Source organism: Sturnira hondurensis, unplaced genomic scaffold (genome assembly GCF_014824575.4).
Source record: "Sturnira hondurensis isolate 20B ecotype Veracruz unplaced genomic scaffold, ASM1482457v3 Scaffold0001813, whole genome shotgun sequence".
Taxonomy (NCBI): Eukaryota; Metazoa; Chordata; class Mammalia; order Chiroptera; family Phyllostomidae; genus Sturnira; species Sturnira hondurensis.
Genome location: NW_028074444.1, coordinates 767,866 through 1,056,223, shown reverse-complemented (window position 1 = coordinate 1,056,223; position 288,358 = coordinate 767,866). Strand labels below are relative to the sequence as shown.

The 288,358-nt window shown below is 39.0% G+C and overlaps 1 protein-coding gene across 1 annotated transcript; it reads left to right on the top strand.

Annotated features, from left to right (window-relative positions):
- The first annotated feature begins 143,192 nt into the window (after window positions 1-143,192).
- On the top strand, window positions 143,193-284,730 carry SPTLC3 (serine palmitoyltransferase long chain base subunit 3). Its single transcript, XM_037031364.1, has 12 exons — window positions 143,193-143,583; window positions 174,428-174,610; window positions 194,232-194,386; window positions 194,994-195,142; window positions 215,375-215,499; window positions 218,664-218,757; window positions 234,741-234,846; window positions 244,803-245,022; window positions 252,928-253,054; window positions 274,504-274,639; window positions 279,794-279,923; window positions 281,545-284,730. The coding sequence occupies exons 1-12, from the start codon at window positions 143,467-143,469 to the stop codon at window positions 281,656-281,658; spliced, it is 1,656 nt and encodes a 551-aa protein (XP_036887259.1). The 5' UTR covers window positions 143,193-143,466; the 3' UTR covers window positions 281,659-284,730.
- Window positions 284,731-288,358: the final 3,628 nt, after the last annotated feature.

Sequence of the window (288,358 nt, the reverse complement as noted above, 5' to 3'; positions counted from 1 at the left end):
AAGTCATGAAATCCAAAGACCTACAGCCAAGATTGCTTTATCCAGCAAAGCTTTCATTTAGAATGGAAGGACAGTTAACGTGCTTCTCAGATAAGGTCAAATTCAAGGAGTTCATCATCACCAAGCCCTTATTATATGAAATGTTAAAGGGACTTATCCAAGAAAAAGAAGATAAAAAAATGAACAGTGAAAGGACAGCAAACTCACGGTTATTAACAACCACACCTAAAACAAAAGCAAACCAGGAAGACAGCTAGATCAGGAGTGGAGGCAGAGAAATGAAGAACACATGGAGAGTTAGCAACAGGGGAGTGGGAGGAGGAGAAGGGGGAAAAGGTATAGAAAATAACATGACAGTAGGTAGAAAATAGATAGGGGGGAGGGCAAGAATAGCGGGGGAAATATAGAATCTAAAGAACTTGAGACACGTGGTCATAAAGTAAGGGAGGGAATGTTGGGGGGGTGCAGGGTGGAGGGAAATAAAGGGTGGAGAATAGAACAACTGTAATAGTATAATCAATAAAATATATATATTAAAAAAACTAAAAAAAATTTGTGAGATACTACTAAATTAAAGCAGCTTTGGAAGGAAAACTTATAACACTAAATATGTATATTAGAAAAGAAAGTCTCAAATTATAGACTATGATCCCACCTCAGGTACCTAGAAAAAATAAATGACAAATAAATCCAAAAGAAAGAAAATAATAAAAATTAAAAGAGAAAACAATGGAATTGAAAACAAAATTATAGAACAAAGTCGATGAAAAATAAAAGATCTGGTTCTTTAAAATTGAAAAACATTTTGCTAGACCAAAAAAAAGAGGAAACACAAATTACCAACATCAAGAATGACACAAGGGATATGAATACAAATTTTTTCAAAACATAAACTTTTACAAGTCAATTTTACTACTCACTAACAAAAGGGAACAAATTATTGATATGCTAAACAATCTAAATTTATTTCCGAAGAATTATGCTAAGTGAGAAAAAGCTGATCTAAAAAAATTACATACTGTATGATTTCCTTTATATGACATTTCTGAAATGACAAAATTACAGAAATGGAGAACAGAATAATCTTTGTTGTTGGTTAAGGAGAAGTGGTGACAGAGGAAAATGGGTGTGGCTATATGTGGGGGCGACTTTTCCCTCAAGTGCCCCCATCTGCCATGGATGAAAGTAAATACTACCAAGACATGATCTTCTTGGGGAGGAGAGATGGCCAGTTTCTCTGAGGAGAAAGAGGCCTGGAGGTGGCAAGTTTCTCAGAAGAAAAAGGCCCTTTCTCCAAGGGCTTTTATTGGGTTGTAATACACAGGAATACAGGGTGGCAAGGATCACACAGTAAATAACATTTCAAAGAAATCTGAGGACTTAGTCTGAGTCAGAGTCTGTCAGGAAGGGGGTTGCAGAAATTTTGGGAAACATACTCATTTCCTGCTTGGACCCTTAACATATGAGTGAAAGCATTCTTAGCAAAGCAAGTTTCACAGGATTTTTAGGAACTCTTTCTTATGCCAGATTTATCCCCGGATCTGCTCTAACGAGGCAAGGAGCTGCACCCCTCTCCATCAGGTTTCCAGGCTTAAGTGGATTACAGCCAGGAAGCACTCTCCCAGAGGACATGGGGACTCAGGCTATATCACATAGCCAGAGAGCAAGGGTCTGTTGCTCGCTCTTTGTTGCAGCCCCACCCCACCCCCAGTCCTACCGTGAAGGCCTCCCAAGTGATTGAGTCTAGCTTAGGTTGCCCCTTGCTGTGAGGAAACTTACCTATCATTGACTTCTGACCACGCTTTGGGGGCAGGGAGGAAACTGAGGCAGCATTCCCTTTCAGAGACAAGTCTTGTCTCCTGTGGCTCGGCATTCCAGAGGTCGCTCACTCATCCTTAGCCGTGGGAGGTAGTTACAATTCCTGAAACCAGGCAGAGCAGTCCCCAACAGCTATAAAAGGGCAAAATAAGGAATCCTTTGGTGAGTGAAATATTCTTTATCTTGACTGTGTCAATGTCAATATCTTGGTTGTGATATTTTACCAGTTTTACAAGATAATGTCATTTTCAGAAAATTGAGTAAAGAATATATTGAATCATTGTGTATTTTTCTTACAAGTATAATGTACATCTCTACTTAGCTCAAAATACAAATTTTAATTTAAAAAATCAACATAGGCTCTTAGTCATAGTTTTACAGCTAACGTTTAAAATGCACATGCTCAATTCTAAGCTGTCAGGAAGCTGCTCCTCTGTAAATTCACTTGGCACATAAGGCACATATTCTGCCATCTGTATAGATTCCCTCCTCCAGGCTGCCCACTTCCTTTCAGGCCCAGAAGGTTCTGACTCACCACTTTATTTTGAACTTCCACTCATCTAAATATACACACACACATGCTAAGTCATGGAAACCTACATACAAATGTTAAGTCATTGCAATTTCTATTTTTTACTCAAATAAAGTTTGAAATCAGAATTATGACACCGCCAAACACGGAGTAACTACAGCAGCACATAAGCCACAACAGATGGCTCACAAAGCATGGTTTTTACCCCCAAAGTGGTTCTGCCTAGTAAACCTATCAGTAAGCACGTTATAAATAAGTATTGTGGAATAGGGAGAAAAAGAGCAGGTTTGGTTGGGTAACGGAATCTCATAGAATGGAAGAATAGCATTCCAGAAAGTTTCAGCAATAGGCCAGTTTTATATCACCCATCGTATGGATTGAAAATCCTCAGTTTGGGGGTTTTTTTGTTTTGTTTTTGTTTTGTTCTGTTTTGTTTTTGTCATTGGTGGTATGTATGTGTTTGGGGGAAGAGTAAAAAAAGACCTAAAATACTATCGAGAATTAAGTTTTGGACCATGTACCCCCCAAGTACACACACATGCATTTGTCACTGATCAAAAAATGTAATCACTCTTGAAACCATTTTCTCTTACTCTCTGTTTTAGCAAACATTCAAACATTCCAGATCTGATAATATTCAAATGTTCAAATAGCAAATGTCAAACCCTTCTCTGAAATCCTTGAGCATGTGATTGCCAGATGCAATGTCAAGATCTTTAGGGATACTTATTAAATATAAACATCACCACCTTATTATATAATTTCCTCTCCATATTCAAATTGCTATTTTTCCTTATTTATTTAAGTCCATTGAATATGCTGCAAACTTAGTAAATGATGTTTTCTCAATGCATCGTGTATTAGCCAACTATTACCACAATTATGTTGCATAACCATCTCAAAACCACTCATAACCATTCTGAGTGGCTTACAAACAGCTACCATTTCTTCTCATACTAACAGGTATACACATCTGCGTTTGGGCATATCTGGTCTAGGCCCAGCCAGACAGTGCTGCTTCAGGCTGCACATCAGGTGGGCTTGGCTTGGCTTGGCTTGGCTTGGCTTGGTTTGGGTCTGGTCCAAGCATCTTGTATTTGTGGACTAGGGGATAAATGGCAAATGGCAGAAGAGTAAAAGGTAAGCCAGTAAGCCAAACCAACTAAACCCACTTAAAGCCTCCATTTGCATCATGTTTAATATTTCATTGGCCAAAGTAAATTGTATGACTGATTCCGGCATCAACGAGGTAACCACAAATGCCCACAATAGAAGAAGGGGAGTATTTGCTGAGCCCTAATCCAGTATTTCACACACCACACATTTTTATCTGACATTCCCTCAAGACAATGAACATGCTGTAGGGCTTGAATGCTTATTTCACCATACTCAAATGTCTAAATCAACTAGACAAACTATATAATTACAACTGAGACCAATTTGTCTTGCCCGACTATGATTTAGGGCAGAGTTTCTCACTGTTAGCATGATTGATATTTTAGACTGGATAATTCTTTGTTTGGGGGGCTGTCTTATGCACTATAGGGTGATTAACCATAATCCTGGTCTCTGTTCACTAGATGTCAGTGGCGCTTCCTAGTCATAAAAATAAAAGTGTCTCCAAATACTGCCATATGTTCCCTCAGAGTCAAAAATGCCAGCATTTAGAATCACTAATTTAGAGAAATAGTCAAACGTTCAAGGTATAATAAACATTGTCAACTGCCATATAAAAATGTCAGTAATACAGTATTTTTTCTATATCAATATAAGTAAATTTGCACTTAAATAAACTTGATTGCATCCTGTTATGTGGTAGGCATTGGTTAATCATCCATAAATCCTTATAACTATTCTTCCAGTTGGATATAATTATTTCATGCCACTGATATTGAAATTAAGCTGAAGCTAAGTGAAAAGGCAAAAATGAGATTTTTTTTTAGTTAGCTGAATCTTTATTATAAGAATACCACTGCATTCTATTTTGAAATTAGGGGGTGAGTATCTTATTGTATTGTGGTCTTTTTTGTGTAAAACCTTGAAACCATCACCATAGTCTATGACATTAACATATTCATCACTCCTAAAAGTTTTCTACCATCATCCTTTATTATTTTCTCTGTGAAGAACATGTAATATGATACCACTTATATGAAGAGTCTAAAATAGTCCAAATTAGAGAAGCAGAGAGTAGAATGATTGTTGTCAAGGGCCTGGAGGAGAGAGAAATGAGTTGTCAAAGGGCACAAAGTTTTACTTACACAAGATAAGTTCTAAAGATCTACAATACGATATAGCATCAACTGTTAACAACACTGTTGTATACTTTGAAACTTGCTAAGAGAGCATATTTTATGTTAAAACAGATTTGAACTGAGATTTTTCTACCTAAAATGAGCTTCCAATTGTTACACATATTATAGAACCTATAAGGATTCTTGATTATTGCAATTATTCCCATTCAGCTTTATTAGGTATTTATATTATACAAATATTTGTGACAGCCAAATACTTGATAGAAAATGAGCCAACATTTATGTAATAGTTTCATTGAGGGCCCTTTATTATTGACATCCCAAACACTGAATAGCTCAAAAATTGCTTATAATCTTTAACCACTGAGAATAGCAATTAGATCACATGTAAATTGTAAAAAGTATTTTTGCTCCCATAAACTACACCCACAATTATTAGTGTCATTAAAAAACAACAAATTTCTAGTGGAAATAGTGCTAATTTACCAGTTTAGTTGATTTCTAGAACTCATCTAAACTCATCTAGAACCCATCCATGGCCCTTGAAGAACTACAGGGTTAGCTTTGATTTCTCGGTTTCTACCACAACGCATATCCAATCCATTAGTGAATCCTATTTAAAAATCCTTCACAATGTATCCATGGTCAGATAATGTTTCACTGCTTCCACCACCACCTTACTTCTGGTTACAATCTTCTCTCTCCCAGACAATTACAGTAGACCTGATATCCTTCCTTCCTTGTTTCCTATGGTCTATTCTTGATAAGAGGGGCGACCCCCCAAAATTGGAATTACCTACTGAAAGGCAGGCACCTTATAGTATAGGCTTCCCCCACTAAGTGAGTGTTCTAGGAACCCACCTGTATCAGTGTACCAGCTGGTGTTTTGTGAGAGGCTGCATTTGGTTTTGGTGGATTTTTTCAAGGACTTTTTCAACACGTTTGCCCATTTCATGTTGGATGATTTATGTGCACACATGTTCAAATCACTCTATTCAGCAGGTTTTTTTTTTACCAAAAATGGCATAACCCCCATTCCCCACCCCCCGTATCATCCATTCTCACCCTGAGCAACTTTTTTTTATTTCCCCAGATGAAAAATGTCCTCAAAGGGAAATGTTTTACTGATGCAGAAGAGGTGAAACCAAAAACAGCAGGAACACTAAAAGGTACCAAAATCAATTAGTTCAAAACCTATTTTGAACAGTTGAAAAAAATTATCGATAAGTGTATTGTATCAGATGAAGTGTACTTTGAAGGTTACTGAAGTTTAAACATGTAAGAATAAACACACAACCTTTTATAAATAAATTCCAGGGTTTGGGGTCCATTTGTACAGCAGCTAGTGACCTTTTGAAAAAGTTAGTAAGTTCTATCAGTAGTTCATCCTACTCTTATTTAAAGCCACCCAGAAGGGATTCTTTCCTTTTATTTATTAACTGTTTTCCCCAGCAGAATGTAAGCTCTACACAGTCAAGAACAATTATTTGTTCATTACTCTATCTCCAGGATCAAGATGAGTGTATTGTACATTTTCAACAAATATTTGGTGAGTAAATGGATGAATGAAACTTAAATATTAACTAGAGTCTCAAAGTCTTTTGAGATTTAGCCAATGTTTTCCTGAGTGCCTTCTCTACCCCACCACCACCACCCACAGACTTCTAAGAATTTCTAAAACTTTATGTTCTCAGAGCACCTCTGGTTCTGATTGCTTTCTTTCTTGGTTTACGAGTCATCTTGTCATCTAAGTATGCCATCTTTACCCCACTAAAAGCTTTTACATATAAGACAACTCATATGTTCGCTAAACTTTACTGAAGATTTATGGGCAATAAAACACAAGTTTTTACAGAGGTTTTTGTAAAGAGAAACTTTGAAGTAAGTTTCCTCATTCTTCTTAAAAAGCCTTCAGTAAAGGCTTCAGTTTCTACCCCACAGGGATTTTTCATGAACATGCTGCCTTGTAGGTGTCCCTAACCCCACATCAACTTCCCTGTGCTTCACTTCATCTCTCCTCCTCATGCTCTCCAGGATAAAACAAACTGCTCTCATCCTCTCACACAAAACAATAGCATTCTCCTTTCTTGCCTTTGATTTTTCTGTCTTTATGCTTCAGGGTCTCTCTTCCCATCCTAAAAATCTTTTAAAGACATGTTCCTAAATTAAGATTATTCTCTCTAAAAGAATGGTGCTAGCCAAGAAAAGGATACATCTTCTGCCTCTATAGCTATAAGAGGCTCTAATATTCCACATGGACATCAAATATTGCCATCTAAGTAAATATTATATCTCACCCTTATACATATATGTTAATATGTTTCATATATACATATACATTTACATACATATATACAAATATGCATATGTACATATATAGTATATGTACATATTTACTATTGTGATTCATAGAAGAAAAATTATGAGAACATATCACTAAGCTCACATGAATTCATAGTAATTGTTTGTTATTGGGTATTTTATCAATCAATCAGTCCTAAAATACCAACTTTAATCAGACAGATGTCTGTAAGCCTTTCTGATGTTAAAAAATTTTCCTCATAATTCCAAAGACTAATAATATATTGCCTAACCAATATCTATTTTTCAAATAAAACTTGAAAATTAAGAATAGAAAGGTTCAAAGGAAGCCATCCTTGTAGATTATTTTCATGCTTGTCAAGTGCCTTTACCTTAGAAATTTTAACAAGGATGGGGAAAGCACAAGGGTGGTTTATGTATCTAAATCACATGGACATACTGTTAAATAAAAAGTAGTTATAAACAAGGCAATAATTAATTATCATCTAAAAATAAAAATGTTAGTACTATCATTTGATTATGAGACATAAATTCACACACACCTGAGAAGAAGCCCAATGACCTGTAGGACTGATACCTGAATCTTCAGGTAGTTGTAGTGGTGCAGGTGATAAAAGGACCATTGCCTACCACTTGTCTTGCACCTGGATGCTCTGGTAGGATAGTCGTCCAGGCCACCCTGCATTCCTGATTGCATTTCTAAAAGTTGGAGGCATTTAATCTGTCATGATGTTGCATCTAGTATATATGGTGGGGCAAAACTAGGTTTATAGTTGTGAGTACATGAAATATTTTATTCTTGTATTATTACTTATCAGTTACTTATTATTTTCATATGAACAACTGTAACCTACTTTTAACATACCCTATATAATGTTGGGCCTTGGGAAGAGTTGACAGTCATTACCTATCTCCAAAAACACTGCTTCTAGTATCCTCAGTATCCTGGTATATTCCATTAAATTATATCAACCAGTACTTACCATCAATATTATCTAATATCAATTTTAAGCTAAGGCCAAGCATATCATACTAGTGAAATCTTCCCTCATTCTAAGATGACATTGTCTCCCTAGTTAGTAGAAATCTCTTGAGATTAACTCTCTGGTCCTGGATGAGTTATTCTTGACCTGTGCACTGCAGCCACAGATGCCAACTTTGGCCAACTCCATACTCTGCTTATATCCAACAATGGGTAGAAGAACTACTGACTGACTGACCCTCATGACCACATATAACACTTTTCCTGACTTGTAAATGTCACTTTCTGGGTTGTTATTCCCAAATGGATCAACGGACTTCCCTTAATGCCTCAGCTGAACATAACCTAAGCCCAAGATGTAGGTGGTCATCTAGCCATTTCAAATTTTCCTGAACCTCTTCTAACATACTACCTGTGCCTTCTGGCAAGCATGAGAAAACAATATTTCCAGACTATGTTTGTCCATTCAGGATCTCAAGGAAGCAGACACCAAGGCAGTTAGAAGTACATGAGATTTATTGAAGGTAACATCTGTGAAATGTAAAGAGGTGAGGGAAAGCCTTCAGACCGTGATGCAGATATGACACCAGTGAGTGGAGAAAGGAGAGAAAGATTATGAGAAAGTCTTAGCCACCCAATGGGGAGCTCCAATACAAAGAATGACCAGTGAAGAGTCCAACATTGAGCAGAAAAGCCCATGCCCACAGATTAATGACCTAGCAGATTATCCTAAATTCTAATGTCATTTTAGACAGCAAAATCACTTATCTGTTGGTCAGTTAGAAAGTATCTTATCCCAGACCAGTGATTTTTAACATTTTTCATCACATGACACAAATAATTACTATACTTTTATGGCATAGCAAAAATATATTTTGTGCTGATATGACAAAAATAGATATAGTTTTGATTTATTCACACTAGATAGATATTGCTGTGGTTATATTTTATTTGACAATGTAAGGGAAAACCAGCTCAATGCCCTTGACTGAATAGCAAGGTATTGCACTTTAAAAAAATTCTCATGACATACCAGTGTGACTGCTTCAACACACTGATTGAAAATCACTAGCCTAGACCAACCTGCCATGCATATATATATCAATATCAGTGAGGAGTGGGAACATTCAATGCCCCACATATGAGACAGGGTGAAAGGTTGTCTAGAGCTCTCAGATACCTGGAGCCTATACTGTGGGCTGGGGCTGGGCTCTCTGACTCTGCTTTAGGAGAGGGCTTCAAGTAATATTCATGGCTTTTGTTTTTCTGCTCATGTTGTATCTGTCCTCTGCCATCTCCTATAGCAATATCAGAGACCAGCCCCTAATGAGCTTACAGACTAAAATGTAAGTTTCTGGCTGAGTGGGTAATGACACCTGGCATCCACCCCTTGTGATAAGTAGCAAGCTGAGAACTGAAGTTTAACTTTTCTGATTCTCTGTAGGCTGGCTCTTCAGAAAAGGCGATGGTCTTCTCTAGAGCACTGCAGTAACTGTTAGTGTAAGGCAATTGATCTTGGAGAGGACTGTGGTAGAGCATTTGGTCCTATCAACTCATTTTATTTATCACCTCTGAGATGGGCTGTTAAAAACATAACTGTCAAATTCTTATATATGTGTCATAAACCAGATAGTCAGGAAAAGTCCACAAATAGCTGACATATGAACATTTTTCTTCTGGGGGAAAATTAAGTAAATTTCCTTTTCTCTAAGTTTAACATGAAATCAAATTGAAAAGTAAATACTTTTCTACTAATAAAAAGAAAACTAAGAAAATTTCTATCATCATTCGTATTTGGTTGCAGGGTGATGCAATGGAATGGGAGGAGAGATATAGTAGTAAATCATTTTATCTACAAATATGTAAAATATGATTCAAAGAACTAACATGGAATATTAAAATGTCTAAGCATAATTGTCAAAATTTCAGGACTCTTACTATCTATGAGCAGATTCTATAAAATAAAGAATGTAAATCTTACCACCCAAATCTGTTATTTCCACACATTTCTACTGATTGTATGAATCCACAGACATGTGATACATGAGGGAACTTGAGCGAATTAACTTTTTATCACCTGTCACATATAACTCTATAGCAGAGGTTAAATTGGAAGCAAGGAAACAATTTCATCTGAGACTCACCAATTGATAACTGTCAGGCATGGTGGATCATTATAGGAGACTCAGGGAAGGACATGGAAACAGCGTGTCTCCAGGTAGCCATTTATCTGAGGGTGGATGTACCCAAGTGGAAGTATGATATTCCAGTGAGTAACCATCAACTCCCATTTGAAGGTGCCCAAACACAGAATGAACTCCTAGGTCAGTAATTAGCTAGATAGGACCCTAAATATTATCTAACCCTGTCCTTTCATTTTGCAGAGGGAGCATCTGATGACTGAGAGTCTGAGAAGCTAAACCAAGGTCACACATCAGTTTAGGGACTATATGTTGTGAGTGAACTTGGGGCCACTAGAGTAATTTTTTGTTGATCTTTCTACACATACGTTATATTCACTAACCTCATAAATCTTAATTGAACATTATGTGTGATTAAGCTTCCATGGGAATAATTTAACACCATATGTTCTCATTTTGATCAAATAAATCAATTGGTCTTTACCAAAGAGTCAGTTGAACAATGGGATTTAATATCACTGAGACTCATTTATTGATTCATGTCATTGCTCTCCAAATGACACTTCTCTAACCACACAGTCAAGATTCAGTGAGTACCCCTTTCATGACACGCCCCTGTTTTCTGGTATAGTTGCTCTTAGCAAACGCTGTCTCCATTGGCACCTCCTTCCCCCCAAAAACAACAGGCCAGCTCCATGCTGCTCTGTGGAAATAGAGCTACTTCCCAGCAGGCTTTAAAAGGCCATGATGTTTTAGATCATATATCACAAAGGTGATTGATTGTTTTGTCTTCAGTGCTCCTGGTTGCCCCCAGTTATACAGCCATGTTTCAGCTCTTGGTCCATATTGCTGTGTGTTACCTTTAAGGCAGGCAGAAGAGAATTATAGAGCAAGCATTTGTCCACAGGGAAGACACAAGAGGCCATGGTAAGCCTGATATATCACAGCTATTGAATTCTGCTGTTCCATCATCAAATATTCTATGAAATCCTGTGCTTCCATCATTACATGCATTCATTTTTGTTAAGCACTACCTGCTCCTTTTATTTTATTTTTTAGATATTATTTATTAATTTTTTTAGACAGAAGGGAAGGGAGGGAGGCAGGTAGAGAAACATCAATGTGTGGTTGCCTCTCATAAGCCCCCTACTGAGGACCTGGCCTGGAACCCAGGCACGTGCTCTAGACTAGGAATCGAACTAGCAACCTTTTGGTTTGCAGGCAGGCTCTCAATCCACTGAGCCACACCAGCTAGGGCCTATCTATTCCTTTTAAATGCAATACTTTTGAAAAGGTTAGTATACCAAATTCCTAATTTAGAGAATCAGACTGTGTTCTTCCTCAGTGGGAAGGAGAGTAGAATTAAGGAGTGGGCAGCCTAATCAGTGGTGGAGTAATTACCATGATGACCTCAGATGAACCCAGTCTTATGACAGGAGATGCAGATCATCTGAGGAGGACATTCTGTGCTGGCAAATTGGCTCTGTGTAGTCTCTTCTGGGGTGATACTATCATTATCATCATTAAACCAGCTGATATTTATTAGGGGCTTATGTTCCAGATGCTTAGGTGAGAGTGTGATACTGTTGAGACCATAGACGGGTCTCATTGAGAACCTTAACTGCTGTCCCCTGCTAGGCTGCCAGAGTTGTAAATAGATATGAATATATATCTCCTGCTTTCACCTCCAGATTAAGTGACTGATTCTTTGCTTGTAGAATTGCCAAAATACGCTAATTGCAAATATGGTTATTTATTTAGTAGGTATGACATTATGCCTGCAAGTTCACATATATGAGTACATACAAGAAATATTACTTTCTTTGGCAGCTCAAGCGCGAGCCCTATAGCTAAACTGCCTAAGTTTAGATCCTGGCTGTGTGGCTTACTTTTCTCCATCTGTAAAATGGGTCATAAAGTATCACCTCATACAGTTTTCATGATGATTAAATTAGTTAATATTTGTAAAGTGATTAGAATTGTCGCTGGCACAGAGTGGCTGCAGTACATTGCCTGATAAAATATAAGTAGCTTTTATCAAGGTTAGCTTTTATCATCATCATTATCCTCAAATATTGGTGGAATATATCTATGTAGAGGCCTAGGGTGGCAAGGTATAGGGAAGGGTGGAGTCTTTTCACTTGGGTTATTGCAGAGAGGGCTATGCCACCTTCCAAATGCACTCGTGAAAAGCTACTGCAGACCCCATCCACTCTTTCCTCCTCTCTCAACCCTGGATAGAAGAAAACACTTTTCTAGTTTGAATATGGGAGCAAATCTCTAGTCCTTTTTTTCTCTAGCTTCATATCTTTTTAATTTTCCCTAAAAGTCAAGGGTTTTAAAACACGAAAGCCTGGGAAATTTGCAGGCCATTTCTGTTTTTTTGGCTTTGCCTTATACATCTCTCATCTGAGGCAACAATTACCTGCATAACTAAAGGGAAAAGGGGAAGTCCAGCAAGAAAAGAAAACAGAGGGGACAATCTCCATACATTATCCCACCATACCTAAGCAAGAGAATTTTTCATAATATGTGATTAGGAATACTAGCAACTCAGCAGAAGGCCATGGTCCACTGCTTGCTCACTCCTGAGAATCCTTAACACTGCCCTCTTGCCATTGCCGTCCCTTCATTTTCCCCCAGTATTGGCCCCTAGAGTGTTTCCAGGCAAAGAAAGCAGAAGATGGTGAGCTGCTTAGCTGGTGCTAGGTGGACAAAGGCAGCTAGTTTCCATCCCTGATAGATGCCAATGCTAGGTTACTGCAGACCTGGGACTGACTCTAACTTCCCAAAGTAGCCCCTGACCATTGAGCAAGACTACCAATTTCTCTTCCTAAAACCAGAAAACAAAGAGGGGGCACTGACTGCAGCTGATTGGATGTCAGGCAAGTCTGAATGCTACTGTCTCCAACTTTGCTAGAGGTATTACATGTCAAGTGGCCAAGCTCCGCTTCAACCAACAGAGTTTGAGTGAATCTAAGACCTGTTCTTCACTTCCTACTGAAGTACATTCCTCTCTCAGGGATGTGTGTGTATGTGTGTGTTCTTTTAGGGGTCTGAGTCTGATGCTGGAGATTAGAGTCTGATGCTGGAGGCACATCAGGCAAGCTGTAAGAGAAGATGCTCTAAGGTGGGGAAGACTAAGAATGAAACGAAGCCCACATGCATGAGCTGAAAGCAGGAAAATGGACTGACATCTCTATCTCTTCTTATTGCCTTTGACCTTAGAATCTTATTGTCCTACAGAAGCTAAAATCCCTTTGTCACGTTGCTAAATACACACATCAGGCCTCTCAGTCAAAGGAGCCACTGGAGGATCAGGGGGCAGTGAAGCAGTTGCAGGCCTGGCTGTTGCCTCCACCAAGGAGGTGAGTCAGCAGATTGCTGGGACGGTATGAACCACAATCTGGCTGCCACTTCACTGCCACACTCCATTTCTCACCCCAGAATTTCAGTCAGAACTAGCTGACACATTGTGAAACCCCCATGGAATTAAATGACAGAGAGTACATGGGGGCCTACACAGCAGAACTACAAAAATACATGAGGTGCCCAGGTCACAGCAGCAAAGAGTAAATAAAATACAGGGGGGCGTCATCTGATGCACCTCCCCCCACCTTCTATCAAGTATAAATAGACTTTGTAACATTAAAAGAAGAGTCAGTGCCATCTCTAAACATTATTTTTAGCTACATTTTATTGATTATGCTATTAGAGTTGTCCCAGTTTTTTCTACCCTTAATCTCCCCCTACCCTTCACACCACCACCCTCCAGCATCCCCCTGCTTAGTTCAGGTCGATGGGTTGTATGCACAAGTTCTTTGGCTTCTCTATTTTCTACACTATTCTTTAACCTACCCCAGTCAGTTTTATGCCTACAAATTATGTTTCTTATTCCCTGTAACTTTTTTCTCATTCTCTCCCTCCTCCTCCCCATTGATAACCTCCATGTGATCTCCATTTCTGTGATTCTGTTCCTGTTCTAATTGTTTGCTTAGTTTTTGTTTTTTAGGTTCAATTGTTGATAGTTATGAGTCACTTGTCATTTTATTGTTCATTGCTTTTGCTCTTCTACTTCTTAGGTAAGTCCCTTTAATCTTTCATATAATAAGGGCTCATTGATGATGAACTCTTTTAACTTGACCTTATCTGGGCAGCACTTTTACTGCCCTTCCATTCTAAACAAAGGCTTCACTAGAGAAAGTAATCTTGGATGTAGGCCCTTGCCTTTCATAACTTGGAACACTTCATTCCTGCCCCTTCTTACCTGTAACTTTTCTTTTAAGAAATCAGCTGATAGTCTTATGGGAACACCTTCAAGGTAACTGTCTCCTTTTCTCTTGCTGCTTTTAAGATTCTCTCCTGCCCTGGCTGGTGTAGCTCAGTGGATTGAGCTCGGGCCTGCGAACCAGACGATCGAGGTTCGATTCCCAGTCAGGGCACATGCTTGGGTTGCGGGCCACTTTCCGGCAGGAGCCAGTTCCCTGCAGGGGGTGCATGAGAAGCAACCATACATTGATGTTTCTCTCCTCTCTCCTTCCCTTCCCCTCTAAAAAGATAAATAAATTAAATATTTTTTAAAAAAAGATTCTCTCCTTATCTTTAATCTTGTGTAACTTAATTATGATGCTCCTTGGTATGTTTCCTCTTGGTTCCAACTTCTTTTTGATTCTCTGGGCTTCCTGGACTTCCTCAAAGTCTATTTCCTTTGCCAGATTAGGGAAATTTTCCTTCATTATTTCTTCAAACAAGCTTTCAATTTCTTGCTCTTCCTCTTCTCCTTCTGGCACCCCTATGATTCAAATGTTGAAACATTTAAAGTTGTCCCAGAGGTTCTGAAGCCTCTCCTCATTTTTTTGAATTCTTTTTTCTTGATTCTATTCCAGTTAAATGTTTATTTCTTCCTTCTACTCCAAGTCATTGATTGGAGCCCCAGTTTCCTTCCCTTCATTTTTGGTTCCCTGTGTATTTTGCTTTATTTCACTTGATGTAGCCTTCATTTCTTCCTTCATTTTGTGACTGAGCTCAGTCAATTCTGTGACCACCCTGATTACCAGTATTTTTGAACTCTGCATCCGATAGGTTGTTTATCTCTTTGTCACTTAGCAATTTTTCCAGAGTTTTTATCTGTTCTTTTATTTGGGCCATATTTCTTTGTCTCAGTGTACCTGTTAAGTTGTTAGGGGGCAGTGCCTTAGGTATTCATCAAGGCAGGGCAACCCTCTTTGCTGCCCTGTGGTGCTGTTTGTGGGGGCAGGTCAGAGAGGGAACAATGCAGCAATGCTGCTTCCTTGCTTAGCTCTAGCCCCACTTTCCAACAAACTCTGCTGTGGCATTGGGAGTTTCTCCCACCTTCACAACCACTACAGTATTTACAGGTAGAAGTTTTGAGTCTTTAGTTTTCCCCATGAACCAGCTCCTCTTCACCCACCTCCCCATCTCCCCATCTCTGCTCCTCCTACCAGTTTGGATGAATGTTTCTTTAACTCCATGATTGTTGGAGTTCAGTGCAGACTGCTATTCTGGCAGTGCTGGTTGTTTATTGTTTTTAAATTGGTTGTTATCCTTGTTTTAGTCGTGTGAGGAAGCGAAGCACTTCTACCTACACCTCCATCTTGGCTGGAACCTAACCCTCCCCATCTCTAAATTTTAAATAGCAATTCAGATGATGTTATCTGCACACTTACATAAACTATTTCTTTTTTGCTACAAAGCTAGAAGCCCATGGGGAACTTGCAGAATAAGAAAAGTTTTAGGTTCTTGAATCACCTGCCAATCTCCTGGCAGATATCTCTATATCTCCTAGGTAGCATTATTTTTATGCACACACATAGAGAGAGGCATAAAAATACTCAAACATAAAAATAGTGCTGTGGCCTATTAGCAATGCAGCCATCTGCAGGGTGGTGCAATCTGCACTGTCCACATGCGGTGGCACACCTCAGAGAGGAAGTCCAAAGCCAGGTGGGCACAGCAGCTGGAGATCTCGACTTGACACAGAGGCTGGGACCTGCCTGGGGATACACTGCTTCCTTCTAGAGCCATGAGGACAAACGGGGATAATCAGAGAGAAAAAATACAGAAAGGTACATCAGGTCCTAATAAAACAATTGAGAGAGAGAGAGAGAGAGAGAGAATATATAATATAGATGAAAGAAAGAGACATGAAACATATGACAGAGAGAAAAAAAGTTAAAAAAGATATACATAAAATACAACATATTTGCAGAGTCCTCTGGAGCACATCATAGAGACCCCTAATTTCATTATGGAGAATCATATATTAATATAATTGTATATCATTAATATCATAATATATATTAATATACATATATTCTGTTCCAGTAGACTGGAAAAGAATAGGATTTTTAATAAACACTGCTGACTTTTTGGTTGTTATTTTTGTTACATAGACTAAGTACAAAATAAAGCACGAAACTGAAAACTCCAGGTGTAATCTCACTGAGTGAGAAAAACCTGCTGCCTGCAAGCAGTTTGCAGGGATCAAGGTGGAGGTGGCCTCATAAGGTGTGCCTAGCACTTCCCCAGAGACAACTGACAGCAACAAATGGGTGACTTGTCTTTAACAACATGTGAGGTGGCTAAAAATGCGCATGGTGCATGGTGCATGCCCCAAGATTAGGGCCCAACCAGGCCAGAGCTCTGCCCTGCTATAATCACAGTTCTTTGTTCCCAGGAGAACATGAAAGGATTCACCACTTTGAGTGCATCCTGTGACACTGATTGCTCTGAACCACAGATGTTCAATGTCTTATCAGAGCTGCGTGTCACTTTCCTTACTTCTTTTTTTTTCTGTCTTCTACACAAACAACTTTTTCTCTGTGAAAATCAATCCTAGACTGAGAGAATTAGGAAAAACTGGCTTTTCACACTCTATCTACCCTTTATAATTAATTTATTTTTATTTTTTTCTGTGAAGTGTATGACTTTTTCAGTTAAAAAACTAGTTCAAAAGGCCAACTATCTCCATGTTCCAGTCCACCATTCCTCCTACCACTGTTAGCAGGAACTAACCGCAGAAGCAAGACTTGCAGCAGGCTGGGAAGATTTGCTTTGAATCTAGCCTCTGACTCAATCCCTTTCTGCTACAAAGTAGGGCGGTGAGGTATAACAGCAGGATTCGTCTTCTTTGCTCTCTTTACTCCAGATTTGCAAAACCATGAACTCCTTTCACTCCAGAAGGCCCAGACTGCAGGACACAGCTCTGTGTGGCCTCCCTGCTGAGTTATTGTCTGACCGACCAGCTGTCAGAGGTTCCGTAAGAGGAATAGATGTGAGAGCTAAACTTCGTTTGAGTCTATACTTCCATTCCCTGTGTAATAATCTTCTTCCCCAGTACATTGAGTAGAAAGAAGCAAAATGATATCAGAAAATTGTGTTATGATAACCCATTCTTTCTTCTGATCCATACTTTTCATATCTCCTAACACTCACAGGACTTCAAATCCTTCCATAATTTCTTTCCATATGTTTGCTCAAGGACTTGGCATCCAGCGATGCCCCTGCACTTCTCTGAACCCATCTACCCTTTTAGCTTGTGATCTCTATACTCATTTAACCCCTTTTCTCTCCCAAATCAGTCATGGATCCAACTGTTTTCTCTGCTTTGATGTTCAGCTACAACCCCTCATTAAGAACAATTGTGGAGTAGAAGGACACACGATGGATGGTTTAAAATTGGTCACAAGAAGCCAAAAAAGGAAGTGGATAAAAATAGAGGTAGAGGAAAGTGAGGCAAATGCTCTCTCAAATGCCATAGATATTTTATGAATATTGGCTCTAGTTTAGATGGCGTGAAGGCAGGTCTTGCCTTCTGCTATAAAATCAAAGCCATCTTCTAAAAGTCATATTAATTGAAGTTGATCCCTCTTGAAATAAAGACCTTGTGTAGTAGGCTCATTTTTATATAAATATTTTTTAATTAATAGATGCCTTCATCAAACATGAGAAGAATTAAGCACTCACACTCACCAGAGACCCTGAAATTAGATTGATTATCTGCATCTTAATTTGCTTTTTTGGCACCACTAATTTATTTTTAATAGGTCTGTAATTTAGCTTTATCTATTTCTTATTCTGCTTGGCAGGCTCAAATGCCTGCAGCTCACCAGTCAGTCTCCATAACCTTTAGGCACTGCTGTCTGCACAGTATATTAATTTTTAAATTATTCAGCCCAGTGTGAAGAAGAACTCCAATTAATTTTCATATAGGAGCCAGGCTAACACCCTCTCTTCTCCCAGTAATAGCAAAATTTAAATGAAGAAGAAGGCCAATCGTAAGCAGAATCATGACAAAAAACAGTAAATTCTCATTCTTACATTATATAATCTGCTGCCTTTGAAATATGTTCCTTTTGAATCAGTGGCACTTATATCATTATTGCAGTGAAAATGAATGCTCCTCTGTTGGGCTCCTCTGCCCAACCTGTGATGGGCAGATTGACTCGTGTAATATGAGTCATATTACATGCAGGCAGGGAATGGAAGGCAGCAACATTTCAACTTCTCCCCATTTCTGATTATGCACCTACTTTATTATTCTGAAAAATATACCAGATTTCTCTCAAGCAGGAAGCTGTCTTTATTTTGGAAAAGCCCTTGGTAACCTCATGGTGTACAAGCAAGATCAAATAAGTAGAATCTCACACAGAAAAGAGGAGTGATTATGTCTCTGCATGAGAGGAAAGAAGGAAAAACCACAGAGGTTTGGGCTTTTGTTTTCTGTTTGCCTTTTCTGCCTGATGAGGATATAAGGAAAAGAGGGCCATGGAAGGGACTTATGGAGGGTGAAAACAGAGCTGTGAGATTGGCATGTCAAGATCACTGCTGGAGTGGGAGCAGAGGCAGCAGTTGCACGAATCCAGATGAAAATCATGCTGGTCACTGCCAAAGGCATGATAAGGGAGGTGGCAAGAAATAGATTCAAGACATTTGTTGGGTTGGCCAAAAAGTCCATTTAGTTTTTTCTGTAAAAAAAAAGACACATTTTTTTATTTTCAACACTAACTTTATTTGTTTGAATATTTTGAATATGTCAGCTATCTCTTCATAGTAGAACAGTGATTTTTGTCAATTACTTTCTCAATTTTATTTCTATCAACTTCAACTGATCTACCGGAACATGGAACATCATCCGGTGAGAAATCTCCTACACAAAACTTTGCAAACCACTTTTGACACATTCCATCAGTCACAGCACCTTCTCCATACACTGCACAAATCTTTTTTTTTTTTGCATTTCAGTTGCGTTTTTACTTTTCTTGAAATAATAAATCATAATATGCCAAAAATGTTGCATATTTTCTTCCATCTTTGATGTTAAAATGGCTACAGAAAAATGCACCAATTTTGATGTTTTTTAAATGCAGGCTGATATGACAGTTTTCACAATACAATCTAGCGAAATTGTTTAAAATGAATTTAAAGACAACTAAGTATTACTAGAGCCATCTTAGGGAAGAAAACCAAATGAACTTTTTAGCCAATCCAATATTAAACAGATCTACCACAACAAAAAGATCTGGGGATCGGGAGATGGCTGTATTGGATGATGTTGCTTTTATGTCTGACACAGAGTAACTCACCATAGCCCTGAGAGTATCACCCAGTTTATCGTCTTAAGAATGGCACAGTATCTTGGGAGAAGTTTACACAAAATACCATAAATAAGGCCAGAGGTAAGAGAAAGATTCAGAGAGAAGGCTAGAAAGCACTAAGGAAAGGTGTTGGAAACCACTCTGCCTGGTTTCAGGAGTTATAATTGCCCCCCATGGCTAAGGCTGAGTGAGCGACCTCCGGACTGTGAGCCACTAAGGAGACAAAGCTTATCTCCCTGGCAGCAGCACTGCTTCTACTTCCTCCATCTCTGGCCCCCAATGCTTAGTCAGTTAGTCAAAGACGGGTGAGACCCCCCGAGGAGGGGCAACCTAAGCCAGACATGATCACTTGGGAGGCCCTGAAGGAAAGACTTGAGGGGCTGCAGCATAGAGGGGGTGATGGACCCTCACTCCCTGGCTATTCTGACATAGCCTGAGTCCCCATTTCTGCCTGGAAGAAGCACTTTCTGGCTCTAATCCACTTAAACCTAAAAACCTATGATGGGAAGGGCAGTGCAGCCCTTTGCCAGCTAGAGCGGGTTCCAGGGTGATCAGGCATAAGAAAGAGTTCCCGAAGGCCTGTGAAGTCTGCTTTGCTAACAGTGCTTTCATTCATATGATAAGGGTCCAGCAGAAAATGAGTATGTCTCCCAAAGTTTTTGCAACCCCCTTACCTGACAAACACTGACTCAGATTAAGCCCTCAGATCTCTTTGAAATATTATCTATTGTTTGATCTTTGCCACCTGACATTGATTGATGATCTTTACCTGTATTCCTGTGTGTTATAAACCTAATAAAAGCCCTTGAGGAAGGGGCTCTTGGTCCTTCTCCTTTGAGAGATTGACTACCTCTCCTCCCCAAGCAAATCATGCCTTGGTCGTATTATTTTCATCTGTGGCAGACAGGAGGACTTGCAGGCAAAGTTTCCCCCACACAAAGGCAGAGATCGGGCAAGAAAGATGAGGCTAATTTACCAGTCTGGAATAAAGTAGAAGGATGTGGCACCCTGTCCAACTAGAAAAAGGAGTCAGGGACCTCTGAGTAGTGACCAAGATACTTCTTCAGTTGCTGACCACAAATCTCACACCTCATGTTTTCTGTGCAAACTAACTTCCTGTTCCTCAACCCATCACTTTTCCAAAGCCCATAATCTGACCCCTCACTTTCTCCAGCCAGAAAAAAACCATCTTCCTTATGGTGATTTCTCCCAGATCTAAGAGTGGAGGTTCCAGATGACATTTTGGGCTCTCCTGTGTGCTGGGGATCATCTGGGACTGTTCAACCAAATGGGTTTACAGGCTCTGTGAAACACCAATGGTCATAGAATCCAGAGAAAATACTTGGAATATTAGAGATCAGAACTTTCCTTCTAGAATCTGCAAGACCCCAGTCAAACTCATTCATTTGAAAAAGGAGAAAAATTGGAGATTTTTTATGAATTGGAGCAGGTCACAGAACTAGTTAGCTGCAGAACTAAGATATCTGCTAATCAGCATAATATCATGGTTAAGTTTCTCACCTTTTGTACCAATTTCTTTACCTGTAAGTAGGGATAATAATTGTTGCTTTGCTGGGTGGTGGAGCACAAAATGAGTGATGTATGTAAAATACCTAGCACAGTGATTGGCTGGATTGGCACATAGTAGATGTTCAATAAATCTCTCTCTCCTCTTTCAATTCACACTTTCTTCCTAAATGTGATGCTACACCTAATGCTACCAGAAAAAAACAGGTTAAAGAAAACCAAACTTTTTTCCAGTTTTAAGGAGACATAAAGAAAGGAATTTCACACACGCCCCTTCACATTTCAAAGGAAACACGTTTCTCTATTTCCATCCATGAAGTATTAAATAGCTTAGAAGCTTTTTATGTTGATTTTTAAATACTGCTTTAAAAAAAAACACCTTTCCATGCAGCTTCTTGCAGCAACAATGCTCCCAAGATGGTCAGGAGGCTCTGGGCATGAGTCTGTGGTTTTCATGCCCTTAACAGCACTTTCAGTATGACACTTATCCACAAATTAAGGGAGGAGAGATTGCTCCTTTCCAGATAAAACTGAATTGGCTTCTCTCTGTAGCTCCCCAAGGTCCAGAAAAAAATAAATGTTTAGTGATGCTCACTAGCCATATGGACCCAGTAGTAGTTTAGATATTTCTATGTGGCCAATTTGGACTGCAACAAAGTGAGAAATATGTTTTATGTCTATAAACTTGGCAGAAAATAAATGAAACAAAAAATTGGAATGTGCAGGGACTAGGGAAAATGTGGATCTTAGAATCTGAACAAGGGGCAGAGAGCTGAATTTTGTGTCTCTCCATATAATCACTTCTCCTATCTTAAATATATGGTTTCCAAATCATGGTCATCACACTGGCTTCCTTCCAAATCCTGCTCACCATTTTTCTTTCTTTCTTTCTTTCTTTCTTTCTTTCTTTCTTTCTTTCTTTCTTTCTTTCTTTCTTTAAAAAAAAGCCGAAAAGTTATAAAGTATAATTAATTCACTAAAGAGTAAACTATTAATAAATGTTTGTATATCTTAATCCAATTTAAGCATACTTTCTATGAGCAACCTCAAAATTTTATTAAAGGGAATTAAGGACAAAAATTTCTCCAGAGACAAAAGTTAAAAACTCAGTCTTAGCTCAGTCAATTAAAAGAAAAAGGTAGATTTACCAAGGTTATTTTAAGTTTTGTGGACGGTACATTGGCTCTCAGGCATGTCTGGTTTTCATCTAACTTGAAAAAGGCTTAGATTTCAAAAATGAAGCTATGCAAATGTTTAGGCGGTCATTTTGTGTAAATGCTTTAGGCTTTAAATGTTACTTTATTTATAAAGTAAAATAAAACAGCTTTAATATGGGCCCAGAAAGCTTAGTCCATGGGCAACACATTATATCCTGAACTGTATACTCCACCAAACCCTTCCTAATAAGCCATCCAAGTCTCTGATGTATATAATATGCTTTTTTTAAAAATGCATGAATACGTATTCCACCCACAGGTTTGGATGGCTCCTCTGGGTTATTTAAGTTTCAAAGGAGTCCCTCAGTCTCCCAGGTATAAAGTACTGTGAATGCCTTAAAAATGAAAATTCAGAAATTAGGAGCTCAAAATACCTTGAAAGGAACAAAATATCAGCCAAAAAACACAGGCCATCAAAGGCAAAGTTGATGAGACATCTGCCTCCCTGAGTTTCCTATCTTTTGTCAGTTTGAGTCACAACCCTTAAAGCAGCTATAACTCTGTCCCTTCCAACCTAATTATACAACTCTGGTTTGCTTTATTTATAATTAGAATCCACTGACCTCCCCTGACTCTTGTTTCTGCTGCTGTTACATGGCTGTGCTTGGGTGTTGTGATGTGATTGCACTGAGCAGCAAGGGACAGGGTATCCAGAGTCCCCCTGGGCTGTTCTGCAAAGAATGTGAAGGTTGGAGCGTCTCAACCTGAGGAAGTTGGTGAATCCAGAAAGAGCTGAGTAGAAAAGAGAAAACATATCACAAGAGGGGATACCAGACATGAAGAGAATAAAAACTTTTTTTCTGGGGAAGCACAAAAAATAGACAATGCATGACTTAGCAAGCAAAAGGAATCAGGTAGAAGGGGCAGAGAGGAAATGTTGCAGAAGATGCAAGGAAAGGAAGAAAGCAGTATTATCCAGAAAACTTCACCATGCCAGACACTCTCATTAATCTATTTTACTGCCCAATGTAACCTGCCATGTAAATAAAATTACTATCATTCTATAGAGAACAGAAATGAAGTTCTGGGAGATGTAGGGGAAAAAATTAAGCCTATAGCATTTGGTCCTCCCTGTAGCTAATGACAGGGATGCAGTGGAACTAAATTCCAGGGATGGTGAATATTGGAGGGTGTGTCTGGAAAAACCCAGAGGCACTGTCCTACACAGCCTGACTGCCCAGGTGCAGTGTGCTTCCTCAACTGTGAAAAAGAAAGCCAACTCTGTAGGGTTGTTGTGAGGATTAAAAGAATTAATACATACAACTCATGGCATGTGTGCTTTGCACACTGAAAACAGTATAAGAGTTGAAACTAATTACTATTATGTTGTTTGCCTAATGATTCATTTCCCCAATCTGCCCGTAGAAGTTTATATTATGGGCCCATAGCTGTGTGTACGTGAGAGCCAGTATTTGATGATACTTCAAGTTTCTAAAGGCATGACTCATATTTTTCCCAACAGCATAGAAATCATAAATTAAGGTGGGTTGAGTATGACTTGAGCCAGAATAGCTGGTTATAAAATTGAGAGTCATGACCCAAGTTTGAAAGGAGTAAGACCTAGAAAGCTAGTTAATTCCAAAGGTTGAGGTCTAACATAGCAATGCATTTTTCATGCCACATTATTTAGACCCATAAAGAGCTGATATAAAGTAAATCTCAGCACTGATGGAGGAGTAAGGGGAGAATGAACTCATACAATGTGATGCTCTCATTTGGCGTGAGTGGACCTGGTGGCTCGGAAGAGTCCAGTGTGTCATAGCCAAGTCTGGATACCTGCCTCTAGGGTCTGGACAGTGCTTGTTTCACTGAGCCAGTGCCCCAGTGATATTGATGGTCACACTAAAACACACTTACAAATGATACACTGTCCTTGAAGGCATCAGTAAATGCATGTTTTTCATGACATTAGTCAGTGGACCAAATGACATCAGTAAAAATAGACATTCCTCTCCTCTAGGATCATCCTTTCCAAGATTCCTATGATTCAGACTGGCAAAAACACAAAACATTTCCACCACAACTTCACGGGATGCAGGCATGCCTCCACAGGTACCCCAGGACACCTGACAATAGGCAGTTCCCTCCCTGCATGCAGAGGGGTAACAGTCCTGCTGGGGGAAGAGTGACAGTGTGTCCCCTGTCAGTTGCTGTGCTGCCTCTTGTGAGAATGCAGACTCCTTCAAAGCACCCACCAATCTGCAAACTTCTCCCTTCAGCTTCTCCTCAATTTTTTTCTCACTATTTTCCATGACTCTTCTCCTTTCTATGAAGATTTAAGATTGAGGCATAAAGATGAAAGGAAAGAGAGAGTGTGCTCTGGCTGGTGTGGCTCAGTGGATTGTGCACCAGCCTGTGAACCTAAGGGTCACTTGTTTGATTCCCAGTCAGGGCACATGCCTGGGTTGTAGGCCAGATCCCAAGTAGGGGGTGAGTGAGAGGCAAACACACACTGATGTTTCTCTCCTTCTCTTTCTCCCTCCCTTCACCTCTGTCTAAAAATAAATAAATAATCTTTTAAAAAATTAAGAAAGAAGAAGAGAGTATTTCCTTTTTTTATTTGGTTTTTCATTTTGTTTTGTTTTGTTTTCAGATCCTAAGTCCTGGACAAGAGCTAGGCATTTCTTCAAGCTGTCCTCACCATCTTGAATACTGCCTTGCCCATGCTGGAACTAAGGGCCCTTCCATGCCTCCCAAACCTGTGTAATCACCAAGCCACCATGCAGTTTGCCTGTACCCCCACCCCAGCACTGCCGTGGGCATTATGGGTAATCAGAGAAGGTCAAAAAGTAGTCACAGCCAGGTTGGGAGACAAGAAAAAGTAGCTATAAAGATTTTCTTTATGAGGCTTATCGGATTTAATGACAAAACTCTGACACAAAGAAGCCCAGACTCTAAGTGTTATGCTTAACAAGAAACAAAAGGGGAACACTTTCTTTAAATTGAATCCCCTAACATCAATGGTATTCGCTAAACTTCATACTAATGTCAGCCTGCCTTTCCAGAGGTTTAGCTCCTCTCTAGGCTCAGTCATTGTGCTCCTGCCTTATACTTTAGGCTGTAAGGACCCTGAGGCACGCTCTCGGTAACACCCAACCCAGGAGTAATTCCCTGGATTTTGAGAAGTTCATGGACACTGAGACAAAAATCTTCGCTAACTATTCCCTGATGCTTGAAATCCTCCTCTCAGGGAGGACAGAGGAACTTTGAGCACAAATGCCCCTAAGAGTGGCAGTCCATAGGGAGAAATGACAGAGAGGATAGATGCCTTTTAGACACAGAATCTTTTTTTTCTTTATTTAATTATTGTTCAAGTACAGTTTTCTGTCTTTTACTCCCATCCCAGCCCACCCCCTCCAGGAACATTACAGAAAGTGGTGAAGATGGGGGAAAGATGCAGAAGGAGAGGTCATGGCCATTCAGAGAACCTTCACCAACTGGGTAATGTTACTGTGGACTGGCCCCAGGGCACTAACTGGTACTTCTCCCACTTCATTCCATTCAGAGTTCTGCGCACAGAGGGCCTGGCTCAGACTATGTCCCCTCAGCAGCACTCCTGGCACCAGCCTCCACCATCCCTGGGGAATGTTAAGGAAAAAGGGTATAAACTGGGTTGTCAGCCAGTTTTCCTAGCTTTGTTTGCTTGTTTGTCCTCAGCTTAGTTTGGACTGAGTTTTTTTTTCTTTCTTTCTTTAAGGGGGTGAGAGGAATGAGGTCCTCTACCCAAAATACAGAGTTTTGAAACGCAGCCCAGCCTGTTCTGCACTATAAAAGATTGAGTTAATTAACCTTTTATCAACTGATTACTTTCAACCTTTTTGTTGGCACATTGGGGAAATGTATTAGTGGTGACTAATTAAAGGTATTGAGTATACCTTCACACTTCAAATTCTTAGACTCTCGGAACTCAGTCGATTAGGAAGAAAAGGGGAAAGTTTCTGTTGGACTTATTCTGAAAAACTGCTAACGAAGACTTTTAAAAAAACAGAGAAAGGAAATCTATGACCTTATTCTGTAACCTATCTTTTCAATTGAAGTTTGGAGCTTGGGACTATTCTGTGAGAATAATTACAGCTAAGATTTACTGTATGTTCATCATGAGCAAGGAAAATAATATCAGTTTCATATGCACCATCTTATTTGACATTCACAATTATATGAATTATATGAGATTGCTATGATTTCTATTCCCGTATTACAGATGAGAAAATTAATGCTTAAAAGCCAAGCAAATTGCCCCATATCAGGAAGTTAGTACACACCAGAAGAGGGACTATGAGTAGTGTGTCTCCAAAGTCAATGCATTTCTTTTATTTTTAGAATGGGAACGATCTAAAAAAAACCCATTTGCACTTCCAAAATGCATCATTTTCTCACAATTACTCTCAGCACAGGTTTTTTTATTGCTGCATAACAAAGTATCCCAAACATCTTTTGTCTCAATCCAGGAGCAGCTTAGCAGGGTTGTCTGGCTTCATGTACCACACAAGTAGCAGTCAAGCTGTTGGCCAAGGGCTGAAGTCATCTGAAGGCTTGCCTGGAGCTAACTTGCCTCGAAGCTCACTTATGTGATCGCTGACAGTTCCTTACGGACTGTTGGCCAGAGACTTTTTAGTTCCTCACCATGTGGCCTCTCCACAAGGAGTCAGAGTATTCTCATGTCATGGCAGCTGTGTACACCCTCAGTACATAACCCAAGAAGAATAGAACCCAGGATGGAAGCAGAAGTCTTTTATAACCCAATTTCAAAAGAGACATACCATCAATTCTGTAAGACACATATCTTGTAAGTCACACAGATCAGTCCTGGTACAATAAGGGAGGGACAGGGAACAACACCAAGGTGGGAATTTCAAGAGGTGCGGATCACTGTGGGCCGTCCTGGAGGCTGTCTACAATCCTTGCCTTTCTACACTGTTCTCTCAGCATGGTACGCCCTCATCAGGCTCATATCTCTACCTTACTTCTACTCCTCTTTAAGGATGAGTAAAATTCAAATGTAATTTTTTGGTAAAGAACTCTATGATTCTTAGGGTCCTAATGATTAACACAGTGATGACATTGTACTGTGATTACTTGGTTACAAGTTAGCTCAGCCCAGGACTCCCAAAAGGCAGAGATAACACTTGATTCCAGGGACTTGACTTTGGAAAGTGATTCCAAGGAACAAGAGATGGGGCTGGGCCCTGGCTGGAGTAGCTCAGTGGATTGAGCGTGGGCCAGCAAACCAGATGATCGTGGTTCGATTCCCAGTCAGAGCACATGTCTGGGTTGCAGGCCAGTTCCCAGGAGAGGACACATGAGAGGCAACCATACATTGATGTTTCTCTCCCTCTCTCCTTCCCTTCCCCTCTAAAGATAAGTAAATAAAATTTATTTTTAAAAAAGAGTTGGGGATGGGAAAAAATGAAATGTAATAGGAGGGAAAGGTAATCTAAGAGGTGAGCTGACCAACACCGTATGCAGTAAGTGGGCTTTACCCAGTGGCGACCCTCTAAGAGACTGAATAAAGTGTGCCAGAACTGTCTGCCTACACCTCCCCAAAAGAGCATTTACTCTCCAGGTCCTTCACCCCAGTGATCAAGGGTAGATTTAGAGAGTATTGGTGGTAATTATGAAAAGCAAGAGCTATGGGGTATAGCAAGTGTACTTGGGAGACACTGGTATGCAGCAGGTATCCACAGCAGTGGCCAAAACAAAAGTTTGAAATGGGTGGATGTTTGAAATTGATCCATACACGTATGGATCCCAATTAAGGCCAAGGACAGTGCCTCATTTATCTTTGCATTCCAGTGCATAAAACAGGGCCTAGCAGCTGGAAAACCTGTACCATCCCATGCAACCACCCTGAAGACACTTACCTTATTCAACAAATATGTATTAGTATACAAGGTCTATCCTGAAAATATCCAACCATTGTTAATATAACAAGACAAGTTTGTGTGACATCGATGTAACCTGGCAGCCAAGGAAAGTGGACTGGATTGTGCACGTGTGACAAAGATGACTTCACAGTACTAATCAGTGGGGGCAATAGACACCATTGAGTGAGCATGTGTACTGTGTGGCCATCACATTCAAAATGTCTGAGCAAGTAGGGCAACGAATCTGCGTCAAATTTCACATTAAGCTTAACATTCCTCTTGGAAACTATTTGGATGATTCAGAAGGCCTCCACTATGGGCAACTAGTGAATGGCAGCTTCATCATAATAATTTGCCTGCTTATGTATCACGTCTTGTGCAGAATTTTTTTGGTGAAACATCAAATCGCCCAGGTGATCCAGCCAGCTTACAGCGCAGATTTGGCACCCTGCAACTTCTGGCTTTTCTCAAAACTAAAATTACCTTTGAAAGGGAAGAAATTTTAGACCATGGATTAGATGCAGGAAAATACAATGGAGCAGCTGATGGCAACTGGGAGAACTGTGTGGGGTCTCAAGGTTCCTACTTTGAAGGGGACTGAGCTATCATTGTCCTATGTACAATGTTTCTTATATCTTGTATCTTCTTCAATAAATGCCTCTAGTTTTCATAGCACATGACTGGATACTTTCTGTACAGTATCTTGTATACTATGAGGTAAGCACCATGCAAAATACTGACAATCCTGCTGAAGTGATTTACAAAATATTTAGTAACTAGTAATGCATAGGCACTAACCAATCAAAATGAACACCAGCCATTCAGAAGCAGTAAGCATATCCAGGAATTTACTTACTACATTCAAACCTGGAAATAGTTAAATATTTCATACATAAATAAAAAATACTTATACATGTATCCAAATGGTGGGTCTTTTTGGATTTTAAAATGAAGTAAAGAGTTCTCTGAGGGTGCCTTCAAGAGAGGAAAAAGAGAAGGCCATTGACCATGAGAGAAAAGGCATTTGCAGGGCAGAAGTGTGTGGGGGAGGGGGGGAGTGAGGCATATAAAAGGACAATCACCCACTTCCAAATAAATGGACCATCCCTGTATGCAGCCAAGAATCCATCAAAAACATAAATCATAAAAAGTCTTAAGAATTACCAAGCATCAAGATAGAAAAGTGCAAAGTAAAAATAGTATATAAAAATGTGATGGTCANGCCTTCAAGAGAGGAAAAAGAGAAGGCCATTGACCATGAGAGAAAAGGCATTTGCAGGGCAGAAGTGTGTGTGGGGGGGTGGGGGGGAGTGAGGCATATAAAAGGACAATCACCCACTTCCAAATAAATGGACCATCCCTGTATGCAGCCAAGAATCCATCAAAAACATAAATCATAAAAAGTCTTAAGAATTACCAAGCATCAAGATAGAAAAGTGCAAAGTAAAAATAGTATATAAAAATGTGATGGTCAAGATCATATTAAAAATGTATAACTTATCCTAAGAAATTACTGAGAGGAAAGCTTTATTTTTCTCTATACTTTGGATGCTGAGCTTCTGGAGTAGATGCTCAGAAATGTTTCTCAATCAAATAGATAGGTAGAATTTAAACTTCTCACTTTATAATGAACAAACTAAATTCTGGTCTTCTGTTTCATATTTTGAAAGTTTCAAGATAGTGTCACTCCCACTCTAACCAAAAATGCAAAAGGAATAATCTTTACAATATTTTTCCAAACCTATCAGAGAGCCTAGCACACAAAGAAACCTAAATGAGCTAAATGTACAAAGTAACAATCTTTTCCTAGGAGAGAAGAGAATCATATGCCTGCTGTCATCCCTAGTATAGTGGTGGAGGCAGAGGACCCCTCTATAGACAGGGACCCACATTATAAGAGAAGATAAAAGATGTTTTACACACTCAATATCAGTGTGTAAAAATATCAGATGAAACTTGGATCCCTAGTAAAAAATGAAGAATATCAGAAAGGGTAAACGTGGATAAACAGAAAATACTTTTTAAATTATCATATTATAATTAAGGTTCTTTAAAAGTATGTTGATTAAAACAAAAATACTAAAAATACTCTATAGGGTTCATAGCATATAATGGTAAGAATAAATGACAACAGGGAATAGAGGGCACGAGGGAAGCAAATTTAACTATAAAGCTACAAATTCTTAAGGTGAGAAAAAATATAATATATAAAAGTAGACTGTGATCATTTAAAAATGTTTCTTATAGTCCAATTCAACTGATAAAAATGATACAAAGAGATATAGCTAAGAAAAATTGAGAGATAAAATAAAATTGAATACTGAAAAAAAATACTTGATTCACCCAAAAGAAATCAGGAAAGAAGTGAAGGAAGGATGGTCAGATGGGCAAACTGAAAATAAAAATAAATATCAAATGGTAGTCATAAACCACTACTATAATAATTATATTAAGTTAAAAATACAAGAAAGCCACATACAGTTGAAAGACAGTGTCTGACAAGACAAAATAGGAAAACGGAGCTATTTCCTGTCTAAAGAGACCCTTTAATTATAAAGACACAAACTGGTTTAAAGTAAAAGTAGAAAATATATAAACAATAAGCAAGTAAAAACTGGAATGGCTATATTAATATGAAGCAAAGTGAACTTCAAGGCAGGAAGTTATTATAAGAAAAAAAGGAGATTTTATAATGTAAAAGAAGAAATATATCTAGGAGACAATTCTAAATAAGTGATACATTGACTGACAGAACTTCAAAACACATTAAGTAAAAACTAACATAACTAAAAGAAGATATAGACAGATCACAATAATAGTCAGAGCTTTCAACATTTAGTTTTCTATTATTGATAGACCAATCTGGGAGAAAATATTTGTAATGCATAAAGGACTTCTGTCTTGAGCATATAAAGAACTTTTACAACTCAATAATAAAACCAAAAATGGTATTTAAATAAATGGGCAAAAAGCCTAAACAGACACATAAAAGAAGCTATAATAATAGCCAATAAGCTCATGAAAAGATGCTCACCACCATTACTCATCAGGGAAATAAAAATTAAAGCCATGGCAAGGTGCTCTACACATCCACTGGAAGGGTTAAAAATAAAAGGACTGAACACACCAAATGTTGACAAGCATGTGAAGGCACTAGGATTATAATATGTTGTTAATCAAAAGTAATGTGCTTGACTTCTGGCCAAGATGGAGGCATAGGTAGATATACTGTGCTTCCTCACTCAACCAAAAGAAGGACACGAACAAATTTAAAAACAAAAGATAACCAGAACTGCCAGAAAATCAAACTGGAAGTCTGACAACCAAGGAGTTAAAGAAGAAATATTCATCCAGACCGTTGGGAGGGGCAGAGACAGGCAGCCAGTGCAAAGAGGATTTGCTGGCAGAGTGGGAAGTCCTACATTTGCATGCAGGTAAACCAGGAGAAACAACCATGGAGTGAGACAGACCACACAACCCAGGGTTCCAGTGCAGGAAATAAAGCCTCCAAATTTCTGACAGAAAAAAATATGTGGGGGGTGCAGTGGCAGGAGAAACTCACAGCCTCATGGGAGAGTTTGTTGGAGAGACCCACAGGGTTCTAGAACATACACAAACACACCCACCCGGAAATCAGCACCAGAAGGGTTCAATTTGCTTCTCAGTAGCAGAGGAAGTGACCAAAAGCCAGTCAAGAGCTGAGCAAGCAGCAGTATTCCCCCTCAGACCACTCCTCCACATACAGTGCCATAAAGCAATGAAGTGGGTTGCCCCACCCTGGTGAATACCTAAACCTCCACCCCTTACTAAGTAACAAGCACACTGAGACAAAAAAATATGGTCCAAATGAAAGAACAGATCAAAACTCCAGGAAAAAATACAACTAAGCAATGAAGAGATAGCCAACCTATCAGATGCACAGTTGAATATAGTGGTAATCAGGATACTCAGAGAAATGTTTCAGTATGGCAAAAAAAAAAAAAAGGAGGAAAAAGTGAAGGCTATAAAAAGCAAAATAAAATAAAATGTACAGGGCACCGACAGTGAAGGGAAGGAAACCAGGACTCAAATCAATGGTTTGGAGTAGAAGGAGGAATAAACATTCAACTAACACAGAATGAAAAAACAAGAATTAAAAAAAATGAGGAGAGGCTTAAGAACCTCCAAGACAACTTTAAATGTTCCAACACCTGAATCATAGAGGTGCCAGAAGGAGAATAGGAAGAGAAAGAAATTGAAAACTTATTTAAAAACATAATGAAGAACTTCCCTAACCTGGCAAAGGCAATAGACTTCCAGGAAGTCCAGGAAGCTCAGAGAGTCCCCAAAAAGTTGGACCCCAGAGAAATACACCAATTCATATCATAATTACATTACCCAAAATTAAAGATAAGGAGAGAATCTTAAAAGCAGAAAGAGAAAAGGAGAGAGTTACCTACAAAAGAGTTCCCATTAGACTAGCAGCTGATTTCTCAGAAGAAACCTTACAGGCAAGAAGGGGCTGGAAAGAAGTATTCGAAGTCATGAAAACCAAGGACCTACAACCTCAGTTACTCTCTCCAGCAAAGCTATCATTTAGAATGGAAGGGCAGATAAAGTGCTTCCCAGATAAGGTCAAGTTAAAGTTCATCATCACCAAATACTTACTATATAAAATGTTAAAGGTACTTATTTAAGAAAAAGAAGATAAAAATGCAAACAGTAAAATGAAAACAAACACAACTATCAACAACCAAACTGTAAAAAAAAAACACAACTAAGCAAACGACTAGAACAGGAACAGAATCACAGAAATGGAGATTGTGTGGAAAGTTATCAGTGAGGAGTGAGAGGGGGAAAATGGGGGGAAAGTTACAGGGGATAAAAAGCATAAATTATAGGTACAAAATAGACAGGAGGAGGTTTAGAATATTATGGGAAATGGAGAAGCCAAAGATTTATGTGTATCACGCATGTATGTAAACTAAGATGGGAGAATGACGATGGAAGGAGAGGTACAGGCTGGAGCGGAAGAAATAAGGAGGAGGAAAAAATGGGACAACTGTAATAGCATAACTGATAAAATTTTTTTTTAAGTAATGTGCTTGACCACTTTGGAAAACAATTTGCCCTATTACATGGTCTTTTCATTTCCAGATATATAAAGAGGGAAACTGATAGCATGTGCACACAAAGCAAGTTTATTAGGAATATCCTAAATCTGATAGCAATTCACTTGTCTGTCACCAGGTACGTGTAAAAACAAATTGTGGTATATTGTGGTATTGTATCCATACAACAAAATACTAGTCTGCAATACAGAGGACAAACTCATGTACACAACATAAATAAATCTTTTTAAAAAAATTATGTTAATAAAAGAAGCCAGATTCAAAGAGGCCATACTGTATGAAACAAGAGCAGGCAAACCTCAACTCCAGTGCTAGAAAGTACAAAGTGGTTGCCTCTTCAGTGGGGAAGGCGGGATTGTTCTGAAGGGATATGAAGGGATTTGCTGCAGTGATAGAAAATGTTCAATCACCTGTTTGGGTGGCTGTGTATAACACTGTTGAAGTTCCTTAAATAGAGTTCAGAATTGTAAGATCTTTTCATTTTATTGCATACAAATCTTACCTCAGACCAAATGAAACTCCACTAAATCCAAGTAAAGTTAAGAAATGTGAAGGTTTTTATATTAATCAGATATTGCTGCAATAATGCCTAGTGCCAAGCAACCACAAAACTCTGACTTGCAACAATAGAAGTTTGTTTCTTGCTCACAAGCATGCAGATTGGCCAGTAGTCCTGTGAGATTTGTCTCCTCTGGAAGTTTTAGCAGCCTCCCAGGGCAAATTCTTCCCATGGTGCTGACTGTTGCATCCACCAACTGTGAGAACAAATGTCGGAGACTTTCAGGGTTCCAAAGATGTTACTTTATTGGCCAAGTTTAACCTGCGCAGGGGCGAACTCTCAAAGTGTCCAGAGACACAGTGCCCACAAGGGCTGCAAAAGAGAGTTGTAGCCAGTGCTTACAGCTAAGTCCTTATATAAAGGCAAGCAAGCAAGTGTTGCAGAGAAGCAGATGTGGCAGTTAGCTATTGGCTTACAGAGCCCGCATGCGGGAACAGGATGGGGTCTAACTCAACTGAGAGGAAAATTTTGAAACTAAACAGATTGCAATCAACTTACAGGATGTTTGCTAGGGACACAGGCTCCTTGGGGCTGAGACTATTTTTCTTGTTCCCAACACTGACAAAAGCAAAAAAGCAGTGAGCTTCGGGGGCCCTTTGAGCCTCAGTCTATAATCTGCATCCTAGCACGTCCACCTCCCATTGGCCATAGCAAATCACATGACCAAGCCCACAGTCAAGGAGGCAGGCAGGATACTGTACCCCCAGTGAACTATGACAAGGGTGGAAAGGGAAGGAAGAACTGTGGTCACGTAATGCAATCTCACTATCCTCGGGTAATGTAAGAAATGGGACAAAAGCCGGGTCTCCTGACAAACTAGCCCAGTGCCTCTGCAACAGACCATGCTGTCTCCATGTAATCTGGAAGCCAACAGTCTTGGTCCCAGCTGTGTTCCAGAGGAACATTCCAGCACATCTTCATACTCCCAGAAAGAGAAGTATGGATGAAACCCAAACCCCACAGTGTGTCCCACGCAAGTCTGAGATACAAAGCCTTGCTCAGGTTTTCCTGGGTTTGTTTGACACAGGCAGCTAGCTGCCTTCAACTGCAGAGCTCTCTGCTCTGGGAGAAGCAACGTGTTACTGGAAAGAAAGGCAATACAGCCATCTAATGGATCCTGGGCGTCATAGGCCTGCTTCTGCTTCCCTGAGAACATCTGAAGTAGATCATAACCCAGAAGAGCTCTGCGTCCCCGCTTCAGTGGTTGGAGTTTGAGCCCAGGTGTCTGCAGACAGATGGGCACCTGGACAGGGGGAGCAGTCAGTATATGAGCTGTCATTGAATGTGTTTCTTCAACCTTTTGGAGGGCAATGTTATCTGATACAAGCCCATCCCAGCATAACTATCATCTGTTCCAAGAAAGGAAAGAAACTAGACCCATTTTCATCCACCTACATCTGCTGCGGACCAGATCTGAAGATACGTGGTTCCCACTTCTGCCACATGTGCTTAGATAAACCAACAGAAAGAAACTTCAGCCTCTATGTTTCTTTCAGGCATGTTAAACCATTTTCCCCTAAGCAGCCTTGGACACACAGCACAGCAAGAGCCTCTAAATTCAGTCTTCACAATACTGGTCTGGCCGAGGCTGGTGATCTGAGCTTCCCCACATCCCCTGGGCTTCAGGCATTTGTCTACTACTCCTGTCAACTAAAGAAGTAATTTGTTCCTATTCACTCTTCCAACAAACAATAATTGCTCACCTGCTATGTGTCAGAAACACTGCTAAGCCCGGGGGGATAAAGCTGTGAATGAGAAAAACATGGTCCCCTCCTTCTCTGAGCTTAAAAACAAGCACACAAGATAGACATTGACAAAGCAGGTTAAGTGTGATGAGAGTTAAGAAGCAGAATTTCACTGGGGTTTTCAGAGCCTCTCGAGCCGCAGAAAGGGCTCCCACTGTATCCCACAAGTGGAGGAAGCCATTTAAGGGGCAGCGCTGTACACATGAGGCTTGGCTGCAATGTTTTTTTGTGAAAGCTTTCAGGGAGCAGGACACTGCTTCCAATTCCACATCCTTCTGTGAGCTTCATCCCCCTGGGCAGAGGAAGGGGGTGGGTGTCAAGCTGAAACACATTCAAATGCACTTAAATCTTTACAAATGCAGTAAGTGGGAAAGTTGAGGGTGGATGCAGTACTTCTGGCCACACCCCACAGAGAATAGAAATAGCCTCGGGGAATCTCGGGAGCAGCTGGCTGAGGCCGGCACTGACAACAAAGACTATATTCAGACCCCTCTTATGCTCTATCTGTGCTTTCTGAAGACCAAGTGGGGTAAAAACATCCTCGTGTTGGGTGGGATAAAGGTCCTTCTCTGACAGGCCACTTGGTTGGCCAAGCATTGCCAAGCCATTTACTAAAATCACTTAAGGAGACAGGGCAAAGATTCTTAATTAAGACTCAGGGTCAGCACTCAGCGTACTCTGAGGAGTTGGGAAAGTGACTTAAATCTTCATCTCCTTTTTAGTTTTGCATGAGACAAATGAGCAGAGCAGACAGGAAAGTAAAGGTCCAGCTGACATTGTGAAGTATTGGGGGAGTCCTAGTAATAAGAAAAATAAAATGATAAGGTTTTCCCCACAGAAAATGTAACTGAAAAAAAATATCTTTTAGCTTTGGTCGTTCATTCCTCAGGTTTTTTCCGTATAATAGCTTAGATCCAGGACCGAAAAAATTTTTTCAATGGAGCAAGAGTGTTTTTTTCTGGGGAAAGAGAGTTATGGGTTTTCCACCCACCTGGAATGTTATGTTTGGAAGAAACTGCCATTAGCTAGAATTTGGTTAACTGGACAGCACAGCTTTCTGTTTGTAAACAAACACACAGCTTAAAAATGTCTCATTTGGCTCCCTCAACAGGAACACAGAAAAAGTCAGGTTTGAAGAGCGGTTGGAAGCAGTGGTGTGGGAGCCTTGGAAGGGCTTAGGGGCTTGACACCAGAGCCAGCGGCATTGATTAAGATATATTTCCTTTCTCTGACTGTGGGAACTCTATCAAGCGAGGGCATTTGGGAAAGTGGTTCTTGTAATTTGTTCCTAGAGTAACTCAGGATGATAGCTTTGCCCTGCAGCTGAAACTCAGTCTCTCAGGAAATACCAGGCCTTTGGGAAGGGGCCCATCGGGCCATCAACATGGGGTCAGGACTGGAGGAATTTCCTCCAGGCAGGCTCTGCTCCTGCCTCGGGCTAGGACAAGATCAGCACCAAAGGGCAGGAAGGGTCAGGGGCTGGGCTCCCTGGATCTCGATTTCCACCCTTAGCACTGTGCAAGTCAGCAGCCTGGGAGAAGCAGGAGAATAGATTATGTCTGCCAAGGGGTGATCTAAAATAAATTTCAGGGCCCCTCACTTCTGCTTAAAGACTCCAGGCCAGCTACACCTCTTTGTTTATATACAGGGTTTTACTATGATGCAGAAGAGCTGAATGTGAGCACACGCACACACAGGGCTCCATCATTATCTGCATCCTCTCTGCTTTCTCCCTTCGTTCTTTTAGTGAATAGGTAGGGAACTCCTATGTCACGTGTGTCACGGGCACTTGATCTGGGAGTCAAGTTGTCATTTTGGAGTTGATGGTTGGAACGGGTGCAAACAAGCTCTCAGTTGGGCAAGGCGAGGCGGGTGTGAGCGATCTGGACTGCTCCTAGTCTTATGAGCATTGCTTTGAGGATCTGGCAGGGTCTTTAGTGGGTCTCACAGTCCACAGGTCTGAGATCAAAGATGTGAAGGGTTTTATTTTCCTTCATCTGACTCTGTTTTAATACAGAGAGCAAAGAGGGCAACTTCTATGAAAAAAAGGAGAAAATGTTTTTCTGTAGAAAGTATATGTCCTTCTTTGGCTGGGCAATGAAGGACATATAACTCCCCTTCCAGCCCTACTTGTCCCCAGATAAAGGCTGACAGCCTGAGGACTTACCCTGTGTGGTATGCTGAATAACTATTCCTCAGAGATGTCCACATCCTAATTTCTGGAGCCTATGAATATATTATCTTACATGGAAGATAGGGACTTAGCAGAGGTGATTAACTTAAGGACCTTGAGATGGGAAGATTCTCCTGCAATATCCTGGTGGCCCAATGTAATAACAGGGTCTTTATAAGAGGGAAACAAGTGGTTCAGAGTCAGAGGAGAAGAAAGCCACATGAAAGAGAAAGAAGCAGAGTCAGAGGGAGCCGATGCTATTTTGCTGGTTTCGAAGATGGAGGAAAGGGCTGTGAGCCCAAGAATGGAGATCATTGCTGGAAGCTGAAAAGCTAAGGAAGTAGTGGATCCTTCCTCGAAGCCTCCAAAAAGAATGCTGACTCTATCCTCTTGATTTCAGACTTCTGATCTCCAGTATATAAATTTGTATCTTTTGCCTCTAAGTTTGTGGTAATCAGGAAATTAGTAGGAAAACGGTAGAAATAAATACACCACGTTAGCTTGGCTTCCAGATGCCAGTCTCTGTTCCTCTTTTTCAGATCATTTTGCTCTTACCTGTGGTATTTCAAAAAGTGCCTGAGGATGGACTCCCAACACCCACCCCCAACAGCTACTGAACAATCACTGAAGAGATTCAATGGACAGAAACCCCAGCTCCCTCTCTCCTTTGGTGGGACACTCTGCAATGTAGGTTCCACATAGGTTCTAAGTTCCCCTGTGGGCTTAAGCTTCAGGTGACTAGCGTGGCAGCTGACTTGGTTAGGCACCTGGCTGCCTTCTCTTTCCTGTCTCACCATCCCAATGCCCTCACCTCCAAAATATACTACTTGTACCTGAATTATCATCTCATGGTCTGTTTTTCAGGGAACACAAGCTAAGATAGGATATGATCTGAGCTTACAATCACTCGCTTGAATCAAGCAACTAGAGCCAGATCTGCTAGATAGTCTCAGCCTGGAGTGTGAACCTGAAACAAAGACGAGGGACCTAAATCCCCTAGTTCTTGGTCCTGGGACAGCCTCCTGACTACACTGCTCCTGCTGGCATCTCACAGTCTCCACCTGCCTCGTAGCTAGCCCCTGGAGGACTACCACAGAATTACTTCCTGTTCAGTTAGCCAAAGTTGGTTAACCAACTTTGCCATCAAAGAACTAACTTAACAGATAGAGAACTAGGGGAGGATTAAATGTGTATGTTTCAAAAACAGGAAGGAAACTGTGCCCTGAGAGTAGAAAAGCAAAGAAATACACTTGACACATGGGAGTCTTAGTTAAATATGGACTTTCAGTGTATTTCAAGTAGAAGTCTCCAGGGCATCCAACATGCCTTCCTCTGCCAGCATCAGCCCTTTCTGGGTAGACAATGTCTAGGCATACCTCATGGTTTCACCTGGTTATGTTTAGTCATGATTATGACTAAGCTAGAATTTGACCATGTTGAACTTGAGAGAATTACTTAATAAGCAGAAAAGCAGGTGCCCAGGAGACCTTACTCTTCCTGTGTGCACTGCTTGGAGGTAATGGGAATCCTCATGTGTTGTTCTGGGTAGACCCAGGATTGGCTGAGCCCAGGATATGTAGATCTTGTTCTACGATATCAGAAAAAAAGTAGTGGAGAGAAGCACTGCCATCATTTCCAATAAACCTGTAGTACATTCATTCAATAGTTTATGGACAATAATAATGTGTTAAAAATGAAAATGACACTTAGACTCTAAAGAACCGGTGTTTAGTTCTAACTCTGCCATGGGCTGTGTAAAAAGTGAACAAGAAACTTTACATTCCTGGGTCTCCATTTCCCTCAATTATAAAATGAGTAGACTGGACAAAGGAGTCATTCCCTGGCCTTGAGGCTATCACCAGCCCTATTCTTGAATGATCTGACACTAGCCAAGTTGTCACGACAATGAAGTTGAGTAAATATATTCCATCTGGCCCACATGGTTACCTCTTCCTCATACCAAGCCTCCATCTACCTGGGAGTTTGAACATGGTGTGGAGAAAAGACTGTTCCACGATGTGATTGTGTCTGTCCCACAAGCTGGACTCAAGCTAAACAGAGATTGCTTTCTACAAACCCCTCTGACAGACTGTCCAATCATCATTGATGTTCATTATGATATAAATCAGCAGCCCTCCTTTGTCTCCTGCTATGTGCTAGTTCCTGGAACAAGGTGTCGTGATCTGGTCAACTGTATAAAGTTAAATTCCCACTCCTGGATGTGTTCACGTATTAGTACCTGTGACTATTCCTCACTTTTACCATGTGTAATTTTTTGGCACTTGCTAAGTGACATGGGGGGATCCATTTCACCTTGCAGCCACTCAAGACATGTTTCATAGGTAAGTTTCCCTGAATAATAAACTCTGATCATCACTAGACTGGAGTGACAAGCCTCTTTCTCCCCCTGCTCTCTACTTAAGAAGGTAGATATTCAGTCTTGGGGCTTTTCACTGGGCCTGCATCTATGAAAATATGAGAGTCAAAATTATTTTTTTTCAACAAGAAATATAGGCCAGAGAAATAGAGACATAGCTGTAAGCTTAATTTTACTTCCAAACAACTGATAGGTCAATGTTGTAGGTTAGTGCATTGGCTTTCAAATGAGAAAAAGCCAAAAGTACATCTTATCCCTCATTAGGCATAAAATAAAAATATCTCTGTTCTCTCTGGAATGCAAGGGCATTTCATTTCTTAAAGATGCTTTAAAAGAAATATGTTAATTTGGGGAATACTTAAGCTTATGGTTTTCCATAAAACTGCTACTGTTTAGGACCCTGGCTAAAACCTCTAATCTGCTGAAACACTTCATTTAGCCAACATTTTGAGCACTTGCTATACACCAGACACAGTTAAGTAATGGAAGTACAAAGCCATACAATACATACTGCTTTTTATTTAAAAACTCATTTTTATCTGTTTAGTCTATAAGTACATTCTAGGTACTTATTATGTACTAGAAACTGAACTAGTCCCTGAAGAAACAGGAGTGAATCAGACATAGTCTCTACCTTCAGGCAGCTCCCAGGTCAGCGGTGCAGAAAGTCAGTTATGGGCTATTCTGACATTGTACAGAAAGCAAGGAGTGGTCAGTATGATGTGGAGGGTCAGGGAAGGCCCCCAGAGGTGCTGACCTTCAACAAAGCTGTAAAGGAACCAGATAGATGGGGAGTTGGTTGGAGTAAGATTGACGAAGAGAATTTTAGGTAAGGAGACAAAAGTGTGAAGAGGAAATCTATCTCCTTATGAAGGGTTAAAGAGATCAAACTTGTTAGCAGCAGGAATAGAGAAAGACAGTATCTGCTTAAATCATCTTTCTTGCTTTCTTCTCATGGAGGTAAAAAACATTTAAACTGCTCCCAGTAAACGAGAAAGCTCCACTTACAAATGTGAAATGTTTGTGTGATCAGCTGTCTCCTACCTCTAGGAAGCAGAGGGCAAAGAGGACACTCTAAGAAGTGGTTGACATCTCTCCAGTTTGGGATTAATCCCAGCTCAGCCACTGCCCAGCTCCAGGACCGTGGACAACCTCTTTAACCTCATCTGTAAAATAAGATCAATAAGATAAAAAATTCTAGAGAGAATTAAATGATAAAAGTATCAACTAAGTGATCAATAATTATTTTAATTTTCTTTTGATCTCTCCTAATGAATTATATTTTGGTCCCAAAGGCAAATGTTGGTCATTATTAGGAGTGTATTGAATAATAATTTCTGAATTGCACAAGATTAGTCTTTATACCAGCATATCTTATGGAGACAGTCTTATTCATTAAAAATATGCCAACGTCCATTCGTGAGATAAATTCTGGTCAAAATTCCTGGGTAATTTTATTTTTATTTTCATTTGAAGTATCACCAAAATGAGGAATGCTGATGTCATTTTCTCCTTTCCAAGTGGCAGTGCTTGTACATAGGCAGTTTTTTTATAAAGTCCTGGCATAGTTAAAAAATGATGCTGTGTGAACTCTGCATGATTTTGGATTTGATGGAGTAATGCATGTATTTGATTTTTTAGCTCTTCATCTTACTTCACATTGTGTGAGATTACAGAGTTGTTGTAAAAATCAAGTCAGTTAATAGAGCAATGCACTTTGTGCCTGATCATACCAAGTTCACAATAAAAGTCAGCTAGTCAGCTACATAAATCTTAAACATGCAACCAAAAGAGGTTGTAATTAGTAAAGACCATGATGAATATCAGCTGTGTGGAACTTTCTGTATTAGTTATTAAATGCTATATAACAAGTCACATCAAAAATCTTTCCGGCTTAAAGCAAAAATAATCATTTTATTAACTCTTACGGTTTCTGTGCCTCAGGAATTTGGGAACATGTCAGCTGAGCAACTCTGTCTCAGGTTTCTCATGAAGGCACAGGCAGTGGGTGGCTGACTCTGAGGTCATCCCAACCAGACACAGGCTAGGCAGCTGGAACTCTTTGGACAACTCTGTCTCTACCTGGTCTCACAAATGTGATGCTCAGGTAGCCAGACTTCTTACACATGATTCAGGATTCTCGAGTCTCCTCCTGAAAGGGAGGGGGAGAGAGAAAGGGAGAGCGAGATGAAAGCTCATTACCGTTCCTGACCCAGCCTCAGAACTCACGTGGCATCACTTCTATCACATCTATTATGGTACTAAGCTTTCCCAAATTCAAAAGAAGGAGTGGTTATCACATTATACAAAAGGTATGTGAGGTAGCAGGTGATAGGTAGTAGATAGATAGATTGGCAGGTAGAGAATCTTTAAAATCACAAACCTGCCACCTTTTCCTCATTGACACTGGAGACCCCTTTCCTGGCACCAGCACAGGCTCATTCACTGACTTGAAAACGACCCAGAGCCTTTTGACTTTTGAGCTGGGGGGTCTGTAATTCCTTGAAATGAGAGGTACAATATGGTAGTAGACTCTAGAAACAGTCTGCCTGTAATTAAATCTCAGTTCTTTGACTTGTAACTGGGTGACCCTGGACAAATTACCCAATTACTTTGTGTCTCAGTTTCCTCATGTTTCACGTGAGGGTAATAATGATACTCACCCCAAGGAGCAGCAGTGACAATGAAAGATGTCAGTCTATGACAGTGCTTAGAACAGTACCTGCCAAGCTGGAAGACCTCACATAGATAAGGCCAGCTATTATATTATGATATGATATGTTATGATTATGTCATTGTTATTGTCTCCACCATGCTTTAGGTTGCCTTCAAATGAGTCTCCTTGAGGAGACAGGTGACAGAGGTGCCTTGGTTTGAGTTCCCACAGAGGCAGTGTCTGAGACATGAGCTTGAGTTCAGTTTATTAGTCAGTGACTCCATGAAGCAGGAGTGAGGGACCAGAGAGCATGAGACTGGGCAGAGAGAGAAGCTGCCAAAATGTGTGTGATTGAGCTGTTACTGTGATGGCAACTGGGGCTCTGGGGACACAGAACAAGCCTATGAAGTTTCCCTCTGATTGAAGCCAGGGCATTTATCCACCAGTCCTATTTGTGGATGAGTGTTGATTGACTGTTGGCTAAGGGTTGAGTGTTGGTTGACTGTGGACAACGCAGCCATGTCCACACCATGCTTAAAGTCAGGCTGAGCAGCCTTCTCCATTTCAAAAAATAACCTGAAGCAGGAAATTGAAGAGGAGATGAGGTGGAACCCTGATAGCAGGTTCCAAACTGCCCCCATGACTTGCCAGAATTGAAGACAGGGAGTGAACACATAAAGGGTGTGCCACAAAAGGTATTCTGGTGCAGCCCAACATCTGGGCATGGGAACTTCCCTCCCCTCTGCCTTTTGAGGTAGTGAGCTGCTGGAGATACCAGGGGTATGCCATTTAGTATTAATGGAATCTGGACTCAGCATGGAGGATATGGCCCCGCTTTTGGTCCTAAGTGTGTGGGTGTGGCAATGTGAAATATTTCCTTCTGAATGTGTCTTATTTCACCTAAGACCCAGGAGGGTAGAGTCTTTGTTATACGGACTGATGAATAGCACAGTGGACCTAGAAAAGTTCCTCACACAGCATGAAATTAATTAATTAAAAATGTAGTTTTAAATTCTCACCCAAGGATACGTTTCTTGATTTGAGAGAGAGAGAGAGAGAGAGAGAGGAAGAGAGAAACATTGATGTGAAAGAGAAACACTGATCCGTTGTCTCCCATATGCACCCCGACCAGGGATCAAACCTGCAGCCGAGGTATGTGCTCTGCCCAGGATCAAGTCTACACCTTTTTGGTGCACCAGACAATGCTTCAACTCACTGAGCCATCCGGCCAGGGCTCAATAAATATTTTTTAATAAATTAAGAAATGAATGAACTCTCAAAGGATGAATATGAATATAAATCCCTGGTACTCACACTGAGCCTTTCTGTTTCCCTCTCCATACTTGAAGAAGGAAGGGTTCACATTCACAGCCTAGAATAATAATGAAGACCATTTGATGACTACCTGAAAAGTGACTCATCAAAAAAAAATCCAAGGCTCAAATAGCAACTTGTCCCTTCAAGCAAAGCAATCAGGGCTGGGGCTGTCCTCTCTGGCCACATGGGGACTGCAATCACCCTAGAGTGTCTGGTGCCATAGAAAGGGCACAAGGATAATTGAATGCCTGGTCAAGACTTAATTGCAGTGTTTGGTTCTTTTTTGAGCCACCAAGGAGACTCGGAAGGCCAATTTGCAGGCTGCTGCTCGGGGTCAAGTATGGGACCTTTCTGCCAGGAGCAAAGTTAGATAATTTGGACACCATTTGGTTCTGATCCCATTCTGCCTATCCACCTTCTGCAATATCTGCCCTGTGCAGAGGGGCCAGACAAGCCTGCTAATGAGCCCAGCTCCACTTGGGGTGCTGTGCTACCCGAGGCACTGTCCCAGGGTGGTTCTCTGAGGCTTCAAAGAGTGAATCCACAGCACCATGAAAAGGTATCCAACAGAAAAGACCACTGTATGTATGTGAGGGAGGAGCAAAGAGCCTTGAGTCTTTAGATGTGGGAGAGGAATTACATGAATCCTGCAATTGGTGGCAAGTATAGGTAGGCCTGGCACTGGCAGATTGTACACAGGCTATGCACAGTGTAATGTCAACCGAGATTGCCAGCACTTGGGAAAGACCAAATCCCTAGGCAGACACAGGTACAGAAAAAAATCACCCACACAAAGAGAGGGCACTCTCTACTATTCAAAGCTGAGGGAGTTTGCGTCAGCCCTACAGTAAGTGAGATGAGGGGAGCTAGACACAAACCACTGTGACATGTCTCAGGTGTTTTTAAAGCTGAACAAGAGGGGGGTGGGGAATGGTGAAGATATGAGGGGATTAAGAAGTGCAAATAGGTAGTTACATAATAGCCATGGGGATGTAAAGTACAGTGAAGGAAATGGTGTCACCAAAGAACCTATGCATGACTCATGAACATGAACAATAATGTGGGGATTGTCTGAGGGAGTGGGGGTGCCAAGTGGAGAGGGACCAAGGAGGGGAAACTGGGACAACTATAACAGCATAACTGAGTGTTGGTACTGCCGTGCTCCTTATTGAAGGTTCTGGGGAAGAGATTTCCGAGTTCACTTAGGTTGTTGGTTGAATTTGTTTCCTTGCAGTTACACAACTAATAATGTTCTGTTTCTTTGCTGGCTATCAGCCAGGCTAGTTTCTGCTCCTAGAGGCTTCCCACAAAAGCAACCCACTCTTACATGGAGAATCTAAGTCAGTGTCACACAGAAAACAGCTTGGACTTCCAACTCCTGTGTGGACGGACCTACAAACAAGGGGTTGCTGGCCATGCTATTTCACATCCACCTTAACTTTACTCTTCAAAGGAAAAGAACCCTGTGTTCCCTTTGTGTCCAGGGGGAATGCTGATCCCTTACACACAGACTTGCTTTGCTTTGAACCCATCGAAGTGCCACTTCAGTTAAATTTCATGTAAACTCCACTCTTCTCCAAATTACTGTGATAACTGCATATTTTTATTTCTTTGGTAAGAGGCACCACACTTCCCTGGTGCGTGTTCTTCCTCATGGCCACGTTGCAATGACTCAGTAATCTGACTCAGTAAAACTAGAGGCTTGTCCCTGGTGGTTGTAGGCTGATTGAGCTAGAACAACTGAAAGTGCTTAATACAGAGCTTGGCATGTGGCAATACTTGATTTAATCTTATCTGCAGTAAAAAATAGGATAATAACAATTACCGTTATTATCATAAACTCTGTGGGTAAATGCAAATAAAAGGACATTGATGTTGTGCCAAGGATAGAAGCTGTGAATGAGCTGGTTCAAACAAACAAATCACTATGCACCATGTCTGCAGAAATCCATTACTGCAGAGATCTTCTGAGGGAAAATTTCCACCTCAGAAAGCCCTCTGGCTGTCATGTGACAGCATCCTTGGTGCTGGCAGAAGCCCTTTAGTCATCTGAAAGACTTCAACACTCAGCATGGCCCCATGTCTACTCCTCTGGACTGTTGTTAAGCCACCACATTTAACACTTTAAAACTGCTTTAAAATCAACCCTATGACTGATGCTAAATGAAAACATAAGTTAATCTCTCATTTTTCTTAGTAAAAATGTAAAAGGTTTTATTTTTAATAATAATGATGATGATCAGCATAAAGTAAAATGCTTTGCCTTGGGCGGGGTCTTTTCAAAACATGCTAAACACCATCTTGGGGGTCAGGAAGCACCTGGTGAGGATGGAAGGCATCGAGCATCAGAAAGATGATCTTCATAGCATCCTCATTTTTTCTGGGCCACCTAGATAACATCTATTATTTGGGTAATTAATATGCAGATAGACAGATTTAAATATCATTCACCAAACACTCAGTTTAAAAGCTGAGTCAGTATCCTGCAATGTTTGGCACATAAAAGACTATCAATAAATACTCATTAAATAAACAAATGGGCTTTGATATGTGCTTCAGACACAATATCACCCTTTAGAAATGGACATTATAAAGGACATCCAGACAACAGTATAAAAATAGTTTAGATATAAATAGATGAAACCTATCGTAGGGTGACAGAAGAAGAGAGGACCTCTAAAATTTAAGATAGAAAACGCAATTTAGCTCACTTTTATTAGATTAGAGGAAAAGCTAATCACTTCCTGGTTCTCAGGTCAACTGTCCAGTCTTCTGTAAAGCTCTGAGCATTCACTGGTGAATGTTGGATTTCCTTCCAATCTTAGCAGAATGTGTGGTTTCCTTCCAATCTTAGCAGAGACTTAAGCACTATCCAGGCTTCCATGTCTGAACACTTCTGATAATCAATTTACAGGGTCTTACTAAGTTAAGAAATAACTATTATTCACAGGAAATACATAAGTACTAGATTCACTAATCTGTTATTTTCTGTTGCTTTTTAAAAAAACTTATTTTGGCATAATATTTAAGATACAGGAAAAGACAAAAAGAATGATAAAGTGAACACCCAATGTAAGAAATAACACAACCATCTAATTGACATTCCCATCTCTGGTTACAGGCTCCTCTCTCCCCATCAGAGATATCAACAATACTGTTTATGGGGATTATTCTTTCCCTATCTTCTTTAAGATTTTAAAATATTTGTAATTTTTCCTTTTATAGCATGTACAACATTGTTTGCATATTTTAGTGTAAGTATAACTGGCATCATACTTTGTTTTTCTGAAAGCTATTTTTTAATCAATGACATATTTTTTAGATTTATCCCTGTTGCTACATGCACTGACTGTATAGCATACCATTATATAAATATACCTTTTATTTATCTGCTCTTTTTTAATTTGCCTATTGTTTCAAGTTTTTTTGGTATTGTAAACAACGGTCTTCTAGTTTTTCTTGTAGTTATGTGTAAGTTTCCTATAGTGCAAATTAACAAGAATAGTAAGGACACTACTACCATTACTGTAACTACTAGCACTGATGATAATAAAAGGTAACTTTTATTAGTCTACTTGTTTTATAATTACTAACTCATTTAACTATATGACATGTATGAAGTAGACACATTATTAACTCCCTTTTACCAACAAGAAAAACATTGGAGAGGGATTAATGAGTAGAATGAAAAATTTTCACCTTATAAAATATACCAAAATGTAAAAGTTCATATTCTCATCAAAACTTGGTACTGTCAGATTTAAAATTCATCTTCAAATATGTATATAAAACTGACAATGTGAAAGTATATTCACTGGCTGTTCAGAAATAGGTCAAGAATTATTGAGAAAGAGAAAAAGAGAGAAACTGGGAGACAAAGAAAAGAAAATTAGAAATTTTCTAATTAGAGCAAAGAAAAGTATAATTCTGGACTGAGGATAGGCAGTCACAGAAGTTAGGAGTTGAAAACTGAGTGAATGCTGGAGCAAAAACTGCAGCCTTCAGCCTAATTGATAGTCCTGTGCACACCCATCCAAGCAATAGAGCTGTGCAGGTGCCAATTCTTTTTACCCAGTGCTCATTTGGTTGTCAAAGACTACAAGGGGATATCTGAATAAAGAAGTCCCTTTATCTCTAACTTAATTCTTCTGTACTTTTAACATTATGACTCTTTAATAAATGTTGTGTCCCTAAGCCCCATCTGCTTTCTCTTTTTTGTTATGAATAATTCATATAGCACAGAACAAGTCAATAACACTCTTTTCAACCTAAAGTTATCACTCTTTACCAGCACTCATTCATTTTCTTGTTTCCTCTAAGGAGATATATTTATTATACATGATTGATTGATGAAAAATGCATTCAAACTATGAACACAAAATTAAGTCTTTAATATAAATAACTACCCCCCCACCCCTCCAAAGAAACCTTTATAACTCACTAGACCTTGGGAGATGGTAGTTCTCACTAGTTCATTAGTATTAACCCTTCAAGGCCACGAGGACTTTCAAATGGTACCAATTGGAAAATTCCCCAAATGTGGGAAGAGACTTTCTCACCACAGCTATTACCACTTTTTTCCTCATGAAAGGGCTTTCTATGCTGAACAGATTGCAGAAAGTTGGGCTTTTTTTGAGAGAACTATGAAAACTTGCTTAACTTGATAAAAAGATAGCCTTATTTTACTAAAAAATAAATGCAGGCCATGAAAAGTCAAGAAAAGTTCTAACAACAAAAATTATATATTAGTTACACATCCTACGTTTCTTTGGAAAACTTCCTTCCTCCGCAGAAAATCTTCAAGGTGCTATCACCTTCTTGAAACATTATGCCCTAATTCTCAAAGGGAGAACTCTAGAACTCTGAAAATTCTAGGTCCCTATTCAATTTAAGAATTTTACTTGTTATCAACCACCTCCTCTAGTCTGGCAATGCCAGCAAACAACACCAACAGTAACTAAATATCGCCCATGTTTTGTTTTTCAGTCCCATCCATTTTGAAACAACCTGAGTTCTTAAAATACCATCCTGGATTATGCAACAGAAAATACTGAGAGAAATATTTTGTCCTGGCATTCCAATTTCAAAGAGAAACCCAGATTTGGTGTCACCGTGCCATATAAAACCACTTAGATTCAGGGATGCAAAGAATGTCTTGTCCCTCCCTCTTTTCTGAAGCAAAGTAAACATGTCACATCGTACACCACTGGTTACTGAGTTTTCAATATATGTAGCTAGTATAAGCCAGTTTTTTTCTTGAATAAAGTCACTTGAAGGTAGATAAAATCTGCCATGATTTCAAACCAAAAAAATTACCGTTTGTCATTTTAAAAGATATTTCTCTCAATCTGTTTCTCAATCAACAGGATATTTCATTATGGAAATTATGTCTGAAGCTTCTTGTATAACTCACAACTTACAGCTATAATTCATGATTCTAAGAACATCTAACAACTTCTAAATAGTATTCTAACTAGCAGTACTTGAACTTTCCTCAGAAGACAAATGTCTTTTAAAATAATTTTGCAAGAAGTAAAGATACCAGATGTGTTCTGTAGAAGTGTATCAATACTTTCTATCAATCCTCATATCAATACTTTGTGGACAAAGTCTGTTATATAATAAAGAATGTGGCTGGTCTTTGCCTATCATTCCTGGGAAGGCGTTTCTAAAGATCTGAAATTTCTTGAGTAATAGGAATATCTTTGTTGTGCATGCTTTGAACTCCTTAGGCCACACCTGAGTTTTATGTTAATGAGGTGACACGTGGTAGACCCCTCAATAGCTTCAGAAGGGAGGCTGACCACACTAAAAAGCCTAACTAACTATGTTATTAGAAGGTCAGATAATATCATCCCAAACTCTTGGGAGGGAAGGGAAGCTGGACTGGGTTCAAACATGAGGCCAGTTATTTAATTAATCATGCCTAGATAATGAAATTCTAATAAAAAATCTAGCTACCTGAATTTCAAGAACTTCTCTGGCCAGAGATCACACACCAGTGTGCCAGGAGGGTGATGTGTCTTGAGAAGAAGTTCCACAGTTCGGATCTCCAAACATCACTTAGGGCATCTCTTAATTTGGCTGCTCCTAGTTTGTATCCATTAGGGAAAAACTGCAATGAATTGTAAGTGTAGCCCTTTCCTGAGTTCTGTGAGGTGTTTAGCAAATTATAAAACCTTATGAGGCAGGAGAACCCTTGAATTTGCAACCATGTGGTCAGAAGTGTGAGTGGCCTGGGAATTCCTGACCTTGGGGCTGGTGTGTGAACTACGTGCATTTTTGTAGAGTATTCATGCTCTTAACCTGTGAAATTTGACTTAACATTAGATAGTTAAGAATTAGAATTATATACCTCAGCCCAAGAAGTTATGCAGTTCATCTAAGATTCTGTAAATGCCACATGGGGGGCAGACTCCAGCTCAGGTTCTCCTTGCTCAGGTTCTCCTTGCTCTAATTATAAGTGCTTCCACTACACCTTGCTGGATTGAGAATTCTAGAAAAGGCTCAAACTAGGCTCAAGGAAGATTATAGTTAAAGTTGGCTCAATATATCTAAAGATATTATGAAGTATGTGATGTTTCCAAAAATGTGATAACTCTAAATATGTACAAAATGTGTTTCAACAAATAATCCATCTATAAATGCAGATGCAACAATGCTTAAACCTGTTCTTGAACTGCCATAGCTTGAAATGTAGAGAACTTTGGCTGATAATGCTCCAATTAACAACCAAGTCAGCTTGAGTTGTCCCTTATGGTATCACTGCCGTCACATTTTGGAAATTTTCCAGTTTCACTGACCTTTGTTTCACTATTTTAAACAGAAGCACAGGAAGCAAAGTCATACTTTTGCTCACATTAATCTCAAATGCGCAGGAAAAAATGGTGCATTTTTTTATTTCTTGGTTATTGACTTTGATTCTCACAAACTGCAGGTGTGTGTATGTGTGTGTAGTATCTCATTTTGTGGGCTAGAGTGAAGATGATTTACATAGATTTTAAAAATCATTTTACGTATAGTATATATACAGAAATACACACAAGTCATAGTGTGCATCTGGGTGAATTTCCTCAAATTGAGCACAGTTGTACAACCTGCTCAAGAAAGAGGATATAACCGGCACCTCAGAGGCTTTCCTGGTAGCCCCTTCCTGGTCAAGATATTAGGGAGGTGACAGAGACTTCAAAAACCACATTCAGAGTCATTAGCACTTGTCTCTGATTTAGACGTCATACTGCTGCCACCAGGTGCTGACATCTATGGCCAGCATAACTGAGCAGTGCCCATTAGTCATCTTTTCTGACTGGACCCCATGATGATGCTATGAAACTCCCCCAATCCATCAATACTGTAATGACTCTTATTTGATTATGTCTCATGTGGTTACTTAGTAGTTTCCAGGACACAATCCCTTTGCCTGACCATAGGAACACCCTCTGGTAGAACCTCTACCATTCTGTCAACTATTTCTCTGTATTGTCTTTGGGAAATAGAGTAAGGGGGATGGGAACACTTGGATCCCATCCATGCCATACTGAACTCAAGCTGTCTCTACTTCTAACAAGACTGCACCATAAAAATTTCTTAGTTGGGACCACAACAAGCTAAAGTAAAGGCATTCTGAGAAGTAGCTGGGGATCTAAGAAGATAGTTATATCTATACCTGCTGACCTTCCTCATCTCTTCCGCCCTTGGAGCAGCACCATGTCCTCATGTCTGTCACGTTAGAAGTGGCCGTAGGCAGAAATAAAAGCTGCAGACTTCATTCAGTGTGCCCTCAGAAGCCTGCCCAGCCCCATTGTTCTTGGGCTGCTGCATACCCAGGTGATTGAGCCCAAGAAAAACTGGCCCCCATTACCAGATCCAACATCAGCTCAGGAAGATATCTCAGGCATCAAACCTATTACTCCCTCTTTATCATTCCTCCTTTTACTTCCATCGTATGCACCTAAAAGAAGCAGTCTTCAAAGGTTCCTTTATCCCATCTCAAATCTGTCTAGTCTAAGGCATTAACTCTCCTAGGTGAGCTTTTCTTTCATTCTCTGTGAATTATTATCTCCTATCCTGGTGGCAGTAAACAGAAAGGACATCTTCTCTACTGTGGAGGAAAATTGATGATCAGACTCTTCCAAAGTTAGAGAATACTTCCTGCCCCAACAAACCCTGATATTTGAGATGTTTCCTTTGTGGGAATAGTGAGAGGATCCTATATTTCATGTCAAGAGCTGAATGTTATGTTTTTCCTTTTAAATATCTACTAGAATAATTTTACTCCTAATCTGTCCCCCAACACCATTTCTCTGGTCTAAAAAAACTGCCTGGAAGAGAAAGAAAAAGTCATACACAGAAATACAGTTAAAAAACATATTTTGTGGTTTGGATAATATTTATGTTTCTATATGAGTTTGGACACAACTGAGGAGTTGTTCCTTTATCTGTTGATCCTCCATAGTATGACCCTAATGCTGGCAATTTGTGGAATTATTTATGCTCAACACAAGAATATCATGGCCTAGCTGTGAGGGCCAAGTCTGCTGCTGACAACATTAAGTTCTAAAAGATATTGCCAGGCTAGGTTGCTGATGTTAGAAGATTTTTCTCTCTTATTCAGTACCCCTTTTTCGCCAAGGCCAAAGTCGGGCTTCAGGACTTATATCAGCGATAAGTGATGTTGAAATGGTACTTGACCAGAGCATGCTGCATGTAGGGGAACTAGAGTTAGTCTCTCTCACTCCTTGTTTCAGGGTGTTTGTATCATCTCACATGGCGATGATTGCCCAGTGGCACTGAAGACTGGATAGGATGTATCTGTCAACTATATTGTAGGCAGTTATCAAAACAAAATATATTATCAGTTTTTGAAGTAGGTCTGCAAAGACTTAAATCATGAAACCAAGGCAAGAAAACATGTCTTGAAATCCAGCAGAATTGGTGTTAGAGAGCTGGGTGCCTTCTTCTTGGAGCCTAGTCACAGGCCATTATCTTCGCATGGAGGATGTAGGTGCAGCAAGAAGTGCTTGCTATGGTTAGTTAAGAGAAAATTAACATCCTTGTGAGTATCCCTGTCAAGTCTGGTCAACAAACTCAAACTCATTTGTTGTGCTTCCAGAAAAGAAACTTTGCCTTTCATGACATCTGCTGGGGTCAGAGATAGGTTTTGGACTTGACGCAACTTTTCCAGTGGCATTATCCCTGCCATGGGAGTTCTCACTCAAACACTATGTGTGGAGGAATGGGTTATCCCTCTTGGACCTTTCCCAAGTAGATACTGCTTGCCGCTTTCTGGAGGTTTCTAGATATTTTTTGTTTGGGGGGCGGGGGACAGTAATTTAAAACATCTAAAAGTCTCTGACAATTATCCTGAATATTCAGGATTACTATATGGCCCACAATATGTACTAAGTTATCCTTGTATTCAGGTTAAGCCTGATGGTCACATAACAGCAGATTCTAGTAGAGCATGAACTGTGTTGAGAAGGTTGTAATGGTTTAAGCACAAGCATTTTTGTTGACATGAATCAAGGTTCAATTTCTATCAGACTAAATTTGAAATCAGTTATGGGGGAGAGACATACACCCAAAAAAATCTGTACCAAAAAATTTTATCTTGAGTGTTTAAAAGAACAGTTAATAATTTTTGTTCAGAAGCTCTAGTGTCAGAAGAATATGCAAAAGTGCTTTATTTTATCTTAAGGTAAAGAAGTCCATGGCATTGAGATGGAAGAGGGGCAGCGGTAAGAGGAGGGTCAAAGTAACAGGATGAACATGAGGAGGATGACATTGAGGGAGTAACAAAGTGCACCGCTGGGAATGATTTCACTAGTAGCAGAGAAGGGAATGCTGACAAATCAGATATTTTATCTTATTCAGACATCTTGGGTGAAAGCTATCCGCATCTGTATTCAAGAACATCTGAAGAATTTCTTTAACATCTTCAGCTCTGGACTCCTGATGGAGTGGGCATCCATTAGACAAGAGAAAATGAATTGTCTCTTCAGTGGGGGAAACATAAGCCTAAAGACAAACACCTTGGAGTTTCAATGAGTCAGTCAGTAACAGTATTTGATAGAGTCTTTTCTCATTGAACGTCAAGGGCAATTTTTCTCTGATGCCTTTTTTAGAGAAGCAGATCTCTAGTTCTCAAATCAAGTAGTGTTGGCTTTTGTAGCTGTTTTATAAATTATTTGTATTTGTTGGTGATAAAGCCAGAGAGATTGTATGAGTACCCTGCAGTAATTACTCATTTTAGCTTATAATAGACAAGAATATGGAAGTGGAAGTCATTCTAAAAATTTTAAGGTACCCTGTTATTAACAGGGTTATTATTAAGAGGATTATCTCCCTTGTAATTAACAGGGGAGATAATAATCTGAACTGTAGAGAGAACTGATCTTACACCAAGGTTAATGGAAATAACGCCTTAGAGATTTGAGAGGTTTTGAGAGCTTTGATCAGTACCGTTTTAGAATCCATTTGTTACTTATTTTCCCTGAGATTTATGGATGGTAAAATGAAGTTTTTAAATAAAGGGTAACATTTACAGAGTTCTTAATAACACTACCAGTGAAATATGTGTCCTCATTACTGTGAAGATGAGTTAGAATTCCTCGAGTGAGGAATGCAAAATCAAGCAATATTTTTCCTCTATCTTCAATTGCCATAGCTTTCCAGAAAAAAAAAAAAAACCCTCAACCCTCGCCGTGTCTCACCTTTATGGTCTTTTCATGTCATCAGCAGATGGCACATGATCAAAATTAGCCTCAGTAATACCTTCATGCTCTTGTGGATAGTATAAAGCATTTTTACAAAACTCTACTTTCATTGTGGCTTAGTAAATTTCAGGTAACCAAAACACATCTCAATGTCTCTAATTCACCATCTTGTAGTGGGCAGGACATCTCTTTGTTCCTAACATATGCCAAAGTCATGAAATACCCTAAAATCATACTTATTAACAGGATAAATATTTACTTATCTTTTGTCAGCTGACAGGTCTGGGTGAGAGCAATTAATTTCGCCATCTGGAAATACTTACTTTCTGAATGAAGCTTAGATTCAAGTTTCTGATAGCATACCCAGCCTAGTAGTTTTTTTGGTTTTCTTTTCAAGTATTAACCATACAAAGCCAGAATAAAACCAGAGTTATCTCATTTAGAAGGTCTATACTGGTCATAGGTAGTTCCCTAAATGATGTTAATTATTGGGTTCTCTTTTTTCAGGTGTAGAAATGAAGGTGGGTAGATTTAGAATTTATACAGTAATGGTAAAGATGTTTGAAGGGGAGAGCAGATGGCCATGGCTATCGCCTACAGGTGTTGGCCACATGGTTCTTTGGTACCAAGTCTTCAAGAAACATTCCATGGGGCATGTGTTACTGGTTTGTGTTCACTTGGCCTCCAAATTAGAAGAGGCTTCAAGCAGATACAGGATGTCAACATGTTTTATTGCATTCAATATCTGAGAGAGAAAAAAATAAAATAAAACCTGTTCCTCTACCTTTGGATCAAGATTACATAAACTTAAAAGACCAAATTACAAAAGCAGAGAACTAAAGTCTCAAAGAGCTGATCTCGGCATCCAGGTAAAGCCGCTGCATGAGAAAATGTTTATGTATCTCTGGGTGTAGTGATCAATGTCCAACACCTGTCCACACTTTATGGGTGGCCTCTGAGGGTTACGGGGCTAAGACTGATCCTCTGCTGTCCAAGCACTTCAGTGCAGGGTCAGTGGCCATCTTCAGCTGAAGACTGTCTCTGACTGGTAGCATGCTCTCAAGGGCACAGTAAGGGCTGACTGTTGTTTGTGGTTCTCTGATGACTGTGCTTCTCAGTAATCTGTTGTGTTTTGGTAATTGAATTGATTAAATTCATAACTGTCTTGACTAGAATTTTGTTGATTTAAAACTGCTGTACTCATATTAAAAAATTCAATGTCTTTCTCTTCAAAAAAATTTTTATGGAAATTTGTAACAATTAGCTGGTGTGAATTCAACTGTCAGTATGGGATTATGTCATTATTTTTGAGCATTCTAAAGATGCGCTTTATCAGCTAAGCATTGACACATTCTAGTAAATAGTGTGCATTTTCAAATTATTCCATAGATACTTTTTTTATATTGCAGCTTCTTTCAAATAGCAATAACTTTAAATATATGTTTTAAGAACATTTTGGTTTTAAAAATTAATGAATTCATATATTATCACAATTTGGGTACTGAAAATTATTTTAGAGAAAAGAAAGTTCCTAGTGCTGGTTATGTGAAATGTTCACTTGACTGCATCAAGGATGTTTGGCTGTGCCACACCACATAGGATTTTGCTTTGTGACCTCTTGATGCCCAGAGCAAGAGTTCCCAGAGCCAGACATGACTTGTAGGCATTTGTATAATTTATCACTGAGAAATCGCTGAGTGGGTTTGTATGTTACATTCTCCAGGATTTGAGAATCCTGTACTGCAAAGGTACAGGGATGGGTGATGTAGCAGTCATATAACAGCATGACTTGGCTTGCCTGTGGATGCCTAACTCCAAGGCTTGCCATAGTTGTGGTGTGCTAAGAGCAGCAAATACTCGTATATGTTCTACTCAACTGTTTTCTCATGGAATTAATCCTTTGTTTTTGCAATATCGATAAACCTAGTATGAGGTCTGATTTTAGTCTATTAATTCTTAAAGAAATATATCTAAAGGAAAATGTTGAAAATGTAAGCAGTTTTAAAGTCCTTTAACTTTTTTTTAAAAAATTCAAATGTTTTATATTTTTCCTGGTTGATGTAGCTCAGTGGATTGAATGTGGGCTGCAAACCAAAGGGTCACCGGTTCAATTCCCAGTCAGGGCACATGCCTAGGTTGCTGACCAGGTCCCCAGTATGGGGCATGGGAGAAGCAACTGAGGCAACTGCACGTTGATATTTCTCTCTTTCTCTTCCTCTATGTCTAAAAATGAATAAATCAGAATTTTTAAAAAAAGTTTTATATTTTTATGTCTTCTAAAGTATGATGTGTTTTTTTTAAAGATTTTATTTATTTATCTTTAGAGGGGAAGGAAAGGAGAGAAGGAGAGAAATATCAATGTATGGTTGCCTCTCATGAGTCCCCTGTTGGAAACTGGCCTGCAACCCAGGCATGTGCCCTGACTGGGAGTCGAACCGCGATCGCGTGTTTCACAGGCCCGCGCTCAATCCACTGAGCTACACCAGCCAGGGCTGATGTGGTTTTTTAATGTGAAAATATAAGAGTCTATATAAGATGAGAAGCCATTGAATGGAGTGGGTACCCTAGAACTAAAAGAACATCAGTGATTATTGTTGTCATACATCTTAATTAAACAGGGTAGGCATGGCACGGCCACTGGATATAACAAAACACTGAGACAAGCAGAGGGCCTCTAATAATTCCCACACAATCGAGTCAGTACTCCTATCACTTGTTCAGAATTTTTATGAATAAAAAGAGAAAGAGGCCCTGGCTGGAGTAGCGTGAGCCTACAAACCACACGATCGAGGTTCAATTCCCAGTTAGGGCACATGCCTGGGTTGCGGGCCAGTTCCCAGCAGGGGACACACAAGAGGCAACCATACATTGATATTTCTCTCCCTCTCTCCTTCCCTTCCCCTCTAAAGATAAATAAATAAAATCTTTAAAAGAATAATTTTTTTAAAAAGTGAAAGAAATTTGTGAGTCTAGAATCCTGGAGAAAAAAATTTGATTGATGGTTATTATTTTAGTATTTATGCTTAAACATGAGCATACTTTGTTAACAAGAAAAATATCTAATTATTAAAATACCTCTATTAATCCATTTTACTTCTATACAGTTCACCTAGAAAATAAACTCTCTTTTGGATTTCTTGTGTTTTGTGGTTTTGTTTTCTGTTTGCTTTTAAATACCAAGATTGAGAGGACAGAGGACAGATCCTCTCATTATAGTTTTAAATTAATTAAAACCCAAAATTTTAGCAAATCTATTATTTCTATTCTTTTTATCTTACAGTGTAAAAGAATGAAATTGTTCTTCTGAATATTAAAAGGGCAAAATAAAGACTGATAGCTGCAAAAGACAAGATTATAAGTCATATCTAAAATCAGAAATAATTTTAGACATTGTAAGAACACACAAAGAAATAATTGTTATAACTGAATTAAGAACAAACAACAGATTTACAAAAAACTGATTAAAGTGTAAGAAATGCACTAAGGTTTAACGGAATAAGTTACAAAGGGAAACTCCACAATGCAAGCATAAAATACCTGTCATATATTTTAATTTTTTTGTTTTATGTTATTTATGTAATAATTTGGAATATAGGATTTATTCTTATACTTTTATATATATTAAACCTGATGGCCATCGGTAAATGACTGGATCAAAAAGCTATGGTACACCCTGGCTGGTGTAGCTCAGTGGATTGAGCACGGGCCTGCGACCAGAGGATCGTGGTTCGATTCCCAGTCAGGGCACATGCCTGGGTTGCAGGCCGGTTCCCTGCAGGCCAACTCCCAGCAGGGGACGCATGAAAGGCAACCATACATTGATGTTTCTCTCCCTCTTTCCTTCCCCTTTAAAGATACATAAATAAATAAAAATTAAAAAAAAAAGCTATGGTACATTTACACAATGGAATTCTATGCTGCAGAAAGGAAGAAGGAGCTCCTACCCTTTGCAACATCATGGATGGAACTGGAAAGCATTATGCTGAGCGAAATAAGCCAGGTGGTAAAAGACAAATACCATATGATATCACCATTAACAGGAATTTAAACAACAAAGACAAGCAAGCAAAATATGACCAATGACACTCAAATATAGAACAGGCTGACAGGGTCCAGAGGGGAGAGAATCACAGGGGAAAAGGGGATGGACTCACATGAACAAGTATAAAGGACACATGGACAATAACTGAAGTGAGGGGCAGAAATGGGAGGGAAGTGGGGAGCACTGGGAGTGGGGGCAGGGCTGGGAATATAAGACAGAAAACTGTACTTGAACAAGGATTAAATAAAAAAAGAAAAAATATATATGTAAATAGGTATTAATTTAAGATTGTACTTAGAGCTTTAAAATATAGTTAATTTATAGTATATTAAACAATGTATATATCATATTAAATTTGTCCTATGAACTGTTAGAAATTTCTTAAGAGAAAATATTGTGTACAGTTTCTTTATACATATTTTCATTTCTCTATCATATCTTGTATAATTAAATAATTGTATGAAAAATATCTTTAATCAAACTAAATAACTTTTAACCTGGCTGGTGTAGCTCAGTGGATTGAGTGCCGGCCTGCACACCAAAGCATCACCGGTTCGATTCCCAGCCAGGGTACATGCCTGGGTTGCAGGCCAGGTCCTTGGTGAGGGCCCCCAAGAGGCAACCACACATTAATGTTTCTCTTCCCCTCTTTCTCTCTCCCTCCCTGCTCTCTAAAAATTAACAAACTCTTTTAAAAATAACTTATTTTAGACATACAAGAAATAGAAGACAAAAAACTAGAATTATTTCAATATATTTCTCTAAACACATCATTTTAACAATTAGAGTGGATGATTATACAGAAATATAAGTGCACACATATTTATTTCTATACGATATACAATATATACAATACGCAATGTACTTTAAGTGAGATAGATGCCACACAAAGATAACTATGTATTTTGTTGTTCATTTGTTGCAATTTAAAACAGAATGCAACTATGCTTATTAGTATTTTGTGTCCACTTTTTACTTAGAAACATTCCAGGTTTCCAAAATTCATTAACTGACTCATTTGTCTAAAATCTCAAAATCAGATAAGAATTTGGAACTTATGATTTAGTTAATACATTTAATTTTCTTGATTGCAAGAATTAAAAAAAATTAAATCTTAAAACCTTCATTATTATTTTGGTTATCACTCCATTTCGTTAGGTATATATAAATTTCAGGTTTATACGTATAATTTTTCATTTTAAACCAGTTATGTAAATAGTAGTTAACTTATATAATTCAAAAACCTAATATAAAAAATTTATAAAGTTTAAATGATGGGAAATTTTGCCCTGGTCTTTACCTAACAAAAATGCTGTCCTGCCATATCTATATGGTAAACTGATTTTTAAGCACTAAACCACATCCAAATCATTCCTTTCACCTTCAACCAAATGCCATTGCTTCTTAGTTCAGAACTGCATAACAGAGGCTTATCCTGTAAGTATGTTTAAGTGTCCCTAGGAGAAACACCGCCGAACTTTCTTCCTTCTTTACACATTTAACAGCTATATTGAGGTGTAATTTATATGCCATGAAATTTTCCCATTGTAAATGTACATTTTAAATGACTTTAAGACCTTTCATTCTTTCCTCATGAAGGTGTTTGAACTCTCTAATCTTTGCTTTAGCTGCATCCCATATATTTTAATGTTAGGTTCTGATTTCCATTGAGTTCAAAATATTTTCTAACATCCTTGTGATTTATTCTTTTGATACTTATTTAGAAATGTGTTGTTAATTACTAAGAATTTGGAAGTTTCATGGATTTCTTTCTGTTGGTTCCTAATTTAATTGTTTTGGTTGGAGACTATACTTTGTAGGATTTAGGTCATTTTGAACATAGTGTTATTTTATGATTTAGCAATGATCTATCCCTGAGAATGTTACAGGTGTACTTGAAAAGATTTGTATTCTATAGTCATTGAGTGGAGTGTTCCATATACTTCATGAAGTCAAGTTGGTTAATAGTGTTGTTCAGTTCTTTCATATCTTTGTTAGTTTTCTGTCCAGTTGTTCTACCAATTATTCAGAATGAGGTATTAAATTCTTAAACTATAGTTCTTGAATTTTCTATTACTCCTTTCCATTGTATTCATATATTACCAGGCTACATATTAGGTGTGCACATTTATAATTATGTCTTCCTGATGTGTCAAAACTGTATCATTGACCAGAGGGGAGTGGGAAGTGGGATAACAGGGGAAAGATGGGGAAGGGTCTAGTCAAGTAACACGTATGAAGGATTCATGGTAATGGACAACAGGGTGGGAGTAGGGGGTGGATAAAACAGGGGAGAGCAATGGGTGAAGAATCTGAACAACAGTTTTAAAAATCTATCATTGACATGTCCTCTTTGTCTATATCTTAATATCCATTGTATTCAATACAGGCATTCCATCTCTCTTGTGGTTACTACCTGCACACCTTTTTAAAAATCTATTTGTATCTTTAAATTTAATGTGTGCCTATTGTAAATATCATATGGTTCAATCATGCTCTCACACTGTTTGACAGTCTTTGCTCCATGGTTGGAATATCTAGATCATTTACATTTAACGTGCAATGATGACATTCATGCCTATCCTTTTTTCCTTTGTTTTTTGCACGTACCTTGTAATTTTTATACTTCATCTTTATTGACTGCTTTTTTGGTATAATATTTTTATTCTAATATTTTAGTTTTTGGAGGTTGTTTTACTATATTTGTGTTATTTTTTAATTTTTTAAAAAGATTTTATTTATTTATTTATTTATCTTTGGAGGGGAAGGAGAGAGGGAGAGAAACATCAATGTATGGTTGCCTTTCATGTGTCCCCTGCTGGGAGTTGGCCTGCAGGGAACTGGCCTGCAACCCAGGCGTGTGCCCTGACTGGGAATCGAACCACAATCCTCTGGTTCACAGGCCTGTGCTCAATCCACTGAGCTACACCAGCCAGGGCCCATTTGTGTTATTTTTAAGTGGCTGCTCTAGGATTTAAAATATAACTCATACCACAGTCTACTTCGGGTTAGTACTATCTTAATTCTACTAAAATATAAAAATGTGCTCCAATGTAACTCTGTTTGTTCTTTGTGTTATTATTATCTTTGATATTACATTGATATATTTTATACTAACAATAACATTGTATTATTGTTTTTAAAGACATTAAGAAATAGGGAATATACCTATATGTCTTTTTGTCAACATATTTATTTCTGGTGTTCTTCATTTCTTCTTTTGAGTATTGTCTGACATCACTTGCTTCCAACCTGAAAGATTTTATATTTCTTATTAGGCATGACTGGTAGAAATAAATTCTCAGCCCTTGTTTATCTGAGAATGTCTTTATTTTGTGTGGTGGCAACTTTCCTTGCAAGTCCCCCCGTGTGCCACGGATGAGAGTAAACATGACTGAGACATGATCTGCTTGGGGAGGAGAGGTGGCCAGTTTCTCAGAGGAAAAAGGCCTTGAGCCCCTTCCTCCAAGGGTTATTATTGGTTTATAATACACAGGAATACAGGGTGGCAAGGATCAAACAGTAGATAACATTTCAAAGAAATCTGAGGGCTTAGTCTGAGTCAGAGTCTGTCAGGAACAGAGTTTTAGGGTTTCCTGCTTGAACCCTTAACATGTGAATGAAAGCACTCTTAGCAAAGCAGATTTCACAGTTTTATCAGGAAGTCTTTGTGATGCCAGATTTTTTCCCAGTACACACTCTAGCAAGGCAAGAAGCTACACCCCTTCCCATAAGGTATTTAGGCTTAAGTGAATTAGGGCCAGGAAGCACTTCTCCCAGAGGACATGGGGACTCAGGCTATCTCAAAGCCGGTGGGGGCGGGGGGCGGGAGGCGCAGAGTCCATTGTTCTTTGTTGCAGCTCCCTGAGTCCTTCCATGAGGCCTCCCAAGTGGTCGAGTTTGGCCTACGTTGCTCCTCCTCTGAGAGGTCTTACCTCTCAAGGACTTCTGACCATGCATTGGGGGCAAGGAGGAAACTGAGGCAGTGTTTGCTGCCAGAGACAAGCCTTGTCTCCTGCAACTTGCATTCCAAAGGTTGTTACTCGCTCATCCTTAGCCACAGGGGGTTGAGTTACATTCCCTAAAACCAGGAAGAGCAGTCCACAACAATTTTGCTTTCATTTTTTAAAGTAGTTTTGCTGGATAAAATTATTGGTACATAAGTGTAGGGGACTGGTTTGTTTTGGTCTGGCAAATGTGACTCAGCTCTGTATGGAAAACCTACAGAAGTGAAGTGGTGGGCAGGAACCAGACCTTCAAACTGAGTTTTCCCGTGGGAATCAGTCCTAGAAAATGCATACAGATTGTTAGGGCTTGCTCTTGCTAAGACTCCACCACCCTGGTCCAAAACAACAAATGTGTACTGTCTATCTTCAAGGTAATATCCAAAGCTTGTGTGAATTTACCCAAGGACAGAACTAATTGGCTCATCAGCTCATTGGCTAATTGGCTAATTGGCTTCCCCTCTTTTCTATTCCCCTCTGCATGTTATTTTCATTTCCTTGATTGTACCTAAAATGTAGGCAATAATATCCTATGTAATAGATAATAAATCTTTCTCTGATGTAAGACCCAAGGAAAACAATAAAAGCCTGTCTAGGCAAATGTCAAGGCACTCTCACCTTGAGAGAGTAGCCATGCCATTCCCTTTTCCTCCACAGGATTGTTGTCACCTGTGCATTTATTCTCGTTGTCAGCCATAACAGGTAGACTCTGCTGTCTGGAGAGTTTAAGTTTTTTTGTTTCTTTCAGCACTTGGAATATTTTATTTTATTGACTTTTGGCATCCATTGTTTTTTATGAGGAGTCATCCATTAAGGCACTATTCTCTCCTGTACATAATGACTTATTTTTCTTGCTGCTTTCAAGGCTTTCTGGTTTTGTATTTCAAAAGTGAGACTACCATGTATTAGGTGTGTGTTTTTGATATTTATTTTACTTGGTGTTTGTTGAACTTCTTGAGTGTGTAAGTTAATGTTTCATAATGTTTTGGAAGTTTTTAGCTCCTATTTCTTCAAATGATTTTTCTTCCTCTTTATCTTTCTCTTTTTTTTCCAACTACACTTACTTACATTCATTTAATGTTGTCCCATGGGTCTCTGAAGCTCAGTTAATTTTTCTTATCAGGCTTATGCAAGTCTGTTTCCTAAAGAAATTTCTTACAAACACACAAGACCTAGATAAGCAGAGGAATTACAGAAGCCAGTGTTATGCCAGGAAATAAATGCAATGAGGAATAATACATATCTGATCAGAAAAGAAGTATGAGAGGACCTTCAAATTGGAAAAAATAAAACAAAAAGAGCTTCATTGACTATTAGAGCTTATTGTATATTAACTTTCCACCCATCTATAGGCAACTTGGTACCTTAACAGGTAGACACACAGAAGATCTCACATGCACATCCTTATTGAGCCAAGGACTCCAGTCCAAGGCAGTAAAGACTTCAGCTGGTTTCAGCTGAACCTTAGTGAACATTCATTTCTCTCAATGCCTTATAGACAAAGACCCTAAGGAATCACTTGGAATTTAACATCTGGCTTACTGATTCATTACAATGATTAAAACACATACACTAAGGAACTACTAGGCATCACAGGGATAAAGTATTAAAAAGGATGTATAGGAGTGGTCTTGTGTAAGGTATGTCTGAAGAGGATTCAAAGCAGCAGGGCTTCAGTCTGCATTGCATGCTATCAGGAAGTGGGAGTAACTGCATAATCAGGCATCTTCATAAATCCTACCAAGAAGGTGATGGCACAGTGAAGCTGATGCTGTGATTGGTTTAAAAAACAAAAACAAAAACAGCAGTAATTCATATTCCAACCAGGAGAGAAAAATGACCATTTTTGTGGTTTAATCAATTTTCATGTTTTTGTCTTTACTTGGTGTGATTATAGAGTGATTATTTTCTCTTTTCATTATTATCACAGACTGGCATTTAATATTATTTTGTTTATGGTTGATAAGGTAACACCACTGCATAGTTGTGAATATCAGGTTACCTCCTGGCAACACCAAAGGACAATAGTACCAGACCAGCTGTCAGAGATGCGGGGCTGCTTTTCTCTTTCCCGTTGTGAAAACCCAGGAAAGACATTTTAAGGATATGGCTTAACAAGATGCTAAGTTTGGTCAGAAGGCCATCAGGTTCCCTCAAGTGAAGGCAGGGTTTAAATGGATGAACATCTTCTGGTTGATGAGATCATGCTGGAATTTGTAGGGGGAAAAAGAAAACATGCTATCAGGGGCACCAATGGGAAAAAACATCACTTATCCCCAGGAGAGTCTAGGCTGCTCTAGGGGCTGTAGATGTGGCACAAGAGAGCCCAACTCCTAGGTTATTATTTAGTAAAAACTTTTCATTACTCTCTAGGACCAGTTGTAGGCCCTTCCTGAGGTAAAAGTCCAAACTTCCCTTTTCAGAACAGGAGAAACCCCACAAGATGGGACATCTTGGATGGTAGAAAACTTCTCTAGGTTTAATGTGAAGGCCAAGGAGCCCCCTTGGTTGGCATGCCATTTTTGTGAAAATACTTCGTGGACGTATATAAGTTTCTAGAGTTGGCCAAAAGGCTAAGCTATTTAAGGGTATATTTTCTAAGGATCTCATTCATTCTCTCTGCATGAAGAGCTCTTTCTGTAGTCCAGGCTACAATTAAAACTAGTACCGATGTGGAATTTGTAGAATCACTTAGTTTTTCATAATTTACATGTAATTCCTGAAAGTGATCATTGTACTTTAGATATCATCTGATCCTTTGTTATTTCACTTTTATTTGTAATTTTTAATTTTTTGAAGCACCATGCAGAATTCTTATAAAAATATTATAACATAGTGTTAAGAGTTCTTGGATATCTCTTAATATGTTTATCTTCTGCCTTTTTTAAAAAACATGTCTTCTTATTATAAAGAAAGATATAAAATAGCTCAGGAATAAAATAGCAGTCACTGTAGGTTGAGAACTCTTCCACTGTGATATATCTGTGCATGTTCTATTACCCACTGTTTTCTTCCTATGAGCAATGCCCCTTATCTACATTGGGCTCTGCTGTCTTCAAAAAGGTGCTTCTTATGTAATCACTTTCTGATTTTTCAAGGTTTCATGACATTAATTTTTCCTAGTAGTTGAGTGACCAGCAAGAAACCTTCTTGCCTTGAAGGCTTCTTACCTTCTGTGGGTCCAGGGGCTTCCCCAGGGTTAAATAGGCCAGCACAAGGCCATGTGTTTGAGATCTCCCTCCAAAGTAACATCTGCAACCTCTGCAGGAATTTATTAACAGCAGTACCTTTGGTATCACACACTAATGCTAGGTGAGCTATGTCTTCCTCAGTGCACGCTTCAAATTGGCCTTCCCATGAAGCTTTGACTCTTCCCTCTGATGGGACACATTTCTCACCTCGAGAGTGATCCAGAAAACTTACAGGTCCATACTGTCACAGTAATGTAAGCCTTTGAAGCTGCTTTTGGGACTCTAGGTGTACAGGACACACAGGGGAAGATTATCTAGTAAGCCAAGGATACTGGGTGAATGGACCAATGCAGGACTGTGGTAACCAGGAATCAAGAGAAGAAGTTGGGGAGTGTGAGTAAAGGAGTCAGTGGCCCACCACCTGAGCCTGAGACCTGGGAGAGAATGTGGGTGAGAGGGGTCCTTGACAGAGAACCATGAAAAGGAGATCATGGGGTAAAGGGTACAGGAAGAGGAGGAGCAGAAGCCCAAGTGCCATCCTTTCATGCCTGGCTTCTCTCTATTGGTCTTTCAGGCCCTGGCAACCCACCTCTTACCAACCCCTTTTTCCTGCCTGGCCAATCCCAGGGCATGCTGTAGAAGGTCATAGCGAGACCCTGTGACCCCACACTCCCCTCCCCCAATTAAGAGTATATCCCAGGAGGTCCCCTTGAGCTGCCCCTGCTCCAGAGAGCCACATCCAGCAAAACTTGCCTACTAGCTCTTGCTTCCCTTTCATCCATCTCATGTCCATCTAGCTACTACAGAGGTAGATATCCCAAATTTTCATGAGTAAATAGTTGGACACAGAGGCAAGCTGGGTCTGAGAAGCCAAGCACACAAGCTGCTGAGAAGGACTGGGTCTGGGTCAGAGATGTGGGGCCACCCAGCAACTGTGACTCCATCCCAAACATTTGAACCTGCCCCTTTAAAGCACCCTCCAGCACACCTGCTGGAGTTTCCATGATGACAATAAGCAAGTTTCAGCTGCTTTGAATTCCAAGTCCACAGACCACACTTATTTAGGCACTAATTTCTCCTAAAAAATGGGGAGCTTCTAGAAATGATATTTAGTTCATTTTCATAGCGTATACAAATCGTAGTAAGTCATACTGCCCCATACTTAGATTGCTTTCAGTATTTATTAGAATTATGTAATGAGTCTATGTCATTATATTCATGATCATTCATGATCTTCTACATCCAAGAAGGCTTTTTACACAGGCAGTCTTTCTTTGGGTTCAAATCAAAATGAAAGATTATGCTGTTTTTATATTATTCTGAACATCTTTTCCTTGTGGGAACTCAGTAGCAGGGGGTCGAGTAAATCAGAAGTTCTGTCCAAAACACAGTGTAATCACTGATCCTTCTAAGACTACTTTTGTAATTTATTTATTACAATTTCTCGCTCCCTTTTTCTAACTTCCCCCAAAGGAAATCATTATATATGTAACATGTCTTTAATTTTATATCAGTTCATATAAAATGTGTGTTGTAAAGTGTGCATAAGTTTTAATTTTAGTGAATACTACTGTGTTCTATCTCATTTTGTTTCTTCTTTTAGTCTTAACTTTCTCTAGACCACACCAAAGAACATAAGCCTTGCTGGCACATTAGTATTCTTTTTTTTAAGGACCCAACTAGATTTGTGGTTGGCAATGACTGCTGGCAGTCCAGATCTGGCCATGTGTTTTTTTTATGAAAATAAACTTTTACTGGAACACCTTCAAGCCCATTCATTTGTGTGCTGTCTGTGAATGTTTTCATGCAACAACAGTCAAGTCCAGTAGTTGCCACAAACCCATAGGACCCTCAAAACCTATTATTTTACTATTCGACCCTTTACAAAAAGTTTGCAGACCATGAACTAGATGATCTACTACAATTACCATATTTTCATTCTCCAGAATTTTCCCTTTTCTACTGCCATTTTTAGCAGGGGTGATCTGAGCTAATAGAAGAAGACAAATAAGCAAACATTTACCTTAACAGCAGAGATTTTTCTGATAGCAACTTTCCACTTCAGAAACCCCATCTGTGGCTATGTGACAAGGCCCCAGCACAGGCCTTGTCACAACCTATCACACATTGAAAATGCTCTTTCAACAAGCTCTGTGTTGGCTCCTGTGGATTTTACGAGCTTGAACAATTAAGTTAGAGCGCCTAAAACGGCTTTTTAAATCAGTCCCTTAGCTTATGCACAGTGGAAAAAGAAGCTTATCTAAGTAAGAACTGTTTCCCACTCTTTATTAAGTGTTCTCTTATATTTCTTAATATTAATCATTGATGGCCAATGCTATCTGTACTATAGATTGCTATAAAAGTCTCCAGGTTTGGGGAAAACATTTAAAAATACAGAAGGCACAAACACTTAGGGATTAAAGTAAGGCTGGCGAGTACAAAGGACCCAAAGCTTTAGCATCAAACAAAGGTCTTTCAGAATATTGTTACTCTTTGTCTTTCTACCCCGTCTAGGCAGCATCTCTTATTGGGGTAGTTTAATAAAGACTCAATTAACAGGGGTTATGTCACGGTGCAGTACAGTGTTAGGTGCATAATAGTCACTCATTAAATGTCTGTTGGATGAATGAGTGGGCTATGATGGGTGCTTTCAGTTGAACCCCAGCCCTACAGACACGTTAAATATTGAAAATGCTCCCAAGGGTGTTCAGTGATGGGCATTCAGACTACAGCATAAAAATAGTCCAGACATAAATGAACATTTAAATCTGCTAAAGATCTTCTCTATGACCATAGGGTAAGAGAGGGTTGCAGCATTGGGCAGGATACAATGAAAAATCAAAGTGACTAGCTTCACTGCAATTTTATATACACTCTGTACAATTAACTTCAAGTAAACTATTTTGGCATTATTAATCCTATCTGTAGGTAATTGCTACATGAATTTCACAGTACATTTGGATTTCACTTGTCTTCAAGTCCTTCACGAGAATTCAAACTGAATCAAAACTCACTATTTAAAACACATATTCAAGCCAAAGGGCCACTTTAACAAATAATGTGTTCCAATAGGTATATAAAAACTTGGTTCATAATAATGCTATTTATTCTTTATTCTTGCTATTTGTTACTTTTTATTTTATTATGCAATATTTAATATTTTTCTGGAAGACATAAAGAATGACACAACAAACACACATTTACACACTAACCAACTTGACAAATGAAACATGTTCAATTCAACGGAAGTTCCTGGTGATCTCATCCTTGATCATAGAATTGTTTCTCCTCACTAGATGTAACAACTCCCTAAACCTTGGTGATTTAATTACCATGTGCTTTTTTATACTTTAACATATATATTTATTACTAGAGACATATAGTATTGTCTACATACCTAATACCTATACATAACTGGTATCATAATTTAGGTATTTTTTATGAATCCTTTTACTTCACCCAGTATTGTATTTTTGACAGTTATCTGTATGGATACTGTAGACAAAAACATAAACAGAATCACTTTAAAATGGAGCCACAGCTGCCATTGAAGAGGAACCACCTTGCACATTTTATACCTCAAAATTTTAAATGTTAAAAACGGGGCAAAATAACTTTTGGATTTGACCTGAACAATCTTTGTGTCTTGCAAAGATAACAAGAAAGCAGTCGTTCTAACTACTGGGTTGGTGATGACTGGACTAAAAATTAAAAACATGGTTTAGATTAACATTCTACATTATATTATTTGTGCCAATAGAAATACCTTCCTTCTGTTGAGGTAATAGTTCCCCTCCCCTTTCTCATCAATACCTATTGCCTTTGTCTCCTAATTGGAACATTGTTTTGGCTTCCCCTGAATTAATGATTCCTGAATAGCTATTTCTCATTTACTTCAAATAAATGCTTGTTTACCTCTCACTTTGAAAAGACTTTTTATTTTTAGGTTAACAATACATGCAGCTATTGTAAAATATTCCATTGTATAAGTATACAGCTTATTTTTATCCATTCTATTTTTTATTTATTTGTTTTCTCAAAAACTTTTTTGCTATTACAAATAAGATTTTAGTGAATGCTCAAACACATGTCACCTTGTGGACATGTGCAAGAGTTTTTCTAGGAGGGTATTTAATAATAATAACAATGTTCCTACCACTAAAAATCAAATCTGAAACTTATTGAAAGCTAAAAATGTATTTTCTAAATATTTTACATATATTAAATTATTTTATATTCACATCAACCCTATGAGATAGGTAACTATTATGTTCCTTCTATGGATACAGAAAACATAAGTGGTTAGTAGAAGGGTCATGTGATATGAAAATTTTCAATTGTATCAGATACAGTAAATTCTCCTTAAAGTATTATCCCAATTTCCATTCTTATTACAGGTATACACATTTTTCATTGGCCTATTTTCTTGCAGCACTTAATAATGTCAGACTTTCAAAACAGGGTTTCAAAATCATTATTGAGGACTTCTGGCCAATATGGAGGTGTAGGTAAACACATTGTGTCTCCTCGCACAACCAAATGAAGGACAACAACAAATTTCAAAACAAAAAGCAACCAGAATTGACAGAAAATAGAACTGTATGGAAGTCCAACAACCAAGGAGTTAAAGAAGAAATATTCATCCAGACCAAAAGGAGGGTCCAGAGATGGGCAGCCAGAGCAGAGAGGACTCACTGCAAGGCAGCATCTGGAGGACCAGGGCAGGTAAGGCAGCAGCTCGCAGGCTGGACTAGGTGGTGGCTGGCAGACTGGGCAGTTCCACATTAGTGTACAGATAAACCAGGAGGAATACCTAGGGAGTGAGATAGACCATACAACCCAGGGTTACAGAAGGGGAAAATAAAGCCTCAAAACCTCTGACCGAAAAAAATCTGTGAGGGTTGTGGCAATAAAGGAAGGCTCAGCCTCATAGGAGAGTTCATTAGAGAAACCTACAGGGTCCTAGAGCATATGCGAACCAGCCCACACCGGAATCAGCACCAGAAGAGCCCAATCTTCTTGTGGGTAGCAGAAGTAGTTACTAAAGCCAGGTTAGAGCCAACCAAGTGGCATTGTTCCCTTTTGGACCCGTCCCCCACATGCAGTGCCACAACGCAGCAATGTGGACTGCCCAGACAAAACAAATGCCTAAGGCTCCACCCCTTATACATAACAGGCACACCAAGATTTAAAAATGGCCCAAATGAAAGAACAGACCAAAACTCCAGGAAAAAATACAACTAAGTGATGAAGAGATAGCCGACATATCAGACGCAGAGTTCAAAACACTGGTAATCAGGATTCTCACAGGATTGGTTGAGTATGGTTGTAAAATAGAGGAAAGAGTGAAGGCTATGAAAAGCGAATTAAAGGAAAATGTACAGGGAACCAATAGTGACAGGAAGGAACCAGGGACTCAAATCAACAGTTTGGAGAAAAATGAAGACATAAACAGTCAACCAGAACAGAATGAAAAACATGAATTCAAAAAAATGAGGAGGGGCTTAGGAACCTCTGGGACAACTTTAAACATTCCAACATCTGAATCATAGGGGTGCCAGAAGGAGAAGAGGAAGAGCAACAAACTGAAAACTTATTTGAAAAAATTATGAAGGAGAAATTCCCCAATCTGGTGAAGGAAATAGACTTCCAGAAAGTCCAGGAAGCTCAGAGAGTCCCAATGAAGTTGGACTCAAGGAAGCACACATCAAGGCACACCATAACTACATTAGCCAAGATTAAAGATAAGGACAGAGTCTCAAAAGCAGCAAGAGAAAATGAGAGTTACCTACAAAGGAGATCCCATAACACTATTAGCTGGTTTCTCAAAAAAAATCTTACAGCAAAGAAAGGGCTGGAAACAAGTATTCCAGGTCTTGAAAGGCAAGGACCTACATCCAAGATTACTCTATTCAGCAAAGTTATTTAGAATGGAAGAGCAGATGAAGTGTTTCCCAGATAAGGTCAAGTTAAAGGAGTTCATCTTCACCAAATCCTTATTATATGAAATGTTAAAGGAACTTATCTAAGGAAAAGAAGAAGATCAAAAACAATGAATAGTAAAATGAAAACAAACTCAGAACTATCAAGAACTGAACCTAAAAAAAAGAATAATGAACTAAGCAATTTTCTAAAGCAGGAACAAAATCACAAAATTGGAGATCATGTGGAGGTATTATCAGTGGGGAGGGGCAGGGGAGAATAGGAGAAGAGGTAAAGGGAATAAAAAGTACAAATAGTAGGTACAAAATAGACAGGGGGAGGTTAAGTGTTGCAGACCGCTCTGCCTGGTTCTAGGAATTCTCAACCCCTTGTGACTAAGGGCGAGAGATGACCTCTGGAATGCCAGCCGCAGGAGACAAAGTTTGTCTCTGGTAGCAAATGCTGCCTCAGTTTCCTCTCCCTGCTCCCAAAGCTTGGTTGGAACTCAATGACAGGTAAGACCCCTCACAGTGGGGGGCAACCTAAGCCAGACTCGATCACTTGGGAGGCCTTCATGGAAGGACTTGGGGGCTGCAACAAAGAGGGAACAATGGACTCTTGCCCCCCAGCTTTGACAAAGTCCGAGTCCCCCGTCCTCTAAGGGAGAAGCACTTCCTGGATCTAATCCCCTTAAGCCTGAATACCTGATGGGGAGAGGTGCAGCTCCTTTCCTTGCTAGAGCATGTCCTGGGGAAAAATCTGGCATCACAAAGACTTCTTGATAAACCTGTGAAATCTGCTCTGCTAAGAGTGCTTTCATTCCTATGTTGAGGGTGGGAGCAAGAAGCCCTAAAACTCTGTTCCTGACAGACTCTGACTCATACTAGGCCCTCATATTTCTTTGAAATGTTATTTACTGTCGGTCCTTGCCACCCTGTATTCTTGTGTTCCACCCCAATAAAAGCCCCTAGAGGAGAAAGCTCAATGCCTTTTCCCCCTGAAGAACTGGACACTGCTCACGGCCTTTTTCCTCTGGGAAAATGGCCACCTCTCCTCCCCAAGCAGATCACATCATATCCCAGTCATGATAATTCTCATCTGTGGCGGCTGGGGGGACTTTTTATGCCAATAAAAAGTTTTTACGCCAATTCCATGATGTCGTGATTACTATGGCCTTGTAGTATAGCTAGCTTGGTATTAGGTAGCATGCTCCCTCCAACTTTGTTCTTCTTTCTTAGGATTGCTGTTACTATGCAAAGCCTTTTGTGATTCCACATAAATCTTTGAAATATTTGTTCTAGTTTTCTGATATCTTGACAGGAATTGTGCTGAATCTATTAACTGCTTTGGGTAGTATGGGCATTTCAATGATGTTAATTCTTCCTATCCATTAACGCAGCATATGTTTCCACTTATTTGTATCTTCTATTTCTTTTTTCAGTGTCTTATAATTTTCTGAGTACAGATCTTTTACATTCTTGGTTAGATTTATCCATAAGTATTTTATTCTTTTTGAAGTGACCATAAATGGGATGTTTTTCTTAATTTTTATGATAATTCATTACTGGCATATAAAAATCCAACTGATTTTTGGATGTTAATTTTGTATCCTGCCACTTTACTGAATTTATCATTTCTAGTAATTTATGGGTAGAGCATTTAAGGTTTTCTATATATAGTATTGTATCATCTGCAAATAATGACAATTTTACTTCTTACTTTCCAATTTGGATGCATTTTATTTTTTCTTCCTGTCAGATTGCTATGGCTAAGACTTCCAGTAAAGTGTTATACAAGACAGATGAAAGCAAACATTCCTGTCTTGTTCCCAATCTTAAAGGGAACACTTGCAGCTTTGCCCATACAGTATGATGCTGGCAGTGCACGGGTCATATACGGCCTTTATTATGTTTAGGTATGTTCTCTCCATACTCACTTTGCTGATAATTTTTATCATCAGTAAGTCCTGGATTTCATCGAATGTTTTTTTTCTACATCTATAGATATGATCATGCAGTTTTTGTCCTTCATTTTGTTTATGTGGTATATCACATTTATTCATTTGCAAACGTTGCACCAACCTCGCATTCCCAGAATACATCTTTTTGATGTATTGTTGTACTCAGTTTGCTAGTATTTTGTTGAGGACTTTAGCGTTTATGTTCATGAGGGATATGGCCTATACTTTTCTTTCTCTGTAATATCTTATTTTATTTTACTTTTAAAGTGGTTTTATTAGGGAGGGGAGGAAGATGGCGGCAGAGTAGGACAAAGGATTTCGCTTCTCTCCACGCACCAGAGAAGGACCTGGCAGATCTGCGGAGGAGCACAGCAGATGCTCAGCGGGGACCCAGCATATAAGAAGGCAGGACTCCAGAGAGTGTAGCGGACACTGAATGACCAGAGGTTGAGGAGAGGAGACGACCGCAGATCAATAAGGTACGAGGGAGCAGCACAGAGGCGGCTGCAGGCCCTCCGCCAGGCCTCACCAGGGCCCTGGCTGGCCACCCCAGTCTCTGAGAGCTGAGGGTGAGCAACACCGACTCTGGGAGAGAACTGGTCACCGGCACCCCCCACCCCGCCCCAGCTGGCAGGGCCCAGATTGGAAAACACCATAAGAGATCAGTCTGCCAGTAGTGGCAGAGAGAGGAGTGAGCATTCGGAAGCAAACCAGAAAGCTCTGATAACCTGTGGAGTCAGGTTGCGGCTTGGGAGAACTGAGAGTTGCCTGAGCATTACCTTGCCCGAGCATTCCCTGCTTTGCGGGGCCTGGGCCGACACTTGAACAGTCTTGGGGAGTCTCGGGCTATTGGCAGGACCTCTAGAAGTGAGTCAGTTGCAAGCTTCATCCCTACTAACCTGGCGCAGACCAGCTCCATCCCTGCTCAGCCTACACAGACTGGGAGGCACTGGAAATCAAGCCATGGCCTTCGACTTGGGTGGCTGGGGGTCACCCGGGCCCCCCGGGCCCCGCGGGCCCGCGCTGGCCCTCGACTTGACCAACCGCCAGTCGCCCGTGCCTTCCCGGCCTCAAGGGGCCTGTGCAGGCCCTGACTTGGGGAACCGCCAGTCGCCCACGCTTTCCCGGTGGCACAGGGTCTGCGCTGGCTCTCGGCTTGGGGAATTGAGAGTCACCCAGGCGGTCCCTGTGGCACAGGACCTGCATCAGCTCTCCAACAGTCTCTGGGAGTCCCAGGCTGCTGGCTGGGCCCCTGAAAGAGAGCCAGCCGCCAGCTCCATCCCTACTCAGCCAGCGCAGACAAGGAAGCACAGGTAGTCAGGCTGTGGCTGTTGGTTTTGGAGAATTGTGAGTTGCCCTGTGTGTTCAGCCACAACACAGGGAAAGGTCCACACCCAAGCCTACGAGAACAGGAAAGCCTGGCTGGGAGTGCGTGCCCTCATGCCCGACCAGGGCTGGAAAGCCTGGGAGAAAATCCGCTCTCAGTAGGGCGCAGGAGAGCAGCGCCAGTCTGGATCTTGGGAGGGCACTGGGAAGACCAGTTGAGCTCACGGAGGTGCAAGAAAGGGCACACTAACAGCCCCTCAGGCTGCTGCAGATGGTGAGACCAGAAGAAAAGGTTCGACTAGCTGGAAACCAACCAGAGGAGTAGTGGAAGCAGACAACACCAAGATACCTACAGGAGACTGCAGCACTGAATCTCACAGGTATCCTACCACAGAAGTTCACACCATAAACTCAGGGTACCAGAACAGATCAATTTAAGAAGCTGAGGCCAACAAGAAGAGCATCACAAACAATGGGAAGACAAAGAAACAATCCCCAAATGAAAGAAAAGGGCGAAGTCTCAGAAAGAATGTTAGACAAAAGAGAGGCAAGTCAACTATCAGATATTGAATTCAAAGCACTGGTTATCAGGAAATTCAAAGAGCTTGCAACAAGCTACCAGAAACTCTCCAGGGGAGCTACAATGAACTCTCCACAAACTATACCAACATGAAAAAGGAAACAGAAACCATCAGCAAAGGCCAAGAGGAAATGAAGAATACAATTTCTGAACTGAAGGACACAGTAGAAGGTATGAATAGTAGGACTGATGAGGAGGAAGACCGCATAAGTGAGCTCGAAGACAGGGTGGAAAGAATCTCCCAGACAGACCAGATAATGGAAAAGAGAATCAGAAAAAAATGAGGAGAGTCTAAGAGAAATGCAAGACAATATGAAACGTAATAATATCCGAATAATAGGAATACCAGAAGGAGAAGAAGAAGAACAAGGGATAGAAAACCTACTTGAAAGAGTAATAAGAGAAAATTTTCCTAAGTTGAGGAGAGATAATGTCATACGAATCCAGGAATCGCAGACAGTCCCAATCAGGTGGAACCCAAAGAGGCCTACTGCAAGACACATCATCATTAAAAGGGCAAAACTCCAAGACAAACAGAGAATCCTAAAGGCAGCAAGGGAGAAAAAGGAAGTAACATACAAGGGGGTCCCAATTAGGTTGGCTACTGACTTCTCAATGGAAACATTCCAAGCAAGAAGAGAATGGCAGGAAATATCCCAAGTAATGAGAAACAGAGGTCTACAATCAAGGCTACATTATCCAGCAAGGCTCTCAATCAAGATAGAAGGCCAGGCCCTGGCTGGTGTAGCTCAGTGGATTGAGCGCGGGCCTGTGAACCAGAGGATCGCGGTTCGATTCCCAGTCAGGGCACATGCCTGGGTTGTAGTCCAGTTCCCTGCAGGCCAACTCCCAGCAGGGGACGCACAAAAGGCAACCATACATTGATGTTTCTCTCCCTCTCTCCTTCCCCTCTAAAGATAAATAAATAAATAATTTAAAAAAAAGATAGAAGGCCAAATAAAGAGCTTCCAAGACAAAAGAAGTCTAAAAGAATATACCTCCACAAACCCAGCTCTACAAGAATTACTAAAAGGGCTGCTTTAAGGAAAGGAAGGAAAAGAGGGAGACGGAGAGGAACACAGGTACACAAATGGCAATGAATAAGTACCTTTCAATAATAACCTTAAACATAAATGGATTAAATGCACCAATTAAAAGACATAGAATAGCTGAATGGTTAAGAAAGCATGATCCATACATATGCTGCCTACAAGAGACCCACCTCAGGTCAAAAGACCACCACAGACTAAAAGTGAAAGGATGGAAACAAATTTTCCAAGCAAATGGACAAGAAAAAAAAGCCAGGGTAGCAATCCTCATATCAGACAAAATAGACTTCAAAAAAGGGCTATAAAGAGAGACCCAGAAGGTCACTTCATAATACTCAAGGGAAGAATCCAAAAGAAGATATTAACATCATAAATATATATGCACCCAACATAGGAGCACCAAAATATATAAAGAAAATCCTAGAGGACCTCAAGAAAGATATTGACAGCAACACAATTATAGTAGGGGATTTTAACACCCCACTGTCAAAAATGGACAGATCTTCCAAACAAAATATCAACAAAGAGATAGCAGCATTAAATGACACTCTAGAAGAAATGGACCTAATTGATATATATAGAGCTCTCCATCCCAAAGAAGCTAAATACACATTCTTTTCAAACGCACATGGAACATATTCAGAGATAGACCACATGATAGGACACAAAACAAGTCTCAACAACTTCAGGAAAATAGAAATCATACCAAGCATCTTCTCTGATCACAAGGGACTGACACTGGAAACCAACCCCACAGGGAAAAAACCAAAACACCCAAAAGCATGGAGATTGAATGGTATGCTATTAAACAATGAATGGGTCAAGATTGAAATTAGGGAAGAAATCAAAAAGCTTCTTGAAACTAATGAAAATGAACTCACAACAACCCAAAACTTATGGGACACAGTGAAGGCAGTCCTGAGAGGGAAGTTCATAGCGATACAGGCTCACCTAAAGAGGATACAAACATTTCAAACAAACAACCTAACCCAACGCCTGCAAGAACTCGAGGAACAACAACAAAGACAGCCCAGAGCAAGTAGAAGGAAGGAAATAACCAAGATCAAAGCAGAATTAAATGACATAGAGACTAAAAGCACAATTCTAAAGATCAATGAATCCAGNGGCGAGTACAAAGGACCCAAAGCTTTAGCATCAAACAAAGGTCTTTCAGAATATTGTTACTCTTTGTCTTTCTACCCCGTCTAGGCAGCATCTCTTATTGGGGTAGTTTAATAAAGACTCAATTAACAGGGGTTATGTCACGGTGCAGTACAGTGTTAGGTGCATAATAGTCACTCATTAAATGTCTGTTGGATGAATGAGTGGGCTATGATGGGTGCTTTCAGTTGAACTCCAGCCCTACAGACACGTTAAATATTGAAAATACTCCCAAGGGTGTTCAGTGATGGGCATTCAGACTACAGCATAAAAATAGTCCAGACATAAATGAACATTTAATCCTGCTAAAGATCTTCTCTATGACCATAGGGTAAGAGAGGGTTGCAGCATTGGGCAGGATACAATGAAAAATCAAAGTGACTAGCTTCACTGCAATTTTATATACACTCTGTACAATTAACTTCAAGTAAACTATTTTGGCATTATTAATCCTATCTGTAGGTAATTGCTACATGAATTTCACAGTACATTTGGATTTCACTTGTCTTCAAGTCCTTCACGAGAATTCAAACTGAATCAAAACTCACTATTTAAAACACATATTCAAGCCAAAGGGCCACTTTAACAAATAATGTGTTCCAATAGGTATATAAAAACTTGGTTCATAATAATGCTATTTATTCTTTATTCTTGCTATTTGTTACTTTTTATTTTATTATGCAATATTTAATATTTTTCTGGAAGACATAAAGAATGACACAACAAACACACATTTACACACTAACCAACTTGACAAATGAAACATGTTCAATTCAACGGAAGTTCCTGGTGATCTCATCCTTGATCATAGAATTGTTTCTCCTCACTAGATGTAACAACTCCCTAAACCTTGGTGATTTAATTACCATGTGCTTTTTTATACTTTAACATATATATTTATTACTAGAGACATATAGTATTGTCTACATACCTAACACCTATACATAACTGGTATCATAATTTAGGTATTTTTTATGAATCCTTTTACTTCACCCAGTATTGTATTTTTGACAGTTATCTGTATGGATACTGTAGACAAAAACATAAACAGAATCACTTTAAAATGGAGCCACAGCTGCCATTGAAGAGGAACCACCTTGCACATTTTATACCTCAAAATTTTAAATGTTAAAAACGGGGCAAAATAACTTTTGGATTTGACCTGAGCAATCTTTGTGTCTTGCAAAGATAACAAGAAAGCAGTCGTTCTAACTACTGGGTTGGTGATGACTGGACTAAAAATTAAAAGCATGGTTTAGATTAACATTCTACATTATATTATCTGTGCCAATAGAAATACCTTCCTTTTGTTGAGGTAATAGTTCCCCTCCCCTTTCTCATTAATACCTATTGCCTTTGTCTCCTAATTGGAACATTGTTTTGGCTTCCCCTGAATTAATGATTCCTGAATAGCTATTTCTCATTTACTTCAAATAAATGCTTGTTTACCTCTCACTTTGAAAAGACTTTTTATTTTTAGGTTAACAATACATGCAGCTATTGTAAAATATTCCATTGTATAAGTATACAGCTTATTTTTATCCATTCTATTTTTTATTTATTTGTTTTCTCAAAAACTTTTTTGCTATTACAAATAAGATTTTAGTGAATGCTCAAACACATGTCACCTTGTGGACATGTGCAAGAGTTTTTCTAGGAGGGTATTTAATAATAATAACAATGTTCCTACCACTAAAAATCAAATCTGAAACTTATTGAAAGCTAAAAATGTATTTTCTAAATATTTTACATATATTAAATTATTTTATATTCACATCAACCCTATGAGATAGGTAACTATTATGTTCCTTCTATGGATACAGAAAACATAAGTGGTTAGTAGAAGGGTCATGTGATATGAAAATTTTCAATTGTATCAGATACAGTAAATTCTCCTTAAAGTATTATCCCAATTTCCATTCTTATTACAGGTATACACATTTTTCATTGGCCTATTTTCTTGCAGCACTTAATAATGTCAGACTTTCAAAACAGGGTTTCAAAATCATTATTGAGGACTTCTGGCCAATATGGAGGTGTAGGTAAACACATTGTGTCTCCTCGCACAACCAAATGAAGGACAACAACAAATTTCAAAACAAAAAGCAACCAGAATTGACAGAAAATAGAACTGTATGGAAGTCCAACAACCAAGGAGTTAAAGAAGAAATATTCATCCAGACCAAAAGGAGGGTCCAGAGATGGGCAGCCAGAGCAGAGAGGACTCACTGCAAGGCAGCATCTGGAGGACCAGGGCAGGTAAGGCAGCAGCTCGCAGGCTGGACTAGGTGGTGGCTGGCAGACTGGGCAGTTCCACATTAGTGTACAGATAAACCAGGAGGAATACCTAGGGAGTGAGATAGACCATACAACCCAGGGTTACAGAAGGGGAAAATAAAGCCTCAAAACCTCTGACCGAAAAAAATCTGTGAGGGTTGTGGCAATAAAGGAAGGCTCAGCCTCATAGGAGAGTTCATTAGAGAAACCTACAGGGTCCTAGAGCATATGCGAACCAGCCCACACCGGAATCAGCACCAGAAGAGCCCAATCTTCTTGTGGGTAGCAGAAGTAGTTACTAAAGCCAGGTTAGAGCCAACCAAGTGGCATTGTTCCCTTTTGGACCCGTCCCCCACATGCAGTGCCACAACGCAGCAATGTGGACTGCCCAGACAAAACAAATGCCTAAGGCTCCACCCCTTATACATAACAGGCACACCAAGATTTAAAAATGGCCCAAATGAAAGAACAGACCAAAACTCCAGGAAAAAATACAACTAAGTGATGAAGAGATAGCCGACATATCAGACGCAGAGTTCAAAACACTGGTAATCAGGATTCTCACAGGATTGGTTGAGTATGGTTGTAAAATAGAGGAAAGAGTGAAGGCTATGAAAAGCGAATTAAAGGAAAATGTACAGGGAACCAATAGTGACAGGAAGGAACCAGGGACTCAAATCAACAGTTTGGAGAAAAATGAAGACATAAACAGTCAACCAGAACAGAATGAAAAACATGAATTCAAAAAAATGAGGAGGGGCTTAGGAACCTCTGGGACAACTTTAAACATTCCAACATCTGAATCATAGGGGTGCCAGAAGGAGAAGAGGAAGAGCAACAAACTGAAAACTTATTTGAAAAAATTATGAAGGAGAAATTCCCCAATCTGGTGAAGGAAATAGACTTCCAGAAAGTCCAGGAAGCTCAGAGAGTCCCAATGAAGTTGGACTCAAGGAAGCACACATCAAGGCACACCATAACTACATTAGCCAAGATTAAAGATAAGGACAGAGTCTCAAAAGCAGCAAGAGAAAATGAGAGTTACCTACAAAGGAGATCCCATAACACTATTAGCTGGTTTCTCAAAAAAAATCTTACAGCAAAGAAAGGGCTGGAAACAAGTATTCCAGGTCTTGAAAGGCAAGGACCTACATCCAAGATTACTCTATTCAGCAAAGTTATTTAGAATGGAAGAGCAGATGAAGTGTTTCCCAGATAAGGTCAAGTTAAAGGAGTTCATCTTCACCAAATCCTTATTATATGAAATGTTAAAGGAACTTATCTAAGGAAAAGAAGAAGATCAAAAACAATGAATAGTAAAATGAAAACAAACTCAGAACTATCAAGAACTGAACCTAAAAAAAAGAATAATGAACTAAGCAATTTTCTAAAGCAGGAACAAAATCACAAAATTGGAGATCATGTGGAGGTATTATCAGTGGGGAGGGGCAGGGGAGAATAGGAGAAGAGGTAAAGGGAATAAAAAGTACAAATAGTAGGTACAAAATAGACAGGGGGAGGTTAAGTGTTGCAGACCGCTCTGCCTGGTTCTAGGAATTCTCAACCCCTTGTGACTAAGGGCGAGAGATGACCTCTGGAATGCCAGCCGCAGGAGACAAAGTTTGTCTCTGGTAGCAAATGCTGCCTCAGTTTCCTCTCCCTGCTCCCAAAGCTTGGTTGGAACTCAATGACAGGTAAGACCCCTCACAGTGGGGGGCAACCTAAGCCAGACTCGATCACTTGGGAGGCCTTCATGGAAGGACTTGGGGGCTGCAACAAAGAGGGAACAATGGACTCTTGCCCCCCAGCTTTGACAAAGTCCGAGTCCCCCGTCCTCTAAGGGAGAAGCACTTCCTGGATCTAATCCCCTTAAGCCTGAATACCTGATGGGGAGAGGTGCAGCTCCTTTCCTTGCTAGAGCATGTCCTGGGGAAAAATCTGGCATCACAAAGACTTCTTGATAAACCTGTGAAATCTGCTCTGCTAAGAGTGCTTTCATTCCTATGTTGAGGGTGGGAGCAAGAACTAAAACTCTGTTCTTGACAGACTCTGACTCATACTAGGCCCTCATATTTCTTTGAAATGTTATTTACTGTTTGATCCTTGCCACCCTGTATTCTTGTGTGCCAACCCAATAAAAGCCCCTAGAGGAGGAAGCTCAATGCCTTTTTCCCCTGAAGAACTGGCCACTGCTCACGGCCTTTTTCCTCTGGGAAAATGGCCACCTCCCCTCCCCAAGCAGATCATATCATATCTCAATCATGACAATTCTCATCCGTGGCAGCTGGGGAGGCTTTTTATGCCAATAAAAAGTTTTTATGCCAATCCCATGATGTTGTGATTACTATGGCCTTGTAGTATAGCTAGCTTGGTATTACGTAGCATGATTCCTCCAACTTTGTTCTTCTTTGTTAGGATTTCTGTAACTTAGGATTGCAAGGCCTTTTGTGGTTCCACATAAATCTTTGAAATATTTGTTCTAGTTCTCTGATATCTTGACAGGAATTGTGCTGAATCTATTAACTGCTTTGGGTAGTATGGGCATTTCAATGATGTTAATTCTTCCTATCCATTAACACAGCATATGTTTCCACTTATTTGCATCTTCTTCTATTTCTTTCTTCAGTGTCTTATAATTTTCTGAGTACAGATCTTTTACATTCTTGGTTAGATTTATCCCTAAGTATTTTATTCTTTTTGAAGTGACCATAAATGGGATGTTTTTCTTAATTTTTATGATAATTCATTACTGGCATATAAAAATACAACTGATTTTTGGATATTAATTTTGTATCCTGCCACTTTACTGAATTTATCATTTCTAGTAGTTTATGGGTAGAGCATTTAAGGTTTTCTATATACAGTATTGTATCATCTGCAAATAATGACAATTTTACTTCTTACTTTTCAATTTGGATGCATTTTATTTTTTTCTTCCTGTCAGATTGCTATGGCTAAGACTTCCAGTATTGTGTTATACAAGACAGATGAAAGCAAACATTCCTGTCTTGTTCCCAATCTTAAGGGGAACACTTGTAGATTTTGCCCATACAGTATGATGCTGGCAGTGGATGGGTCATATACAGCCTTTATTATGTTTAGATATGTTCTCTCCATGCTCACTTTGCTGATAATTTTTATCATCAATAAGTCCTGGATTTCATCGAATGTTTTTTTCTACATCTATATATATGATCATGCAGTTTTTGTCCTTCATTTTGTTTATGTGGTATATCACATTTATTCATTTGTAAACGTTGCACCAACCTCGCACTCCCAGAATACATCTTTTTGATGTATTGTTGTACTAAGTTTGCTAGTATTTTGTTGAGGATTTTAGCGTTTATGTTCATGAGGGATATGGCCTATACTTTTCTTTCTCTGTAATATCTTATTTTATTTTATTTTTAAAGTGATTTTATTAGGGAGGGGAGGAAGATGGCGGCAGAGTAGGACAAAGGATTTCGCTTCTCTCCACTCACCAGAGAAGGACCTGGCTGATCTGCGGAGGAGCACAGCAGATGCCCAACAGGGACCCAGCATATAAGAAGGCAGGACTCCAGAGAGTGTAGCGGACACTGAATGACCAGACGTTGAGGAAAGGAGACGACCGCAGATCAACAAGGTACGAGGGGGCAGCACAGAGGTGGCTGCAGGCCCTCCGCCACGCCACACCAGGGCCCTGGCTGGCCGCCCCAGTCTCTGAGAGCTGAGGGTGAGCAACACGGACTCTGGGAGAGAACTAGTCACCGGCACCACCCCCACCCGAGCTGGCAGGGCACAGATTGGAAAACACCATAAGAGATCGGCTGCCAGTAGTGGCAGAGAGAGGAGTGACCATTCGGAAGCAAACCAGAAAGCCCTGATAACCCGTGGAGTCAGGTTGCCGGCTTGGGAGAACTGAGAGTTGCCTGAGCATTACCTTGCCCGAGCATTCCCTGCTTTGCGGGGCCTGTGGCAACACTTGAACAGTTGTGGGGAGTCTCGGGCAATTGGCAGGACCTCTAGAAGTGAGTCAGTTGTGAGCTTCATCCCTACTCACCTGGCGCAGACCAGCTCCATCCCTGCTCAGCCGGCACAGACTGGGAGGCACCGGGAGTCAAGCCATGGCCTTCGGCTTGGGTGGCTGGGGGTCACCTGGGCTTCCCGGGCCCGGGGGGCCCGCGCCGGCCCTCGACTTCACCAACCGCCAGTCGCCCTTGCCTTCCCGGCCTCAAGGGGCCTGCGCAGGCCCTCGACTTGGGGAACCACCAGTCACCCACGCTTTCCCGGTGGCACAGGGTCTGCACCGGCTCTCGGCTTAGGGAATTGAGAGTCGCCCAGGCGATCCCTGTGGCGCAGGACCTGCACCAGCTCTCGAACAGTCTGTGGGAGTCTCCGGCTGCTGGCTGGGCCCCTGGAAGAGAACCAGTCGCCAGCTCCATCCCTACTCAGGCGGCGCAGACAGGGAAACACAGGGAGTCAGGCTGTGGCTGTTGGTTTGAGAGAATTGAGCTGCCCTGTGTGTTCAGCCACAACACAGGGAAAAGTCCACACCCAAGCCTACGAGAACAGGAAAGCCTGGCTGGGAGTGCGCACCCTCATGCCAGACCAGGGCTGGAAAGCCTGGGAGAAAATCCGCTCTCAGTTGGGCGCGGGAGAGCGGCGCCAGTCTGGATCTTGGGGAGGTACTGGCAAGACCAGGTGAGCGTACTCAGGCCGAGAAAAGCCACATTAACGGCACCTCAGGCTGCTGCAGATGGTGAGACCAGAAGAAAAGGTCTGACTAGCTGGAAACCAACCAGAGGAGTAGTGGAAGCGGAGAACACCAAGATACCTACAGGAGACTGCACCACTGAATTTCACAGGTATCCTACCACAGAAGTTCACACCATAAACTCAGGGTACCAGAACAGATCAATTTAAGAAGCTGAGGCCAACAAGAAGAGCATCACAAACAATGGGAAGACAAAGAAACAATCCCCAAATGAAAGAAAAGGAGGAAGCCTCAGAAAGAATGTTAGATGAAAGAGAGGCAAGTCAACTATCAGATATTGAATTCAAAGCACTGGTTATCAGGAAATTCAAAGAGCTTACAACAAGCTACCAGAACCTACAGGGGAGCTACAATGAACTCTCCACAAACTATACCAGCATGAAAAAGGAAGTAGAAACCATGAGCAAAGGCCAAGAGGAAATGAAGAATACAGTTTCTGAACTGAAGGACACAGTAGAAAGTTCGAATAGTAGGACTGATGAGGTGGAAGACCGCATAAGGGAGCTCGAAGACAGGGTGGAAAGAATCCCCCAGAAGGACCAGATAATGGAAAAGAGAATCAGAAAAAATGGGGAGAGTCTAAGAGAAATGCAAGACAATATGAAATGTAATAATATCTGAATAATAGGAATACCAGAAGGAGAAGAAGAAGAACAAGGGATAGAAAACCTACTTGAAAGAGAAAACCTACTTGAATAACGGAAAATTTTCCTAAGTTGAGGAGAGAGAAAGTCACACGAATCCAGGAATCACAGAGAATCCCAGGCAGGTGGAACCCAAACAGGCCTACTGCAAGACACATCACCATTAAAATGGAAAAACTCCAAGACAAAGAGAGAATCCTAAAGGCAGCAAGGGAGAAAAAGGGAGTAACATACAAGGGGGTCCCAATTAGGTTGGCTACTGACTTCTCAATGGAAACATTCCAAGCAAGAAGAGAATGGCAAGAAATATTCCAAGTAATGAGAAACAGAGGCCTACAATCAAGGCTACATTATCCAGCAAGGCTCTCAATCAAGATAGAAGGCCAAATAAAGAGCTTCCAAGACAAAAGAAGTCTAAAAGAATATGCCTCCACCAAACCAGCTCTACAAGAGTTACTAAAAGGGCTGCTTTAAGGAAAGGAAGGAAAAGAGGGAGACGGAGAGGAACACAGGTACACGAATGGCAATGAATAAGTACCTTTCAATAATAACCTTAAACATAAATGGATCAAATGCACTAATTAAAAGACATAGAATAGCTGAATGGTTAAGAAAGCATGATCCATACATATGCTGCCTACAAGAGACCCACCTCAGGGCAAAAGACCACCACAGACTAAAAGTGAAAGGATGGAAACAAATTTTCCAAGAAAATGGACTAGAAAAAAAAGCCAGGGTAGCAATCCTCATATCAGACAAAATAGACTTCTAAAAGGGCTATAAAGAGAGACCCAGAAGGTCACTCCATAATACTCAAGGGGAGAATCCACCAAGAAGATATTAACATCATAAATATTTATGCACCCAACATAGGAACACCCAAATATATAAAGAAAATCCTAGAGGACCTCAAGAAAGATATTGACGGCAACACAATTATAGTAGGGGATTTTAACACCCCACTGTCAAAAATGGACAGATCTTCCAAACAAAATATCAACAAAGATATAGCAGCATTAAACGACACTCTAGAAGAAATAGACCTAATTGACATATATAGAGCCCTTCATCCCAAAGAAGCTAAATACACATTCTTTTCAAATGCACATGGAACATTTTCAAAGATAGACCACATGATAGGACACAAAACAAGTCTCAACAATTTTAGGAAAATAGAAATCATACCAAGCATCTTCTCTGATCACCAGGGACTTAAATTGGAAACCAACCCCACAGGAAAAAACCAAAACACCCAAAAGCATGGAAATTGAATGGTATGCTATTAAACAATGAATGGGTCAAGATTCAAATTAGGGAAGAAATCAAAAAGCTTCTTGAAACTAATGAAAATGAACTCACAACAACCCAAAACTTATGGGACACAGTGAAAGCAGTCCTGAGAGGGAAGTTCATAGCAATACAGGCTCACCTAAAGAAGATACAAACATTTCAAACAAACAACCTAACCCAACGCCTGCAAGAACTCAAGGAACACCAACAAAGACAGCCCAGAGCAAGTAGAAGGAAGGAAATAACCAAGATCAGAGCAGAACTAAATGACACAGACTAAAAGCACAATTCTAAGGATCAATGAATCTAGAAGTTGGTTTTTTGAAAAGATAAACAAAATAGACAAATCTTTAAGTAGTCTCATGAAGAAAAGAAGAGAGAGGACCCAAATAAATACAACCAGAAATGAAAGAGGGGAGATTACAACTGATACCACAGAAACAGAATAGATTGTAAGAAATTACTATGAAGAACTGTATGCCAAGAAATTTGAAAACCTAGGTGAAATGGACAAATTTCTAGAAAAATATAATCTTCCAAAACTCAATGAAAAAGAAACAGAAAACCTGAACAGGCCAATAAGAGCAGATGAAATTGAAGAAGTAATAAAAAAACTCCCATCACACAAAAGCCCTGGACCAGATGGTTTCACAGGAGAATTCTACAAAGATATTAAGGAACAGCTAACACCTATTCTTCACAGACTATTTAAAAAAATCGAAAAGGAAGGAAAACTCCCCAACTCTTTTTATGAAGCCAGCATCATCCTAATTCCAGAGCCAGATAGAGAAACAACAAAGAAAGAAAACTTCAGGCCAATATCTCTGATGAACATAGACGCTGAAATCCTCAATAAAATATTGGCAAATCGCATCCAACAATACATCAAAAAGATCATACACCACGACCAAGTGGGATTCATCCCAGGGATGCAAGGATGGTCCAAGATTCGTAAATCAGTAATACACCACATAAACAAAAGCAAAGACAAAAATCACATGGTCATATCAATAGATGCGGAAAAGCTTTTGATAAGGTTCAACACCCATTTATGATAAAGGTACTCAGAAAAATGGGCATAGAGGGAGCATTCCTCAACATAATAAAGGCCATATATGGAAGACCTACAGCCAACATCATACTCAATGGGCAAAAACTAAAAGCTTTTCCACTAAGATCAGTAACAAGACAAGGTTGCCCACTCTCACCACTTCTATCCAATATAATATTAGAAGTTCTAGCCACAGCAATCACAGAAGAAAAGGAAATAAAAGGCATCCAAATCGGAAAGGAGGAAACAACACTGTCATTGTTTGCAGATGGCATGATAATATACATGGAAAAGCCTATAGCCTCTACCAAAAAACTGCTCAAACTAATAAACGAATTTGGCAAAACAGTGGGATACAAAGTCAATATCCAGAAATCAAAGGCATTTTTGTATACCAACAATGAAACAGAAGAAGCAGAAATCAGGAAAATCCCATTGGATATAGCAAAAACAAAAATAAAATATCTGGGCATAAACCTAACCAAGGAGGTAAAAGACCTGTACGCAGAAAACAATACAACACTGAAGAAAGAAATCAAGGAAGACACAAACAAATGGAAACATATACCATGCTCATGGATTGGAAGAATTAACATCATCAGAATGTCCATACTACCCAAAGCAACTTATAGATTCAATGCAATACCTAGTAAAGTACCAATGGCATATTTCACAGACATAGAACAAACACTTCAAAAATTTATATGGAACCATAAAAGACCCCGAATAGCAGCCGCAATTTTGAGAAAGAAGAACAAAGTAGGAGGGATCACAATACCTGATGTCAAACTGTATTACAAGGCCACTGTAATCAAAACAGCCTGGTACTGGCACAAAAACAGGCACATAGACCAATGGAATAGAACAGAGAGCCCGGAAATAAACCCAAATCTCTATAGTCAATTAATATTCGACAAAGGGGGCAATAACATAAAATGGAGTAAAGACAGCCTTTTCAACAAATGGTGTTGGGAGAACTGGACAGCTACATGCAAAAAAATGAAACTTGAGCACAAACTTACACCATACACCAAAGTAAATTCAAGGTGGATAAAAGACTTAAATATAAGCCGTGAAACCATTAAAGCCCTAGAGGAGAACATTGGCAGGAAAATCTCAGATATTTCACGCAGCAAGATTTTTACTGATACGTCCCCTAGAACAAGGGACATAAAGGAAAGAATAAACAATTGGGATCTCCTCAAAATTAAAAGCTTCTGCATGGCTAAGGAAAACAGTATCAAGATTAAAAGAGAAGCAACTGTTTGGGAAAACATATTTGCCAATGATACCTCAGACAAAGGTTTAACCTCCAAAATATACAAAGAACTCACTTGACTCCACTCAAAGAAGACGAGCAATTCAATTAAAAAATGGGCAAACGACTTGAACAGACATTTCTCCAAGGAGGACATACAGAGGATCCAGAGACACGTGAAAAGATGTTAGATATCACTAGCTATCAGAGAGATGCAAATTAAAACCGCAACGAGATACCACTTTACATCAGTCAGAATGGCTATCATAAACAAAGAAACAAACAACAAGTACTGAACAGGTTGTGGGGAAAAGGGGACCCTAGTTCACTGTTGGTGGGATTGCAGACTGGTACAACCACTATGGAAAACAGTATGGAACTTTCTAAGAAAACTAAAAATGAACATGCCTTTTGACCCAGCAATTCCACTCTTGGGAGTATATCCTAAGAACCCTGAAACACCAATCCAAAAGAACCTATGCACCCCGATGTTCATAGCAGCACAATTCACGATAACCAAGAGTTGGAAGCAACCTAGATGTCCATCAGTGAATGACTGTATCAAAAAGCTATGGTACATTTACACAATGGAATTCTATGCTGCAGAAAGGAAGAAGGAGCTCCTACCCTTTGCCACAGCATGGATGGAACTGGAAAGCATTATGTTGAGCGAAATAAGCCAGGCAGTGAAAGACAAATACCATATGATCTCACCTTTAACAGGAATCTAAACAACAAAACAAACAAGCAAACAAAATATGACCAATGACACTCAAATACTTAGCAGGCTGACAGGGTCCAGAGAGGAGAGGGGAGAAAATCATAGGGGAAAGGGGAGGGACTCACATGAATAATTATAAAGGACACATAGACAATAATTTAGGTAGGGGGCGGAAATGGGAGGGAGGTGGGGAGCACTGGAGGGGCAGGGCAGGGAATATAAAACAAAACTGTACTTGAATAAGAATTAAATTTCAAAAACGATTTTATTCATTTATCTTTAGAGAGGAAGGGAAGGAGAGATGGAGAGAAATATCAATGTATAGTTGCCTCTCATGTGTCCCTCACTGGGAACTGGCCTGCAACCCAGGCATGTGCCCTGACTGGGAATCGAACTGAGATCCCTTAGATCGTAGGCCCGTGCTCAATCCACTGAGCTAGACCAGCCAGGGCATTGTAATATCTTTATCTAGTTTGGAATTAGAATAATGCTGGATTCATAAAATGAGCTTGAGGATCTTCCTTTCTCTTGAATTATTTGTATTAGTTTGAAAAGGATAGGTGTTAGTTCTTCTGGGAATATTTGGTAAAGTTCACCTGTGCAGCCATCAGATCCAGGGCTTTTGTTTGTTGGGAGTGTTCTGATTACTGCTTCAATTTCCTAGGGGTAATTTATCTATTTAGATATCTGAGTCTTCCTCATTTAGTTTTGGAAGACTGTATGTTTCTAGGAATTTATCCATTTCATTGAGTCTGACCAATTTGTTGGAATGCAATTAATCATCACATTTTCTTACATTCCTTTGTATTTCTTTTGTGTCAGGTGTTATTTCTACTTATTTTATTAATTATGCTATTACAGTTGTCCCAATTTTCCCCATTTACCACCCTTCACCCAGCACTACCCACTCCTACCAACGATCCACCTTCTAAGTTCATGTCCACCTTCTATGTTCATGTCCATGGTATGCATGTAAGTTTTTTGGAAACTCCATTTCCTATACTTTCTCTTAACATCCCCTGCCTATTGTGTAATTACAGATTTGTACTTCATAATACCCCATTCCTCCAGACCTCCCTTCTCACTGGCCACCATCCCAATGTTCTCCATATCTATGATTCTGTTTCTGTTCTGCTTGTCTGCTTACTTTGTTTTTAGATCCAATTGTTGATAGTTATGTATTTATTGCCATTTTAGTATTAATAGTTTTTACCTTCTTATTTTTTTAACAAGTCCCTTTAACATTTCATATAATAATGACTTGCCAATAATCAACTTCTTTAGTTTTATCTTGCCTGGGAAGCACTTTATCTGCCCTTCCATCCTACATAATAATTTAGATTGTAGGTCCTTGCTTTTCACCACTTTTACTACTTCTTGTCAGTCCCTTCTAGCCTGCAAAGCTTCTTTTGAGAAATCAGCTGACAGTCTTATGGGAACTCATTTGTAAGTAAATTGTTCTTTATTTCAGTTAGTATATCCTTTCTGCCTGGGTCTTTCTTATGCTGTTGAAGTACCCACTGAGTTGTTTTAGCACTTTTAATAACCAGTGTTTTGAACTCTGCATCTATTAGACTATTTTCCTCTATTTTGTTTGTTTAGTTCTTTTTTGGGGGAGGGGGTTGTTCTGTTTTTTCATTTGGTCCATATTTCTTTGTGTCTTCATTTTGGCAGTTTCCCTGTGTTTGTTCCTTTGTATTAGGTAAAACTGCTTTGACTCCATTTCTTGGTATCATGGCCTAATGTAGTAGGTGTCCTGTAGGGTCCAGTGGCACAGCCTCCTCTGTCTCCACACTTTGTACTCAAGGTGCTTCCTCTGTGTGGAATGAGTACTCCCTCCTCTTGTAATTGAGCCTTGATTACTGTTGACAGGTCAGTCAATGGAAGGTATTTACCTAGTCCAGACAGCTAGTAGGACTGACTTTGACCCCTGGTAAGAAATTACCTCCCTCCTTTGCTTGTGGAGATGGTTGGAAGGTACTCTGATGTGGTCTGTAACTTCCCACTGGGTGCTCAGGCTCTTGGGTTTCTCAAGTGGTGCAGGCCAAGATCAGCTTCCACCTGTGTTCTGTCTGGGGTCTGTTGGTGTAAGCTGTAAAGTAATCTGCAGATGGCTGCTGTATAGCCCAGCCTGGGAACACTCAGCAAGAGGTATAGGGGCTCCACTCAGCTGTTGCTTGTTTAAGTGGATTTAAGAAGTTCTGAAGCCAGTGCACAGTCCAGCCCTTCATATGGACACACCACTGTTACCAGGGTGGAAGGGTTGCTTGGGTGAGCTGGTAAGTGGATGGGGCAGACCCTTATAGGTAATTGTGGGTGGGATTTATCATGCAAGCCAAGTTGATGGAGACTCAGATATGGTGCCCCTGCACTGTGGCTCTGTGGGGACGTGCTCAGAAAAGGTACAATGACTATTGTCTGTAGTTACGTCTGGGAAGAAGCTACCCCCAACTCTTACCCTGATGCCAGACACTTCAGTTCCTCCACATATGCCACTTGTGCTCTTCAAGCTTCTGCCTTGGTGCTGCAGCCCAAAGGAAGTGACTTTAAACAAGTCTACCTGTGGCGTGAGATCTTTGACTGGAGAGGCCTGAGAATCCCACACTTTCTTCCACCAACCCATCTCCCACTGCTTTTTATAGTAAGAAGTTATGGGGACATATCTTCCTAACACTGGAACCCTGAGCTGGGTTATCTAGTGTAGGGATGGGATCCCTCACTCCAGAGATATACTTCTGTTTTGTATCCACCACATGTGGGGTTGGGACCAGTCAGTTCCACATCTCTGTGTTTCTGCCTCTGTCCCTCCTACTAGTCTGGATGAATGTGATTTCTTTAATTCCTTAATCATCAGACTTCCACACAGCTTGATTGCTGACAATTCTGAGTGTTGGTTTTTCTGTATTTTTTTAATTTTTTAAGATATTTTTATGTATTTTTAGAGAGGGGGAAGGGAAGGAGAGAGGGAGAGAAATATCAATGTATGGTTGTCTCTCATGTGTCCCCCACTGGGAACTGGCCTGCAACCCAGGCATGTGCCCTGACTGGGAATCGAACCACAATCCTTTGTTTCACAGGCCCGCACTCAATCCACTGAGCTACACCAGCCGGGGTGGTTTTTCTATATTTCAGTTGTCATTTTGCTGGGGTTGTGAAAGTGGGAAAACTGCATTTATTTATGCCTCCATCTTGACTGGAAGTCTCTTCATTTATGATTTTATTTATTTGGGTCTTCTTTGTTTTTTTTATTGATGAGTCTGATTAAAGTTTTGTCAGTATTATTTATCTTTTCTTTTTAAGCTAACAAACTTTTGTTTTCAGATTTTTTACATTGTTTTTAAAATAACATGCAATAAATACACATAAATAAAAAAATAATAAGCAAATAGTACAGAAACCTCTTTAAGTGTAAAATAAAATTTTCTGTTCCCTCCCATCTTGCATCAATCCTTCTTTCTGGAATTAGCCACAGTTCATTTGGTTTGTGTCCTTTCAGATATATTCTATGCATTACTCAAACATAGTTATTAGGCACATAATTTTATACACATACAGGAGGATACTACTAATTTGCTCCTCTGAAGCATGCTTTTTCCATATAATATAATATGGCCACCTTTCCATGTCTGTATGTACATGTTTACTTCATTGTCTTCGACTAATGCATTTTGTTCCAGAGTACAGATGTGCTATTATTTATTTAACTAGCCTTCTGTTGGCAGCATTGAAATCATTTTCACTTTTTCACTGTCACAGACAACATGGCAGTTAACATCCTTTAAATTTTGATGACACTGCAAAACTATTCTCCAAAAAGAAGATAAAAATCTCCACTTCTTACTGACTAACACAATACAAATCTTTCCACTGTTTCTGAAAAGCCATTAATCTACTCCACTTTAAAATTCCAGGAGGTAGGACATTCACAATGCAAGTTTCAAGTTCAGAATGGGAGTGCCCATTCTGGTCAGGCTTGGGTGTAGTTCCCATGTCTTGCAATCTGTGAACTGGAATCCAGTCCTTAGCACTTGCTCTTAGCCCAGGTATCCAACCAACATTCCTCAGCTGCCAGCAATGAAGACTAGTGTACAGGAGGCAGGCTTGGTTCACATGGCCATCAGGTTCTGCAATGCTTTCACTGCCCACAGGCCATTCTCTGTAATCCCATGAGTGACGAGTCCTTCCAAAGTGAGCACAGAGCCAGAAGCCATCTCTAATTCCCACCTAAGTCTTTCCATCTGCTTGATAAGCTTCTGTCCTGGTCCCAGGTTCTCCCTTCAGTTCCCCACTTGGAATGCAACCCAACTGATGAAAGTTCTGCCCTTTTCCCCTTGCTTCTTGCTGCCCTTTCTCTCAGCCCTGCTTCCTCTAGCTCAGAGGTGCCTTAGCCTAATCATCTCTACCACTATTTGTCATGGTGAGAGTCTTGAGATGCCCACCACCTTCTCACTTCTCTACTTGGCTAGACTGGATCAGAATTCACTACATTCTCTAGATTCAAGGATTTGGACAATTGACCACTCTGACTATTATCATAATTTCCCAGGCCTCCCTCTACCAGCCTGTGCTCCCCTTTCTCCTGCAGTGCCAGGGCCTCTCCTCATATTTCACCCATTCATTTAATGAATATTTATTATATGCTATGCATATTTCATCAAATTGTAAAGTTGCTGAAATAAATTACTATGTATCAAGATCTATATTTCTATTATAATATGGATGGCAAGTTATTGAAATTTTATGAATATATTATTATAAAATATATATAGTTCAGTCCTTTTTCTGGAAGAGGTACACTCCTAGACAGTTACCACTATAGTATTCTAACCTACCCCAGTGATATTGTATAATAACAGCCAACATGTATTAGGTACTCAGCAAGTATTGGCTTAATGTGTGCAAGTGTTAGTGCTCACCACAACAGCCCTCTGAGACAACTGTTGTACTGCTGTCATCCCCATTTCATCAGTGAGGATTTGAGGCTAGGTTTACCTAAGGTCACCCAAGCTATAATTAACAGTCAGTATTCAAGCCTAGGTGTCTGCTACTAGAGCCTACACTCTTAATCACTATGGCATCCTGCCCCTCCACAGTCATTTTCTACATCAGATCCTTGGGCAGAAGCCAAAAAAATTCACCAATGGCAGCTTTGGGGGATCCTGAAAGATAAATGGTCCAGGGCCTAAAATGACAGTTACAGCTCTGAGCTCTGGCCAATGGAACCCATTAGCAGTCTCAGTGACCTACAGGCAATGAGCAGCCTTATGCCTAGCATGTTCCAGGGATATGATGAGAGAGAAAGCAGGAGGCCAGTGCTGAAGACACAGCACTCTCAGTTCTGTCTTGCTGCTAGGAGTCCTACTGGTGAGAGGTGGCCATGTACATTTTTTCTATCAACCCCAGTTATCTCCAAGCTCATCTTCACACTGGTTAAGAGCTCACAAAGTGCTGGTCTCCCAATCCTGGGAAAGGGAAAGGAATTGCAGCCCAGAATGTGGCTGTCTGGGGTTTTCTGCTCTTCAAGGTTATCAACAGCTTGTGCTCACCAGCACCACGATGAGGAGGAAGGGGCAGAAGGTTAAAGTTGGGTTGGCCCCTGTCTCGCTTACCCGGCTGCTTTCCTGGGAAAGCATGTGTGTATACCCTTGCGAATCACCTTCGCGGATCTGAATATTGTTTATCTTTTCAAAGAACCAGCTCTTAGTTTCATTGATCTTTTGTGTCGCATGGCCAGTAGACACATGAAAAGATGCTCAATGTTACTAAGAATCTCAGAAATGCACATTAAAACTACAAGGAAATTTAACCTCACACTGTCAGAATGGCTGTCATCAATACATCAACAAACAAGTGTTTGCAAGGACATGGAGAAAAGGAAACCCTTTTGCACTGTTGATGGGAATGCAGATTGGTGCAGCCACTGTGGAAAGCAGTGTAGAGACACCTCAAAAAATTAAAAAATGGAACTACCTTTTGACCCAGTGAGTCCACTTCTGGGAATTTATCCAAAGAAATCCAAAACACTAGTCAAAAAGAAGATAAACACCCCATGTTCATTGCAGCATTATTTACAATTGCCAAGATACAGAAGCAGCCCAAGTGTTCATCAGTAGGAGTGGATAAAAAAATATGGTACATATACACAATGAAATACTACTTGGCCATAAAAAGGAATAAAATGTTAGCTTTTGCAACAGCATGGATGGACCTAGGGAATATGATGCTAAGTGAAATAAGTCAATCAGAAAAAGACACATACCATATGATTTCACTCATATGTGGAATCCAATGAACAAACTGAACTAATAAGCAAAATAGAGACAGACTCCTAGATAGAAAGCAGGATGATTGCTCTGGGTGTAGATACAGTGGGGAGGAATCAAGCAAAAGAAAAAGGACTCATGGACATGGACAACTGTGTGGTGATGATTGCAAGGATGAGGGGCCATAAGGAGGATAAATGGTAAAAGAAAAATACAATAAAATAAATTTTTAAAAATCAGAGCATAGAAAACACTTTTACATTTTTCTAAGCTTCAGCATTATAACTTTACAGTGAGTATTGTATACTAGACACCTCCACCTCCCCTTATCTGTGAATGATTCAAATAGCACAGAGAAAATGGTACCTTTTTCTAAACCTAAAATGTTCACATTGCCCAAGAATTAATTAATTTTTCTTACAACTCCTAGTCAAGGGAAGAATGTGTGTTATGTGTGTTTGAGGGAGAGATATACTCAAATTATGAACACAAAAAGATTAAGGATGTTTTGATTAAGATCAAAGCAGATAATGATAAAACTTTCTAGCTCATGGCAATTGTGGGAAATGCCATTTCCAACAAACACAATTATATTTACACTTTAGGCACAGCAAGACCTTAAGATCCCACCACAGAGAAAGTTCCTGCAGTGTGGGAAAAGGGCTTCTTGCCACAAGAACTGCCGATTCCCTGCCCATCAAGAGCCCCTTGGTGTTCAGCAGATTTTATATCAGAAATTCTAGCATTTTTGAAGGGGAGCTATGCAAACACACTTGAATGAGTAAAAGTGTAAGACTTGTTTTGTAAAGAAACAAAATTCAGGCCATAAAAATTTAGGCTATGCTCACAGCAACAAAACAAACTATATTTTAGCCATACACGCTACATGTTTATGGTAAATTCCTTTCCCCACAGGAAATTTAGAGTTATTATCATCTTTATAAAAGGGTACTCCCAATTCTCAAAGGGAGCATTTCAGAACTCTGAAAAGTCTGCTTTTCTATTGAATTTTACAAAAAAAAATGATGCTGCAATTACAGAGAAAACATCAACAGTAACAACAGAAACTTCCTTCTTTTGTTTCTTATTTTGTTACCAATTGTGAAAAGCTTTCTGCATTCTTTAAACATCAACCTGGATTATCTAGTAGGGAAAAATAAATAAATAATCATTTCTTGCTGGAATTTTCATTATAAGGAAAAGCCCAGATTAATTTTGTTTTTATCGGCCAAATCCCCTCAGCTCAGGGTTGAAATGTCTTTTCTTCTTCTTGCCTGAAACAAAGAAAAAAAATTCTTGGTGGACTCTTGGCTTTGCAGGGTTTGGTTTGCTAGTGATTCAGTGATTATAAGCCAATCTGCGTTCTCCCATAAAACTATTTGAAGGTAGTTGGAGTCTTCCATGATATTCACTTTTTAATATATTTTATTGTTTATGCTATTAGAGTTGTTCCAATGTTACTCTCTTTGCTGCCCTCCACCCAGTATTGCCATTCCCTCTGGCAATCTCCACCTTAGTTTATGTCTGTGGGCCACAAATATAAGTTCTTAAGCTACTCCATTTCCTACACCATTCTTAAAATTCCCCTGTCTATTCTCCAAGTACCAATTTGTAGTGTCTAATCCCTGCACCTTTCCCCTCATTCTCCTCCTTCACCCTCTCAACTGATAACCCTCCATATGAGCACCATATCTATGACTCTGTTTCTGTTCTGCTTGTTTGCTTAGTTTGTTTTTAGACTCAATTGTTGATAGTTGTGAATTTATTGCCATTTTAATGTTCCGTTTTGATCTTCTTTTTCTTAAACAAGTCCCTTTAACATTTCATACAATAATTACTTGCCAATGATTAACTTTTTTAGTTTTATCTTGTCTGGGGAGCACTTTATCTGCCTTTCCAACCTACATAATAATTTAGGTTGTAGGTCCTTGCTTTTCACCACTTTTACTACTTCTTGTCAGTCCCTTCTAGCCTGCAAAGCTTCTTTTGAGAAATCAGCTGGCAGTCTTATGGGAACTCATTTGTCGGCAACTCTCTGCTTTTCTCTTGCTGCTTTTAAGATTCTCTCTTTATCTTTAACCTTTGGCAATTGAATTATGATGGGTCTTGGTGTGGTTCCCTTTGTGTCCATCTTGTTTAGGATTCTCTGTGCTTCCTGGATTTGTGTGTCTATTTCCTTAACCAAATTAGTGAAGTTGTATTATTTTTTCAAATAGGTTCCCAATTTCTTGCTCTTTCTCTTCCTCTGGCACCCTTGTGATATGACTGTTGGAATGCTAGAAGTTGTCCCAGAGGCTTATTACACTACCATCAATTTTTTGGATTCTTTTTTCTTCTTGCTTTACTGATTGGATATCTTTTTCTTCCTCATGTTTCAAATCATTTATTTGATTCTTGGCTTCATTCACTCAACTGTTGATTTCCTGTAAATTGTTCTTTATTTCAGTTAGCATATCCTTTCTGCCTGGGTCTTTCTTGTGCTGTTGAAGTACCCACTGAGTTGTTTTAGCACTTTTAATAACCAGTGTTTTGAACTCTGCATCTATTAGACTATTTTCCTCTATTTTGTTTGTTTAGTTATTTTTTGGGGGGGAGGAGAGTTTTGTTCTGTTTTTTCATTTGGTCCATATTTCTTTGTGTCTTCATTTTGGCAGTTTCCCTGTGTTTGTTCCTTTGTATTAGGTAGAACTGCTTAGACTCCCTGTCTTAGTAGCATGGCATATTGTAGAAAAGTGCATCAATAAGTTGAATGGGGCAGGACCTTAGGTAATCACCTGGGTGGGACAACCCGTGTGAACCAGATTGATGGAGTCTCCAATATGGTGTCCCCGCTCTGTGGCTCTGTGTGGTAGAGGGCTCAGAAAGAGGACAATGCTGCTGCCTGGCCTCTGGAGTTCTGTTTGGAAAGAAGCTGTCTCCTGGCCCTCACCCTGATGCCAGCCACTTCAATTTCTCCCTGTATGCCACTTGTGCCCTTCCAGCTGCTGCCCTCATGCCAGAGCCCAGAGAGAGTGAGTCTGCATATGTCCCAAATCCACTGGGAGCCCTTTAAAAGGAGACTCCTGAGAATCCTTCAGTTTCTGCTGCAACTCCAACCCTCACTGGTTTCTACAACCAGAAGTTATGGGGACGTGTCTTCCTGGCACTGGAAGCCTGGGCTGGGTAGTATGATGTGGAGCTGGGATCTCTTGCTCTTGAGGTATTCTCCCCTACTTTTATCCACCACACATAGTGTGGAACTGCCCATTCCATGCCTCCACATCTCTCCACGCATCTCCACATCTCTACCCCTCCTACCCATCTGGATATATGTGACTTCTTTAATTCCTTGGACTTCCATACAGCTTGATTTTTCTGATGATTATGGGTGATTGTTCTTTTGTAGTCTAGTTGTAATTTTTGCGTGGTTGTGCAAGGAGGTGAGCTGGGTTTACCTATGCCTCCATCTTGATCAGAAGTCCTCTTATTTTTTTAAGTGGCTGATTCTTTAAAATACTACTCTTTGCCTGTCTCAATTAATCCATAGCTTGTTTGTTCTCCTTTAGATCTGTGCTAAGCTGTCCTGAGTTACCAGAGATCTCAGACTGGAACACAAGACTCCCAGACTGCCCATCCCACTATACAATATTGTAGTTACCAAGACTTCAGTTCATGAAGTACTCAGAAGCTAACATATTTTAAATTAATTTTGTACCAAGAAGAAATATCTTGCAATGCATGTTGTTATCCGAGTGACTGTGTTTGTCCTGTGAAAGGTTTATGACACAGTCATCTAATTATTTTCCTTTTAAAGTCAGGTGGGAAGGTGAGGTCCATGGAAAGACAAAGGATTAGGGAAGGAAAGTGGACAGATAAAAGGATGGGAAAGAAAGAGGAAAAGCATTGATGCAAGATACAGAAGAATTGCTTGGTAGAATGAATCTGATCTGTTAAAATATTTCATTTCTCTCTGACAAATCAACACGTTCAGAAACATGTTTTTCTTAAAGGAACATAGATCTTTGTTTTCTCTAACATATTCTAAAGTTATTTCTTTGGCATTTACTGAACTCCAATTAATCTGTATTTTGAGTAGGAGAAGTTACCCAGATGACACTAAACATAATGATTAATTTTAGAAAATATGTTAATGATTACATGGTGTATCTACCAAAATAAACCAATATCCCATTCCCAAATTGGTCTTACACCGTTTGACCCATGGTCTGGAGCCTGATGAAACAATAAATTCAAGAGGAAAAAATTAGAACCAATATTGTTTGCTATTGTCTTACTTTGGTATCACCCCAGAGGCAAATGTTAAGACAAGGATTTGAAGCAGTCTATCTAGGAAGTGAATAAAAAGTAAGTAAGACAGTGGGAAAGTGAGACAGACAAGTCACCCAGTAATGATATCAGGCCAGTTATAACTGAAATAACTAAAGCTCAGACACATGGGAGCATCCTGGAGTCCATGTAGACTGCGTGCTTGAGTGTTGTCTCTCCCTAGGGGCAAAGGAACAAAGATATTGATTGATTGCAGCTTTGAGGGGCATTAATTCTCTGACACTTTCAGCCCCTTCCACAGCAGGCAAAACTAGTCTCACACACCAAAGAGAGCTCCCTAGGACATTGACCAGGAGCTGGCAGTTGAAATCTATGGGTGTGCACTGAAGTGGTGGGAGGGAGGGAGTAGGGCGGGCACCAATAGTGTAAACTACAGTTTATATTCAACCAGGTTAAATATAAAGAAAGGATTATCTTATTCCTGGTTTGTATTACACCCCAAACAGCACTTGACTTCCATGTGGCACAAGCTATTTTACCAACACATCATTTTGAGTGGCAGATTATTATGCAACATGAATCAGTAACCAGTTTATTTTTAACATTGCCAATGTTGCTTACTTCAGACCTTCTAGCAGGGTACCAAAGAACTGGAAATACGAAGCTGTCCTAGGAAATACAGAGCACAGGCATATTCTGTCATTTCTCAGCACTGACCTAAAATCATTAAGAGATACCCTGTTGATGCAGTTTGCAGAGGTCTTAGATGTGCAGCATCTCCTATACTCTCACAAAGCCGTGAGTGGTCAGGTGCAAGGACTACCTCACTGGTAAGGAAGCAGTGAGACACTGTGTGGTTCACTCTAAGATTGCTAAGAGGTAAAGATTTAACTCACTTTCTTCTTTCTCTTTTCTTCTTTCTGCTATACCTTGATATATTACAAGGCTACTGCCAATTTGTGGAAATTTTTAGTTAAAGTTCATGTAACTCCTCCCAAGACACTGGAAGGTATGTGGTACTTGCAACACTATATCAAAATAATAATAAAATATAAAAAAATAAGTTTCATCTATTAACATATCCAAAGTGATAGTGTGAAGATATGATGACTAAATCTCCTTTTTAATTCCTGTCACCTGAAATTGATTCTAGATAATGTACTACTCCAGAGAGCATTAAATGTAGAACGAGCCCAAGTTTTTCCTGCGGTGCCACTGCCACTGTATGTAGGGAGTCTTCCAGGTGTGTGGGTTTTTGACCCACTTACTCTAGCGAAAGCACATGAAGTGAATTTTCACTTCTTCTCACACTGCACTCAAATGTATGGAGAAGGATCACATCTTTATTTTTCTAAAACTGACTTTTTGCTTCTCACAAGTGCCATCTGCTGGGTGATACATGCATGTACTTAGGAATGTGAATGGAAGTTCAGAGACATTCAAATTGTGAAGCAAGCATTGTTGTTGAATAATAACATATATAACATATGTACAAATATTATAGGTGTATGGTTGCATGAATTTGCACAAAGAATGTACACCCGAAGGAGTGAGCACCCAGATCAAGAACTAGAACATTATCAGCACCCCAGAACCACCCCATACCACCTCCCTGTTACTAAACCTGGAGTGGGGAGTAATGGCTACATTTCAATCTGATAACCTCAATCTGATTCAATATGTTGAGCCGTGCATAAAATCACTCACTACGTAAAATATTCAATCTGCCAGATTGCACACCTTTTCCCCTTCTCTGCCCTCAGCAAGAGCATCTGAGTACAGAGGGCATAGGGTAGATGTGTTCTCCTGATCTGGAGGCAGGAGGGTCTCAGATCTACATTTAGAATCCTCACTGGTGCTGGCACACGAGTCTATGCTCACCTTGCTGTCATCAGTTTCTGGCCTCTGAGTCACACATGCAGTGCATAGCTGAGCAGTGTCCAGTCACCGTCCCTGCTGACCAGGGCCCCATCAGCACCTCCTCTCTGAATGCTGTTCTGAATCCCTCCCATTATATCCTGGACCAGACAGTCCCAAGATGGTACTTTTTTCTCTCTCATGACGAGCTTGCTTCCAATTATCTCTATTCCCCTCTTAAGTGGCATGTGAGAGCATTTGGATTCCATTCTGGTCAAATAAGAACTGAGGACAGCTTGGTGACACCAACTTTTAAGCCCTCTCCTTGCGCAGAAGTACATTTCACTGCCTTTATCACTGTGAAGCTTTCTTTGCCCAGGGTCATAAATGGGAATGAGGTCTTGAAAGGGATCTCAGACATGTCTGATCACCTGTGGTCCCTACAGAAGCACCATTGCCTGTTGCCAGGTTGAAAGTAGCCAGATGCAGTGCTTCTCTTAGAGACCTGCAGCTTCCATCCAGGTGCCCAGGGAAGCAGATCACAGCCCCAGCACTCTCAGGCTACCCCAGACCTGTTAGTATGAACTTAAGAGAAAGCGGTCACATTACTAGAAATAAGAATGTCAACAACGGGCATGTTCCTTCCCCTGCATCTATTTTATTCCCTCTCCTTAGAGCAAACTTTGAGTATTTAATGTAATAATCTTCAGGCTTTGCTTCCCTGGGTAAGTAACCCATGATTGGGCTTTTCTTTTCTCTTATTTACTTAAATATACTTATTTACCCCTTCCCTAGTGTCATAGATGGAAGGGACATGGAAGGATATCTATGAATGGAGCCCCCAGGTCCAAGTCCTGATCTGTTTAATGGAATCTTAAGAAATTGTAGGAGATCCTTTCTCTCATAGGCAAGCCTGACTATCTAAAACTCTTGTTTTTTTTTAAAGCAGCAACAATTTTATATATCAGAATATTATCTTCCATTCTCCTTCAATTTCTGCTATAATAATTCTTATCTTTCCCCACCCTTGCAGCCCCCCACATCACCCATCTTCCCAAAGCCACAGGGTACTTTAGGTTGATGAAGGCCACATATTCAGAAACATAAAATAGCACTTTCTCCCAAGATCCCAGCATTAACACAGAATCATATGACAAAAGAACTCTAATTTACTAGCTTCGGGAGTGTTGTTAAGAAGACTTGAATATAACACTCAACAGACAGTTGTGTTTATGTAATATGGTTTATAAAATGCTTTTTCATAACTGTCCTCAACCAATGGAGCGCCATCCTCATTTGGGGGTCTCAGGAGGTTAAACTCTTTGCCATCTGTATACAGTGACATGGTGACAAACAAACCTACTTTAAAATGTATCTTTCACATACCATTGAAAGTGCAAGTTAAAATTAGGGGCTAGGATAGACTCTCTTGATCTGGAGAACCACCTTTCTGAGCCACTTTTGTCATGAAATGTGTCAATAACAAGGGCCCATTACTCTTTGGAGAACTCTGGACATTGGCAACACACTCCCAATTCAAATGTTTTAAAATGTCTTGTTTTTCCCTGGCTAGTGTAGCTCAGTGGATTGATCACAGGCCTGCAAACCAAAGGATCGCAGTTCGATTCCCAGTCAGGGCACATGTGTGGGTTGCAGGGCAGTTCCCAGCATGGGACGCACGAGAGGCAACCATACACTGATATTTTTCTCCTTCTCTCCTTCCCTTCCCCTCTAAAGATAAATAAATAAAATCTTTTAAAAAATAAATAAAAATAAAATGTCTTGTTAAAAAATGTGACCAGTGCGATTGTGGGTGGGCTCACCACTGCAGAGCATATGATATAACAGGGATCCATGTCTTGCCTCTTCAGATAGAAACCAGAGGCAGGAGGACATTAAAAACTTAAATTCTTCTTGGGGCAAAGCACAGTCCCTAGTAACATGCCATTGTGCTAGGAACTATGGCTAGTAGAGAAAGTAAAGGGAAATGGCAGCTGATAAATTCTAGGAAAACAAAGTTGAAGGTGTATTTTTGTTTGTCTTTGTGCAAGATAGGTCCCTAATGTTATTCTCAGGTGTCAGGAAAGTCTGTTTAATTCATAGCCCTTTTGTAAGATGTGATTGGAGGGATCATCTTTGTCTACATTATTCGGCAAAACAGACCAGAGAAAATAATTACAGCATGGAAAAGGGGTCAGAGACCTGCAGGAGGAAAGAGAGGGAAGGAACTGATGAGCCTGAGCCCGGAGCACAAAGAGCAGAGGAGCACAGATGGGCTTGGGGAACATCCTGTCACTCAGACATCTCAGAGATATAGTATCCACAGGGAACTTAGATTACAGGAAAGGAAAGGGGACCTCCCATGTACTGGAAATTAACTGGGCACAGAATTAGTCATATTTATGGATAATTTTACCTGTTACATTCAGATTAGCCAATAACAAATTATTATAAATACTCTTTCTCATCAAAGTACAACTAAAGAATATCATCATACAATAAAAAATGAATTTGTCTTTATTACTTTGTAATCTCACAGCCACCTCTCTTCCCAGTCTCAGTCTGTGGGAATCATTTCTAACAAACTATAGAAATGATCACTGAAAGTATAATCTTGTGTGGGAATCATTTCTTAATGAAGCCTATTTTACATCCAACCAGAAGATGTCAGCCCAGGCTCAGTCATCTTGGCATTTTCCTGGACCACAGAGTAAGTTTCTTTCTTCTCTCTCAGGATCGGCTACAGTGATCACAGTAGTCACTTTCCTTGGAAGCCCTTCCTGAATGAGACCCTTTGGCTCTGAGCAGATGGATAATCTTTGGACTGTGGGCTCTAAATAAATAACAACTGATTGCCTTAAATTCCAGTCACTTCAAAAGGGCCTCTACTAACAGCAATTTGCACAGTCTCCGGAAGACCCACCTTTCCCTTCCTACAGAAGTCTCTAAACCTAGGAGGACACAGGCTTTTCCTGTGCAAGAACAGGAAACAGTGGTCCTGACCTGCTCAGAGAGGACATCATGTGCCTGCCTCTGGCGAGGGGTATGGAAGCAGCTCCAGGACTAGCTCAGAAGTTAGGCGATCCCTTCATACATGAAAATGACTTTCTCACTGGCAACTTGTCCTCTCTAGTGTGTCAGGGGGACCACATGGGTGTGAGATGCTTGTGGTAGCTCTAAGGATCACATTCTTGCCATAAAACGAAGAAGGGAGGAGGGTCCTTTTCTTTCCTCATAAATTTTTGTGAAGCAGAAATCTCTTCCAGGCAACTTCCAGCACACACAGGCTTACAGCACACTGGCCAGCCTGTCCCTGCAAGGCCACCAGGAAGAGGAGTGGGGATGTGTTGATAGGTATAGACTGGTTAGACACAACCCTTAGGGCACTGCACTTCCCCCAACTTGAGGAAAATGGGGCTCCATTACCAAGGCTGTTGGGAAGGCAGCTAGCAGAATGTGCTTCACAAAATAACAAACTGACTGAAAAAAGGACCTGCAAAAAATCCACAGGAGAATATACTCTTTTCTCAGTAAATCAACATACTGTTGATTTAATTAAAAAACATACTGTTCAGGTAGCTTGAAATCTTTTATGGTTTGTGTAGGTCTCTCAACTATTTACAAAGATAATTTGTGAAAATGTTATTATTTTGAATGAAATTTGGGCCAGTTCATTAAGTCTCAGTATAGTGGGGTAAAAACAAAGGTTTTCAGGGCCCTGGCTGGTGTAGCTCAGTGGATTGAGTGCAGGCCTGCGAACCAGAGGATCGCAGTTCAATTCCCATTCAGGGCACATGCTTGGGTTGCAGGCCAGTTTCCAGCAGGGGCCAGTTCCCTGCAGGGGATGCACGAGAAGCAACCATACATTGATGTTTCTTTCTTCTCTCCTTCCCTTCCCCTCTAAAAAGATAAATAAATAAAATATTAAAAACAAAAAACAAAAAAACAAAGGTTTTCTAGTTCCCCCACTATTACTTTCTTTGGAGCTCTGCAGGACCTCCCCATTCAGTCCCTTAGGGGCCTCATGGGCAGATTCCGTAACTTGCTAGTCACTTTCAATGACTAAGATTCTATTTATTTTAAAATTTTATTCTAAATATCTATTATCTCCCCTTTCTGAGGCAAAGTATCCACCTTCAGAATGTTCAGGATGGATGAGTTTTTGCTCTACTCTTTCCTTTCTTCCATTCCAGCACTTTGAGGCTGGTCACTGGGAGGACACAGTTGATCTTCTGCAGTCCCTCTTGGTGTTCTTTCTTTTAGCTTCCAAGTCCTCTGAAGTTGGGTGAAAGTAAAGGGAATGGAGAAAATGGTCAGAAGGTTTTTTACCGAGCAAGTTTGTCCTCATTTCTCTGTGATGGTGGTTGCTTCTGCACTACCACAGAGTGTCAATCAACACCTTCCCAGTGAAAGAGCTATTCAAAAGCCGGCTCTCTCACCCATTGCAACCGCAAAATCTTTTTAAAGCTTTATTGGGGCCTCTCTAAAATTTGCTGAGGTAGTGTCTCACTTCAATCTCTTTCCACTTTCCTGACCTCCCTTTCCTCGTAGAAAACTCTCTAAACCTATTCCCAGTAGGCAACCTTTATAGCCATGTTCAGAGGAGAATTGACAAGATGACATTAAGATTGGTTGTTTTCTGTAATGCTATGGAAAACTCTTTGCATTCCAGCTGTGGGTGTACAAATATCTCTCTCTCTATCCCAACTCCTTGTCTCTTCTTGCTCTCTTTATTTACCTTCTGGGGCCAATGGTCTAGCCTGCTTGCCTAACAAGATGGCCATCTCAGAAAGAGATCCATCCTTTCCTTTCTTCAGGCACCCCAGTCTCTTTGAGAGAGTGGCTTAGAGATCCTATCACCTGGCCTTGGAGAAAGCAGGTGTTTCAGCAGGCTGATGCCCATACTTCCTGGGAACCCCCCCCCCCAAAACTCTCTCAATGCTTTTTTTATAGCCTGGGAAGTGCAAAGGATAGTAGAGAATATGTGTCTTCCTTTGATAAGCCTGGGGCAGTTTGCAGCTCTTTCTTTCTTTCTTTCTTTCTTTCTTTCTTTCTTTCTTTCTTTCTTTCTTTCTTTCATTCCTTTCTTTCTCTCTCTCTTTCTTTCTTTGTTTTAATTGTTGTTCAAGTACAGTTTTCTGTCTTTTACTCCCATCCCAGCCCACCCACCCAGCCCTCCCAGACTCCCTCCCATTTCCACCCCTCCAGTTTTTGTCCGTGTCCTTTATACTAGTTCCTGTAAATCCTTCCCCTTTTCTCCTGAAATTCCCTCCCCTCTGGTCACTGTCAGCCTGTTCTCTATTTCAGTGTCTTTGGTTATACTTTGCTTGTTTGTTTGTTTTGTTGTTTAGGTTCCTGTTAAAGGTGATATCATATGGTATTTGTCTTTCACTGCCTGGTTTATTTCACTCAGCATAATGCTTTCCAGTTCCATCCATGTTATTCCAAAGGGTAGGAGCTCCTTCTTTCTCTCTGAGTTTGCAGCTCTTTTTAGAGGTGGGTATGTAATTCACTTGATCCTTAGGTTTGGTTCATCGTTGCCTATATGGGCCAGTGAGTGCCTTCCTCAACATCTTTTAAAATTTACATATAAAACAATTATTAAAGAGAATTTAAAGCTTGATATATGGATCAGTATGCTGTATTCAAGAAAAAAGAAAACTCTAATATGTTTTGAGAACTTCATTTCATCTAACTGTCATCAAGACAATGAAGTAATATCATCCTCACTTGATAAATGAGGGAAAGTGAAGCACAGAAAGTATTCAGTGACTTTTTTACAGCTAGTAAATATGAGACAGAAGCACAGGTTTGTCTGATTTCAAAGCTCACACTTTTACCACCTAGCTACTGCTTTGTGTGCAAATAATATCTGGTAAGTGGGTCTGAGAATCTCTCTGAATAACTAGTTGTAAATGAGCTGACACTAAGGTAAAACTCAATGTAAAAAGTACGGCTACCAGCAGTCATAAACAGCACCGTTTCCACAATTTCACCATTTCCAGCAATGTTTCATCACCATTTCCACTCACGATTCACTCAATTTATTCATTCCTTCAGTGAAGAGTTACTGAGGATCCCATGAACAAAAGAGAAATGGAATACCACATTACCTTCAAAGTAGTTTGCAACTAAGAAAGGGCCTAAAACCATACAGGAAATAAATGAGAAACAGCCCAGAACAAAGGCAAGAATCAAATTTTAAAGGGATTCTGAAGTTCAGTTTCCTGTTTGGGAGAGTGGATGTCCTAGAAAATTACAATCTGAGCTGAGTCAGGAATGAGCAGCTGTAGAGATGAGCCATTTCAGGGAGGGATTAAAGGGTGGAGAACAGCGGGAAGAAAAGCAGAGAGGCAAGAAATCAGGTTCAGGGAACAGGCAGCTATAGCTAGTTTGACTAGAATGTGAATTGTGTGGAATTTATAGATTACAGATTGAGAGATAAAGTTAAAAATTCAACAAAGGGTCAGATCACCGAGGACCTTCAGTGTCTGGTTAGGGTGGTGATTGGAACACTAATGAAGGATTTGAGCTGAGTATTATCTCCCTAGAGTTGAGTATCAGGACAGTGAGCCTTGCAGCACTGTGTAGGATCAATTGAATGAAGAGAAACTGAAAAAATAAATGAACGCTAGAACAACTGGGCAACTATTACAACTACCATGGGATGCATTATGAAAGAAAATACTACCAAAGATGTGGAGCAACTGGAACCTTTGTACACTGCTGTTTGTAATATAATCACTTTTCAGAGTCTGGCAGTTTTTCATAAAGTTTAAATTTACCTTATGACCCCAAAATTTTATTTCTAGGCACTACCCAAGAGAAATGAAAACACACATATCTACAAAAATCTTGTATAAGAATATTTCCAACAGCCTCACTCAAAATATTAAAAAACTGGAAATAAATCAAATGCCCATCATTAAACAATTAGATAAACAAATTCAGTATATTCATATAACTTAGTGGCAACTAACAAACAATAAAAAAGAGTGAACTACTCAAAGTTCATCTATGGCAATAAAAATCAAGCACCAGGTTTTGGGGGAGGAAAGTAAAGGGAGAATGGACAAGAAAGTATCATGAGGGAATGTCCTGGAGGGTGCAAGTGCTCTGCATACTACTTTTGGTATTTACCCTCATCATTGTCAAAAGCTCATCAGTCTGGACTTCTGGCCAAGATGGAGGTATACATAGACATACTGTGACTACTTGCACAGCCAAAATAAGGACAACAACAATTTAGAAACAAAATAACAACCAGAACGGACATACAATTAAACTGTATGGAAGTCTCACAACCAAGGAGTTAAAATAGACACATTCATCCAGACTAGAGGAGAGGCTGAGTCCAGTAGCTGGCAGAGAGGGATTGCGGGGAAAAAAATGGTGGCACTGGGTGCTCAAGGCAGTAGCAGTGGCTGGCAGACCCCAGGCTCAAGGTGACAATAGGCAGACCCAGCGAGGTGACAACTGTAAAGCAGGGCATGGCACAGAAGGCAGCTGGCTGACCCAGCAGTCCCACATTCGAGCATAGATAAACCAGGCAAAATTGGGAAGTGAGACAGACCACGCAAACCAGAGTCCCAGCACCAGAAAATAAAGCCTCAAAACACCAATTGAAAACACCTGTGGGGGTCAAGGTGCTGGGAGACACTTCTAGCCTCACAGGAGAGTTCCTTGGAGAGGCCCACAGGGTTATAGAATGCACACAATCCCAATCACATGGGAATCAGTACCAGAAAGGCCCAGTTTTCTTGGTGGAAGCAGCAGAAGTGACTGAAATCTGGTAGCAGGGAGTGGAGCAATGCCATTGTTCCCGCTCAGACCCAGCCCCCACATATAGCGTCACAACCCAGCAACTGGGTTGCCCCACCCTGATGAACACCTAAGGCTCTGCCCTTCATACATAACAGGTCTGACAAAATGAAAAAAAATGGCTGAAAGGGAAGAACAGATCAATGCTCCAGAGCACATACAACTAAGCAACAAAGAGATAGCGAGCCTATCAGATGCACAGTTCAAAGCACTGGTGATCAGGATGCTCACAGAACTGGTTGATTTTGGTCACAAATTAGATGAAAAAATGAAGGCTACCCTAAGTGAAATGAAGGAAAATGCACAGGAAACCAATAGTGATAGGAAGAAAACTGGGACTCAAATCAATAGAGTGGACCAGAAGAAAGAAAGAAATAACCAAAAAAGAATGAATAAACAAGTATTCAAAAAAATGAGATGAGTCTTAGGAACCTCCAGGACATCTTTAAACGTTCCAACATCTCAATTATAGGAGTACCAGAAGGGGAAGAGGAAGAGCAACAAGTGGAAAGCTTATTTGAACAAATAATAAGGGAGAACTTCCCCAATCTGGCAAAGGAAATAGACTTCTAGGAAGTCCAGGAATTCCAGAGAGTCCCGAAGAAGGTGGACCCAAGGAGGAACACACAAAGGCACATCATAATTACATTAGCCAAGATTAAAATGAAGGAGGGAATCCTAGAAGCAGCAAGAGATAAGAAGACGGTAACCTACAAAGGAGTTCCCATAAGACTGTCATCTGATTTCTCAAAAGAGACCTTACAGGCAAGAAGGGGCTGGAAAGAAGTATTCCAAGTCATGAAACCCAAAGACTTACAGCCAAGATTGCTCTATCCAGCAAAGCTTTCATTTAGAATGGAAGGGCAGATAAAGTGCTTCTCAGATAAGATCAAATTCAAGGAGTTCATCATCACCAAGCCCTTATTATATGAAATGTTAAAGGGACTTATCCAAGAAAAAAAAGATAAAAAACATGTATAGTAAAATGACAGCAAACTCAGTTATTAACAACCATACCTAAAATAAAAACAAAACAAACTAAGTAAACAATAAAAGCAGGAACAGAACCACAGAAATGGAGATCACATGGAAGGTTAATAACAGGAGAGTGGGAGGAGGAGGAGAGAGGGGGAAAAGGTACAGAGAATAAGTAGCATAGATGGTAGGTAGAAAATAGATGGGGAAGACAAGAATAGTATGGGAAATGTAGAAGCTAAAGAACTTATGACACATGAACATGAACTAAAGTGGGGGGATGTGGGTGGGAGAGGATGTGCAGGGTAGGGGGGAATGAAGGGCAGAAAATGGGACAACTGTAATAGCATAATCAATAAAATATATTTAAAAAATTTGGTGAACCCCCTCAAAAATTTCATCAGTCTAAACATGTGATGCTTCTGCATTTTATTTTATGTTAATTATACTTTGGTTAAAAGATATTCTAGGGTCCTGAAAATGTAATACCCACTCAACTTTTCTAAGAACAAAACCTAACAAGTTAAAACACTCCAACACATTAACTGAGAAGTCAATCTAAAAGAAATAGCATAAATAATGGTTCAAAAAGCATGGAAGTGAACAACAAAACAAAAATCTATAGCAAAGAAAAAACCATATGATTATATTTCAATTAATTTAATCATTTTAATAAGAGATAATGCATGTTATGAAATTAATGTTTTAATGATAACCAATATCTCAAATGCTAAGTTATGGCCAAAAATTCTGAGAAGTCATTTGGAAAAGATGAAGTAGTGGTTTGTCTTGTAAAAATCAATAATTAAAAGGACTAAAGCCTCATTCCAGAAAAAGCCGGTATTAAGCTCAAATGCTGAATTTATATATTTAAAAGTATTTATTGTGAACACTTTTAAAGGAATATTTTTTTCAATTAAGTTCATGGCTCATAAGATTTACTTTGCAATTAAAACTGATTTACTGCATTTGTTTCTCACATTGAGAAGTACTATAGTGTGTACTGATGTGTGTCCTACCTGTTGGGCTGATAGAGTTCATGTGAAAAAAGTACCTTGTAGCTTCATGTAATTAGCTGAGGAAGCAAAATTAAATTACTATTCACCATCTCTCACCCAGATAAGTTCTAAGAAGTGTACACTTAAGATCACCTGTTTGGGGAGTCAGAAATTACACTTCCTATGTAAAAGCAAGATAGATATCTGTAGAACTGTCATTCTGGTTGACGTGCTTGGAGAGCAAAAGTAATTTAAACTGAAAGTTCAATTGAGAAGGAAAATGTAGCCTTCACCATATGCAATCCACACACCTCTGTCAAGAAGAAAAGATAAGGTGTTACCTGGCGGTGTATTTTCCAGTGATAAGCAGGTGATAGTTCTGTGTAGAAATCAGATACAGACTAGAGAGTGATAAACTGAGTAAAAACTCTTGAAATACATTACAATAATTTAGGTCTCCTCCACTCCCCACTCTGGATAGAGACTAGAACTTAATTACTGGAAATAAATGGAATGATATTTACTGGCTAAATGGTTGAGTAATTAGTGGTAAATCTCTACAAGGAACTATTAGCTAATGATTACATTAGATGCATATTGACATTGAATTGTGTTAACATGTTAAGTGAGAAAAAGCAATTTTCAGAATAATGTGCATTGTAAGTATTCATTTTAGTAAAAACAAATCACAAGGGAGAATATCCCAATGTAAGGTATGAAAATAAGCCAGCAATGTCATACTAGAAGACTTAATAATGATATTAATGGGTGAATGGATAAATGGAGTGATGAATGCAGCTAAGGCATGTGGGGGCGACTTTCCTCGCAAGTCCCCCTGGGTGCCACGGATGAGAGTAAATGTGACTGAGACATGATGTGATCTGTTTAGGGAGGAGAAGTGGCCATTTTCCTGGAGGAAAAAGGCCATGGGCAGTGGCCACTTTCTCAGGGAAGACAAATGCCAGCAGCGGCCAGTTTCTCCAAGGAGAAAAAGGCCTAACGCCCCCTCCTCCAGGGGCTTTTATTGGGTTGTAATACACAGGAACACAGGGCAGCAAGGATCAAACAGTAAATAACATTTCAAAGGAATCTGAGGGCTTAGTCTGAGTCAGTGTCTGACAGGAACAGAGTTTTAGGGTTTCCGGCCCGAACCCTTAACATATGAATGAAAGGACTCTTAGCAGAGCATATTTCAAAGTTTTATCAGGAAGTCTTTTTAAAATATATATATTTTATTGATTATGCCATTACAGTTGTCCCATTTCCCCCCTTCATTCCTCTCCACCCTGCACACCCCCTCCCCCACCATTTTCCCCCTTTAGTTTATGACCACGTGTCTCAAGTTCTTTAGATTCTGTATCCCATAGTATTCCTGCCCTCCCCCTATTTTCTACCTACCATCTATGCTACTTATTCTCTGTACCTTCTCCCCCCTTCTCCTCTTCCCACTCCCCTGTTGATAACCCTCCATGTGGTCTCCATTTCTAAGTTTCTGCTCCCGATCTAGCTGTCCTCTTAGTTTGCTTTTGTTTTAGGCGTGGTTGTTAGCAACTGTGAGTTTGCTGTCCTTTCACTGTTCATATTTTTCATCTTCTTTTTCTTAGATAAGTCCCTTTAACATTTCGTATAATAAGGGCTTGGTGATGATGAACTCCTTGAATTTGATCTTATCTGAGAAGCACTTTATCTGCTCTTCCATTCTAAATGAAAGCTTTGCTGGATAGAGCAATCTTGGCTGTAAGTCTTTGGGTTTCATGACTTGGAATACTTCTTTCCAGCCCCTTCTTATCTGTAAGGTCTCTTTTGAGAAATCAGCTGACAGTCTTATGGGAACTCCTTTGTAGGTTACTGTCCCCTTATCTCTTGCTGCTTCTAGTATTCTCCCCTTCATTTTCATCTTGGCTAATGTAATTACGATGTGCCTTGGTGTGTTCGTTCTTGGGTCCAACTTGTTTGGGACTCTCTGAGCTTCCTGGATTTCCTGGAAGTCTATTTCCTTTGCCAGACTGGGGAAGTTCTCCTTTATTATTTGTTCANTTTCATGATGAACTCCTTGAATTTGATCTTATCTGAGAAGCACTTTATCTGCTCTTCCATTCTAAATGAAAGCTTTGCTGGATAGAGCAATCTTGGCTGTAAGTCTTTGGGTTTCATGACTTGGAATACTTCTTTCCAGCCCCTTCTTATCTGTAAGGTCTCTTTTGAGAAATCAGCTGACAGTCTTATGGGAACTCCTTTGTAGGTTACTGTCCCCTTATCTCTTGCTGCTTCTAGTATTCTCCCCTTCATTTTCATCTTGGCTAATGTAATTATGATGTGCCTTGGTGTGTTCGTTCTTGGGTCCAACTTCTTTGGCGCTCTCTGGAATTCTGGGACTTCCTGGAAGTCTATTTCCTTTGCCAGACTGGGGAAGTTCTCCTTTATTATTTGTTCAAATAAGCTTTCCACTTGTTGCTCTTCCTCTTCCCCTTCTGGTACCCCTATAATTCAGATGTTGGAACATTTAAAAAATGTCCTGGAGGTTCCTAAGCCTCTCCTCCTGTTTTTGAGTTCTTGTTTCTTTCTTCTTTTCTGTTTGGTTGTTTCTTTCTTCCTTCTGGTCCACTCCCTTGATTTGAGTCCCAGTTTCCTTTCCATCACTATTGGTTCCCTGTGCATTTCCCTTCATTTCAATCAATTTAGCCTTCATATGTTCCTCTAATTTGTAGCTAAGAATCAACCAATTCTGTGAGCAACCTGATCACCAGTATTTTGAACTGTGCATCTAAAAGGCTGGCTATTTCTTGGTCACTTAGAATTATAGGCTCTGGGGCTTTGAGCTGTTCTTGAGTCATAATGTTTGGTCTGTTCACACCTGTTATGTTTGAGGGGGAGAGCCTTAGGTGTTCACCAGGGCCGGGTGACCCCGTCACTGGGTTGTGACTCTGTATGTGGGGGCAGGGTTAGAGAGGGGAAAAAATGGCACTTTGCTCCACTCTGCTCTCTCTCAGATTTCAGTCTCCTCTCCAGCTTCCCACAAGCAAATTGGGCCCCTCTGGTGCTGGTTCCTGGATGTGTGGGCCCGTGTACTGTCCAGCACCCTGTAGGTCTCTCCAACGAACTCTCTGTTAGCCTGGGAGTCTCTTCCAGCCCCTCTATCCCGAGAAAGTCTTTCTAGTTGGTGCTTTCAGGCTCTAATTCCCATCACTGGGGTCCTAGCCTGAGTGGTTTGTCTCACTGTTTGCTCCTTTACTTGGCTTATCTGCACACGAATGTGTGACCGCAGTCAGCCAGCCGCCCTGCGCCCTCACTGTGTCCGCCTGTCACCACTCCATGCCTAGGATCCACCAACCACCTCCACCTCTGCTCCTGGGTTGGTTGGACCGAACGGTCTTTCCAGCAGGACCCCCGCTCCGCCGCTGACTTTGCCCCTCTTACCGGTCTGGCCTAATGGTTTGTTGTTCTCGGACTTCCGTACAGTTCAATTTTCACTGTTTTGGCTGCATTTTTGTTTCTAAAACTTAGCTGTCTTTAAATTTAGTTGTGGGAAGGGGCACAGTGTTTCCACCTACACCTCCATCTTGGCCAGAAGTTTGGTTTATCAGGAAGTCTTTGTGATGCCAGATCCTTCCCTAGGACAGGCTCTAGGAAGGCAAGGAGCTGCACCTCTCCCCAACAGGTATTCAGGCTTAAGTGGATTAGAGCCAGGAAGCGCTTCTCCCAGAGAACGTGGGGACTCGGGCTTTGTCAAACCTGGGGTGGGGGGATGGCCAGAGTCCATTGCTCTTTGTTGCAGCCCCCCGAGTCCTTCCATGAAGGCCTCTCCAAGTGATCGAGTCTGGCTTAGGTTGCCCCTCCTTGTGAGGGGTCTTACCCATCATTGACTTCCGACCAAGCTTTGGAGGCAGGGAGAGGAAACTGAGGCAGTGTTTGTTACCTGAGACAAGCTTTGTCTCCTGCAACTGGCACTCCAAAGGTTGTCCCTACCCTTAGCTACAAGGGCTAGAGATACAATTCCTAAAACCAGGCAGAGCGGTCTGCAAAAAAGACAATAAAAGGAAAAGATATGAAAGAAAATTATTTTTCTTCAGAAATCTGAAGGCATTGTTTCATTATTTTTTTAGTGTCTAATGTTTCCAATGTAATTGTGTTGCCAAAATGTCTTTTGTTCTCTTAATCTGACATCCCATAATCAAGATCTACATGTGTGTCTTTTCTATTCCCCTTCAGATCGGAAAAAACATCCTTAGAGTGCTCCTTAGATCATTTGACCCTTGTATTTCCTTTGTTTTATCTTTCTGGCACTACTTACTCACTGCCTGTTGGACCTCCTGGATAGACCCTGTATGTCTGTTACTATTTCTCTAAAATGTTCCATACCCTTTTCTTGTTTCTTGACATTTTGAGAATTTTTATTTCCCCCTTTTTAATTAAAAGGATTATTGTGTACACTTTTTGTTCTTTTATATAGTGTATGCTGTATGAATACAATATGTTCTTCTTTTAGGGGGGAGGTGACTACAATAAATTCTTAAGCTGGTACGTCTTTAAACTCTCTTTTGTGCCCTGACTATCTCTATGTCTTCCAGGGTCAGTGTGCGTGTTTGTGTGTGTGATGGAATTATCCTAAAACAAAAAACAGGGAGTGAGGTTATGGTGAAAGGACAAGAGATGCCCAGACATTTCTGGAAGATGGAGAATATATTAAGGATTACTGATGACTGAGGAAGAGACAAGGAGGAAAATCTTCTTAGAATGCATGCTGAGGAACAGATGTACAAGAAGAAGCCAAGGACTTGGTGGAAATGGGTTGCAACTCCACCATTGCCACTTATTACCAGGAATTTCACTAAATTCAGATCTTTCGATATTATTTAACAGATCAAGTTTATAAGAGGATATTAAATATACATGTATGTATATTTATGTATATATATGAATAGATACATAATATATATTCATACATATGAATATATAAATATATATATGTGTGTGTGTGTGTTTTCATTACCCAGTGGAAGACATTAAAGGCATAGTATTCTAGAAGCTGCCCTCTCTCTGCATCTCTTCTGGATCACATCCCTCTCTCATTCCTGGTCTTAAATTGTGGTAATCATTCTCTTATTCCAGTTAATTTAAGTTTTACCATCTATGTTTGTATACTTAATATTTGTATTAGATCGATATTATTTATATATAATTATATAATATAAGGTATATATGGATATACATTTGTTTTTGCTCAGTTTGGAGCTTACATAAATAGAATTATGTTTTAAATACTATTCTAAGATTTCAATATATTATGTTTTAGAGGCTCACCCGTGTTTAGGCATGTAGTTGACATTTATTTACTTTCACTGCTAAATTATCTTATAATTTATTAATTCAGTCTCTTTTAATGAAAATTAGGTTGTTTTTAGGTTTTGGCTATTATGAATCATGGTGCTCTGAATGTTCTTATGCAAATATGTTGTTATATGATTGAACAATTGTCTCTTGAAGTGAATTATGTTATGAAAATGCATAGATTCAATACCATATTTGATGCTAAACTGGTTTCCAAAGTTGTACCATTATCAAACCCAAATCAACAATGAGTGAATGAATATTCTAGTTCTTCTCTATCTTGATTATCATTTGATATCACCAAATATAAATTATGAAACTGGTAGGGTGCAGTGGTGCCCCTTTTTTGGTCTTAATTTGTATTTATATTCTTACATTGAATTTGAACATTATTTCCTTGTGCATTATGAGTTTTTGACTGTGGGTGACTCACTTTATCTGAAATTTTATATGTGAAAGCTTCTTAATGTGTTTCAATTTGAGGTTTTACAGAAAGAGTATGCATTTCCATCTGCTAGGTGCCCTAGAGCATCATCAAAATGGTGTCACTTTACGTGATCTGATTGAAATTCTCCAGACCACGAACAGTGTGAGCATGGACTAAGGCCCATGGGAGAGCTGGCTTATGATTACATAATTTCACAGGGGATTATTATTTTTTTCTATTAAGTATCAAGATCAAAAAATACTCATTTCATTGATGTTTCCTTCTATAGGGAGAGATTTCTTTCTGGTTCACCTTACCCAGGGGCCTAGCCCTTAAGAATCCCAGAATTATGAGGAGAAAGCCTAACAGACTTTGGCTATGGGGAGGCCCTAAGACTTGCCTCCTGTGCCCTCTTATCTCATAAAGCCAAATCACAAGTTCAAGTTCCCCAAGTTTCTTAGAAACTCCTGGAGAAATTCCAGCTGTGGCATTTAACCGAACTCTCAGGGCTCTTGCCTGTGCTTTAGTTTGGAGGCTGCAGATTCCTTCTTCTTCTTCTTTTTTTTTTAATATACCAGCTTATGAAGACACATTTTTCAAAAAATATTTCATTCAACATTTTTATTGTTTTATTTGGGAGGGTAATTCAACATATATAATATAATCTAGCAAGTTATAAATTCCACTTCAATCTTTAACAGTAGATCAGTGCTGCCCAATAGAACTTTCTGTGATGATTAAAATATTCCATATTCCACTGGCCAAAATGGACACCACTAGCCATTTGTTGCTATTGAGCATTAAAAATGTGGTTCGTGTGATTAAAGAAATAAATTTTTATTTTCATTTAATTTTAATTATTTTAAATTTAAATTCAAATAGCCACTTAGGAGTAGCAGCTATCTAATTCAATAGCAAAGACACTCACCCATACAAAAGTGTTCTTATGAGGTATAATTATTAGAATTATATATAAAGCAGGAGAGGAGATTTTTGGCTACATGATTAAGAATGCTATAGCCAAAGATAGTATAAAAGAAAAAATAGTATAAAACAAAGTTTAAAAGAGAACCAGTCTTCCTTCTGAAAGTAAACTTCTGGCCTATTTTTTTTTTTTTGTAAAGAATTGTGGATGTATGTCATCCACCTGACTGCAACACAACAAAGGATCTAGCATAGTTTATGCAGTTGCACAACTCAAAACTATAAACAGCACAGGAAGTGGCAGAAGGAACTCCCAGAAGGTTTCATTAGGACAAGTCTTATCTCAGTTGCAATGTCCTGGCCTACCAGCCCTAATGAGCTAGCTTTGACTCAGACCAGCTTCATGAACTCATGCCAAGTTCAGTATGTGTTCACAGTGGGGCCTTCACCACGCAGCCTCTTGTTCTTGTTGTTTGTGGCACTGAACCTCTCCTTTCAACTTCAGAGAATGAGCCACTCAGCCCTACACCCATCCACAGAAGGACCACTCCCAGAGTTATTTCTGCTTAGACACACAAAATTTCTATTTATTTTTAAGAATATAGGTGAATATTTATTCTCTATGGAGTTATATAAGATTGGCATAGTTCTGTAAAAAAAGCACTGTATTCAAAGTCAGGAGAAACAAGTTCTTGCCTCAGCTCTGCCATTAGCCAGAGGTGCTCTTCTTTGCAAGTCAGGCAACTCTTCCGGGCCTCACTTTCTCCAGCTGCAAAAGCAGATGGTTTTACTACATCAAAATTAACTAATACAGCTTAGAAGCACATCCCAAATAATTGCCATAAACTCTCACAACCTAGGAAATATCAAAAATAGCCATTTCTATTTTTATTTTTTATTAGATCTTGCACACACACACAAAATCCCTTATCGCAGTCTAATAGGGAAGGTTGAGTCACCCAGGAAATGGGACAAATTGAAGATTCTGTTTCCATGCTTCTGAAGCCTCATAATAAGTCATCTCAGGACGGGGAGAAAAACCAACCTGGTTTAGTTTATTTGAGGACAGAGTTCTACATCCAGATTACATAATTCATCACAGTAAATCATGAGACTCCTCAGTGACACATAGAGAAAGAAGCACCAGATTAGCAGCTTCAATAAGGTTTCAGTAGGCAAAGAGCTACTTCCCTCTTTGCTACATCTGGAGCTTTCTAACCTGGCCATGGCAGGTGGTAGTTTTGAGCTCTCAGTGTTGCTATAGGTATTCTCCTTCCTCACTAATCATTGTTAATCCTGCTTACCTTTCCTTTGCACTTTATTCTCAATGGCCTGTTTTCTAGCTTATGGAAGTTTAAATACTCATAACTTTGGAGAGTATGTCTAAGTCAGTTTCTGGGGTTTGTCCTCTCTTTAAGAAGAATATTTTACTTGCCAATAACATGCATTTTACTTCCATAAATGAAAACTCTTTGCCTCTATAGTATATCTGACAAGACAGAAATGATAGGGTAAAGTTATTTTTAAATAGTATGTTGGTTTTGTTTTAAAAATACTAGTTATGAAATTTAAAGCAGTTTGTGTTTGTTAGTTGGAAAATATAATAAATACATCATAGAGTGTCCAAAAGTCTGGAAACATAGAATAAATAGTACATTTATTATATACATAATACAGATGGGAAAGTTGAGCCTCAGAAAGGCAGAGAGCTCAGTTAAGTAAGGAATAGATCAAATTGAAGATTTGAATTCTAGTAGATCTAGAATTCAAGCCCATATTTGTCTGCTTCCAAAGCTGTAAAGTTGGTCTCACATTAGGTATAAGCATCTCAAATCAGAGCCAACTCCCTGACACATTTGTACAATTTTCTCATTGAAAGCTTATAAATAACTGTTCGACACCAGACAACACACCTTGAAGGTGATTGAATAAAGCAGTAAAGATGCTTTTAATGTTAATGGATGAATCTAATTAAGCTTTTGCCACTTCAATACAAAAAGCATTGTCTTTTATTATTATCTTAAAGATTTTTTGAGAATATCTATATATTTTTCAAAAGAAAACTATTATTTAAAGTTTTTATTTATTTATTTTTAGATAGAGGGGAAGGGAGAGAGAGAGAGGGAGAGAAACATCAATGTGTGGTTGCCTCTCATGTGCCCCCTCCACCCCACCAGGGGCCTAGCTCACAACCCAGGCATGTGCCCTGACTGGGAATTGAACAGGTAACCCTTTGGTTCAGAGGCCAGTGGTCAATCCGCTGAGCCACATCAGCCAGAGCTCAAAAGAAACTTTCATTCTGAAGCCCATTCTGTGTATAACTTGTCTTCATTCTATGACATTAATTATATGTGCACATCCATGTCTTCTGATTAGAATAGAGAACTAATTGCAGGGTGCTGTCATGTCTAACTTGTTTATAGCACAGTTCCCTAGCAGCTGTGATGATACAAACTTCAAGAATTTTTAAATATTTGGGCTGGATGACAGTTTATAATAGGCTACTTCCAAACTAGTCACTTCACAGATGAAGAAACTGAGACTTATTCATCCATTCAGCACACTTTTGTCAAACATGTATTGTGTGTCTTTCATAGGATTCTGTACAGGTAAGAAAAAAAGAATCAGCTCAAAGAAGTCAAATTATTATTCAAGAACACTCAGAGCCCCGTGCCACACCTGGGATAAAGATAATTGGGTCAATGATGATCAAAACACTTAAAATTTAAATGAGATCACTCAGGTCTGACATTGTTTATGAAGGTGCTAATGGTAAGAAGCCCAGTGAATGCAAATTCAGTGAGCATCAAGGAAAAAAGTTTGGTGAATGCTTTTAAATATTAAGGTAAGAGGACTTCAAAGAAATATGTCACAGCTTATATTGCAATGCCACTTATATTGGAGGGACATGAGCTGATTGAACAGTGGAGCATTTAAAGGAGTAAACTATAAGCTTTGGGGTGGTATGGTATCCAACAAACTCAAAATAAGTCAAGATATTTTGCTAGAAAATAAATAACAGACATTTATTCAAGGGTCTTAAGAGTTTGCAGACTAAATATAGCTAGGGGAAAACATAGAGGTGTTTCAAAGGAAAAAGAAAAGCTGAGGGTTCTTGTAATAAAAAGTGTAACAGGGAATGTAAGAGGTCTCCAAAATGGAGGAGAAGTCTCCCACTAACCTGACTTGGGGGAAAGGTGATCTCAATGAGCAGGGCCATTGAGAATAATTTTGCATATCTAAAGAACTTGGCTAATGTTTTTAGTAATGCTAATAGCTGTGCCTGCCACTCTTGGAGCCAGAGAGATGGGTGTGACGAACCAGAGTACTGGCAGGTGTAGAAGTCAGAAATTGTGGGAGAACTTCAATTTCAACTGTGGGAGAAGTTGAAACAGTGGGAGAAGTCAGAAACGGTGCTGCAGAGGAAGATCCACCTGGGATTTAAACTCAAGTGTGAGGCAGCCATGCTGTCTTAGCCACCCAGTTTGAAACAATGCAGAAGGACCCCTACCAGCCCACCTTGAGGAGGGGCCATGCAGTTTTCGTTGAAGAGTGGGAGCCAAGCTGAGCACAGATGACTGAGAGAAGCTGGAATGTTAAAACAGGACTCTCCCTAGTCAAGCTAGAGACTTCTATTTCTTTTCCTGAGAGACGGTACCTATGATGGACTTGTTTGACAAGGGAGGGCAGGACTGGGGGTGGGGCAGGTAGTTTTAAGGGACTTTGGGACTTAAAAACAGAATTCTGTCATTATTCTGAATCTGTGTAACTTTTAAATAAATAGTTCCTTTCCTTCCCATAAGACCCTGGCATGGGGAATCACAGTTTTTCAGTGGCGAGCAATAGGACCCAGAGTGATTCTCTTTCAAAAGCCCATTCTTGAGAAGAATCAGTCCTGCATTCATCCTCCTTGAATTATTCCAAGATGGTAATTTTCAGATGTCCAGTGACTCAGATAATGGAGCACTTTCTTTTTGAGGTAATTCAAATGGTATATTTGCCTTTCCCTCTTAGAAGTGTTGTAAGATATCATCACGTGAAGTGGAAATTATAATACAGATATAGTTCTATTTTATTACAATTAACCTCATTTTTAAAAAAAGAAATTTTCACTTAAAACTTAAGAGGGTACTGGAAACATACTGGTAAGTAACATTAGTAAGATAGCAGAATAAGAAGTCCCGGTGCCTTAACCCCACAGAAACAGATTTCACAGTGATAAAATAGCTCTAGGGGAGGTCTAGCTCACATTAAGAGGTTATAGTGCTCGAGATGAACACACCTGTTAGAGGATAATCATTGAAAACATTTTAAGATAAATGTTGGCAAAGATGTGGAGAAATGGGAATCCTTGTACTCTGTTGATGGGAATATAAAATGGTAAAACTGCTATGGAAAACAGTATGAGGCTTCATCAAAAATCAAAAGTAGAATTATTGTATGACCCAACAATCTCATTCTGGGTATGTATTAAAAAATTGTCCTGGCTGCTGTGGCTCAGTGGATTGAGCACTGGCCTACAAACCAAAGGGTTGCCAGTTTGATTCCCAGTCAGGGCCAGGGCACACGCCTGGGTTGCAGGCCAGGTCCCCAGCAGGGGGCTCGAAAAAGGCAACCACACATTGATGTTTCTCTCCCTCTCTTTCTCCCTCCCTCCCTCTCTCCAAAAATAAAAGAATAAAATCTTTTTTAAAAGTTATTGTTAGGCTCTGGAAGAGAATTAAGTTTCTTCATGTGCATGTGCCATTTTTCACAATCGCTAAGATGTGGAAACAAACTAAACACCCATTGATGAATGTATGGATGAAGAAAATGTTGTCTATACACACAGTGGAATATCATTCAGCCATAGAGAAGAAGGAAAGTCTGCCACATGCAATAACATGTATGAAGCCTGAGAACATTATAATAAGTGAAATAAGCCAGTCTCAGAAAAACAAATACTGCATGATTCCACTTATATGAGGGAATCAAAGACAGTGAAACTTAAAGTACAAAATCAAATGATTATCGTCAGGGGCTGGGGGAAGATAGGAAATGAGGAATTGCTATTCACGGGGAATAAAGTTTAAGTTATATAAGGTGAATAAGTTTTAGAGTTCTGCTCTATAACATTGTGCTTATTCTTAATAATATACTACACACTTAAAAATATATTAACAGAGCAGATCTCATCTTATCTGATCTTACTACAGTAAAAAAAAGTAAGCCCTGGCCAGATGCCTCAGTTGGTTGAAGTGCTGACCCATACACCCAAAAGGTTGTGGGTTCAATTCCTGATTAGGGCACATACCTAGGTTGAAGTTCAATCCTGATAGGTGAGTGTACGAGAGGCAACCAATCACTGTTTGCCTCTCACATTGATGTTTTTTTTCCTCTCTCTCCCCTTCTCTGTCACCCTTCCTCTCTCTCTAAAATCAATAAATATATCCTCTGGTGAGGGTACATTTTTTAAAGAGAAAAGGTAAATATGGGCCTTTTTAGTATGACACCCTTACAACCTAAAATTTTGTAATGTTGAATTCCAAAGTAAATCACAAATAAACTTTGGGAACTAGCTTTATCATTAGTTAAAAATAGTCTTTTTAGGATATTTTGTCAGACAGGAAGTTGAGGTCAAATATTCACTGAGATCTGAGGGAGTATCTCCTTTCCTGTAATTCAGGTACTTCATAACTCAGCATAATACACAACAGAAGTTTGGGCCATGTGGTCTGGAGACTAAAGAGGTGGAAATCACACATCAGGATTTTCTCACCTGGATAGTAAATACTAAACAAAAATGTAGGTTAAGAAAAAAAATTAACTGAGTTTGTCTCCATAGGTAATGATTTCTCTGGAGCACCAACACTGTGCCATATGCCCACTTGTCTGGCTATACAAGATTTTTGATCAGATGATCTTTTGGCAAGAGAAACATGTGCATCTTAGAACCACTAAGTGAGAAACATGTGCATCTTAGGACCATGGCCAGTGATAAACACTTGGGACCAGGCACCCAGTTTCTATGTATCCAAGAAATGTTTCCTCTGGTCTCTTTATAGTTCTGCGACAATATTTGTGGGATAACTAAGAGCTCTTTTCCCACTTGTCACCAGGAAGAAGATGATTCCTAGGGACAATGCAGATGGGCGTCCCACTCCTCAATACAGCAAGTTTGGAGGACATGAACAGGGATCAGAGCTGGGGGACACAAGCAGCTAAAACTGGGTGGTGGCTCAACTTTCTACCCTGACCCCTTATAAATAAAGGAAGGAATGATGATATTTCACCAACTAAAAGTGAAGCTCAGATATTTGTAGATGTCAGAAATCAAGAGAATCTTCCCACTCTTTCACTTTATCCCACAAACTTATTCTTGGACAATATTCAAGAAAATATTATATTTAGTGAAAATGTTAAGTATGCTATATCACTCTACTTTTTCAAAAAGCACCCATTAAAAAATAATTCTCATAGCACAAATATGAGCATTCACTAAAAAGAATATTTGTATTTTAGAAGTGTTTGAATTCTTCATGAAATTGTACAAGAGGAACCATTTGTAGATAATTGTATGCCAGTTAGTATTAGATGAAATATCCTCATTAGTAATAATTCTACACTTTGTTACATCAGAGAAGTTATTGATCAGTATTGAACTATAAGTGCTTTGGGAGAGTCATTGACTTTAAAAAATATTTTTTATTAAATTCCTTTTCAGAAATTACACAGTAGTGCCTATTCAAACTCATTGATGTTGATATATTAAGAAGAGTTAATATTCATCCTCTTACTTCCTCAGAAGTAAGGTAGCCAGAAAATAGCTTCAGATTTATAAAGTTTTTACAAAACAAGTTTTTATTGTTCACATTGGTCTTTTTTTCTCATTTAGCAATCATTTGTGTTTCTCCAAATCAATCTTAGAGATAGATCTAAGTCATTCCCTATCATAGCCCCAGATGTTTTGTTTAAGGATATATGACAGTTGGTCTAATCATTGCAGAGCCAGTGGGCATTCAGGTTGTATCCAGGTTTGTTTGTGGCTGCATGTTTTTTCCTACTACAAACAATGCTGCAAACAATTTGATATATTTGATACAGGTGTCTTTGAGTCCTGGTATTTTAATTTACATAGGAGAGATTCCTAGATGTATCCAATGAAAGATTTTTTGGGTCAAAGGGCACATGAATTTTTATTTCATCAGCTACTGCTTATTTGTTTTCCAAATATTGTAGAAATTTCACACACACTATCAATGTATGAAAATGCTCATTTTCTTGAATCTTTGCCAACATAGGTTGCTGCAATTCAATAATTTTTTCATTCTCATAGCTGTTAGTTGACTTTTAAATTTTTTAAAAATATCAGGTTTGTAATTTTTTGTTCCTTTGTACTCTAAAAGTCCTGACTTTACTGTTGTGAGATGTTCATTTTAAATAGAAATGCTTACATGTTCTTATTTTGCCTATCAGATTTTTATTGCTGTAAAAATTTTACAACATAGCATGTAGAAAGCAACCAACATCCCTCCATAAATATTTTCCAGTTCTTGTCTGTGGCAGACCCTGGCCAGCAGAGTCTGCCTGTTGTGGCTGACTACAAGAATGAATGCACAGGCGACAACAATCCTATGGAGAAAAAGGGAACAGCAGGACTGTTCCTATCAAGGGGAGAGTGCCTATGGATGCCTCAGCCACTCCTTCAAGGGGAGAGTGCCTCAACCCTTGCCTAGACAGGCTTTTATTGTTTTCCTCAGGTCTTACATCAGAGAAAGATTTATTATCTATTACACAGAACATTATTGTCTACATTTTAGGTACAATCAAGCAAATGAAAATAACATGCAGAGGGGAATAGTGATGAGCTGATTAGCTCTGTCCTTGAGAAAATTTACACAGGCTTTGGAAATTACCTTGAAGACAGACAATATACATTTGTTGTTTTAGACCAGGGTGATGGAGTTCTAGCAAGAGCAAGCCATAACAATCTGTATGCATTTTCTAGGCCTGATTCCCATGGGAAAACTCGGTTTGAAGGTCTGGCTCCTGCCCACCACTTCACTTCTGTAGGTTTTCCATACAGAGCTGAGTCACATTTGCCAGACTAAAACAAACCAGTTCTCTACACTTGTCCACATGCATTTGATTTTTATAAAGATATAGTTCTAGCATAGTGCAATTTGGCACTTTCAGTTTTTACTAGACTTTTCAAGATAAATATTTTCACCTTTTTTCTATTTTTATTGAGTCTTCCCATTTAACAGCTGCTTAATGTTTACCTGTTAGTCTCTATAAACTAATTAATGATCCCCCTATGTTGGATGTCTGAATTACTTTCTGGTTTAATAACTACCAATAACTGAAAATCTTCATAAATATAAAATCATCATTTTAAGCGGAATTTTTTGGATCAATTACCAAAAACAGAATGGAATAAATGTGTTAATGGAGCTTGAGACATATTGCCAAATTACTTTCCAAAGCATAGAAAAAAATTCATGCAGGTACAAGCAAAAGATTAGATTTCTGAATGACATTTAAAGATCTCTAAATACGGACTCGGCCATCTTTATGTTGAATGAGTTGTTGAGGGCTCTATTTATTTATTTTAATTGTAAAACTATTCTATGATACAATAAACAATGGTTACCCTTGTGGGAGGTCATGACTGACAGGGAGCATGTGGGCCTCCATGGCCCTTCTTATGTACTGTTCCCTGATTTCAGAACCAATTAGATGAGTTCAGTTTGTGAAAACTAGGAGAGCAATACATTTAAGATTTCAGCACTTTTTCTCTAAGTGCATTATACATCAATAAATGTTCAAGAACTGCATTGTGGTGATTTCATGGGAGTGTCTGCCACATTGCAGAGACACACATGAACAATCTGGAACATTTTGCGAAACACCACTCTGGATTGGAACTGCATATCTATGTATGCTCATATATTTTGCTACAAACCATCAGAGATGTTTCAAAACACCAAGTCTATGGGTATTAGAAAACTGTTTCAAGTCCCAGGTGACAAAACATTCTTTGTTTTCTGAACTTTGGCAGCCATCTAACTGTGGTACATTAAGAAAACAAGATCTATCCCAGGCTCAGTGGCTCAGGTAGTTGGAGTATCGCCCCACACACCAAAAGGTCTCAAGTTCAGTCCCCGGTGGGGGTATGAATGGGGCATCGATATTTCTCTCGCCTCTCTCTCTCTCTCTCTGCCCTTCCCCTCTCTCTCCCTCCCTCTTTTACTCCAAAAATTGATCAACATATCCTCAAATGAGGATTAAACAAAAAGAAGAAAAGAAGAAAACCAGATCGATCAATGTGGATCTTATTTTTTCTCAAAGTTAACTTTGAGGAACTTACCTGGTAAGAAAGCCCAGGGAGGTTAAATGACTGGTCTAAGGCACACAGCTAACTAACTAGTGGCATAGCCACAACCAAGCCCTGGTCTTCAGTTTACCATCACAGGGCTTTTTCCATGGTACAAGGCTGCTTTCTGTCTGAGAGAAGCATCAGACAAAATAGCTGTTGATTAAAGTTCTTCAGTGGACTCCCCAAGGGACTGTTTTCAGTTCTCTGATTCTGTTTTTGTCCTTTCCTGAGGTGTCCCTGGCCCTGCTTTTTGGTTACCTTCCAACACATACTCTCATCCTGGGGGAAATTTGTACCTTTATGCTGTTAGATAATTACACATAGACATATGTGTAATACCTAATTATGCTTTATTTGTACCTTTGCACCTGTTTCCTTCTTCACCTAAAACAAGGGTGTCAAACTCATTTTTACTGGGGACCACATCAGCATTGTGGTGCCTTCAAAGGGCCAAATGTAATTTCAATTCCTTAACAGTTAAAGAGTATTTACATTTATACAGTCCTCAAGTTATTTCAGGCCTTTGAAGGCAGCTGTGAGGCTGATGTGGCCCCTGGTGAAAATGAGGTTGACATCCCTCACATAAAATATCCTCCTGTGTTCAGTTTTTGTATATCTCATCTCATGTAAAATATTCCACACAACAATCTCAATGAAGCAGGTTTTACAAATGTGTTGAAGAGCACACAGATACTGTGTGCCTAGTTCTGCTTAATTCCAACCCCTACGTCTGAACCACTCCTCTGTGCTGCCTCTACTACCACATTCACAGCAATACGAGTCTCCCAGTTACACGCATACTTGCATACACAGTGTCTCATTTGCCCTTCCTGACAGCCTTTTCAGCTAAGTGTTATTGTTGTCCCCATTTACAGGTGAATAAACAGAAGATCAGAAACGTGAAGTGACTTACCCAAGATCACACCATGATTATAATCCATACCACATAATTTAGTCCCTGATTCTATATCATATTTTACTTAATTACATAAATATTTATTGAGGACTTACTTGAGGAGCATTACGCTAGATATACTGAGAATTAGGTTGTTCATAAATTGCTTCCTATGTTAGATATATATTTTACATCTAGTTTATAACATCCTAAACAGAACAGAGCTCATTCAACTTAATGGCTTCCCATTCCACTTAGATCAGCCTGGGGCCTAGACTCAGTACTACTAGACTGATTACCTCAGGAGAGCAATTTTCAATCAGTATGCCACAAGAATTTTTTTTAAATGCAACACCTGACTATTTACACAGAGGCACTGACCTCTTTTCCCTTAGACTGTCAAATTAAAAAATGGCAACAGCCAATACAGAAATAGCTGTCAACAGTGAATGACTTGTCTTGAATCCTAAATATATAGATCATAATAGAGCCACATCTTATTCATCACATTGCATAATAAGGTTGTGTCTGATTGGTTAATTCTTGGTAACAGAAATCCTTATACACAAGAATAAATGCATGATTTTTTAAAGTCACTTGGAAAAAAAGGATAATTACTATTATATTTTGTAAGTCAGTCAAAATTATACTTATTTTTTTCAGATCGGCAACAAATATATTTTTGGTGTGCCTCAGAATTGTAGTAATTAGTTCATGTGTGTCATGAGATGAAAAAGGTTGAAAATTGCTGTCTTGATATCCTATCTTGTCTGCCGAGATGCCACGCAGCTAACAAACATGCTTATCCTGTCGCTGATCCTAGGGTCATTCATCACAGGTCAACCTTAAATCCCTTGTTAGAAAAAAGTCCACTTAAGATTTTTTTTTAATTTAAGCCTAGTGCTAGGTAACAAGTGAGAATTCCAACCTCCCCAAAACATACAGAAAATCATTGATTGGTTTGCCATTAAAAACCATTCCCTAAAAATATAGCAAAGATATCAAGTTCCAGGAAAATAATACAATTAATTTTTAAGCATTAACAATTCAAAAATGCTTTGAAATCTTATTTAAGAATAAGAGTAATGGCACCAAAAGTACAAGTGAAAAAGAAAAAAGATAAATTTGACTTCATCAAAATTAAACACTTTTGTGCTTCGAAGGATATCATCAAGAAAGTGAAAAGACGGGGATGTATGGCACAGCAGAGGGAACATAGTAAATGATACTGTAATAATTGTGTACGGTGTCAGAGGGGAGTTACTAGACTTATCAGGTGATGACTTAGTAAGTTACGTAACGTCTAACCACTGAGTTGTACACCTGAAGCTAATGTAATATTGTATGTCAACTGTAACTGAAAAATTTTAAAAAGAAAAAAAAGCACATCTTGTCCAGGAGTGTCTTATGCACCAAATGGTTGCAAGTTTGTTTCCCAGTCAGGGCACATCCTAGGTTGTGGGTTCAGTACCCAGTCAGGGCATGTACTGGAAGCAACCCTCCAATCAATGTTTCTCTCTCACATTGATGTTTCTCTCAGTCTCTGCCTCTCTGTCTAAAATCAAAACATATCTTCAGGTAAGAATTTTTTTTAAAAAAATCCTCTCCCCCAACAAAAAACGTAGAAAAACTATCTACAAAATGGGAGAGAATATCTGCAAATTACATATATAAGACACTTGAAGCTAAGATATATTAAGAATTCCTAAAACTTAGTAATAAAGAAACAGCACAATTTAAAAATGGGCAAAGGTTTTGAATAAAGATCTCTCCATGGAAAACATAGATATAATCAATAAACATATGAAAAGATGTGCAATATTATAAGGCACCAGGGAAATGCAAATCAAAACCATAATGAGATACTACCTCATACCTACTAGAGTAGTTATAATTAAACTGACAGATAATTGTGAATTTTAATGAGGATATGCAGAATTTGGAAACCTCATACATAACTGTTTGCAATGTAAAATGATGCAGCCACTTTGGAAAACAGACTGTTAGCTCCTCAAATGTTGTACATAAAGTTAACATATAGTTGAGCAACTCTTATGTCCATACCATACCAAGAGAAATAAAAATGTATTTCCACATAAAAACCTGTATACAAATGTTCACATAAGCATATTTGTAATAACCAAAAAGTAGAAACAATCTTTCTCTCCATCAAAATGTGATGTATCTGAATATTATTTGACCATAAAAAAGAACGAAGTAGTGAAAGAAACCATTCACAAAAGAACACAAAGTATGTAATTCTACTGATACAAAATTTCCAAACATGTACAATGATAAAAATGTTGAGAAAAATTACTTTAGTGATTATCTAGCTAGGGGCAAATGGAGGAAGGAGGGAGAGAGAGAGAGAGAGAGAGAGAGGAGAAAGGGAGGTGACAGTAAGGAGTGAGTGCTCATGTGTATGTAGATTCTTGTCAGGCAATGAAGATTTCTAAAATTGTGGTGATGATAATACGACTCTGTGAGTATAGTAAAAACTATTGAATTGTATTCTTTAAATGAGTGAATTGTATGGTATATGAATTATATGTTAATGGCTTAATTTAAAATGATAAAGGTCAATCTTGGAAATTTCAAACACAGAAGGAAGTATTTGATGGCATTCCCCTGCATTCAGAACAAGCTGAAGTGTAACAGAAGCAAATCTCCCTTGCACGCTGTTTCTGTGAACTTTTCCACAAGTCATTACATATGTGTGATTTCTTCATGGCAAGACATGAAAACCAACTAATGGGAATGGAGTGAGAAAAAACTGTCAGGTTCCCAGAACTGGAAAAACAGGTTGCATATACATTTGGCTTGGCTTCAGCTAAAGTTTCCCGGCACTAGCTCCCTCACAGAAAGAAAAAAAATGTAGCCATTTTGGAAGAAAAGACAATGTGATTAAATGTGTCAACCAACATCTTCCAGAGATGGAACACATTGCACTTTCTGGGCAACAGACACCTTATTCAAAGGTCAAAACCCAGTTAGTATGCAACACTCCCTTCCCCACCTTCCTTCAGAGTTACTGAATTCATCATAATGCGTGTGTCTGCTTGTTTGTCTGTCTGTCTATATGTGCATAGGTATGTCTTTGTGTGTTCATGTATGAGGAAAATTCAGGGGGGTGGGGAGAAATGAACCTTACTATAATACTAGTACTAACAATTTTAAGAATCTATACAATGAAGTTTATTCAATAAGAATAAACTAATTACAATTACATGTAAGCATATGCAAAAGTTTCACAATCATAATGTTGGGCAAACAAATCCAGACACAAAAAGTGTATTCTGCATTGTTCCATTGATATATATATATATTTTTTTTTTTAAAGGCCAAGCTAATCTGTGCTGTTAGAAGTTGGCATAATGGTTAATCTGGGAAGAGCTATGACTGGAAGGAGTCTGAGCTAGGTTCCAGGATGCTGGCAAAGTTCTGCTTCTCCTTTAAACAAAGGATCACATTTTAATATTGTACCAGGCCTACAGATTGAGTAGCTAGTCCCACTGTACAATGGGGCAAAAATAGGTTTACAGTTGTGAGTACATGAAACAGTCTATTCCTGTACTATTTATTAATTACTGTTTTCTCCATATGAAAAACTGTAAACCTACTTTTGCTCTATCATGTATTTTCTGTCAGGAAATTCAAGAAAAAATATTTACAGCACCTCCACAAGATATCATAAATCATGAGTTCAGGGCAGTAAAAAAAAAATTAATGAAGACAAGCCTGTCTGAAGAAAGTAAGAATTCTTATATTCAGTATAGGTACTCTAGTACTGGTGCCATTCAAATCTCAATGATACCTTCCTTGTGGTTTGTAGAGAAGAAAAATAATCAAGAAGAACCAAATTTTGAAATACCAAGCTAATATAAAACATTACCTTTTATGCCTTTTTCTTTCCACAAAGAAAGATCATTCATTTCATTGTCAATTGCTAATTAGTTGTGATGTCTTACTATTTCTTTTCTGAAAAGTGTTGCTACATTTTTTAATTTTATGGATTTGTTAAAACTTCCCATGCCCATGCTTTGCCTTCACAACTAGATTGTTGAATGTTAGTCACTTGAATAGCACATGTTTCTTAATACAGTGACATCTATTATCCAGTGTGCTGCAAGCTGGGATTCCAAAGTTAATTGGCTGACTTACCATTAAAACACCAGTTTTGGTATTTTACCAAATGTTGCTTTGCATTGAAGCCTCCAAAATCAAGTTTGCTTTTTCTTGAAAAGGCTTACAATGAAGACCCTCAGGGTCTTCCAATACTTTTAATTCTACAAGAATATTGTGTAGTTCTGAGCAATTTTGACTTTAAAATGGCTCAGGGTAATGCAGGGTAAAGAGTTAGAAGCAAAATAAAAAAATATTGAAAACTCAGCTACATCACAGAGCAGTTTTTAACTATCTGGGACCCACAATTAAACCATTCTTTGAGCCTCAGTTTTAAATGTTTAAATGTTTAAATGGAAATGTTGTCACCTATTGTTGTGAAGATTATTATGACACTAAAAATGTGAAAAAACCCTGAGAAACTATTGAATATTGCTGATAAAGCAAGAAGAAGATTACAGTGGCAATTTAGAATCCAGCAAAATAGCTTATTCTACAAATTACTACAGTGTAGTTTTCAAAAATTAAAAAACTTAACTTTTAGACAAACATAAAGCGAACACATAAAAGTTTTTACTCAATTAATCAACAGTAATATGTAAGAAATAGGTCAAAGGAAAATTTGAAGAACTGATGAACATAGATAGATACATAGAGAGAGAGCAATGCAAAAAAATGAATTTTCTAATGTAGTATATGAAACCAGACAGTGTCCACTATGCCAACACACTCTAATGTTTGGGATTATCTTTTCAAATTGGCAGAAACCAAACTGTATCTCTACCAGTTAAAATTAAACTGCATTTCTATCCACAAGAATCACTAGCATTGCTATCAGTTTTCTGCACATTAACTTTTGTCCCTACAGAACTGTAAATGGCCAACAGAAAACCAATCAAAGGGCACACACTCATAGGATCAAATGAACCCTCAATATTTCACTAGACTTTGTGCTGCCCTCCACTGAAAGGACACTTTGCCATTTCTCTTGCCCATTTCCAATTCTTGGACAACTGTTTCTTACCAAATTATCCACAGTGTAATTCAATGTACATGTATTTGTCAGTGGTTTTCAACCTTTTGTATCCCATGGCACACATGAACTAATTACTCAAATGCTATGGCATACCAAAATTATTTTTTGCCAATCTGACAAAAATAGGTGTAATTTTTAAATATATTTTATTGATTATACCATTATAGTTGTTCTATTCCCCCCTTCATTCCCCTCCACCCTGCACACCCCTCTCCCATCATTCCCCCCTTTAGTTTATGACCACGTGTCTCAAGTCCTTTAGATTCCATATATCCCCTACTATTCTTGCCCTCCCCCTATCTATTTTCTACCTACCGTCTATGCTACTTATTTTCTGTATCTTCTCCCCACTTCTCCTCCTCCCACTCCCTGTTGCTAACCCTCCATGTGGTCTCCATTTCTATGTTTCTGCTCCTGATCTAGCTGTCCTCTTGGTTTGCTTTTGTTTTAGGTGTGGTTGTCAGTAACTGTGAGTTTGCTGTCCTTTCACTGTTCATATTTTTCATCTTCTTTTTCTTAGATAAGTCCCTTTAACATTTCATATAATAAGGGCTTGGTGATGATGAACTCCTTGAATTTGATCTTATCTGAGAAGCACTTTATCTGCCCTTCCATTCTAAATGAAAACTTTGCTGGATAAAGCAATCTTGGTTGTAGGTCTTTGGATTTCATGACTTGGAATACTTCTTTCCAGCCCCTTCTTGCCTGTAAGGTCTCTTTTGAGAAATCCTCTGACAGTCTGATGGGAACTCCTTTGTAGGTGACTGTCCCCTTATCTCTTGCTGCTTCTAGTATTCTCTCCTTCATTTTAATCTGGCTAATGTAATTCTGATGTGCCCTGGTGTGTTCGTTCTTGGGGCCAACTTGTTTGGGACTCTCTGAGCTTCCTGGATTTCCTGGAAGTCTATTTCCTTTGCCAGATTGTGGAAGTTCTCCTTTATTATTTGTTCAAATAAGTTTTCCACTCATGGCTGTTTCTCTTCCCCTTCTGGTACCCCTATAATTCAGATGTTGGAATGTTTGAAGATGTTCTGGAGGTTCCTAAGCTTCTCCTCATTTTTTTGAATTCTTGTAACTTCACTTTTTTCTGTTTGGTCATTTCTTCCTTCCTTCTGGTCCACCCCCTTGATTTGAGTTCCAGTTTCCTTTCCATCACTATTGGTTCCCTGTGCATTTCCCTTCATTTCTATTAGTTTAGCCTTCATATGTTTCTCTAATTTGTGGCTAAAATCAACCAGTTCTGTGAGTATCCTGATCACCAGTATTTTGAACTGTGCATATGAGAAGTTCACTATTTCTTTTTCACTTAGAGTTATCGGCTCTGGGGCTTTGAGTTCTTCTTGAGCCATATTTTGGACTGTTTGTGCCTGTTATGTATGAGGAGCAGAGCCCTAGGTGTTCACCAGGGCCAGGCCACTCAGTTGCTGGGTTGTGACTCTGTATGTGGGGGCGGCATCAAAGGAAAGCAATGGCGGCCCCCTCTGCTGCCTCCCGGCTGCTGCCGCCGCCAGGGCCCACGCCATCCATCCCACTGCAAGCGAATGTGCTACCGTGGTCAGCCCACCGCCTCTGGGTTCACCCGCTGGGGCCTGTGCGGTCCATCTTACTGCTCACTCCTCTGCTGGTTTAACTGCGTGCAAATGTGTGACCCCAGCCAGCCCACCGCCCTGTGCCCTCACTGGGTCCTCCAGACGTGGGACTGCCTGGGTGCCTGGGGTCCGGGGATCTTTCTTGCCTGTCCCTGCTCCAATGCTGGCTCCGCCCCTCTTACCAGTGCGGTTGAACAGTTGGTTGTTTTCGGACTTCCGTACAGCTCAATTTTCTGTTCTTTGGCTGCGTCTTTGTTCACCAAACCTTTGTTGTATTCAAACCTGGTTGTGGAAGAAGGCACAGTGTTTCCACCTATGCCTCCATCTTGGTGGAAGCCAAAATAGGTGTAATTTTGATGCACTCACAGTGGATGACTATTATTGTGTTGGCTGTTGTCATTTTTTATTTGACAGTCTAAGAGAAAAGAGGTCAGTGGCCCTAACTGAATAGTCAGGTATTGCATGTTTCAAAAATTCTTCTGGCATACCCGTTGAAAATCACTGGTATAAGTTGAAATCAAACAATTTAAAATGCCTAGGCTCATATACATTCATTTGAAATGTTACAATGGGCCAAAACGTTTGCTTCTTTCTTTGCAGTATGTGTGTGTGTGTGTGTGTGTGTGTGTGTGTGTGTGTGTGTGTTGTAAGGAGGGAGATGAGTTGCTGTTACAGAATATTATTCTAATATAGTAACTGACAAGCATTATTAATTTTTCTGCCTTCCTTATCTTAGCTGTTAAACTGCTCTATTCTCATTGAACCAAGAGAGGAAACAGAATACAAATAACCTTCCAAAACACAGAAAGAAAAGACTCACATGAGTGACAGTGACAGGTTTGTAGAGAGAGGGATGTTCTCAGAGGCTAGAAGAGAGATGCTTCAAGGTTGGAAAAAAGGAAACTGGAAGGGAAATAATAAAAGCAGAGGCACGGGTGGGTGGCAGTAGGAGGGCTTTGCCCTGTGCCCAGGCAGTGCACCTTAGAGGAGGAAAGTCCCTGGAGACAGTATAGCTACAGAGTCTAGGTGGATGAAGCTCTAGGCAGGCTAGCTAAGATCCCTGATTTCTAGCCTGACAGGGAGAGAGCAGAATGGTTCCTTTGCTTTTTTACATAGCAAAGAGAAATCCACTAGAGGAGGAAAAGGCAGAAGAGCACAATGAGAAGATACTCAGTAGTATATGTCTGTGACCAAAGACATTGTCATTCTCCATGCCCATTGTCCTCATAGCAACCTGATTCCATAAAGTGGTCAACAGAAAACCAATGAAAGGGCACACACTCTACCAGGCCCACCCAGCAGGGCTATAAAATGACCCAGTTACACTCTGGAGTTCAAATTAAGTGCCTAGCAAAGTGAAAGACAAGCTACACAAATGTATCAGTACTTCAATTTCATCTAGAAGACACACCTGTTCCTTGAAGTTGGGTGATTATATTTTCAGTCCCATAAATATCGAAGGTAATAGGGAAATGATAAAGAAAACAAAGCCCCAAGAACTTGTGGCCAGGACCTCAGAGTGGGCTGGCCTTGTCCCACAACCACATGAAAATTAAAACTAAATTATAGAGCAACCACCCTTGAAAGCCACTTGAAGACTAGCTGAATACAGCTCAATAACTAAGGATAAAAAGAAGAAGCCATATTGACTGTTAAAAAATAAGAAAAAATTAAGTCCATAGTATTAACACTTACCTATTAAGTCTACATATAATCTACGTGTACAAATGACCTGAATAATCTATAACATTTAAGATATTTTCACATAGCAATCTTGTCATTTTAAATACGTATAACAGAATATTAACTAGTTTATAGGTAATATTGAGAATTGGGTAAAATTGTGTTTACCATGTAAATGTATTTAAAATTATTTTCTTAATATTTTGGGGACTTTTAAAAAGATTTTATTTATTTATTTTTAGACAGAAGGGAAGGGAGGGAGAAAGAGATGAAAAGAGACATCAGTGTGTGTTTGCCTCGCACACACCTCCTACTGGGGACCCAGCCCACAATCCACGCATGTGTCCTGACTGGGAATAAATCTCAAGCCTCTTTTGTTCACAGGCCAGTGAGTGCTCAATCCACAGAGCCACACCAGCCAGGCCGAATTTATTAAAATTTATTAAATTTAGATGAATTGGTTTTGTGCTTAGCAAGGTTTTATTAGGGTTAGACGTTTCCGTAGCCATTTGAAGTCCTTAAAAGAAAATAAAATATATTGAAGTGTTTTCATTTTTTTAATTTTATTTATGTTTTATTGTTCAATTATAGTTGCCCCCATTTTTTCCTCATTACTCTCCTGCTCTATACATGTCCCCCACATCCCATATTCAATACTTTCCCTCATTGTCTTTGTCTATATGTCCTTTATATGTGTTCATTGACTTGACCCTACTTTCAGGGTACATTTTTATAGTTCTCTATATTTTAAATTTTATTTTATTCTATTTTTATTTTTATCTTTTGTAGGTATACATATGTGTGTATATATATATATATATATATGGTTGTTCAAGTACAGTTGTCTCCATTTTTCTGCCACCACTTTCCCTCACCCCGCCCACCCCCACCTCCCACCTTCAATCCGTCCCCATTTTGGCTTTGTGCACGGGCCCTTCATACATGTTCCTTGATGACCTTTTCCTTCTTTCCCACATTGTCCCCTCCCCCATCCACTCTGGCTACTGTCAGTGTGTTCTTTATTTCAATGTCTCTGGTTATATTTTGCTTGCTTGTTTTATTGATTAGGTTCCACTTATAGGTGACATTGTATGGTATATGTCTTTCACCACCTGACTTACTTCACTTAGCATAATGTTCTCCAGTTCAGTCCGCACTGTTGTGATGTCAGGGTGATCTGGCTGCAACATCCGTCACCCCATTGATCACTAGGGTTGATGTTTTAAATTTTAAAGGCATTTAATCAACTAAATTTAAAATGTTTTAAGGCAATGCATTAACTAAGTTTATAAATGTCACTTTTGTTTAAGGGGAATTTAGCCTATTCAACTTATGTTAATCACATGTCAGTTAACAATCACAAAAGTAATTGTTCTTAATTCATATAGAAGTTATAACAAGATTTATAGGTAGAATTTAACTAGGCTGTCAGTTTGCAATTTAACATACCAAATATTAATTTAAAACCACCTAAATAAATCATCATTGCTTTGAACAAATAACCTCCCCCAAGGAAACAAATAAAGTAATTCTGGCAGATGTAAAAGCACTTTTGTGAACTAACAAAGTCAGATAGCTGCCCCCAAAATATAGTGGTTTTGAGAAGCTCATCTTCAAACATCTAGAATAGCAAAGTGATAATAGTAGTTCTTGAGTACTTCTTAGAAGTATCCAACTCTGTATTTTGAGAGTCTGAATCTTGGACTTTTTAAAAAATAGATGTTCAGTTTCATAGGCAAAGAGTTATGACACCCAAAGTGAGATGAAACTGTATTCTTTGCTCAGAGACATTCTGAAGGTTATTGTTACAAAAGGACTTATGTGGACATTAGTTCTTAGAGGAGAAGCAGAAATATTCCACTGTTGCTGACCTTGGGCAATAGTCATTGATAACGTGATTTTTTTTTAAATTTAAAAGAGCATTGCCATCTTATTATTCCATGTTTTGAAAAAAAAGAAGAAAAACCCTGACATCTGATATGTATAATGTTGGTATCTGGCCTTCTATGTCATGATATTTACAACTTCTTGATAAAAAGTCCTTGAGCTGAAACATCTTACACTGAGAATTTTGGAGACTAAATTTTTGGAAAATTTAAATACTTACCGGTAGAGGAATCCCAGTAGATACTGAGATGTCATTAGATCTTTGCCCTATTTAATAGGTGACAGGATTTTAATGAATCAGAAAGGAAGAATAAACTATTTTTGTTATTTGGCCAATTCAATGAAATTTCCCAAATCATACCACTTTCTGTTCTTTTTCTTCTTTATTGATGTATTCAAGAAAATAGCTAAAAAACAGAAATCATGGTATTGGGGAAAGGGGACTTGCTCTGGACTCAGAAACCTAGCATTCATGACCTGCTTCTAACACATGTTCTTGCAGCCTTGAAAAGTCACTTAACTTGCTGGAACTTTAGATTTTGTATTACCCTCCATCATGTAAGTAAAGATTAATTCACCAAATACATTTCTAGACACTGTACAATTCTGACCACTGATTTTGCTCATTTCCTTTTTTCTGTCAACTTTCCATCTCCAAGTGTTTTCCAAAGCTTTTTCAGAACACATTACCAAGCCTCTGAACTTCCCTTTCTTGCCTACCCTTAGAAGCTGGTATCTGGACAAAAATTTCCCTTCAGAGAATATCCCAAGATCATTAACCAATTTGGTGTTCATCCTTAAAGGAAAGGTTTATTTTTAGCTTTAATAATAAGAGATCTTGAGTAGAAGATTTACAGGTGCTGTTAACTCCTAGTTTTGTGAAGGTGAAGATGGCCTATGTCTTATTCAACATTCTAATGAAAGGCTTAGCAAATAACCTAATACACAATAGTTATTCAAACAATTGTTGGGGTTACTGGTTGATCTAAAATACACTTAGCTATTCAGAGACATTGAATCATAATAATTGGTCTATGTTTTATTGTTGATCAATGTTTTAGCTTGTTAAGGTTGCTATAACAAAATATCAAACACTGAATAGGCCACAAACAACAGAGTTTATTCCTTACACTTGTGAAAGCTGAGAAATCCAAAATTAAGTCACCAGAAGTTGTGGTGTTTCATGAAGACCTGCTTCCTAAAGGTGCATCTTTTGGCTATAACCACATACGGCCAAAGGGGTAAGGGAACTTCTTGACACATTTTTATGAGAGCACTAATTCCATGATGAGGTCTTTATCTTAATGACATGACCTGACTACCTCCCAACAACCTCACCTTATGATATCATTGCCTGGTGAGTTAAGATTTCAACATAAGAATTTTGAGGGGGGCATAAACATTCAGACTAGAAACAATATTCTTACACTCCAGGCTACCAATCACTCAAACAGACTTCCACATTTATTTTCAATGGGGATGGTATAAAACAATGAACCACCATTGATATGCCTATCCTCAGTATCTGATGTCGAATGGTTGGGATACTCAGATGAATCTGCGCACACAGCAATTCACATATACCAAAATGGCAAGTAGAAGAGTTTCAAGGGTGAGACTATGTGGTAGGCATTTCCTGAATGTCTATGTGTAATTATCTAACCTTGGCAATTTGTGATTAGGGGGAAAAAAGGAAGCAGATTTCATCTGTGTTTTGAGATTTTTTTTTTGAGATTTTTTATGTATAGTTTTTGTCCTATGTTTGTCCTATGTAAAAAGAAAAACAAGAAGGAAAAGAGGAGAAAAGGAAAATTTAAGAGAAGAAAGAGAAAAGGAAAGAAGAAAAGAAAAGGAGAAGGAAGAAATATCTAATGTTCATAATTTAGTTTTATCTCAAAACCCTCACATTAAGCCCTGGCTGGTGTAGCTCAGTGGATTGAGTGAGGGCCTATGAAGGAAAGCATCACGGTTCGTTTCCCCATCAGGGCATATGCCTGGGTTGCAGGCCAGTTCCCAGCAGGGGACTCACAAGAGGCAACCATACATTGATGTTTCTCTCCTTCTCTCCTTCCCTTTCTCTCTAAAGATAAATAAATAAAATATTTTTAAAAACCCTCACATTAAAAATAACTTTCTATGGGTCAGTAAAGCTCAGTCAAAATAACAGTGTCTTCAACTTGCTTTCTCAGTAAGCTGAGGCAGTCGGGCCAACAGTTAGCGCTCCCTCCTACTCTTCCATCAATCTTTTGGGTAAGTCTAGACTCTAGAGGAAATAAGCCAACAATGCAGGTTTAGCTCCCAAGTCCCAATGTAATAACAGTGGAAGAGAGAGACCAATAAAAAGCTAGTTCTGCTTTCACAGCAATGGCTAGGAGAGATGCAATATAAATTCTGAGCTTGAGACACAAAGGGTACTAACTTGGTATTAACTCTTGCATGCAAATTGTGGTTAAGAAAAGCACGATCACCATCTCCTCTGTAAGCCACCTCTTTCTGGAGGGGAAACAAACCCTATCCAAAGCTGAGAACCAGGAAATGAGGCTTTGACCACACGGACTGTTCCTATCTTTTTGTTTTTGTTTTCTCTTTGTTTGTTTTTTTTCCATTGACCCAATAAATGGGTAACTTTTCTAAGTATCTGATGTTAAAGAATCCTTGATTGGGGCAAACAATGAACGTGGATTTGGGAGGACTCAACAGGCTTTAAATGATTAGCACTGTCAACCACCTCACTACAATGCCATTTGATAGTGAAAAGAGAAAACAGACCTCTGATGCATGCATTGAGAGACTGAGTTAGCCAGTAAACCCCAACTGATCCGGACTGGGATGCTGCAGTCACCATCTGCTTCACACCTGTGTCAGTAACAAAGCCAAACCAGTGTTTTGTTTTCCTACCACTCATCAGGCATTAGCCCACAAAAATACTTTCTCATTTTATAGGTGGAGAAAGTGTGGCATAAAGAGAGAAAATTCCCCCAAGGTCACAAAATGAAGGTAATGCAAACATGATGAGAAATCAAATAGTCTGTCTCCTAGACTTTCATCTTAGAGGGATTCTTTGTGAGTTAGTACCTCTCATTATATCATTGATTTTAACATTAGGTTAAATGTTAGGTGGGTTTAACATTAAGTGGGTTCTGAATCTTTTTTGGCCACTTTTGTATAGTGGTAAAATATGCATCACATAAAATTTACCATTTTAACTATTTTGAAGTTTAAAATTTAGTGGCATTAACTACACTCATATTGTTGTGCAACCATTAACACTATTTATTGCCAAAACTTTCTGTTGTCTCCACCTAAAACTCTGTGCCCATTAAATGGTAACTTCATATTCTCTCCTTCCTCCAGCTCCTCGAAATTACTTCTGAATGTTATTTTACAGCAAAAAGAAATGCTGACTTTGAGCTTGATTTACAGCCAAGAAAATGCAATTAAATGCACAAGGGTCAGGTGGGGAATAGATGTAAATTCAGTACTGACTGTATGCACGTAGAAGACTCCAGGTGAGTGTGTGTGTGCCTTTAAAAGATTTTCCTCCTCCCAGACCGCCCTCTCATAGTTCACCACTGGTTTTTCAGTCTCCTGATTTCCACAGTCCTTGGGCAATCGCTCTACAGCTTCAGGAGCTAGTTTGTTGCTGTGGAAGCCACATTCTGAGCTGAGAAGTGGAAAGGTAACCGTTTGTTTTTAGTTTCAAAGATCTGACCAAAAGACAGATCGTTGCTCTTCTTCTTCTGGAAAAGCCTGATTGGTAGGATTCCTCCAAAGACTCAGCCTGAAGTGCTTTATGCCATCCCCTCACTAACTTCAAAACTGCAGCTCGCGGAGAAGCACTGGAGAAAAAACTGCTGGGTTCCATCATTTCACACAGATGGCCAATTCTGGAGGTGGTGCTGTTTGCAATGGAAAACTACCCAATCACAAGAAGCAGAGTGACAGCTCACAGAATGGGAAGTGTACAAAAAATGGAATAGTGAAAGAAGCCCAGGTAAGAGGCAATCCCTCCCTGACTCCGAATGACCAGACCATTTCAATATTTCTTTATAAAGCTCTTTGAAGCTGTCTTAACTGAAAGCCCTTTTTATTTTTTTAAATTTTTGTTTTTATTTAATTCTTGTTCAAGTACAGTTTTCTGTCTTATATTCCCAGCCCTGCCCCACCCTCAGTGCTCCCCACCTCCCTCCCATTTCTGCGCCCCACCTTAGTTATTGTCCATGTGTCCTTTATACTTGTTCATGTGAGTCCACCCCCTTTTCCCCTATGATTCTCTCCCCTCTCTCCTCTGGACCCTGTCAGCCTGTTCCGTATTTGGTCATATTTTGCTTGCTTGTTTATTTTGCTTAGATTCCTGTTAACGATGATATCATATGGTATTTGTCTTTCACCGCCTGGCTTATTTCGCTCAGCATAATGCTGAAAGCCCTTTTTAAATGAAGTATTCTATGTTTTGACTCTTTACTTCAGCTCATTTCAAATGTTTGGCTACCAAATGGCTTAGGTGTGGGTTAACGAGAGAATTTCTTCTCTTTATAAGAGAGGGCATACATAGCCCCAAGAGCCTTTTAAATCCTGAAAATACAAAGTACCTATTTGACTTTTATTGTCTCTCAAGCAGAGACAGACTTTTGGGGGCGGGGGCAGAATTTTGAGTGTACAAACTTTTCAGCTAAATTTCAGTTCATCAAGAATTTATCACAGGCTACATTCACTATGCTTTGTAAGAAAAAGAGGAAGTAAACTGAACTAAAGTAACCTGAAAGTCACTGAGATTATATGGTATGAATGGCATTTCTCCCTCTACGTGAGAAATGCCTCTCTGGATAAAAGATGACTTACTTCTGATGTTTAGTGGAGCATTGTCGTAGCTTGCAGTTTGGTTTTGGGCCAGAGTCTTTCTCTTGAAAGCTGACATTGCAGCATTCCTTTTGAAGACACTTCAGAAAGTGTGGCCTATTGTTGCACGCTGCACACAGGAACCAAACAATCTTTTGTTTTCCCATTTGATACAATTTTTGGCTCCTGCTATGGCAGAATGTTTGCTGGGGCTATATTGAGGAGAAGAAAGAACTCAAGAAATATCGTCTGCTTATTCAAAAAGGGAGCTGTGCTCTGTGAGTTACTTGTAAAAAGGCAGTTTCCCCATTTCTCGCACATGCCCTGGCTCACTGCTCTGAGTAGCAGGGATGAGCTCTCCTGCTTCAGAAGCAAATTAGCATAACCAAACAGGTAGCTTCACTGTTGGGAAATGAGAAGCTGGGCAGGGAACTTTTGCAGTCCTCCATCACTCATCCATCCTCAGAAAGCCAGCATCCGCCCAGCCCAGAGGAAAGGTCAGATTGCTGTAAGATCACAAGACAGGTTGGGCTTGCTGGGAGCCAGTCCCCCAGTCAGTACATTGAATCTGTGCCTCTGCTTGGAAGAGGTGAAGGGACAATGGGGAGGGGGCACTCTGGAGCATAGGCTGCATGTAAATAGGCTGTGGTAACCTCTTTAAAAAAGGCATGACCCTATCTTTAAAAGGGTCTACTGAAAATCTGAGGCCTGGACTCTCCAGCTGAGTATCTGAAACCTAGTGCAATGTAATGAGAAAACACTGAACTCTGCCATTTGTATGAAGGCATTCATAATAATCTGTACTGTTTGTCACTGTGCCAATTCAGATTATCACCCAAGATGCTCCTTCTCTCTGAAATGCCTGTGACACCAGACACTTTCCTACTTGCCTTCTGAAACGTTGTGACCCTAAGGGCTCTCATGTGGGCTGAGATGCCCTCAAAGCCATTCTTCTCTCTCTTTACTTACCTTGGGTTTCTAGTGCCTGAGGTTAAACACTTAGCTGCATGGTTATAACCATTCCTAAGTAAGGACAAAAGCTAGTATCTTAAAGGTTCATTACTAAGTGCTCCTTAGGTAAAGGTCCATTACTAAGTATACTAAGTGGACTTTGAGGCTTCTCTGAGAGCAGCAGGAAATATCAAGGGTGCTGTTACCTTTTCCAACATCTCTTCCTGAAGGGCCATCCAAAACCTATTGGCTCATAAATTTAGGTGTTACTAAGTTGGAATTGGCAACCACTGAGAGCCTCAATCATTGCTTTAAAAATATTTTCCAGAAAGAATAAACCATGCTGAGACCTTAGTGTAGAAAGACAGATAAGGGCCTACTTCCCTGCCACGATGTGGATGAAGTTGTCTTCACTGTTACGATCTTCAGTTATAGTTTTCGTCCATGTTGTCAAGTGGAACTTTAACAAACTGGGTCTTGACCTAAAACCAGGACAGTAGACAAGCAATCCACAAAGGCTTACAGATGTCCTGGGCCAGTAGTCTTCCAAGTACGTTCTGCCAGCCTAGTGTCCCACAAAGTAGCATCTAAACTCCTTTTAGCTCCTCTGAAGATCCCCTCACTCTTCCTGCTTTCTTGCAACCACGTGGCAATACATTTGTCTCTGTCATATACTGGGGTATCCTGTAAGATTCTGTTAACATAGGGTTTCCTGAATAAAAAATAATTTAAAAAACAGTGCCAGGCAATCTCTTGGCAGCCCTCCTTTCCTTTGTTCCCACGCAACCTCGCTTCCACACTCTAGCACTGGGGGCCAGGCTCACTTCTCCAACCTTGAGACTGGCAAGGAAATCAGATTCTTTCCATTCTGGAAACTTAGAGCTCCTTTCTGGCCTTTTTTTGGAACTTGACTGTATTGTCTTTTCTTTATCTCTTTAAACTTCATATGATCTGAGGATGCACTGATAATTGGTTTTCATCACTGATTAAGGCTCTTTGTCCTCTTCTAATATTTTATCCTACCTCTTACTCCTGATGGATGGAGCTATTGTCCTAGAGGATTTGTTCTCCCTCCTCATGAGCATACCCAGGTAACAGACGGAGGACCCTTAACGTCTTCATCCAAACTTGATAATTTCTTTAATTTTTTTAACTTTATTTATTTATCTTTAGAAGGGAAGGAGAGAGGGAGAGAAACATCAATGTATGGTTGCCTTTCCTGCGTCCCCTGCTGGGAGTTGGCCTGCAGGGAACCGGCCTGCAACCCAGGCATGTGCCCTGACTGGGAATCGAACCACGGTCCTGTAGGTTCGCAGGCCTGCGCTCAATCCACTGAGCTACACCAGCCAGGGCCCAAACTCGATAGTTTCTTTAATTTTCTATTCATTAACTTAGTCTTTATATAATTGCTCTGTCACCTTCACTCAGTATTTTGGACCTGACCATACAATTTATTAGGAAAGCCTGAAGCTAGGAAGGTAGTCACTGTGTCTTTGGTGCTCTTAATATTGCATTTTCTCAGAGGTATCTTCAAGGGATGGAGTCTGCATTTTCTTCTATGAAATAGATCCAAAAAGATGAAAGAAAACTGTTGAAATTTTCCCTAATCATTTCCTTTCTTAGCAAACAAAAATGTCCTGGGGTTAGAATTATTCTAATTCAGTGTGTGTTCTTGAACCTCAACATTGTAACATGACAAAGTGCCGTACAATGGCCCCTAAATGGTAGCTGCTCATCCTGTTGTTTATTTATTCAGACACCAATATTTATTAGGAAACTATTATCCTTGGGACATGTGAAGACATATTTAAAGGTTTGTAATTTACCTATTAGCAGAAAACTTATAACACCTGAAGCTAATCTTTCTATTCTCCACACCTTACTATATTCTCTTGAAACCCGCAGAGTCCTGGTACATCTGCTTCTCTGTCATGACATAAACTTCTCTTGGACAGTGAGAACCACAACTGACAGTTCAGTTGCACACAGCAGTAACTGCCTGACAGGCTCCTGTGAATACTGGAGTGTCTGCAGGTCTCATCTAGGCTGCACACTGATTCAAACAGAGGTCAAGAATCTCACCAAGTCTTGAGAATTCATGAGCAAAATGCTTTGGAAATCCCTTTTAACTACTCTAAACTTTTATCTCAGTCTCATTTATAATCATTCTTTAGTGTATTTGGTTTTTGGTTCTCATTTCCCTAAATAAAGGAATCCCAGTGTAACAAGTTTTCTCTGTGACCTCCCTCCTGAGCCTCCATTATTTTTATTGGATCATCATTGTAAAACTTTCTTGTGTGTCAGATATTACAGCTATTAAGATGAAAATATTCTGTTCCCATTTATGCATAGTCCACAAGTGTGAAAGACAGACAAGTAAACAAGTAATTATAGTATTTAATGGTAAGTTCTATAATAGACATTGCAGTTATTTATCGCTGTATAACAACCACCACAAACCTCAATAGCTTAAAACAACTTCTGTATTGTTCATGATTTTTGTGGGCCAGGAACTTGGGCAGGGCTTGTCTGTGTTCCACGTGCTGTTTGATGTGTGTCCAAGAAGGACCCACTCCCATGTCTGAGACCTTGGTGCTGGTTGTTGCGCAGGGTTGCTCTATCTCTTTCACAATGATACCTTCTCCATGTGGTATCTTATTATTTGCAGAGCAACGTAAGCTTTGCATGAAGGCTAGCTTCCAAAGGAGTAAAAATGGAAAATGCATGTCCTCTTAAGACATAGGCTTACTTCTGCCATGTTCTGTCATCAAGGCCAGTCACAAGATCAGTCCAGATGCAAGGGAAGAGGAAATAGACTCTGGTCTTTTTTTTTAATTTTTAATTTTGATTTTAAAGGGAGAGGAAAGCATGGGAAAAGAGAGAGAGAGAAACATCTATGTGAGAGAGAAACATTGACTGGTAGCCTTCTGTGTGTGCCCCAAACTGAGACTGAACATGTGACCCAGGCATGTGCCCTGCCTGACCAGGAATCAAACCAGCAACCTTTCAATTTGAGGGAAAATGCCCGACCAGCTGAGCCACACTAGCCTGGGCTAGATTCTGTTTCTTAATGAGAGTATCTGCAAAGTCACATTGCAAAAGGTTGTGAGGGATTGGTGAGATTACTGTGACTATTTTGGGGAACAGTCTATCATGACAGAGATATGTGGACCATGCTTGGGAGGATAGAGGAGAGGGCATTTGGCCCTGGCTAGGAAGACAAAGTCACTCTAGACAGAATTACTTTTGAATCAAGTCTTAAAAAACAGCCATAGAAAGGCATCCTAACATTGGTACAGGCTCCTATAAGATACAAAACATCAGAAGACAACATGTTTGGGCATTGGAGGTTAGGCTAATGAGACAAAGTTTAAGATTCTTAATAGAAAAAGGCAAAGGGGCTGTAAAAGTAGGTGGGATAAGATTGCAATGTCTTTGTTTTATTTTTATGTTCCTTGAAAAACAGACCCAGAGATAAAGATTCTAGTGCAAGAAATTTATTTGGAAGTTGAACCCAGGAATTAGGGTAATTGGGAAGTGAGACACATTCAAAAACAGTTTTGAGCAGTGTCAAAAGGTCTCAAACGGAGAGTACTTTGAAGGTGACTGAAGTTTAAACATGTGTGAATAAACACACAATAATTTCTAAATACATTTTGTTTGGGGGAATCCTCATACATCAACCGACTCCTGTCATCAGTTGAGGAGTGCTCCCAGGAACATTAACCATATGGTACTTTTATCCTGCTTATATATCACAAGAGAAAGCCCTAAAATTGATCTAAAGATATTTTTAGTAAGAAATTATCAGCCCTGACTGGTGTGGTTCACTTGGTTGGACATCATTTCGCAAACTGAAAGGTCACTGGTTCAATCCCTGGTCGGGGCACGTGCCCAGGTAACGGGTTCAGTCCCCAGTCAGGGTGCATGAGAGAAGCAACTGATTGATGTTTCTCTCTCACATCAGTGTTTCTCTCCCTCTCTTTCTCCCTTCCTTTTTCTGTCTCCAAAAATAAATAAATAAAATATTCTTAAAAAATAAAAGAAATTATCAGAATGCAAGGGGATCAGGATGTTGCATCAAGAGTGTCTGCCATAATATGCAATATATTTGTAAGTGATGGAGGTTTGAGGGGAGAATTGCCATGATCAGATGTGGCTTTCTCAGGCTGTGTGGGCTTTATCTCTGGTGATTTCCAGAACATGTCTTATGGATTAGCTCTAGCCTAATGGACTAATCACTGTGAAAGGCGGGTTTATGTTATTAAACAACATACACAGAGCCTACCACCTGTGTCTAGCAACGGAGGAAACATGCAGGATATGTCAAGGCTGAACATTGTCACCATGATTTGTTCCCCTTGCACTCCAACAAAGTGAAAAAGCAGAAACCATGAAAAAAAAATAATTGTTTTAAATTAAATCAGAAGTGTAATTGAAATAAAAACCCCATTTACAATGGCATAAGAAACATGAAGTATGTGGGAATGGATGACAGATGTAAAGTTAAAATCTAAATGGAGAGTATTAAAATGCTGCAGAGGGACATGAAAGAAACTATAATATGTGAAAAGACATAGAATACTCATGGATAGTAAGATTCAAGATATGTTAATTCTGCCCAAGTATAAATTTGTGTAAGTCCAGTCAATAAAATGCCATAATTTCTATGAATTAGACATGTGATATTAAAATTGATGTAGAAAAATTAACAAGGTTAAAACAGAAGAATTATTTAAAAGAGTTATTATGAGGGGTAACTGGCCCTGCCAACTAATAAACCATGTTATATAGCATAAGAATTAAATAGGCTGTGTACTAGCATGTGAACAGGTAAATGTTATTTTTAATTGTTAAAATTAATCCATGAACTTGCTCAAAAATAAATTTTAAAATAATATGTGCATGGGAAAAGTTTTTACAACTAGATATCATATGCAGAACCATAAAAGAAAGGCTCAAAAATTTTTGACTACATAAAAATCAAACAGTTCTTTCTCCATGGCAAAACACAACAACAAAAATAATAATCACAGGGCAAATTACAGTCGAGGAAATATTTGAAATTCATATCACAAAATGCAAATATATTAATATATACAACACTTTTTAGAAACCAACACAGAAAACACTCAGAAACTAAAAAGAAAATGAGAAAATAATAGGCAAAATATGTGAAGGAAGTAGAAATGGAAATATAAAAAGTAAAGAAACAGAAAGGAAATGAAAAAAAAATGAAGGAAAGGAATAAGCTAGAATCAGCTTCTATGGAAGATGGAAAAAAGTCCATTTTCTTAGGTTGTGTTTATAAAGCATGAAATTAAGTTGAAAGTTAGAATAATCTCATTATTTTGATTAGTTCCATAATAATACTAAGGCTAATAAATAGCATTGTTGGTAGCTGCTTCATGCCAGGTTCCTTTGCCTCATATTATTCTCATAACAGTAATGTTAGACGAATACTCATAGCCTTGTCTGCATAGATGAGGAAATTGAGTTCTGAAAACATAACTTCACTGAGATCACCCAACAATAAGAAAACTGCAACACAAACTCTAGACTGTACACCTTTAGCCCAACTTCTTTTTAGTACCAGTATCCCATGGTATTATCTGCTTCCCACTAAAATAGACCTAGAAACTCTTCAAGAACTGAAAATTCCAGTTGACTAAGGTACTGATACACATAAGAAATGAAAGGGGATCATGCTTTCATAGTGACCACAAATATTCAAGACTATCATGCTCTAACTCCTAATACATTGGCCTATAGTTAAAAACCTTGGTAAGTAACCAAGAAAATAATAATTACATATTGCATAATTCCTAACACGTACTGCATTCTTTCTAAGTGCCAGGCATTCTAACTGCTTTGCATTCATCATCTCACCACATTCCTACAAGGTAGATATTATTACTATCAGATCCATTTTAGAGATGAGGAAACAAAGCTTCATTAAGTTAACCAAAGTCATGAACTCAGAAGCATCAAAACGAGTGTTGGAACCTGGTTTCCCCGATTCTAAAACCCAAGTGTGTATTTCTTAGTCCACTCTGTCTCTCTAAACACAAGATGTTAGTAGAAATGAGACTCATACCTACTTCCACAGAGAAGGGGTAAACTAAACTCAGCCTTAAAGGGCAGAGCCAGTGTGAATTAAAGGTATCATGGGCTGTTTTGCTTACTTGCTTCACTGTTGTTAATGAAAATTTCAGCTAATTATTGCAAATGACTCTAAACTGCCACATACCAGGGCCTTCACTATGCAATATTGTTCACTCACAGACACACTGCATCAGTGTACTGGTCTTCACCTGTTTTTTACTTTAAACTACCCTGTTAAAGAAAACCAACTCCATGTAACCCTGAGTCATAAAAACCTACACTGAGCCCCAGGTGGAGCTCTAGCGATAATCGGCTTTTCAGAAGCTTTCTTCATGAACACATGGTCACCCCGCTGTAAGCAGTTCTCTGTGCACAGCATTTCCTGGTAATTGTGATATCTTAGATATGCAATGCAGTAAATCAGAGATAGTTGCAAATTATTTGATATATTTTCCACTGAGAAGGGAAGTCTCTTTTACTCCCTTTCGATCTGGGCTGGACCTAATAACTTATTTGGCCTATAGAATGTGGCAGAAGGCACTATCTGGGACTTCTGAGACTAAAGTTAAAAGAATCCTTATAGCTTGAAACTGGTCCTCCCAAGAACAGTCCCTCTTAGAACCCAGACAGCATGCTTGAAAGAAGTCCAAGCAGCCTGGAGGAGTAGGCCCAAGCCAAGAGAAACCAAGGATTCTCATGCTCCTAGCTGAGATGCAGCACCAACTTGTAAACTGTGTGAGTGAACTGTCTTGGAAATGAATCCTCCAGCCTGTGATCTGTCAGCTCTGACTGACACTTACTTCCTGGAAAATACATGAGTTGTCCCTGCAGAGTCCTGCCCATATTATAGATTCTTGAGCAAACAAATAATTGTCGTTTTAAGTGTGGTGGTAGCTTGTTAAACAGCAATAAGTAAGTGAGCACATGGATATTCTATTTGTTTAAAATGTCTAGAAAATTTATTCGGCAATCTCATCATACTCATTGTCAGTGCTGACATTTACCTTTTGAGGGAAGAATTTGTGTGGCCATCCATTTGCTTTCGACTTGTTTTCTGTTTTGGCATAAGAACTATATGCTTAAGATGAATGTCTAGCTAGTTTAGCCAAATACAACAAACTCAAATATTTTGACCATCATACCAAACTCAGACCAGTGCAAGACCATAATCATCTGAATGCTGCCAAGTCTGAAGTGTAATTATTCAACCTGCAGTGGCCTGTAATTTATTGTATTATCTATGAAGGAATAACTGGCTCAGGAGAATGTGTGTGTTCAGGCGCAGATGTTTTCTTAATTAAAAGAATGCAGGTTTTTAAGTATGTTTAGTATCTTAGTATCTTCCAGTTATAAATTAATTTTATCTATTTGCTAAAGTTTCTTTTTTTAGTTTTATTTTATTTATTTATTTATTTAAAGATTTTATTTATTTATCTTTAGAGGGGAAGGGAAGGAGAAAGGGAGAGAAATATCAATGTATGGTTGCCTCTCATGAGTCCCCTGCTGAGGACTGACCCGCAACCCAGGCATGTGCCCTGACTGGGAATCAAACTGCGATCGTGTGGTTTGCAGGCCTGCGCTCAATCCACTGAGCCACGCCAGCCAGGGCTAAAGTTTCTTTTAAAAAACATTTTTTGAAACACTGTTAGAAGTGAATTAATGTTAATTTAAATACAAGGAATCTACTATATTTATTTTTAAATACACTGAGTTTAATATTTTGACTAAATATTGTCAGCTTTGTCTTAGTTGGCCTGAATTAAGATAGTTTTACTGGAATTCTAAAATATACCAACCTGTAAATTAATGTGAGAAGGAGCTGTTGCCACTCTGTTAAAAACCAATACATTGGCCAGGTAATTTACAATTTTGGTTAAACATTTAGGGGAAAAAACACAATCAGCATCACTCAAAGAAGTACTCAAAACTGTTCCTCACACTCTATTTTATCCATCACAGCACCATCTGAATCCTACTCCACTCAGTAGTTTTGTCACATTGAAGATCATTTGATTACATCAGACACTGAGATTGCAAATGCCTGGAAGGGCGGCAGGGCCTGGAATGGAACAATAAGAAGTGGTAAGAAGTGGTTTACCTAACAAAGCTCTCTGTTGCCATGAAGGAGATTAGGTCCTGTGCTGACAGATTTTACTTTGAAATCCAAGTGAGTGGGGAGGAGAGGATCTCCTCATTTTTAAGCACTGGCTTTTTTTTCTTTTTAATATATTTTATTGATTATGCCATTATAGCTGTCTCATTTCCCCCCTTCATTCCCCTCCACCCTGCACACCTCCACCATTCCCCCCTTTTAGTTTATGTCCATGTGTCACAAGTTCTTTAGCTCCTACATTTCCCATACTATTCTTCCCTTTCCCCTGTCTATTTTCTACCTATCATCTATGCTACTTATTCTCTATACCTTCTCCTCCCTTCTCCTCCTCCCACTCCCCTGTTGCTAACCCTCCATGTGATCTCCATTTCTATGGTTCCACTCCTGATTTAGCTGTCTGCTTAGTTTGCTTTTGTTTTGTGGTTGTTAATAACTGGGTTTGCTATCCTTTCACTGTTTGTATTTTTTATCTTCTTTTTATTAGACAAGTGTCTTTAACATTTCATATAATAAGGACTTGGTGATGATGAACTCCTTGAATTTGACCTTATCTGAGAAGCACTTTATCTGCCCATCCACTCTAAATGAAAGCTTTGCTGGATAGAGCAATCTTGGCTGTAGGTCTTTGGATTTCATGACTTGAAATATTTCTTTCCAGCCCCTTCTTGCCTGCAAGGTCTCTTTTGAGAAATCATCTGACAGTCTGATGGGAACTCCTTTGTAGGTAACTGTCCCCTTATCTCTTGCTACTTCTAGGATTCTCTCCTTCATTTTAACCTTAGGTAATGTAATTACGATGTGCCTTGGTGTGTTCCTTCTTGGGTCCAACTTCTTTGAGACTCTCTCTGAGCTTCTTGGACTTCCTGGAAGTCTATTTCCTTTGCCAGATTGGGCAAAAAAATAAAGTTTTCCTTTATTATTTGTTCAAATAAGTTGTCCACTTGCTCTTCCTCTTCCCCTTGTGGTACCCCTATAATTCGGATGTTGGAATGTTTAAAGATGTCCTGGAAATTCCTAAGCCTCTTCTCATTTTTTTGAATTCTTGCTTCTTCATTGTTTTCTGTTTGCTCATTTTTTTCTTCCTTCTGGTCCACCCCCTTGATTTGAGTCCCAGTTTCCTTTCCATCACTACTGGTTTCCTGTGCATTTCTCTTCATTTCAATTAGTTTAGCCTTCACTTATTCCTCTAGTTTGCAACCAAATTCAACCATCCTGATCAGCAGTGTTTTGAACTGTGCATCTGATAGGTTGGCTATCTCTTGGTTGCTTAGAAGTATTGGTTCTGGGGCTTTGAGCTGTTCTTCTTCTTGAGCCATAATGTTTTGATCTGTTCGCACCTGTTATGCATGAGGGGTAGAGCCTTAGGTGTTCACCAGGTGGGGCCACCCAGTTGCTGGGTTGTGATGCTGTATGTGGGGGCAGGGTCAGAGAGGGGCAATGGCATTTGTTCCACTCTCTCTGGGTCCCCTCTGCTGCTTTTCACAAGCAAACCAGGCCCCCCTGGTACCAGCTCCAGGGTATGTGGGCCTGTGCACCCTCCAGGACCCTGTGGGTCTCTCCAACAAACTCTCTGTGGGCCTGGGAGCTTCTTCCAGCATCTCGACCCCGAAAGTTTTTCCAATTGGTGCTTTTAGGCTTTAATTCTCGTCCCTGGGGCCCTAGCCTGCACCATCTGTCTCACTGCTCACTCCTTTGCCTGGTTTATCTGAGTGTGAATGTGTGACCACAGTCAGCCAGCCGCCTTGCACCCTCACTGGGTCCGCCCATTGCCACCCCACACCTGGGATCCGCCAACCACCGCCTATGCGCCTAGGTTGCCTGGGTTAGTCTGGCCACTTTTTCCTGAGTGACCCCACTCTGCCAGCCACTGACTCCACCCCTCTTACCAGTCTGGCTGAATTTGTCACATTTCCATACAGTTTAATTTTCTGTGTTTGGTTGTGTTTTTGTTACTAAAATTTTGTTGTCTTTAAACTTGGTTGTGGGAGGAGGCACAGTGTTTCCACCTATGCCTCCATCTTGGCTGGAAGTCTCAAGTGTTGGCATTTAACCTTTAAAAATTCAAATAGTGTAGATTCTAAGGAAATATTCCTACCAACCACAAATCTGTAATCTCTGAGCTACAGGTAAAAAAGGTGAGAAAAATAAAAGGTGATAGATGAAGTGCTATTTTCTCATACATGTTTAGGAGGAATGGTTCAGAGAATTTGGCTCCTCTTAATTTAAATTTATTTTAATAAATTTTTAACAAAAACAATAGATGATACAAAAATGTATCTTCATTTTTCTGAATTGTTATGTTAACTCTTGATCATGGAATGTGTGAGTTTGAGAAACAATTATTACTGACCACATATACTAGATTTCCTTGACTAGCCCTAATTTTAAATATTAGGTAGCAAAGTGTTCATCAAAATATCATAGATCTGACAGTATTTTTCTAGTCAAATTTCATCTCTCAGACTTCACAGGAAGTGACACACAAGCCTTTTTTAGACAATGCATCATAAAGTTCGGTCACCATTATTGTTCTCTAGATATGGTATAACTGGGCCTTCAGAAGTTGCCCCCCAAAAAGGCTATTGTAAATCATAATTATTCTGTTAACTACAAGTTATACTTGACTGTTCTTTCTCTGCCATGTGGAGCTTAACCATTTGAAAGTCAAGGATCCTTGAGAAGCTGATAAACACTTTTTATAGAAAAAATAAATGTGTTCATAATCATAAAATTTTCCAGGTAGAGAGTTCATATATTCTCTGACTTTCTCAGATCCCAGGTTAAGAACCCCAGTTGTGGAATGCCTTTACTAATTAGGCTACATCTGCTCTCACAACCTGACTAGAAAAACCAGCACATCAACCTCTCCAGAGGAGATAGGATAAGGCATTCATAAATTGATTCACCAAGCAGAGAAAAACCAACCAAAACCCAAAGTGACTCAGGCAATGAGTACATGTGTTATTCATTTATTTAAAAACATGTTAGAATTTTGCATCCTACTCTAAAATATATTTCTATTTTTTACCATAAAAGAGTTTTATGCCCCATCCCTTAGAACTATAAGTAAATATGAACTCCCAGAAAGATAGTCTGTCCTAGTGACTTTTCATACCCCAGAACTCCTAATGATTTCCCAGGAAACTACTTAAGGAAGACTGATATTGGGAAGACCACTCACTTTGACATCAGATAAGACTGGGCTTAAGGCCCAGCTCTGACCCTTACTAGTTGTATCACGTAAGTTGTGTTGAGGTGATCTTACTAGCAGGTCACCTCATATCTCTAATCTACATCTCTCAAGACAGCGATGAAGAGGATGTGAGATAGTATTTGTAAGACTCCCAATAACTATAAGATATATAGTAGATATTCAATAAATGATAGCTGTTTTCTACTAATACTAGCCTGCAGCCATCTCTTTCTCTGCTGTTATAATAGTGTGCATGCAGTACAATGTCTGCCATGTAATAGGGGCTCAATAAATTATTGTCTCAAACCCTCAACTTCTCAGATCCAATGGTGGCTTTCAGTTCTTTTTTTTTTATTTGGCCTGTCAGCAGCATATGACACAAGTAACCACTCCCTCCCTCCTCCTTAAAGCACTTTCTTCTCTTAGATTCCAGAATATGACACTTCTATATCATTAGCTGTTCCTTTGCAATTTCTATTCATGGTTCCTCCTCATCTCCTTGACCTTTAAACAATGGAGTGACCCAAGGCTCAGTTCTTGTACTCTTTTTCTTTTCTAACTGCGTATCTACCATGATCATCTGATCTTGTTTCATCTTTCTATGTATATGTCATTTCCAACTGCCTGCTTGACACTCCCACTTGGATAATCAAAAGCCATCTCCAATTTCACATGTCTAAAACTGAGCTCCTGATACTTGCTTTCTCTGTTCCCAAACCTTTTCTAATTACAGTTTTTCCTATTACAGTAAATGACAACTCCATCCTTGCAGTGGCTGAAACCAACAACTTGGGCATCATGACTTCTCTCTTTCAGTCTACATTCAATCAGTCAGAAAATTCATAATCCTACTTTCACAGTATATCCAGAATCTGACTACTCCTCACTTACCTCACAGCAATCACATGGGTCTCAGCCATCATGATCTCTCACCTGGATTGTTTCCGGAGTCTCCTCTCTTCTTTATGTGTCCCAGTTATCTACTGCTGCATACCACACCATCCCAACACACAGCAGCATTAAACAACAATCATTTTATTATGTTCATAGATTCTGCTGGTCAGAAATTCAGAAACAGACACAGAAGTTCAGACACAGAGTAGGGACTGCTCTTCCCTGTTCTATTATATCTGGGACCTCAGCTGAGGTGAAACAGTTGGCTGGGCTCAAAATGGCTGGGTCAGGAGGATCTGCCTCCAAGATGGCTTCCCCAGTCACATGCCTGGCATCCAGGCTGGGATGGCTGATAAGCAAGACAAGCTGGGACTACAGACCAAACTGCCACATGCATCCTCTCCAGCAATAGAAACTTAAAGAGAATTTTCTAGTAAGTGAAGTAGAAGTCTCATGGCCATTTATAACCTAGCTTCAAAAAATAGCTTTACCTCCACCCTGCTTTATAGATTGCAGTCATCACAAACAAGCCCACTAGATTCAAAGGGAAGGGAACATCTCACCTCTGAATGAGAAGAGTATAAAAAATTTAATGAACATATTTTTAAATCACCATACCCTTCTTCCACCCCTGTCCTCCCTTCCAACACACCAGCAGAACTGCAAGACTGTCCTCAACACAACTGCAAAAAGATCTTATGAAATAAAATCATGATGTCACTCTTCTGCCCACATCTTTCCTGTGGCTTCCATTTCATTCAAAGCAAAAGCCAAAAGGCCCCATGGCTTGGTCCTCTCTGACTCATCCGCTCTTTTCACAATGCTCAATATATTCCAGTCACACTGGTACAAGCACCATGCATCCACCCACCTGGGGTCATTGGCACTTCCTCTCCCATTTATACTTCCCAGATCTCCAGGTGCCTGTGCCCTTCCTCCATTCAAGTGCTTACTCAAATGTTATCTTCTCTATTAAAGGTAATCTTAATCCTACCTAAAATGGTAAACCTCACTTCCTGAGTCCCTTTCCTGCTTGTTTTCTTTAGTTCTTAAGAACTTTATCTTCTCCTGGCTGGTGTAGCTCAGTGGATTGAGCACAGGCCTGCAAACCAAAGGATCGAGGTTCAATTCCCAGTTAGGGCACATGCCTGGGTTGCAGGCCAGTTCCCAGTGGGGGATGCATGAAAGGCAACCATACATTGATGTTTCTCTCCCTCTCTTCTTCCCTTCCCCTCTAAAGATAAACAAATAAGATCTTTAAAAAAAAAAAAAAAACAAAGAACTTTACCTTCTACAAACACATACACATACATACAAATTTATTTCCTATCTGTTACCTGTCTAGAAAGTGAGCTCCACATTTGCAAGGATTTCTATATTATCCCCTGCTGAATCCCCAGCACACAGGCCAGAGCCTGCATTTAGTCAGTGCTCAGTAATATTGGTGAAATGAATAAAACCATGTTTTATTAATCTATTGCTTCTAACAACTCTCATTTCAGATTGCTTGGTTTGTTATTCAAATTGCTATTTTCTATCTACAAGCCTAGTTTTTTAAAAGACAAAAAGGCCCCACACATGATACACAGGATTCTTTGTAAATTTCATAGTATATAACCTCTTTTAAATTACAGATTTCCTAACTTTGTTAGAGAACGTTCACTGCCCTCTTTTAAAAAATCATTAAAGATTATTTTGTGCGATCAGTAGCTATGTGCTCTTCTCTGTCTGACTTATTTAATTTAGCATAATGCCCTCTGGGTCCATGCATGTTGTTGCAAATGTCAATACTTCATTCTATTTTAGGGCCACATAATATTTCTTTATATATATATATATATATATATATATATATATATATATATATAAAGTGACTTTATATATATATAAAGAAATATATATCACATCTTCCTTACCCACTCGTCTATCAATAGACACCAAGGCTGCTTCCATACCTTGTCCATGGTAAATAATGCCAGAATGAAAATAAGGGTGCATATATCTTTTTCAGTTAGTGTTGTATTTTCTTTGGATAAATACCCAGAAGTAAAATTGCTGGGTAATATGGTAGTTCTAGTTTTAATGTTCTGCAAAACCTTAATACTGTTTTCCATAGTGGCTGCACTAATTTACAATCCAACAAGAGTGCACAATTTATACTGATACTCAGATATCATGTATACTCCAAGCCTAGTGTCAAGGATCATGCTCTAAGCAAGTGAAACTTTTTCAAGAAAATGAAAATATAAACTAAGTAGTATTGATTAATCCTGATGATTCTGTTACCTCTTAGCAGGAGATGAAATATGCCTGGATTAGAGAGAAAATGACTAATGCCTAAGGGTATACAAGCCTGTCATCTGGTTTTAATAACATTCTTCATTTTCAGTGTTGAATGTCCAAGACAAGTCAGTACAATCTGCTTTCCCACCAATGACCCTGTATATGAGATGATGTTTAAAATTGCACTTAACAAACTTTTTCATCACATTACATGTTAAAAACTTTACAAATACTATCTTACTTGGTCTTCACGCTATTCTTATGTGTTTGATACTGTTACTATCCCCATTTGTTTAGATGAGGCAACTGATTATAAAAAGGTAGATAAATTTTCTTTCCTAAGATTAAATCTTTTTTCTTTTTTTAAATTTATTTAATTATTTTTAAGTACAGTTTTCTGTCTATTACTCCCATCCTATCCCACCTCCCCATGCTCCCCCCTCCCTCCCACTTCCACCCTTCTTAGTTTTTGTCCATGTGTCCTTTATACTTGTTCCTCTAGATCCCTCCCCTATTTCCCCTGAAATTCCCTCCCCTCTCCCCTCTGGTCACTGTCCCCCTGTTCTCTATTTCAGTGTCTTTGGTTATACTTTGCTTGCTTGTTTGCTTTGTTGTTTAGCTTCCTGTTAAACGTGAGATCATATGGTATCTGTCCTTCAACACCTGGCTTATTTCACTCAGTATAATGCTTTCCAATTCCATCCATGCTGTTGCAAATCTTTAGTTAGTGCTCCAGACTGGCCCCAGGATCTTTGTTTATAATACTAGGAAAAAATGCCTCTCCTCAAATACCTTATTGTGAATATATGCAAACTTACAAAAGAATTAAGAGTTCTACAATGAATATGCATATAACTACCACATGAATGCTGTAGTTACATTCTAACTATAAATTCTACATTTTACTACATTTGTTTTATCTCATGTCTATCCATCTACCTATCCCTCTTCCCATCCATCAATTCATGTGCTTTATGCATTTTAAAGGAAGTTGTAGAATCAATGTACTTCACCCCTAAACTCTTCCACATACATATCATTAACTAGACTTCTATTTTTTTATCGTTTCTTTTTTCTTTCTTTGAGGCAAAATTTACATATAATGAAATCCACAAATCCTGAGTATACTATTCAATGATTTTAACCTTTCACTACTTTTTGATTATTCTTATTGGAAAGGGTTTTGTAATATAGTTTTGACTGCAGAAAGACATTACAAAACTGTTCACTTAATGTTAGAGAGTTTAATTTCTGGATAAAAGGACTGAGTAATATGTAAATTAGCATCAAATGAGAAAAAAGAAGGTCTCAAAGAAAGGCTGACTCACCAGAGAAGTTTCCCTGTTGTACACATTTAATTCCAAAGTGATCAAGAGCCATTTTCCTTTCCGGTCTTTAGTATAATCCAGTTAGCAGTAGGGGAGCTTGGTTTAGAAATTCTTACAACTTCACTCCAACCCCTGTCTTCTTACACATAGAGAAATAAAACTCAGCAAACCTAAGTGGCTGCCTCCAAAGTCGTTTAGCTCCTTGTCCCCCCAAATCCCAAGGCTCTCTCTGGGAAGTAGCATTTTTGTAAAAACTCTAAGCTTTTAAAACAAACAGCCAGGGACTACATATTTGAAGACTCAACACGGTATCTGCTATTGCAAATTCTTTAGTCTCGATTTCAAAATTGATATTGCAAAATTGCATTTGTTTCATGTGAGAACTAAAGGCGTCTTCTTTCCTGTTTCCCAAAAAGAGAGTCCGTATGTGGAGAACTTCCTTTTTGCATCTCTTAGGACACCATGTCAGAGAAATCAATATTAATTAAAGTAATGATTGCCGCTACACGTGGAAAATTACCATGTGTTTGTGCTATTTGAAATATGATTGTTAATCAACAATAGGCTTTCCAATTTCACACATAAGGATCTGAGCTTTAAAGAGGTCAGTCACCCACATGGCTGCAAAGTAGTGGAACCAGGATTTTCTCCTTCTCCCAGTGTCATATAACCTGTTGCCACTTCCCACAGTCCTGCTGCCCTAATAACCTAAATCATCACATAGAAATTGGGGGTAGGGCTTCCCCATGGCAGTGCCTAAGTTTGAATTCCAGCTCTGGGACCTTGGGTAAGTGGTATAATATCTCTGTGCCTCAGTTCCCCATTTGGAAGATGAGGATAATAGTAGTACCTACCCAATAAAACTGTTGTAAGTGACATGTGGTAGCACATCCAAAGACTTAAGAGAGTGCCGGTGACCAAAAAAACTCTCCATAAATGTGAGCTCTTGTTAATGTTAGCCCTTGCAGGAGACTGCCTATTTCTATCACTAGCCTATCTTTGGTGATACTGTGCCAGAAAACAAAGAAAAGATGTATATTGGAATGCATATTGTAACAGACTTTAATACAGTGTCAGAAATACCTGAGTAAAAGACCAGCAAGCTTTGAAATGAAAACGAACTGAATATTAGAGAATAATAATATGGAGAGGTGAAGGCTAAGTATTAAGGTGGTGCAGTTATGAAGTCATGATGACAGTAGCTGATCCTGATGGGCCATTTTCACTTCATCTTTCAGCTCTTGCCATTACTTTTTTTTTAGATTTTATTTACTTATTTTTAGAGAGAGGGGAAGGGAAAGAGAAAGAGAGGGAGAGAAACATTAATATGTGGTTGCCTCTCGTGCACCCCCTACTGGAGACCTGGCCCACAACTAAGGCATGTGCCCTGACTAGGAATTGAACCAGCAACCATTTGGTTTGCAGATCAGCACTCAATCCACTGCGCCACACCAACCAGGGTCAGCTCTTACCATTTCTGTGTACAGAGTATTACTTCCAAAGACCACCTCTCATGTTCTTTGCCCAAGGACTTTCTCTGGGCCCTTGAAGCCTGTTCTGACCTAGTGTGCACCAAGCTAGAAGTGCCAGAGAATCAACACCTCCAAGAGTAGCCCTCAACCATTGACTGATTGGAGCAGGAGGATAAACACCCACACCCCTCACCCCACAGGTGGGTAACTCTGAGCATGTTCTACACTGTTTCCCAGAGTCCCACTAGAAAAGAGCTCCAACTGCCCACAGCAGTAAATGAATGATAGCACAGCATGCACTGGTTTCATATCCTTTTCTGTCTCTCCGTTACCAGTGCTCACATTCTAAATAAACAACTTGCATTTGAATCCTTTACTTGGAGTCTACTTCTAGGGAACCTAAAATTAAGAAAATAATTGATTTTAAATTTAACAAATGACTGACCCCTTTAATTTTCAGCATAAACTACAAAGATCTTTCTATCTGTACAATGATCCTTATATCCAGGATCTCATTGAACCCTCACAGCCTTGCTGTGAAATAGACAGAACAACTGCTATTTACCCATTTTAGGAATGAAAAAAACAGGACCAAGAAAAATAATGATAACAAAGCCATGTGGATGATGGGGACAGAGCTGGAAAACATTCCCAGAAATTCTGACTCTTATGTTCAAGAATGTCTCAAAGAACTGGCTGCACTAGACACCTCTCAAGCCCTTATTTAGTGCATGCAACCCCATCAATTGCTCCTTACAAGAACAGGTGGGAGATTAAAAAATCAGGACCTCTGACTTCAGTAGTTTATTTAATTCACAGTGAGAAAAAAATGCTATTTTTGTTACTGCACTTGCTCAAAAGAGCAGCTTTGGTGATCAGTGTTACTAAAAAAAAAACTTAATCCATGAGTTGCTGAAAGCCTTGAAAAATATTAATTTCTACCTTAGATTTCTGTAGCCATGTATGTGACAGTGATTTTTACATGACATGAATTTTCTATAAATCATTGTTTAAACATTGTTTGCCTTTGTTCTTCTTATACTATATAGCATAAGTATTCCTCAGAATCACCTTTCTGTGAGTCCTGGATCAACTTCAACTCTGTTTTCAAACACATAACATCATAAATGCTTGCTTCTGAACCCAGTGGGCAACATAGTCAATTCATTTCTTGGTTACTTTGCTGAGCTTGCCAGAGGCAATGACATTGATGACATGATAAGGGACCCCTGGTTTCTTGCAGCTTGCTGTTTGTCAGTCACTTAATCCTATAGTTAGTCGTAACGAAACTAGGCTCCAGATCTTCTCAAACACCTGAATAATAATGGCAGAACTGATCTCAGATCTCAGAGAAGCATTTTATCTCATTTTCTAGATCTTAGTGACATATTTATCAATAGGCAACTGAGATTCAAATAAGTGCCATCACTGGCCCAAGATCTCAAAATGAGGTAGGCAAGACACACCTCTGTTTACCACCAGTTTCTGATTCTGGTGCTTCTACAGAGCACCACCTTTCACACTGTGGAACCAAAAAGAGATAAAGGGGCCATTGACACTAACACATTTTGCCAAACCTTGCAAATAACTTTAGACACCTGGGAAAATCTCACAATTGATGTCCCCCATGAGTTGGTTTGTTAGTTTATGAAAAAGAGACAGGTATTTTCTCTAAGGGGCCATGCTTCCCATTGGTCATTCTTAGGAAGACTGATGAATCAGATACCTATAAACTGAGAAATAGGTAGAAGTGCTTCACATGATGACCTAAGAAAATGACTCAAAAACTGAAATAAGTAGGTTGCAAACATCAGTTTTCTTTTGTTAAATGTAGCATTAATCGTTATACCAATCAGATGACTCATGATGGAACCCATCCATTACTTAGTGCTAAATAAGTATATGAACAAATAAATAAATTTTTTTAAATGTTTGGATCCATCAGGTGGTTGGTTCAAAACTATAGATAAAAACCAGTCAAAATTGGCATTGCTCTTGGAGAAGTTACTTTTTTCTATATTATGTGCCACATGATAATAAAAGTTAATCCAATAATTATGACTGTGACCATGAATGTTTTCAGATTTTTTGGAAGCAAAGAAATACATTGTTGTGATATAATATTCTTGATGACTTGGTTGTTCAGAGACAAGATGCTTATCTATCCAAGGAGCAAAAGTTTTTTTATAGAAAATAAAATGTCATGTTCTGCCTTCCATGAAAGCAGAAGATTTCAGCCAGGAAATATAATATATCCAATTAAGCATTATTTCTTTATGGACACATTCTATCTTGAAAGGTAAGCAAAAGATAAACCAAGGTGTGGGCTCCTACACTGCCCATGACATACATAAATGTGTGTGTTTTTATAGGGTGGCAGGCAGAGAAGCAAGAAGAATAAGTATGTGCAAAATCCTAAGGGACACAAAAAAGGAACAATAACTGAATTCTTAGCCAGTTTCTTTCTGAGTAGGGGAGCTTTCTGCTTCTTTGTGTTGCTAAATGGCTGGCAACTGTTTAATCTAGCTTTACAGAATAGAAAGTTTTGGGTGGGGTATAGGATCATTGAGGTACAAGAAGAAATTGTTTCAATTTGACTCAAAAAATTATTGTTTGTATTCCAAGTTCAGTCTACTAAGTTTAGCCAAGTGACTGTCAGAACCACATTTTGTGTGCTTCCAGGAGCCCCACCTTGTTGTAACTCGCCTATGAGTCACTGGCTGCCTGATACGGAAAAGAAACGCCAAGGAGCACACCTCATTGTAATGACAAAGCATCCCTGTTTTTTGTTCACTCAAGACATTTAGAAGATACTCGTGATTTTTGGTGGTAGGTCCAAAATTCCAAAATCAACCAAACAAGTGTTGGCTTCATCAAATCCTTTTTTTACAATGGTAGAGACTTTAAAATCACCAACTACACCGCCGTGAATCACTGTGAATCATTGAATGTGGGAGCTCCTGGAAGACACAGTGTTCACACAGCCCTCCAAGAGCCCTTCTGAAAAAACACATCTGATCAGAAATTATAAGCAACCACTTGCTTAAAACTCATCAATGGCTTCCTTTATTAGAATCAGGGCTGCAATTCTAAACTTGGCTTATGAGCTTTGCATAACCTCCCAGCCTATTCGATCATTCATCAAGCATTTGATGGATACCTACTTCACATCAGATGCCATCCTAGACACTGGAGCACTAGCAATGGACAACACAGATGGAGTTCCCCTCCTGGAACTGACATTTGGCCATACCTGCCCCCTCACTATCCCAGCCATACAACCCCATGCCTTTCCCACAGATTTTCAGCTTATTCCTGATTCAGAAACACTCTGCCCAGTAAATCCCCACTCATTACTCTATTCTTATTTTAAATACCATCTTCTTTAGGGAGGCCTTTGCCATCTCCTGAATTAGGTCAAATTCCTACCCACTCCACAGCAATCTTACTTATTTGTCACTTTCTTTTTTGTAAATATTTGTTCTGCATCTGTATTTCTGTCTAGACCAGGGATTAGCAAACTTTTTTCTATAAAGGACCGGATAGTAAATATTTGTTTCTCTCTGGGATAAATATACAACCTCTGTCACAACTACTCAATTCTGCCATTATAGAGTGAAAGCAGCCATAGACAATACATAAACACATGGGTGTAGTTGTGTTCCAATAAAACTATTTGCAAAAGTAGGTGGTGAGCAAGATCTGGTCTGTGCACCACAATTTGCCAACTTCTGACAACAGAAACTCCGGTAATAATGGAAATACTGTATACCTGTCTCCTCTAGTGATGCAGCCATCACCCATATATGGTTATCAAGCACTTGAAATGTGGCTAGGGCAACTGAGGACCTAAGTCTCTAAATTTGTTTAATTTTAATTATTTAAGTTTAAATATAAATGTCACATATGGCTAGTGAGTAGCGTATTGAACAGCATACATATAGACCATGAGCGTTGTGAGGACAGGAACTGGATCCCATTTAGTTACCACTGTGTCACCTGGACCTAGCACAGCAGCTAGCACAAAGTGCTCAAAATGTGTTTGTTGAATGAATGAACAAATGTATAAATGTGAAGTGACTTATCAAACTTCTGTTTTTTACCATTGCTATACATTTAATTAGATATTGACATTTGATATTTCTTGCTCTCTAGGACCCAAACGTTATATATTTTAAAATATGTTTATTGACTTTAGAGAGAGAGAGGAAGGAAAAAAGAGAGAGAGAAAACATCAACAGTTGCCTCCCATACACATCCCCACCTGGTATGTGCCCTGGCTAAGGATCAAACTGGGAACCTTTTGGTGTGTAGGATGATGCACCAACTGAGCAACCGGCCAGGGCCAAAATGTTATACTTTTGTATGCATACTTTATCTCCCATCATCTACGAATTAGCTCCATGAGGATGGGAGCTGCACAGAGCCATCTGTAAGAGACAACTGTAAGAACCAGCTACCTGAGTGCTCCTTCCAGTGCCCAGCAGAGATCCATGTGCATGGTTGTCAGCCTTCCCACACAGTGTTTGCTACTACCAATATCCACCTGGAAAGGAAAAAGATTCAGTCTCATGTCTACTTTATATCTGAAATATGTTCTGTCATGTCTCAGGGATCTAACTTCAAGCTTTTCTGCATTAACTCTGCTGTTCTTGAGGTGAGAAATTCAACCTAGTCCTGCCTTTTCCCGTTTTGCAACTTTAGGGAAGTTGCTTAATGCCTTGTGTCTCTTTTATTAGTGAAGATAATTCTAATTCTATTACAGCTATTCACCACCTACCTCTTAGGAATATTATGTAAATAAATAAGATCATGGCCACAAAGGCTTTGAGCACTGTTTTCACATGACACATTATACTGATATAGAAGATAGTAAGATGTAGTTATTCTCAGTGATATTAAACCATTGGCACATTGTTTTCTCTGATTTATCAGGATAACTTACTGAAAGCTCTGTGATCCTCAAGTGAGTCAGACAGTTGCAAGTAAGATCAGAAGAATTCAATCATTGCAGGGTGGTGAGACAGCCACTTTGTTTCAAGGTTGAATTATGTTCAGTTGATTTTAGAGCCTCCACCCCAGCTGTCATCCCAGGTAGGATCCTAGCATCCTACAAATCTTTCTATCTTGCATTCCTCCAGCAGGTCTGATGAGGGGGCATCCCAAAGAAAAGTACACCTTTCCTTCACTCCTATCTGAAAAAGACAGTCTGGCTGACCTGCCACACAAAACCTATTTCATTCCAGTGGGCTTTATACAGCTTACCTCCAAGTAGCTAACACATGAGGTCTAGCCAGAGGTCCATGAAAGGCCCTGTTCTTCTTGTTTTATTCTACTAACAAGTGCTTATGTTGGTCCTCTTTTCCTAGAAAGGCCCTCACCTCCTTTCTCAACTTTTCTCAATCTTGGTGCTTGCACTCTCTCCTTCCTTCCCTCCCTCCCTATCTCTCATTCACTCATTGGCACTCTGCTGAGGGCTCTATGTGACCTCTTCAAGCAATCCTGTCCTTTCTGTGAATCTTTCACTTCTCAATCTGGGTGTGTCCTGTGGAAGGCTGTGGCTCTCTTCCTGGGCTGCTGTGACACATTAGCTAACTCTTCAGGTTGCAAAGCGATCCAACACAACTGGAAACCAACTTAAGCTACCAACATCTGAACTTGTTTACCAAGGGTTGGAGTAGCTAATATAAAAAGAAGTGGTCTCATCAACATTTCCATGTTCATAATATGTCTCTCTCTGCCTTCTGTGATCACTAAAGCCTAAATCTTGCAATATACTTCTTTTTTTTTCATCATGCACTGCCTAACATGCAGAACAGCTTGATAAGTCAAGAATTGGACTTTGCCTTAGTTCATTTTCTGGTGTAAACATTCCCATATACAAATCTGAGTTGTGATCTGCCCAGACATGTCCTGTTACATGATTCCTTGGGATGGTAAAAAGGTTCTCGGACTTCTTTCAAATGCTTCTAAGCAAAGATTAGCAGTAAAAGTATTTTAACAAAGTTACTGTAGTATGTATTCATTAAGGTTATACTAGATGTCACAATAAAAAAAGGCACCAAATAGAAGTTTATTTCTCACTCATATTAAGTCTAATTGGCAGTGATAGAGTGTTAAAGAAGGAGATGGTAAGGACTCTGCCTCACACAGTTATTCAGGGAACCAGACTAACAAAAAACTCTGCAATCTTTAATATGTGGCTCCTAAGGTTACCTTGGCCATCAGCCTTCAGATGGCAACAGAGTAAAAAGAGAAAGATATGGGTCATGAGAAAGGCTTTCATGAGCCAGGCATGGTAGCAGCATATTTTGCTTCCACCCCTTTCACATTGGTAGAACTCAGTCACGTGGCCACATTTGCCTGCCAGGACTTGGGGAAATGTAGTCCAGCTGAGAGAAAGGGAAAAGGAAAATGGGTGTGATGAACAGCCCAGTCTATGCCACACTGGACAACAAGGTTAAAATATTTGAAATATTTGAAAGGCCTGAGTGACAGATAATGAAAGCTATTATTTTTGCAAGTGATCCTTTATTTTCTGTCCTGTTATCAAATAATTTGTCTTTTAAAAATATTATTGTAATACCATGTGATGAATATAATAATAGTGTTATACAATGAGGACATCTAGCCTAGACTTTTTTAAAACACAAAGCCAGCACTGGGTCTTAAACGGTTGGAGTTAAGCAGGCAAATAATATATTAATATGTATGTGGAGTAGAGAAGGAGAGATGAGTTAGCAAAATGAGTGAAAACTGAAGAAATTATGGACATGGCAGTATGAGTAAAGGTTTGAGGGGAATAAAAATCAGGGTGTCAAATTGTTACAGAACAAACCTGTGGGTGGGGTAAGGTACTGTTACTGAATGGACCCCTCTCCCCCAGGGTCCCTCTGTACCGAATTCACCTTGCCTGCTCCTCGTAGGAATTATGGCTCTCAATGCCAGAGTTTGGTGAAAAGAAAAGAAACTATTTATTCAAAAGTTATACAGACTTAGACTAATGACTTAATATCTTTGTTAAAATCCCAAAGCCCCTCAAAACACCCACAAACATGCACAGTCCTTCCTTCTTCCTTTGCCCTGGCAGGCCAGTCTCAGAACTTGCCAGTCAGAAGTATGGTCCTCCAGAAGCAAAAAACAGAAGTCTGCAGCTCATTTCTCCTCGTTCTTCTCAGTCATCCATGCTTGGCTGGCAGGCCTCCCACCATTCCCAGCACCATCAGCTGTGTGGCCATGATCTACAGTTCTCAACCCAAACCCACGTGGCGCCTTCACAGGGACCGCCAGCGAGAGTCCTTTCACCCCTTCCCTTCCCACAAGGTCTCCGCTGCATTCTTCCAACTAAGAGAGAGCTCTGCACGGCTGCTACATCTTGCTTTCCTGCTTCCTAAGCCACGCGGTTAAGGGAGCCCCACAATCACAGCGCTTGAGCCCTGAAACCACGTGGTTCACCCTGCATGACTGCTGCACCTAGGTTTAAACCCTGACATGAATCTGCCTCTGCATCCCCATTTCCAACTCCTCCCACAATCGGCTACACTTGCCAAAATTCTCATTTTTCCAGCTTTTCTAGGCTGTCATAGTAAGTCCAGGCAGGCATGGCCCTGTGATGTGGAGAAACTATCTCCAGGGTCTCACACAGGCACTGTAACCAGGGGAAGTTGCCTCCTAATTACATCAGAAGTCACTCCCATCTCCTATGGTCACAGCTACTTACCATACCTTTGAAGCTAGCCAACTGTTATAGCTAGGTAAAATAACCATTTTTGCATATCGGGTATGAAGCTGACCAACTGTTGATATGCAAAATTACTCTCAAGGGTCCTGCTCCTTGTGTCCCATCCCCCAGTTCATATTTGTGGAAGTGAGGACATCCTATATTTTATCATTTCTCAACACCCTAAGTTCTGGACCCCATTACAAATCCCTCTTTGGGGGCCCTGGCGGTACCCTATTACAAAACAAAAGCAGTTTGATATTGCTTAAGCAACAAATGGAAAACAGAAAATTAGAAGACTTCAGACAGCATTGTCTTCTATGCTAAAAAACTTAACTTTATGCTGAAAACCAACACTTCTGAATAGAGATTTGTCATGGATTAGGTAAATGTATATAAAAGGTAATAAATACATTTGATACATGTTCTGGGTTTCCCAAAGTTAAGCGAATTTTTTTCTTCAGCATTTTAGTAATAGGCAATAAGCTGAGTCAATCAGCAAATACGTATTAGGCACCTACCATGTTTGCAATGGGGAGAAAGTGATAAGCAAGAAAGGTATTTCTCTTGGTTCCCACATTCTAGATTATGTACACTGTGAAGAATACCCCAAAGTTGCAGAGGTATGTAGCCTTTCCATAAGCCTTTTTGTTGATGAGCATCTGTAGGGAGCACTCTAGCAACTGAAGATTTGGGGAGTGGAGATGGAGTAAAGGGACCACCCAGAAGGTGATTACAGTGGCCTAGGAGAAAGGCTGATGAGCATCTCCCCACATGCTCTCAGTTCTATCTTGGGGATCTTTCTCTCTGTGCATTCCAGCTGCCCTTATCCTTCCAGTCCTCATACTTCCAGCCTTTGGTCAACTGACTTCTTATTTATGAAAGCTTCATACCGCTTCCAACCACTGTTAAACGCATCTTCCTCCCAGTACCCACAGTACCATAAATGTCTCTCTGGTACTATTTATCAGCCCGTCGTCTGTCTGTAAGAACACCCTGTCTTCTGGCAAAATATTTGGAAACACAGACACTCAGTAAAGCTTGGTTTACTGTTGAAATAGGAATAAAATAAGAATAAAAATATTTTAGATAGACATAATGCTATAGTTTTAAGACAATGCAAAAATACATCTTAATTGAAGTTTTTATGTACTAGTATATCTCAGCAATCTGAACAATTTGAGTTGACTGATCACGAGATCTCATAGATAGAAGGTTTCTACCTGGAGTGTATCATGTACAACATCATATTCCAGGGTCTGCCTCTAAGTCAATATTAATTACACCGGGGGTGAAGTCTATGTTTCATAAAGCATTTCTAAATATGTAAGGCTGTGGTTAAAGTATTCATATTTTTAAATCCTCAGACAACTTTAAGACATTGAGTACTCTTTCAGATAAAGAAGAACTGTGTACTCTCATTGTTCTTGTGTCACTTCACTTTAATGAGCCTTGGCAGTGCTTTATTTGTATAACTTCAACCATATCTAATGACATTCCGAAGTATTTTAGAAGAGAAATAATGGCAACTCAAACATTTTAGAGTAAAAGTGGAGAATTCTACTGAGGAAAGAGCTACCTTATGTTTCACCTACCTTTAGGAATGATAATTTGTGTGTTCATGTGCTTGTTGGCCATTTTTATATATTTAGACAAAAATGTATTCAGATTCTTTGTCCATTTTTTAACTGAGTTATTTGTCTTTTTATTATCGAGCTGCAAATGTTCATTATATATTCTGGATACTAAACTCTTATCAGATATATGATTTGCAAACATTTTCTTCAATACTGTGAGTTGTCTTTCCACTTTCTTAGCAGTATCCTTTGAATCACAAAAACTTCTAAATTGGGTGAAGTGCAACTTATCTGTTTTATCATTTGTGCTTTTGGTGTCGTATCTCAGAAGGTTTTGCCTAACTCAGGGTCATGAATACTTACTTCTATATTTTCTCCTGAGAGTTTTACTGTTTTAGCTCTGACATTGAGGTCTATGATCTATTGAGTTAATTTTTGTGTATGTTGTGAAGGAGGGGTCCAGTTTTCTTGTGAGAGTTCGCATATACAATGGTCTTTCTCAGCCACTACCAACCATTCTTTCCTCTTCAACCTCCCATTTCTTCCTTTCCTCTCCTTGCTCTTTCTTAGTGGATCCTCATTCTCCCATTTCTTTCTATGTATAAGATTGGCCAGGGCTCTATACATACTCTTTCTCTTCCTTTCAAAAATTTCTCTAAAAGCAGCATAATTCATTCTAACAGTTTGATCTATCATCCCTATTCAGACTCAATGAAAATCATTAACATTTCATGGGTTCTTACTTTGTGGCAGGTTTTTGCATATATTATTGGCTCAACTAATTTTCAAAACAACTTTTATTAGCTCCATGTTACACTCGAGGCATTCAAGGGCAAGGTCATACAATGAAAGTGCCTGGATTTGAACCCAGGCGGTCTCACTCCCATGAAAGCGCTCTCTACCTTTATGCGGTATCTCCCCTCAAAACTACACTCCAATTCCATGTTTTTCAGGACTCCAGTTCTGACCACCTGAGGTGATAAGGTACTTCCATTTGTTTGACTCTTATGACATTTACTTTTTTGTCCTATGTTATGGTCATTTACAATCACTCTGCTCCCATACCCTCATATTTCATTATCTTATCATGTCCTCTAGGTTCATCCATGTTGCAAAAAGCAGGATTTCCTTTCTTTTAATGGATAAATAATATTCTTGTGTGTTTGTGTATAACATTTTAACATTTTCTTTATTCATTCAGCCATCAGGGGATACTTAGGTTTTTTCTATATCTTGGTTATTGTGAATAATGCTGCAATAAATATGGGAGTACAAATATCTTCACAAGATACTTATCTAATGTTGTATGGATATATACTCAGAAATGGGGTTTTATTTTTTAATTCTTTGAAGCAACTTCATACTGTTTCCACCATGATTGTACCAATTTATATTCCCACCAATAGTGCACAAGGGTTCCCTTTCCACCACACACTTGCTAACATTTGCTATTTCTTGTTTTTTGTTTTTTATGATAGCCATCTTAACAGGCATGAGGTGATATTTTATTATTCACAACTGCATTATTCAGCACAATTTTGATTTGCATTTCTCTGGTGATTAGTAATGTTTAAGCATCTTTGATGTACCTGTCGGCCATTTGTATGTCTTCTTTGGGAAAATGTCTGTCTGTTCTGATCCTTTGCCCATTTTTTAATTGCATTATTTAGTTTTTGAGTGGTATGAGTTTCTTATATATTTTGGGTATTAAACCCTTATCAGGTACATGGTTTGCAAATATTGTCTCCTATTTCTAGGTTGTTTTAAATTTTGTTGATTGTTTTCTTTGTTGTACAGAAGTTTTTAGTTTGATGTAGGCCTATTTATTTATTTTTGCTTTTAAAGGCCAAGCCAATTTTTATATGGAGAATTCTACACTGTGGATTATCTGATCGTTTCTTCATGAAATAATTTGCCGTGTTCCTCTATCCTAATATTACTTGTGAAATGGAAATTAGATATAAGAGCTTGACTAAATTCTGCTGAAGTGTTTCATTGATACATTGAATATTACAATATAATAAGATCACAAAGTGGCTAATTATTCCAACATGTGTTATGTAATTTTATCACCTGGTTAAGGTACTTACCCTGGGTTTGTGATTAAGTAGTATCCTATGCGTGATACTATGTCATCTTATAAAAACCCAATTTCTCATTAACTTTTTACTTATGGATTTAACATCTGATGAGAATTTTTATATTAATCAATTATTTCTTTAGGGGGTTGTAGAATAAAATATACATTTCTGATTTCCTCTTCAGTAATCTATTTCCAAATAGCTGGAAGTCCAAAATTTTAAGTATCATACTTTATTGTAACTGGGAGAGTGCTAACCTTTGATTTTCTTTTGTGTTTTCAGCAAAATGGGAAGCCACATTTTTATAAGCCAATTGTTGAATCCTTTGAGGAAGCACCTCTTCACGTTATGGTTTTCACTTATATGGGATATGGAATTGGAACCCTCTTTGGCTATCTCAGAGACTTTTTGAGAAACTCGGGAATAGAAAAATGCAATGCAGCTGTAGAGCGAGAAGAACAAAAAGTATGTATGCACATCTCCCTGGATCTTTGTCAATGCTATTCTTCTCTAAACTATCCTCAGAAGTGGTGACACATGTACAGATCCAAAAAGGGTGAGGAGCTCAGGAACAACTCAGGGTAAATGCTATTTGTTTTCACCCCTAGACCCCACCCCCTATGTGTTCACAAACTTATTTTCACAAATATTTATTGAGGGACCTACTATTTACCAGATACTGAACTAAGATTTTTCCCACATAATACCATATTTAATTTATATAACAACCCCATGAGATAGATACTTACATACCATTTTAGAGAATTTTTCAAATCATAATATAAGAACAAGGCACATGGATGGGACTATATACTCTAGTCTTCTAGTTGTAAGGTAAGTATTATTTAAAGAGAAAAGTATACCTAAATGAAGTGTGAGATTTTTATTTCATGTAGATAAGGGCTTCTCAACTTAGGTGCTATTGATATTTTGGATTGGATACTTTTTTTGGTGTGGGAGGCTGCCCTGTGCATCATAGAATTTTCAATAGCATCCCTCGCCTCTACCCACTAGATGCCATTAGCTCTCTCCCACACACTTGTGACAACTAAAAATGCCTCCAGACATTGCCAAATGTCTCATGGACTGCAAAATGACCTTTGTTTAGAAACACGGATCTAAATATTTTCAGTAGTTAACCTACAAAAGTGTATATCATCCTCTCTTCACATAGAGCTAACAGAAACAACCTGAAAAATATTCAGAGATATGCAAAGAGCCTGCATTTTGTTAACATGATTGCCAAACTGGTTCAAATGATTTATGATACTATGAATCTTTTTTTCCTAAAATTTTAGTTGGAATACTATGAGTGTGGGCATGGATTATTTGACATAGCGGAGCCATAAACACACCTAAACAAAGTGAAACATGAATTTCAATATAATGAGAGAACCTCAAATCCTATAACTTAACAACAGTACCTATGATAAGATAAACACTTATTACAGTAATACTTCCATGAACAAATCATGTGGGACATTTTTTGGAATTGCCTTGTCAAGTGTATCAACTTCAAAAGAAAATCAGGCCCAGGTTTATTATTACAATTACTTCTACTTTTAGCGAGTATGTGACCACATGCTCCATACCAGGTAATGGGGGCTAACAGACATTATGGGGGCTAAGACAGGTCCTGCCATAAAAGAATTTGAAGTCTGGTGTGCAAAAACAGACTTATAAGCAAAACATTTGACAAAAAGTAATGATAGGGAGGAGTGTGATATGGAAAGCAGAAATCTGGGTTTTATGATTCCCTTAGGAAGTCAAGAAGGCATGATATTGGGGCTTGAATGGTTAAAAGGAATTTGCCTAGTGAGCAAGAGTGCAAAGAATGACATTCTCAGAAAAGGGCACTGCCCATGCCAGGGTATTCATTAACTCATCAATCAAGTCAGATTCTCTTTCAGCATGCGTTTTATGCCAAGTATAGTTCTGCAATTAGGAATAAAAGAATAACAAAGGCAGATATGATTCTTACCGTCAGAGAACTAACCATAAAAAAAGCAATTGCAATAGAAGTTAATAAAAGTTATCATAGAGGTAGTAAGAGGATGTCAAGAGAGCTAAAAATGAGAAACATCTAAACCAAACTCAGTGGTCAGTAAAGGCTTCTGGGAGGAAGAGAAAGTTAAATTGAGATTGGAAAACTGAGAATAAGTAGTAAAACAAAGGAGAAGGCAAAATGGGACTGATGGAGCCTTCAAGAAGAGGAAGCATGGTGCAAAATAGTCCAGAGGTAAGAGAAAGCATTGTACATTCAAACAACTAAGATATTCCAATGCCTGAAGTGTTGTGAGAGTGGGAGTGTATGAGGAGAAGATTGTTTGAGAGGCAAGTAGGGGCCACACCATAATGAGTTTTTATAAGCCATGGATATTTGGTATAAGAACAATGGGGAAGCATTGAAGGGTTTCAGGCAGCGGAATGTAGATTTGCAGATTACAAAGATCTTATTCACTATACAATGAAAAAGGGATTGCAGAAAGATAACACAGAGACCACAGAAACCAGTTAAGAAGCTGATGTAGAAATCCAGGTTAAAAAATATTCTAGATGAGAACTTGGGCTGGGATTGTGTTAGCAATAATTGCCATGGTGGTAAGAGACAGGACCATGAGATGTTTAAGAAGAGAGATGATTGATGTGAATTGAGGAATTAAGGAGATGGACAGATTGAAGACCACACCTAGGCTTATGACTTGCACAATTTAGAAAGTGGTGCAATCCATTGAAATGGGAAATAGGGGAGGACAATCCAGTTGGAGAGGCAGAGTGACCAATTCTTTTTTTGACAAGTTGAGTTTAAAGAATTGGCAGCTAGGTACAGAGGTCCAAACCTCAGGAGAAAAGTCTCAGATGGATATTTGAGTATTTTCAGTATATCTTGGGCATACCAACATTAATCAGACCCACACATATAGATGAGATCTCCCAAGGAAAGTTTATAGAGAGAAAAAAAGAGGAGTGGTGAGAAGAGAACAAGTAACATCAGAGAATTTAATAGATGTTAGAGATGGAATTCCAATTGAAGACTAGAAGCAAAGTAACATTAGAAAAACCTTGTAATGGTTTAGGAAAGAGATAATTTGTGCTTGAACTGGGGAAGAGGTAGACAGAGTGAAAAAAAGGAACCAATTAGAGAGATATTCGGGAGATAAAATCAGCAAGTCTTGAAATAAGTACAGAAAATAATAGAGCGGGAAGAATGCCAAATTTCTGCTTTGGCCAGACATGAGGACGGTAGTGGCACACCCATCAGAATGAAATAGTCTCATTTTGGCAAAAAGATGGCCAGAGACATTGTTTTGAGGATATAAAGATATTTGAATGGTAAAGGAGATCGAAGCAGTTAAATCAAATGGGAAACAATCTAGCAGGCTCCTGGAGAATGATGCAGGTTTCCCAGGTCTCAGCAGAACTGATCATGAAACTGGGAACTTGGGAAAAAGCACATTCTTCTCAGCCACTCTCACAAGGATCTCCACAGCCCACCCCTGATACCAGCTGATCTGTTTTAGAAATGCTTATCAGCAATCTGCCTGCTCTCTGGGTAGAAGTGACATGCACAGTAAATCAGCACATTCCAGAATATTTGCTAGAAAAAGGGTCAGTCAAATGTAAATTTCTCAGGTGTGGCATCTCTTGGAAGGCTTAGGCTTCAGATCTGCTGTCTATTTTCTAAGCTGTTTCAATATTTTTGCTCTATCAACCCAGAGTGGCTAGTTGTTTTGGTTTTTCTAAAAATACTTCTTACACTTCAAGCAGAACATATTTACATATGTGCAAGTGGGTTCTCAGCACAGCCATGACTCTGAGATGGTTGAGGGCAGGAAGGTTATAATGGGAGAGTGAAGAGGCAAGATGGTGCAGGTGAACTGTGATGCAGTCCCAGCACAGACCTCTGTGGATCCCAGAGGGAGCTCTGGAGGTGGGAGGACCTTCGGAAGCATTGAGGCAAGGGGATTGATAGATGTGAACTGCCACCAGAGGAAAACTTGAACTTCACTAAGCTGTCAGCTTCAACACTCCCAGCAGCGGGGCAGAAAGGGGTGCTTTAGTCCTGAACAACAGGAGAAGTGCAGTGCAGAATAGCCTGTCTGTACCACCTGTCACTATGTGACACTGGTCAAGTGCAAACCCCACTTGAACCACCTCTCAGGAGAAAGACGTCATCACATCAATAAATCGGTGTGTTGTATTTCTTTACAAAATAAATATTTTCCCACCCACTTGATCTCTGTGTAGTAGGTAGCATCAGGCAATTAACTCTCTTTAGTAGATATTCCTTTTATATGCATCCTTTTTATTATTTTTCTTTCTTCTGAACCCCCTTAGAGGTTTAGAAACTTTTGGAATAACAGGTGCTAATAAACTGGAACAGCTGCAATCACTATGTACTTTTTTATGGAATTAGTTCACGAGACGCTCTATCTCCTGTCTGGCCTTTATCATTTTAATACTGCCCCCCACCATGAACTTCTGACACTATTTTTGCTCTGTGTTAATAAGCTACCTGAGGCACATCTCAAAGTCTCTGGCTGGAAACATGGAGTATGTTGCTTTTCAACGACCCCCGGTTCTCTCAGCAGAAACAGGCATTATTCTATCCTAAAAGCTGGTCACTGGGAAAACAGATTGTCCCATGAGACAAACCAGCCATGCACAAAATGATACCATGAAAGAAAGCACATCCAGAAAGTGGTGGTGGACAAGAGTTACTGTGTTTTTAAAAATATCATAAATGGATGTTTTTATTTTTATTATACTCTTTGAATCTGTTCATTTTTAAATATTTTAATCTTATTTTTAATAAAATTATATATACTTAAGGTGTACAACATATTTTACATGCATAGTAAAACGCATATAAAAATACAGTCAAACTAATAGACATGTCCATCTCCCTTCCTTTTTCTTAGTCAAATATGAGCATTTATTAATCCAGTTTCTTTATTTTCTCTCTTACTGGGATGACTTCTGGGATACCAAAGCCATCCATTTAAACTAAAAGGTGGCCCCAAATTTAGAATTTCTTTTTTCTGTTTTGATTTCTAGCCCAAACTCCCTGAAGCTGATACCAAAACACGAAGGCTCTGATAAAACTTTTTCTGAATTACTTGATTACTGATTCATTAGTGTCAACTAAGTGAAAAGAATAGAAAATAAAAATCTCTTTTCCAAAGAGCACTAAAAACATCCCCAGCCCAGGGCCCTGGTACCTCCCATAGACTCCACCAGCAATCAGAAGGCACTGGCAAGGAAAAGAACAACACAGATACAAAGGGTGGGGGGTTAGTTGTTTTTTTTAATCCTCACCTAAGGATATGTTTTCATTGATTTTAGAAAGAAAGGAAGGGAGAGAGAGAAAGAAAGAAGCTTCAATGTGAGCAAGAAACCATTGCCAATCAATCCATTGCCCCCAGTACACACCCTGACAAGGGATTGAACCCACAAATCTAGGAATGTGCCCTGACTGGGAATCAAACCCACAGCCCTTTGGTGCTCATGGGATGACAATCCAACCAATTGAGCCACCCAGCCAGGGCAATACAAGTTTTAAATATGTCTGCTTAATTTATCCTTTTAGCTGTTAATTTTTGAGAAACCACATCTTTTTTCAAATCAAAGGCAACTTTAGAGTTGAATTGCAATTTATTAAAGATGATAAATTACTCCAGAAGAATTATTCTCTCAATTATGTAATAACCCAACTTCTCAAAACCAAAAAGATGTTAGCAAATATAATCAAATAAACATCAAGCATCTTCGGAGATTTAAAACATTCATGCACAGTCACATTTCTCAGTTCTTATGCTTTATTAACAGGTTCATAAAGACTCATTCTAATGACAACAGACTGTTGTTATAAAACATCTTCACTGAAATTTTGTGTTCACATTAGATCCAGATAGTCCTCAGTGCCCCAGCAAGTAAATCCCTTTTTACTTGGGATTTCCGACCCATCCTTAGATATTTTTACTTTCACATAAAAGAAAAGGGGTTCAAGAAGTTGCAGCTGTAGGAATTTTTAAGACCCATCTCCAAATGTTCACATGAATACAAACATACTGTTGTGCATCCTGATTCTCCCAAAGACTTTCTTCTGAATAATTTTTAAAAGTATATTTTATGGACTATGCTATCACAGTTATCCCAGTGTTTTTCTCCCCTTTATCCCCCTCGTCCCTGCACCACTCCCCACCCACCAGCATGTCGCCATCCCCCTTAGTTCATGTCCATGGGTTGTACATATAAGTTCTTTGGTTTCTCCATTTCCTATACTATTCTTAACCTCTCCCTGTCTATTTTGTGCCTACCTATTATGCTTCTCATTCCCTGTACTTTTTCCACCCATTCTCCCCCTTCCCCTCCCCACTGATCATCCTCCATGTGATCTCCGTTTCTGTGATTCTGTTCCTGTCATTCCTGTTCTGATTGTTTGTTTAGTTTGTTTTTGTTTTTTTAGGCTCAGTTATTGATAGTTTTGAGTTTTTTGTCATTTTAATGTTCATAGTTTTTGATTTTCTATTTCTTAAATAAGTCCCTTTAACATTTCATATATAAAGATTAACTCCTTTAACTTGGTCTTATCTGGGAAGCACTTTATCTGCCCTTCCATTCTAAATGATAGCTTTGCTGGATAGAGTCATCTTGGATGTAGGTCCTTGCCTTTCATGACTTTGAATACTTCTTCCTAGCCCCTTCTTGTCCGTAAAGTTTCTTTTGAGAAATCAGCTGATAGTCTCATGGGCACTCCTTTGTAGGTAACTGTCTCCTTTTCTCTTGCTGCTTTTAAGATTCTTTCCTTGTCTTTAATCTTGGCTAATGTAATTATGCTGTGTCTTGGTGTATTCCTCCTTTGGTCCAATTTCTTTGGGGGTTCTCTCTGGGGTTCCTGGACTTCCTGGAAGTCTATTTCCTTTGCCAGATTGGGGAAGTTTTCCTTCACTATTTGTTCAAGTAAGATTTCAATTTCATGCTCTTCCTCTTCTCCTTCTGGCACCCCCATGATTCAGATGTTGGAACACTTAAAGTTGCCCCATCCTTTCCTAAGCTTCCCTTTGTTTGTTTGCATTCTTCTTTCTTCCTTCTGTTCTGGTTGGATGCTTATTTCTTCCTTTTGTTCTGAATCATTGATTTGAGTCCAAGTTTCCTTCCCTTCACTGTTGGTTCCCTGTATATTTTGCTTTATTTCATTTCGTGTAGCCTTCATTTCTTCCTTCATTTTGCAGCCAAGCTCAATCAATTTTGTGAGCATATTGTGGCAATGTCTGTAGGGGAGGGGTCTGAGAGGGAACAATACTGCTTGTTCCCCTCTCCTCTGGCTTTCAGTCACTTCTGCTGCTTCCCACAGGCAGATTGTGCTTTTTCAGGTGCTGATTTGCACATGGGTGGGGTTTTACATTCTAGGAGTCTGTGGGCTTCTCCAATGAACTCTCCTGTGAGGCTGGGAGTCTCATCACCACAACCCCCACAGTTTTTTATAGCTACGGGTTTTGAGGCTTTAGTTTCCTGTGCTGATACCTGGGTTTCCCAGTCTGTCTCATTCCCCCTGCTGTTCCTCTGGGCTTATCTCGAATGTGGGATTGCCTGTGCTGTCTGCTGCCTTGCCTTGCCCCATGTCTTCTCCACCCAAGCCACCTGTCTCTGTCCCTCCTACTAGTCTGGATGAATGTTTCTTTAACTCCTTGGTTGTTGAACTTCCATGCAAATGATTTTCTGGCAGTTCTGGTGGTTCTTTGTTTTTAAATCGGTTGTTATCCTTCTTTTGGTTGTTCAAGGAAGTGAAGTATTTCTGCCTACACCTCCACCTTTGCTAGATGCTCTCAGTGGACATCCTCTTCTGAGGAATTTGAAGTATGGGGTCCATTAAGAGCACTGGGTGTGAGAGATGATTTTGTCTAATACAAACAGACAGCCCAAGCACTGGTCTTCCTATTTAGACCTGGGTGGGTCCAAACTCAGAAAGCTTTATTGGTTCTTCTCTAGAAACCTGGCATGTTAGTCAGCAGCTTATACTATGGCAATATCAAAACAGTGCTTCTTAGTCCTGGCTACACATTGGAATCCCTTGAGAAGTTTTAAAAGCTGCTAATATGTGAGCTTTATCTGCAGATATTCTGATTTAATTGTTTTGTGGTGTGCCCTACTTGGTAGGGTTCATAAAACGTTTCCCAGGTAATTCTCATATGTAGCCCAAGTTAGAAACCAGTGTTGTAGGGCAATGCTTCTGTACATACAAATGGTCTACAGATCATGAAGATTTTTCTTTAATAGCTTTGGGATTTGGTCAAGATTCTGCATCTTTAATAAGCTCCCAGGTGATGCCAGTGCTGCTGGTTTGGGATCACAAGTTGATCCTTCTCACCAACATCACATGAGAGCTTGTTGGAAATACAAAATTTCAGGCCTAGCTCACAACTTCTGAAGCAAAGTCTTTATTTTATCATGATCCTCAAGCGATGTGGACACATTAGAGTGTAAAGTGTAAAAGCATTGCTATTCTAGAGGTTCTCAATTTGAAGTTCAGTTATCACCTGTGTTCAGATGTAAACAATGTTCTGAGACTCAATTTTAATTTGGGGTGTTCCCCCACACCAACAAACAATTCTTGGACCAGGATGTCCAAGAATGCAGGTAAATTATGACACTACCCACTAGATTATATTAGTACATTTAGTCACTAGCTCTTCTAGATGACCATTTTATACTTTCTGCTTTCTTTCCAAACTTCCAACACTTTTGTCCCTCCTGACTTTCAGCTAATAATTTGTTTCTATTTCATTGAAGAAATGGAAAAAGATCAGAACTTCCATACCACTTACATGAACCTATGCTGATATAGTTGGCCTCCCCACCACTTCTCATGACCATAGAGTAGATGTCTGGCCTCCTGTCCGGGCCACTGTCCAGTCTACCTATACACTGGATGCCTTTTATCAGCAATTACTCAGTCTTGACTTGTTCAAAACTGTGCACTTGAGCTTCCCCTCTAAACTTGTCCTTCTTACAATCTTTCCCAGATCAGTAAATGGCAACTCCATCACTCCAGGTATTCTGGCCAAAAACCTCAGTCATTCTTGACGCCTCTCTTTCTCTTATACCCCAAGTCAAATCTGTCCCCCAACACCATTAGTGCTATATTTAAAATATATTTGTTTTCAACTATTTCTTACTACCCCTGATGTCACCAACTTTGTCCAAATAACCATCTTCTCTTGCCTAGATGTACCCTTTTTTACATGCTCAACCCCTCCAGTCTTTTCTCAATTAACAGTCAATATGATTTCCTTAAAACCAAAATGAGCATCACTAATCAAAACCCTTTATTGCCTTCTCTTTTTACTCAGAGTAAGAACCAGAGCCAGCTGAGGCCCTACAGAATGCAGCCCCCTCTAAATCTCCATTTTCATCTCCTCTACTCCCCAGCTCTCTCACTATGCCTCAACCATTGGGACCTCCCACTCTTTCTCAAGAAGAGCTCACCTGTACCTCCTTTGGAGATTTATTATTCCTTCCCCTCTGGTTGGCATAGTCCTTCCTCAACATGACTCTCTCTCACTTCCTAGACTCAGTATCACTAAGAAGTCAATAGCTTTAAATATAATAGGAATCACTGGCCAGTAAAATCTCAGTCTCCTCAACCAAGCTAGATTGTAAATACCTTCTGGTTATTTCTAAAAAGCACATGCACTTTCACAACGGATGGATTTTTTTCACAATTGTATCTAGCAGAATATGTCCTATAAGCAATCCAAACTCCAAAAGCGAAGTTCTAAAAATATTTTGTAAAATAAGACTATTCATAAAAGTAAAATTAGAAGATCACAGCCTCCCCACAATGAATATTCGGTGATTACACACACACACACACATGCACACACATGTATATATACTTTCCTTTGCAAAAAAGAATCAATGATAACAGGCAGGGTTGACTGATTTTGAAAAGGTAGAGCTTTGCTGATGTATTGCAACTAGTCTTAAGCCAATGTGAAGAATGGGTGGTATATCACTGGCACTAATAAAAAACCCTTCCTCAAAATCATATCTTTGTTTTCTTCTTTTATTATAGAAATAATGAACAACAACAGTATCTTTGTGCATCCTTTCTTTTTCTTGCACTTAATTACACATATGTTCATTTGCACTTACTCTGTCCTTTCTTTAACTTAAACGAGATCATATCACACATATGTGTGACTTACTTTTTTTAACCTTAACTATATGTCTGGAGATCTTTACATGCTAGTACAGAATTACATCATTTTTTAAATAAGTGCATGATATGGTGTTCCATAATATGGATATGTTTATTTATTATATTATCATATTTTTATTATTGCATATAATTATTCAATGAATAGCATATACATGTATTTGAGGATAATGCCTAAAAGTGGCTTCCTGGTCCAAAAAATATACACTTTAACTTTTGAAAGATTGGCAAATTGCCTTTTAAAAAAAATTGCCTAGCTAGACTTACCAGCAATACCTGAGAGTTCTTGCTTCCTTTCTAGTTCTTGATACATTGACCTTATCCCTTATCAGTATTTTTTGGCCAGTCTAATAGATGAACATACTTTTGTTCTTATCTAATTTGCATTTCCTGATTAAAAATCAGACTTAGCCCTGGCTGGTGTAGCTCAGTGGATTGAGCACAGGCCTGCAAACCAAAAAATCACGATTCGATTCCCAGTCAGGGCACATGCCTGGGTTGCAGGCCAGCTCCCAGTGGGGGACACACGAGAAGCAACGAAACATTGATATTTCTCTCCCTCTCTCCTTCCCTTCCCTTCTTAAGATAAATAAATTTTTAAAAATTTAAGAAAAAGAATCAGACTTAGCTCCTTTTCATATGATTATTAGTCATTTATACTTACTCTTCTTGAATTGCCTATTCATATCCTTTGCTCATATTTTATTAAATTATTTGTTCTTAGAGATTTATGGCAATTCCTTCTATATGTCCTTCTATATGTCTTCATGCTAATAATTTGTCTGTTAAATGTATTTTAAATATTTATCTAATTCTGTTTCTTGGTTTTTAACTTTTTCTATGTTATATTTAGCCACACATACAGTTTTAATTTTTAAGTCATATGTATCATACATTTCATTTACATTCTCTTTGTTGTGTTGTCATTTTGCTGTTATTCATTTTCCTTTGGGGATGAGGAGTTAATCTTGTAAAGGAAGCCATTTTTTAATCAAAGTTATAACAAATTTTTCTATGATTTAATTCAGTACTCGTATGATTTCATGTGTTTGTTTATATTTTGAATCCACAAATCCATTTTGACTTTTTTATATTTGCTGTGTGAGGTAGGAGGACTATTTTTTAAAAGATTTTTTATTGTCTCAATATTGTTAATTAAGTAGGTTTTTTTACCCACTGATTTTACCTATTTCTTAGATAAGTGTACAAGTTTTAGGTAATCCTTAAAGATTTTTCTCTCTGTGTATACTTTAGAATCAGCTTATCAGGTATTGTATTATAAGAAAAATTTATTTTAATTAGCAATACATTAAACTTATGGGTTAACTTTGAAAATTTTCACATTTCAATAATATTTAGTCTTTCCATTTAGAAAGGTGATGTCTTTATTTATTTATCTATTTGTTATGTTTTTTAATAACATTTTAAAATTTTCTTTAAAGTTCTGTCATTTCCCCTTGGATTACTATTTGGCTGTGATTTCTTTTTAATAGTGGTACCATTTGAATACTATCTTTTTTCCCTACCCTATCTTCTAATTAGTTATTGATGGCATATGGGAAATCTATTGATATTTTCATAAAAATTTCAAATTTTACCACCCTTAATGAATTCTTTCCTTAGTTGTCAGTTTCTTAGATACTTGAATTGACATTTTTTCCCCTGAATTCACAGAGTACTCTGTGAAAGTACTGGACATGAATTCTCATTAATTTTCCAGGCACTTATGAGATAAGAGTCATTATTCCCATTTAAAACATGAAAAAACTGAACCCAAGAGGGCTAAGAAAAACTGGCCACAGGTTATACGAATATTAAGTGGCAAAGCCAGATTCGCCCGCCTCTTTGTTTATCATGCTCACTCTAAGTATGCACTGGAGCACTTGTCAGGCACTGCACTTCTTAACATGTGAACTGATCATCTTCACCACAGATAGGCCTTACTATCCCCACTTTATAAAGAGGAAACTAACATTAGAGAAAATATTGGCCTGTTCGTGGTCATATAGCAAATAAAAAATGAAGCTGGGTCCAATCTCAGGTCTGTCTGCCTCGAAAGCTCTGTACTATATGTTGCCCTAAACCAACAAATCTCTTCTGCAGACCAAATATCCCCAGCATTTTCATCATATAATCCTTCATCACAGGACATGTTTCCTGTTAGAGTCATTTGAGCAGATATTTTCCCATCCTGGCTGCCCTTCTCTGGCCACAGCTTGTCAAAGGGCCTTTTGAAACCAGGTACTCAATCCTGGACACACTATTTTAGACATGTCTGACCAGCACAGATGGTCAAACTCATCTCACTTTTCTTGATTCCTCCATTCTCAAAACCTTGAGTATGTGTGTTGGTATAATAGCACTTGATTACATCACAGGTTGACCATTCATGGTTTATGTGTACAACTTATTCCCCTAATTAGAGTATCAGCCTCTTGAGTGCTGAAATCATGTCCCATACCTGGAACTTAGGTGTTAATGGATAGATATGTTATTTGAAACTAGGTTAAACAGAAACAGAAACAAGAAACAAGTTATTTTAAAAACAGCCATCTTCCTGACTAGTTTCAAAGGCCCATTTAGTTAAGATCAGTGTTCCAGTGGACAGGAGCTAACAGATTTCAGGAAGGACAAACGAAATCTTCCTCTACTTTCAGGGGACAGAACTAGACCTGGGTAAACTCTGAGTGGTATTGCAATTTCTTATGTTTTCCTTGTGTGCCATGAAAAACTATAAATTTTCCTTTAAACCTATTACAACAAACTTGTTAATTATGTTATTTGAGACCTCTAAGATTTAATTTTTGTTTATTCAAACTTAACAGTGCCTGAGAAATGTGTATTAATGTCTTCTGTGATTGTAGATTTGTTAGTTTTTTTCTTACGCATTTCAATTTAACTGTCACACACTTGAAAGTCCATGGCTCTTATAGTCCTTGGTGGATTTTTTTCTTTTATTGTGCTTTTATCTTGTACTTTATTTTGCCTGACAGGTACATCTGCTTTTTTGTCAACAGCCATCTCTTCATTTTTTGTCTTCATCATTTTCAGAAAATGTGTCTCTCATATAAGTGACATACAGGTTTATTTGTCAAACAAATGTGAAAGTTTCTGTATTTTAATAAGAATTTACAATTACTTACTTGAACCATATGAAACTGATGTTTGTATAGGCCAAAACGTCAAACATTGGCAACTCCCTATAGTTAAACCTAATATTTTAATTTCTCATGTGTTTAAACTTATTCCTGCTATCTATATTTGACATTCACATTTTTGTTGTTTATTTACTTTTAATTTTAACTATTTCTTCTTTTGTGCCGTTAATACCTTTTAGTGAGTTTCATTTTTCTGCATTTTTCTCCTTGTCACTGTTAGGAAGCTCTATATAATATTTCCCCAACTATTTTTGATTATTCTTCTTGAATATTTAATACATACATTTAGAATCTAGATATCATTATTCAGTAACCAGAGTCTCCCCCTACCAGAAGAAAGATTTAACAAACTTTCATTTTCTTTTTCCTGGACAACCATTCTCCAGGTTGTCATTTATTTATTAATTTTAGTTTCTGTTTCTTCATACTACATAAATAAAACTGCTCAGGCTAACCAACATTTTATCAGTGCCTTCATTCACTTTTTTTCCTGGCATCTCTTGTCTTCCTTTTTAGTTGTTTCATTGTTTATTTTGTTGAGGTGTACACTTAATTATTATAGAAAAGTCCTGTGGGAATTAAACTCATGACTTCTTTTAGATATTGAACATTTTTATTTGGCTTCTCATTTGATTGCTGGCTTGGAGAAGAGTACAAGATTTTAAGTTTAAGATAATTTACCCACAAATATTTCCCACAACTTCTACCTAAGGAAAGTCTGAAGCTATCTAATTCTTGTTTCATTGTATATAAACTGCCTTTCCCCCTTTTATGAATACTTTTGAGATTATTCCCTTAATCCTTAAAGATCTGAAGTTTTACAGGATTTATAATGATTTTGGTTTTACTTACTGTTCCATTCTTTCCTAATAGATCATTTACATTTTCTTCTTCTTTGGAATTTTTCTCCTCCTCCTTCTCCACCTACTTCTTCTTCACCTTTTTCTCCTCTTCTTTCTTCAATCTTGTAAGCCCTATTAGCGCTTGTCCTTCATATCTCTTGATTTTTTGTTCATATTTTCATTTATCTGATTTTTCTCAATAATTCCTAAAAATTAGTCAGGTTATTATTCTAATTTATTCACTTGTTTTTCAGATGTGTTAATTATATTTTTAAATATTTTATTTTTTTAAAGAATACATTGTTTTGTTGTATCTCTATAAAGATGTCACATACTTGTATATACACATATATAAATAATTCTTCCTTTTGCTCTATTGCTTTTCTCTAGATGTTAACTTTTATGCCTGTTGAATTTGGTGCCTCTTGCACTAGTTTTCCTTAAGTAGTCATGACACTTTGTTTTATGCTCATTTTTGTATTTAGAATTCTTACTTGCCCATATGTTCACCTGTCTTGAATGACTGTAGAAAGAAATAGAATGAATTGCCAGGAACAGTAGCTTGTATTCTTGCTGTGTGGGCTCCCCACACTGGGGCACTGCTCCTCTGTTCAGCTCTTTTCCCCACCACAATGCTTTGCCCTGCTTAATAACTCAGTACACGGAGGACAAAGAGATCTACCTACCCAGTTATTCACCCTGAGTATCAACTTCTTCCAGGTACTGACTCATACCTTGAAGTTCCCCTGCAGATAGCTTATATCCATACCAGTCTTCTCTGAAAATGTTTTAGACCTATAGTTTGTTATGGTTTTATTTCTCCACTGATCAGATCTTATTTATTTTCTATATTTTGTGACTTCAATATTTCTGAATTATGATACTCTTGACTATCTTTCAGGCATTTATGAATTTATTTTCATTTTAAATTCATATTTTGTCATTTCACAGGACTTTTAGATGAGTAATAGAATACACATATAAGCACTGAGTCCACCGTGTTTACTCAACCTTCCTCTAATTTTTTAATAAGAAAAATTAAAGTTAGCCATTTTTCTTTGTGTTTCTCATACTTCAAAGGAGTATTTATAATATAACTACACTTTTCTTAAAAAAGGAAAATACAAACATATTTTATTCTTATTCTGAACTCAACCTTGGTAAGAGAAACAGCTATTTCCCAAAAGGAAATAATGGTATAAAATTAAATATTGGGTGAGACCAGAAGTGTCAATGTAGAAACAAATGAATAATGGTGCTTGATAATGATACTTTCTCTCTCTCCAAATCCATGATTCTATTGCTATTGAATGGGCATGTAGTTAAGTCAAATAAGAAGGAATATGCTTCCAAATTGTCTAATGTTTTCTACAATGGGCTACAGATATGTCCTCTTTACTTCCTTACAAACACCTAGCCCTGCAGCATGATCTACTGAAAGGAGCATCAGTTTTACAACAAAATACAATTCCCAATTTGTCCACTCAAATTTTCTGCCTTCCCATTAATTATACATGAACTTGAATAGTAATTCCTGTAACACTTGGAAAATTATGAAGTGCCTTACAAGCCTAAAGGTAGAAAACTTGTTGTAGTGCAGAAGAAACAAGCCGTTTTCATAGTTGCATATTTAGGTTTTGCTGTTTAGCTGATTCCTTCTGCATCCTACCACTAAAATGATTGTGTCCTTATAGCCTGAGATGTACTCTCACATCTAGTCATTTGTGTCAGGAAGAAAAATAAAGAGTGAATAGGTCAAATTACAAGTTGAATCTACAGATGGATAAATATATCGCAAAGCTACTGCAATGTTATCCTATTGCAATGCTTGTTTTTGCAATATCTAGTCCAGTTTCATTTTCTGGTATGCTTAAAATGCTGTGGGAGGCTTAACTGAGACCAGAGGACATTGACCTTTGCAAGGCGTTGATTGTTCCCAAACAAACCTCACTGATGCTCAAAGGAATGGGGTGAGGTGACAACACACCCATACAGTGGTTGGAAGCCTCACAGGTGCAGAGGAAGAGGAGGAGGAGGTGCCAAAGGCTAAGCAGTTTTCCCTCCACCAGATCTTGAGTTGTTTTTTTTTTTTTAGTTGCCTTCAGAAACTTCTTTTTTATTTTTTTATTTTTTTATATAATTTTTATTTAATTCTTGTTCAAGTACAGGTTTCTGTCTTATATTCCCAATCCTGCCTGCCCCCCGCCCCATGCTCCCCGCCTCCCTCCCCTTTCCACCCCCCACCCTTAGTAATTGTCCATGTGTCCTTTATACTTGTTCATGTGAGTCCATCCCATTTTCCCCTATGATTCTCTCCCCTCTCCCCTCTGGACCCTGTCAGCCTGTTCCATATTTGAGTGTCATTGGTCGTATTTTGCTTGCTTGTTTGGTTTGTTTAGATTCCTGTTAACGGTGAGATCATATAGACAAGCAACCAGATCTTGAGTTTTAATTGGGTTTCCAAGCTCAATTATGCCTCTCATGTAGACTGCCAAGCTTGATTTTCAGATCTGGGCTAGGGCACATACCACCCACAAAGAAATGGCTCTCTGTGGAAAAAAAGGACAAATCATCCCTTTGAAAGAGAAGCTTTAAGCATTTCATTAATAAAAGTTCTTTTAAATGTAAAGATCATTTCCTAGCAGAAAGTTTTCTTTTGTCTTGCAGAATTGTTTATAGTCCTTGTATTTTGCCCTCAGATCATTTATCCCAATTAAGAGCTAGCTTCTGGTCCTGGCTGGTGTAGCTCAGTGGATTGAGCACGGGCCTGTGAAACAAAGAGTCGATGGTTCGATTCCCAGTCAGGGCACATGCCTGGGTTGCAGGCCAGGTCCCTATTAAGGGACACATGAGAGGCAACCACACGTTGATTCTCTCCCACTCTTTCTCCTTCCCTTCCCCTCTCTCTAAAAATAAATAAATAAAATATTTTTTTTTTAAAAAGAGCTAGCTTCTGGTTTCCTCATACATACAAATTTTGGATCTCTGAGCAAGAAGCTAGAGGAGTTTGGCAACATGGAGTATTTTCTTACCTCCCTTCTGGGGACATGATGGTTTATCTTTATAAGTCATGAATGATGGGAAGCCCCAAGTTGTTTCCTCAAGTCAACAGCAAGTTCCTTATGGTGATTGGGCACTCCTCCATAGTCCAGTGATCTCTTTGCCTTAATTTTCCACAATGTAGGTTATTTTTTGTCATTGCTGGTGTCTCAGAGGGAAGCTTAAGGAAGCTTGGACAAGTTAGGGCAGATGCCAGCCTGAGGTTCCCCTCAGGGGAACAACTGAGAACTGAGACAAAGTGACAACTGAGAAAGTGGTTGAAGTGAGAGGTTGGTCTGAGTTCAAGTCACTTTTCTAGATCTGTTTTCTTCACTGGACAAGTGAATATTTGAACTCTTTGATTTCCATGACCCCTCTTCCCTGATATCATGTGCATCTTGTGGTTCCATGTCTGAAATTAATTTTGTTTTAATTTTGAATAGATAATGTTTTGATTCTTTTGTACTTAATATCAACTGTTTTCCTTAATCAACTGTTATGGTCTCTCCTAAACCAACTTTAATCTTATTTTGAGTAAAATGTCTCATGAAATCTAAAACCATAATTTCATTCAAAGTCCAGAAATATTACTTAAAGATCTACTTGTCTATTTCCTCTAGATAGAATGAGTTTATATGATATAGTTCAAATAAGAAATTTAAAAAATTAGAAATAAAAGGAACAACACTTGGGGGTGGATATAGCATAGTCTGCAGGTCAGCAAATAGTCTGTAAAAATGTTATTAAATCAAGGAGGAAATATTTTGGAAAAGATTTTTCTGGAATTACACACAATCTCCTTTTCTCTCAAAAATATGTCCACTTCCCTATTAGAACATAAAAGAGTATAATTGATTACCACAACCTTGTAGATTTCAATCATAATAAAATTTACATCAGGATACTTAGCTATTTGAGAACAAATGTAGTTGGTTTGAGATTTTCAACTTACAGACATGACTATTATAGTAGCCCAGTCATCCTTCAAATTCGCAAGTTCACATGATTGGCCTAGTATGTGGTGATGAACATTCTGTCTTATAATCAAAATTTTATAATCAAAGCCAGAAATGATTCAATTGTCACTGAAAAAACAAAGGGTGAAGTGACCAAAAAAAGATCATGAGTTGGATGTAGTCACCAGCCATTAAAACCTGCAGATTCTATATCTTTTCCTCTGGAATGGACTAGTCAGGAGATGACTGGACCAACCAGTAGCACCAGATCTTCCACAAAACTTTTCCCCCATGCTTCTCCTGTTCTCTCAGGAAACTAGCTCTCTTTTCCCCTTTGTAAGGGAAAAGAGAACAAAGAGTTAAAAGAGGATGAGCAGGTGGATAGAAAAGCTTATTTCCAATTATTCAGTAGCTCCTTCATCACTTCTAGGGTAACGTGTGAGTTCTTCATTTGTTCACTTAAGGCTCCCAATTTTTGTACCAGCTGACATTAAAGACTCACTCACACCACAGGGAATAGCAGGGGATAGGACCAGAAAGGCAACAGGGAGCCAGACCCTGCCTTTGACTCCCAGTGAGGTGGGAGCCATTATATGTTCTGAGGGAAAAGCAACAAGATCTGCCTTATGTGCTATTCAATTACCAGGCATTTGGTCCTGTCCACAGGTCTACAGGGACATGTTGTCCATGCCAGATGTCCTTAACATTTGGTCCTGTCCAAAACATTCATGCCTAGAAAACATCCCTCAGAAAAAACAGCCCATAACATTTATTACTACTTTTACTTTATCAGGTTCATGCATAAAAAACACTATCACATTTTATTGGTCCAATAATTGTGTTGTAGCTGTATTGCAAATAATAACCTGTCTCACCTCAGTAGCCTAGCTGGTAGTGACACATGAGATGAAGTAGATGGGTTGGTTTAGACCAAATGTCTCCATGGACATTTGGTACATGACCAAATGTCCTGCAAGCATTTTCTTCTTACTCGTTCTTCTCAAATGCATCCTACATTTCCAGCACAGAGACCCATTCACCCTGACAGAGTCCAAACATTTCTGCCAATGGCAATCACATTCTACCTTTGGTGTCCCTCCTACATAAAACTGCCTTGTTTCCTCCAACAAGATGTGCCCCTCCCTCTAGCTCTAGTCTTAGTAATGCCAAAAGTCCTTGGCTTAGGCCTACGTTTTGCATTTTCTGCCTTGTACTATTAGGAGTTAGATGACAACAATAGATATGTTTGCTTCAAGCCTCAGCAGAACTGCAAATCCCTCAGGCTTGGATTATATTTTATACAGCAAAACAGTGCTATTATTTCAACTGTGAGAGAATCCAGGTACCTTCACAAACTTAACTCATTTTCTAGGCCCTTGACTATATGAGAGCCATACACCTGCCAACAATTTTGCCAACAGGTCCAAAGTTCAAATCCACCCACATTTCTACATCCACAATGAGTGGGAATATTCATGTTTTAAAAAGTTAAGACAAAATTATCATCCAACCTGTTTCTTCCAACTAAATTGCTTTAAACATAAAAACCTATTGTCACTCTTCAGATAAAATTTTGTAGGGATTCATTGTCTCCACACATTTTGAGAGTAGTTTTATACTGCTCTGTCATCTTTGTTACCTAATTTGCTACATTTGTCTACTTTCCCCACTAAAATGTGAGTTCTTTGGGCATGGAGTCCTCCTAGAGTTATGTATGGACCCTACCCATCCCCTTAGCCACAAACCCTTGCTCAGAAACTGTTTGCATATGGAATATTTGCATGGTTCTTCCAGGGCTTCTAGCCTTCACTTACAAATGAGATACAAAAAGCAGTGGACAAAAGGTAAACTTCTGCTACTATTTTACAGGACTTTGTGCCGCTGTATCAAAACTTTGAGAATTTTTACACACGGAACCTTTACATGAGAATCAGAGACAACTGGAACCGGCCCATTTGCAGTGCCCCAGGGCCCCTGTTCGACGTGATGGAGAGGGTGTCCGATGACTACAACTGGACATTTAGGTGAGGCAGCCACCTTGGTTGAAGGAAAATCCTTTCAAGGAGATCTTGTTGTGGATATCAGATTACAGATCTGAAAAATCAAAGCTTGGAAGCAACTGGTCTCCCATCATTTAACCTGTTGCAAACCTCCTATGCTAGTGGGGGAAGTCATAGTAATTATGCAGCCAAAGTGGCTTGTTTATATGCAGTTTAAGTGAAACCCCAGACAGTGCAGGGTACACAGAGCCAGTAAGGAAAAGCCCTTCTTAGTTTTATTGGCAAATTATACCCTCCCACTTCTTGCTGAAAGAGACAGGGATGGTTTGTGTTTTTCTTCTTTAGAAAGTTCTTGCTGGGATTTAAATCAGAGCACAGGTGTCGTGAAAGCAAGTGCTCAAGGCAAATCAGAGCTAAATAATATTGCATGGCTGGGATACCTTTTTGTAATACTCTATCCAGCTTCCTCATGGGGGTACTTTCCACTAAGAGCAAACCATTTGGGGGTAATAAGTCTATAAGAAAATATATGATTTGGACCACACCCAAGCTCTCTTTGGGGGAGTCTTTTTGGGGCACTAGGATGATAAGAAATGATAAAGCCCCATGTGCTCACCTGTCCTCGCTGCAGGTTCACTGGAAGAATCATCAAAGATGTCATCAACATGGGCTCCTATAACTTCCTTGGCCTGGCATCCAGGTACGATGAAACTATGAAGACAGTGAAGGATGTTTTAGAGGTGTATGGTGTAGGTGTAGCCAGTACCAGCCATGAAATGGGTATGTATGTTCATTATTTTGAAATTTTGTCTAGTTGGGTCTGAGATTCTATGTGGCTACTTCTCAAATCTAGATCATATGTAGACTGTGTGCCTCAAAAAGCTGTTATAAAATGCAAAAAGGAGAAGGTATGTGAAAGTCTTTATGAAAATTTCACATGTTATACTCTCACCAAATAGTTGATTAATTACAAATTTTAGTTCTTCAGAATATACTATACATGTTACCTGTTTTTTATCTTCTTTTTCTTAGATAAGTCCCTTTAACATTTCATAAAATAAGGGCTTAGTGATGATAAAGTCCTTTAACTTGACCTGATCTGAGAAGCGCTTTATCTGCCCTTCCATTCTAAATGAAAGCTTTGCTGGATAGAGCAATCTTGGATGTAGGTGTTTGGATTTCATGACTTGGAATACTTCTTTCCAGCCCCTTCTTGCCTGTAAGGTCTCTTTTGAGAAATCAGCTGACAGTCTGATGGGAACTTCTTTGTAGGTAACTGTCTCCTTATCTCTTGCTGCTTAGTAAAATGACATCGAACTCACAATTATTAACCACCACACCTAAAACAAAAACAAAAACAAACAAAGCAAACAATTAGAACAGGAACAGACTCACAGAAATGGAGATCATGTAGAAGGTTAGCAACAGGGAAGTGGGAGGAGGAGAGAGGGAGGAAGGTACAGAGAATAAGTAGCCTATGGTAGGTAGAAAATATGCAGGGGGAGGGCGAGAATAGTATGGGAAATGTAGAAGCTAGAGAACTTAAGACACTTGGACATAAAGGGGGAGAATGTGGGTGAGAGAGGGTGTGCAGGGTGGAGGGGAATGAAGGGGAGAAATGGAACAACTGCAATAATGTAATCAATAAAATATATTTTTTAAAAAATATTAAAATGTATCATTCCTGACCATTATTGTCTAAAATAACAATTATGGTCTCTTTGCCTGGTACCTTTCTTTTTCTCTTTTAAAACAGCTTTATTAAGGTACAATGATACTCAAAAACTGTACTTATTTTATATATACAGTTTACTGAGTTTGCACATAGGCACACACCCATGAAACCATCTCCACAATCATGGTAGTAAACATATTTATCACCTCAGAAAATTTCTTCATGTTCCCCGTTTTTGTGGAAAGAGTACTTAGCTTGAGATTCAACTTTTAAACAAATTCTTACATTCACAATAAAGTACTATTAACTACAGGCACTATGTTGTACAGAGGATATTTAGAATTTACTCACTTGCATAGCTGAAGCTTTCTACCCATTAAAGTGACTTCTCATTTAGATTTGGCTTTTCTCCCACTTTTCTGAATGACATCCATCATTGATCTTGCATTTATATTTGTGTATTGCCTATCTCTGCTTCTAAAGCATAAGCTTCTGAAGGAAAGAAGTGGCCTGTTGACTGTTGGGTTGAACGAATGAATAAACGAATGAATGAGGAGTACCATAAGTAGGAAAGGTAGAACAAACTGCTTATTTATTTCTTTCTTACCTGAAACTCTCTCTTATTAAGAGGAGGGAAATCAGAGAGAAGGAAACTACCATGCTACCTCAGGGAGGAAGAGTGATGAGTGCTTCCCCCTGTATAGTTCTTTGCTATCCCTGGCACATGGTTTTTTTTTATATGTGATCTTGTTTGTTCCTCACAAAAATCCTGTACTGTAGTAGCCAGCATAATTGGTGTTATCCCCATTTTCTACTATAAGCAGTTTTCCATCCAGGATAATATATGCAGGTCACCCAGATCAGTTTTAAGACTAAGAATCATAAATATGCTAAAAAGAGATTTAGTGAAATATGAGTCACAATTTAGGTAACCAGTAGGAACAAGGTCTCTGAAAACATGTAATTATTTAGATATGTGCAATAAACAATCAGTCAAATTGAACAGAGTAAATTTTTTATTCAAGTAACCAGTAAATATTTAGCTAAAGCTCTAGAATGTATAAGTGGTTGCCCAAATTTTTGAAGAAAGACATCTTTCTTATCTTCATTTGAGACATGAGGGCTGGAGGTATGAAAAGAAGGTTCTACTTCAGTTGAACTGGGTTGCACACAATGCCCCACTTGACAATGGGGCAGAGATTAGAAGATCCCTGGTCATAAGAGACATAGAGTCAGTATCATTTGGGGATGTTTCCTCTGGTGGTAGTGACACCCGACACCAGGACTATTAACAAACCAGACAGAAAACACATTCCGGAGTATGAGGAACCCTACCCTTAACTTACTGAGGCAGAACACTCCCCCATCACAGCCCACAGAAGGTGAAGAGCTGCAGAGCAGGAGCTTGACACAGGCAATGGTTTTCTTCCAGTAGAAGCCACATGTGGAATACGGGTCCCTGATTTTGCAGGCTCAACAAACCCAGAGAACCAAGCAGAGATGAAGATCCTAGTTAGGACTGCCTGCAGCCTCAGTTCTCTCCTTTCCTACTCACCCTTCTAAAAAGGTCGGCTTTTAATACTTACCTGCTTCATTGAGCTCTCCAGCTCAAGCTCTAGGAAGACTTTAACAGTTTTCAAGTAAACAGTGAGAAAGCCAAACAGAAGCTACCCACACTAATTTTAGGCAAATAAAAAGACTAAAAACAGGATATAAACAATCCAAAGTAAATAAGTAAATAGGGTACATTTAAAATAATTTTGCACCAAAAATGTTAACCTCAACATAACATGGAAGAATTAGTAACATAATCTTGAATGCCATTTATTTCAAAAAATATAAGTAACTTTAGAAAAACTTAAATTATATAGTCTTAAGAAAATGCTTAATAGTGACAGTGGATTGACAATGAAAAATTAAGGCTACAGAGACTTAATTTTTAGTAACCTAATAACTCCTTGAAGAACCAAAAGTAAAATTTAAGAGTGTTTAATAACTTAAAAATATTTCCAATAGCTTTAAAAAATAGTTTCCAATGTCTTAGGGAAAAACAACATCAAAATTATGTTACAAAATAGGAAAATTAAGCAAAAATAAAGATCTAGATGAAATATTTAAAACATAATAAAGGGATAGAAGACCACACATATTATTTTGACAAAAAAATGTGTAACTAGAACATATTTACCTATTGAAAGAAAAGAACTAAGATTTAACCAAAAACCTAAATTTAACCATGTGCTATAATTGAACAAATACAATGAAATTGAAGTTATTCCAAAGGACAAGAGTAGAAAGATAGGTCCTAACCAGGTATCTGGTTCCCACCTTCCTTCTGCAACCACCAGCAAAAGACCTCAGTGCCCAAGAGGGAGGTCAATTTAGTGGAAGGAGCCACAAAGGAGTCCAAGAGTAAGGTTTTTTTCCAAATCTGTACCTGTAAATGTTCACACTAAGCCCAAAATATACTGGAAACAATACACTTCAAGACAGATATTACAGAATTGCAAGTGCTATATTTAAGAACCAAAATGATGTTTACTCTTCATTTTGGGGTACAACTAAAAATAATGGAATACAGAATTAAGGGAGGCTTTGACTCTCTTCTCAGTCAATATAACAATCCACAGGCTGATGGCGCTGGGAGGGCTGTGCATTATTTGTATTGTGAGTATGAGGCAAAGTGAAATGGCAATTTGGAGTCATAAGCAAGCACTTAAAATGGCTATTTTATTTTATTTTTCCCCCCACAGGTGAATTCTACCAAACATTTATTTTTTTAATTTATTTTTATTTTTATTTTTTTAATTTATTTAATTCTTATTCAAGTACAGTTTTGTTTTATATTCCCTGCCCTGCCCGCCCCAGTGCTCCCACCTCCCTCCCATTACCACCCCCCACCTTAATTATTGTTCATGTGTCCTTGATACTTATTCATGTGAGATATTTTAAATTTATATCTTCTATACTCATGTTGTTTTTTGTTAGAATCGTCCCTGATCAAGGCTGTCTCCTTCAAATTGTGTGTATGCCATGTGTGACATCTTTGGTAATTACAAGGTAGCTTATCCTAATAACTTGGTTAATGTGCTGTGAAAGATTAGAAATTGTTGAGGGTTTTGTTTGTGTGTATGTGTGTAACATTGTGTTGTGAATTCCTAAATTCTAGAGTGAACACTTTATCAAAAGTTGTAGAGACTGATACTCAGTATTCTCTTTTTAAGGTGACTTGCCTTCATATTTTTAGTTGGAAAGTCACTAGAATAACTACAGATTCTAAAACACAGATCTTTAGACTCTCAGCACTGGGATTGAGAAGTATATACAAATTATTCATAATGTCTGAGTATTAACATCAAATGATAATCAGTAATATCTCTATTATGTAAGATATTACCACATTGATCTTTGAATTTCTTTATCTGAAAGAACTATTTAATTTTTCTGTATGTGGAAGATGTTTATTTGAATATATTGGTTTAAAGATGAAAGACATAGTGCAGCAACCATGAGCAAAGTGTTAAATGCATAATTGCTTGTTTTTCTTGCGTATGAATTAAGCTTAAGTAAATAAGAAGCTGAAACTTAAAAACAAATAATCAACAGCCTAAATGTGTGGTGCAAATGGGAATAAGAAAGAAAGCAGAAGTTAAGCTTAAGTTATTAATTATTAAATATATTCACCCTAGAAAAATTATACAGAGAGCCCATAATGAAGATAGATATAACTCCTATATCCTCTATACATCAAGTAACACAGCAGAGATAAACATAGCTGTTTATTTTTTTATATGACTGGAAATTAGTAGGATAATGAATATGGGAGGCTCTGAAAATCATGTGGCTCAATTTAATACTTCACAAGCTGATCATAAATAAGGCAAGAAAAATAAAAAAATGAAATAGTGATAGGAGATCACAAAATACCTCCTAGTCCTTGAAAAATAAAGAGGAGAAGACAATAAACAAAGACATAGAGGACATTAACAATGTAATTATTGAATTTAGTTTAATATTAAAAATATATTAAATGCTGAACCTTGGAACATATTATTGGTATACTGCATCTTTTTAAATAATCACTGAATTTTAGTCAACATTTACTATAAACTATGCCACAAAGAGAACCTCATTAAATTTCAAAAAGTGGAATCTATATGAGTTATTGGATTTTTGGGTCAGAGTGAAATAAAGCTAAAAATTAATAACAAAATTAGAAACAAACACTTTTGAAATCATCAATTGAAAGATTTAAGAGGCCTTTTCTAAGAGGCCCTTAAATCAAAAAGGGAATAAAATATACGGATATATCATGTTTAGAAACTAACAGCTATGGAAACCACATGGGATCCAGGTAGTTGTGAGTAGAGGAGTAGAGTAGAGGAGAGGTATGAGTAGAGGAGTAGAGGAGCAGGTATGTTCTTTATTAAAAAGAAAGATTGAAGCTAATAAGTTAATCATTCAGTGCAGTAAGAAATAAAAAGAAAGCAAAAATCTTAGATTATTAAAGATAAAAACACAAACTTAAGAATTAGAGAAGAATAATTACTGTTGGCTAAGTCATCTGTATGTTAATAAGTCACTTAGAGATGATTCTGTAAGCAGCCAAAGTTGGCAACCCCTGAGCTCACATACTCTGATCCAACAAGAATTTAATAAAAGGAAAATTATTAGGTAATATTACTTAGAAAAACATTATTATTAGCACTACAAATCCCACAGTGTATTCAAATAACAGGATAGCATGATCAATTAGTTATAGTCCAGAGGTGTCCAAACTTTGAGCATCTCTGAGCCACACTGGAAGAAGAGCTGTCTTGCGCCACACATGAAATACATTGCAACATGTAATCACATAAAAAATAATCTCACATTTTAGGTAAATTTATGATTTTATGTTGGGCCACATCCACAGCCATCCTGGGCTGCATCTGGCCCATGGGCTACAGAATCTAGTCAGTTACTTCAATAATAAGAATTTATAACACTGAAAGATCAAGAAAAAACATTATCTTGATAGATATTGCTAAAGCATTTATAAAATCTAGTATGCATTCCATATAAAAATTTTAATAGAATAAAAATAGGATATTCCTGAATGAAATAAAAAAATATCTACTTCAAACAAAGAGATTGTACTATGTTTTGCGATGAAACGCTAGAAGCTTTCACTTCAAAGTCAGGAAGAAGATGAACATGTGTTTATAATAACCCTCGGAAGTATACTAGACAATATAATTATTCATTTATTTTTCATTTTAAGTCAATAAATGTTTATTAATGACCACCATGTGACAGAGTAAGAAGTATATGTATAATAAAAGAAAAGGTAAACTAACCATTATCGGTACATGATCTGACTGTTCACCTCTCTGGCTTTCAAGCTATCACCTGTGAGTAGCACCGAGGACCTCTGAAGGAAGGGGCTTTTCTAGGAGCCACCATAGAGAGGAGAGGGAGTTGAGCAGGGGAGAGAGTTTTAGTCCAATTTCTTCTATTTGCCGTATGTAAACAACAAAACATTCACTAGAAATAACAAATATTCAATAAAGAATTAAATAAAGACTTCCATTAAAAAACAGCAAACACCTTGGTAATAAAATTATTTTGAAAATATTTAGAACCTATTTGAAGCAAATTCTAAAACTTTATTTAAAAAGCTTAAATGAAAATGTTAAAAAAAAACACACAGAGAGGTACCATATCCTTTGAAGGAAAAGACTTGGTATTGTAATTCTATCAATATTTCCCCAAATGAATATGTAAATTGAATACAATCTCATTGACTGAAATGGAGAGGGTAGGGGGTAGTCTAAACTGAAAGTCTAGAGACAGACACAACCTTCTATTTGTATATAGTAAGAACAATATTTCAAATCAGTTGGAAAATGATCATAATTAGTATTGTGATAACTTGACAATCATACAGGAGATAGGTTAGATTTCTACCTCACATTTTACTTCTAAGTAAATTTTAGCTAGGTAAATTGCAAATGTATTTGGAATTGAAATTAAAGAAAAACAAGAGTGACCACCATCAGAAATAACTATATAAATAAAATTGAAGTTGAATGAGTGAATGAACTGATGAATGAATGAACAAATGAGCAGAATAAAACTACTCAGACAATTCAAATGCAAAACGCACTTGTGTGGTGTGTTCCTTGTCAGTGCCTGGTTGGCATGTCAGATTGTGCTCCCTTGATGTGAGCAACACCTCTTTCTTAGGCTGTTTGAATTGCTGTGACAAAATACCATGGACTGGACTCATCCATGACAGAAGTTCACAGTTCTGGAGACTGAAATCCAAGTCAAGTTTCCAGCGTGGGTGGGGGCGGGCCCTTTTCTCTGTTACAAACTTCTCATTTTTCCTGACATGCATGGTCCAAGGGATGAGTTAGCCCTCTGGAGCCTCTCTTATACAGGCTATAATTTTATTTATGAGATCTTCATCCTCATGACTTAATCCTCCCAAAAGTCCTACCTCCTAATATTATCACCATGGGCATTAGATTTTCAACATATGAATTTTAGGGTTTGGGAAGGAACACAAACATTCAGACCATCGAAGCCTCTACTCTAGCTTATTACAACCACCCCTCACTGGTACAGCTCACAATGACCTCCAATTTTATCCAGGAGAACTCACCTCACTTGGCAGAATCCCTCTTAGGCGGAAGCAAGCCATTATAAATGACCTCCAGACTGACTGTATACCACTCAGGCCACCCTGGTTCATGGAACACCAGGACTGTTCCCTGTCACAGGAGAGCCAGCTTGCTTCCAATCCAACTGCCATTCACAACTGTTTTCCCATCAGATTTCTCAAGCTTAATCCAGGCAGTAATCTACTGTGCCCTACCTCTAAAATACCAGAGAGAGCACTCCCAGAAAATGTAAGGGGAAAGAGCCAACAAAAGGAAACATTTAAAGTTCCACACACAAAAACAATGACAACAAAGTTAAAAGTCAAAGACCAAAATTAGAAAAAGTTATTTCCAATGTATATGACAAAACATTAAACTTCTTAATATGTAAAGACAAATCAAAAGAAAAGGTCATTCCAATTTAAGAAATGGACCAAGATTTTGATAAACTTCAATACAGGCAAAACTGCAAAGTCAGAATAGTATGATGTTTCTCAACCTTTTTTTATTATCTTCTTCTCCCATGGTGTTTTAATAACACAGATATACGGCGCATCTGTTTATGTAGTACATGGATATTTGTGCTTTGTACATAAGTAGAGTAAGATATCCTGGCAAAAAAAAAAACAATTTTCAACCCTTTGGGAACAGTAACACCCCTACTGAGAATGCACAGAATAGTGGATACCTTTTGGGGGAGGTGAATGGTTAGAGTCACAAAGGGACTTCCCAGTTAGTGTTTATATTGTTTTTGATCATAATGCAGCTATATGTGTGTGTTCACTTTACAAAATTTCCATGAGCCATATACTTATAATTGTTTTCTTTTTCTGTGTGTATGTTGTAGTATAATAATTTTTTCATGACAAATTAGATCCAGCACACAAATGAGCAGAAAAAAGGAAATGTAAGTGGCCAAAGGGCCTGTAAAAACTTCTCTGCCCCATTCATAGTCAAAGAGTTATTGATACACAGTTACCACTTTTCACCTAATTGGCAAAAGTTAAATAATAATAATATCCTAACGGAGTGAAGAAAAGGGCATCCTTATATACCGCTGATAGAGTATATTGGAGGGCAATTTGAAAATGTATCAACAGCAAGGTATTGAACTCAGCAGTTCCATTTTGAGAAATTGTGCCTCAAAAATTTAAGAAAGTGATGAAAGGTATATAACAAAGAATAGCTATTGCAATGTGTTTAATATTATCATTATTTATAAATAAGTGAGTTTCCAGGAATATGAAATTAAATAGATCTACTTGGTATATTAATTAGTCATGTGAAATTACATTGTTATTATCTAGTCATGAAAATTTACAATGCAGTTGCTTTGCACCATGCTTGAGAGCAAAGGTTCTAGGATTAGGTTGCTTGGGTTCAAATCCTAATTATTACTTTAACTAACTAGGTCTTGAAATAAGCTATATGTCATGTCTCCCTAGTCCTCAATTTTCTTGCCTTTCAAATAGGAAATGCATTGTTAAAAGGATAAGACAAATTATAAAATAATACGTAAATTACAAAACCATTTTTTTAAAAATACATCAGTATATGCATTGATTGGAGGTTATATATTTTACTTGGTAGTACATTCTAATTTTTCCACAGTGAACTTGTATTTTGGGGGTTTCTTTTCTTAAAAGTCAACAAGAACCTAAAGTGAAGGCACCATCTTAAAAAATAGTTCTGGTATTTCCGAGATGTCATTGAATCAGACTGACCATAATTTTCAGTCTCCTGGGGAACCCTGCCACAGGTTGTATGGATTCTTTAGCTTGTCCAATGAACTCAAAAAGAGTCTGGAGGCTTTGGCTAAAAATAAATGATAAAGATTTATTTAAGAGTCTTAGGGTTTGCAAATTGAAAATGCAGTAGGAAATACCCAGAGTATTCTGCAAAAGAAAGAAAAGCTAAGGGTTCTTACAGCAAAAAAACAAAAACAAAAACAACATTCTTGAGAAGACTCAATCCTGCATTCTTAGCCTCTGGATTGATCCAAGATGGTAATCCTATAGATAACCAGTGGTCTAGATAATGGATATCTTGTGGTCTGAATAGGTGACCATTTTTTCCTTAGAGCTACAGGATAATCAGAGGGTTATCTGGGGATCTGATGTATATCCAGGCATTGACGCAGAAATGGAAAGTTCAAAAGTTTAAGTTCTCAGGCTAGTTAAAACAAGAATAGAATTGTATCCTCAAGCCTCAACCTACTTGATTCAGCATCTTAACAGTAATGACTCCTTTTTTATTTCTTTACTCTATTCCTGGAGCTTAAACTAGTGGTTCTCAAACTTTACCTCACATCAGAATCACCTGCATGGCACAGAAAAACGCATGTTGTTGTACCTACCTACAGAGTGTCCTATTCAGTCTGGAATAGGACCCAAGATTTTGCATTCCAACTGCGTTCCCAGGCAATATTGCTGCTTTAAGGACCACACTTTGGGAACCACTGAAAACTGTCTTAACCAAATTAGTCTAAACATTTTCAAGATGTATTTTACTTTGTTTTTTAAATATATTTTTTAGATTTTATTTACTTATCTTTAGAGGGTAAGGGAGGGAGAGAAGGAGAGAAATATCAATGTGTAGTTGCCTCTCATGAGTCCCCTGCTGGGAACTGGCGTGCAACCCAGGCATGTGCCCTGACTGGGAATCGAACCACGATCGTGTGGTTCTCAGGCCCGCGCTCAATCCACTGAGCTATGCCAGCCAGGGCAAGATGTATTTTACTTTGTGTGAAGTGAATACATAAATGCTTAGAAGATGGAGTCTATCAATAAGAACTGAAAACTAAGTTATAGACATCCCAGAAAATCAGTGAAGACAGCTGGTTTTGGTATCTGAACATAGCCCATCTGACACAAGTTGTCCAGATTTTCAAAATCAAGACAGGTTAAACTCAGGCAAACTAAAAGGAAGCTTTTGTTGTCTTTCCCCATCCCACCTTTATTCTACAAGGGTGTGCAGCAGATGTGTGGTAGCAGTACATTATTGGAGTATGTGTACTCTGTAAGCCCTTTGTGCAGCCGTAGCTTCGCCCAGCAACTATTTGTCAGAAGTTCACGTGTAGGAAAAGAGCTCATGGAGTGCCACAAGACTAACACTGTGCCAAGGAAAGCCCACCTCTACTTATACACATTTCTTTCTTGGAAAAGGAAAGCCTTATGTTTGATTCATTTCTTTAAGGAAACCCAAAGAGTATGCATGCCTAAAAACTATTTAATATTCCTTCAAACTATAATTTCAATTTCAAGAAGCAGCCTTCAGATATTTTCATCTTGAAAATATCAGAAAGGACACACTGACTTAGAAACCAGTGCAACTAAATATAGTAGGAAACTGTTTTCTCATTCTTGAGTTTCAGCTGTGATTTTCACATTATGTGTAATGTGCAAATTTGCTAAAATATCTCTTCTGTTTTTCAAAGTTTGAGAACATTGTCCTTAATCAGTAGATGGTTTGTCTCCCTCTTTATCTCCTAAACAAGTTCTCTGCTATCATTTAATTCAAATTATCAAGGCTCCTATGCTTTTCTCTTAGATATTTGTAGCTAGACCCAGGAAATATACAGTCTTGTTAACCTGAACTACTAAATAAGGAACCAACCTGAATTTGCAAAATGTTGAAATTAAATCCTATTTCAAATAAATATCAGCTCATGTCCTTCAAGTTCATACTAAAATGAGCAGAAATTTCTTTAGAGAAAGCAATTTTAAGTAACATTTTAAATTCGAACCAGTGCTATAAACATGTTTTAAAGCAGTAGATTCTGTTAAATAGGCTGTAAACTTCCCACCTCAGTTTTACCTTCTTAATTTGCACAGAAAAACCTTTCTTCATAAGCAGTGTCAGTTCTTCTCACACCAAATTATTGTCAAATCTGGTTAATGAGATTTCATTGCTTTTCTCTCAAGCCTTTTTATTTTCTTTTAAGGGTATAAATAAGGGGAAAGGGACTCTCAGAGGAATTGTTTGAGAATAAGAAAAGGAAAGTGTATCCTGGTTTCTGAAAGCCTTTCAGCAATTTCCTGATACCCTTTAGGGTTTTAACAAGATAATTGCCCTTCCCTGGACAATAGTAGAAATTACAGCCCAGCCAAATTTCAACTAGCAGGGATATTTTTGTAAGTGTAGAATTTGGCCCTGTAAATTCAACAAAGCCAAGCAAACATAACAATTCAACAAGATATGCCAACAATTTTCACAAGTATAATACCTGAGGTGACTGAACAAAGTTTTAACTCATGTAATTTTAGAATTTGTGGATCATCTACCACCTTCCCTCCAGCCAGGCAAACGCCATAAAATTATATACATGAAGTCTAGAGATTTGTTAATAGTCAATGTCCATGCAGTTACTAGGTTGAGAAGTCAAAACTAGACACTAGTTCTCTTGAGTCTCATTGAAGAGTTGTCTTCCCTACCCTATCCCCTACTGTTCATTGTTTAAACCAGAAGCAATCTACATCAGAGCTCACCAAACTGCCCCTGTTCCTGTATTGCCTGCAAATTACAAATATTTTTTACAGATTTAAGTAGCTTAAATATAAAAATAAGAATAGTATTTTGAAACATAAAATTATATGGAATTCAAATTTTAAGATCCATAAAGTTTCATTGCAACCCACCCATTTTTGCCATATTGTCTATGACTGCTTTTACTTTATAATCGCAGGCAAATCATTGCAGCAGAGACCAAATGGCCCACAAAACCCAAAATATTTTGTGTCTGTCACTCCAATCAAAGTTTGCTCATATAGATGAGTACTTGCCATCACAGCAACTTAGTAAAAAGAATCCTGTAGATTTAATATTATTGTCCAGGTTTCCTAATCCAATGCATATCAGCATACACCAAACTTTACTCTCCTTTACTTACTTTATTTAGACTAAAAATCCTGTTCCATCCAAATATACTAAGGGTAAAGATTAATTTCCATTGACATAGGCACTTGAGTATATCCTTGAAAGCCACTGATATCAACTTGAGGAAGACCAAGGATATTGTCAATATCGACTACTAACTTCCCACATTCAGGTGATGGTCTACGGTTATAGGAGCATTTGGGATGGCAAAAGTACTACTTGACAGAACTATGATACTTACCCATTTATTCTTTACCCTTTTTATAATGCAAAAGAGTTAGATGGTTGTATCATCAAAGCCATTTTTTGACATTCGTGTTCCTTCTAATGCACAGGACAAAACCTAGATATGACTTTTCACCTGGTGCTAACTAGCAGAATTAAGAAGCCAAGTTGCAGAGTCAAGGAGTTTATCAAAACTTCTATTTTTTCTACCTATTTTGTGTGTCTTTCCTACTCCTTCAGGGCAAAGACCTGTTTATATTTTCTTCAATTATACACCAGCTTGACACACTGTGTACTGTGATCATATTTTAGTAAACCAAGAAGGAGTATGATAAGCTATACAAATAAAAAGTGGGAACTGTAAGACTACACAGGAACCTATAAATTAATTTCAAATCCATGCTACCAGGTAGAACTTACCCATTTTTCATATACCATATCTAGATTTAATTCTCTGCTGTTTCATGGAAGTAAAATTGAGAAAGGATCATGAAATCACAACTGAGTGTTGACAAGGTCCCTAGTGTTTAATTTAACATCCTTTTATAAAAAAGCATACCAAAATCCAAAAGTCTCAATAACTTTCCCCATCACATAACTCATAAATGAAAAGGCCAGGTCATTCACAAACTCAAGTGTGAGAGAAGTGTCCAAGTTCTTTCAAATAAAAAGAAGTTAAAGTTAACTGTAAGCTCTCAATCTAGCCATTCCATTTTCAGTCCATGTTGGGGCTCCCATTCCTCAAGAGAGAGCAAACATGCAGAGGGGTCCAATCCACAGCCCACAGGCTTCATGCAGTCTAGGATGGATGTCAATGCGACCCAACACAAAGCATAAACTTACTTAAAACAGTATGAGGTTGCTTTTGTTTTCATTAGTGTTTATGTATTTAACATGGGGCCAAGACAATCCTTCTTCTTCCAGGGTGGCCCAGAGGTGCCAAAAGGTTGGACATCTGTGTTACGGTATTTGCAGCTTCCAAACACCAGGGCTGTCTCCACTGTCTTTGGTCTCCTGTTGAGAGGCCTGCTGTTTCAGTGAATACAATCCTTGTGGTCCAGCAGTCTAGATATTTTTGTCCCATGCTGCGGGCTGTGGCTTGGCTGGTGTGGATAGAAAGCCCAGTGTCCAGCATTCAAGCTACTCTTATGCATCTTGCAGCTTTCCCCAAGCTGCCGCAAAGAGATGCACATGGATCCATTGACCCCAGTCCTGATCAAATATCTCTTACCCTCTTTGCTTCTCAGATACCGTATTTTCTTTCTTTTGAGTACACCTAGTGTAACTCCTTCAATTTGGTTAAGCTTTTTTCAGAGACAGGAAGGAAGCGATTTTGACTGTAAGCCCTGTATCAAGAACCTCTCCAGAAACACAGGGCTAAATAGTTTCTGGCTACCTACAAAAAAAAAAAAAGCATGGAAGAAAAAGAGCTATTTAAGAAGAACATGTATAAGTTATTTCAATTGCCTTATGATTTTCTTAGCAATAAATCTTTATAAACATACAGGTTCTTAGGACCCCTTAGGCCAGACTGGGGACTGCACGGAACAGTGACAAAGAGTTCTTTCTCTAGAGTTGTACATGCTGAATCTGAATCTTGATTCTTGGCTTACTAACTGTGTAACCTTGGGGAAGTCTCAATCATTGAGGTCCTTATCTGTAAAATTGGGACAATAGCAGAACTACCCTCAAAAAGTTGTATGACATTTAGCTGAGATAATTCTGGAGGTATTTAGTATGGTAGGTTGACATGTCATTAAGTAGGTACCTGCACTTATTAGCTGTGACCTTTAGATAAGTGACACTACTTCTGTATGTATTTTCTCATTGATAAAATAAGAACAAGGGTGACTATTCCATAGAGTTTGTGCAGGTACGGCAATTAAATTAAATGATCATGGTACCTTAGGGGACACACATTATAAGTTGCTTCATTATACTTTCTTCTACTTGTTTTGTTTTAGGGGTTGGATTCAATAGTGACAGAATCAAATCTGAATTAGTTGTATACAATAGGTAATACTACTATATCAATGATAATAGTACTATAATTACATAATTTCTTGTTTTTAGGAATTATATGCTGAAATATTTAGGGGTAAGTGGGACATCATGATTGCAGTATACTGAGTAGTTCAGAAAAATTACATATATATGTAATATGTATATACATATATATGTGTATGCATTATTATATGATATATGTGCATACACAGAAGAGATATATTTAAGAAAATATAGTAAAATAATAGCATTTGGAAAATCTGAATGAAAAGTATCTAGAGATTATTGGTACTATTGTTACAACTATTCTGTAGGTTTGAAATTACATGAAAATAAAACATTATAAAAAAAGAAAGTAGAAGGATAAGAACATAAATTTATTGAGCATGATAACAGAAGTGAGGTAGAGGTCATCATTTGGTCTATTTTAAAATGCTCCTTTTATCAGGATTTTTTGTGGCAGGAAGGGTCATAATGATTATATTTCCACACCTCACTTAAGGTTTTTGTTTGTATCAGATTCTAATTATTACTAATGCTTTAACCAGCCAAGAGGAGGAAAATGGTTTAAAATGAAGGCCTGGGTGGGCAGATAAAAGCTGTTCATTTCATGAGGATGGGAGTTCTCTTAACCCCACAGCAGTGGCCTATGTACAGTATAAAAGTATGTTCTAGACCTATTTTAGATACCATATCTGGCTTTTTAACACTTCTGAATGTTCCACAGAAAAACAAAGCTACTAAAGAGGCATAGTAGCTCTGTAACCCCCACCAGACCGGACACAGTGGAATAAGAAAAAAAGCAATGGTTCATTACCATTTTGAGTAATGAACTGAAAGGTAGGATTCTTTAGGTAGAGGCATTGATATTGCTTTTAACAGGAACCACCAGTTCAAGCACAGTGGCTCAGATGTGTGCTGATCATCCCAGCATAACTAGGACGGCCAGGTGATCCCGCTGGCCGGTTGCCATGATAAATAATAACCTGCTCCTAGGTCAAGTCTAAGGGACAATCTACAAACAAGATACTCTGGACAAAAAGTGACTACAGTCACAATGTTGAGATAGTCCTCACATGTGCCACGCGGGAAGAATTGGTGGTTATGAAACAGGATTGTTAGTAACACCCACACTCTTTACTATTAATCTGTGTCAATATGAAGACACACTCTTTACAATTAATCAAGTGTCAATATAGGAATCTATACATTCTAACTAAAATTTATTAGCTAGTTGATGTCAACAAAATCCATCAGAAGTACATCGTCCATAAATATAGTGTTGGTACTTTTTTACCCTGAATCTGATTTGTATTGATTTGTATTGATTTGACTGTTAGTAGACTCAGCATCTGGTACATGAAATAACTCTGAGAACTCTCAAGAGAATACACACAGTTTGTATTTATTCTTTTATTCAGTGTCCCATTGGATAAATAAACCTTCAGGATGAGAACAAGTGTCAATATATGCACAACATAGCAAATCGCAGAGCCCTGTCACTACCAATTTATAACTGTTACTGACCTTCATTGCTGGAGGCCTTCTCAGATATGGGTATTTTCAAACTGGTGCTCACTGCCTAGCCACATTGTTGCCCTAGTGCTGCATGGTTCTTGACCTTCTCCCCTGTGCCATCAAATACTCTAGGCTCAGTTCAGTCTTCATTCTACATCAGAAGACAGCATGCCACTCAACAAGCACCTATTATCTGTCAGTATTGCACAGGAACTGTGGTCACCAAAAGGAATATTTTAAACACAGTGTCCATATCCTGAAGGCTCTTTTGTAATAAAGGAGATTGCCCCTTGAACGTCCTCAGTTCAACCTAGTAAGTGCTGTTAAGTGTTATGTGATCTCAGAGGAGATAATGACCAAGTCCGTCTGAGGGAGTTGAGAACAGAATCCCAGAGAACAGGTCATTGTTGGGTGGATCTCAAAGAGCGAGTGGGTGCTGCAAGGAGACAGACGTGGAGGAAGGAGCATGCCCATTGTCAGGGAAACCTGCAATGGCACCTTTCCCAACCTCTCCAGAAACTGAAAGTCCACTCAGGTGTTTAGTAAAAAAACTGGAACAAGAACCCAAGTCTCCTTCTGTCCAGGCCAGTGGTCTTTTCACTATGTATTCTTGGGGCCATTTCTTTTGGGATGCATTCTCTTTTAGATAAAAACAAGTCTGACAAATAATTATGTGACCATAGTTTATCTTTAAATTTCAGTGTCTCTTTTTATTCCATAATATATCTTTGATAATTAAAAAGTTTCAAATTACAATTCAAAATTTTAACATTTCCCCTCAAATCTTGAATAAAATTGATGTTGCTGGAATACTTGCTTTACTATGGTTTCTGACAATAGCAAAACGAATTATAGTTTGAGAAGAAAGGTCTCCAGGCATCTCTTAGATGACAGCATGATTTCTCAGGAAACACAAAGATTGAACATCAAATGTCAACTTCCATATTAACTGCAAAATGAGACTGAACCATTCAGTCCCTTCTACAGTTTAATGCCTCACCATTTGAGCATAGTAAGCAAGCTAATTTAGCAATTTAAGTAATTTCTTATATCACATTATATTCAGTAAAATATGTTGATCACTAGGCTTAAAGAAGCGTGTTTATAATATTTCTGAATATGCTAACAGTATTACTTTAAATTTGAGTTAAATCTGGCTCCTACATTCCAAATTACAGCATCTCTCCACTTGTACATTTTTCTGTTCTGTTCATTGTATCATCTAAAGGAGGGGAGGGAATTTCAGGGGAAATAGGGGAGGGATTTAGAGGAACATACATAAAGGATACATGGACAACAACTGAGAAGGGTGGAAATGGGAGGGAGGGGGGAGGATGGGGGGGTGGGATGGGATGGGAGTAATAGACAGAAAACTGTACTTGAAAAATAATTAAATGTAAAAATTAGAAAAAAAAGAAAAAATCTTGGCATAAAAAAGCCTAGAAAGAAAAGTAACAAATGCCAGAAACATTGATTACTTTAGCGTTCTGAAATCAATGTAATTTCTTTTCATATTTTTCACTTTATTAAAAATTCTAAACATTCTTTAGGGACTATATGTCAATAGTATCATTAGAAAAATATAAAATAAACTCTGTTTTAAAAAAATAAATAAATAAAAATAAATAAATAAAAATAAAGCAGTACTGTCCAATAAAAATATGATACAAGTCACCAGTAGTTAAAATTTTTCTAGTTAAATATTTAAAACTTTTATAAGTTTTAAATTCATCTTTATATTTTCTATCCAATATGTCCAAAATAATATCATTTAAACATGTAATCACTATAAAAATATTGATGAGCTATTTTACATTATTTGTGTTGGACTGCGCCCTTCAAAATTGTGTATATTCCAGTCAGAATGGCCATCATAAACAAAGCAACAAACAAGTGTTGGAGAGGTTGTGGAGAAAAGGGAACTCTAGTGCTTTGTTGGTGGGATTGCAGACTGGTACAACCACTATGGAAAACTGGAATTTTTCTCAGAAAACTAAAAATGGATTTCCTTTTGACCCAGCAATTCCACTGCTAGGATTATACCCTAAGAACCCTGAAACAGCAATCCAAAAGAATCTATGCACCCCAATGTTTATATCAGCACAATTTAAAATAGCCAAGTGCTGAAAGCAACCTAGGTGCCCATCAGCAAATAAATGAATCAAAAAGCTATGGTACATTTACACAGTGAAATTCTATGCAGCAGAAAGAAGGAGCTCCTCCCCTTTGAGAGAGCAAGAATGGAACTGAAGAGCATTATGCTAAGTGAAATAAGCCAGGTGGTGAAAAACAAATACCATATGATCTCACCTTTAACAGGAACCTAAACAATAAAACAAACAAGCAAGCAAAATATACCCAAAGACACTGAAATAGAGAACAAGCTGACAGTGTCCAGAGGGGAGAGGAAAGGGAATTTCAGGGGAAAGGGGGAAGGGTTTACAGGAACAAGTATAGAAGACACATGAACCAAAACTAAAGGGAGTGGAAATGGGAGGGGGGAGGGCTGGGTGTGTGGGCTGGGATAGGAGTAAAAGACAGAAAACTGTAGTTGAACAACAATTAAAAAATGAAGAAAAATGGTGTATGTTTCACCCTTATAGCCCATCTCAATTCAGACATTACATTTTCATTGAGCAAAGTGAAACAAGTGGAATGTAACCCTATCAAAATAATAAAGTTGCATTTCATGGAAAATACAGGGTCTGACAGAAGTAAGGCCTGCTTGAGTGTGGTTGATAGGGTGATAATATGGGTGTAATAACTTATAGTTTTAATTTGAACATTTCACCTAAAATGTCATATGGTGTGCTTGAGTGTGATAGTGTTATGTTACAGAATTACATGCTTATGATTTTGTAATAAATATTTTGCAATAACAAAGGAGTGTTAGTTATTTGTGCCAGATTCTGTATTTTATAATGCTTCAATATGAACATTTAAATTCAGTTAAATAAAATTTAAAACTCAGTGTTTCTATTTCACTAACCACACGTAGTCAGAGGTTATCAGATGGGGCATTGCTGACCTAGAAGTCAGAGTTGTGGCACACGGAAAACTGTGGGAGCACTAGGCTTACTCTCAGCAAGGCAGGAGGGGATTGTGTTAGAGAGTAAGCATGTAAGAGATAGCAGGAGGCAAACACATGAACTTTGAAGTTAGACTAGATTATCTCTGTTGCTTTTTTTCTTTGGCTTTTTTTTACACTTTAGCTTTCTTAACTATAAATATTATTTATATTTATAGTTAAGTATTAACTATAGTCTTAACTATTATTACTATATATTAGTAATAATACCTGCATTATTGGACTATTAAGATTAAATGATATAACTTAAGTAGTGAGCTTCAAAATCTGGCACATTCCAAAGGTTCAATAAAGTATAACTAGCATTATTAGTATTCATGCAAGTCATGGGATCTGTTTGCATTTAAGTGTGGGTAACCTTTGAGTAATTTAATTAATTATTTGCAAGATGTAGGGTATGGAGAGAGAGAAATTGTGGCATTTTCTGTAATTTTTATTGTATTATAAGGTATATAGAAAAAGGGCACCAATCACAAGTATACTGCTCAATGGATTTTCGCAAAGCAAACACACCTGTGAAATGAGCTCCCACATCTAGAAATAAAATACTTGGAGACTCTCAAAGCTCTTCTCATTTTCCCATTAAAAAAAAAACCACCATCCTGACTTCCAACACTACAGGTTAGTTTTCTCTGTAAATTTTATGTAAATACACTCATACAGCCTGTATATGTGTCTGACTTCTTTCACTCAATCACCAAGTTGTGAGGCTTAGATTTTTTTATGTTGTTGTGTGGGGCAGTAATTTGTTCTTTCTCATTGCTTTGTTGAATTCCACCATATGAATACCCCCACGATGCATTTATCCATTTTATAGTAGATACACATTTGGGTTGTTTCACGTTGGAACTATAGCAAATATACCTGCTGTGCACATTCTTATGTAGGTATTTTGGTAATGGGTGTGTACTGGGATCTGAGTTTTCATTCTTGGACTTATTGAAGGAGAAGACTCACTCATCATATTATTTCATGTGCAGGGAACTTGAATAAGCACAAAGAGTTGGAGGACCTTGTGGCTAAGTTCCTGAACGTAGAAGCTGCCATGGTCTTTGGGATGGGATTTGCAACTAACTCAATGAATATTCCTGCTCTAGTTGGAAAGGTAAGTATTAGTTAATATAATTGTCTTCTGCTGTGATTTTCCTAAGAATTATAACTCTGAGAGGGTCCTTTTTTAGAGGTATAGCTCAGAAGGGTTTTTTCTGAGAAAAAAATATATGGGGTGTCTAGCTTTTTAAATACATGTAACATCTTCGTCCAGAAAATCTCCTCATCATGATACTCTGGCTATAGAATTACAGCCCAAATGTGGGTCAAATTTCATCTTCCATGATTATTTATCAAGCCCAATTAAATTTTTAGGCTCTCAAGGCTCTCAAGTGACTATCTGTAATGTAGCCAAAAGTTATTAAGCATTTATTTGAATAAAACATTGTGCTTGTACCATTAACTTATTTATTCATTCATCTAATAAATCCCTGATTGAGAATCTACTATACCTGTTGTGAGATAAGATACAGGATATCAAAGATGAACAAGACTCATGCCTTGTAAATCTATGTAGTTTACATTCTAGTGAGAGGAAAATCACACCAAATAAAATAGGATGACTACCACAGAAAAGGCATGTAAATACATGGGGAAGGACGAAAAGTTGCCCCCAAATTGTTCTTAAGAAAGCCTGTATAAAGTGGGTAATATTAGAACTGAATCTTTTACTTATCTGTTAAGATAAGTTATTTTCTTCTGACAAGGAAGAAAAACAGCATGCATAAAGCCCCTTCTAGTTTTGGAAGAACTAGAATATAGGGTAGTGGATGAAGAAGAGCCCCGAATGAAGACAAAGGCCAAATTGCAAAAAGTCTTGCAGTACAAATCATTAAAATGTTGGAAATTCTTCTGGAAAAAATGGGGAGTTGGTTTGTTCACTTCAAATGAAAGTAAGTGTCATAACCAGACTTATGTTTTTTAAAAAATATTGACTCATGACAACTAAATGTAGTGTATGTTTTTTATTGCATTATGCACTTTAAAATAGAAGGAAATAATACAGTAAAAATAAAATAAATTTAAAAATTAGAAATAATGTAAAAATACATAAACACATAAATAAATAAATTTATACACAAAATAAATACTTAAACAAATATTAGAACTAGACTAAGTTCTTTGAAACCAACTTTTATGAGGTGTGGCTACTCACAAGGGTTGGTTCTCATGTATAAAAAGCACCATAAATGATGCAGTCAATGCAGTGAACAGGATTCACAATTTCTACCTAAATCTTTTCTACCTAGTGGATGCTGGTGGTGAATAAAATACCTAAGAATAAAAACAGAGGGAAATAAAACATCTGTAAAGGACATTAAGACATTATTAGAACAGCTAGGGAAATATGACTTTGATCTGTGTATTAAATGATAGCATTATATAAACGTTTGATTTCTTGGGTGTCACATATTGCATTGTGATGTTGTAGCAGAATGTTCTTGTTCTTAATGAATACATGCTGCAGAACTCCAGGGTGAGGTATTATGAGGTTTACAAGTGACTCTCAAATGTTCAAAAAAATAATAATAAATTTGCACACATGTCAGCAATACAGAATACAGGAATTCTGGCTCAGAATTGGCTCCTGCCTGGCTCCTGCCTCAAAAACTTAAAACATGTTATGTTTCCAGAATATAAGGAAGGATTCATAGATTTAGGGTGGCCATGAAAGACAAATGGCAACCATAGTATGTCTCTTCATTTTTGGTATGGTTGAGCAATTTCATAATTTAGAATTTTTAGTTAAAAATGAAAAATCATTTAATAAGCTGTAATTTATAAGCAGTAGATTAAATTGGGATTTTCCACCTGCTTCAGAGTGAGTTGCCATTTATACTTTTCTAAATGTAGTGTTTTTAACTGCGAAGCAGTGGTACTCTTGTTATATGGAGACCCATACAGTGAAGAATGAGACTCAGTAATTCCACGTTCTCACCAATACTTGTTGATTAATTGATGATAGCCATTGTGACAGGGGTGAGAAGATGTTTCATTGTAGTTTTAATGTGGTTGTAATGAGTAGTGACATTAAGCATCTCTTCATACGTCCATTAACCATCAGTGTGTCCTCTTTGGAGGAATGTCTATTCAGGTCCCTCTGTTGCCCTTTTTTTAATTAGATCATTTTGATTTTTCAGTGTTGAGTTTTATAAATTCTTTATAAACTTTGAATGTTAACCCCTTATCAGATGTATCATTGGCAAATATGTTCCCCCATTCAATGGGGTGTCTTTTCATTTTGTTGATTGTTCCCTTTGCTGTGTAAAAACTTTTCAGTTTGATATCCCATTTGTTTATTTTTCTTTGGTATCCCTTTCCTGAGGAGATACATCATAAAAAATATTGCTGTGAGAGATGTCGAAGATTTACTGCCTATGTTTCATTCTAGGATTTTTATGATTTTTAGGCTAACTTTTAAGTTGTTAATCCATTTTTTAGCTTATTCTTGTGTATGGTGTAAGAATGTGGTCTAGTTTCATTTTTTGCACATATCAGTCTAATTTGTCCCAAAGCCATTTATTGAATACACTATCTTTACCCATTGTATATTTTTCCTCCTTTGTCAAATATTAATTGACTATAAAGGCAAGGGTTTATTTCTGGGCTCACTATTCTGTTCCATGGTGATGGAAGGAGACTTGACTTGGGGTGGTGAACACACAATAACAGTGTACGGATGATGTGTTGTGGAATGATATACTTGAAACCTATATAATTTTGTTAACCAGTGTCAGTCCCAATAAATTCAATAAAAAGGAAAAAAGAGTGAGAATCAAAAAATAAGAGTTGGAATTGTCCTGTAAAAAAGATCCTTGCCTTTCAGAAGAAATACACCAAAACAGTCCCAGATAATCCATCATGGGGTTGAAGCATCCCAGCAAGTCCACAACCCACCCAAAAGTATATCAATTTTCCTGTCAAATATCAATTCTTTGGATGATAGTTGATGCTTAACCAAGATCTTAAATGACTTTCTCTGCAGAAAATTATATACAAACAATGAAAGATTTAGTTCCTTAAAACAATCCCATCTCCATCAGCTAAGTGTTATATAGCATTTTATTCATACAGACACCAGGTTAAACTCTTGAGCTTTTAAAATTGAAGTGTTTGCAGATCTATGTTTCAAGTCTCAAGTATCTTCCTGCTTCCACATGTTGTTCTTCCTTAATTTTATTTACTGATCTGTGTTTTGTGTGCTTGTTTTCTTAACAGGGATGCCTTATTTTAAGTGATGAATTAAATCATGCATCTCTCGTGCTTGGAGCCAGACTCTCAGGTGCAACCATAAGGATCTTCAAACACAACAGTGAGTATCAATATATTTATCCAACATGTACTGCTTGTTTCTAGAAGAAAGTAAAAATGACTGTTGAGGCTTTGTTTTTGCTCTTCAAACTGGGAGCTTAGCCTAGCAAAATACAATTATGTTTATATTCACTACTGATTTGCTAACAGAGGTTAACAAACAACAAATGGTGGAAGTGCATTAAACACTCAGATTGTTAAGTGCAACCCAAACACATTAGCGTCAATGTTATTAATGGTCTTACAATATGGCCTCTGAAGACCTGACTGATCTCTTGGAACTACCATTTAATTATCATAAGTGTTATAACTCTTCCTTTTCTATTACCCCGCCTTGGGAAAATATGAAAACTTAAGTTGTATGTCATAGCCAGGTAAAAAGAGATCTTCCTTAACATAATGCTTCTTTTCACTATCCCCATCCACCACATGCTCAGATACCCCCACACACAAAAGCAGTCTATTCAACTGTATTAAAATGCTCTTTCAGGATCTGAGCTATGTTGTTGGATTATAAGGAGGAGGCAGAGGTTATTTATCCTTAAAGACTTGATGGTACAGCATGGTAAATATTAAGGAATATTTTTAAAACAGGTGGTGGGAGACAACTTTGTTTTGTTGTCCAGGTGTGCCTCTAACTTGTCACATCACCTTGTGTAAATCCTTTAACCATTCCTTTACTGTTTTCTTATCTGTAAAATAAGAGTGTTGAACTCTCTGATGTGCAAGGGTCCTCTTGACTTATTTTCTCATTGTAATTCTTCATTACTATTGTCAAAACTCTCTGTGTGTGAACATGTACACACACATACAATCACATACACTCTTGTTTCCTCTCTCTTCCTTTTCACCACCTTTATCTCCTGATTTCTTTTCCTTTCTGTTTTCTTTTCCTCTTCCTAGCATTACTATCTGTGCCTCAAGAGAGTAACAAAGACTAAAGTAAGAAGAAAAGTGACAGAAAACTGAGAGGAATTATTCCAGTTGTTATGTCCACTTCACAGAAATCTCAACCAAAGAACAATTGCCACATGGGAAGAAAAGCAAGTGAATGGAAGAGTTTTAAAGTGAATCTACTTTCTAACTTGTAGATTTTTTTCTAATTAAAAAAACTCCTGTTGTCATCAAATGGGGCAAAGTCTCGCCATGACTTACTGAACCACCTTCAGCAGCTGTGTAAATGTGAATACTCTGGAGTGGAGTTCAGAGCCAGATCCTCAGGGACAACCAGACTCGAGGTGTCTCAGACCCAGCTCAATTATGACAGCCAGCTCAGTGTTAATTCAAAATATGTGAGAAAATCAAATCTGAATTAGTTGTATACAATAGGTAATATAACTAAGTCATTTCTTAACTAAGTCATTAAGAAATATGACTCCATTTCTTAATTTTGCATGAAACACTTGATTTTGGCTAGTCTATAAGTTACATTCCTCCAGTCCTGTTTCATTTACCACTGATTGTCACATCTAGACTCCAATGATTTTGACAATGTTGGGAATTCATGTTTGGAGTAAACATTTCATATATTCAAGAAATAAATTTATTAAGAGACCAAGAAAATGCCTTTGATGTTAGCAAAATTATACTATATCATTTTGGTTCTTTGGCATGACAAATGATCAAATATTTTATCTACTTGGGGAAGGATAAAGCATAGTTGACAGTTATTCAACTGTAGTTCCATCCATGGATATAGTTAAATGTAGCAATCTTATTCCTGGAGCAAGAAAATTCAAGTTGTGATCTATAAGGAAGAAATAAACCAGATCATGGTCAAGATTAATGTCTCATTTCATCACTCTATTCTACTGAGGTCAGTGGCTCATGACCCTAGTTTCACAATAGAGGTATATAGGGATTATCTATAAAGGATCAATGACAAGACCCACCTCCAGATGAGTAAAATCCAAACAACTTTGTTGGGACCAAGGCAGCTGAATTTTTTCAGAGCTCTCCCATATGATCGTGATGTACAGTGAGAACTATAAACCTTAGAGTCTTATTTTCTAACCTCCTTTTGTTTAGGCTGACCCTGGATCTTGCCAGTGCATCCCGGGATGCATTACCACACACATATTGCCATGTTAATAACTGTCATCACTCTTCCTTTCACCATGGCTAGTGCTGTTAACACTCCTGGTCTAAAGTTGATTAAGGGGCTCAAAAACGCAGAGAAAGTTTTCCAAGCCAAAATTTATTGAACACTTATTCTGATTCAAGCACTGTGTTCAGCCTTTGGAGGATATAAAAATGATAAGGTAATATCTTAGCTATGTGAGAGCTTACAATCTAGTAGGAGAAACCGATAGGTATGAAAGTAACTGTATTAAGAGTTAAAGCAAAAAACAATAAGGCCATGGGGATATCAGGCTGAGTACAGGCTTTGGCCAATGCACCCACTAGAATAGCTAAAATAAGAAAAGATGATAGCACCAAATGTTGGCAAACATATGGAGAAACTAGAACTCTCATCCATTGCTGAAAGGTGAAACAGCACGACCTCTTTGCAAAACTCAATGGCAAAATCTTATAAAGCTAAATATATTTGTGTACTATGACCCAGAAATTCCACAGCTTGGAATTTCCAAGAGAAATGAAAGCACATGTTAACAAAAAGACTTGTACAGAATGTTCATAACAGCTCTATAATACCCCTAAACTGGAAGCAAGCCAAACATTTATCAATAAGAGAATGGAAAAAAATTGTTTTATTCATATAATAGAATATGACTCTATAATAAAAAGAAATAAACTACTAATATGTACATGTATGACTCTAAAGAAATATTTTATAATTTAAAAAGTAGACACAAAAGAGTACATACTATACAAGTTTGTTTATAGGAAATTCAAAAACAGACTAAATTAATCTATGACACTAGAAATTATAACAATGCTTGCCTCTTATTGTGGGGGAGGAAATTGGTGAGAAAAGGCATAAAGAAACTATCTCCTGTGATACAGATGTTTGATATTTTAATAAGGGTGATGTTTACAATCTTATTGAAATTCATTGAATTGTACACTTAACATGTGTATATTTCCTTGTAAATAAATTTTCCTAAAAATATAATGATCATACAGCATATATAAATTTAAAACCATTGATTTGGTATTTAAACAAGTATAGGTTTTGACCCAAGCATTTGTGTTCTTGTTCCATAGCTTGTTAGCATGTTATCCTAGGCAAAGTACTTACCCATCTTGGATCTCAATTTACATACTCCAAAAATGAGAATAACTACAATACTTGATTCCTGATATGTTAGAGGAAGCATATAAAGTACTTACTTAGCACAGTGCCTGGTATTGGAAACTCCTGAATATTTTGTACCTGCTGGGTTATTATATTTATTATCCTCATCATTTTCATCACCAGTACTACTAGAGAACTATAGAAAACATTATGGTGACTCGGAACAATGTAGAGGTAATTTTGTTTGGGGAATTGCATGACATGAATAGTATTTGCCTTAGATTTTGAAAGATTCAGAGAATTTTAATTAGGAATGAGAGAACAGATGTTTCAAACAGAACAATAATCTGGAGTTTGAGAAGAACATCAAGACTTCCAGTGAGACCTGACTATAGGGCTGAACTACTGGACATGAGCCTGAAAAATAAGGCCTTGGCCAGTTAGTGTAGAACTGCTAAGATGTATAAATAAGCTAAGATGTATGTACTTCAAGAAGCAACAAAGGTTACCTGGGCAGTTGGCTTTATGTTATTCTGTTCCCTAGGTGAATTAGCTTTGCTCAAAGTGTTTGGCAGCCCTCTCATGTTCAGTGGAGATGAAACTAGACATACAAGTTTTGAGTTAAATTAAATCGTTAAGCAGCAACAGATGGAAAAGACCATTTACTTATGGATTGTAAAGATTGGCTGTCCTTATAGCAGTATGGTTACAACTTCTCTCTCCTGCATTTACTGTTGTTTGAAATTCAGCACAAATTCTATCATTCACTAGTATTGGAGAGTCTGTAGAGATGATGATGATGTTGGTAGTTACAGATACCTAGATGTCAGCTAGATAGAAGATAGGCAGATGGACATATATTCATGCACACATACCCAACTGGGCAACTAAGTGAAAGCTTTATCCATTATTAACCAAGAATCTCTACCCTCCAGCTTGGGTAGCAATCCTCCAGAATGCCATCAATGATCCACCACCTCCTGGTATTTATGCTCTTGTGTAGTCCCCTGCTGCATTGTCTCAGGATTGGTTTGTGTGATCTAAAGAATACAGCAGAAGAGATGATATGTCACTCTTAATATTATGTTTTAAAGACATTATGGCTTCTGCCTCTCCTTTCTTGGATTACTTATAAGGATGTTTAAGAAGCGTATGGAGAAGAGGCCTCCTGCCAACAACCATGGGAGCAGGAAGTCTTGACTGATCCCCTGGCTTCACTTCAAGCCTTCAGATGACCGACTGTAGCTCAGCCAACAGAAGTTCCTTAGGTCACAATACCCAGCAAAGGTCCCCAAATTCCTGACCTGCAAAATCTGTGAGATAATAAGTGTTTATTGTTTTAAACCTCTAAGTTCTGAGATAATTTGTTACATAACAATAGATAACTTATATACTTCTCTATCCACTGTTGCTGAGGCTGAAGTGGAACACCTACCTGAGCCTGACTTCCTACTCCCCCCTTCTTGGAATCTAGAAAAAATAGCTCATTGTAAAATGAATGGTTCAGCCAAGGCTGAGTCTTTCAACCCAACTACTTTATCCACTTGCTCCCTGGCAAAGAAGCCAAAATAACACAAGTTGGAAGACAAGCCATTCTTGGTCTACATGGCACAAGAAACTCAAGAGCCTGCAGCACAAAGGTCAGAAAGTGAAAGAAAGGTCAAGGTTTGTCTACTGCTTCCTGAGCCATAGTTTCCCATGGCCACCCTGACCAAAGAACATCAGACTTTGACTCACCATGTTAGCCGCCCCTTTCCTAGGAGTAGTGAGGCAGAGGCAGCTCAAAGTACTTCTTTCTCTATTGGCGAAAGCCGAAATATGAAGACAAGAGATAAACATCACCCACCCTCCAGTTCCATAAACTCTCATCAAAAATATTGCCCTTATCTATGGGTATATGGAATGGATGCCAACAATGTGAACATGTCAGTGAAGGTTATTTCCACATTTTTGTTCAAACACAAATACAAAACACAATTAATTAACCAAAACCATATAATGGGAAAATATTTTAAGCAGAGCCCTACAAAGCAATTTCATTTTATATATTTAAATAAACTGAAGTTCAGCCACACATTGAGTCTTTCCATTCATTACAACTACACAGAAATTGCTTCAGTTCTTCCTGCTATTCCTGGTCGAGCCCCTGACACCCTATGCAGCTATGTTATTATCTTGTCTTTCAGATTCCAACCTCAGGGAAAAAATCTCAGTAAAATTACACCCAAAGAAAAACACAGTAACTATGTCAAGGAGAAATCAGACAGCATCTTGACAAGTGGTAAAAATCAATGTCATCATTGAGGGGCAGAAGAAAATTGTGTATCTTTATATGTGATACCCTGAGAAAGACTCAGTATCACTTACATAATATTCAGGTCAAAATGCTAAATTTTATGATGAGACAATCCAAGTTAGGAATGTTCTACCTCAAAAAATAAAAGAGGGGTGTATTCTCTAAACATGTTAATTCCACAAAATACACAGAAAGGTTGAGGAGATGGTCCAGATTAAAGAAAATTGAATAGCCATGACAACTAAGTATAATACATGATCCTAGACTGGCTTCAGAAGGAGACAGAGAAATGCTATAAAGGCCATTACTGGGCCAAATTACAACATTATAATATGGACAGTAGGTTAGTAATATTAGATAAGAGTAGTGTACCAATGTTAGCTATACTGAAGCGGATAACTACACTGTAGTCCAGGGGAGATAAAGTATGGCCTGTGAGCCCCGAATAGTTGTTACATTTTTAAAGTGTTGTATAAAGAATAAAGAAGAATGTGTGACAGGGACCATATGTGGTCCACAAAGCCTAAAATATTACTTGCTATATGGCTTTTTACAGAAAAATTTTGCTGGCCCCTGCTGGATTTTTGTGAGAGAATGCTCTCATTCTTAGGGAAGACATACTACAGTGTTTATGAGTAAAGGCCTTGGTATATGCAATTTAGTCCAAATTCAGAAAAAAAATGTAAACACACACATATTTATATGCAGAGATAGATGGACAAATTGATGATAGATAGATAAATGATAGGATGATAAAGCAAATGGTAAAAAAGTGTTAATAAATGACTCTAAGTAAAGGGTATGCAAGTATTCTTTGTATTATACTTCTTACAGGTTTAAAATTATTTCCATATAAAATTTTGTTGTAAATTCTTAGCCCTTTGCTAAAATTATAACTTGAGTTTAATTTTATCTTCTAAGTTTACAAAGCTCTTAAAACATTCAATAATTTATGCCTAATGCCCTCCCTTTGTACAGAAAATAGATAATATTTATAATGAATGTGAGCTGTGGTTATTTTATACCAGCAACTAGCACTTATTGAGAACGTACTCTGTATCAGATGCTGAGCTAATGGCTTTCTCTAATGTACTTATATAACCCTATGGACAAACCAATGAGGTAGGTACTAGTTTACAAACAAGAAGATCCAGGCTTAGGGATATTAAACCACTTGTCCAGGATCATACAACTGCTCAGTGGTGAAGCCTGGAACTATCTGTAAAAATTCTGGCCCTCCCAGCTAATAGAGAACTGTGTGCCGCAAGGGTCAGAAGTCTGTCATCTAATCCACGAAACTCTATTGTGTATGAGCTGCTATTACTCTTTTGCTTCTGTGGTAGGTAAAATAATAACCCCCAAAGATTTCTACACCTAACCGCCAGAACCTTTGGATATATTATGGGGCAAAGGGGAATTAAGGTTGCTACTCTGCTAACCTTAAGGTAAAGAGATTATCTGCATGAGTCCAGGAAAAGGGAAGAAGAATGTCAGAGATGCAATATGAGAGAGACTTTAATGGCTGGCGTTGAAGATGGAAGGAAGAAAGCCACAGACCAAGGAATGCCAGAAGCCTCTAAAACAGGGGTGTCTAACTCATTTTCACTGGGAGTCACATCAACCTCAGGGTTGCTTCAAAGGCCTGAATGTAATTTTAGGACTGTATAAATGTAACTACTCCTTAACTAAGGGCAAGGCACTTAGTGCTGCTGCTGTGTAGAAGCAAGGTGCCAAACCAGACAAAACAAGGTGGAGGGCCGGATTCAGCCTGTGGGCCTTGTGTTTGCCACCTGTGCTCTAAAAGATGCAAGAGAACAAGTTATCCTCTGGAGCTTCCAGAAAGGAAAGCAACCCGGCTCGTGGCCTTTATTTTAACTCAGGAAGACCCACTTCAGATTTCTGGCCTTCAGAATGTAAGATAATAAATCTGTGTTGTTGCCCCAGCCAGTGTGGGTCAGTCGGTTGGGCATTATCCCACAAACCAAAAAGTCACCAGTTCGATTCCCAGTCAGGTCACATATGTGGGTTGTAGGTTCAGTACCCTAAAAAAGGCAACCAGTTGATGTTTCTCTCTCATCTTATCAATATTTTGCTCTCTCTCTTTCCTCCTCCCTTCTCCTGTCTCCTTCTCTTAAAAAAAAACGGTTATTTCTAAGCCACTAAATCTGTGCTAATTTCTTACAGCAGCAATAGAAAACTAATACACTTTCATCCTCAGATACACAAAGCCAGTTCCCGCTCACCAATGTGCTTAATAGGACTTTTACTCATGAGCATACTTTCACTACTGCTGCATTTGCACCATGAAAACAGCCACTTTTGACAGCAGGGGTGCCTCCAGGGTCCTTACCTCCACACTTGTTACTTAAGAAGTTAGGAAGTTAGAATGTATATGGAAAGGAAAGAATTAAATTGAGTTACCAAATGTATGGAATCCGTGGCTGCTGGCTCTGCTTCCTGCTCTGCTGGAGCCAGGATAATACTAAATACCTCAGTAAACAACAATTCTTTAATCCACAATATGCGTCCACGCAGATCAGAATGATAAAGTGGAGATTGTGTAAGGATCTTCAGAGGTGAAAAGTTGCCTTCCTGTGTGTGTATGAGGCAGGCAACCAGCCCAGAGAGAAGTTAATAACTTAAGAGACGTGTTCTTGAGGATGATCACCTAAACCAGACTGACATTCTCAAGTGTCAGGATCCTGGGGTTTCACACACCTCTACATGTTCTGTTCCTCTGGACTTTCGTACGCGTTATGTCCTTTGCTTACACCTTAAGATACTCCCTTGTCTTTTGGAAGAGAGGAAGTTCTATTTCACATAATCAGTACTAGCAGATAATCTGTTATTTAGAGCCTCTCTAAATAAATCAAATTCTGAACCCTTGAATTTTGAAATTCTGCATGGGAAAAATACACCTAAGGTGCAGTTAGTCAGACCACCATAATAAACTGAGCCCTTTGTAAGCAGGCTTGACAGAACTATTCATCATTTCTCTTTATTTCCCACATAACTTCTGAGAGGGAACAAAATCAGAACAATTAAAAGCTACTCTCTAAGGACTCAGAAGCACATTTTTAGCAGTGATAAATTCAAAATTGGGTACCGGAATCCTTTATCACCCTGGGTTAGTTCTCCTGGATAGAGAATGTAAACAATTATTGAGATCATAACGGTCATTTATTCAGCATTTGCTGGTGCCAGGAAATACATTAAACCCTGTACATAACCTGTTCACTTACTTTTAACAAAAACCCAGGTTTGTAGTTCTCTTCATTATTCACACTTATTAAGAGAAAACCAATCATCAAATTGATTAAATGGCCCACTCAAGGTCATATAGATGATAAATGATGAAAGTCGCAATTCAAACTCAAGTCTGTTTTTCTCGTCTTGGTTCACTTCTAGTTGCTTATTCAGGAAGAGATCCCAGGAAGTGCCAGCAGGTGAGCAGGGGATGGAGACAGAGAAGCAAAGGCAGCCAGTAAAGAGCACATTGTCTAGCAAATGACCACAATAGACTGTGGAGCTCAATCCTACTTAGGAAACTCCGGGAAGCCGATTGAGGGCTGTCCCTACTCAGGCCTAGTTTGCTTTCACAGCCTGAAAAAAAAGTCTTGGACCAAGAATGGCCTATGTTTGCAATAAGAAGCTAGGCTGACAGATTTAGGCAAGGCATGCACAGCACTTGCTAAAGCTCTTATCCGCCAGCTAATTCCAGCTGCTGCCAGGCCATGTACAGGACCCAAAGGGCTCTGGGTCGTTGCAAAAATCAGCCTTGTGTGATGGCTTATCCTGTCAGTAGCCTGATTTTCAACCCAGAATGCTGAAGTTTGACTTCTGAATTCCTCAGTGCTGAGAATATCTCCTTGGATTTTCTACTATGGGCAGTTTTAATGAAATAGCCAATCCTTAGTTAGCTTTTGTGACTCATTTGGTGGCACAAAACAGACACTCCAGCCTTTGCACACCCTAAGCTAAGGTGGCAGCTCCAACCAGGGATCAAGGTTGATTTCTGTTAGGATCTTAGTGTATTTGAGGAAATAGGCCAGAGTCCCTTGGGGCACTTGTCTGGCTTTGGTAAACACAAACTCTGGGCTGAGTGTATTAACACCGTGAGCATGCCAGGACCTCAGACCCTTGGGTAAGATTTGACTCTCTGGAAAAGTCAATATCTTCTGTTAGACATTTGGCTATATCAAGACTGAATAATTTCCCCCCTGAATCTGCTCATTTTACTGGCAAATGCATATGATCTAGATTCTAGAGCAGTGCTGTTTCTCAGATTTTTATGTACACAGCAGTTGCTGAGGATCTTGTTAAAATGCAGACTCTGTAGATCTGGGTTGAGGGCTGAGTTTCTGAAATTCTGACAAGTTTCCAGGTGACGCGGATGCAGTTGGTGAGGACCACACAGAAAATAGCAAAGGCAGCCAGTAAAGAGCACATTGTCTAGCAAATTACCACAATAGTCTGTGGAGCTCAATCCTACTTAGGAAACTCTGGGAAGCTGATTGAGGGCTGTCCCTACTCAGGCCTATAGCAAGGATTTAGGCCATCTCCACCCTCAGGTGATCCACAAAGGGCTTCTTGAGCTAGCCTTGGTGAGAAGTAGTCTGTTCAGCTAAGAGAGTTGCCATGAGGTCAGTGGGCTGGGCAGGCCAGGAATTTGGAATGGTTTGAAAAAAAGGTGGAGAAGAACCAAGACTCTCCCTAGAGGCATTTAAAGGCCAAGAGGAGGAAGAACAAAGGGTGAAGTGTTAGTGGGAAAACTCTGAGTTTCATCTGTACTACAAGGGCTCATGAGGGCTGTTTGAATAGAAGGTCAAATCTATAAACATTTAGACTACTTTATAAGTTATGACCCTTTAGATCTCAAGGTCTGACTTGGGTTCCAAACTAGATTCTTTAATAAATAGAGCAATTGCCTCTATATATTTTAACAAGAACTAATGGTATTGAAGCCTTGCTCTGTCAGCCTTTTACACACTCTAATTCATTTTATCCTCAAAATTATGCAAGGAGGCAACTTCTATGATTATGCACTTTTTACAGATGAAGAAACAGAGGCACAAGGCGGTAAGGTGACGTCGTTAGAAACACAGTCCTAGAAAGAGGCAGAGCTGGGATCTAAACCAAGGAGCTCTGACTCCCGAATTCCTGTTTTTAAGCACCATGCACTTTACCTCCTTTCTCAGCCTTTTCCACTCCCTGCCTCCTCCTTGAGGGTAAATTGACATGGACAATTCTTGTAGCCTCCATCTCCCATGCAGCTGTCCTTGAGTCAGGACAGATAGGGCCAACAAGTTGCCCTTGCTCTGACCTTGACCTGACACTCAGGATCCCAACATTGACCTCTGAGCTTCCATATTGTTTCCTGAATCATATCTCACCTTCTTGCATTGACTTCACTTACTTAGGAATCCCATCCAGTACTTTGTCTAATTATACAGTCCCCTTTCTGAGGATTAACGCCTCAAATGCTGCCCAGAGTCTAAGTGCATGGGACACACTGTGCCCATGCTTTGGGCTTTGCCTATTCTTCACTTCATGTCCCCCAAGTCAAAAGTTGTGGGTATCACACTCCTTCCCCAAGGTACACAAACCTTGCCCCAGCACCTGCCTTACTCTCAAACTTAGCCCAGTTCCTCTGCTCCCAGCTGCTTCCTGCAGTCTTCCAAGAAAATCATTTGCTACTTTGACCTACCAAAGGCCATGCAACACCTGCCCACATATTTACAGAGCCATCAAAGAAATATGAAACATAAAGTAGTTGCCCAAACTGCTTTGCAAAAGCATCAAATTTTCAGTGCATCAGAAATGCCCTCACTGATTTTGTGAAAAAGAGCATCTGTAAATGTGATTTTGAGAAAAACACTTGCTTTGCTTGCCAAAACTGGCTTATGTTTTTCCCCAAACACTAAACAATGGGCAGTCTCAAAAGTAAAAAAAAAAAAAAAAGAATTATTATCCACAGTTATTTAAGTACCTATTGCTTAATATTTCACCTTTGGACTCAATATTGAAGGATGAAACTGGGTATCTCTGAAGAAACAAAAGGAATGGGAGAAAAGATGGAAACCAAATAATTATAAAATATAAGTAGCATTTCTTCATCATCTAATCATATTTTTATTTAAGCAATAGCTGTTGAGTGTTTCTCATGTGCAAGTATGAAAATATTTTTGGCACTCAGCCCATAGAATAGAGAACCAGAGATTGTATTTAAATGCAGTTAAGGGTAAGGTTTGTGGAGCTTGGAATGAAGAAGGATGAACCACCAACTACACTGGGCAGCATATGGAAAGTGGAAGCTGACATTCATCCCAGTAAGAACCACAAACCCTGGATCCGGAGAAGAAAAGGGGCATTGAGAGATGGGCAGTGAGGCAAGTGCTCATGTCTCAACAAAAGTTCCGCTGCCTAAAAGAACAGGAAGGAGAAAACTTTGGCAGAGAAAACAGTGTTATATCACTCTACAACAAGGGAAGGATGAAGCCAATTATCCCATTCTTATCTTCTGGAAGATACTCTTCAAACTACACCCAACCTTTCTGCTTAGAAGACTGAGGCTGGCTTCCTTGTTTCTGTGTTCCCTCTTTTCATAGGACCTTATCTGTAGCTTTCTTAGATCCCAGAGACTGAATTTAGAGGAAGCCCAAGAATAAGCTCTCAAAGCGTATTTATCACCTAAGTCTGATTCTAGGTCTTGGCCCTTAGTCGAATTATTCTGGGTATCTAGTAATTCAGTAACCCAGTAACCATGCCTAGACAGACCAGGACCAGCTTTGGACCAACATGTGGTCTCCATGCTTTCCTTTTTGGTAGCTGTGTGTTCACTTGCTCTTCTCAGCCCTTCCCATACTAAAGGAAACAGCCTGCGTGAGTCAGACTTAGGGGCAAATAATGTCTACAGCATTGTTCATACTCAGATTTGTGATGATTACAAGACCATAGTGTATCATTATAAATTTATAACCCTATCATACAATAGCACGGTGTGTAAGCACTTTGATGGCATCAAATTTATTCTTTTAATCTCTGTGTTTCAGAGATTTCTTTATATACCAACAAGAAAGTGGTTTGTTTGGGCTTGAGATTTGTTTTTGCTTTTTGGGAGGAAAGAGTCATTGTAGTTGTTGATTTCATAAATCTTCTGGGCATTAGTTCATCTGAAAAAAACAAACACCTAATTATTCTTGCCTACTTCTCAGAGCTGTCAGGAGAATTAACATAATGCAAGTGTAAGAGCTTTAATAAACATCAGTATTTAAAAAATCCCTTGCAGATGCTAGTCTGTGGCTTACTAAAACAGTGGAAGCTTATTAAGGCCTCCAGACCATGAGCCACAATCTCCTGAAGCCCATGGGCCTGTGATCCACACACTGTAGCATGATACAGCAAGACCACAAAAATTAGAAACCACCAGGTGCGGACATGGGTCCAGAATCCCGTGCTGAGTGAACTTACCCCTTTCCCTGTCTAGAGTCTGTGAGTCTAAGAGGTCAGTGAGTTTGTCCCCAAGAGAGAAAAAAAAAGTGGCAGATTGATTTTTCCCTCTGCTCAGTGATTCCAGGTTGTGGACCCCAGGGGTTTTGTGGAGTTCCACCAAAACCCTACCCCCACAGAAGTCCCCTTTCACTTCGAACACACTGAGTCCCCTGCCAAGGAAGGGCCTGGGACTCCTCTGGTTTCCAAAACGCATAAATCACACCATGGCCATGTAAAGGCTTGTTTTCAGGTCCTGCTTGTTCTTTAAAAAGTAGAGAGAGATTTCTCTTCTTTTTAGTGGTGTTCATTTTAAATTTAATCTTGGACTAAGTCTGTAGTATGCCTAGGATCTTTTTGATTGCATAAACAATACAATAATCTTTTCATGCACCGATTTTTCAAAATCTTAAAATATTCATCTTAAGTGACCACTAATTTTGTTCACTTGGGTATTTTTCTTTATTTTGGCACTGGAAAAACACTCATGTGCCATTTCTATATAAAACTTAAAAATTCCAAGTCCCAGAAAAAAAGCACTAAACAGGAAAGCTTGTATTCATCATCTCTTTATTCCATTCACAGTCTAACAGGTTTATGGTACATTATGGAAAAGGGAGCTGACTCCCCCAGCCGCAGAGGCTCCTTCACCATCTTCAGAGCCCAGCCTAAACCAAACCTGAAAACAAGATGTCAATGCAGGAAATTTATTACTCCTGAAATTCTTAAAATAAGAAAGCTGCTTTTCGTATTCTTGGCTGCCATCTAGTGGTTAATGATATGCTGTCAGTAAAATACACTACCTCTGTGAAGACGGACTCTTCAAAGCAAAAGCCAAAACACAATTAAAGAAATATTATTGCAGACACGAGGCTTTTCTAATGATTCATAGTCAGTTCCCCAGTATCACTCTCTTTCCTGTTTCTTGGTCTGCATTCTAGTTCATGTACTAATACTATGCATTAGGACTGGGGCTATGAGGATGAACAAAATAATGTCCCTGACTTCTGTGGAAGAGAGACATGAAATTGAATGATGAGAATGCCTTTATTAGTCACATGATGAATACCTTTAAAAAAGAATAGATGGGTCATCAGGGACACCAAAAAGAAAGAAAATCTGTATTGTCAGCCAGTAGGGTTTGAGTTGAGGCTTCAGCGATGAGTGAGGATTCTCCAGACAGACGAGGAAAAACACGTAAAGGAGAGTTGGGAGGCTGTGTATTGGAAACCGCTGAAAGATAGACAGGGGCTAGGTCAGGAAAGGCCTTGGAGACTGCATCGGGTAACTCCAGCAGTCTCCGCTTAGCCACAGTTTCACTTCCACAGGTTCAGTTACCCTCAGTCAACCATGATCTGAAATATTAAATAGAAAATTCAAGAGTAAACAACTCATAAGTTTTAAATTGTGTGACATTGTGAACGTGGTTAGCTCAAATGTACTTCATTAATTAAAAAATGCCACTAGTACCTCTATAATTTTAGTTCAAAGAAATACTTGTGGCCTCATTGGGGGTAGCAGAATGGCAGTGTGGAAAAGTAAATGCTCCCACTGAGGCACTCACCCAGCTGTGGGGGTAACTCTCAAGCAGATCCAACCACAGACTGGGGACTAACAGGCAAAGTTGAAGGGCTTTCCACTGAGACCTACATCCTCAGCTAAGGAGCCTAGACCCGTGATGCATCTATGAATAACTGCCTCATGAGAGCGTGTGTGCAGTGGCTAAAGCCACTATTGACTGTGCTGTGTTAGGCTTATCTTTGCTACATTTCTCTCTGCGAGCATTTTAAATGGGATCTCTGATGCCCAGTGACCGTTATATAATAGTCAAGTCAGCAGTTCAGTAGCATCCTTATCTTTTCCAATTAAGATTGGATTCTAGGTCTGAAAGACTTCAGTCTTACATTCTAAAAAAGGGAAAGCCTGGGGAGTACAAGGAAATACAGTAGAAATATGAGTAGAAAATCATGCAGGTCTGCAGGTAAAACACACACACACAGCTGGGTTGGTGGACAAATCTCTCCCATTCAAAGCCCAGTCATCTACATCTCACTACAGATAAACGAAAAGTCACTATTAGTTATATTTGACATCAAAAGTTAACAAGAAAAATCTAGCAGACATTCATTCTTCCTCATTCTACATCACTGTGGAGAATGAGAAGAAGAGGCAGGGGCTCCCCCAGAAAAGGTGGTGGTCACAAATGTGGGTCATGGTAGACTGCATGGGCTCGAATTCCGGCTCTCTGCTGCTTCCAATCACAGACCTCAGGCAACCTGCCAGACCTCTCTAGGCCTCAGTTTCCTGAAGCATAAAACGCAGATATCTTCTCCTTAAGGTCATTGAGAGGAGTAAATGAGTTATTGCAAAGAATGTGCTTAGATGGAATACAGATAGGGCTCAATAATTCCAAGCTATTATTAATGTGTCCAGAAGTCTGCAAATATTTTGCAAAGTTGTCCCACTACCCTTATGTGTTGACAGCTCTGAAGGTGGGGGAATTCCAAAAGTAAAAGTTCCAAAGTACAGGAAGCCAGACAGGTACCAGCGATGCTGCCACTCCATGCAAACTCAGCTAGACGCTAACATGCTCGTGTCTTAAAAACTAGTGTTAGTTAATTTTACCTCTCCTGGTCCATGTTAACCTGGCAGGAAAGCTTATGCCTAAGAGATATTTAATGTAGAATTTCAGTCTCTCCTAAGGCAGGAAGGGAGAGCCTTTTCGGAGCCTATGAAGTCATGTGCCTCCAAACAGAGGTTTATTCTCTCTATTACAGAAACCCAATTAGTCACCTTGTCAGAGTTCGATTTTACTGAAAAAGGGACCCCTGTGTCCCCCCCAAGTGTTCTCTGATTCTAACTTTGCTCTCTAAAAGTTCAGGTCTCATCCTGACCCTAAAAAATCTGGTGCCTACCCAAAAAGGATAATAGGGGAGGAAGAAATACCATCTCATGACTCAGGGATTTGTTTTTTTTGTTTCTGTTTCTGTATTATTTAAAGATATGCAAAGCCTAGAGAAGCTCCTGAGAGATGCTGTAATCTACGGCCAGCCTCGAACCCACAGAGCTTGGAAAAAGATTCTCATCCTGGTGGAGGGCGTCTACAGGTATGTAAATAACCGGAGATATCTGAATACTCTGAAGCCCACAGCAAGCTGGCAGATGGGAAAAGGCTGAACTCTCCTAGGTAAAGAGAAAAATGGGCTAAATACAGGTATTACGGAGGGATCTGAGCTAGAGCTACTCATGTGAGCTGGCGGGCCTTGGGTCACCTGTCTTTTTAATGACTATATATATGTTGGAGCACCTGGGAGGGGCATGCTTATAAAGCCATCTTCAGAAATACCCTCACAGGACATCACTGACTGGCACTGACTTTTTCCTCTACCTTTGGCTGTCCCACAGTTTCAAAGGCTTTTACGGGCTGGGTGATTCAACATCAGAATGTTCCTTTCCTTTAAAACTCTAGTAGATGTTGCTCATAGGAACCTGGATGTTTCTAACTGGATAGTGCACTCCAGCTCCAGTTGCTTGCTGGACTTGGCCAGTAGTTGGTAACTGGTATCAAAATACAAAAGGCCTGCTCATTTTCTTCAACTTAGAGTACAATTCTCCATACAGAACTGGGGGAGGGTAGGGGAGGAAACAGTCTTAGCGTCTGAAGGTATGCTAGCCTGAGTTTTCCTACCCTTTTGGAGCTTAGCAGACAAAACACCCATTGAAGCTATGCAGAGCTATACTTTTATATTGCGGCTTGTGACTGAGTCTGCCTCATTTCCTGTCTGAATTGATTATTACTACTGAAATGGAAATGTCCTCCAAGCTCTGTTTCTGTTACATACACTAGTCCTAGAGCCAAGAAACATTATCTCAGAAGTTACTCACTCCTAAATCAGTTCTCAAACAGTCCTAACATTAGAGGAATGGAGGAAGATGTTTCCTATGAGAAAATTATAGAAAAGTGAAAAATACGAAAAGAGGAGAAGGAGGGCTTAACTTCCCAAAATAGAGGAGTGTGTCCACAAAGAAGACTTGAGAATAGAAGTAGCATTTCTTTAAGCCAACTAATCCAGTTTTTCCCAGAGTGCACACTGTTTTCCTTAATTAAATAATAAGCAGCAGATGAAATGTGTCTCTATCCATTTTGGGAAAAAAAAGAAGTGCCTTCTCCCGAATTTAAAATTAGCATCATCGCCAGCAGCAGCAGCGGCACTGTCATCATCATCCTAGCACCACTTTATTCTTTTTCTCCAGTACTTACTGCCCCAACGGTTGATGCTCTCCATGTTCCCAGTGCCCCTGTGGGGTTGCAAAGTTGGCATTTCAAGTTTCTAGAGGGCCACCCCTGCCTCACCCATCAGGAACTCCTGTCAGCCTGTGAGCGTGTCCTGTTTATGAAATCTCTGGGATCACCCTAGAGCAGCATTCTCAGCCAGGGTAAATTCTTACCCAAAACCCACCCCAATCTGAGGCACATTTGGCGATTTTCATTGTCACACCTGCAGAACAGACTGGCGTCTGTCTAGTAAGTAGGCAAAGGCCAGGGGTGCTGCTAAACATCTTACAATGCACAGAATAGTCCCCTGCAACAAAGAATCGTCCAATTCAACTGTCAACGAGGCTGAGGTTGGAAAACCCTGCTGTAGAATAATTGAACTGTTCACTGGCCCTGAACTTGCTACTTTTAGGAAATAATTACACATTGTCTCTGGACTATCATGCCACAGGCATAGATATTTCTTCCTGTGTGGTTTTCGACAGCTGCCAGTCTGGGAGCGGAGCCCTTATCTAAACACCTGTTACTCAGCCCTGGAATATCGGGAGGATATACCAGCTGAGGGAGAGCAGATGGGGCATCTCCATTAATCAGAGTAAACAAAATCCAACTGAAAATAAATAAAACATGACTCCACTAAAGTAAAATTGCATTGTAAGCACATTGATCATGGCTGAAATTAAGTGGACCACCAGCGTTTTACTCTCAAATATTCCCATCAGTAATAAAAGAAATCACTCCAGCAGCAGGTATCGTTAATGGCTACACAGAACCTGCATCCTACCACGATCTCAGGAGGACTGGGTTGCTGGGTGTGGACTTCTGGCTGTAGACCAGCATGGCACCAAACCACAACTTAGGCTTCACTAGTAGTGATGACTGTTCTGTTATCTATCACTGCATAATATAAGGGGGGACCCCCTGAAAAACAGAATTATCTTCTGGAGGGCAGGCCCCTTATAGTACAGGCTCCCTTGCCAGGTGAGTGTTCTAGAGACCCCATCTGTATCAGTGCACCAGCTGGCATTGGTATTGGAGGCAGTTTTCAGCTTTGGTGATTTTTTTTGAAGACTTTCAATGCATTTACCCATTTCATGATGGGTAATTGGTGAGCATACCTGCCCACACCACACTGAATGTTAAGCAGTTTTTGACCAAAAATGGCATGACCCTCCTGCTCCACCCTCCCCGTTCACCTGATCTCTCCCAGAGCAACTTTTTAGTGTATCCTTAGATGAAAAAAAAAATCTTCAAAGGGAAACATTTTGCCGATTTGAAAGAAGTGAAACAAAAAATGGCAGAAACACTAAAAGGCATCAAAATCAATGAGTTAAAAAAAACTGTTCTGAGCAGTGGAAAAAGTCTCAATAGTTATATTACATCAAATGGGGAATACTTTTGAAGGTGATTAGAGTTTAAACATGTAAGAATAAACACACAATTTTTATAAATACATTCCAATGTTTTGCAGTCCCCCCTCTAGACCACTGCACAATATAATGGCTCACACAGCAGCAATGAGTTGTTATTTCCCATGCTACTGTGGGCGGTCTGGACCACCTGAGCAGTTCTCCTTCTGCTCCACATGGTGTTGGTTAGGGATCATTCATGGGGGTGTATTATGCTGGGAGTTCAGTGGGGGCTGGAGCATCCAAAATGGCCTCACCCACTCATTTGGGCTCTTGGCACTGGTTGTTGACTGAAGTGCTTTGTTCTTTCCTCTTCACTAGGATACTGTCTCTATATGTAGTCTTGTCCCATCCAGCCAGAGCTGCCTTACAGAATGGCAGCTGATTCCAAGAGAAGGAAAGCAGAAGCTGACAGCCTTTTAAGGGCCAGGCCCAGAACTGGTGCAGTGCTTCTTCTGCTCTGCCACACTCTATTTGTCAGAGCACATTACAAGGCCTGCCCATATTCAAAAGGAGGGGAAATAGAGCCCACCTCCTGATGGGAAAACTGGCTTAGTGTACAGGGATGGGAAGACTTGCAGGCAGCCATCTTTGGTGGGGTCTACCCAAATGGCTCAATTAACCTTGCAGGTATACACAGAATGAAGTGCCCACTTCCCCTGATGTGCCGTCACGGAAAAGTTCCTTTTAGGTCTCCTGCACAGGAATCTTGTCTTTAAATGAGACTGTGACTAAAAAGCTTCATTCACACCCAGGAGACAGAGCATGTCTTAGGCCTCAGTACCTCCTAGAGCTTCAGTTTCCCCAACTGTAAAATACAGCTAGCCTAAAACAGAGTTTTGGAACATGGATGTTCTCATTTGATGCTGTCACCAGAAAATAAAATTATTTCCCACAAGACTTTCCAGAGGGCCAAGGTTAAGAATGTAAAATCAATAGCTTAATTCATTTTTACTTTTTAGAGATATAATATGGACCCCTACCTTGTTGACATCTATACAAAGCCTCCGTTGAATTTTCACTCCCAGGTTTTTTTAATCTCTTGCTTGTGGTTTCCTACCATTGGCAACATTATCCCGCCACAGAAAACTCACATAAATCAATGTTTTTATAACTCAGGAGAGAACAGTCAACCAAATTAGAAATTTTCAGGCAGGTATCAATGTAGAAAAGGCTAAATACCAAGGCCAAGAAGTCAGTAAGTGCCACAAAAGCAGTTAGATAATAATAATTACAACAAACATAATAGTAATGTCACATCTACAAATAACCTATGTATTACTATTTACATATAGACTGTAGAATAGCCAGGACTTGAAGGGAGACCTGAGATCTGGATTCAAATCTTGCTATTATTGCTGCCTACAGCTGCCTCCCTTTGTAACATTCTTTCCTAAGTAAATGAGGTCCTAGAAGCCGGTGCTTGCCGAAGTCCTGCCCATAGTAAGCTTGCACCCAATGTCATTAAATTTATTTTCAAATAAGAAAGTTGCAACTTGGAATATAAACCATCTATGTAGCCAAGTGGCTTCACTTGCTCTTCACTCACCTCAAGGAGGGGTGTCAGAGGAAGGAAATCATATTGATTTCCTTGCTAAACATTTCACATGTGCCGTCTTGAGTAGTAAGCCTCTCCAGGTCTCTTGAGGTTATTGTAAAGATGAAGATATTGAGGATCTGAGACCTGAATAGCTTGCCCCAGGGCAGATAACTGAGATGAAGCAGAGCTGGGATTCAAACCAGGTGGCCCTGTTGAGACAGAGGCCCAATATAAACAGGAGAGTAAGCTAATGTGTCCACATCTAATGAAGTAAACATGGGAACTGCAAGGTTATCCATTTGACTCTCAGCATTAGCCTAACTAGGGCTTAGTTTCTTTATTTGTAAAATAGGAAGATTGAAACTTGAAGCATAAAATTCCATGACTCCGTAATTTTTGGTTTAAAAGTGCAATGTAATATTTTAGTGTTCTGATTTGTATTGTCTTTTAAGTATTGCTTTGAAATCACACTCTTCTAATTTTATGTTCTGGGAAGTCTAGTTTTTTACTCATTGTGGTTGAGAAATCTCAAAATTATTTAAAAATATACTAAAGAAGGAGACAGGGGTCCCAGATAACATGAAATATAAACTAGCACAGCTGGAGCACAAACTTTTAAAATAAAGTTAACCAAGAAATAACATTCAGCCATTCAAAAAGACATATATGTATCTTTGTATATATATAGAATGGAAAATTGTGAAGTCTCTGAAATGCCATTTCCTCTAGTGGTCCAAAATCTGGACCACTGACAATACATGTTGGCAAGGATGTGTCACAATAGAAACTCTCACTCATTGATAGAAAGAACGCAAAATGGTACAGCCACTTTGGGAGATAGTTTGGTAATTTACAAAATGAAACATGTTCTTATCTACAATCCAGCAATCATTCTCCTCAAAATAGTGTGGGTTTAAGCACTGAAAACTTCCGTGGTAATCTCTAACCTATACCTTTAGCATTTAAACAAATAAAGATGAAGAATAAAAAACACTAGTAACTCTGTTATTAATTGGTCTCAGCTCTTTTTGTTCTCCTTTCCACCTTCTTTTCTCCCCTTGGGTTATACTTTGGGCCCACCAAGGATATTTTTCCACCATGTAAGCTGGCAAGCCACTATTTAATTCCCAGTCCTGCTAGTGGATAATATGGTTTATATCTGGAGGAGATGGTGGTGAGAAGGAGATTTCAAAAACGAGTCCTGTCACTTAGCTAATACATTATGTAATAGAAAAGACATAAAGAAATTATTCACTGGCTCACTGGTTTAAGAATAATTCAGATCCCTGCACAGGGCTTCAAATTAACTGGTGGCATTATTTTTACCTTCAATTGTATTTTAGTTGATTTTCTTCTATTGAAGTCAAAAGAAATAACAACTTTCTATTCCAAAAGAAAGAATTAAACACTCTCCTTGTTTTCTACATTGTTTTTGACAGACATCTCAGCATAGATAGTCTCTATGCACCAAACTCAGCACCCCAAATTAGGTCACAATAAGAAATTGAAGACTTAGTGCAAGTGAATATAACTCTTTATAAATGCTGAGTTCTCCCTACACTCATGTGTGCCCTGCATTAGCTCCAGAAATCAGCAGTATTGTAGAGTCATTAATCTTACAGGGAAAAATATAAACCAGGTGGGCAGACTCCTAACATCAGCTAAGCCAGCCCCAGTGACGGATGGCTAATTAGCCGCTCTGAGTGTCTGCAAATTGTTCAACATTAACTCTGGCTCCTGCCAAATTCAGTTCCAGAACAAAGAATGGTTATTTGTGACATGTTATGTTTCTAGTATATTTGTGTTACCAACTTAAAACATTTTAAAGATGAGAAGAAAATCTAGAATTTTGAGGGCATCAAGCCATTTATTATGTGTGACATCCATATGCTTCTTTCCTAGAAGATGCAATACAGAGCATTGTCAAGGGCTCCCGCCTCTCAAGTTAGGCCTTCTTACAACGGCTTTCTCCCAAGAACAGCAACACCCCACTCAGTGCTCATTTATGTGTGAGATACTTTATCAGCACTATTTCTAGATATTCTTATAAAGAAATTCTAAAGAGGGTCTCATCATCATGCTTATTTTACATACGAGAAAACTGAGGCACAGAATCATGTAAGCTACTCACACCCCCCCATTAGTAAGTGGTAGGGCTACAACCTGAGCTTAGGTAATTAGATGGCTGTACTGCCTCCTCCTCACTGGAAACAACTCTAGCAAGCAATTTATCTAAGAAAATGATGGAATTAACTCACAAACTTAGAAGTTGACACTGTTTGGTCTTCATTTCACTGACATCTAAAAACAGCCATTCAGAACAACTTTGTGTAAAGCAAAAATGTGATAGACGGATTCGTTAAAATTAAGAGCTTAAACAATAAAAATAGTAATAAACAGATAAATAAAAAGCTCTAGTTTTGCAAAAGACAATGTCAAGATAATTAGAAGACAAGCCACAGATGGAGAGAAGATATTTGCAAAAGATACATCTGATGAAGGACTGCTATCTAAAATATAAAAGAACTCTTAAAATTCAATAATAAAGAAACAAACAACCTGATTAAAAAGTAAGCCAAAGCCCTGGCCAGATAGCTCAGCATTATTTGGTTAGAGCATTGTCCTGGTATGCCAAGGTTGAAGGTTCAGTCCCCAGTCAGGGCACAGCCAATAAATGTACAAATAAGTAGAACAACAAATCAATCTCTCTCTCTCTCAAATCAATTAATTTAAAAAAATTGCCCAAAGACCTTAATGGGCCCTGGCTGGTGTAGCTCAGTGGATTGAGCACAGGCCTGTGAACCAGAGGATCACGGTTCTATTCCCAGTCAGGGCACATGCCTGGGTTGCAGGCTAGTTCCCTGCAGGCCAACTCCCAGCAAGGGATGCACAAAAGGCAACCATACATTGATGTTTCTCTCCCTCTCTCCTTCCCCTCTAAAAATACATAAATAAATAAAATCCTTAAAAAAAGGAAATGCTCTCCTTTAAAAAAAAAGACCTTAATGGGTATACAAAGAAGATATACAGAGATATACAGATGGAAATATGCATGTGAAAAGATGTTCCACATCTATAGCATTAGAAAAATGCAAACTAAGACAACAATGAGATACCACTACAGGTACGCATCTATTAGAATGGCCAAAATCTGGACCACTGACAACAATACATGTTGGCAAGGATGTGTCACAATAGAAACTCTCACTCATTGATGGAAAGAATGCAAAATGGTACAGCCACTTTGGGAGATAGTTTGGTAATTTACAAAGTGAAACATGTTCTTATCTACAATCCAGCAATCATATTCCTTGGTACTTACCTAAAGAAGTGGGAAAGATGTGTCCACACAAAACCATCTACATAAATCTTTATAGCATCTTTATTCATAATTGTCAAAACTTGGAAGCAAGCTTTCAGCAAGTGAATGAATAAACTGTGGCACATCCAAAAGTGGAATATTATTCAGCACTAAGAAATGAGCTATCAAGCCATGAAAAGACATGGAGAAAAAGTAAATGCACTTTAATAATGAAAGAAGCTAATTTAGACAGGCTACATAGTGTATGAGTTTAACTGCTGACATTCCAGAAAAGATAAAAGTATGGAAACAATAAGAAGATCAGTGGTTGCCAGGGGTTGAGTGGGGGCAAGGAAGAATAAGCAGAGCACCGTGGAGTTTTAGGGCAGTGAAAATAGGTGGTATGATGAACATGTGTGATGCATATCGTTATATATACATTTGTCCAAACCCATAGAATGTACAACACCAAGAATAAGCCCTAGTGTAAATTACAGAATTCACGTGATGATGTGTCAATGGGGGCCCATCAGCTGTATGAAATGTGCCGCTCTGGCGGGGGATGCTGATAGTGGTGGCAGTTTATGCAGATGCGTGAGGCATGGAGCATGTGGGGGATTTCTGTACTTCCCTCTCAATCTTGCTGTGAACTTAGAACTGCTCTAAAAAACAAAGTCCTTTAAACACACATACACACGCTACCCTTGATCATCATACTCCCTCCAAACCAACACCATCGGTCTGGGTACTTGTACAACCAGCTGGACTGTTTTGATTGAATTGACCTAACACTTAGGTTTATTTTTCTAAATATATTAACTTTAATAAATAAACTAATTAGGAAGAAAGGAAAAGTTCAACTCTGTTTGCATCAGTTGATTAGCTCTTGAACTAAATTGACGGGTTGCTTGAATTGTTTGACAAACTCCTTTGTGAGGTGAGGGTGCTAGTCTGTGTTCTCGTAGGACTCACTTGTCAGTTCACTCAAAACTGTGTGCGATGCAGACACAGCTTACCAAGTGTTCTGAGAACTGACTGAAGTCATTGACTTTCAGAGTAGCCATGGAAATATAAAGTATAATTTTGCTTATTTATGTATTTCATATTTTTCTCATTACTGGAGAACCTGAGGTGTTTTGGCAATTTATAATACCATGAAAAAGTAAGCACTCAGGGCTACAACAAAACAGTTTATCTGCAGCAGTGGTTCTTCACTGTTGTCCCCAACCAGCACCATGGCACGTCCCAGGAGCTTGGTAGAAACGCATATTCTCAGCCCGTCCCAGACCTACTGAATTAGAAAACTCTGGGGCAGGGGCCCAGCCATCTGTGCTCTAGGAAACCATTCAGGGGATTCTGACGTTCACTCAGGACTGACAAGCATTGCCCTGAAGGAACAGAAATAGGGGACACCACCGGATACCTCACATGAACCCTTGATTTCCAATGAGTACAGAGGTCTCCCACATCTGCAGTTTTCCTTTATGCCATTTCGGTCACCTGTGGCAAACCACAGTCCAAAAATATTGAATTCACAGTGCCAGAAATAAACAAGTCATAAGTTTTAAAGTGTGCACCATTCTGAGTAGTGTGATGAAATTTCGCCATTCATCCAGGACATGAATTAGCCCTTTGTCCCGAGTATCCACACTATATACACTCCCTGAACCATTGGTCCCTTAGCAGTCACCTCAGTTATCAGGTCTGGGCAGTTATCGGAGAGAGAGAGAGCAAGAGAAAGACCACATTCACATAACAATTATTACAGTATAGTGCTACAACTGTATTTTGCTGTATTATTGTTGTTAATCTATTACTATTCTAATTTATAAATTCAACTTTACTACAGATATGTATGTATAGAAAAAACAAATGCAGTATATAGAGGGTTTGGACTATCCTTAGTTTCAGGCATCTACTGGGGGTCTTGGAACGTAGCCCCCATAGATGAGTGGGGATGACTGTATTGCATAAAAGATCCTAAGAATTTTCTATTGTGTCTTAATTAATACTATGTGTCCTAAAATAAAGTTATTTTGTGTGTTTTTAATTCCTTTTTTCAATCTCCAGGAGTTTAAGCACTGAGTTTAGGTCAGAGAGGGCGAGAACTGGCCAAATACAGAGTGACAGGCTGATAAGGACAGACTACATGAAGCAATTTAATTAAAACTAGCAAAATACCCAAAATCCATAGTTGTTAGTCTAACTAAACTTGTCATCTTAAAAATAAATTGATCGACAATGCTGTGAGCTAATTGTTTACTTGGGAATTAGCTACAACAGCTCAAAGCACTTAAACCCACTAAATGTAACTTGTTCTTTTCCTATAAAGTACTGCCAGATTAGCCTTGTCAGACTGAGAAGGTTGTCTCAGCCAAAAAAAAATATCCTTTAAGAAGAAAAGAGTGAAACATCTCTGCCATCCCAGACTGGTGTTAGGGCAGGCTGCCTGCAGAATATTGAAAGGGAGACTAACACAGAACTTCCTAGGAGGGTATGTACACACTAGTGATGAACATTTCTCCTTATGCCCCTAGCATGGAAGGTTCCATTGTGCATCTGCCCCAGATCGTGGCTCTAAAGAAGAAATACAAGGCTTACCTCTACATAGATGAAGCTCACAGTATTGGGTCTGTGGGTCCAACTGGCCGGGGTGTAGTGGAGTTCTTTGGAATGGACCCTGGAGATATTGATGTGCTTATGGGCACATTCACCAAAAGCTTTGGAGCATCAGGAGGTTACATAGCTGGAAGGAAGGTAAGAGAGGGGAGGGGCTCCTTGCATCTGTTTAAAACTTGAACAACCCGGGGACATTCTGAAGGGCTTAACTGGGTTCCACGAGAACTCCAGTTCAGTTCACCACACCTCATTTGGTCACTGTATCCCCATGACAGGGGGTTCACAGCCAAGTAGCCCCCAGGATGTCAATGAGCTCACCCTCTGACAATGCAGAGGAACATGTGATGAGTAATCACATTACTATAAAATTAAACTAGAGGTATACACAGGCAAAGACAGCACAAAGGAGAGGGACAATGAACTCTGCAGGCAGTGTGGAAGAAGTCTTAGAATGAATGTCAGTTCTATAGGCCAATGGTGGGGGATGATATTTTTGTATACCAAATCACAAAAATGATAAGGAGATGTTACAAAACTGGAAGCCGTGTGGTTTTCATGGCATGAAAATACAAAGCAACAGTGCAGGCAAAGATCAGATATTCAAGAGGTGAACCTGTGCTACAATGTGGGCTTATAGAGTGTTGACCAAAATAGTAGTCACAAGATTAGAAACCTCCTTTTAAGGGATTTCTCTGCAAAATAATTCTCTCTCACAATTTTGGGTAATTCATGGATCATAGCTCATCATCCTCTAAAACCCATATGCCTTAAAAATTCTGATCTGATGAGATTAGACTGTTAAGTGAGTGTTACCAGGGTCATTCTAATGCCAATATCACCAAGGGGGTTGCCAGAATAAACCAATAAATGTCAAAAGAAATTTTAAAGAAGAGGGAAGCAGAAAGCAAAATGAAATATTCAAAACCTGGGTTTGAGAGATAAAGGAGACAGTTTGCCTACCTCATTGTACGGCAGTTCTATCCACATCCTGATAGCTATCACACAGGCCTACGCCTGTCCCAAAGAGACTGCATGACAGTGGTGTTGGCTCCACCTAGGCAGGCACAGCAAGCCCAAACTAGTGCCACTAGTGCAGGTGGCATCAACGGCTTATCTAAAATTCTGAGTTCCTTGCTTACTGGGACCAGCAGGATCGAGAGTTCAGACTCACAGTAAGCCAGGTGGACAAACCAGGAAGGACAGCTGAAAACAGTGTGGGCATCGAAATCCTGTTATTTAAAACAACTATTTCATTGTGGCCACTTGCCCAGCGATGAGTTGCACAAATGCTTCAGATGTTCAGAGTTTTCAATGTTCTTTACCCTTCAATAAGTACTACTTTTTTTCAAGCTCAAAGCATTGTTCTTCCTCCTATGGGAATTAGCTGGGTGATGCTAAAAACATTAGGAATGCCCAGGGTCCTACGAACTTCAGCTAAATCTGGTGAAAGGTTAAATGTTCCCTTCCTTGAGTGAAAAGGCAGTGGGATCAGAGGGTAGGACTCCTCAGATGTAGGAGTCCCCTTCTCCAGACTACAGTAGTTTGTGAGCTTGTGGTTTTGTGATTACTTTAGCAGCAGTTCTGAGCTAGAAAAATTTTAACCAGGCATAACTCTGTTTCCTGAACTAAAGTCACCTGAATAAACTGAAGCAAGCAGATCCTTGAAATATTGTCAAATTTGGTAGTTGTCACATTTTCCCCCTTAGAGTTTCTTCATTTGATATCACTTTAAACAAAGGTTCATGGTTACCCCGAAGTAAGGACCAGCTCACAGTTTTCTCTCACACTCTCCATCCCAAAGTCAGTAGACTATTTTAAAGGTGTACTTGCTCTTGTCTATGCAACTTCTATTCATCTGGGGTAGATACTGAGCAATTGTGAAAATTATTATTTATATTAATCAGGATGCAGAAAATGTATACAAATCTGTTTGTTTTCTTGCTCTTTAAAATACTCATTTTGTGCATATGGTACTTGGGTACAGAGGATTGAATTATTCCTCCTCCTCTGCCTCCTCCTCCCTTTCCTCCTCCCCTACCTCTCTACTCCTTCATGTTGCCCTGCAGTTTACGAGTTTACCACTAGATGGCAGCAAGAATCAGAAAGTGTTTGGCAGATATCATTAGCCTGTACAGAGTTTCCGTCTTGAAACAGCAAGATGCAAAACCTAGAAAACATAAGGGGTTTTCAAGACATGAAGAGTGAGCAGGAGATAGGAGGTCACTTGAGAAGGTGTATGTATGTGTCATTCCCTGGTGACTTAAAAATCAGTCAGATAGACACCTGTCTGGAAAGGTATTTTTTGGTCAGACTGACAAACCCAGATAAACTGTGGTTTCCTTCCAGCCTAATGAGCTGAGTTCGTTGAGACTTCTGTATCAGCTTTTCTTACCTTCAGTTTTTAAAATTATGTTAACTTTAAATTATGTTTAGTTTCGATTTAAATCATAATGTTTATTCCCCTAGACTTTGAATAACTTTGTGAAGAATTTTCACTTTGTTTTAAACTGCTTTTTTAACTGGGACATAGGGTAGGACAAATACTAATGCTTTTGCTTGAAAAAAATCTTGTTACTTATCTGTTTAAGTAGAATACCACTTTCAGAGCTTCACCATATAAATTTTCCTGGATATTTTTCAGGTTATGTCTCAATTTGATGTGTACCGCAAAAATATACAGGCTTCGAAACCAATCAGTTAAAAGGCAACAAAATTAACCATATAAAATGCTGACATGCCCGTATTAGGACTTTACATTTTTCTGAAACCCTAATAATTTAAATTTTACTATGTTCATTGAGTTCTGAGTAAAACTTGGGAGACTTGAAAATATCACTTGGGTCTAAAAAGCTACAAAACATGACTTACTGGTTCCTACCTCTCTTTCTAAATGTGAATATTAGGGCTGGTTATAGGCAGACTATACATATTCTCACTAACAGTTACTGGGAGGTTCTAGAAATCTTTGTGGAGCTGGTCAAGCTGAGAACTGTATACCTTAGCAATCAGATACATCATGTAAGAAAAGATATTTGGAAACAAACAACAGGATTTTAAAAAGCATTTGATGCTAAGATACTAACACAGAGAGTAGAGATTTTATCTTGGCCTCAGTCTTCCTGTCACAAAGTGTCCTACTAAGTCATCTCTGCTCACTGCAGTTTACTGCCCTGACCTCACGCTTCTCTCCCCACCTCAGGGAAACTGCCAAAAAGTCTCTCAAAGGTCAGCAAGATTTTGCTCTTTTGCTCACCTTGAGTTTGGAGTGGCTATAAGATGATCTGTGAGCAACCCAACTTGGAACATTCTGTTCTTTTAAGATTTGGGGGGTAAAATGTCAGGTACTTATCTTCACTTGTCGGAGTTCCATGCCATGAATGGCTTTTCAAAGAATGCCTGAGATAATGTGGCTAGTTTTCTTATTTCTACTTTTTAATTTTTCTTGATCCAATTGCTGAGGAGATGGGTCAACACTGTAAACCCAGTTTTGATGTCCACATTTTTCTCAGGTATGATCCTGAGTTTTCTTGCACACCTAGTGCTGACCACTGCCTTTCACAGTCTCCACTGGCTGACCAGAGACTTACAGATGAATAAAGCAAAGGTAGCCCTCATGACTGATAGGTTGCAGGGCTGGAATTCTGGAGGAGGGATGTGGGACAGAGCAGCCGAGTTTGGAGTGAGCATTAGCCCCACAAGCGTGTGTGCCAGACGAAGGCAGCCCTCTTGCAGAAGCCAGCTCTGCCCTGTGTGCTCAGCCCTGGCTGTATTTAACAGCCCTTTGAAGTAACTGGGGGTCATGGAATGAACGCCAAGATGTTTATTCTAAGAGTCTCCTGTCTGATTTTCTCAGAAAAGCCACCTTTGTCCTTGAACTCCAGGCCTATGGGTAGAGAAAATAATCAGGATTTTGAAAGTACAAATGGACATGGAAACTTCAGTGTGAGAAGACCTCTAACCTACCCTGAAGGAAGACACAACCCAGACTCGCCTTGCAAAAGACAAAAGCCAAATCTTAATTCGTGGCTCATGGCACCCAATGGGGGAATGCTAAAATGGAATTTAAAAAAAAAGAAAGCATAAAACGAGGCTTTCAGATGCTCTGCAGAAGTTACTCAAAGAACCCCACTTTTCTAACCACACAAGCAAATTAGTCCATGTCTCTACACTCAGACTCTGATAGAAAATGGACTCAGTCTAGAAGAAATAAGATTATGGGCAAGATAGTCTTAACTTTAAAAGGAAGTGATATTGCACTGATGAGGCATTTAATTCAAACTAAGAATGCACGTGGCCTTGGTTTTATGAAATTTCTCAATTTTCGAAGGAAATTTGGGGGGTGAGGACATTGAGAAGAGCCCTTTAGGTATCAAAGCGGCCTTGTTTTGTTTCCTTGTCTGATCTTTGTCAGTGATGCCACAAGTCTACTTTTTTTTCTTCCTAAGAAAGCAGCTTAGTGTCCCCCTGTATACTTCAGGAACCCTCACCATCCTTCCGTAATCCTTAAAACAACCCTGTTCTCCATCGGTATTAGACCATACGTGTTTAACAGACCACCCTGCATTTTCAGAAATGTGTATAACTCTGTTCCCTACTCTCAAAATTTCAGTCTTTTTGGAGATATAAGATTAATAGACATGAAACATTTAATACTGATGCAATTCAGTCTATGGCTTAGTACTATAAATACTTTAGTATATAACGAATTCTCCCGTCCTCCCCCCTAAAAGAGAGAAACAATCCCTCTGGATTAGGAAAAAGTAGAAGTGAAGGGAGGCTTCTCTTTGCCCTCCTGGTCCCCCTTCTTCTGGTCTGAAGAAGTAATAAGTGTGGTTTGAAGAGTGTGGATTCCGGAGCCAGGATCTTTGGGTTCATATCCTTGTTATCCAACCACTATTTAGTTAGATAATTTTCTGATCCTTTCTATGACTCAGCAATCCCATCCAGAAAATGGGGATAAAAATAGTACCTACCTCACAGAGTTATTATGAAACTAAAATGAGTTAACACATAAAGTTCTTAAAATTCATTGGAGCCTCAAGCAGCCAATGAATTTCATCTGTAGATATATCAGTGACTATTTCAGCTATGTCATCTCTTCAAAGTCAAGCAATCTGTCAAGTTTGGGTACACCTTTCTTTAAAGCCTCTGTTTGCCTTTTTTTTTTCACTCAAATAAGGATGAAGTTCTAGACTGAAAATCTTTAGTGTGGTGCCTGGGTCCAATGTGTAGCTACATAAACTTAGAACATTACTCTCTGCAAAATGAGGGAGCTGGGATAAGGGGACTCCAAGGAGCTTTTATATTTTGGTCTCCTCCTTCCATACATTCTCCCAGTTCTAAGAATTTCTTGGTTGAAAATCCAGTGATAAGCCCTGGCTGGCATAGCTCAGTGGATTGAGCATGGGCCTGCAAAACAGAGGATCGCGGTTTGATTCCCAGTCAGGGCACGTGCCTGGGTTGCATGCCGGTTCCTTGCAGGCTAACTACCAGCAGGGGACGCACAAAAGGCAACCATACATTGATGTTTCTCTCCCTCTCTCCTTCCCATCTAAAGATAAATAAATAAATAAAATCTTTTTAAAAAATCTTAAAAAAGAGAAAATCCAGTGATAACTAGCAACAGCATCAGTTATTCACTGTATATTATACCAGATACTATTGTAAGCACTATATGTGTATTAACACATTCGATCCTCATGACTCTGAGGTATTATCATTGTCTCATTTCTCAAAGAAGAAAACTAAGGTACAAAGAGGTTTAATAAATTGCACACAGTCACATATCAGTAAGTGGCAGAGCCAGAGTTTGAACCCAAACAATCCACAGCCTCTGCCGTAACTCCAAGGTCATACTTACCTTCAAGGAGACAACCCCTTATCACTTTTTCTTGGAAGCTCTAGCTTCTCTCTCCACTCTTAATTGACTCCTCCACTGTTGGCTGCTTAAGATGCCATCTCAATTCCTAGTTTTAGCACATGTCTTTGCTTTCCCCTTCTTCTGTGTATATCCAAACCTACCCATTCTTCAGGGCCAGATTACCTCCCTGAAACAGCCCTTTCCTGACTCAGTCCCACAGGAGCCCCTCCATGTCGCCTAGTTGGCTTCCTCAGCATCCTGCTGGGAGGTACCAGCTCTTAACAGAGAAAGAAAACCCTTGCTGCTGCCCAAAGAGAGCACTGAACATAAAGCTGTGAAGGACAGCTCTGCTGAAGCTACTCTGGAAAATGGCTGCCTCTCTCTCTTTGAGCAGCACCCCGACCCAGCCATCCTCCAAAGTGAACATCCCTAATGTCATGTGCCCAGTGCCTCGGGTCATCAGACATACACTCTTCAAATATAGTCAAAATCCCCTAAACAAAAGAGATTCACCAAACAAAAGAATAGATAGGACTTGAATTTTAATTTTAATATAAGTGGATAATACCTGCCAAGAACTAGTTTTTCTATTCTTCTCTTCTTGGACTTCCATACCCAGAACATAGCCCAAATCAAGAAGGTACGGGGTCAGGGGTGGGGAAAGAAAAGAGAAAGAAAAAAAGGAGGAAAGGAGAAAATAGAAACAGAGAAAAACATCAAGTGGAGAATTTGAAATTAAAAGGAGGGAGGGAACCTGAGTAAAAGCAAAGAGGAAGAAAGAAACAAAAAAGGAATGAAAAAAGAATGTAAAATGAAGGAGAAAGGAAAGAAAGAATTCCAGGGAAGAAAGATCCCATGAAAGATGGGATTTAGAGTGAAGGGCATATTGAAGAAGGCAGGAAGGAGAAAATGGACCTACTGGTTCCCTGCATGGGCCAGGTAGAGGCATCATGCCACCAACCAGCTGGGAAGCAGGTAACTCTCTTTACTGAAGATGATGAGCAGTGAATGTTTAAAATGCTTATGAACAACCATGCCACCAAGACCCCAACAGAGACAGAAAAGTGGAGGGTGGGGCACAGTCCCAGGCTCAGAGGCGGGATGGATATAGCCAATGAAGCGAGGATTATGAAGAGGGTTTATGGGTTTGCCCAACACAGAGTTTCCCCCATCCCAGTTCACCTAGAAGAGGGAATAATTAGAAAGGACCCTTAAGTGGGATTTTAAATTGTCTTGTTGTCCTAGAAGAGAAGGTGGCTGATCCTCTACAGACCCCACTGCTAATATAGAGAGCCATCATCAGTGCATTAGCTTTTCTGCAGAGCACCCTGAAGGTCCCAGGTAATGAGCTAGTACAGGTGGGCAGATAGATGGTATTCCCAGCTGGAGCTGAGTGCCTCCAGCTGAGTGCTCTGAGGCCCTCCTGACTGTGACATTAGGTTATTGGACCTTCTTTAGGCTCTCAGCAGGCTTACATGGGACCTTACATTGAGCTTCAGGAGTCAGACACACAGGCGGAGAATCATTCCTCCCACTGACACTGAAAACAAGCTTTCTGTAGTGAGTTGGAACTCCAAATAATGTTGCACAAAATCGCAGTAGTTTCCTATTGCCCAAGGCATAACCAGTTCTCCCTTCTGCCACTCCAACCGCCCCACCCAAGTTTTCGTTTGCTCTATATTTGTCTTTATTCTTCAAGACCTAATCAATTTCACTTTCTTTCTGGAACTTTCCCTATCTATTCCAACTAGCAAATACCCCCTCTCTTTCCTATGCATATACTAGTTTATATGGCGTATTACGTTTCCTACCATTACTTTTCCATGGGCACAATTTAATGTAATATCCTCAATGACAAGATCACACTCTGTGTTCTTTGGACACTCCGGAATACTAAGCACTCAACAAATGTTTGGGAAATATTTTTTCTTTTACACATCTGGTTTGGCCTTATAGATCTCAACTCCAAATTTACATCCTCTACCAAATACTTCCTAGGTTTGTGAGAGAGAAACTAAGAAAAGGGATAGACAAATGTTTGGTAATGCCCACTGAAAACTGGGCCACATTCAAGAATCAAATGTCTTATGCTATAATGAAATGGGGTTGGGACAAGAGGTGATTATCACCACCAACAGTGAGATTTAATTGCCTTCTTTTTGGATTTTCCTCCTTTATTAAAGGACGTGGTGGATTATTTACGGGTTCACTCACATAGTGCTGCTTATGCTACATCCATGAGCCCCCCAATAGCAGAGCAAATCATCAGATCAATGAAATTCATCATGGGACTGGATGGAACCACGCAAGGTAAGAGGGCCTGCAGTGAGCAGAGCTCCCATAAAATCCTTTCATAGACCTCTCCCTGTGTCCTCTTGCCCCATCAAGTGCCCTCTTCTAAAATATATACCTTTGAGTTAATGTATCTGAATTTGTAAATCAAGCCATGTGTACATAAATAGTACCTAATACACATCATACCTAGTACATAAATGTACCAAAACTGCTGTCAGCACACAAAAAAAGAAATGCTTTTTTTAAAGCAAAGTTTTTCATTTGCCTCTTGATGTGATCAGCACATTTGGATAGTTTTGTGTAATTAGTTGCGTTAAAATGAATCAAGCCATGGTGTGTGTTTGCCTGTGCTTTCTCGTACCTGTCAGTCAGTTTAATATACTTTTTTTATCTATCCACCTCGTTCTTTCTTTTACTTTTTCTTTCTTTCACGGGAGAAGAAATCCACCCCTGGCCATTTGAGAATATATAGACAAAGCAATGCACAATAACCTTCCAGCCATTTCTTTGCCGTTGGGTCACCGCAGCCAACCCAAATGGGTTGGCTCAACCTAAATGAACTTAATCTTCTTTGTGAAAAATTGTTTCATCAAAACCCTCTTGGAAACCTCCTTCTCTCTTACATATATAGTTTATAGGGCTTCTACTACATATTACAGTGTAGGTAACAGTAATAAATAAGGCCATTCTTGCTGCCAGGCAATTTAGTAAGTCTTTTTGTGAAAGTAGCAAATTATCCTGGGCCAGAACTGACCCCTGGGATAAACAATCCATGTGTCCCACCCCACCTCCCAGCTGATATGAGGTCCTATTATTTACCTCACAAGTAGTTCAACCTTACAAGCCTACTACTTCAGGGGAGGCCTGGGGAAACTCATCATTTTTTTTAAATTCTATCAAAGCAGTAGAATATTCTCATACAAATTTACCCAGAAGCCCGCTACATAAAATAGATTAGAATAGGGTTAGTGGTTCTAATCTCCAAACTGACAGCCCCTTCGACTTTTCTTCTGAGCTCCAGTGGTCCCCAGGTCACTAATTTGAAAGCCCCCAAGGGAGAGCTTTCTCACAAAAGCAGGAAAATGGCTTGCAGAGAGATTTTGTTTCTCCTCCATGTAAAATGCAGGGATTGATTGATCTCTAAGGTCCTTTCCAGCCTTGTCTTTTGGGTTTTATGATTCTGTGTTTTATTGAACAGTCTGTGTGAAAAGGAAATGAAAATCCAATCTAGGGAAGCCACATGGTGTGATGGTTAAAGGCATAGACTGAAAGCAGCTGCTTGATTTTGACACCTAGGATACTAGGTAGCCTGAGGCAAGTGACTTAACTTATCTGTTTAACCCTGAGCAAGTTCCTTCTGTGTGCTTCAGTTCATCCAGCTGTAAAAGGAGGGAAATTTTATTGATGAGTTAAGGTTTTTATGAGACATGTAAAATGCTTAAAATTATGTTTGAAAACAATTATATAGTGAGTACTATATAATTGCTTGCCATGTTATTTGCTGTTATTCCTGAGGTGTTTGAGAAGTATTTGGACCATTGTCTCAGGGCTGCTATAGGAAGGATTCTTATGACAGAAGTGAGGTAAGACTACACATACTCCAAGGTCCTGCATTAGTCAGGATAAGTTAACTTATGCCACATAACAAATACACTTTGAAAATCTCAGTGGCTTAATAAAACCAAGGTTTATTTCTTGTTTGTACCACATTTGATACAAATCAGACACCTCTGCACAGTTTGCCTCCATGGGGACGGTGACTCACACTGCCACCAGCTGGAGGTTTGGCCACCTCAGCCTGTGGCCTACATTGGCTAGAGAAAGAGAGCATCAGCCCAGAAGTAAGACTTACCACCTTGCCCTCAATGCACTGGCCAAACCTAGTTACATGGCCACATGCAAACTTGAGGAGTGTAATAAATTGGATATGATATGGATAAGTAGATTTGTTTCAGTCTCTTAAAACTAAAGCTAAGAATAGAGCTATTTCCATGCCATGTGAGCTGTCATGTTGTGGAAAAAGCTGGCCTACCACCTCTGGTTTCTCATGAAGCCATTTAATGATCTTGAACGTCATGCATCTCTTAATGGAAAACAATAATTTGAGATGTAAGTTAAAGAACGGGTTAAGTAAATTGCCTTACAATTACCAGAACTATCCTTTGCACTTATATTAGAAATGAATAACTAGAAAAAAGTTATTCTTAAAATTAGCCTATTTCTTAAGCCCTTTTGTGTGTGTGTTATCAGAGTCAGATGATTTGTATGTATGCAACTTGACAATCATTTTCTTTCCTCTGGGTTGGTTTACGACTTCATCCCAGAGAGAAGTCATTCTGTGTATTTGATCACAGTTGAAGATCTGCAGAAAAATTGCATTCAAGATATAATCACTTATCCTTTGATAGTTGTCTATCATCAATATTTATTCCTCTGAGGTTGGAGATATTTCCCTTGGTTTTCTCTCTTAGCTTTAAAGTTAAAGAATTATTTGGTTATTATTTTTAACTGCCCAGTTAAAGTTTCTCCCTTCACTACTCTTGTCATTTTAAGAGAGAAAAGAGATAAATATACAAGGGAAGGCTATGTGGCTAGCCCGTCTCCTTAGCAAGATCGGAGAACCAGGGAGAAAGAGAGGACAGTTTCTTTTCAAAGGAATGAACAAATGAAAGTAGGAGGAAAGAAAATTGAAGGAATCATCAGCCAGGTTTCAGATGGTTCTGCCTGACGCCTCTTTTGAAGAATTCAAAGGCACGCACTGAATGATCATGCTGGCCTCATTTACGACAATGCCTGCTTTAAATAAAATGAGCAGGACAGGTTAGGAATATTACGGTAACTCACCCCTTTCTGCTGAGGTAGACAGACTCCCCGGGTAAAGTTGCCCCATGCTCAAAGGGAAGCACTATGTCATGCCGATGCCGCTTTACAGGATCTAAGAAAGAGGGCCCGGCTCCGAGCCTTCATCCTCGGCCCACTCCGCTGCCACTGTGATTGGAGCCTTTCAAGGCTTTGTTTCGGGGTTGAGTTTGGGGAGCGGTTGGCCAGATCTCTTTTTTGATGAATGTCTTCACTTTAATCTGCAATGCAAAGCCATGCGCTTCAAAGAAAGGCAAGCTACAGGAATAAGGTCAGTATTCCTTTGAAGCCAAGGTTCAAAGATGAAATAGCAGTCCCAGTGAAATGACAGTGTTTATGCACAAACAAGCACCTCACTCTGCAGCCAGGCTGCTCGTGGGGTTAATGCACACAGGCTGAGGGGCTGCTGGTCGGTCGCGCGTGCGTTCCACATGCACCGAGGCCCTTTTCATCTCCCGTTCTGTCACTGTGCAGCACAATGAGACCAAAGTGAAGATTTGGTTTCTCCATCTTAATGGATGTTGGGTGGTCCACCAGCAAAACCAATGCTGTAAGCCCCTTGAGGCCTAGAAATATGTCTTGAATTAATTTGGTGTTCTTCTGAGTGTTAAAGCCAGTGCTCAGCTTAATAAATATATCATGACTCAACTTCCAACTCGCCAGCCTACTCGATTTCAGTGTCAGTGCTATGCTAAACAACATCAAGGGGATGTTTATCTCATAGGGCTAGGAGCCCGGAATCAGTTCCACACCAGTTGGGGCTGCTGAGGGGACCGCCTCAGTGATTGGCGTACCTTTTAAAGAGGTCCAGAAAGATTGCAGTGCCGTCGTTTTCTTCTAGACAGACGTGGATACAAGCAACCACAGAAGTGTGAGCCCCAAACCACACCAATGCCTCTCCTAAAGCAAGCATTGTCAAAAATTCTTATTATTTGTTTAATCTGTGATGAATATTTTACAATTAGTACGTCAACGTTCTTTATGAGAGCTCCCAACCTTGTCCCTGCCTTTCCACCCTTCCTTTCCGCAGTTCTGGGTACCCTTTCACTTCTCAAATCACAGGAGGATTAGGGGCGTGTGTTCTGCAACTGGGCTGCTTCAGGCACAGTCCCCCACTTACTATTTGCTCCATGACTGGCAAGGTGCTTACCCTCTTTAGCCTCAGTTCCTTCATCATAAATTGGGGTTGTCAGGAGGATTCAACGATGCCATGTAGATCCTGAACTTAGCATGATGCTTGATACACAGTAAACACGCAGGAACTTGAGTACCCAGCAGAGTCACCTGGAGGGATGCTGGAGGGATTCTTATTGCATCTCTCATAAGCTCCCAAGTGATGCTGATTCTGCTGGTTGAGGTATCACACTCGGAGAACCACTACTGTATGATGGCCTCATCATCAGGTATCCTCTCCTGTCAGGCACCAGTGGACTGTGCATTTCTTATAGAGAGAGACTATCATCATATCACCAATGATCAGCACAGCACTTGATGCATAGTAGGCCTCCAATACATGCTTTCAAGTTGAATTAAAAAGAATTGTCCCAACCCCCAACTGTGCATTGCCATGATTCAGGTGCAGATAAAATATCTGTTGTCATCTTTTCATCAAAAGACCAACAAAATCTCTCAACACTTGGTACGCTGTCTCAGAGACTAAACTTGCTCATTGAGATCAGCCTTTTTTTTGAGGGGGTGGAATTCTTGCCTAAGTCCGTGTCTAGTTTTGTTCATTATATTTATATGCTAATCATAATGCCACAGATGTCAGAAAAAGTTGCCCATGTGTTCCCATCCACCTGAAGTGTGGGAACTACCTGATGGGAAAGAGAAAATGACTGCAAATTGTAGTACAGCAGTGCTTCTCAAAGTGAGAAGTGCAACAAGCATTCCTGAGTCAGAAGCACTGAGGGTAGGTCAGCAGTCTCGTTTCACCATCCCTGCAGGTGCTTCCGATACAGGCTCAAGTTCTAGAGGCATATTTCTATGTAAAGGAGAGGAAACAGGTGAGGGTATTGCACAGCGGGAAGTAAAGAGAAAGAGGATGGAATTCTAGCAGATGTAGGCAGGGGTAGATGACCTAGCAGAGTAGGAGGGGGGAGTACAGGCAAAAAAATAAGAGAAAACCCAGGGTGGAGAGGGAGCTTAAAACACATTTCAATCTACTTTTTTTTTAACCCCCCTGCCCCTCAATTCTGTTCACTCAGTTACTGCAAGCACCTCCCTGTGACTTCTCAGTGCTTGTTACCACTCTGATATCAGGAATAGCCAAGAGCCTTATGCCTTCATGAACTATATGTCCCCCACAACAGGATCCCCTTAAACCTGTGCTTTCATATAATTTTTTGAAGTTTGTAAAGTCATTAGTAGTTTATAGCCACGACATTGATTATATTATTTGATTTGATAGTAGGCATCTGGTAGAGATACTGCCGTTTTTCTGATACCTCATGCCTCCTGGTAAATTCTTTCTCTTTTCAGTGCATCTTTAACAGGTGGTAGGTGAGCAGGGAAATCCCCGATGGGTGGCAACTGCTAAATTTCAATTATGATAAATTAAGGTTAAGTTAAATTATGATAAATTCATAACTTAGAAAGAATGGCTTTTCCTACAATTAAGGGGGGTCTGCTTGACTTTACACTGTAATTATCACCCTCCTGTTAGCTACTCTTTTTCCTGCTGTGATGGTTACAGTTTTGATAACACACTTTTCTAAGAAAAGATGGTCTATGCAGCTTCATGCCACTGTGGAAGATCAGATACTAAGATTCTTGTTACACTTCCAACTTCATATTCCTCAGTCATCTCAGATATTATCAACCAAATGTGGATACTATCCATATATTACCTCAATTCTCTATTCTCAATTTAAAGAAAAGCTTGCTAAGCCTTTCAGAGTATAAAATCCTGTTTTTGGTGAACTTTAGAAAGGTCAGTTAGAAAAAGATGAGGAAACTGAGTCTGAAAATTAGAACTAAGTACCTCCAGTATGTCCCAGCAGAAGCAATTCTTCCCAAGATGAGCTGCCTTTGCCCATTAGAAAATTAAAAATGTGACCAGCCCAGGACCTAAGGGGGAAGTATTAGACAGACACATTCCCCAACAGAGGGCCTCCTCACACTAAATCTTTCTGAGATTTTAGTTCTTGCTTGACTTGGGAGGCATTCAAAACATTCCATCTGTGAAGAAGTTGTTACCTCGGCCCTAAACCTCTGTTTGCACTTCACGTACTGCCTTTGGCAAGTCTGGGGAATTAAGGCTCTCGGTAATGGGATTATTCTTTTTTCCTCTAAGTATCTGGCTCTGGGAGGAAGACTCTCTGTTCCTGACCTGGGGAAGGGATGTCCTTTAAATCCACACTTGGTTATATTATGGTGCCATTATTTTATGGTGATGTTGCCTATTCTAAAACTAAAACCAAATATCCCATCCCTTCATTGCAAACTCCCTTAACTGAGAATATCTGAAGTGCTAAAGATGACTGTGGTTTCTATGCAAAAAAAAAAAAGGAACAAGAAATGGAAAGGGGCATGTGTTCTGGTAGCTGAAGAAGTTCGAATCCTATTAAAAAACGGATAAGTCAAAAATTGTCACTGATAAAATTTTTCTTAGCCCCACAAACAAAGAGACAAATGTTCTACAAAATTGAAGAAAACAGTTGGGGCCTTCTCTGATTATCCTGTGGCTCATCATCTTCCCTCATATTTGACCTCTTCACCACCACACAGACCTTTCTTGCTCCTGACCCCATATACAAATGCCCTTGTCCTTTCTGCTGTTTGACCTCATCTCTCAGAACAGTCCAAGACCGCAACTTGGAGCCCAGATGATATATGGAGCCAGAACAGCTTGGAATGGGGTTGCATGCTGTAGTGACCCTCCTGGCTCCTGTCACCAACCCAGAGGGACCTTCCCTCAACCACCCATTCTAAAATACACCCCTTTCTTTGTAAGTTACTCTATCTACCCCCTTATTCTGCACCATTTTTCTTCACAGCACTAATTACCACCTGAGATTTGTCTGTCTCCTCCAGGAGAATACAAGTGCTGTGAAGGCAGGGACACTGTCCTCAACCTCCAACTTCAAGCAGCAAATGTCGGCTGAATGAATGACCTCGTTCACTGTAAGCTTTGGCCATATCCCATCAACTACTCACCAGGCATTGGTACCTCCAGTATGCAGGCTTGTTGTATTTCTTCTACCTGCATGGTCCTTATCTCTCCCCACAACCCACTACACTCATTCTTTACCTTCTGAGTCCCAGTTCAGCCTTCTAAGCCCTTTCTCAATGGCCACAGCCAGAAAATAATTTGTTTCTTCTCACTTTCATGCAGTGTATCGCTTCTATGATGTTAGTCTTACACACTCCACTCTAGCCCTTCAAATAGGCAGTGATTAGTTAAATAATTGAGCCTTAAGAATCAAATATATGAATGAATGAACCAAGGAATACTGAATGACCTGATTTAGTGTTTGAAGGAAATTTCCTGGATAAAGCTTAAACTCTAATAATGATCTTAATTTCTTCAGAGGTTATCTATAGAGTTATTTTGGTTCAAATACTACAGTTATAGTCACTTCCTCGGCTATACATAGGCCAAAAATCTAAAGTTCATACATAGGCCACATAAATAGGCCAAAATCTAAACTTCCTTTTCTGTTTTGTGATAAATGGTTTTAGATTATTGTATATGTGCTAAATCTTTGTCTAGATACTATCTAATACACAGGTGAGTAAGCTGGATAATTCAAGCCAATAATGCCCAAATAGCAGAAGTAAAAAATGGAGTTTTTCCTTTTGTTATCCAAGCAGTTAGCTGAATCCCTCACTTAAGCTTTCCTATGGAAACACTATCCAAAACTCGGAGGTGCATTTGATATTTTCATACACGGTAATCAGCAAAGACTGGACAGTAACTCATCTCTGTCCAAGTTGAAGTACTTTTCTAAAATAGAGGAGAGTAAGTTGATTCTTAAGTATACAGAAGCAGCATTTTCCACTGAGTATGCTGGAGGGGCTTTCTTCTCACCTCTTCCCCATCTTGATAATGATGTGCATTTAGGATTTTCTTCAGTCAAGAAATGTCATGTTTTCATGACATTACATGGTGACAAGTAATGAGAGGTTGAGAATCTAAAATTCCCACAGAAAAACTGAGTTTCCCTTTACACCATGCAGCCAATGAAAAGTAGAGAGCATTAGTATTTTGAATCCTTGAGAGTTTTATAGCATCTTCTTTTATAAGGCCAGTATTAGTTAAGGTATATCAGTAAATTATTTGCCATAACAGACAAACCCCAACATATCTGTGGCTTCGCGCAATAGAAATTTAATGTTTGCTCATACCAAGCCCAGAATGGGTGTTTCTGTTAAGCAGGTTCTTCTTCTAGGAACCCAGCCTCCTTCCCTCTTGTGGTTCCCTGTGTGGTTCAAGCTTCCCTCCAGCTTGAACATATGGCTTCCAAGATTGTCACCAATGTGGTAAGGACCACAGAAGATCATGTGTATGTGATGTTTCCAGAGGCCATAACTGAAAATACACATTTTATTTTTGTCCACATTCGATTGGCCATAACTCAGTCATGTGTCCTTGTGTAACCACAAAGGAGCCTGGAGAATATAGTTTGCTATCTGCCTCAGCCAGGTAAATGGGTTTGGTGAATAGCTACCTAATCTTTGCTTTAGTGCTTAACATTAGTCCAGTATATTCTCTCCCCCTGACATTCTGATGGGTGTATTACTACTGTAGAAAGACACTGTGTATTTTAGACAGTTTCCTAATCTTTCTCAGTTGACTTAGCAAATAAACTCTTAACCTGAAATGGAATAAAAGTAGCTAAGGACAAAAGAAAAATAAAGCCCAAAATACCCAAGATGAATCTCTTCTCTTTTTATAGGGATTTTGGGGGCTTCTCATCTGGCTTTTACTACAATCACTTCTGCTTCTTTTTTGCAGAACCTAGTCCCAGGCCATGGCAGGGATTGAGATCAATATCGTTATTATGTTGCTAAATTCCCCAATGCTGTGTATTATTTGAAGGGAGAAAATGGACCCTTGGAATAATGCTTCCCCAGAAGAAATTAAAATAGCATGAAATTGGAATAGCTCTGGATGTGAGGCCAAAACAGGAGAGAATGTATATTTTGGAAATAGTAACACACTCTCAGACATTCAGGAAATTTTTTTCAAAAGGGGGGGTTGTTATAAGACAGAAAATTATGAATTGCATCATTATCAGAAAATTGTGAATTGCACTTTAAAACATGCGATTTAAAACATAGACATTTAGGCCAGTTATCTGAATTAAATGAGTTGGTTTTGAGTCACCCCAGCTCTCCTATTCAGCCACACTTTGGTTCTGGGGGGACCATAGACTAAAAGGAGGCTAAGAGGCTCCAACAAGGATTGAACTTCTGATATTCATCAGCTATTCATCACGTTAGCACCCAGCACTTGACTTGTCAAGGTAAGCAGTCACAAGAAAAGACTGAATTAAATATGAATTGTGAGCCCTAGTAGAAAGAAAACTAGTGACTCCATATCAAAATTAAATGCATATGAAAATGCAACCCTCATCAATATCACTTCAAGCATTTCATCTGCTTTAGGAAGCACTAACACAGTGTGCTTCTGCTGTTATGTCCACATGGGCAAGTTCACTCCAGGTAGTTCATTCTGTACCATATCTAGGACTTCTAATTTTTTAAAGGCTTTAATTTCTGTTGTTTATTCAACTATTAGGAGGAGTTCTATGAAATGATAACATCTTTCAAATAACTTCATTCATTTATGAAGTTCCATCATTTTTCTTTCACTCTCTACAGAGGAAATATAAGATAAGGGGGTAGGAGAGGGCAGGGAGTAATGACGTAGAATGCATTAGCACTGGAAAATACAATCATGCCTGATTTTTTAACCATCTCATCTGGATTATTTCATTTGTTCTGATCATTTGTGAAATTTTATCATGAGATTGGCAGGTGAGGTATTAACTCTGCCTCTAACCCAACATGGATTAAGTTGGAGAAAGTGGCACCAGTGCCTTCCAGCTGTGACCTAGGACCTTTGCTCTGGTCCCTGAAACAGGGCACACATATTTTTGCACTTGAGTTTGATAGGTTTAAAAAACAGAAGTGACTAACTGGGAAGATTTAGGGCTTCGAGGGAGGAAAGAAAGGAATACACTGGGTGACAGCAGTTTGCTCTCAAGAGTGAAAGTGGAATTTTCTCACTTTCCTACTGTTTATACTTGACACAAGATACACTCACAAACTTTTCTCATAAGATGTTGCTTCTCTTCAGCACAGGCTATTTGGGGGCTACAAACTACACATATCCATCTGCAGCATCAAGTTTCTCTTGAAACTGTTCTTGCTGATTTACTCTTCATCTGAAATTCTGTCTCTTCTTCAGGAAGAGACAGTGAAAATAAAAAATGACTGTGATTGGGGTGATAAACCCATGATAATTAGACACGGGGTTTTAAAAGGCCTTGCATTTCTCAGCACCTATCTACCTTGGCATAGAGTTCAGCAAATACAAAATTGGCTTCCTACAATTTATTTACCACCCCCATCCCCAGCAAACCCAGCGAGTATTGTTAGTTCTGTCCCTCTGAGGCCCTTCAGTGAATGCGAGAGGAGCCCACAGAGAATTCCACCCAAATGCACTGTCTGAGGGCTCTGGCACTGAAGGCCTCTGGCATTGTTGAAGAAGGAATTAGCTGCTGCTTCCTAAGTATATTTGCTACTTGGTTACCAGCTGGAGACACAGAAAGAGGCAGAGAGAGAGACACAGGGCACGGAGAGCTGCGTTTTCTAAATGGTTTCAGGCCACTGGCATTTCAGCAATAGCTAATACAAAACAGATGGCGGGTGCTACGCTCTGCTGGCCTTCAACTGAGGGGCTGCCTTCATCCATGATTAATTACCTGTGCTGGGGGGTAAAAAAGTTCTACCTGGTCTTTTTGTGTGTGGACCCTAAGGTTGAGGTTAGCAAGCGAAGTGACAGGCCTTGCCTCTCTTCCCTGTTGCTGCTTGTTTGTCTGTAGGATGACTTGGATTTATCCCATACACACAGAACTAGCCAGAAAACTGAATTCTGGCTAGAAGGGGGAGTTTGTCTGTTTGTGCAGAAATTATTTGCAAAATGTTCCACAACCTCTGTCCCTTTATTTACTTCACCTTAACAGTTAGCCAAGGGTGGAATTTTATGGCAGCTCAGTCAATTCTGCACTCGCTTTTAGGACTTAAAAACTGCCCCTACCAATATGGTAAAGAGAATCTGTTTGTCTTTTAGATGGCAATGGGGCAAAAGGATAGTGTGGCCACTTCCTTCCACCAGCCTACAAACAAGATATCCTTTTACACCACGAGTCCTACAGAAGCTTCCTCTTTGCTTTTGTTTCCTCTGTGTTGATGGACTCTGAGATGGGGGAGTTGTGAGGGAGCGCACATGGAACGTCATGTTGGTTCAGCACAACTGGAGAAAGAAAGAACATGATTCCAGCTGTAGCATCTTTGAGGGTGAAGGGGGAGCTGCTATTCCTCATTGATCTTTGTTCTTTCCATCATGGGTTCATTTTCAGCTAAGCAGCAAAAGCCCGGAATGCAGCAGGGGCCATATACCCCAGCCCCACTCTGTCTGGAGAAGTTTATGGAGAAAACCAGCTACCCTAGCAGCCACAGCTGGGGAGGATTAGGCAGGTGGATTTCTGCCTGGAGAAGCCCAGCGTGTGTTCTTGGCTAGAGAGAATGTGTTTGTTTTCTATCTCTGTATAACAGATTACCACAGACTAAGTGGCTTAAAACAATGCCCATTTATTATCTCACAGTCTCCTTAGGTCAGAGTCTAGGCACAGTTTGTTCTCTGCTCAGGTTCTCACAGGGCTGATATCAAGGTAACAACAGCTGCCCTCTTTTCTGGAACTCAGGCTCCTCTCCAGGCTCACGTGGTTGTGGAAGAATCCAGTCGTTTGGGGTTGCAGGACGGAGGTCTCTGTTTCCTTGCCCGCTGTCAGCCAGGGGCTCCTCTCAGCTCTTAAAGACTGCTTGAATTCCTTAACATGTAGCCCCAATCCACCTGAAGCTAGCAATGCAGAACTTTCTTCTTCATGCTAAATACCCCTCTCACTTCTTCCTTCAGGAAGAACCCAGTCCCGTCTAAGGGCTTACCTGATGAGGTCTTAATGTCCTTAAAATTTATTTCACCTTTGTAAATTGAGGAGTTTATGTAGTTAGATTTCCAGTGATCGTATGCTTCAACTCGAATACAAAGAATGAAAATTATTTGGTGAATACTGAAACCAAGGAGATAAAAAATGTACCTGAAGACCTATCCCAGTCACCAAAAAACACATTGGGAGGGCACAGGAGCAGCCAGATGGCTGCAGGTGCCACAGGTCACTTTGGTTGATCACCGGGGGCCAGCTGTAGAGGGCAAATCCAAGTCATTCAGTCTAGTCTTTAGTTCAAGTGAGTGGCTTTCAATGTTTTTAAATCATAGAATTTGCTTTGAAATGAAATGCATGTGGAAGTCCATTTTATGAAATATGTATAGATTTTAAATTTCACGATGCTTGCACATGGCTTAGTGTGTGGCAGATACTCGTACTTAATATTTAATCCTCGTGAATAGTAAATAATGAGCATTGTTATTATTATCATTGTCATTAGTCTGTTGTACAGGTGAATAACCTGAGATACAGAAAGATGAAGTAACTTATCCAAAGTGGCAGAGCTGATTTTGAACTCAAGACACTGGGCTTATAGTCCTTGAGCCTTGGCCTTGATGCTGCGTTGTAGTGGGGGCAAGCTAGGGAGTGGGGTGATCTGATCTCCCATTTGCTGAGCCTCTCCCGCAATTTTCCCTTGCATGCCCCTCCCTGAGGCTTCCTCAGTGTACCCCACCCCCCAGCAAACACTTTAAAAATCAGAAGTTTGAATCATGTAGACAGCTGTCACAAATGGGGCTTCCTGAGGGCCACCTTCATTTCCATCATTTCTCAGAGACCTTTAAGAGGCCCCAAATTCAACGCAGGGTCTTTTGCTGCCTCCTTTGCCTTCTTGCCAAACATCAGAACAGTTGCTGACACACAGATGTTATTGCCACTCTAGCTTCCTACCTTGTCTTGCCACCTACAGTTTCTTCCTCATCCTAATCCACACACGATACACAATGAGATCTCTCTTCCTAAATCATCTCCAAACGTAGCATTTCCTGCTCACGATGCTGCCATGGCCCCCTATTGCTCACCAGAAACTTCCAGCTCTTAGGGCAGCATTCACAAATCTCAGTGGTCTGACTGCACTGACCTTTCTTGTGACTGTAATCCAAACATTCTAGGCAGGTGAGTTATCCATTTCCCTGGTGACACCCACCCCCCTGCCTCTGAAATTACGTGTGCGCAATGTTAACCTGTCACCTCTAGGTTTTTGCTTCAAACTCCCACAGCATTTCTTCCATGGATCATTCGATTTTCCTCTTTCCTTTATAATTACATGATTTTTCCTAGTCTATAAGCTCCTTGAAATAGTAGATATGCCCACCTTTTAATCCTCCATTGATCACACCTTCCACTGAGTAGCATCCTCCCCGAAGTCCTCAGAAATAGGTGAAGCAGCTACTGTTTTCATCCCCATTTAACAGAGTAGTAAATTGAGGCTCAAAGATAATGAGAGACTTGCTCATCTTCCTAGAAAAGAGAAAAGGTTGGATGGAACTTAATGCACAGATCTGTTAACAGAGGGCAAAATACTGAGACTAAATTGATCTCCAGTGTCTTCAATTAAGATCAGCCTTATTATCTTTGTAGAATCAAAAAAACACACAATATAACTTGTGCCTTGGAGCAGTGGTTCTTAACTGGAGTGCACACCACAGTTACCCAGAGAGTTTTTCTAAGAGGCCCCCTCCAGTCCTTCTGGAGCAGGATCCCTACAGAGAGGGCCCTACTGTGCGTATTCTAGGGGAAAAAACATCTAAAAGATTCCGTGTTCTGCATAAGAATCAATAATTTACAAGGTTCCCAGAGGGACCCTGGCCTTACAAATTACCACATTTAATGTGTAAAATTTCATAATTAGTGACTTGTGATGATATTGCTCTCTATTGAATGCAAGTCAACATTAAATCATTATTCATGCTGAAAGTAATCATGAAGTAGTAATGAGTGAAAAGCCTGGTAACTTCATCCACATCTGTCTTATGGCTCTTCTTCTCAATTGTATTTTATCTGATACCTGTCCTGTCTAATAGTAGATCATTTCTTTGCAAACAGCCTCAGAAATTTTTCTTCTTCTACTCCACCTTGGCAACTAGCCTGGGTCCTGTACATAGTGAGTGCTTTTCATTTGTGAAATGTATGAATCCATGAACCATGGAGTTCACACCTCATCAGGAATGAGTTTACCAGCTTCTTTCCAAAGAGCGGACTTAGACTCAGAGGCATAGCCAGTTTCTGGGTCAGCTGGGGAATGCATTAATGATTTTCCAGGCTCAGTTTCCTCATCTGTAAAGGGGGCTCCAAAACACACTGCTTGGCTCATACTAGGTGCACAAGAGAGGCACATTCTTAGTGCCCGCCCTCGCCCCCGCATGGATTACACCTCTAACGGTGTATTGGAGTAGTGGGTGGGTAGGTGAAGAGGGTGGGGCTCTTCCCGGGGCCCTTGAAATTAGGCCATGCAGACAGCTGTCTACCCTTGATGTCCAGCCTGCTTGTTCCTGCATGCATTCCACAAAGGTGGAATTGAGCAGCCTGGAGTGTCCTTGGAACATGTGTGCATGACTATAAAATACACCATAACCTTGGAATTTGACATCAAAAGGAGAGCTTCAGTGCCTGATAAAATGTGCGTTCCTCTCAGCAAGCCACTCCAAACACTGTTTTCTCTATCCTCCTGAGAAGCTTGTCGCAGCTAATGTGATTCTTATGATTCTTGCCACTCTGTAGCCTCTTGATCTTTACTGAGATCTCTCTGCCCCTGAGTGTATTAGAAACAAAATGTCCTGTCTGGTGTCCAGAGCTTAAAATAATAGACGCTGGGTTCCTGCTGCCACATTGAAACTTTACTCCAAGGTCTCTTTCCCCAACACCCCCGCCTCCCACCCCCTCCCCATGCCAGGCAGAGAAGCGAGGCTGACCAGGCAGGCAAAGAAGGCAGGGAGATTAGGCATTCTTAGAACACTGCAGGCATTCTTTAATATCAACTTGATTTTTCAATGAGAGATATTTCATGGAAAGATTCTTCCCATCTCTGAAGAAAAGGACCACATTTTCCAAGCAGTGCTGCCTAGGAGTGTGTTTGAGGTCATCCAGTCTGCATTCAAGCAGTGGTGGTGTGCTAAATAAGTTAAGGGGGAGTGTAGCATGTATTTCTGCCTGTGTGTTTTTAAGCCTGGAAAATAATACAATAAGTCACTCCATGGCATCTGAGCATATTCATGTTTCCTCTGTCTGAAAGTGAGCTTGCAAAATCTGCAGAAAATAGAGAGAGGCACTGGTGTTGGCTCACGAGCTCCTCAAATCCGCCTCTTTTACTTAGTCTCACAGCAGGAAATGCCTCTCTCTCCCTATCTCTCTCTTTCGTGCTGATGGTTTAACAGAAAAGAAATTTTCCTTCTTTAGCTTTTGACAGGTTATTCTGAGAGTCACCACTCTCCACAATTGCTTCTGGCCCTCTGGAGACTAAGTTGTCCCAAACATATTTTTGGAAAGGCCACCGATGATGATTGTTTTTATTAGGGGACTACAAAGCTTTGTAGTGGGATGCTTTGTGTTTTATTTGTTTTCCTTCCCTTGCGCCAGCTGTCTTTGTTTTAACAGCATTGGAGGGAAGGTTAAAGTATTTGTGGCCTCTGTTAACCTAGCACGTCTCTCAAGTTGGCAGAGTTAGGAATCTGAACGGATGGAATGGCAACATCATGTCATCTGCTCAGATGGGTTCATCCCTGATTCCCTATACCCTCATGAGAGGGGTGAAGCTGGCACTGGGTCAACCTCCAGTTAAGTGAGCACTTTGAGCAGAGAGCTGTCAAAGGAGCAGGTAAACCCACAAATACACACTATCTGAGCACCTAAGCACTCAGTAACTGCTTGGGATGTCATTGTGCCAAATGAGAGGCTATGACATAAGCCCATCTTTTACTTTCTATTTCCAGTTAGGGAGCACAACTCAGCCAGGACACAATCAGGCACCTCACACTGCCAGGCAGTGAGGTGGCAGGAAGTGAGTTCACCTTGGAGGTGAACTGGTAAGGACCGCTTTTTAAAAGATGGCTGAGTTTCTTTGCCTATACCTCGTGAAAACCAGAACTCGTGCCTGGTGCCATCCCAAGGGAAACTCATTTAAATGACCTGAGGTACAGGCCGGGCATGGGATTTTCCCAAGCTCTCCAGATGATTCTCAGGTGGCAGCCAGGCTGCTGAGAAATGCTGCCCTATGAGAAAAAGGTAATAATAACCTTCTGAGCACCTACTATATGCCAGGCATAGTACTAAGCACTTTCCCTACATTAACTCCTTTATTTTTCCAAATTTTACTGGAAGATAAGATTATTTATCTCTATTTTACAGGTAAAACTGAGAATTTTAAGGCCTTAGGTTGTCCAGGTACAACTTGGTTCTTAGACCATTTAACTCTGAAGCCTATTCTTTCCCACTCAGCCTCTTCTGAGAACCCAGAATAAAGCAAAAGAAAACACTTGGATAAACTCTCCAGAACCCTACAGAGGAGATCAGCTCATTCACTTATTTATCTGCACAGGGATCTTTCCTGTCTTCCTTGGAGTAGGCAGAAGAAGGATCAGAAATTGAGGATGGACTTCACGGGTTGGGAAAGGAATGTGGCCGAAATGGCCAGTCTCTGTGTCATCCTTGCATGGCTGTCCCTTTATGAAAGAACAAGTGCTAAAAATTCCTTCTATTTTTGCAAAGCACTCTTCGGGCAAGGATCTCAAAGCACAGTGTAATTAATAAAATCACCCACATCCTGTCTAGATGAGTAGTATTTTATATGTACAAATTCCTCTCTGCCCCCAGGCCCTTTAAGAGTAGGAGAATGTTTCCAATTTTAAAGGGTGAGCAATACAGTAATTGAAAGGAGCTGTATCTTGGCCAACTCAAAAGACCTCAAAAGCATTTATAGTGACCTATATGAGAAACATGGTGACCACAAAGTGTGTCATAATGGCTCCTAATCCATGCTGTGCTAAGTGGTTCAAAGATAGAAAAGACAGGGCAAGAATAAAACATTCAGTTCTTAAGAGTCACCTGCCCCTGGGATTGATATTCTGATCTGTTTAGTCAACTTTCCAAAGGATCTAGAAGCAGTAAAGTGATGACATTAGCTGATGATTCAGTTACTTGGGTTAATCAAGGCAGAGGGGACAGACGGGGCCAATTAAGTAGCTGGGCAGCCCAATGATAGATGAATCATTATGGGCAAGTGCAAAGATAATGCCATTGGGAAAAGCAATTTAAGTTGTTCACGTACTTGCAGGCCAGGAAATCCTTCTAGTCTTTGAGGGGGATCATTTAGGAATCATCAGAGCCAGCTTGATGAAGTCATCTATTCTTTGGGCTGCTAACGATCAACAAAAGAGCTGAATGCACAAGGGGACCGACCATATGGAATACATTTCAGTGGCTGGGATGTATATCTGTGCCTTTATTTCAATCATCTTTAAAACAAGTCTTACTCTGTCCCTCTTTTCTTTCCCCTTCCTGCCCACAATCTCCCCCTACTTCTTATGTTCTCATTTTCCTAAATACACAATCTCAGTGTATGGATGAATTTTTTTAAGTAAAGACAAATATTCTCCTACCTAATTTCTAGTTATTTCCTTCACATAGGTTGCTTTCTGTAAACAAAACACATTTCCAAGGGATGCTTCAGCATGTTTCAAAACAGATTTTTTTAAACCCCAAGGAAGCTGTGTCTATAAAATTTATACAAATGGTTCTGTACTTCTCCAAACCCCTTACTAGTATTCAAGTTTTAAACCTGGAACTTTGGGAGAGAAAGCCTATCTTTAAAAGTAAGAGTTGAGTGGGAAAATAAAAACCTATGTGAATTAAAGTAAATCATACTTGTAAATACTCAATTTCTAAAACCAAAGTCTCAGTTAGGAACCTGAAAGTAAACGTTATCAATCAGAGCCATGTTGATAAATCCAGTGAACATTATTGTATCTCTTGATCTAACTTCTCTCTCCCCAATTGCTGTTTATCTATTTTTTAGGTTCATCCTCCACTTCCAAACCATCAAATGTTGGATTCTTCTATCCTTGTACTTTTCTTTTTAAACAATCTACCCAGAGTTTCACCTTCATTATGCCCCACACTCAACTACATCTTGCCTGGTTCTCACCCACTCTGTTCTACAAACCATAGGACCATTGCACCTGTTCTATTTCCTGTGCCTGGAATGCTCTCATCTGGTTTTGTTTTTGTTTGTTTGTTTGTTTGCCAGGTTAACATTTGTTCATCCTTGAGATCTAGGCTCACTTGTCACATATTGACTTCCTCAGACTTGGTCCAGTCCAATATGGGCTCTCATAAAACCAAATAGCATTCTTTACAGCACTCATCAGAATTGAAATTTTATATCCATTTATGATGATTTGATTGTCTCTCCCATTAGACTATAAGCTCTTCTTTTTTTTCTATTTCTTTTCTTCCTATTGCTACTAACTAACCTTGACCTGCCCACTTCTCTTCTTCATGGATTACCATATCTTCTACTGAGCAGTGGCTTCCTCTTTATAATAGGTTCTGATAATTAGCTTTCCTCTTTATGTCCCTCAATATCTAGTCTTACTACCAATTGTTGGTTCCCTCTAAATTTTTCACATTCACATTTTACCAGAGAGAGGATTTTATTGATATAATTCATATTTATTACCTCTTTGGCAAAGTTCCTGTGATAGGCCAATTCATAGCTCTTTGCCCGACACCCACATGGACTGCCCGAGGGTCAAGACTGCTCTGCATCTATTAGCATGGCAGGGGTAAGAGGTCAGCTTTCCTGAGAAAGTACAGTAATATGGATGCTTTTTCATCACAACCTGCTTGTTGAGAGCTGGCAGACTTGGGGATCTTCTCTGAGAACTGGGATTGGGTGAAGGGTTATAACAGAAAATAAGTAGAGACAATTGGAGCATTTAAAATCCCTTTCCTTGGTTGGTTTTCTACTCCATTAACTCTCCATTCCTCAGAATATTCTGTTAACACATTTAAAATGTTATGGAAGTCAAGTAGATATGGGCTTGATGAGCCAAAAAAAATTCTCAAAAGAAGATCTGAAGTATTTTGGAAGTGATAGAGCCTAATTAAAAATGTCAGAGGTTTGAAGGAAGGAAGTACCCTTTCAGGAGCTGTCTACTTCTGGTTCACCCTTACTTTTCATGAGTAGCCCTTCAGTTCCCCTACCCTAAATGAAGGGGCTCCACCATTCCTTCTCTGTGGTAGATTCTCCAGACACTAGTCCTTGATGTCCTACCCCACCCCTCACAACATGAATCTGTCTAAAGATGGCTCAGCCCTCAACCTCTCAACTGCCTCTACTAGAAAAATTTAGTGCAATAATGATCCTAACAGCTGGCAGAGACAAATTTTATTGAGCTTCAGGAGAAGAGATGGCCACAGTCCATTCTCTGGGCAGACATTTTCCATTGCTACTATTGCACACAGCACCATAACATACGGGTTAACAACACAGACTCTAGATCCTGGGTTCAAATTCTGACGTTGCTACCTATTTGGCTCCGTGTATAACAAGAGATTACAACTACATTAATACAGTACTAAATAAATTATTAAATGTCAAGTGCTTATAACAGTGGTGACATTACCTCTTTGTGAGCTATTATTATTATTGTTGTCTATATTATTATTGTCCTTTAGAGGTAACCTCATTCTATTAGTGTCCACCTGTATTACTCAGAACAGATTTGGTTATAGGTTTCAGAAAGCAATCTCAAAGTAACTTAAGTAAAAAAAAAGAAATATATTGGTTCACACAACAGGGCTAACCTAACAAATGGAGTCACTTAGGTATGAATAGACCCAAGAGTTCCTACGATGCCATCAAGACTCTTACTGACTTATATCTTAGCTTTCTTCTGGATAGACATCCTTCTCAAGCAAGTTCTGCCATATTCTGACAAAGATGGTGACAAAGACAGAGCTTGAGAGTGAACTGATTTTTATACTTCCTCCTCAGTAGATCTGAAAATTTTTGATAAGTCCCGGTTGTGTTCCATCATGAACCAATAATAAGGTAAATGAAGTATTTCAGTTGGCTAGGGACTGATCACATGCTACCTTTGCAGCAAAATGGAAAGGCAAGGCAAACTCTACTTGAACACCATGGTTCCCTGGAGTGAAGATGCTGAACAGGAGATGTGCATTGCTTAACCCATTGTCAAGGCACGATCTATGACCATGTCTCTAAGAAGAAACTAGAGGACATGTTTACTGAATATTTCACCCATTTTCCATCTGGAAAACTACAGGGAACCAGGAGTGAGGTTCACAAAGTTGAACAACTGGTAGATCAACACCTCTGATCAGTTTGAATGGACACCTAACCAACCAGAATAGAGGTCAGCAATAACAGCACATTCCCACTGAATAGCAATGTTGAATCAAATGCAAACATTGCACTGATTTCTAAGGGGTTTAAACACCCCATCCTATTCAACCTTCCTTATCGAGAATTTATTGACTAGTCGTGGCTGATTTACTGACTTTCCTGATTAGGAGCAGGACTGGAGTAGACAGATGTCTTCAGAACTCTTTCTGTTCTTTATTCCATTGTCATCTCACATCTCACTGGACATGTGCTGAGGACAGAAGATAAGCTTTTGACCAAAAGTACCAATAACCTGGAAACGGACACATGTAACTTGGCTTGACCTTCTGTTTGGGGTCAACACTGTCATTTTTTTTCTGCTTGGGGAAAGCAGAGATCCACCTCTTCCCTTCTCTCTATTACTCTACCAACTCCAAATACCTCACAAAAGAGTCCTGGTTTCAGCTGGACCGATCTTGTCCAGGAATGTGCTGCTCCTTCAAATTCAAGTTGGGTGACATATTCTTCAGTTAAAGACTTGGATAAGCAGCAATTTTATGGGCCAGCTAAGCTTGGCTAAAAAGCCTCTAACAACAACTAGCATGATATGGTATGTGTGTGTGTGTGTGTGTGACTTCTTGTGTCACTCTTTCTCTTAAATTAATATTCTTAAAACACTTAGTGCAGAGTCCATACACAATAGATGACTAGTAAAAGATAGTTCATCTCCTTCCTTCCTGCTAGAAACCCTCCCCACCACCCTACCTTACTGTGGTCCTGCAGCCTAGCCTGCCTTTAGTTGCTAGCAGTACCATTGCCTCTCTGTCCTGTCTTCCAAGCTCAGGAAAGTTCCCAGGCACCAGTGACCCCTTCCATTCACCAGGAGATATGTTCCTGCCCTATACCTCATCCCAGCTAATGCGGTGGACCTGCAGAAAGACTTAGGAATGCTTGACAAGCCAATCTGACCTTTGCTTCCCTCTTCCTGGTGGGAATTGATGGATTTCATGCCTGTCTCTTTTCAGGGTTAAAGAGAGTACAGCAACTTGCAAAAAATACAAGATACTTCAGACAGAGACTGCATGAAATGGGATTCATTGTCTATGGCAATGAGGAATCTCCCGTTGTTCCCCTGCTCCTTTACCTACCTGCTAAAGTAGCGTGAGTATCCAACAGACTCTCAGAGTAATGCCCCAAGGTGATCTAAGATCCTGCTTTTGACACTAGGAGGCTCTTGCAGCATAGGCATCAATCATGCACTTTGAAAAGGGGGCCAAGTTCAGAATTCACTTGTAGACCTTCTCAAAAGCTACATGCCAGCCCAACAACAGGATCTTTTCACAGGTACTAGGGCCCACCATTTTCAAGCTCTGTGAATTTAGGAGAGTCACTTATCCCCTCTAAGTTTCAACAGTAAATTAAGGATGGTTCTGAGCCTCCTCTTGCCGTAAGATCTTTCTTGGGGAGAATTTCTGAAGACCATTTCTCCTAATACTTAGAAACAACACTACCAGGCTTTGTGCTTTCTTCCATTGACATCCATGGCCATTCTCAGAAGAAGGCAACCTCACTTTAAGTGCAGGGAAACTGAGGCTGAGAGCAGTTACACACCTTGCTCAAAGACATACTTGTCAAGCAGTAGTAAAACCAAGTGGCAAACCAAAACTAAGCTCACTCCTAAACTCATGCTGTTCACACCAAATTTTAATACCTCTCCTGTGAGCTTATTTGGAATTGTTTTTCATTGACTGCAACTCTGAAAACTGAGCATAAGTAGCAACTACATAAAGAGAAAAATGAGTTTTTCTGAGTATGTCAAAGACAATTTTATATGTGTGCCATTCTCCAACTTGCTAGAGACTAATTGCCTCTGTAATTAAAAGAAAGTTAATAAAAATTCTTCCTGAATGTGAATGCGTACTTGTGTGTCTAACCAAGCTCATGATGGAAAGTAACATTCAATACACATTTATCATATTCTAGAGATCCTGACTCTCTATGGACATAACCCCGTAGCTGGAACTTTGTTTGGCTCTCTGAGTAGATTGGCAAAGTACTGGAGGTGTACAAAAGAGGCTCCAGGACTATTAGTTGAGACCTTGTGATGGGTTGGAGAGAGTTAGCAGTTCCCAGAGATTGATTCTTCGGAGTGCACTTGTGTGTCATTTCACCATAGCAGAATCCCAAGCAGTTAGAACACATGCATGAATTCTTTAGTGTGCATGGCTTTCCCACCACTAGACCTTCTGTTCACAGATCTGGATTAGGAGATCAGTGCCTGGACTGGCAAGAAGACAGTGTGCTACAGAAAGGTCACACGGGATACTCGTCTGTGCTAATAGCAGGGGAGGGTGGCAATGGTGGTTTAAAGTAGCAGCTAATCCAAAACCCTTTACCATCTGATTTGGGAAGGAAAAAGTCCCACATTTAGTCCGAGTAGTTGGGGAAATGGTGTGTTCGGGAAGAAAGACTCCACATTTAGCTCACGTCAATCAACATCTTATCATTAGTTTAAATGGAGACACCAAATACCAACTTACTTTATTTTTTAAGAGTGTGACGTGCACAATGCTGGCAGGTGGCAGTAGTGGGTGTGCTGGGTAGGTCTGACTGTGATGATAAAAGCTGGAATTGAAATCTCAATACATTGGGAAATGGATCAATCCAATGAGAAGAGTTTATGAAGAATAAAAACAAATGCATGTAAATTGAAGAACTCAGCCATACAGTAACAGATAGAGAGATGCCTGACCCTTTATATGCCAGGAGTCCTGACTGGACAGCAGGAAATGTGAAAAATAAAAACAGAACTGAGAGGGAGCTTCATGTGACAGTTCTGCTCTAGGGTGTAGTGAGATGTTTAGAATGAAAAAAATTTGACTCTGTCTCTACTTAGCTGGGGAAATCTTGGACAAGTTACCCAACCCTCTGAAGCCCCAGTGTTTTTATTTTTGAAACAAAATATACTAGTACCTATTCATAAGACCATTATGAAGATTAAACAAGATGAGGTTTATTGGCATTTTGCATTGGCTGTTAGTAGAAGCTACTCGATGTTAGCTATTATTAATAATAATGTGAATAATATGTACAATGCATTTAATACTGTTTGGTATACTGTAAGCAGTCAATCTGTGGTAACCATTATTATTACTACTACTTCCAATTCTGCTATAATGATGATTATTACTAGTTTCAACTGAGTGCAAGATTGAGCCACTGTGGTTGCATGGCTCCCCAAAATAATTATTGTAATCTTTAGTTACATTAATACAGGAAAAAATAGCAGGTAAAGATCTACAGAACTCTGCATCAATTATGCTATATTGAACACTGAAGTATATGCAAACTATCTAGTGTCTTTCAACTTAAGATGGCTTTTTAGACAGAGGGGAAGAGAGGGAGAAAGAGAAGGAGAGAAACATCAATGTGTGTTTGTCTCTTGCTCACCCCCCTACTGACAACTGGGCCCACAACCCATGCATGTGTCCTGATTGGGAATTCAACTGGAGACTCTTTGGTTCACAGACCAGCACTCAATCCACTGAGCCACACCAGCCAGGGCAATTTAAGATGGTTTTTAATGAGGAACTAACATTGCCAAATGCCAGTTATCTATTATTTAAGGCTCTTAGGCCCAATGATCATCCACTGAAGGTAGACTACTTAGCCCGAGTTTACCAATGAGGACACCAACACTCACAAAAGTCAACTACTTTCTAAGGGTCACTCAGATTGTAGGTAATAGAGCATAGAATTCAAAGCCAGTTCCATTTGCCTCCTAAGCCAGACCTTTTTTCAGTGCACATCACAGCCTCTCAAGCTTTAATCCATAGGGGAAAAAATACACATCTCGTTAAAGTAATGTAGGGTATAGATTTAACCCTCTTTAAAGTCATCTTTGATGAATCCAAAGGCATTAATCACTGCAATGAAAAAAACTATAATTGTCTGAGTAGTCTAGGTAAACATGAACAGTTCAGTTACAAAAACATCATATCATCTATTTTTAGTAGGAGGTGCTGGGAAGAGGTTGCCCTGCCACTTGGCCTGATTTCTTTCTCTGATATTTCTTCAATGTAAAGTTTGTATGTAGAGAAGCTTTTGAAACAAGGAGTTAATTGTATGATCTAGTGTATGAGCAGTTTTTTATTTGCTCATTTTAAAGCTTTTGATTTTATTAAAGAACTATGGGATGAAAATATAATCTCTAGCCAGTTGAACTTTTAAAAAAAGTCCTGTCATAGCTCTGGCTGGAATCCTCTCAGGAGTTCAGCATAATGTGATTTCACTCACACAACATGCACTAAAATAATCAAGAGTATATTTTACTTAGTGTGGGAATCAACTGTGGGAGTGAGAAGTAGGATGGGCGGAGGAGGGCAAAGGAGGAAAATTGGGACAACTGTAATAGAATAACAATAAAAATGATGAAATAAAAAAGAAAGGATGTATTATATTTACCATTTGGTACAGGGCTTACATTTTCCTTTCATGATCCTTGTCACACACTTAGAAAATAATGGGACACAAGGTGCAGTGAAGCTGCATGCAACATATTCAAATATTTCTTCTTCTTCTTCTTATTATTATTATTACTATTATTGCATAATTTAGTTTCTTTCAGTCTACACCAGCTCTGATTTCCTTTGGGCAGTACAAACCCAGAGGTTTATTATATAAAATGTTCAGGGCAATTATATGCATTAACTGAAAGAATCAAAATTTAGTAGTGTAAGTTAAGCTCAAAAGTGCTCCAGGGAGGCCTCAGATTAGCTAATGAATCAACAGTCATATAGTTTGCTGTATATTCCTTGGCAAAACTCACTTCCTCTGGTACAAAGAGAAACCCGCAGACAGTGAAAAACTCTCCTTTGGGAGTCCCAACAACTGGCCCCTGAGATCATGGGTCAGGTGGTTTGTACTCTGGCGATAAAAGCCCTTGACTTGTTTCTCAGACAATTATGAGCTCTCATCCTGTGTAGTTCCATGGGCAGCCTTCCATAGGGTGATCAACAAAGAAAACAGTCTCTGTTTTCAAGCTTTCTCAGTTAGAAAGCTTCGTCTGCTTGTAACCCCTTCCCCATCCAAATCAAAGGGTGAATCTTGCCTTATCCAAGACAGGGGGCCAGAAAGGCTGTATGTTCAGTAGGTCTTGTAATCTCCATTGCTTAATTTGATAACCTTCATGAGGCAACCAAAACGCAGGCAGCTAAAGGGTGAGAGGAATGCATGAATGGGCAGGTTTGCTCTCACAACTGGTTTAAGAATCCTTCCTGAGTTGTGACTGGGGGGTTTCTATGATGCTATCAGCTTCCAGTCTCAAATAAGACACTGGCAACCTCTTAATGCTAACAACAGATATGAAGGGTTTCCCCAACTCAGTAATTAAAGTTTCCTGCAGTGAACAAAAGAGCACAAAAGGGGATATTTCACTTGGGGCATGTAATTTACAGATCTTGACAGCTTGATATTCTAGAATTCTTACTGAGATTAGCTCTGGAAAAGAAAGAGGCTAGAAGCAATAAAAGTGAAGAGATAGCTTGAGAAGCTTTTACCCTGCATCAGAAAGCTTTGCAGTTTTGTGACTTTTGTCCCACAAGCTGCATCTACTGGCCAGCCTCCCTGTGCGTACACATTCTCTCTCCTGCCCCAGTCCCCTTTTAACCAGTCAATGGCTTTACCATCCCCAAACATACCTGGATGTACTCATTCACACATAAACAAATAAGGAAACCCTTGTTATTTCCTACTTTTGGCTTAATGGAAAATAAAATCTTTCACTCTGGAGTGAGAATGTGACTTGGGGTTGGCTCTTGCAGACCCTCTGATTCTGGTCCTCAAATTATAATATGATCATTAAATACAGACTTCTTGAAATTTTCATACTGTATTATTGGAATTAAGTTTTTAAAACATGTAGGCATGAATTTAATATCTATTTTTTCTTTATGTAATTGCCCTGTGTTAGCTGTTTGAATTTTATTTCTAGGAATTCTGCAGACAAAAAAATTTAACATCATTGCAGACTTGTTAAATCAGGGTCAGGTACATCAGCATTTTCTGCTCACTCTCAGAGGCTCAGGACTCAAGATTATTTAATGAGTGGGCCAGGCCTCATAATATGAAGTCAGTTATTGCTGCCACCAAGTGATTGTCCCATTTCTTTGTGAATTGTATTTGACGGATATTTAATAATGTCAACTATCTTCTACTAATTGTTATATAAAAAGAAAAAGTCAATTAGCCGTATTATTTTTTGCAGTATAATTTTTTCATTTCTCAGTTAACCTATTTTTTAATTTTTTTCTTTAGGGCTTTTGCAAGGCACCTACTAAGAAGAAAAATTGGGGTGGTGGTCGTAGGATTTCCAGCTACTCCCCTAGCAGAAGCTAGGGCACGGTTCTGTGTTTCAGCAGCACATACACGAGAGATGTTAGACAAGGTGAGTACAACACATACCAATAGAATCTCCAGTACTGGTACCTTGCATCCTGAACCCATTTGTTTACTGAACTAGTTTAGGGTTCCCTGGGTCTCTCTTGTGAGGTTTAGAAAAATAACGGTAATTTAAAAAGCACCACTAAAAAAACCCAGTTATGCCAACACTGTCCAACAATATGATCAACTCAGTAGGTAGAACAGGAAATCAGTTCAATGAATACTTGAATCATATCAGTGTTTTGGCTTTACGGAAAAGACTGCCCATGTAGCCAAATGTTTTGCTATTTACTAATTCTAAAGGCAAACGCTAATCTAGCATGGCATTTCAGCATCAACTGCCTGCATCATGGTATTTTCCATAGCCACCAAATTCATCATCATAACATGTAACCCAATTTGACAACCTGTTGGGAAATCAATTAGAAAAACAGATCTGTCCTGGCAGACATTTATCTAAGATGTTAATGATTTACCAATCACATTTCATTGTCCTTTGATTTAAATCTTTATGTGAATGAATAATATCAGAGAACTAAGCCATCTCAATCAGTTTGGAGCTAATGAAATGTTCTTATGATGTCAATGCAATTTAGCAAACACGAATTGAGTGTCTACTACATGAAAAATTCTGGAGCAAACAGTTTAAGAGGAGATACTAATAAACAAGCAACCAATGATAATACCAGACAGAATAAATTCATCTTGAAAAAGAAATATAGATGACTGGAGGAGCATGAAAATTAGAATGAGTTATTATATAATATGTGATTATATATTCATTTATTATATATAACTGAGTTATTATATATTAAGGTGGAAATGACTTCTAAAAGGTCCATAAGCTCCATTTCACCTTTTTCAAAGCATTAGACCCTAATATTGTCTTCCTCCTCATTTGACAGGTTAAGAAAAATAGGCTCGAACCAGAGTAAAAAGTCATGCCCAATACTACAGGATTAGTGATATACTACAAGTAAAAATATATTTTGTGTATTTTGGATCTAAGGTGTTTCATTTATAAAATTGGGAGTATACTTACCTGCCTGAATTAAGAGAATTAAAGCAAATGAGTTTTGGGTCCCTTGTGGTTTTAAAATCTATTATTCTATGGAACATAAAGATAAGTATTTAAAACTGGGGGAGGAGGAGCCTAGATAAGGGTGAGGGGCAAGCATGGGAGAGAAAGGACAATACTAATCAGCTCCCAGTGTTCCATTTTGTTCTTGGTCAGTTTGATTTGCTGTGCCATGAAAATATAATCTAAATGTAATTCACAATCTTACCTTTTTCTTCCACAAATTTATCTATAAGTCATTAAGCATTAAAATAAAGCTAAAGGGTAAGCATGGGTCAGATGCTTTTATTCCTTTATTCATACCCCTAAAATAAGTGAAACACTCATAATGTGGAGTTAAACTATAAAGAATATGAAATAAAGTGAATTAGCACCTAACATTTCTCTAGGTCTGCCTTATGCGCCACACCTTAATGAATTGGATCTTTCTTCTTTTCTCTGAAATCTAAAGGCTGGCAAAAGAAGAGTGTGGCTTTCTGTGAGGTGCCGGAGAGCAGATCCATCTGGGGGGTTTAAAGATAACTGATGGAAGGCAATCTCTTTACAGGTGTTGGAAGCCCTGGATGAGATGGGTGATCTCCTGCAGCTGAAATATTCCCGGAACAGGAAGTCAGCGCGTCCGGAACTCTACGACGAGACAAGCTTTGAACTCGACGATTGATTAAATTTTCTGGATCTGACAGGAAGCTAAAGACTTTGCCAGAAAGACTTTCTCCTTGCTTCAAATGGGATTTAAGTGGATCCTCTCCCTTTCTAAGGACACTTTGGTTTCCAAGCCAGCTTAGTTGAACCAAGGGAGATACTGTTATGTTCTTAATGTCTCTCACTGAGGACTGCAGAGACAAAAATATGGTTTCAGATTTTAAGTTTCTCCCCTTCCAAGTATCCTGCTACAAGTACACACACACACTTATTAGAATGTTTTTAATGGCAATGAGCCTATGTTTTCGCTGCTACTGTGCAGCCTGTTTAGTCCAGACCCCTTCCGGAATTCTAATCGAAAGGGTTTTGATTTTTAATTCAGTAAATGTCACTATGTGTTTACTTACTCCATCTGCAGATGTGGGCAACAGTGGTGGGCAGTAGTTGACCTTCGTGTCCCCCCCCGCCCCCCCCCCACGAAAGCACCAGCTAGAACACTTTCGCATCACAGGAAGTTCAGGCAGGAAGGTAAAGAAATGTTGCTTCTACCATTTGCCACATTTGGACTTTTTCCAAAGACAAATTTCAAAAGCCATAATTGATGTTTTGAGGGATAAAGCAAAACTAGCCAGCAGGGCCCAGAGACATCTTTGAAGGAAACTTCCTTTTTCGTCTCACTGGTCTCCTATAGTTTAATAGCTAAACTTTTGAGGTTCCAAAAATTCAAGCTGCTTGCTTCTTAAGGAAGTGGGTAGGAAGCAGGCACAAGCCAATTTTAGGCCCAAACTAAAACCATAAAGTTAGAAGAACTTGAACATTTTTGGTGCCATGCAGAATGAATTTTTAGCATGTATAGTCTTCATGACTTTAAAGAATGTGTTGTCACTTTCCTATTGAATTTTGAGTAAAAGATGAGATTCAATTTTATTTAGAGTTGACTCTCAAGACTACACTTGAAGAATTGGTACAAAACATCTAAAAGCAAATTCTATTCAACTTTTAAAGACTGAGACCCCCCCCCACCATTTAGGCCAATTAATATTAAATTGTACTCTTGTGTGCCACATGCACTTTAATTTGGTATAAAGTAAAATTGCACACTATTGGCAACTAAATGTAATTTACTTTAGTGTCTTCTCTCTTCTCCCCCCTCTCTCTCTCTCTCTCTCTCTCTCTCTTTCTCTCTCTCTCTCTCTCTGAACTCCTCCAGAATAGTACCCCTTTGCTAATTGGATCTAGTTGGTATGGAAAAAGCCAGTGGAAAACCTTATCTTTAACAAGCTCCCAGATGGTGCCCAGATTTGGAAATTCTAAAGCGCAGTGGTGACCTTTTAGCAAAGCTTCTGTAATAGTTTGAATGAGTTACAGAACATTCCACTCCATCAAATGACACTATAAACAAATCACTTCAAGAGAGGTTTGACTTTGTGTGACACAGATGGACCCAAGCTTTCATGCTGTGCACTGAGATAAAAATTCAACCCGAAGCACCAGTGTTAGATGGAGCAATATGCCCAGATACTCAAAACTTATTAAAGGATAAAGGTGATCTCTGTGGAAAGTTTTTATGGGGAAATTGTAACCCCTACTAGGTACAACTGTTTAAAAGTGAATCGTGAACATTTTTAAGTACTGCTAGCAGAGGAAGAAAGTTTCTCATGAACATTTTTAAGTATTATTAGCTTAAAAGGAGAAAAAATGGGTTCTGAAGATGCAGTTGCCCCATTCAATGGCTGATTTTAATAATTTAAATTTCAATTCTCTTTGGTGAAACAAAACAGCATTTGTGCAAAGAAAATGTGCTGTGTAAGTGTACAAAGACAGGAAGGCGTGTAGGTCTTTTCTTTGGATAATGTGCATTTAAATGAAGTTGATCCTAGTTAGTTTTCCAAGATGCATGAATGTCATCAGACCTGTAAAAGAAACAGGAGACAAAGAGGGCAGCAGAAGGTCTGGGCCTTCCCTAAGGCATAGCAAGCAATAAACATTCTGAATGTCTGTGATCTTCACACCCCCTCTTTGAGAGGAGTGTCTTTGTGAGCAGGAATTACTATCATTATACCTTCAAGGAGGATCTTGACTCTAACTCATGATAGGAAACTAATTACTTAGCCACCTGGCATGAGAGGCAGAGGGAGATTATTCTCTCTCCATCAAGATCCAAGAGTTCTGGGGCAATTTATTACTTTCTTGTGTACAAGATAAGGACCTATCTCTGCCAGAGTCTATGTTGAATAAACACTTATAAAAACAACTGTAATCTAAGCGGAGTGCTTCCTGAGCACATTAGGAGGGATCCAGGTCCCACTGGGCTGGTAACATATACACACTTATATGTACACACAATAATACACATTATATAGAAAGAGGTTGGTTAAGAGGATGATTGTGAATACTGAGAATTTGCCTTCTACTGCTGGGTGAATAAGACCATGGCTTTAATTCAGTATAGATTATTATTCAGTTATGAGTTTCCATAACTATAACAGAACCAAAAAATGTCTTTTTGGTTGGTTCTTTTTGGAAAGAGAATTTTCTAAAAGAACTAGAATGTTACTACCCACAGACTTCCCATTTGCAAACACAGGCACACATACACTCACTTTTTCTTTACAGAGCAAGTATGTAAAAGTAGAGAGAGAAGAATCTGATTTGTTGGTAGAGAAAAGGAAGGTGTTGTCCTAAAAATGATCTTCAGGGAAACACAAGATAAAGGATCCTGGCTGATATTTTTAAGAAGTATGTTTTGCATAATAAAATGACATGGACACATTTCTAATGTTATCATGAAACTGCAGTATCATTGATGTCCATCTGGATTGCCTTTCAGCAAGTTTCAGTCTAACAGAGACCACAGGCTTCAGAATTTACTAGGATAAAATGCAAATCCCTGGATCCCATGCCAGACTTCCACTGAATCAGAGTAGCAGTAGTGCTCAGGAATCTGTATTTTCATGAGCCTTCCCAAGTAATTCTAATCCATATCATAATTTGAGATGATTATTGGAGCTTTTGTTTTGATAGACCAATTGGCTCTAATAACATAACAGAAACTGTTCTCATTCTCTGTTTATAGTTAAGGGTGTTTATACTACTGAAGTAAAATGAATTACTCCAACCTTTTCTACTCATTTGGATATTTTGTTTTCATTTTCCAGGTATCTTCTTTTCCTACAAAAAAATTATATCAAATGTTGAATAATAACCACCATTCATATGGACAATGTATCCCTTCTCTCACTCTATCATTTCCTACAAGATGTTCCTTTTCCTTTTCTCACCTTGTTTCTTGAGTGTGGTGTCTTGTTCTTTTATTTTCTTCATACCCCTTTAAAAATCTTCAACCTTTGATTATTTATTTATTCCAACAAGAACTTGTGAATAGGGTGAAAGTCTTAACAGTTTTTCAAACTTGCAATGGTCCTCCATGGTTTTTTTCAGAGATAGCAAATATAAGTGGCCTACTCTAACCTAAAAGCTCTGATGACAAAAACTTAATTCTTAAATATATTTTTTGAATTTCAGCAATTGTAACAATTTTATTTTGAACTTATCTAGTGATTTCTTTGCAATTTTCATTGGGTCTCAGTAAGAACAATGTATTTAAAATCTGTTTTCTCAGAACACCCTTTGTAGCTATATAACGTTTAGCAAGTGAAAAGGTCTATATTTTAAATGTTTCTAAGCAATTTTTGTGAGACATTGCCTTACAGTGTTGTGGTGTGTGTGTGTGTTTCACTGAAACATTTGAGGTGACCAATTTCATTTCATTCTGCCTGTGAAATATTAGTTTAATAAACAGAACACCAAAATTCATGATATAAAAATAATTAATCATTTTACATTGATTTAGTTTGGATTATTCTAAAAAAAGACTGAGGTAGAGATTTCCATTTCAGAATTTCATTGAGGAACACTGGCAAGAGCAGCTGGTGCTAGCTTGTATTTTGTCATAAATATGAGTTGTGCTTATCTCTTGCCAATTCTGCATTCAGTGACATCACATTGGTAGCTTAAAAGTGATCATGTTGCAAATATTTAAACTATGGCAATTGGCAAAAAAGTTAGGGGTCTGAAGAGCCAGCTGTTAAGCCTTTACCAGCACACCACTGAGACCATGTACAATGGTACAATACCTAGGATGGAGTGAGTGAACAGGATTGAAAAGGGAAACATTCAAACTGTGATACCATAAAAAAGGCCTTAGCCAATTCCATGGGGAGCTATGCAACTGGCAAAGTCATTTAGAGTCATCACAAAATGGGGCAAGGGAGCCAAAACTTTATGTCCTTCCTGCCATCAACTAGTTACAAGATGCAAGCTAGGTGTGGGGAAGGGCATTACTTTGGACAACACTATTCAGCTGAAGGCAGTTCCTGTGGAGGAACTGTTTTGAGCTGACAGCAGTCCAATCACTTTTTAAAAAAATATTACTAATCCATCTACTTAAAAAATATTTTATAATGGAAAATTTTAAACATACAATACCATAGAGAACAGTATAATGAACCAACATGTACCTATTACCAGCTTCAAATATTATCAACTCATGGCCAGTATTTGTTTATCTATTTGCCCCAATCAATTCACTCCCGTTTCCACTAGATAACTTGGTTAAGCAGCCCCAGAAATCATAAGATTCAATCAGTAAATACTTACTGAATCTCTCTAAAAGGTAGAGATATCCTAACTTATTCCTTAATTTGTTCCAACTTCATGAAAAAATAAGTCTTCAGGATCACAAAGGCAGAAATAAGAGAATCAGTGAGCTCAGCTTACCCATTTGGAAAAGTCTGATGCCTGTGACAGTTAGAGTTTAAAGTAGAACTTGTCACCCTAATTCCCATTCAATCCCTTCAAATGTGAGGCTTAAATCTGATGGTTGCCAGCCAACTGCTCTGAAAAGCTATCACAGATACAAATCAATAAAATATCCAACATCAGGAGGTCAGAGTAGAAGCAAGAGGGTGTTTATTTTTTTTTAGCTGTGGAATGAAACAGTGTTCTCTTTTATTCAGCCCAGATGCTAATTTTTATATCAAAAATATTGATTGAAGGAGCTAGTGATTTTGGCTCTCACCCAAGTTTATTCAGGATCTTTCTTAATTAGGTTTGGGTCGGCTGCAATGCCCACGGCCAGGGTTAGGTCTGGCTCCAATCACCACATCATGCTCTCTACTTCATCACCGTCCAAGGAATAAGGCAGGGAAATTGCTGCTTCTTTGTTTCTCCAGCCCATAAGTATGTTTTTTTCCAGATTTGAAGCATGCATGGAGCAAATGTGCAAGGAAGACCAAAAGAAATGTAATAGCTTTGCTGTGATGAGTTCAATCTAGCCTACAACCTGACCATAATCCCCAGCATGAATAAGGCTCTGTGTGAAAAATAAATGAGTAGCAATGTGAGATCATGGAAAAAGATCTTGGCATCTTTTGAATGAAAATTTTTCACCAGTCTGATTCAGCCAATCAGTCTATAAGTTTTTTTGAAGAGAAAAAATATTCTGTGTTGCCAACAATACATGATTTTCTCATAGTGTATCTATTTTAGGTCATACAACTATTTTACTAGATGTCCATACCAACTTCATATACCTTATACTATACTTTAAAAAAATCTCTACACACACAAGGCATCGATAACTCATGGTCACAAATTATAAACACCTATAACAAAATGGGTCTTCTTCTATATATAAAATAGTGTGTTAATTTTTAAAAATATATCTTAGTTCACTTAAAATGTTTTCAACTAAATATTTATGGAGAAATTTTAACTAAAAAAACTTCAATGTGTATTTGTAAGATATTTTATTAACCTTTATTCATTTGTAATGAAGTCAATGCTTTTTTAAAAATTACATTTTTGACTGTGCGTTTATTATTTATAATAGCCAAGTAGAGGAGAAACAAGTCAGCTACTCAAATTAATCAACATGGGCCTCAATTGTGAATAAGAATGGACAATCCAGAATTACTAGATATTTAAGAAAAACCAGCAACACCAAATGGGTGGCCAACATGAAAAAGCAGAAAAACTTTCACCAAGAGAAACAATCATGGGAAAGACAACTTTTTAAATACTCTAATTACCATTATTGTTGGTCAACCTGATTGTTTGAAGCTCTCACATTCACAAAACAAGAATAGGTTGATATGAAAAAGAACCAGAGTTCATAAATTTCAAATAGTTAACATTTAAGTGTTTGAAAAAATTATTAGAAAGCAAAGAAGAAAAATTTTAAATCTTTCTCAAAATATAAAGCAAAGGACAAAAAAGATAAAAAATATGACAAAAATTTTAGAAGATATGGCAGATACATATAGGAAGACCATTATTTATCTAATAAGAAGTTGAGAAATAAAGAATCAGAAAAAAATGAAGGGAGGGGAAAAATAAAAGAAATAATAGAAGAACTATTTTCCTAAGCTAAAACAAAACAGAAAGTGGAAATAACCCATAAGTACTAAGCTGATTAATAAAAATATTTTAATTATTTTTAATTATAGTTAACATTCATATTATATTAGTTTAGGGGTACAGCATAATAGTTAGACATTTATATAACTTACAAAATTATTCCCTGACAAATCTACTACTAGATTTACTACCTGGCATCATATACAGTTATTACAATATTATCAGCTATATTCCCTATGCTGCACTTTACATCTCTGGGACTGTTTTGTAACTGCTGACTATATTTCTTAATCCCTTTA

Excerpts from the sequence above, each read along its gene's own strand:
- SPTLC3 (XM_037031364.1), top strand. The coding sequence starts at position 143,467 with ATGGCCAATTCTGGAGGTGGTGCTGTTTGCAATGGAAAACTACCCAAT. Across the intron at positions 143,584-174,427 it reads GAATAGTGAAAGAAGCCCAG|CAAAATGGGAAGCCACATTT; the intron begins GTAAGAGGCAAT and ends TTGTGTTTTCAG. Across the intron at positions 195,143-215,374 it reads CAGTACCAGCCATGAAATGG|GGAACTTGAATAAGCACAAA; the intron begins GTATGTATGTTC and ends TTTCATGTGCAG.